The following is a 257,323-nucleotide window of genomic DNA, read 5'->3' as shown; positions in this document are numbered from 1 at the left end:
TGGGTAAAGTAAGATCAACGAAAATAGATCCCCATAAAAATTTTTCTAAAGCTTTAATGAAAATGAAATTTATGAATCCGGATATTGACACAAAGGAAGAAGCTGTAACAATTAAATCTGAACATCGACCTAAAAAAAAAGATGTTACCAAAATTAATAGTTGGGAACCGTTTTATGATCTTCTACCTATGTCCAGACTATCATTTAATGGAATGAATACTGATGTAGAGAATTTGATGAAAAAACTCGGCGTACTCCAGCGTGATCCTCATGAGCATGGTAAAATGGACGTGGACATCACAGTTGAAGAAATGATCATAAGAAAAAATAAAATGAAACAGAGGAAAAAGTAAAATTTAAAAATGTTTTATAAATTGTGTAAATTTTGTCTTTATATATCTCAAAATTGCTTATATTATTGGGAGAACCATAAATTTTTATTTCTATGATTGATGTATAAATTCTGATTATATAAACTAAAATTTTATAACTAACTGTATTTTTTTTAAATTATAATTATATTTCTACTTTCAAATTTGTTTTATTGTATAAAACATTAAAACTTAACTGATAGTTAATTTTGTATCCAAGACATAGGCGTGACAGATTCCTATTTCGGGTTGAGCCTGGAACAATTAGTGCCCCAATACTTGGACAGTGCCTAATTTGTTTTTGTAACACATTAACATTTAAATGTGAATTAAAAACTGAAAATATCCGTATGTGAGGATGCTGCATTTGTATGTATAGTTACTTTTTCCAAAAGTATTATTTTATCTTAGTATAGCAAACTATGCACCGTGATCTACTGATCATAATAAATAATTTAAAATGTATAGAAATTTCTTTTGTTCTATTTTTTATAGTATTCAGAGTAGGGTACCGCGAAAAAAAAGTTTAAGAACCACTTTCTTAGTATGTATACAAGCTGAGCCATTTAGTATAAATGTACAATTAACAAGTAATATGTATATATGTTTATAGGTAGCCATATAATTTACTAAATATCATTAATAAGCAAAGATATACCAATAGAGAAACCAAAAAGAAGTATTATACTCGTATAACAACAAAAGCCAGTATTGTATTTTGTATTTCTTGGAACATAAAAAGTATCTATGCTAAAATACTTAACTTTTGGTAAGGTAACACTAAATGTCAGTTAATACAATATATTATGAGTTAAGAATATACCTAGATCCAGAAAAAGATAATGTGGCAGCATATGAATTAATTCAAGTATAGTATATTTTATATTAGTACATTGGTACCTATATTATAGTAAAACATTTAACATGACAGTTGTATTATTGTAACAGTTAAGTCTGTTGTATTAATAGCTATTAAGGCGAAAAATATATTGATGTTAATTAAAGCTTATTTAAAAAATTAGCATTTTATAGAATATTAGAATAAAGGCTTAAAGTATTGTTATTGATATTTGTTGTACGTCATGTAATTGTAATAGAATTCTTAAAAAAAAAAAAAAAAACAAGAATATTTTATAAAACAATAAAACAAAATTATTTAAAAGCTATACTAATGTCAATAATAAAAAAACTTTAAGTTTATATTCATTGGCTGTACTATGCCAATATTACCAGATTACTGCCAAATTAGTATAATTCACAATCGAAAATCAATTAATTGATTTCAATGAAAACTAAGTTGAGTCTGTTAATGAAATGTATTCATTTTATTTAAAACATCATGGAATAATTTAAAATTGCCATTTAGAGAAATGACAATGCTAATCCTAATTTTTGTAAATTCATTATCTTTACTTGCCCCTGTACATTTACATAAAGATATTACCAATCGATTAAGGTTCAAATTCCATGCATACATAGGTAGATAATGCTCTATAAGTCTAAAAAGAGCAATTGGCTACGTTTAAATTGCAAAAGGTGTTATTATATATTTATATTGTTAATTATTATTGTATTATTTTTAAAAAATAATATTGTTGTTGATTTATTAATTATTAGTCAATACTTATGTAAGTACCATGAAATGTTGTAAATAGGTTTGTAATGTACCTTAAGGCTAAAAGTTAATCTAAATATTTATAAAAAATCACTGTACATTGATATCATAATTGTATCATTTTTACGATATCAATAAACTGGTGTACTATAATATTATAGTCTAGACATGTTAGAAACCTTAGTAAATAACATTTAGGTAGGTACCTATACATTTACTGTACGTCTTCATGAAATCTATGAAAATATGTATAAAATGATATATTTTTATACATGGTGTTTAATGTTTATAGTTTAAGAAGAAATATAATTGTTGTGTCCCGGCCAGGTCGATTTATGCATTAACGTACGAAATGAATACGTCTTGGTTGTTCAAGTATAAGTTAACGTTTATTAAAAATATTTCTTGCACGAATTCAGTTATATATATAAAAAGATGGGGTGAGTGGTGTTACGACTTACGACCGACCTCTGAGTGTCATAGATATCCCTAACCGTCTGTTAAATTGTACCTAACCGTCTGCCGAGCTCTTGTCTCGGTTTCTTTTATATATGATTTGTTGTAAAAGAGTAGGTGGTGACTCCATCATACGAGGGGGTCCCGAAAAGACTGTGTATTCTTAAACACGACTTAGAGACGTGTGTTTCTACTCTAATTGTTTAATTATTTTACTAATAAGATATACCACACTCTCTTGTCCTCGCATGCCTGTATTGATTATTATATGTAAAAATGTGTCATCACAACATATATGTAATATCAGTTTACGGACAGTACGTGGTCCGTAACATAATATAGATAGATCACTGATAGATACTCATTATATCAGATTCTGAGCGGCGTCATGAATATACCTATTCATTTTAGAATTTTACAATGATATATTTTTTTAGGTTACGTAGGTATACGTGATTTATAAAATCATTTAGTTATTTATTTATAGTAGGGAAAAATATTTTTATCTTTAACTTTAAGGAAGTTTTTGATTGAAAATGTTGGGTGCTTTTGGAAGGTCGATATAGAAAATGTCCAGGACTTTTAAAAATAGTCGAGAAAATCAAAATTAAGGAAAAATTGGAATGTTTACGTAAAACCAGTTTTTGATAAATTTTTTTTAGTTTTATCGTGAAAACAATAGAAGATTTTTCACGATATTTTTTATAATTATAGCTTATTCCTTACTCCATTAACCACATATAAACAAAATTCAAGTTTTATAGTTTAAAATATTACAATATATCAAATGTCCCATGGTTCCATACTTCCATTAGAAATGAAGTGCTATATATATGACTTCAAACTTCAAACGATTAAAACTGTTTAAAATTTAAAATGTCTATACAAAATAATTGTCTTTAAACATTTTGTTGTTGGTAATTACAGAATGAACTACCTACTTATGAAGAATCTTTACAAAATTTTCAAAATTTATATACCAAAAGGAAAGTTTTTATGAATTTTTAATTACAAAATAGTTTAATTTTTTTTTGCGATTTTTGATCGAAATGTATAGAAAAATCTAAAAACAATTTCACATGCCTATAAATTATTCAAAAATAGGAAAATTTTATCGTATAACGAAATTGATAGTATATTAATTTTTATTCAAAATGTCAAGTGTATATTGTTATTATTTTTTTAAAAATACAATAGAATATCAAAAATAGTTTGAAGAGAATGAAGTATGTTACGGGTGAATAATATCGAATATCGTAAATATTTTAACTTGAAATGCTCATAAAAAATTGATTTTGCATTCCAGTAGAATTTTTTCATTCATTAGCTTAAAAACTAGTAAAGAACCTTGTACTATATTTTTGAATCTTAGGTATTTAATCAAAACATTTTATGCATTTCTAATTACAAAATAATTTTCCTATTAATTTTTGCGATCAAAATTCTAATTTTAAACTCATAAGTATAAAAAAATATTTTGACCATCATAGATTTTCGATATTTTTTATTGGGAAATTAACAACTAAGCATAAGTAGTTTTGTATTCAATTTTCAAACATTTTTACTCAGCAAAAAATTTTTAATCGTAATTAAACCACACACACACACACACATACACACAACAAAAAAAGTAATAATAACTAGGTTATTACTAATTAAAACGAAACGCACTTTATTGTGAATCTAATACATTCATTGCTCTATTCAGAATCTAAAATAGATATTTAATACAGACATACAGCTTGTATCATAAGTTGTACATGTGCATAATTATTTTGACATATTGATATTAATGTTTTTGAAATGCATACCTACCTATGTCTGATCACAAAATGGTTAACTATACGTAATAAGTTCTTATGTAAACTATGTACACAATTATAATGAAGGCCTATGAACCTATTATATAACAATAATATGGTATAGCAGGATAATACAATCCTTCAGACTTTTATGCGTAACTCTAACGATTACCTTGAAAAAGATATTAGATTACCTACTTTGACGCTTTTGCTATAAGCTTTGCCCCTGCTGTAGGTTTTCGCCACACATGATACTGTATTACATATTTGACTGCTAAATCGAGTAAACCTTACATGCATTCTATTAATCAGTAAACAGCACGTCATTTAGTTCATACATTGCTTAATTTTCATTATAAAGACATATCATAAGTCCTTGGTCAATATTGTATATAAAACAATTTAAACGGATAATATATAGGTATACGCCGGTCACATTAAATATATACCTAGGTATATACCAGCAGCTACTGTTCGTTTTTTTTTTTTTAAATATAATCAAACAAGTTTATCGAAAAATGAATTGTATCAATGGTAAAGATAGAATCAATGATCAACAAAATAAGTAAGTGTGTTATTAGTATTTTGTTTCATTCAAAACTAATTTGTTTGCGGTATTATTATTGTCTCAGTAAAAGATGTAAACAAAATGTTATGGCATCAAATAGCTATGCAGATTATCTACAACTTGACAAACTATTAGATTCTCAGACTATGTTAAGCATGCAAAATGGTAAGGTGTCTTACGACGAGCATCTCTTCATAGTTACTCATCAAGGTAATCAAGGCTTAAAATAAACACTATTATTTATAATAGTTTATTTTTTCAATATAAACGTCACTAATCAAAACAGTAAAACACAATATAATTTAATAAATATAGTTGTGATTATTTTGTTGATATTTAAAATTAAAAAATCTTGAAAAATATAATTATTACTTATTGGTATGAAGTATAATTTGTTAATTTTAATTCTTTGGTACATTATTTTTTTTTCGTTTAATTCAAAAACAGTTTATAATTTTGTGGATTTTACTGATTTATTATAATTATTTTCTGAGATAAATTTCCCAATATAGATTATAAGTAAGAAAAAATATTTAAGTTTTTGAAAATGTCATTTTTACATGATTTAAAGTTATTGTAGATGGCAATTTTTAAATTAGTTGTTTTTTTCTATTCTTTTTTATTTTTATGAATGACAGCTTAGTACTTACATTTTTGATTTCATAGTTTAAAGCAGAATAAATTTCTGAGTTTTCTCATACATATAAATTAGATTTCTAACGTGTAGATTAAGTAATAATTAATTACAAATTTTCAAGTTTATTTTTGAGTCGTGTTGAGTAGTAGGTATAGACAGAGGTACCTATATTGAATCAATTTGGTTTATATTCTATAATCTATATGTATTACTTAGGTATATATGATATTATTAATAATGATAAACTTATCATACTTAGTAAAAATTGGAATAATTAAATTCTTAACACAACCCATAATATACTGTACCTATATTTACTACTACCCCCCATAGTCTAAACTTAAATTTTTTACAAAAAAAAAAAAATTACAGAAAATATTCCAATAATAAAAATTAAAAGATTAAAAGTATATATTATTATCGTTAAAAAATTATTATATTAATACTTGTTTTTTTTTTCAAAAATAATAATTTAATCAGTTACTTTTTTAACTCATTATTTTATTTCGTAATAATTTTACTATTTCAGCTTACGAGTTGTGGTTTAAGCAGATTTTATTCGAAATGGATATTGTTTGTAAATTATTATCTGGTAATCTTTGGGTAAGTATAACACTTTGTTTGTCTATAACCTTAATGTTTTTTTTCCATTACAAAAAATAAAATATATTAAATGTTAATTAAATTAATTAACTATTTTTTTTAGAACAATGAGCAGGAAATGTTCAACATTTTAAAGCGTTTAGGTAGGATTTCATCTATTATCAAGGTAAGCTTGTATAAATATCTGTAAAAGAAATTTTTTACTTACGTTTTACCTATATCCTGATGATTAAATATTTATAATTTACATCCATTGAATTATAAATTACTAGACTTTCATATTCAGTATTCTATTATCATATTTAAACAAGAAATATTAAACACAAATATAATTTGATTAATGATTAATGAAAATATAATTTATCGGTAAATTAAAAATGTAAAATCAATTTTGTTTTGAAAAAAAGCATACATACAACAATATTATTAATTACTATATTATAGTTGAATGGATAATATATTTATCATTATATCACATAAAATTTGGTCGGAGTATTTAAATTATTACGTATTTAAAAAAGTTGTTTTTTTATTTTATATACTTCAAATAGAATCAGATTGGGTTCTTTCATTTATTTGAATTTTCAAAGCACATACATTTTAAAGTAATAATATAATGGTAATCTGAAATTTCGATAAAATTCTAATATTAATATGAATATACTAGCATACATCTATGTATCTATAAGTAGCCTGGATGATATGTAAATATTTTAATATTTATCATTTTATTTGATATATTTAATTATAAGAATTTAATATGTTAATGATGAATAATCTATAGTATTATGTTACAATACGGATCATTTTATAAAATACACTTATAAGGTTTTCCATATTTAAACAGTTCAAATGTCAACGTTTTAAAGTACTTAGTTATATAATTATATTGAACATCCATACACGTGTTAGTATGATTTATAATGTGATCAATGTTTTTTTTTGATTAAGTTACTACTAGAACATTTTGGAGTTTTGGAAACCATGACTCCTTACGATTTTGCTGAATTTCGTGATTATCTAAAACCAGCATCAGGGTTCCAGAGTCTTCAATTCCGAATGATTGAAAGCAAATTAGGATTAAAAAAGGTAAACATTTTACTATTTACACTTTTTAAGAAGTAACTAATAAATCGAATGAATTATTACATATAAATATATACAATACTATATTATGATATATTTACATCTTATAACATTTTAAGACTAAATGTTGTATTATAATATCATACGATTTGTTAGTATTTCCATTTTTTTCTTAATAAAATCTATTTTTCAAAAGTAGGTATGATTTGAAAACTACCTAAATTTGATAGTCACAAAGTATATTTATTTTCTAGAATCTAGAGAATACTACATACTAGATAGGTATGATTGATTCATTAGCGTATTGCAATTTCCTTCTTATGAATAATAATCCGATAATAATAATAGGTACGTTAACTGTCAGAGAAACTATGTTTTCTCTTATTTATTATCTTACATTAATATGAAGTTTACTTATATCTGTCAATGTACAATAATAAAATTTTACTTACCTAACAAATTATAATTATGTTCATTTTTACTGTTTAAAGTTTACTATTCAACAAAAACATTTTATTTTACTCGATTTTCAAAAGACATCTTTAAAACATTTTCATGCTAGAAAAAACAAAATGTTATTTAATTCAAATTATTTTGTGTTTGGAATTTTAGATATTGAAGTTAAGAGTTAAATGACTTTTTAACTTTAAAATAATTGTCAAATTTTCGAGACTTTGAAAAAAAAATGAATGTGGCTTAAGATTTTACATTGATTTGCATTACAAGAAAGTCTAAATATTTAAAAATTTTGTCAAAATGATGATTCCTTTTTCAATAAGTTTTATTTAGTTTTTCCTGATTACTACGAAAATTTTACTTCCAAACTATTCACTAGTCACTATAGATCCAATTTCCTGTCTAAAACTATACTCAAATACACGAGATTCATATTTATTGTACCTACTCTTAATCATTGGTTATTGATTAACTAGTTTATTTTAATTGTATGTATTGATAGCTGGTAAATGTTTTTTTTTTTTGGAAGTATAAAAATAGTTAGTTTTTTTTAAAATTTATTCAAGCCAATTTTTTCAAGTTTAAGAGTTCATCGACTTTTATTAATTTTTCATTTTGAACACTAGTATACTAATAGCTTTAACTTGTAATATCTTAAAATATATTTTTTTTAATTATCAATAATATATTATTATTTTATCCAAATGTTAAGGAAAACCGTGTCAATTGCTGTAAATCGTACACTGATTGCTTTAATGGTAAGAAATATGATGAACTCGAACGGGCCTCGGCTGAACCTACCTTATTCTCTTTGGTTTGCCATTGGCTCGAATCTATCCCTACGTTAAAAGATAATATTGTGTGGGACCAATATCGAAGAGCTGCAGATCATTGGTTAGAAAGATCTACTGAGGTATGTTTTAATAATAATACAAAAATATAAATGTAAATATTTTAAATAGGTTATTTGAACTACAAAAAGCGTGGTTCTATATTACTACATTTAAACTATCAATCATAAATTTTTCCTAATATTTTATTATTATTAGTTTTTATTAAAACACAAGTAGTTGGTATAGGTACCTACTTAATATTTATTTTAGGATAAAATACGATTGCGTACGTTTGTCCTTTTTGGCAACGATATTGCATAATATGTTTGTAGAAGGGTTAAAAAATATCTTTAAGAAAAAAAAACACAATTGCGTATGAAATTATATGCAACGTAGTTCTTAAATTTATTAATTTAACCATATACTCAATAAATATCCAATATACATACAGTTATATAGTAATTAATATAAAATAATAAAATATAATAAGCAGGAATAAATTATAGTAAAATAATTCATGAATAAGTATAATTTTATTAAAATCGATAACAAATTATTTTTCATATTCTGAACTTGTAGGATCATTTAGAGAATTTAGAAATAGTGGATACGAATGTACGATTGTCTTTCTCATCATACATAATTTTTCGAATTAAAGTAATGTCTTTCATTTCGAAATTATAATAATTACATTATTTATTTGTTCTTTTGAATATATAGGTCGCGTTAAAATGTAAACCTTTGCTTATTTTTTACAATTTTTCTGAAATATTTGTCGTTCTATTTTTACATTAGAATTAGGTTCACCCGTATGTGTAACTTGGGACATTTTATGTCGATCTACCACATACCTAAAGATATTTAGAGACTAAATATACCTAATAAATACATTTTGATTAATCAATTCATGTATATATCTATAATTAATCTTTTAAAAATATTACTTATATTTTTCAGCTTTCTAAAAAAATTATTCTTTCAAATCTAAAATGCTTTTTTGATAATATTTAAAAAATAAATTTATAAAATATCAAGGGGGTATAAATTTCCCTGTTAATTTTTTTAGGGGAGCAGTTGCCCCTTTTAGTTTACACCTATGTGCTCATCAATAATACTTACAATTGAAGTTTCATAAGTGTTAGTAATTATACTTGTGTATTACGTTTTTACTGTACAAAGGTATTTATGTATTCCTTCTTAATGTATTCTTACATGACAATTAACTATACTTAATAGTAGTTATTATTATTTAAAAGAACTAACTGTTTTCCTTTTTGGGATTTTTATAAGTTTAATTACGTTTACCATATTAATTAACTTCGATGTATAATATACATGCACGTGTGACCAACAACGAACTGAAAACCAGAAAATATCCTATAATATAATATATCAGAAATAACGAAATTTTTTTGCATCTGGTATATTATTGACATTATGTATCTAATAAATGTAAATAATAAAAGCTTAATGGTTATGAAAAAAACACAAAGTATTTATAAATTATATTTAGTTCACTCGTTTAGTCGTATAGTATAATATACTGGTATAGTGCTATGAAAATTGGCTACAACGCTTTATAATAAATTCGTATAAAACTTGTAGCTTAAAAAGGTATCATCGATAACTAACGTACCTATGCAATCGTGTTTTACCCCTTCAGTACCTAACAATTTATTTAGAACTGTTTATTGAAAGAAAATTAATGGGTTAATGAATTCTTATTCGTTTGGATTTAATTTTATAATTATTTTTAAAATGTTTTTATACTTTGAAAAAAAAAATATAATTTACAAATGTTTACGGTTGTATTCTTGTTTTCGATAACAATTAATGATGGTGATATAATTCACATTTACATACTTTTTGCACTTTGCATACTTTTTTAGTCGAGTATGCATGACCCATTCTTTATGAACTTTTTTAAAAGTCGATATTGCAATTAATGACATACGTTAAAATATTCACCGTTATTATACTTGAATTATTATTAGTTATTTATTGCCCAATAAAATTATTAAAACAATGCATTTGATATTGAAGTGACTGAAAAATGAATTTTATCTTATTGTTAGTTTTTTTTATTGATAATTCTATTAATAGTTAATAATTACCGGCATAATAAAGACTTATGTATTTATTATGTAGGTATTTCCAGCGTGATACGTTTTTTGTACAAAAAAATGATGTGATGTGTGGCATCCTCAAGTACATTTACCTACTAGAATTTTAGGCATTATATTATGTATATTAAAACTAGGTAGCTATTATATAATTATTTACTATTAATGTAGTTTATTATTTTAATGTGTTTGTATATGTGAATTTATAAATTAGATAATTTAAACATTCAATAAATTTACTTATTATTAATTTAATTTAGTCTGATATATCTTGCCTGGAGAAACGCCGTAAGCTTATGGATACTGTGTTTAAATGTGATCAGCACAAACGCTTAGTCGACCAGGGGAATCGAAAGTTTTCTCATATGGCGTTAAAGGGCGCCATAATAGTTTATGCGTATAGAGACGAAAAAGGGTATACATTGGCCAACAAAATATTAGAATCATTGGTGGATATCGATACGCTTTTATCAAAATGGAGATGTAAATATTGTACTAATTATAATAATGTTTCAAATTTAAATGTATAGAAATATAATAATTACCTGTATGTATCCATACATATTATAATTTATAATATAAGATAGGTATAATTATACTGCGTCGTGGAAGTAATGCGAAAGCAGTTCCCACGGCGCCGTTGGTTTCAAACTTGAAAAAAAGTTATTATTATACTTCGGATTTGATTTACATACATTTTACATGGTACAATTTATACTATTATTAACAAAGTAAAAAAAAAAAAGCATTAATTGTTAATGAAATGTAATAATAATTATTGAATTATTTTATGGATTGGTAATTGGTAATTGTTAATATTTTATATAATAATTGATAAGTGCTTATTGAATGTTCTATAATATATAATATGATAATTTAGAAATATTTTTTTACGACAGTCAAATTTAATTTCAAGTTATTTTATAGACAGTCATTTCGTTATGGTACATAAGATGATTGGATCCTATAGTTCTGGCACGGGCGGTACTACTGGTTCAGAATATTTAAGATCTACATTATGGTAAGCATACATATTTATACATATTAGGTATCCATGTCATGTAATAAGTATCTACATATTCATTAATTTGAACTCCCAAAGCTTATAAATAAATTGTGACGATATGTATTTTCGATAAAATTTTACAAGAATAATTTAAGAAGAACGTTGTGTTAAATTTTCAAGACATTAGACTTAAAAAAAATAGGTAATTATCATATATAAATTAAAAAAATGATTTAAATATGGGAATGTTAAAATATCTATTAATGTTACATGAAAATCTAAATTATTTAGAAAATTAAATCATTATTTGAAAATACAAAAATAAGTATATGGTTAAATTTGAAGTTTATAGTAATAAATTTTTATTTAAAATAAAAAATAAATAAAGGTTCCGTCCACGTGGGACTTAAAAGAAAAAAATATACATTGAAATAACTAATAAGTAAGTATAGTTTCATTTTTTACTCTCAATAATCGTTGATACAATGATTACTTGAAATGTTTTCTAAAAATGTACTTAAACAACTTATTTAATATTTATAATAATTATGAGCTAGTTGTTATATACACGTTACCTAACCATATAGTTTATTAAATATTTATTTAGTTAATTATTTATAAATTAAATTATGATATTTTAATATTTACTATAACTACTATGATTATAAAAAAATAAGACTTAAAACACTAATATCATCTTGCGTAAAAATTATATTCATTTTATCAATTAATAAATAATTTAAAATGTACCATAAGCTTACTATTAATTTATTAAATGTTTAGTTAAATTTTTAATTTCAGTGATTCATATCGAATATTCATTGACTTGGTCAATCTACCAGCACTAACAGTACCTGCTATATACGTCCCGCCATTAATAAAACCACAAGGTAAATAAAATAAAACACTAATTTTTAATTAAAAATATATAATTTATTGAATTGTGAATTATAATTGTATTTTGGATTTAAGAACTTTAATATAAAATTAGCTAGTTTCTTTTAGTCACTGAAATATTTAACCAAGACGTTTGTTGATCTTTTAAATATTTATAAGATACTTACCTAACATTGTTCAAAAAATATAATTAATTGAAGCACATGATAATATTAAATAAACGTTTATTTTAACAAGTATTAAAACAATAAGTGTGTATTTTTAAACTAACTTAACCTATAATCTATATATTTATTAGTTATTGCTATAATAAGATAAGTTACATACCTATATTCCTATACCAATTAAACTTTTATATATACAGGGTTCAAAAACATTGTAATAATAAAGGCTGCAACTGAAAAAAAAATTCGGGGGGGGGGGGTCCAATTTTTTTTAAATATCTAGATACTAAACACTTATCATTTTTATCTATAATTAACGTTAAATATTTCTACTTTTAAAATTTTCGGGGGGGGGGGGTCCGGACCCATTTACCCCCTCCAGTTACGGCCTTGATAATAATACATATAATTTGAAGAAAAAAAAAGCTGTTGTCGTTTAGTATAAACGTAGGTAAAGTATAATTATAAAGAAAATGAAAAATGATGGTTATTTTCTATATTTATAAATCAAAAGTCAATGTGGCAATAATTCAATAACTTTAATACTTTAAAGAATAAGTTAAAGAAAATTGCAATGTATCTGCTGTGCTTCTTTTAGAGATTATGATTCATATCTTTTCGATACCTACACATAAGTATAGTCGTATTATAGATTTTTAGGATGTGTTAATTCCAGATGCCTCTTAAAGCTTAACTTATGTTATTACATCTAGTTTTTAATTATATAAAAAATATCTTTTATAAATCCTGCTTTGCTTTTTTATATTGGTTAAGTTTTATTAATTATTATATTAGGTTTCACCATTGGTTGTAAACTAATAAATTTACAAACATCACCCAACAGTAATGACTGATAAAGAACAAGAACAAATAAAACCCCATCATAAAATTAATTACACCACTTCATGACCATGAACCCGTGTAAACAATTCAAGGAATATATGTAAATTATAATCCTTCAATTCCTTAGACGGCTTAGACTACCATCACAGATATAAAATTAAATTTCTCTGAATTCCGGAAGTACCTATACCTATAATAATAGTGTACATATTAGTGTCAATCATTTCTGCATAAATAATCAATATTTTTTGTACGTATGTTCACGTCATGGCAATTGTTTTATGATATAATTAATTCATGTAAGTTGAAAAAGTAGGTACATACTTATCCTAACACTCGAAACCGTAAACGAGTATCTAAAAGCTCTCGAAACTTAAACAAAATAATATGTACTCTTCATCTTGAGTTGTGTTTTCCGACAATATTTGTCTAGTTGTTTACATTTATGCCTTAAATAGCGTTTCGTTTTACGATTCTATATAACTATGTATGATTTAAACTAAAAGTAGAAGTAGGTAAATAGTCACTAACCATTCATAATAAAACATACAAGATGAAGTTGAAAAATGTAATTTACTTAAACGTTGATTGTAAAAATAACAATTATTGGTATTTATCAAAGTTTTCAAACTTCAAATTATGGACAAAATAAAATAAAATGAGTTTTAAATAATAAATTTACAATTAGGTACATGTTATATTGATATTATTGTAGTAATTTAAATTTTGTAAATCATAACAGTAAGTACCAACAATATGGTGATGTGATCATAATAAATATTATATAGACAATGTAATGTAATCAATAATCATACATACATAATAATTTATGTATTATGGCGCATTTCATATGATATACATGTAAAATGTTATCCAACAATTTCAATATCTTGTTTAGTATTATCCATTTTTAGATCATCTAAAACATATAATATACATTTAGTTTATTAATAATATTTTAAAATGCACGCATAGGTACCTAACTATAATTATTTAAAAATACAATTCATCTTATATAACAATAGTTATTTTTATGTATACTCGTTATTAATTTATTTTTTATACAATATATTGATATGTATACGACGTATACCTAGATAGGTACTTAAATACATTTGTATTTGATTGTATTTTTAAATGTTATTTTAAGAGAATTTTATCTATAATATTTTAAGAACTAATAAAATCAAAATAATCATTAAGTTAATATTAAGGTATTTAATAATTGTTAAAAAAATACTGTACCATTTTTGTGCATTGAATTCCAAGGCTGAGTTTTTGCTGAGCCAAATATAATAAAAAACAAATTGCATACGAACAGCACTATTGCACCACTGATGAACACGATTCGCCATTCCGCCACTGAGGTCTAACATAATAATTAAAGTTAATTTTTCAATATTACAATTTACTAAAAAAATAATATAACAACGATAATTTGATGTGGAAACCAACATAAACATAAGGTATAAATCACATAATAGGATTGATTATCAAAACAATCCTACTACATTCTATATACATACTTATATATCATATATTATAAGTATGTATTTATATACAGTTCGGTCAAATTCGAAAAATGAAAGTAGAAAAAATAGTTTTCTTCTGTATACACTAAGTAGATCTTCCTCTCTCCCTCTATATATATATATATATAAAACTGACAACTGTTTATATATATTCTTGTAATATACATAACTACATAAGTATGTATATAGAGTGTAGTAGGATTGTTTTGATAATCAATCTTATTATACCATTTATAACTTATATATAAATAAGTATGTAAATATTGAGTAAGCTGTATAATTATATAATGTAAGTACAATTTGAGTTTGTTTATACCTGATCGTCAACAACGAGCCCGACGAACAGAGGGGCAATAATCCCTCCAGAAGCTGCAGCTGTATTGGTGATTCCCATTAGGAGCCCAGCGTAGTTGGGTGATAGATCCATATGATTTATGTTAAACCCAGCGTTCGATGAACACCCTATGGCTACGATGAACACGTAAACGATAATCGTCAAGTGGGTGTCTTCGATGAAACCTAATACGATTAAGCCAACGGTACCACCCCACATGGATACTGTGTTCCAGATTTTTCTAGACATGGTGAGGGTGGTGATTTTTCGCTTATTCAGAAAGTCGGCTGTGAAGGTGACCGGTATTTGGAGCAGGAACATGGCGAGATATGGTAATGAGGAAAGCATACCGTCTTCTTTAATATCGCATTTGAGCACCGTGTGAATGAATGTAGGCATCTCAGTCAACAACAGCCAAAAACCCCAGTTATGACCAACGTGCGCTAAGGTAGTGGCCCACACCGGTAACGACGTGAATATGGCCTTCCACGGAGTATCTGACAACTGATCACATACGAGATTAATACATTTTTCGTTTTATAATGATTTTGGCATAGACAAATTAAATTGTGTTTAATCTTTAAACATATAATATAACTAAGTGTATATAAAAATTACGGTAGTTATGTACAAGTATATAAAGTTTTACAGAGAAAGAGTTGCATATAATAATAGAAAATTAGAAAAATATACATAATCAAAAATACATAATGATTTTTTGAAAGTGAAGTTAAGTCCAGAATTTACTTTTAAAACATACATTATATTATATATTATGTAGTTTTAATATTTTTATCTACTATCTTGTTTATATCATAATAGTAAGTATATTATATCGACCAAAATTTTTTAGTCGTAAATTTAAAATATTCTAAATAATGATAGAAGTATAAATGAGCGTAGCGAGGGTGGGGCAGGGGTGGATACTTGCTTGTTGCCCACCCTTGCTGTATTCAATTTGCGCCTCAAATCGAATTAAAACAATTTTTTTTATATAATTATTATTGCCATTTTTATAATCTTGTTTTAATCCCCCCCCCCCCCCGATTGAAATCCTAGCTACGCCCATGTAAGTATATACTTCTGTAGTACATCTGCAGGTTAATATTTATTATAATTTTAATGTATATTTTGTAAAATGGGTTATTTGATGAATATACTTTTTGTTAATTAATGTTATTGCAATTTACAACTATACAAGAATTATTTTTCGGTGTTTTCGATTTGTAGAATGGTTTATTAAATATTCATCAATTTCAAAGCTCTAGTTGTCGAAATGAAGGAGGGCCGGAGGGGGGATGTTAACATTTTAGATTTTTGTTTCAACTAATCATCTTTTAATAAAATGTATTAAAAAATAGTATTTTCAGTTAAATAATTAAAAATTGAAATAAAATATCTTATACATATTTGGAAGGTTAGGTATCAATCATTTATATCGCGTCATTGGCATTTAGTTGTTTAGTCTTGTGAATTATTCATACTTTGCATTATTGTGCAGTATCAGACGTAATACCACACTAAATAAATGTTAAGCCTAATTAAACTTATTATTATGATAAAGCAATAATATTAATTTGAAATAGAAGACAATACGAAAAACCTTAACTCGTAAGTGATAACCATATGTCCATATCATGTTGTCGTTGGATGACATTATTGTCTTTTATTCACTATTATTATCTGATAACTATTGTTTTTCTACTTTTAGTGTATGAAAGCCATAAAATATAAATTAAATCAATATACTGTCTGATTATAAATATCACATTAAAAAATAAAATAAAAGGTTGTTACTATCTAATTATTATTGGATTGTAGTTTACGAAATGTTTACAATGTTTATAGGTTACCTATCTTCAAATTAATTTATGGCATATTGTACCATTGTAATATTGTGTCATATAATTTGATTTAGATAATTTCAATACAGCATTGTAATTATTATAATATTTAAGTAAACAAATAATGTATATATTATAATTTATAACACGACTTATGAAATAATTTATAGAAATGTAAAAGTTTTGTGCTTGTGAACATTGTTCCAAAATAAATATACCTATATAATATAATATACCTTACATACACACGTCATATACACTTACATGGGTGCCCATTATAGCACTTCCCTCTCCTAGAAAAATAATATTAATTTATAATTTAGAAAATATTATCATGGTACTGTTACCTAATGACTTTGACATTATAAAACGATGAAATGTTTAGTTTTTATTTACCAAATAATAATTCATTTGATTATAGTTTATTTTCTATTTTATCATGCAATATTAAAAATATAAATATTATAAATAATAACACATATTTTATATTTATGAGTTAAAATGACATAACATTTTTATTTAGCTTAAATTCGAGGTTTTTTATTATTTTGAGGTCATAAGCGGAAATTTGATGAAATTACTGTGGGGGGGGGGCTGAACAATATATCCTCATTACACCTATATGTACTACTGTACTAGAGTAGCTGTTCCTTAAACTTCTGGGAGGGGACTTAGTCCCTTTAATCCCCCCCCAATTTCTGCCTATAAAACCTCCCCTTAAAATTTTATCTATAGGCACCTATGTATGCTTATACCTACTTTAAAATAATCTATTTATTGATATTAAATACAAACATTTATAATGACACATTTTACTGAGATAAAATGATAATAAAATATATCTTTAAAAATTGTATGTTGCTAATTTTATTTTTACTGAAGACAATTTGCTTTGCATAGTTTTATTAACTGTGAATTATGATCTATGTTTGCATATATAATCATTCATATAACTATAAAAGTCCAGAAGGATACTAATGGATTTTATGATGTGTTTAGACTATTAACATCTATCATAGGTACTTATAGAATATTTAGAAAAAAATCGTAAACGCGTATCTTAATTATATTATATTATGTGCTATGGAGTTAAATTTATTTTCCGAAAATGACAAAAAAGCTGGTTTTTGGTACTTATTAATGTACTGTTTTTTTTTTATTCATACACAAATGGGTATATAGGTGTGTGTTTTGTTTAAAAACTAGTAATCTAAATCCCAGACTTAATATTGAATTACATTTTTACAATATGATAACGTTATCTATGATTAAAAAACGTCACCGACGAAATTATTATTCAATTTTAAAATTAATTAAGTACCTAATTTAGTGAAGGCGTTTTAATCAATTAAAACATTATAGGTACACTTAATACATTTGTATACCTAATAGATCCCTTGTTAATTCGTTTTTGAAGGATTAATATACAAATATTTATTAACAAACAAGAGCTCAATATTATACTTATAAGTTATAACTGTTGTTTAAAATGTATTTAACAAGTCTTATCCTATAAGAAATTCGAAGTATTTGTTATTTTATATAATTAAACATAAACTAAAAGTAAATGTACTCGCACGATTATTTTATTAAAAAGATGGTTGATAATAACAAAATGTTACAGATTTATTTAATAATAGATATCTATTCATATTTTCGATACATAGGAAATTTAAAAAATTAAAATCTTGTATTATTATAGTTCTTTTTTGTATTATCTAGATACTGCATTATACTGCTATAATATGATAAACATTTTCAAAATATGTTTTATATTATATAACGACGCGAGCATAATTTAATGTCAATCAATACTTTTTCTATAACTCATACAAAATCTATATTGTATGATAAAAATGAAAAAAAAATTGTTAACATTAAAATACTTAATTCACAGTTAATAATATATGGTTTCTATTGCATATCCTATGTACATCGATGTTTTTTTTGACATTGTTTATAAATTTTAACACGTTTACTCCCTTATATAAAGACCGGGGAAGTCAGTCGGGTGTTGAGTAGGTCACTAAAATGGATGTGTTAAATAATTAAATTTAAATTATAAGTCATTGAAAAAATATTCTCAGACCCCTATGACTAAAAAATAATTCACTTCAAAATTTGAAACTCAAATACTTACGAAAAAAACAATGTGATTAGATAATGTTTGTTTCGATATTATTTAATTGCTATATAAGAAAGACACTTTGTACTCAATTTTCAAGATTTTTCTACTTAAAATAAAAAAAAAAAAAAAATTAAAATTGTGTACATAGAATTAAATTTGTTTAGTTACTAGATTTTATACTATAACAAAAAAGAATTTCCTATTTTGTTAAAAACTTTTTTTCTGTTTTTCCAATTGTTTGAAAAGTATCAGAGGAAATATTCACTTTTGACCCCAAAGTATACAAACCAGTTCTGATTTATTATCGAAAACTTGCCTCAAAATAAAAGACTGGATTCCATAGTCGTTATATTATTATGTTTATATTATATCTATCGAGGATTTTTAGGATTATTATGCGGCGTATTTTAAAACGTCGTGCCGCGGAACCTAATATTTATATCATCACAGAGGTTTTTCGGTAGGTAAGTTGAGTTTCGTCGTTTTCATCGTATACACCGCACAATATATATATATTAGGTATACAACACAATAATTTGCATAATCGTAAAAATATATTATAATAATAATATCGTGATCATACCCGTATGTCGTGGTCGACGGTGTTGGCGAGCGATCCTCTGATGTAGTCCTTCTCGGCCTGACTGATGAACCGGTGCGTGGACAGCGTGCCGGCGCCCAGCAGCAGCCAGACGACCGTCCACAAGAGTCCGATGCCGCCGCTCAGGTAGTAGACGGACGGCCAGCCCAGCGAGCTTCCGCATAGCGCACCGGAAACGGCCAGCGTGATCATGGTGCCCAGCTGTATGCCGCTGGCGATGAACCCGACCAGCTGGCCTCGCTCGTGCGGCGGCGCCCACTTGGACATGATGCCGTGCACCATGGGGAACATGAACGCCGACGACAGGCCCTGCGCGAACCGGACGGCCACCAGGGCCGTGGCGCCGTACGCGTACACCAACTGCGGGCTGACGATGGCCAACACCGACGAGACGGCCATGCTGTACGCCAGCAGCGTCTTGTTGTTGAACCGGCACCCGAGCACGGACGCCGGGAAGTTGGACAGCAGGTAGCCGACGAAAAACGTGCTCAGCAACACCGACCGCGTCGAGTTGGTCCAACCGAATATCGGCACGTGGTCGGCCAGCTCCCTCAAGTAGTCCGTCGAGTTGATCACGGGGTTCATGGCCACGATGGTGACGGACAGGTTCACCCGGATCAGGTACCCGCTCACCACGCACAGGAACAGCAACAGGCTCTGCAGGTGCCTGCACCCTATACCGGGCGAGTCGACTGCCGGGCGCGCCGCGGTGGATGAAACAAAGTAACGACGAGATTTTAAATTATTATATTATTATACACCGTCTTCATATAATCATGGTAGGTATATAGCCGCACTGGTCGAAACCAGTGGCGTAGCCAGAATAAATTACCAGTGAGGGGAGGGGGGAATTTTGTCTTTTTGCACAAACGTGTCGTCAGTATAAATCATAAACCGTAATAACGTTCTCCCTTTTTAGGGTTTGAAACCCTAAAACATCCTGGCTACGCCACTGATCGAACCGAATAAAGATTACAGATTCTATCCCTCCCTGCAGATTAACGAGCTTTGGTTTTAGTGCCCGAACCTGCCCGGGACAGACTCGCGCGCGTTATAATTTATTATAAATACTTTCACTGACTGATTTAGGGTATACATTATAATTAAATAAAATCGTAGCCATCTCGTAATATTGTAGGTAATTGAAATAATTTTAACTTGGATGAAAAATACCAAACGTCTTATCTCATTTAACTTTTACACATATTATAGACTACCTAGTCTACCTATACATGGAAATCTCGATTTATTAATCAAATTATTAATTTATGTATTATACTTATCTATATTATGACATGAATAATGAATATTCCCATTTTATTTTTATTGACATAAATTATTCGTATATTATTTTTTTTGACATCAATTAACATATTTATTTGATTTTTATTATCATATCATTGAACTCTAATGAAACTAAAAATTGCTTGTACTATTTACATCTGTCATATATTTGTTTCGTATAACATTACTACCAATATAATATTAAACTTAGTATAGGTACATGACAAAAATTCTATACTTCAAAATCTAAAAAAACCATGACCCAAATTCCACTTTATAATATTAGGTAATACTTAATCTTTAATTAATTTATTATACCTATTACCTATTTTTTACGATGTTTATTGTTAATATTATTATTATTTTTATTTAATGATTAATAAAGTATTTACATATAGTTAAGTATGTCTATTAGATTAGGTATACGTTGTATAAATCAAATGAATTTAATTAAAATATGATTGATGCATGAATATTTAATAATATACCCTAAATCAGTTATTGGGGACGTAGTGAAGACGTGCACCACATGTCCACATTTAACCGATTTCGGGAATTAGTGCCATAGCTCAGTTAGGGTCCGCAAATACGCACCCAAATATAATCATCACTCATCGGTATAAAACTAGTTTATGAATTATAAGCTCATAAATATTTAAAGTTTTGGTAGTTATTTTAATAACATTCATATAGATTTCGAAATAATGAATGTGGTTTAAGGTTTTATGAAAGAATCGCCCTATATATGTATTATGTATAGGCGAAGTAAATTGAAAAAAAACGTCTAATTCAAAAATCGTGGTTTATCTAACAGATCTTTGGCCTGTTTGCATTTTATGAATATTTTGGAATTTACATTATAACTTTGAGTATGCATTACTGTGAAAAGCGATTTCGTTCGATAGCTAATTGAAAAAAATAAATTAAATTTTGTGTTTTTTTTTTCAAATCAGTATTAAATAATAATAATTTTTTTTTATATGTTAAATCATTACGAAATACCTAGTTCTAATGAGAGTTTGTAATTTGCATCAATATAAAAATCGGAGTCCGTAAGTCGCGTTCCAAAAAATAGGTCATACTAAATATGACACAGTATATAATATATGTACAATGTAAATTGCGGCCCATGTACTTTTAAAACACACCTAAGTAAATTGCATCCCGGGATACCCCAATTTCTGGTCGGCTGTACAATTTAAAGATAAATATAAATATAATCTTTAATATAATAATATTGATCGATTTAGATAAAATGCTCACTTACATAATATTACTAGCCAGTGTGCATTTGATCGAAGCTCTTACGTACGAGTTTTTACGCTGCTCTGCGGTTTACTAGTGTGTATTTTTTTCAATTTAATAAAAATTGACGTTATGAAAAGTAAAAGGAATAAAACGTTGGAAATATTTGATGAAAATTTACGTATGAATAAAAAATATTAAGGTAGGCACTAGACATATGTACAAAAATGTATCCAAGTCGCGTATGTATAAAAAATACCAAGGCTGCAAATTTACACAAACAATTTGAAATGGGACACAATTTACAGCGACCCATAAAAATCGATAATTAATTATTATAAATTAGGTACTATCGAATACTTATATAATTCGAAAGATCATAATGACAATAATTCATTATTTCCACCACACATTAGGCAGTTGCATCATCATTATGTTTACGATTGCAACGAACATCTGTGAATCGTTTCACAGTAGATTTAAGTCAGAATTTTATCATCCACATCTTCAAATTTTCAACTTTATTTAAGTTCTCACCGATTTTCAAACAAATACTTACACAAAACTATCGAGTTTACAAATAGGTACATAACCGAATGACTTCCTAAACAAATTAACGAACAAATCAAATTTAAGTTGCTTTGTACCGTTATAATAATAAACTGATATCAATAACTTCATTCATTGACAACACTTTTAATTTATAGTACTCAAATGCATACTACATTATATTTTCACCTAAAATAATTTATTATAATATTATATTATTATTATAAAGTATTATAGTCAATACTGACGTACCGTAGAATGGTGTAAATACTAAATAGGCGAGTGAAATAACCACTCAGAATTTATAAACGGAATATTAAATATCTTTAGCTTCTCATATCTCAATATATTATACTCAAATTTCAAAACTTATACGATTATTTTTTCGATAGTACCTATCTTATAATAATTGATTTTGATTTTGGTGCAAATTATAAACGCAGTTTAAAAATATTGGTGCAAATTACACTTGTAAATATTTAGGGTCGATTGTTATGCTAATTGACTATACCCATTGGCCATTCTAATATCAATGCAGTAAAAACATTTTTATTTATTACAAAGTATCTATAATAAATTGCATTAGGTAAATATTTTCATTCAATTAAGTCGAAAGTTAGAAATTTAAATTTCATTAATATTTTAAGTAAATAAATTTCAACTAAAAAATTTTGACGAGTTATGGTTATTATATATATATATTGTGTTCAAAATAACTGACGTAGTATAAATATTCCTTGTAAATTAATATAAATTATATTTAATGATTTTTAAAACGAATATTTTAACTTATTGATATGATAATACATACTATTGAGCTGCAAGCACACTAATGTTTGTAGTTTATTATATTATGTAATTATAATAATGTGATTTACTAACCTTTTTGAATAGAATTCATTTCTTGAGAATAAATCTGTTCTGTTTAGCTGTGTCAAATCAGGATTCGTCGGTTTTATTGTTTCTTAGAATAAAGCATAATTATTGTAAACAAGTAAATACAGATAAGTACCTACTAAAATATATTTAACTGTACAATTTTAAATTTGTATAATATTAAAAAAAAAATTAACGAACAAAATAATTAAAATAATTCAGTACATATGAAATTGATTTCTAGATGATAAAGTAGCATAATTTAATTGTATCATTTCGGCTTAATACATCGTATAATAAAATATAGATACTCTTCAGTATACACGTGATAAATAAATAGCATATTATTAAAGACTGAGCATTTTATAATAATACAGTAGTTTAAATGACATAAAAAACCGTAGCACTTTAAAATATCATAATAGTGGGGAATTGGTTAATAACAATTAAAGTTAAAAATATATACATATAACTTAATAATAAGCTGTGTGTATGTAGATATATTATACCTATACAAAATATTGTAGTAACAGTCGACTAGTTGAGTGTGAACAATGATTTACATTTTAACATAATAAATTAGTCAATTAGTGTCATACAAAAGTATTATCGTAAAACATATCAAGTGAATAAGAAAAATATCAAGGTATTCTAAACATGTAAAACACGTAAATTCACAAACTTTGCCTTTTTAGAAATTCCTTTTGGCACCTAATTCATTTTAAATTTGCCGCAGCTATAATATTCAAGTTGCAAGTTATAATAAGTTATAAATAATTAATTTTATAATAATATTTATTGTTGCATTTTAATATAAATAATTACAATAAATCGCTATTAATAGTTTTAATTATTTATCACCTTTATTTGAAATAGAATAATTAATAGAAAGTATTGATGGCTTACTAGGTATATTACAGTATTATTAATGCAACTTGTTCTAAACCGGAACTTGGATGATTAGATTTTGGGATATTTAATGTAATAGTGCAATGATTTAACATTTTAACCATTTAATTATGTTGCAATAGTAGTATTAAATATCCCAATATGTATTCATGTGGTATTTTGTCTATTAAAATTAAATAAATAATGATTATCAAATAATAATAATATATTATATACCTAGTATTTGTTTTAAAATTATCCATAGTTAGTACCTAGCACTGGTACCTATGTATGATTATTTTTATAGTAAATATTTTTATAATTAATAAAGTTAACATTTCATGTTTAAGAAGTATAATGGAAGGTTTAATAATTGAGTGATAGTTGACTGCTAATACTTATAAACAACTTTTAAAGCTATAGAAGAGGATAGGGTAGAAAAATATGAAGATACGTAAAAGACTAATACGTGTGTATTTGTGTTTACTTCTCTGCATAGGCAACTATAATCTTTGCCGGTCATTTATATTCCTCATATCTCTATCATTTATATCTATTGTTTCAATACCTAAACGAAATAATTGTAAAGTTTGAAAATGATTTGTTATTCAGTGTAGCAGTGTATAACAGTGGTTTTTTCCATGTGGTTTTGTATTTTCGACTACGTTTTTATTATACCACTTATATTTTATATTCTAAATAACTCGTGCTCCATCAGCTAATATTTGAAAATAAAAGGATTGAAACATCAGAGAAAGAAAACTCAAAATCATTATGATTATGTGATGTTTGCCACTATTGGAATAGAAAATGAAGTAGTATACTGACGAAGAGTAGCCTACATACCTATAATAATAATTGATTCTGTTATAATTTATGAGAGACCTTAAGTATAGATTCTCCAAAGATTTACTCGAGGGCCATGAAAAGCTCAGTTGAATGTTTTATTAAAATGGATTTTCTTATGGAAGTTTATAATTTATAAATCATTATAAGGTTAATATTTCATTTTTCAATAATATTTTTTTTTCTAAATACGTACCTTTGTTGTAGTATTTAATCGTTTTAGTATGTTTTATTAATAGATATTCATCATGCTTTAAAATCAGAAATGATCGTAGAAAGACACTGTATAAATACTATCAAATCTGATTTTGATACTAATAATAGGTATTAGCAAAGTGATCGAAAAACATGTTTATCCCAATCTTTTTAAGTTGTTACAAGTAGCAATAAGTATTCCCATAGGCTAAGCGATTTGCTAATGATCGTTTTATTCTATGAGGCGTATCAAATATTGGTTACGAGCTAGTACATTACAGCACTTAGGTATGTAAAAAAAGAAAAAAAATGTAAAAATTGTACATACCAGTAGGCTTAGATACCTAGCTACCTAGCTAGGGATTAAATTATAATAATAGTATGCTACTAGACCATTTCATGAATTTGGCAGTGCTGAATATCGAAGAGATGTTGTTAATTTGATAAATAATGAAGACATTTTAAAAGTTTACTGTAGATAGAAAGTTTATAATAAAGTAAAATGAAAATTATAGAGTTTAATTTACATATAATATGTATTATTATTTATTATTGTGAACTACGGTTGATATGGTGGTGTGGGGGATTAGCCTCCGCGGGTCTATGTTATCTAAGTACTATTAGCCTCCCCCCAAAAAATAAGCACTGGTTGTGCCACTGGTGCTTACCTCTCAACATTTAAGAAATAAGGTGTCGAAAACCAAAAAGAAATCTCTAAAAGTATGTATCTGTGAAGGCGGTCACCGGCTAATTGTAAATGCTATAGAATTTAGTATAGTATAGTATAATATTATAGTATAGTAGTAGTATACTACTCTATCTAAAAGCAACTCACCCCAAAAGTCTCAACTCTCCAACAAAAATCGAAACATATCAAGTAAACATTCCAACGTCTTAAGCAGACATCCTCAACATCTTCAATCAACATTGCCAATACTCTAGTAAGTAGTAGTTTACAAGTTAAAATCAACTATTGAACTATAAAGTATCGGGAACCCTTCAATAAATCAACTTACGTAGGTATGCAAATATAATAGAGGGTGACCATTTTCCTAACTCAATTCCATAATTATAAATAATAATGATCGTCGGCTTTTCAAATTTGTAGAAGAATTTTAATCGATTATAAATCCTCTCTTATCTCTCCTCACTAATCTTCTTTCAAATCTTTTAAGCAACTCAAATGTAATTTAATAATACTACGTCAAACCCGGATGTCTTAATATTGACTGAATACACGCACATCGCACATACCTACCATGACATTCCATAAATGAAAGGATTCTTCACACAAGTCTAAATAACCACGTACCTACTCTTCACTCTATCACTTTGGCTAATTAAAAAAACGTAACACTTACAGATTGTAAAAATATATATTTATGATTAACAAAAAAAAAAAAAATTGCAACGTAACATTAAGTACCTAAATATATAATAGTTATAAAATATGTAAACTAGTGCAGAACGAATTAAATATGCATGTTACCGACAATGACGTAATTTAGGCAATACCATAAATGTCTATCCCATATCATTAATTCCTAATATTAGTAGACAATATCGTCAATGCTTAAGCATTAACAGACAATATAGAAAATGTTGAAAAAACTAATAATTATGAATAAAAAATCACCTTACTGTAATTTACTGGTAGGCTATGTTATTAATATTATTTGACTAAGTATTTAAATTGTGTTAGAAATTTAAAATGACGCTGCAGAGTTTACAGAAAATAAAATTAACTATATTATATTATAATAATTATACAAAATTTATTATGACAAATATATTGTCCATTATTGCAAATTTATATTGTACACTCACTAATCTACTGGTCATTACCACTATGCAGATGAATTTGACGACTTTATTTTACTTTATAATGTACAATTGTAGACATATAATAGAATTCGAAAATATGTTATTGTTGAATTGATTGAATAGATCTGATTCTAATTTACAATTGAATTTTATGAATATTTTTATCAATTATTGATGAAATTTGATAATTATTATGGCTAAAAAATATCGGAATTACCTATCGTCATTCATCATTACTTAAATTTTCATTGCCTGAAAATAATGGATATTAATAATATTTTCATGTCAATATCGTGTACAGTATACGTCATATGATTGGAAATATCGTTATTGACGTTATACGAGTATGATCATTATCGTTAATTCCTTAATTTACGTCTTTGACGGTAACGTATTTATTGAGAATGTAATCAAAACAATACTTCAATGTTAAATTTTAGAAAGATTTAACGAGGACTTAAGTGAAGGTTTACATCAACTAGGTATAGTATTTAAAGTCTTTATTTAATAACCAAACTAAAAAATCAACAACACATAAAAACACTTATAATACCATACGTTATTTCTAAACGTGATTTTTAAGTAGGTACTATAATAACTACTAACTAGGTCCCGAAACTTGATACATTTGCATTTTATTTTTTTAATTTAATATATTAAAATAAATTTGTATTTATATTTTCTTTAAAGGAAAAAATTTGACTGAAAGACAGTGCATACTATAATTTTCAGATGTAATTATTTATCTAATATCTATCTAATTATAGTTTATTTAATAAATGTATGAAATATATTTCCAAAAGCAATAATAATCATTATCAATTTATTTTAATAATGTTTACAGTAAAATGTAAATTTTCAATATAATTTTTTTAATATTTTTATGTCATTTTAACTAGATTTTTCGTGCATTTTTTATACATTTTTTGTTCAAATTTAAGGGTTTAGTAATAACTAATGTATAATAATATTATATTAATTGTTTTTTCCTTGAAATAGTGAAATAAAAAAGTGAAGGTCTACACCACTGAATTCAATATGAATATATATATTGTTTGTATCATCATACGTGCATATAAATCTAAAATGTATAATATTTTTTATTATGTAGTAGCCAGTATTAGTACCAGCAATATAAATATACAAGTGAATTCAATTCGTTTGATTATATAAATGCCTGTAAGTATTACGTAAACTATCGTTAGGTAATCTTGAAAATGTCAAGTTACACTTTGGGGGTTTTATGACAAAATCCTGCTGTGTATTTAACAAAACTATTGTAAAATACAAGCGTGTTCACCAAGTATTGCCCTATAATTTCCTATAGGAGTTTAAGGCTATATTTTTGCAGGGGCAGCTGGATACTCTGTATATAATGCAGTCAAACTTCCAGGCTTATAACTAATAAAGGTAGCTGGACTTGACCACTAGCCCGGATAAAATGCATAAATAACGTAGGAATAGGTATGCATATTGCATAATATTATATTATTTTGCTTATAATAGGTATTATTTTGTAGGTATGGGTGGTAAGGTGTCTAACGTTAAGGGGCGAATTTCTATGACGACTAAAAATAGGTATACATCGTGATTTAAGTTTATAAGTAATGCTTTATTTTAAATATAAATATAGGTACTAATTTCTTATTTACAAGCCCTTAACTGTACAATATAGACTATATAGTTAAAATTATGTATTACAATTTACAATGTATAGGTACTTAGTTGTATAGTACTATAGTTACGGGACCGTAGACGTGCGCTACGATGCCCGAGTGTCGTTGACCTACTTATTTATATTATTTAGGTATAGATACAGTAAAATAACTTAAAACACTGAAATGTAGGTATATTTACAAAATATACGGCTCACTTTAATAATACATAGCACTTAATCACGCAATCTGTTCTTAACGTCGGAGAACTTGAATGTAAATGGTTAAACACAAAGTTGCAAAGAGTATACTGCGAGAATCACTAGCTGCGATTAAAAAAACAAAATAAAAATCACATAACTCAGATATTTATACAAAGTCGTATGGAATATAGTTAGGTAAAGCTTAAATTAATACAATACATTTCAAAACCTTTTTAATAATAAAAATAGCGGAATAAAATTGCGGATAAATATCTTTTTAATTAGTTTTATGTGTATTCTGAACATTAAATTATACCTACACCCATTATTTATAAATGTATATAACACTCAAATGCTATAAAAATGTATGATTAGTTTCTCCTTAAAATCGTCAATTCACCTATAACTTCTACTTTCTAGAGCATTTTCAATTAAGGAAGTAATTAGTGATTACTAAACTTCGCGTGCTCGAAGACCTACAAAATAAATGTCGACTCACGCTCACGACATTTTATAAATCAATACAAATGGGTTGTTTTTGTAGTGTGAATTTAACGCAAATCATTTGCCATGCATTAATAATAAACCATTTAAAATTGATTTTACACTAGGAAAGTAATAGTTTTATTTATTTTTTTGGTATAATTTGTGTTATTTTATTTAAAACGTAAATCAATACATTTTTTTCTAATTGATAAGTTATTTAAATACAATGGAAATCTTAAAATATAGTTAATAGTTAAATATTATATTATATATAAATTAAAAGCATGACTTTTGAAGTTCAAACGCATATATTATTATGTAGATATATAGTTATATCTTTTATGTATATATATATATATATGCGTATGTAGTCATTTAATCTAATATCTATAGATAATATTATAATTTATAGTAGGTATGTATTATGTATATCGTAATATTGTGTAACAATATTAATAAATTTACAACCAAAGAATTTGAATATTTTATCTATAGAAGAACCACTTAGACGCTCATTGGTTTGAAATTTAAGTGCTCGTTTTGTATTTTTATAAGACATTTTAAAAGTATTCAAAATACTCAGGTTCTATTTATAGTAAAATATTTGACTAATGCTTATTTTATGTTATACTTCAGTTATTTTGAAAAATTGTATATTTGAGATTATTATATTAATATTATTTTCATTGTTCAATAATTTGACTAAGTCATATGATGTAATTTAGAATGTACGATCCCTAAAGTTTTAATTATTTAATATTTTTGTCATGAAAATTATTCCATTTAATTGCTAGTAGTTTAACAGTGTATACAAATATACAATACACAAATGGTTGATTTTCATTATTTCTTTAAAAATAGAAAATTTTATTTAATAAAGTCTAAATTTCAACCATTTAAGACGAATTTATATTATTTAATTTTAATTTAAGTTGATGTGTAAAATACTAAAATAGTGTTTGAGTATATCATTAAGTAATATATAAAGTGTCCAACCATAATTACCTATCTAATACTTATTTAAAATTAGAGTAGGCTTAAAAATAATGCTATTGCTTTATTACCTTGTTACCTAATAATTCGTGTTATTTTAGTCAAGAATATAATATAATTTAGACAGTAATTAGTCATTGATTTAGATAAAACCGAGACAATATTGTAGGAAAACCAACAGTCGATATAATATAATAATATTATATATCACTCATATTAGTACGATATATTAAGTAAATTCAATAATTTTTCTATCAAGTATAAATGCATAATATCATATACAAATCAATGGCCAAAATATTAATAATACAATGACTTAAGTGTATTACGCGTTTTAGTGATTTTATTAATTCACCATCTGCCCTCCTATTTTTACTGAACGATATGAGACATCGATATGCTGGGTAAAGGTACACGTAATAGGTAAGCTTATATATATAGGTATACTTTAAACTACCCCATTGCGTGCATATATATCAAGCACGCACAGTTATAGCGAGACGAAAAAAATACTCGCAGGGTAAAAAACCTCAAATTATATAGAACGCTATTATACAGAGTGATTCGCCAATCATGCACATCTCCAATTTATTCTTTAGTAATGAATAGGGGACGGATTTATAAGTAATAAAAACACAAAAATATGTACAGTACATAAATATATATATAGAAGTATAATTTATAAGATATGTACTAAAAGCATCAAATATGTGGGGAAATTAATTTTTATTTTTATTTTTGTATAAGTACGGTGCATCTATGGAAAAAAAATACATTAAATATAATTATAAAAAATATCAAAATGACGTACTGCATTGAATATAATTACAATTTGTTTTAAATTATTAAAAGTTAAATGCCACTTCCATGAGGTCTAAAAATATTTTTAAAACGGCTGAACGATCGTTCCACATCAACCAATGTAATATGCAAGTTAATTATAAAATAAATAGGCGATGGATATGATTATTTGTAATTTTTAGTATATCTTATTCTATTAATATAATTAATCTATCAACATCATATTATAACGAGTAAAAATTATCTGAATATAATAAATAATAATAGATCTAATGTAAAACTATTACTATTTATCCGTATTCCTTAGTACCTTATATACATTATTTAATAACTCAGAAACTTCTAGTATGAACAATATTTTAAATAATCGTTTGCTTAACAATTTACAGTATAAAAGATTGGTTTCAATTTTTTTAAAAAAAAACAAGTTTTTATTGTCCCAGAAGTACAGAATACTTCTTAAATGATATAAAAAAAAATCTTAGTAATTGAAAATATGGTCTTTATTCTTTATAAGTATCTAGATACCTACAACTTTTAAAAATCAGAATTTTATTAAATTCATTATTAACGGAATAAATGAAAATGATCATACTTCGAGAATCGTTCTGTATTCCTGTAAGTCCTCCTATATTTCAACTGTTCAACGAATCGTAGCGAATTGTTCGCATATTATTGGTGTGATGTCACATGTCTGCATATTGTATACCTACATATTATTATATACGATACCCAAATACAGGGTAATTCATCAAGCATTCTCATATCTATTTTAGCTTTAAATTATGCATTTATTCAAATTCCCATGTTTGGAATTTTTAAGTAAATTAAGGTAAACTTTAAGACCATATTTTAAAATACTTATATGCTTTATGTTATTTGAGAAGTGTTCTGTAGGTACCAATACAAATTTATTTTATCAAATGAAAATAATGGTTTTTTACTTTGAATTGATGAGATGATGATATTTTTAAAATGTTAAAATATCTAAAATTTAAATTTAAAAAAGAACAATTGGTTTCAAAGGTATCAATCTGTATAATATACTTCTATATAAATAACAGTCTCTAATTTGGTGTGTATAATTTGTACATTATAGACAGTTATTATATCCGTTTAAAAATGTCCAGTAAAAATTAAGGTGTTTATGGGGTAAACAATCTGCGTACTTAAAAAAATACAGTCTTATATTATATATATTATTTACATATATGTTATATATCTAATGAAAAATTTAAAAAATGTAAATTTGATTAAATGCTTAATTAAAAAAATGCATTACGATAGGTTGACCGCGTTCGATGAATCACTCCGTATATAATAATTATTATACTTTTCAGAGCTAACTGCCTTTACTTACACATAGCATGTATACATTTTAGCCATATAGGTTTAATGGGTATATATACATATAATAGTTCAGAGTGCGCTTGAAACACGAAAAACGGTGTGTGTAGCTGCTAGTGCACGCGTTCACGTCGTTCAACGTAGTCGCTTATTATTGGTGTCGTTTCGATTGTTGTTGTTATTATTATTATTAATTTTCATTTTTTTTTTTTTTTTGACATGATGAGTAACAACATCAAGTTGTCGGGCAGCAGTGGCGGTGGCGGTGGCAGTAAACACGTACGATCGCATAGCCTGAAAAGCTTTCCAGCAGTGGCCGTAGCGGTTATCGATAATAAGAAACAGTCGGACAACGGTGTCGTGGTGGCTACCGGGAGCGATCCACTGCAAACAACTGTGAAAATGACATCGACGTGGAAACAGGTGTTTATTTTAGATTCTCCAATATAGTACGATAATTGTATAACAGATTGATAACAACAGTAAATCACGATCGTCTGAATATTTATGAGTTGGTAATTTATGGCTTTAAATCGTAGGTTATTGTTATAATGTGTAAGACAGAGTGTAATACACACTATTATAGATTATATATCTTTAAATATATTACTATGTCCAGTAGGTGTCAATGTAATTTAAAAAATTTTAAATTTCTAACATGTAGGTGCTACTTTACTATAGGTGGGTATTAAAAATTATTTTGAAAAACATAAATCATGGCATTATGAAAATATTGTTGAAAGTATTAAAATAATATACATATATATTATATATATGTATATAACGAGAGAAATTAAATGTTGAACCTATTGTAAAATGCCATTTATTGTTCGTTGTATTTATACTAACATATAAATTATATAATTTTTATATTAATTTATAAATATAAATATTATTTTTACAAAAAAAAAAAAAACAATCGTGGAAATCGCTGTAAAGTTGGTGCTGAAGAGTGACTCGCCAACAAAAATGTCACCGTAATGGATGAAAATTTCAAATGAATTTGAATACAATGATAAATCATAACAATTTATGTACGATGAAAAATTTGTTCTTAGTAGAAGTCGTCAATAATTCTATATTTCTGCCGTTAGTGTCTATAAGAATAACATAATATTAATAATTTTTAACATATTACTAAATAATTTATTATACAAAAATAGTATTATACTCAGTGTAGGTATGTATAATATAACTTATAAGTAATAACCTTCGAAACATTATAGTTGCATTAATAGCATAGTGAAAATAGATCATATTATATACCTATTTGAATTGAGGGTCATTAATACCCATAAAATAATGTTCTGGCTAAATGAATCAGATTAACCATGTCTGAAATCATTAAAAACTTATTAACATTAAGATACGACTTTACAAAAACAGGCATTATTATTTTATTTATAAATTATTTAAAAAATATAGATTACAAGTGAACTGAATCAATACCTACAATATTATCTATCATAATAATATAATACGAGTAAAGTATATAACTAAAGATTGGATTAAAATTATGCAATTTATTTACATGTATGTTATTGAAATATAACGCATTAATCGAAAAAGAATTCACTCAAATGAGCCTTTTGAAATCAATATTTATAAATAATTTCTAAAATATGTACAATATGCTTGTAAATTGTATTTTATTTTATTTCTTTGGTACTCAACCAATTCAATAGCTCGTCAACCTGATACAACTCATCGAAACGTAACTTACAACAGGCTTTGACCTTATTTATGTATTCTGCACCTTTTTAATAATTATCTAATTGTCCGTTACCTTTAGTCTATACTCGAATTAACTTAATTGGATAAATAGTTCACAAAAAGTGGAAAATCAATAAGTGTAACATGTATAATATATACATATATAATATTTTTTGATTACTTGATTATTAAATTAAAATAAATTTTAATCTAGTTTAATTGTTTTTACAAAATTTTTATTCAGAATTGGTTTTATTTATTTTATCCATAGTAAATCAAAACAAATATTAAATGTTAAGGCATGTGATCGAACTAGAGATCGAACTAAACAACTATTACGGAGAACGATGTCGTGGAAAAGTAATACGATCATAATGCAGCCCGAAGAACGCAAGCCAGACGAGTCATCGAGTACATTGGAAATACATGTATGGGGTATGTTATGTAATAAATAATATTTTTTTTTTTATGAAAAGACCTTCGACTTTTTTTTTGGTCTATTATTATAATGTTCGAATTGTTTGACACACGTGTAAAACTGATACTTTATTCGTAAATAACTAAAAAGTATATATAATAACAACTGCCAAGTTGTCATTTTTTATAATATATAAATATATAATATACAAGAGGTATAAGAAAATGTTAATAATATTAAATCGGACATCAATCAGTATATCGACTATAGAGTTGTTAATATGCGTAAAAGCATATTATTATAAGTTCTGTATAATTTATTATTTAATTAAACCATTGTTTAATTTAAGTCTTCGATAACTAGATGTCCAGATACTATTTAAAATATATGAATTTATTTCAGCTAAAATATTCTTATTTATATTTGTAATCTAAAAAAAAAAAAAAAATCAACAAATTAAATAAATAAGGTGATATTTTTATAAATTATAAAAATAAATAGTTGCACTAAAAAAATACGACGTTATCTAATGTTTTCTGTAATATTGAAGTGTGACGAGTGCATATATACATGGTCAACATTTGGAAAAGTGGTGGTTACAACCCTAAAAAAATAAATATATATATATATATGTAATATTGACATATAGCTTCGAAGTTATTATTTTTAGTATTTCACTAAAAAGGTTTGAACGCGTCAGCTAATTGAAAAAAAAAATATTTAAATGTCCTAAAAATTTCCGTGTGTTAAGAATATATTTATAGTTCGTCGAATGGTGGGGGAGGGGGAGTAACGAACTCGTATAGTTGTGTCAACAAGTGCTCACTGCCAATATTTTTTAAGTCATAAAAATATAAGTACATTTTACCATTGATTATAGATACTAGTAATTATATAAATAACTAGGAAGAGTATAATATAAGTAACAAAATAATAGTATCTGAATTCAATATGGCATTACCTTTTATTTGTGTTTACATTTTTATAGCTTCTTGGATGAAACGTTACGCTAGCGAAGATGAATCAAAAACATTGGACATTCCATTTAAACTATCGCCACTACAAGAGGAAAAGTTATTGATTTTTTTTAAATATTATTTAGACGGCGATTGCGACGGATTCGTATTTGAACACGATTTCCATCAGTTTGCAGAGGTAATTAATTGTATATACATATATGTATGTATTATGACTGTTTTAGATGATTAATTGCATTCTATTTTAGTTAATTAATTAGAAGTTAACTGTTTACCCTATAGTCCAGGTTATGAACATTAATAATTAATAATTATCAATAATACCTATTCAATTTACTTTTAGTAAATTAAAAAAATAATCTGTGTCTGATCAAATATTTCCTTTAGCTACCTTATAATTTAGTTAATATTTTAGATTTGGAGTGATAAACGTATTGATTATACGATGATGTGTGTGTGTGGTTTTTTTTGTGTCTGTATACACCGTAACTTGTCGAAATAATGCTTTAATTTAAAAATTCAGGGGTAGTTACCGGTGGCAGATTGAATATCTTTGTTGCATTATATAGAGATCAAAAGTAAGAAGTTTCCAGCAGTTTTCAAAAAAATCGGAGAAAAACCACAAACAAGTGATGGAAAACGAGAATTTTTATGCAAAATCAGCTTTCGACAAAATCGATTTTTTTTTCATTATTTTAACTCAAAAACGAATCACTGAAAGTACTTGAATTTTTCACCAAATGTTTATGATAGCGTTAACTATATATTGATTAATCTATTATCCTAGGCTGACAAATCACCTTCGTTCAGAATCATTTTTCGTACCTATACAATGATACCTATTGTTGCATTCAAATATAACACATCCATTTATAGTGACCTATACTCTATACCAGAGATCCACTCTATACCTACGGTACAACAGTGCGTTACTACCCACTTGACTATTCTTTTTTAATAATATTATTATTGTGTTTTTAGCATTTAAAATTTTAATTATGAATAAATCTACATGACCTTTTATGTAAAGTTAATAATCAAAACTTACTTATACCTATTATTATTATTATTTATAAAATATAGAAATTAAGACGCTTTGCTGATTGGTCACCGAATAGTGATGAATATATAATATTAAAACAAGTTTTAACAGAATTAATTCAAGTATTCATTCAATGTGAAAGCGGCCAAAGTAAGCATGAAACCAAAATTATCTTTATTTATTTATTCACATTGTTATGTAAGTAATAAATAAAACGCATAGAACAAAAAATTTTTTTTTCAAAAATATCAAATATAATGTTATGTATCTCACCTGACTCTCTCATTATCATTGTTAAAAGTATTTTGTATACCAACTAACATATAATAAACATTAAAAAAATGAATATTTTTACACTTCTTAAATTTTTTTTTAACTATAAGTATTAAACGGTAGACAGTTTAAATATAAAAACGGGGTGTTGGAAAAAAGCATTTAAGCACCAAATTATAATATGTAACTAGAACTCTAAAATTATAAGACTATTAATATTATAATAATGTATGTATAGTAGGTAAATAATATCAAACAAGATGGTGTATAATAAAAGTGTTCATCGTTTGTAAAATGTAACAAGGACTAGGTGGGTCCATTGGGTCATGTAGAAATAAATTAAATAGAATGATAATATGGATCCCTTGAGAAACATTGTAAGTCTATGTTAATATATATACACCATACATTATATTTTAAGTATTAATCATATTTGGGTCAGAGAGTGTTAAATATAATATAGAGTGCCTCAAGGCACTCTAATATAATATATTAACGTCAGTTTTATAATTTGTTAGTTCTAAATTCAGTGTATAAATTGCTTATGTAAACTTAATTGTTGATATTTACTTTAGTAGATCGAATATTTGAAAATAATAGTTTTCAAAAATATTATTAGCCTTGTTAAATTATAAGTCATTTAATTATGTACAAAGTACCTATGTACCTATTAATTATTATACACATACTCGAATTTTGTAATTATTTCTAGATGTTGCGTTTACTAGTTTATCAACAGACGACTGGCTTAAAATATGGTGTCAAACGTTAAGCAGGTGTACAGTAGCTTCAGACATGCCATTGTGGCTGAAATATTTTCAGAGCATATTATATAAGTCTTTGGATTCAGGTTATTATGATCATTGTAGTATTCTTAATATTTAAAAAATAATAATAAAAATTAAATATTATTACACACGTACACATAATACGAATTCAATTTAAACAGGTAAAGGTGAAATAGAAAAAGCAAATTTACAAAGATTCTATTGTACGTTTCTCGATTCAAACTGTGAGGAAGCTAAGCAAGGTGTGATCGACATAATATACGATTCATTAACGTCAGTAAGTTGTTTACGTCACTAGAAATAGGGTTGACAGATTTTAGATGTACTAAAATTTTTACTGCGGGCCACAGAAGTGTCAGAAGCGGGACACAAGTCTTATTAATTATTATTGTACAGTTTTCACTGTTGTCTCTATATATCCAAAGACCAAAAGTGTATTTATAGATGGTGATTAAATTTTAATTTGATTTATAAGTTCTACGGAATCAGAACTCCCTAGCTTTATGTTTACTTATTTATACCATTTTTCCAATTTGTTGACTATTATTTTTAGCATTGTAATTGTTTAAATTTTTATTCATATAACAACCCTGTTAGGTATTCATTTTCTATTCAAAAGAAAAATATTATTCCGAAAATGTATACATTTTAAGTATAAAAAGTACAAATATCTAGTATTGAACAAATATAAACAGTCAATATTATTCTTATTAGCGCTTAAAGTTTAATTAAGTTGAATTGAGTGGCAGTGATACCCGGAAAGCCGGAAAAATGTTGGTGCACGATATTCCACCAATCTAAACTTAATAAAATGCTCACAAATAATTACACTTTAACTTTCATTTGTTTGTTATACGTTACCTACTACATATTACTTAGTTGAATACTTGAATATTAGATACATTTCAAAGTACAAAAATAGTGATGTGAAATTCTGGCTTCTTAAATGTGTTTAAAATCTCCCGTCAGAGACTATAAATTAGTATCCAGCCCAGTAGATATATTAGTAGTGGTAAAAAAACATCAAGGAGTAATATGTGTTTAAAAATATATCATTACATACGAGACTTGTTGAATCAAAAAAAGGCTTGGATTTAAACTTTAAACAAAGTAAAATAATTGAATTGTTAACACTCATATTATGCATACTATTATTACTTATTACAAAAATACAAAAATTAATGAAAAGAAATAAATGATATCAAGAATTTTTCACCTCTTCCTACCCACCATTTATAAGTACCTACGTGTTTGAATTGATCAAGAAAAGGATATCAGTCTAATAAAAATGTCTATCTTCAACTATGCATAGATATTTAAAGGAATTAACTAAATCCCAAGGGGAGACTAAATATTTCTTATTTCATTTTATGAAAAAAATATTTCATAACTATCACGTTTATTAGACATCGGATAAGTAATTTTTATTTAAACCTAATTAGGTATTATTGTTTTATTTATTTTTTCCTTTAGAATGGAGACTTCAAGTTGGATCGTGATACTTGGAGCCAATGTTTTGCAAACTGGTTACTGGGCACCAAACCTAATGGATGTGGTCAATGGTTATTTGGAAAGTGTGGCCCAACGCCTGAGTTCTTTCCTATCGATTATTCTGCTATGAATTCGACGGTCGATACAAGGGATACTTATTCACATAAGAGGCGGAGCGATAGACATTCCATTGTGGTCTAAAGAAAACAGTAATAATCAATAGGTACCTACTCATTTTTGTTGCCATGTGGATAATGTGCTAAACAGTCCATTAGTGTATATTTTGTATAAAAGAAAATATATAAACATCTTACCGTTTTCACGTTTCTAAATGATTCCGTTATTTAATTTCCTCTAGTTCCCGAATAAATAAAAGTGAAAAACTAAATGTTGCACCTATGGTAAAGAGAGGTGGGAAAGTAAGATTTCTAATATTCTACCTAAATCCTCAATCAGTATAACAACTAATCTCATTTATAGTAAATGTTAATTATTCGTAAAAATATCTCAACAAGTATATCTATTATCTATACATTCTATATTTACCTATTAAAAGACATTTAAGACTTAATTTTAGGTAGAGATACCTTAAGAGTTATAATATTATGACTGTAATTTAAATCAAATAGCTATAGTTAGTTTGTCTTGTCGAAGATTTTTCGAAAATTTGAATAAAAACAAACAAAATTGAAAAACTAACACATAGGTACCATTTACAATATTCATTATTTATAGCTAGGACTGCAGCTAGGGACACGAAATTTTAGTTCGTGTCCAGGAGGTGTACATATTTTATACATTATTATATGCTATTAAAGGGCAAATGCGTGCAAACAGATACCTATAACACTAGTTTCTATAGAAGTTACACAGATTCATTGTGTTTGTGTTTGGGGATGTCGATGTGTCATAGAGTCATAGGCTACTTTTTTTACCTGAAGTCAACTTATATAGGATTCACATATGAATTTTGTCTTTAAAATATGAAAATTTAATTTTTCTTTGCTATTATTGGTTGTTTATATGAAAGAAAAATAAAAAATAGCTATTAGGTACCTATTTATTCATACTTTAGAACATTATGTATGAATACTATTAAATAGGTAACTGGTATATGGTATTATTAAATACAATCTTAAGTTTATTAATCATTTTAATAAGTATAACCGTATGTGTATTTGTAAAGTGTAAAAAAAAATATTGGTTAAGGCATATTATATACTGCATGTCTGTACTTACTACCTAGTATAGTAACTAGCTAACTAAATAGAAACTAAAAACCTATATTTAACTAAAAAATAAGAGAAAATTAAATAATTTTATAACAAAAAATATTACCCAAAAGCTACAATAATAATTTAATAGACGGACAGTACTCAGAAGTGACTTACTAAACAGAAAAAACTAGAAGTACCCAGTGCATTTTTACAGAACCTACAATTTTTTATGTTTTTCTTCTTGGATACTATAAATTGTATATTTAATAACTATGTTTATTATTGATAGTTATTTAACTAATTTGTTGCTAGAGTTAATGCAATAGTTTGATAGACTTACCAGAATTTATTCAGTGATTTTTCTGTTATCTTTATTAAAAAAAATTCATTTTTTCTTTGTTTCTTCAGTAACAACTTCATACAATCCCCATTTGAAATAACTTAATCAGACCTAATAATAACCTTATCAGAATAAAATACTTTTTTATTTATAATATAATATAAGCTATGATTAGTTGTAGAATATGTTTGTATACATATTTTTACAGTTATTTTGTGGTTTAACATTAAATTAAAAAAGTTAAATGACACACATTTATTTAGTTATGTTTAATTTTTATAATTTTAACTGGTCATTAGTAACACCTTAAAAACAATTATTGTTTACTAAATATAATAATAAATATATAATAACAATTCTATAAAATGTAAAATAAATTTACTCAACTGTAATTTATAGTTATAAGTAATTCAAAACAACTAAATAAATAATAAGTCTATACAATTATAAAAATATTAATTTTGTATATAAATATCCGGAAAAAAGTTTTACATTAAAAATGTTCACATAAATATTATTTATAATAGAAACAATTTTAATCATTTTATTAACATTTTAAATATGTAATGATGGCAATCAAAAGTTTTAGTCATAGTATAAAAAAATATCATCATATTAGGGTATAAACTAAAAAATAAAAATAAAAATAAGTTATGAAATTTCAGTAATTGCATTTTACAAAACTGAAATATGTTTACGTTTTGCTAATTTTATTTGTATTTTTAAATCAAGTATGGCCTCTCGTTCTTCTTCTATACTTTTTAACAAGTTCATTTTCTGGAACTGATAATTAGACAAATTAGTAAATTATTTATTAACACTCAAAATGTTTTCTTACTTGTAGCATTTTATATTCACTCAACAATGGACTGTTCGCAACTGTTGTTTCATCAATTGGATACATAAAATATTCTCTGTAAACAGTTTATTAAAGAAATATATAAAAATCTTATTTTAATATATTTAATTAAATATTATGCATATTTAGGTATTCAGCATTATGCTGAAAACCAGTTACATGCCAAATATAAATACCTAGCATTGACATTTTTTCCAACTGATGCCAACTTAGTATGCAATTTATCAATTTCACATTTTTCTTGAACTATATAGTCTTTTAAGTTTGCAATGAGTGACATTAATTCTTCAGATTCATATTGTAAGACTAATTCTTCATTATCACTATCTAAAAGTTAATTCTTATGATTACAACAAACATTGTATTTATCTATAAATAAAATTATAAGATTAATAGTACATTTTTTATATTACCTGAAGTGGTTGTTTGTATCTCTTCATCAACTAATGAACTCTCACAGTTTGAAATATTAATAGTATCACTTGTTATTGATACTACCTCAGCTTTGACAGATACACTGTTGTTAGAGTTTTGTCTGTCTAGTACTGTTTGAGTTCCAACTTCTTCAAACTTTCCATTCATCTGATCTTCTACTTTGGTCTTTTCTTTTGAAACTTTGTGGTTATCTTTTTCCAATACCTTAAGTTTTCTTTTCAATTGTGTAATGATTCTTTGTACATCCCACAACTCTTCTTCTTTAGTTTTACATACAAAACCAGCATTCATTTCACGGTGAATATAACCAAGAAGTGATTCTTGTTTTTTTAATTCAATGGTCATTTCTTCTCTACCTGATGGTAAGTAAGGGCTTGCACATCTTAAAGGCGGTATATATTTGTGTAAAATAGCAGAAGGAAACAAGTCATTTTTTTTTGTTACAAGGAATGAAAATAAAGTTTGGGACATTTGAAGAACAGGACAGAGGACACAGCCAAAGTTTGTAGTATTCATTTTAGTATATTTTTCCTAATAACAAATAAATAAATTAAAATTAAGTTATTGAATACTATGTCATTAACTTACGTTTTCTATGATACTGGTAAAATGAACTATTAACCATGTGAGTGTATGCTTATTGCATAGTGGAAGTTCTGAAATTAACAACTTTGCCAATTCAATATTTTGTGTTTCGGCAGCATCTTCAAATTTTGATAAAAGGTCCGGTGTCAATATAGGATCGGGAAGTTCTCTATGCATTTGTTTTAAAATCATAATTTTTTATAATACATATAATTAAAAACACAATACCTTAAATATTGTTTCAATAGACTCGTAACAACAGCTAAATCATAATCAGTCAAATTGACAGATTGCCGTCTATTATATTGAATTTTAAGGCTTTGTACTTTCGATTTCACACCAGGCACTTTATACACACCATCAGTACATAAACCTAAAATTTAAAAAAATTATAAATATAGCAATTTTCCCATTTATAACATGCTAGGAGCAAATACAAAATTGATAGTTTTGTTTTAGTATTCTTTAAAAATTGTAGTTAGAAAATATACCAACTTAGTTTACATATAGAAATATTTTATAGATTTTAAATTTTTGTTTTTGAATAGGTACCTATGATTTAAAGTTTTGGTAGAAAATTAAGTGTAAAGGCATAAATATAATTTTTTTAAATTATTTCTTCAAGAATTTTGTATATTTAGTAGGCAGGAAGGTAAGAATTGTGATAATGTAAAAAATAAAATTATAGATACTCACCATGCATTTGTACATAGTCGATACAATTTCTCAGAACTAATGGTAAGTGTATATCGTCATGGCATGGATTTCGTTCAAATGATATTTCTAATGGAACTCCAAAAACAGGTTGATTTTCTATACATGAAAACAGTTGATAGATGTTTTTAATATTTATTTATTTTTGAAATAATTTATCATTTTAATTACCATATAAAGAACCAATGTCTATAACATCTTTTCCATCAGAGCCTTTCTGTTTCTTTTTTTCTTTTATTTTACTTTTGAGTTTATCTTTCTTTTTATCCTTTTCCCCATCTTTTTTCTTTTCTTTAGGTATGTCTTTAGAATCTTTATCTTTGAGTTTCTCATGCTTTTCTTTTTTTGTAGGAAATTTAAATGGTTTTATTTTTTTTATTTTTGAAGGACTTCTGTAAAATATTAATTTTAAAACTTTACACAGGTACTTTAATTATTATACTATTATTCATTTAATGATTTAATGTGCATAAGTGTGAACAGACATCAGTGGCAGGGTAGTCATACATAATACATTGATACTTAACATTAACAATAAATTTACTACTATAGTGCTACTAGTAAAGAACTTGAAATATTGAATTTTTTATATGCAGTTATATTGTGTATACAATTATAGTTGTTCAAAAAAAAAAAAAATTATCATATTTTAAATTTGCAAATAAAATATTGTTACATGACAAATTAAAAATATATACATTATTCTACAAGTTACTGTTGATTATGCATGAAAACATGAATTACAGCTAAATTTATTTTTAAGGTTTTTAAACTTTTAAATGAGTCATTAGAGAATATCCCTAGAATGGCAAAAATATAAAGATAGTAGTGATTTATGTCTCGTAATTCCATTACTTTCTACCACAAGTATATAACCATACTAACTTTGCATCAGGTTCTTCTTCTGGAGAGCTTTCACCTTCCAGCGCTGCATAACCACGGTCTTTTTTCTCTTTTCGTTTACCTATATACATTCACGTTATAACATTAATGCAGGATAGGTACCCAACTTAAATCATCCTAGCATCGAAGATATTTTAATAGTTTCCATTACCGTCAGAGTCTTTGTGTCCGATTTCCGTGGACGTATACAAGCCTGGGAAATCTTTTTCTACGTCCGGGCTATCAAAATCCATAGCTCCTCCTAAAGTGATGTATTGTACTCTTAAAGTAAATGCATGCAGACTGCAGGGGGTCAGGCAAATTGCGACTTCTTAAAATATGGCGAACGGTAGATAAATACTGAGTAAAAAGTACTGACTAAAATGTTCTAAGGTACAGATATCAGATATTAGGCAATACACAGTAGACGGTCGTTGAGTAGACACTATGAAAAAAAAAATAGTCAATACACTAATACAGGCGAATACCGGAATACGGCAGACTTATTGTAGAATACAGATGATTGTGTTATCAACTGCCTACTAGTAGTAGTTGTAGCCGTATAATATTATTTTATTCTCTGATACTATTTTTTACGACAACTTTATCATAACAACAACGACAACAACAACAACAATAAAAGTAACAACGAAGATAAGACGTGATGAGTCACCGCGGTTGCTCGGATCTAATATTATGAGGGAGTGGGGACATCATTCCGTCACGCACTTCATGCCCTACCACCTTACCACCGTGCCTGTTCGACAGCCGGCAGGTAGGAATTTACACTATCCGTACTCGCGGGCCGCGGCTGATATTCTCCCGTCGTAGTATCGCAGTCTTCGCGTTGTGTACGGTGTTCAGTGTCTTATCAGTTGTCGTTCGCGTGCGGTCTGTCGTTCACAAAATCGACTCTTCCTCTGACGACGACGTGCTATTAACGAAAATATTATAAATCTGTTTGACGACGACGTTAATCGTACTTGTCAAATGTTCTCTACGAGTGCTGTTTAGGTTTTTATTTTTCATACCAGTGGCTGATATGCCAGTCAAAGTAAAATGGAAAACCGTTTACGCGGCGGTGCTGGTGTTGACTGTCCAACTGGTCACCGGTATGTTCGAACAGAGACACTGCAATCATTTGTACCCCAAACCAGACGAGGTAAGAGCCAATAAGTATTAAAGTTCATAATCATTCGGGTAGTGGCTAGTGTTCTTTGTATAACGCGGTTAATTATGACGGTAACTGATTTAAATATTATGCACTCCCCGAAGGCATATATCGGTTGAAAAACTGTAAATAAAACCTTTCGATTACGCTGTTTTCGTTTTATAAGTTTTAATAACGGCCTAACTAGACGCCAGAATCATACATATTGTCCATATTAAGTAAGGTAAATGAATTCCCATTAAATTCTTAGTAAGAACAGTATAATCATTATTTTGAATCCTATATTATGATAGTATTGACTGAAAGATAGGTAGTTTATTATTGTTTAGAGAGGTAGGTAATTCTATCTGATTCAAAAAAACACAAAACCATAATATTTTCTATTTAGTACCACTAGTACTATCGTATAACATAGGTAATAGAAATATTTCTTTTCAATCACAAAATTACCAAAATATTGTCGCTATACACTGTTTTTGATAACTGGCAATGGTAGTTTATTATTTAATCGAATATTTTTTTTTCTCTTCTAAAACCTACAATAATTGATATATTTATGGATTGTGCACTATGAATTAATTTTAGTAATAAATACCTACCCAACTATGCTTTAAAATTGAAATTTATTACTGTATTTATATAATATCTAAATTAGGTAGATATTATGATCTATGTGTTATTAGATTATTATGTATAGTTAAATTGGGGATTAAATATAATTCAGTTTAAATAAATACAATAACTGAATAATGTAGTGTAATTTATTGCATAATAGTATATTAATATTATAATAACTTGTATACAAGTTAAATGTAATGTAAATTTGTTTATAATATGGTATTTGTAGGTAAAAGGTATATTTATTCTTTATGGAATATATCAGTAACAAAAATACGTCTAAAACAAAAAATATTGAACAATTTGATTATAATTTTTTATTTTTAATCAATTCATATACTATTAAAGTTATACTCGCTACTTAGTTTATTTTGAGTCAAAAACAAGCTTATAAAATACCTACTTTTTTTAAATTTACTATTTAATTATTATCAATAATTTATTGGATTCACGAAAAGTTATAAAAATATTTATTTATAAATATTCAGTACTTGATGATATCATAAAAATTATAATAGATGTAAGTATAATTTTCGTAAAATTTATAATTATTGAGAAATTCAAATCTTCGTTTTATATTAGTATACTCTGGCAATCTTTATCATCCTTAAGAACAATTTATAATAATATATTAATTTATTTTAGTTATTTTTAAGTTAAACACGTATCTATTACTATAAACTAGGAAGTAGATATTTGAAACTCTGGATAAAACGTTTAATTTTGACTATGTGTAATTAACTTTCCTTGTATTGACGTATTAAATTTAAAAGTATTTTAATTAAAATGCAGTTTTGTGTTATTGTCATTTTTTGTGGTCACCCATAGTTTTCAAGAATTTCGCACAAGGTTAACTGGGTAACTAATGATGTAATTATTTAGTATTACTAAATAAAAAAATTCAGGTCAAATCTCCGTTTAATATTATTTTATCGAATATCGGATATGATTAAAACATTTATAAAACCGTATGATAGTCGTCAGACTTGTTTTTAAAAATACGATATAAAGAAACATAAGATGAGTCTTTTCATAAGGAATAATTTAAAAGATAAAAATCTATTATTATGAATACAATGAGATATAGCAAAATATGATTTTTACTGATGTTTACTTTAAGCGTAGGTACCTAAATAATTTGAATTGTTTATAAACAATAAAACGTAAATTATTAAAAGTATGATCTATAATTGTAATGTATAGATGTTATAACAATGTACATAATATGTTTTGAATACCTAAAAAAATTGAATTATCTGAAATCATTAACTCACAAGTCAGCGATTGTTGAGGTCGTTGTGGAAGTAATAGTTTTTCTGGTACAGTTGCAATGGTGCTACTTGAGATTTTTTTAACAAGGGTTCAAGAATTTAATCAGGCCATTTTTTTTACCACTTATTTCATCAAAGCAAATACATAAATATATAAAATGTTTGTTATGTGTGTAAGATACATGTTAGAAGTTGAAGAGTGTAGATGTACTTTTAAAAAATTCAACGAATAATATGTTCGATATAAAATTATTTACGATCATTTGACGTTCTATTATAAATATAATATAGGGTATAATATACGTATCTGTATTTTTTATTTTTGTACTGATTATATTTTATACGTAACTCGTATAGTTTCATTATCTATTATTTATAGGTAATAAATTATTTAAATAATATATTGTTTCAACAGCTTATAAATATGTCTTCTATTTTAGTTATCTGTTTATTGGTATTTTTGGAAAATGCTTTTGGGATTTAAAAGTGGTTATAATGTATAGGTTTAGATATTTTGTAATGAGCTCCTTCGGTTTAATTTTGGATATTATAAATGTAGTTTTTGTGTTGGTTAATGATTATCCATGTTGATAGGTAGGGTTCTTGTCATTGTGTAGTTGTTTATTTCACACGAATCAAGAAACTTTAAGGTATTTTGAAAAATTTTTTTTTGAAGTATTTGTAATTTTTATTTTCATTGGAGAAGCGGTAGCCTATACATATAATTGGCAATTGGCATGTATAACTTCAGTAGTTTTTGCGTACAAAAACTTTAGGGGCATAGTGTAATGCTCATTTATGAATTTAAAGTAATGAATATTGTAATTTTATTAGTATAATGCGTAAAACTAATCGGATTCAACCCTTAAAAAAGTAATAATAAATGAATAAATTGTTTAATTTTTAAATCTCATACCGTAATATCGTGTAAACTGCTGTATAGGCTACATATTACGCTATTTTGTTTTAATTTTTAGGTAAATAAGTGTATTTTGTCGTATTAGTATTATTTTTACAGGGTATATGCTAATACACTAAAAGGTAAACGAGTATACATCGCATATCCTTATTTAACTTTCAAAACACCACTGTGTAAATAGATAAATGTCCGGATAAATGGTTAGATTAGATAATTTACAATAAGTTATTTAAAATATTAAAAATATTTGTTAATCCACTGTAATAAATGCATACTTAGGTTTGTAAATAAATAAATATCGCCTAAGAATATTTAACTTAATTTGCATGATACCTAGATGAATTTGTTCTATAGTCTATATATAGTCGATGTACATTTATTACTATAAAATCCTCGATTTATTTTATATTGGGTTTTTATACATTTTATTTAGTATAGGTATCTAAAATTAGTTTTACCCGAGATTTACCTATGTATTTATTTAAATTAACTTTTTAATTCAACCAATATAAAAGTAAACTAAATATTTTATAAAGCTTTTATGTAATCTTCTGTTGAAGTTAATTTAAATACCAACATAATATAGCATAATGGTGCAATTTTAATCAGATTTTTTTAATAAAAATTTATATTTTAATATTGTACTTTTCAAAACTGTTCTTTGGACCTTATAAACATTTCTAAGACATTTCTTTATTTTATAATTCGTCATTAATTTTGCTAACGAATCAAAATGATAGATATATTTATTTGAATGATTCGAAAATAATATGTTGTAGAAAAAGGTCAATTATTTAGAATTTTATGTCTGTGATCTTAAAAACCATCTTATAACTAGTAAATATAGTTCTTAAAGGTCATTGGGAGATTGGGTCATCAACTCTATAAACCTGTTATCTTACTGTTAGCATTATTTTTTAGTGTATGTTGGACAAATTGAGTATTAGGTATTCGATCAAACAAACTATTGTTATTAATAACCAAAAAATATTTTTGTAAGCAATTAAGATATTGAATTTGGGCTAAGGGGCTTTAGCCTCCCCACTTCGGCCATATTTTAAGTTATATAAAATTAAATTACTTTAAAAAATATTTACAACAAATTCTTTATTTAACATTTTTTGATAATAAGCCCCCCCATTTGTGATTTCTAGATCCGCGCCTGGAAACATACAAATTTAATTTTGAGTGGGTAATTCATATAAGCGTTGCCATGGCACAGAAATATTCCACAAACTATTGGTCTATAGCAGGGATGGTAAACCCATGGCACGCGTGCCCGAGGTGGCACGCGAAAAGATTTTGTGGGCATGCGAAGATTTTTACTATAATATATTATATAATATTATAGGTAATAGGTTAACATATTTAAAAAGTTTTTTTTACAATATTGAATATAACATTCAATATTATAGCAATATAATAATATAATATTTTTTATGGCACGCTCTAAAAAAGAAAAAAAAAGTAAATTTTTGGCACGTAGTGTTCAAAAGGTTTGCCACTCCTGGTCTATAGTAAGTTAATCGGTCCACTTTTCCACTCATCAGTATTTTAAATACTTATTAATTACCTATTACTTATTTATTATAAGCTAATTTGTATCCGAAATTTGATTTTATAGGTTGAAATACTCCGAATAATATTCTGCATTGGAATATGAAATTAAATACGATGATAATAAACAATTTTTAATTATTTTTTTTTTCAAAAATAGTGTATTTTAACAACTTAAAATTATGTAAAAATTTATTTTCAAAAAACATAAGTATTTTTTGAAATAATGAATGTTAAATTTAATTGATTACTCCGTATAAACAGTAGACAATAATTTAAAATCTGGTGGTCAATGATTTCTTAATAAATATTGATGACCATAGTGTTAGAAAAATTATTATGTACAAATAATAGTATTTAAGATTTTCCTACATGCTTACTGATAGAATTATTCTTAATTATAATAACTATAAAAATGTATTATTATAATTAGTTAGGTATATTCAACTACATTGTTATATAAGTTTTATACATATGAATATATTACTAATTAGTAATTATTATTGTTAATACAATTTTTATCCTACACAAATTATTACAGTATTGCAAAATACACTTATAAAAATCACCAATTTTTATTTTATTTTGTATGTTTTTCATAGCTCATAAATTGGTTTTGGTAAACTAAACTATAGATCACAAGGTATCTTTATTGTCGTTATTAAACTGTTTTTATAATTTTCGAAATACATTTTTACAACTTCGTATCTATAGTTAATAAGACGATATTCATTTAGTTTAACTGAAATATTTTATTTAAAAGTATAAGTTATTCGTTTTTCTTAAAGACCACATAATAATAAAATTGCATATTGGAGACCGAATGGGCGTTACACACACGTAGTATTTCCGCGGTAAATCGTGATAGCCTCGAGGTGTATAAAAAGGAACACAACGAACCTTCTGTATAGTATAATGTCCATATACCTATATTAAATACGTAAAGTAAAACTGAAACCGTCACAACAAGTATACCTACTCTATTAAATAACTTATTGGTGCAACGTGGTGTAGAATATGAAAGTAAAAGCTGGCTCATAGTAAAATAACGGATTGGAATACATAGTACACTGACTATATATACTGACGAGACCCCGGAACTCTTTAGGCCCCCTTACTTAGGAGGATATGAAATTATTTCTATAAATATATGTATATATTATGTAAGAAGACGTTTCTGACTTAAAATATTCATGCATCTATATTTAATAATTATATTTTATATATTCTTAATTGTGTTATACATAGGTATTAGGTGTATATTATCCAGATGTTGTATTAGGAATTGGTGTCTGTACTGTACTATGTCTAATTTTTTTTTGTAGTGTCACAATTATTTAATAGTATTAATTTCATTGGTCATTGAATTTGTTTCCATTTACTTCTTAATTTAACTATATAGACATGCAATTAATACATTCTTAAGTAGTTATAATTTAACTTATTCAAGCACTTAATTTGTCTAAGTTATAATAGATCTTAACTTTAAGTATATTGAACAATGATTCGTTTAAAAGTAAACCATTTCGATAAATATATAAATTTTTCACTTTTATTTTACATTAATATAATTAAAAAATTACAGTTTAGAAGAAAAAATTTTATTTTTTGTAAATTTTTTGAATGATAATGTACATTTTTAGTTTTATATTCATAAGCAAAATATTTTATGATAATTTTGTTTTGTAATAGTTAAATTTTGAACGAGTACCTATAGTAATTAAATCGAATTTATAAGCATAAGATATTGTTGAGTGAAGTAGCAGTAGACCATTTTTTTTCGAAGTACCCTTGTGCTAATCCGTTTAGATAATCTAGACTTTAAATGTTTATAAGTCATGATATGCTTTTAAATAATTAAATATTAAAATTTTTAAATAACCATAGTGACGCAAATTTGACATAATTTATAAAATAAAAAGTTTATACATAATATATTAGTTATCTTTGAAAGTAACTTTTATTCTTTTCATTCTTCTTCTCCTTTAAAGTATTTTTAGCTTCGATTTATAAAGTATAATCTAAATGACGTCTTAATTGTAACTATTATCTATATATTATATGCAATATGTATTTCTAATTACTTAGATATGACACTTATATTTATTAATTATTAGTTAGTAAGAATTAAATATAATAATCAATTATTGTTATCGTTGAACCGTTATTAATTATGGAAATAAATAACATACCTGCCGATACTTGACTAAAAAAATATTTATATATTTATATATGCTTACTTGTAATTATAAACTATAATAACATATAATTGGAAGCACCAGTTGCCTAACGGCGCTGATGTTATAAGCGAACGTCTGTTGCTAGTTCCCGAATGGGTGATCATCTGGGAATTTTAGCAACACACACATCAAGTCCTAACTCCAAACCTTACTATAATCATAAAGATAAATAGTATCTAGTTGTATGCCTGAATTTCTCCAAACATAAAAAAATATTATATAATAATTAGTATATTTTGACAATGTTATTGAATTTATGTTGTTCTAATAAATTGTTTAAATAGATACTTGATATAAAAACATTTTAAATTATAAAACAAATAGTACCTATAATCATAATGTGTTAAAGTTTTAAAATGTTGAAAGTGTATTTGAAATAATATAATTTACGTTATTAAAATAATTATTCATTCTCCTTAAACCTGTATAATTTAATAATTATTTTAATAATACAAAGATTTTCGCGATTTGATTTCTATATGATTTACAATGGATCAAATGGATCCATTTATTTATTTGATCTATCTTTATGAATCATTAACCCATTAAAAATTTTATACTTATTCCATATTTAGAAAACAACATTTGTTTCTGTTAATTTGTACGTTATTAACTTATAAATAGTTTTTTATTATTTATGTATATTTTTAATCTTCGAAATTCGTAATTTTTCGTAAAATGTAATTTGAAATAACATTGTTTACATTTAATTGGACGAATATAAGTAATAATGAAATTTCAATATGATTTAATATAATATAGGTACATATTACATTCTATCTTTTTCCGACATTATAATAATTTTAGGCAGAGGAATGGATAAATAATAGAATTTACCGGTGAAAGTCGCATCACTAGATAACATTGCTATTTTACGTTAAAAAGAACATGCTAGAAAATCATGTGTATGACGAGGAGCACACAATTCGATTTAAACTCAATATTTATTTTTGGCAACCGTTTAAATGGTGTTACAATTCTATCGTGATGATTATTCTTAAAACGTATTTGTTTTCACTTGGCAAAATTTCACAAAATATTTATCAGCTTCTGTCCATCGAGTTTTAAATGCTGTTATGAATAAAATAATAATGTGAGTATGTGACATTAACCTCAATATAATAAAATTTAAATTTTGTTTTATGTTTCAAAATTTCATTGCGTCATTGAATTTCTTAAGCAATTTTGTGTACAATTTCTAGATTTCTGAAATGTATGTATACGTAATGTATGAATGTATCGTATACGTACACGTTAATAAGTATTTAATTTATTTTATAGTACCTACTGCAAGAGTTTGTATTTAAAATAACTATAATACTATAATACAATAATAAATAATATTATATACAAATGTGTCTATAAGTATTACAGTATAAATTATTATGTCTTCTGTAAAAACGCTAATTTTGTTTTATGTAAATTTATTATACTAAACGTAATTAGGTATATAAATTGGGTATGGATTATTTTTGGATATGAAAATATTATATGATTATTGTGGTTTTACTGCTTTAAATATATTATTGCAAACCTGAAACTACGTAGATATTAAAAAAATGTAATACAATACAAATTTGTGTTCGTATCAATCTTTATTATGAGTTGTTACAAATTGAAGATTTGATTTCAATGTGTCTTATTTTTTACGAACTTTAAGTTTAATTAGTGTTTCACATACAGATCAAATTATCAAATTATTGAACTTTTATTTAGTTACCTACTAAAAAAATGTAAATAACTAACAAAAACCTGTTTTTTTTTTTGTTAAGAATGTTATTACTTATTATACTGTTAGAAGTGTTATACGATGAAAAAAAAATAGCAGGAAACCAGTTCTGCCTGCTTCTTTTTGGATCAGACTCAGAGAACCGTTATGTAACATTTAGATTCACATTTACAAAAACAAGTGGTCAATATGATATAAATATATGGGATGTATATAGTTAGGTGTTAATAATAATAATAGGAGAGTACGACAAATTAACTTTAAACGGCTTTGTTATAATTGTTTTTAAATTACAGTTTAGGTTATTAATAACTTTGATTATAAATTATATAGTTTAAATTTAATTTATTTATAAAAGTGTTCAAGTTTTATGTTAGTGTTTAAAAATTAAATTACTGTTTGATTTAAGATAAATAAAATTATATTTATCAAACATTAGGTATAGGTATAAAATGCAATTGATTTACATTCTTTACTTTTGAATCTTGTATTGTAATATTTGATTTTATACCTATGTGATGGTATAATATTGTAGTTTTTATTTTTAAATGATAATTCATAAAGTACTAATATCATTGTAGAACTTAAATTTCTGTACTTATAACTATAGTTATTATTTAGTTCAAATACAATTAAATAACCTACCTAATGTTTTTAACAAACTCAATAGATATCTATAATTTTAATTTGTTTTTCAATTTTTTTTTGAATTACGATGTATCTAAATTTTAAAACTTTGTAAACTTTTACAGTCTAGGACTGTCCTTGAAAGAGTTTTTCAAAAATAAAAATACCTACTAAAGAAAAGTAAAACACTGAATATTTGTATCGATCTTTTCCTTTCTCCTGCTCCAAATAAAATATTGGTGGTATTATTACTGCGGTTAAATAAAACTATTTATATATTATCTGTTTTTTTTTGATACCTAATACATTTTAATATTTAAATTTAAATTTTATACCTAATTAGATATTATTTTTTTATTTTTACAATTAAATTTTCTTAAACCTAAATTTTTTGTATTATTATTACACCATAAGTATATACGTTTACAATATTATTCGTTGCGTTTTTACCATGCTTAAAATTGGTCATTGTTATCCATTTTATATGGTTGTTATTTACATTTTTTTTTTGCATTGCATTAATAATACCAAGACAAAACAGGTCGCGTATTTATAATAATTTAAGACATGTGGAATAATAACAACGATTATAAAATTGTCATGCGCAAATATTCTATGCTTGAAAATATCCGTAGGTTAATATGCATCATGATTGATAAATCTTATATTTATTTTTTATAACCGTCAATCATAATCTTTTCTAGTAAAATTTAAAATATTTCATATTATTAACATGTTTTTTATGTTTTTATTTAAAACCTGTTTTTTATTTGTTCTGATAATATTTTGAAATATTATCGTTTATTTTAAAGTTGTCATTTTGTATAACATTATTTGTATAGATTCAAAAATGTTTATCTACTCGTATAATATGATTATAAAATTTAGTTTCTAAAGCTGATCTAATTTAAGATTTTGTTTCTTTTTTAATATAAATTATAAATACTTAATATTATTGTATTATTTTATTTTATATTGTATATACACAACTACTTGAGTTATTTTTATAATTCTTACTAATCGTACCATGTTCATGTAGTGTATTGATGAGTGGTAGTATTTATTCAGTAGATATATTAATTAAAATTACTACTGAAGTAGGTACCAATTTTTGAATATAATCTAGACTACTTTCTTATTATTATTATTTTTTTTTTTTACCAAAAACCACGATTTTTCGATAGGTCTGACTGTGATTTATATTGGTAATTACGTATAACGATAATACCTCAGAGTGAAAACATTTTAAATAATGAATACCAATGATTATTCATCTTTTTGATGTATCGTTAATTATTATTTAATGTGCTTTCTTTCTTAAATTACAACCATGATTCGTAAACCATTGTTCTTATAGAAAAAATAGTCTTTCGGAATGGTTACCTAGATATAACGTAATATATATTGTTTTTTCCATAGAATACAAAATTTGTTATTTCCGGATTACATTGTTCTCGTTTTTGATTACTTCATTAAATTTAACGTTTCCTATGGCGTATACTACAGTAATAAGTATTATTGTTACATGTTACATAATTTTTTCTGTTTTACAGCATTTCTATTAAATTTGGTGTTTAGTATCATCAATTGACACTATCGGTATCTATAATTTTCGTTACTATTACTCACTAACTTTGAACAACAAACAATTATAGTTGTCGATTGTATTATTATACGTTTTGTAATACTTACTAATAGTAGTAACTACACTAAAAAAAAAAAAATCATTTAATTATCAAGGATTATTTTAAAAATTAAAAATTATATATTTTGTACATTTGTTTTGTATCTGAGCAATATATTTTATTTCAGTTAATTTTATCTATCATCATTAAGTATAAAGTAGAAATAGAAGTTCTGTTTTCGAAAGTTTAATTGAGTTAGTCTTCATGGATGTGATTTTAGAATTTTTTTATTGTTTCCTTCAGAGTAAAAAAAAAAAAATAACAAAACTTATGATGAAATTGATTTAACAAACTCACTAATATTAAGTGTTATTTTCTTTACAATTTAAAAAAACATGCATAATCTAACAGGAATAACAATTTAAGAATCACAATTTTTTGTAAAGGAAGCTTAAAATACGACTTTTATACTATTATAATTTTTTTTCAACTATAAATTATATGTAATCTTTTGCTTCTTTTGATGGGCAACTCTCATTAGAAAGATAAAGATTAAGTCCATACCAAAATTTGATTTGGCCAAATGTAGTATTCAATAAACTATAAACGTCTATCGTGTAGGAAACACTTCCACTTAATAAACTTAAATGACTTTATCTAATCAATTTCATACTTAAACAATAGTGAATATTTAAAATACTCATAAATCTTCCCCTTAAATCAATTACAGTAACAGTTATAAATTCTTGTATAAATTCATGTATTAATATTTAGTATTAGAATTCTATAAAAAGTTTATTATATAAAAATACTCCAAATTCAGTAGTCTTCGAAATCATACCAATCCCCAATTTTGTCAATAACTTTCTATCTATTTACCTACATCTTCCAAAAACCTCATAGTAGGTTCAAGCGATAATAGCCGCCACAAGACCTATTTTTAATAAAACACAGGTACTATAACCCCTTATTAAACTCGCTGCATAGTGTCGTCATTGTATGATTCTTGCCACACGCAACACAACCTATTGTTCTATATCCTCTAACCTCTTATTGCGCTATATGTATGGATTGTATTATTTTCTAAATTAATAGTTTAAAGAAATAAGTGTATTAAAATGTATACCAACAATCTGTATTGTTTATTATTTATACTAGTGTATTTGGTTGGAATAAATTAACAATACCGGATAAAACATGTTGATTGAGAAACTCTTTACTGAAAACAATTTTGTTGATTAGACTTGTCTTATTGAACTTTTTTATATTATAATTATTGATCTAATTTACTTTAACTAACTATTAGTATATATATATATATTATATATGTATATACCTATGTCCTATATTCCTATACAGATTTTTAATTTCGTTGAATTCGAACATAATCTACATTATAATAATACCTATTATGTCATAAATATTGTACAAAAATGTGTATTAATGACTTTATATTTTTAACTTTGGTGTAAGGAAATAATATAGTTTATTTTTTTTAAATAATTTTTATTTTGAGCGTAATGCTTTACATTGTATGGTACATCATTCTTCATTATATACTTCCTACTAATTATTAAATTATAATTTATAATACTTATAATAAATGATTAAAATATTTTTAAACATTGCAGTATACCTAAATATAAAACTGAGCTATGCTCAGAAACAATTTTTTTTAACTGAGGATTTCTATTTTATATTAAAATTAAAATATTAATAGTTTAGTTTATACGTTTTAGCATAGGTTTTTGATAATTTTATTTATATATCTGTACGAAAAAAAGTACTTTGAAAATAATACTTGCTTGTTTGAGTATAAAAAAAAGTACTAAAGGTATGAATAAGTTTTGTTACTTTGTTCAATTATTAAAAAAGAAGAATACTACTAATACTAATACTATTTATACTTCTAATGTATACTATTATTTTGGTAAAGCAGTTTCTATACGTATAGCTAATACATTTTTGAAATTAATTATACAAAGGTTATTGTTCTCAATAAAGAATCGTTTCATTTATATGCATATATTATTGTAAAATATTTTCTCATCTTAAATATTAGATTAGCTTGGGTTTTAATATTATTTTAAGAATTATTAATATCATAATATTACAAACAAAATATTTAAATAATGATTTATTAAATTGTTTAACTTCAATGAAAATATACAAGATGATTCTTTTATCGCACAAAACTCACTAAGTAATTCAAAATCTATTAACGTTATTACAAATATTGTTCTCACATAATTTCTAGTCAAAATAAAACAAATTTAAAATTTTAATTTTTTAAGTTTTACTTTTTTGAATGATAGCTGTGTTAAATTTCATACTCTAAAGCATTATATTTTTCAGAGTATTACGATACATAAAAATCGAAATTTGGACGAGTTGTTTATATTATAGTTATATTATAACTTATAAGTATTCTATGTTTTGATGATGGGAGTTGTAATAGATCAATATTTTGCAGGGTATCCTTATACAACTTCTCTCCGCTTACACCTTAACTTTAAATACAAAATTCTTCCAAATTTTGAGTTTTATGTACCAAAATAATCCTAAAAACTAATTGTTCAAAATATGAAATTAAAAATGCAAGTTATCGTTCAATAAAGTAAAAACTTAAAAAATTGTAACAATAAAAAATATGTATTAAACATTTTTTTTTTATTTTTACTGGAAATTATGAAAGAAAAATATTTTTAAAACGTTGATAGATAATGAAATAATAAACGTATTCTAATAAAAAATCGCCCCGTAAAATTTCATCAACATAAAATGTTGTCAAGCTAATGTAATGTTCACTAATGTACATTGGAAATCTTAAATGTATTTGAATTGTATTATCATCTTAAATATATATCAGTTTTAAATTTTTTAGATCTTGAACATTAAATAAACATAGATTATTTTACCACAGTAACAGTAGTTTTCCATACATTTTAGAAGGTATTTGTGTATTGTATAGGTACTTGATGCACTGATTAGATATAATATTATATCGTATATACTTTCATGTAATAACGTTAGGGTTTAGTATTATTAATCACTAAAAAAATATAGCTTTACATTTTTAAATGTTTGAAATAACAATAATTCGGAACTATGTACTATGTACTATAGTATTATTATACTTACAATGTCTATTAAATAATAATATGAGTTTGTACGTTAAATATGATTTTTAATCTTATATTATAATTGTCCGCGGATAAAACCTAAATATTTTTATAGATATAGATAGTTTTTTCTTACACTATATTTTTACCGGAAATTTTGTTCTGCTAGTTGAGCATGAAATTCAATTATTTATGTGAAAAAAATCAGTGTTTCCAATGGTTATGTAGTATGTGTTCCTTAGCCTATAAAATAATTTATATGTTGTAGACGAAACCAAACTATTGTATAATATTCAAATAACGAACGTATTATATGACTCATTGTGAGGGGTTGGTTAAGTGTAGGTATGAATACGAATCATATGTACAAAACTAAGTTATGAGCAAGCAACTTTTGAATAATAAATAATAATAATATATTTGTTCCCGTCTTACTTTTCCTAATTGCATTAACATTATAATATAAAAAAAAGACGCACTTTAATTAAATATCAATTTTATTAACTTTTACTTTAGTTTATTCAAACTGTGATTTAGTATAAACTGAAAGTTATCAAACATTTAAATTGTATTATATTAAATCAAGAGTTTGTTTACACGATGTATGTTAATATATTTTATAGTGGGTGTGCATTCAGAAAACATAAATATTTATTTTTATAACATATACCTATCCTGGGGTTTTGGTTTTAAATGTATAATTTGTACAAACTATTCAGTTTAATCGTATATACGAACGATGGATAAGGAATTTCATCGATTTCATAAATAATTTTAATGATACATTTATTATTATATAATGTGTAAGTTTATGCTTTATATTTATCTCATTATTAGAGGAAAATTTCTTAATTTATTTCCTTTTATTATTATAATATTATGTTTCACATACTACGTAAATAAATAATATACGTTAAAAACTAGATTCTGCAGACTTGAATCCAAAACAAAAACAAACGTCTTTTCTACTCTAGTTGACACTGAACATATTCATATCGGAAATCTCCGAGAATTCCCACGACAAAAATTAATTACGCGCACTGCAATACCAAATAACTTTTGTTAATTTTTTTATGTTTATTAACATTATATATTGTCGTTACTCAGTACTTACTAAAATTAATTCTATTTCAAACTTAAACTTCTCAAATCATTACAATATTTTATACGTTTATTATAATGTAAAAATTTATCAAACTTATAATAAATAAATGTAACATATTATTAAGTATGCTGAGAAAATGTTAAGTTAAGTAAAAAAAAAAAAGCTAAAAAAACTTCTTACTTAAAATGTATTTTATAATTGTTGAAGTCTTATAGTTATGTTTATAGACTTATGTTATTAATAATCATATTTTCCTTTTTATAAATATTTCAAATACGTGCGTTTCCACTTAAATAAAGATTTTATTAAAATGGTGAGCCATTAATCATTAACATAAACTATAAATTATCGTGTATTTAATATTTATGAAACCTTTTTTTGAAAACAATTTTTCTTATCTGTGGTAGCCAATGTTTGTTTAATTTAAATTAAGTTGATATTTTTAGAAAAAGATTTCATTTTTAATAACGAAGGTTCAATATTGATACAAATTTAAAACGGCTCAATGTTTAAAAACGACTATTGTTTCTCAGTATTTTCTCACCGAAACAACAATTTCTATTATGTTAACCATAGCTATCTACACATTAGGAATAACAATAGTCAATATTATTCATGCCGAATAAATGAATCTTACTACATTGGGTCAATCTGTACGTGATGAATCTCCGTATAACGGTTTGCAATATAATGTGTAATGGCCGATGGACAATCGATAAATTACGTAAGCGCATGGCATAATTCCAGAAGGTACACGACTGAGTAAATTAATTTTGTGTCTTAATCACATTGACAGAAAAATTATTTATCTCTTATTTTATATTTTACTAGAATTGAATATAATATTATATGTATTATGTATCTTTTATTAATTAAATTATATCCAAATTTTCATTAATTAAAATAATAATTAAAAAACACAGTTAGATAATAATTTTGTATTCATATTTTTAATTATTATAAATCCATACAATTGTTATCACGATTTTATTAGTATAATTCATTTTTAAAGACCAAAATGTTTGTGTAAAATGAAAAATAAATATATATCAAATATCAAATAGAAACATACGAGTATGTATCGTTTATAATAGTAATATGCCATTCCATTAGTATTATAGTATTTGAAAATTAAGTTCTAAAATTACTATATAGGTAGTGTGATTCTTTTAACGGTTGCGGGTTCACTCATTATATCGAAAAATATTTATTTTTTTGTACTGTACTTTACAACTTGACGCCCAAAACACTTAATATTTAGGGAAAGCGTTTCAGTATGGGAGTCTTAGACTATTTTTGATGAATAGTTTGGTTCCATTTTTCTAGTTTTCATTCCCCGTTTTTATAAAAAAAAAAAAATAATAAATGTTATCTATTTTTTCCCTTTTGGCTGTTTCAATTAATGTCTCGTCATAAATGATGCCTTTTGTTTTCTTAAATATCAAAGTGTATCGTTGTTTTGATTTTGACATAATGTCAAATATATAATAATATAATTCATACAATTTATTTAATTATTAATACATAATATCATGACAAACATGTCGCAATTGTTGACTTAATTTTAGAGTAATTTATAGGTAGAAACAAATTACCGTTAAAAAAATACACGCGTAATATATTAATATGTGTATATTCGACACGGTTCGGTGGAGCGTTACGTATAGGAAGTCAACAATGTAACTAAATAAAGTTTCAAATAAAGTGTATTTCCAGTCTCCATCAATTAGTTTCAATCACATTTACAATAATATATGATCCCAAATTTACATAGTAATTGCAAATCGTATAATATATTATATACTTTATATAATATGTACGCAGAAATACATTACATATTATTCATCTATAATATATGTATACCTTTAGGGTTTATTGGTTTTATATATATTTTTAAACTTTAATAATAACGTATTTATTGTTATATATTAAATTGAATTTATTATATACTAGAAATATAACTAAATTATTATACTTATTAATGTTTTGTATTCATGTATACTATATTTTGAAGTCTACATTTTTTTTATTAAAATTCCATCAAGATATTTTATTATAAGTATTATTACTCGTATGTATAATATTTGAATATTTCATTTAAAACGCAATTAACAATAATTTTCAGTAAGCTGGTTATTTATTTTAAGTTATTTTAAAATTTGGTTATTTTTAACTATGATATACTGTTATTTTTAATACTTAGTATAATAGTATTCAATATACTGGTAGGTATATTAAGATGAAAGTAATCCTTAGAATTACTTTTCGTCATTGTCACGGATTGCTATTATAGGGGGTCAAGTGCAACGCACGAAATACGATTATAGTCGAATTTGTATTATTGACCACAATATTAACTAATAACTATGAAATTATAAAAAAATGCAGATATTTTTTAATAGTATTACATTTTTGATTTCTAAAAAATAATATAAACAATAAGCTAGGTAGAACCATGACAATTTATATTAATATATAATTTCACGGATAACCTCAAAGCGTTACTAATATGGACATAATATTTATATATTTATTCAGTTATAGACTAGTTTAATTAAATACTTTATCAACTAATTATTATGTTTTATTTTAACAGTTGTGGTCATAAATTAAATTTATTAGAATCGTTATATTAAAAGAGTTTTACGTTATATTCATCACGTTTATATATTTATATGCAGTCGTCAATCCGCATTCGATTTAGTTAATTCGGTAGTCAGGACTCAGTAGTAATAAAAATTTTTTTTATTTACATTTTAGACCAATGCACATTGTGTATTGATAATAGATATTTTATTATTGTTGTCATTTACCTAAATACGTGTGCAGGTATGTATGTATTATTTAATAAAACATGATAGTTAAGTACTTGCTAGGTATTGGGTAATTTTACATTGGTATTTTTTATTAACAATATTTTATACATCACGCAAAACTAAGTAAAATATAAAAAAAAAACCCCATCAAATCTTGTTAATAACGTTACTTTAAAGTTTAATAATGGATCTAAATTCAATCTAATATTAAAACATTTAAAACTAATAAAGCTAAACGTAAACTGTGTTGAACGCAAATTTACCTTTTATGTATTTGTAACATTGGTACAAGAAATCATACAGCATTATTATAAATGTTATAATTATATTTTATTTGGCATAAAAAAAATATTGAATATATTCTAAGGTACCGGTTGGTATGCAATAGAGTATTAGATAACCAAGTACATTATTATATTATAATATATTGTTCTCGGCTCGTTCATGTAACATAGTTTGATGTATATATAATATATATATTATATATAATGTATGTAACTATGCAAGAATTGAAAATATATTTTTAATCTATTTTATATTTCAATTTAATCATTATTATGAAAATAAATTTAAGTGGTCAAAAATTAGTAAATTACACAAAATAATATAAAAAACTGGATTCAACATATACTGATTTATTTATGAGCAATGTTTTTTATATCATATAAAGTTATGTTTGTTCCATAAATGAATATTATATTATATAATATATCAAAAGCAGATTAAAAAAATGTAACTTGAATACATTCTACACTATACAATTGGGTATAATGAAGTCGCATAATGCTGCAGTATACATATTATGTACTATACTATAATAAAACTAAACTTACAATTTTGGAAAAAAAAACAATGTTTTGTTAAAATCCTATTTACATAATAATATTTATCAAATTGATTGCATTATAATAGCTATAAATGTTGTAACACTAACTTTCTGATATTATGGTCGATATAAAATTGCAGTTACGAGACTTTTAATTACTTGATTTAATTTATTCAAGGGCTAGTACCAATTGCCTATTTAAAAACATAATTCCGGAAAACTTTTCTCATATAAATTCGTGGGATTCGATTGAACTACAAAACACTAATATCTATTAGATTTTGGTTGGAGCAATGAACTGAATATATTGGTTTTCACTATTAGAATATATATATATATTTTAATTGAATCTATAAGCGTGAAATAATGATTTCTCTAACGATATTAATTATTTTGTTGCAATTCAATTTTGAAACCATCAAAATATCTAAATTCACTTTAAGTTATAAAAACCAACAATCTATAAATCCATATCAGTTTTCAGTTACATACTTAAAATGTTATAAGTTAATAACAATTATAATGTATGATATAATAGTTGTTATATAATGTTTATTTACATGAAAACTATACTGTATTGGTATTACTATTAACTAATAGAAAAAGAATATACTAATGTTGAAATTTATTAAATTATAAAATATCCTTATGAATACTATAGACTGAAAATACGTCTCCACGTCAAAATAGATATTTATGTAGGTATGTTATGATTTGTCATTGAATTCCAATTGAACACTAATCATTATACTCAGAGCCTATTCAACAACGAGTTACACTCACATCTAATGTACAGCAGCACGACTTCCCCAGTTTTTTTTTTTTATTGTTATCCTGTGATCAATCTACCTTGACTGCAATTCCGCTTAAACGATAGGAAATAAATAAATATGGTAGGTAAAAGAAATCTACCTATTAGATTACATATTTTTTATTTTACTTTGTTATTGAATATCGGAATATTATATAACATTATTGATTTCTTTTTTGTTTATGGTACCTATTGTATAATTTGGGTCCCTTAAATTTATCTCCGAATTAGGTACGTGTGTATTTATTGGATTTCCCGCAAAGCAAGTTTAGATGTATGAAAACGGTTTTGAGGAAATGTATACGTTTGGTTTTTTGTAATGGACGTAATGTATTAAAAAATAATAGAATCGATTATTTAACCAATATCTATTAAAATAGACGGTTTAAGGTAATTATGGTTGCTAAAACAATTAATATGTATAGTGTATTAATATACGCCTATAATATTGTTTTTATTTAAGAATTGATCATTTTCATAAACTTTAAATTCTGAATAATGTATTGGTTTTACAATGATATCTACTCCTTTTTTTATATATAAATGTTTTTTGTTTTTGTATCTGTGGAAGTGCACCTTTTAGAATAGTAAAAACGGTTCGATTTTTTTTGTGTGCTAAACTAATGACTATACTTATACGTTTAGCGCTCCCAACTATGTTGCGTAGATAGTTCGTTTAACCGTGGTTTATATTTGGGATAACTACGAGTATTTAAATGGTAACTGCAACTACTCGTATTTATTTTTTTCTGTATGGCTGGATTTGGTTAGGAAATTGAATGTAGTTAGTACCCTTAGGGTTAAAACTAAAAAATTATCAGCGTTCTAAAAAATTATCAGAAAAAATAACGTATACAATATTCGATATACCTACTAAGTCAAAATTCTTGAAAATATAAATATATTATAAGGTTCCAAGGTTCCATTCTTATAGATATTTAAAACTATCAAAAATACACCAACATTTTTTTTTACTGCAGACATTTGATTATGTTTCACTTTTTAAGTAATTGGATACATAAATGAAAAATAATAATTTTATATGTTTTGTTATAATTAATAATAATAATAGACAATATTTTTTGGGACTTGAAAGTTGAAACAGTTAAAACTTTTCGACTCTACTTATATTCTTATTTTACTATACATGATAATATTGTTTAATTATACAAAATAATCGTATATAATAATAATTATATTATCTGTGCAATTTATTTTTGGCATCAATTAGTTGAACGTACTAATTAGATACTATTATTAGAAATATAGGTATATATAATAAAATATTTCTTAAAAATATAGGCTTACAGACTTACTTTCTTTGGGTATGATCAGAATCGTTTTTAGTTAACTATTTATTAATTTAATTGTTTTAAATTACCTAAGTGTTTTTCCCATCAATCATTTAAAGCAATTATATGAATGATTGAATGAATGAGATCATAATATGGTTAATTATATGAATTGCTTTTTAATCATGATAAATGACGCTTAGTTGTGTTAATATACATATATTTTTTATACTTTTTTTATTGTTATTGTAGGTAATACATGGAGTGCACATTGAATCGCCTCACATAATGAGAAAAAGAAGTGTGAATCAGCCGCTGCGAATTCTTCTCTATTACGACGAGAGCGTGTACAGGTATATGATTATGTATATTATTATGATAGGTACTATACGTTTATTGTAATTAATGATCATCAAATCACATACTTATTATATACAATTATTACGTTAAATTACAGTGAATGCATTTTTTTTGTATACACGACAAAAATGAGTTGTTGTTGTTTTATTATTATTATTATTCTTTTATGTATACATATTATTATTGTTATAAATTATAATGGAGTTACAATCTTGAGTCTTGACGTAATAATTTCTCAATGAAATACGTCATAATGAACACGCACAGATGCTATTTTGTATTTACCGACGAGTCGTGACGTTTGGATATTTAATTGACGATATATTGCTAACAGACGCTATGATCCATCTTTATCGTACTTGGTCTTTGATAGGTAGACCATAGAACATACTATATATTTATATTTTTACGTTTTTTCTTAGAAGATAATATCTCAATTTAATATTTATTAAAATATCCTTCGCATATTCTATTATCTGTATTTCTGTATAGATAGAAGAAGAATAATTTAGATGACGCCTTTAGATAAATCGTTTATACTATTAATAAATATATTATACTATTTATACTATTTATCAAATTATTATATATTTTAATATTTAGTTTTTTATAGAAAATATTTATGGAAAAAAAAAAATGTCATTCACACTTTATTAATATTTGCTCTACTGATTAGTTTCTATTTTTCTACCGTTACATTTCTCCAAATTTTTATTTTACTAATAAATTGTATTTATTAATTAGACAAAATATTTTTCCGTCAACAAAATTCAGTATAAAATTGCATACATTATAAGAACCTATTACAAAATTATAAATTAAGAAATTAAAAATAAAATTAGAAATCAATATAGAGTAATATATTTTAGCTTATAATAAACAATATAAATTCAAATTTATATATATGCATTTATTAATTATCAGTGTTGTATGAGTATTACTATAGTTAAAAATTATTGTGTTTATTCTGAGATGTAGGTAATATAGGTTGATATTTCCCGATATTATGTTATAATATCTACGTAATACTACTCTACTATACACAAGTAAAAATCGATTATTGTATAATAATTATTATAATATTAAGAAAAATAAACCAAGAAACAGTAGGTGGCGAAAAAGGATACAGCCGTTCTGCCCTATTAAAATTAAATTTAGTATTACTTTATACTTGTTAATTAAAATCAAATAAAATATAAACTCAAAATGATCAAATAAAAATCCTTGGATTTTCGTAGATTTTAATGATTATATACTTAAATTTATGTATAATGTCCTAATTGTTTTAATCCATACTTTAGTGCACAAAACATATTTATGTATTTAACATGAGTAATAATTTAAGATCGTGTATGAAAGAATATTTATAATATTATTTTAAACAAAGTTAAGTATATGCGAGTTAGTTTTTTTTGTTATAGATAAACTTGCATATTTTGAGTTATTTTAGCAACTGTTCAATACAAGTTCACATAACCTTATTTTTAAAAACTTTTTCATCGACCGTTTTGAATAATCCTAATACAATTTACAGTTAACTTCATCTTATTAACATCAATTGTATTGAGTTAAATATAAGAGATTTCATTCAAATAAAAATATTATAAATATCTATTTTTTGTTTAATATGTTATATTTATTTCGGTATACATTTTCTTTGGATAATATTAAATATATTAAAATAGGGTATTATTAACACATTATTAATTCTACCAACCCATATACAATTGATATAAGTAAATTAATATTTTTTAGTATTTTTTAATTTTTATAATCAATGCAGCTCACTTGTTCATGAATATACCTTTAAGCTGAATTTGTTTTAATGTGATTTTTAATTTTTTTGTTTAGTTTTTAAAGTTAATTGGGTATTTATTAAAACAACGTTGTATACGTTTATTTATGATATATATTGTTCATTAAGTATTCCCTATATTACTTACATAGTGCTACACTGATACTTAATAAGAAAATGTTCGCATGTTATCTAATATCTAATGACATGATGGTGGGAACAAACTGAAAAGTATCATTCATCCAAGGTTGTGTCAACATAATATTATTCTACTAATGTTTTTCTTACGAGGACTTAAGTTTTCATTCTATGATGTTTAAATTTTATTGCTAGAAAAAAAGAAATTAAATTTAGTGAATAGTAATGTTGTTGGTGATAACAACTACTAAGTAATAAATATATATGTGTGCGTAGTGTATTCTAAATAAGGTTAATACGAGTACATAATTATATTTTGTTAATTATTGAAAAGGGTTTCTTATTTATTTCATAATAAATAATTTTTGATTATTCTGATTTAGTATAATATATTTTTATTTTAAATTTCAAATGTTTAAGAAAAAATATAATTAGTTATGATTAATTTTAAAATGAAACTTAAATATCAGTCATAATATGTCCTTATTAGTTTACCTATTATGGTCATTAATTTATAAGACTATAGTCTATAACTTGAAATATAAGTGTTTGTAATAATTATATTTTTTAATATTTATAGAGTTTGGTATGATTATTTTTTAGTTTGACAATAATAAATTTTAAAAACAATTAAATTTTAATTATTTTTGTCCATACTTTGTTAAAAGCGATACTCGCTTAATTGTTTTCTAATTTTTTCTAGGTTCTCTAGGAAATTTGTAAAATGTAATTTTTAATTATTTATCTATAAAGTACGTGATAAATTAAGTTGTTACAATAATTCACGTATAATACTATAATAGGTACCAATCACTTAAACATTCATTATTTTTTAAGAGTTAATTTTATATGTATAGTCATGGTTTTAGATTTATTTTGAATCGATTCATAATTTTTAGTATTTAAATTTTATAACTAACATATTATAATTAATGAGTTAATGACAATTTTAATATAATAATATAGTCCCACGTATAATATTACATTCAATAATAAAATGAGCTTCTCTCAAAGTTGTTTTTGAATATAATGATTTATTATGGCTTTCAAATATATCTCTATATATTATTCTTTTTAATTCATTGCTGTGCATCGACCATATAAGCAAAACGATGTTGTTGAAACCGCGATCTCTGTATATTCTGACTATTTTTTCTATATGTAATATTGATTTATTAATTTATTTCGTCATCGATCTTTTTTTTGTGTATACATACTTCACCCACTATTTAAAATTTATTTGATTACCATTTACAATCGATAGTTCTATACATGCATAAAAAGCTGAATAACAATTTACATATTTTTAATATTTTTAATATTTAATTTCAAAGAACAAGTTATACCTAAGACGTTTTGTTATTTTTTACATAGGTTGAATCAATACTAATTTTTAGATTTATTATTGAATATTGATTCAATAAAAACAAATCCGGGAAACTATACTATATATTAAATTTTAAGTGTTTCTAATTATTTATGAGGAAGTTAAGCTAGGTAACATATATTTTGAACTTATTTTTTATAAAAAAAATACATCATGTGTACCTTAAGTCAATATTAACGTTTAAAGTATTAAAAACTGTATATTGTGTACCTATAGAAAATAATAATAGATAAAAAAGGGAAAAATATAAGTTTCCACGATTTATATTTTTTGAATTACAACTGAAAAACTAAAATCGCGTATAAAAACCCGTTATTTTAGGTTTGAATGTATAATTTCTTTTAAAACTAAATTTACTATGCTTGTATATTATAATTTAAGCTTATGTATATATTTTTATATTTTTTTTTATATATACTGTATGAACAACTTTTGAAGAACTTTGTATTACATTTGTACATTTAAAAAAAATTCAATCTACTGAAAATTTTAACATAAATAATTTTTGCCTTTTTACTTTTGGTATAACTTTTTTTCGTAATTATGATGGATTTTTCGTTTTACAACATTTTTATTTATTATAACGCTAAAAAGTTATAATCGTGTTTTACAGTAGATATCTAGGTTTTTTTCTAGCAATTGATACCCAATATAACTATATTACCATAGCAACCTACAAATCTTATCTATAATCCAATGTTTATACATACAGTGATGAAAATATTAAGTAGTGCACTACGGTTTTTATACCCTCTTCTTTCTCTCTTGAAAAAAAGATATTGATCAAATTCGCTATTAGAACCTTCTAGAAAGATAAGTGATTTAATACTAACAAATTTATTAATGTGAAGATAAAACCACATTTTCTACTCCAAAACATTAATATATTTATTATACATAAAAAAAACACACATACACACACACATCATTGTAAAAACAATACCTGTATATTCCTCGCTCCGTCCAGAATCTAAAATATACGTTATATAAATTATACACATTAGTTAAACGTTTTAATATTTCATTATGTTATTTAATTATGATTTTTTTATAGATATATATTTGATAAAATACATAGGTACTCTTATAGTTTATATTATTATATTTTTTATACTTAATAATAATGAATGTTTTAAATAATTAATATTGTTTAACATTTTAGTTATGTATTGGGAATTTATTTTATAAAATTTTTATAAAATCAGTAGATATTTCTTCCAACACACTATCTGAAAATTTTTAAAATTCTACATGGCTATAATAATAGTTTCAATTTATTGTTGATAGTGTTCAATTAACCTAAAAAATCCTATGATATAGTCGGTTACAAAGTGATTGCAGGAAGGATGATGTAAAGAATATCACGACCGACCACACTACTTGAACCTATAATATATATCATCCGATACTAAACAGTGAGAAGATAAAATAGAATTCTTAAAAATATTAGTTCCCCTTTATTCGTCTTCATATGCTTTCACTGTGTATTGTTTCTCTTGGGGGTATCAATAATGACCATGGCACATTTGTTTCATTTTTGTATTTATCATGTTTGCGAAACTAATCGTGAGCATTATTCTCTATTCATCTGTAAACAGAAGGTCAGTTAACGAAAAGTAAATAATTGTTACGTTTTTTAAAATGTTTACAATGCCAAGTAAATTGATTGACCATATGCATCGATGCATTGTTAGAATTAAAACATATTTATAACATAAACAATTGATAAAAAGGTAAAAGGTCTCAACATTTATAAAGCCATTGTAGTTCGTTATTTATTTCATATTACATTCATTTCAAGTTTTCCATTTTTGTAATACTGCTTAAGGGTAAATATAAGTTTTCTATTGTGGGTTTCTTTACTTAATAAGTAAACTCGATAGGTTAGTAATTTTATAAATAGAAAAATTATGAATATCTGATATTAATTACAATTTTTAATTGTTCAGTTGTCAATTTTCGAGTAGTAAGTTAGTTAGGATATTTTGTCTTAAATACTAGTTTCAGTCATTTACATTTTAGAACAAATTAAATTATGTTTATCATTGTAACACAATTAGTATTATAGATAATATTATTAATATATGATTCAACAATAATAATTTTTAACATATTTTGTTATATGATTATATTATTTATTGGTTTTTCTGTGAACATCAACTTTTATATGTAATATAGGTGTTTTAATATTTACCAATAATTTATTTCAAATTAATTTTTCAATATGTATATTTTTAAAAAAATTAATTTTTTACTTTTTGAAAAATATCTTTTAATGGTATAATTTTTGAGTAAAAACCTAAAATATTGATATTATGTGTGTACTTACTGTACTTATTATTAATATTAATTTATTGACTGGAATACTGGATTATTTTACAAGCATGTTCTAAAGTTATTTTTTTTATGATAAAATACAATTTATTGAAAAACATAGAATAGGGATTTTAGATGTGTCATAGGTAATTGTAAAATAATATTGAATCTATAAAAATAAAAAAAAATAACTAGGAATAAACATACCCCAGAGATAATTTTGAAAGGACAATAGAAATTTTATAAGTTTTTATACACCACATGTAATTTTATTTAGACGAGTTTTATACTACCTATAAAAATTGTTTATTTTTTATGTTTGGGTTTTATAATTTTGAATTACCATGGGTTATTGATTGTGTAAATAAAAAAAAAAAACTAGAATATTTATTTTTGTAGAAAAGGTTTATTGAAAATGCATTACACACATATGATGTACATTCAATATTGAAGTAAAATAGAAATTTGTTTAATATAAAATTTAGATAAATATTAATATATTAATTGTAAAATATTGTATACTTTATTTATAGTTATATAAAACAGTTTTATATGTATTCTGTATCACTAAATTATTATTCTTATTATAATAATCTGTTTTATTAAGTTTTAGTAATGAATATAGGACTTGAATACACACACATATACATTATATATATTATATATACATTTATATTTAATATCAAACAAATTTCTATGGAATTGTTCACGTTAAATTGTATTACTAATAAAAAAATGTCATGTTTAAAACATTTTAGTTAATAAGTGCTTTATAATTTGTATCTATGATATGTAATCGAATACTGAAAAATACTAATTCCAAGATAATAAACCGTATCTATATAATATTTAGGTATACAAAAAAAAAAAAAAATAATAATAAATAGAAAAATAAAAATATAGAAAAAAAATCTTTATAGATTTAATAATAAACTCAACATTTATCATAACTTTATTCAAATGCTAAAATAATTATATAAAAAACCGTTTTGACTCCTGAGTAAGTTAGGTTGAACCACTAGCAATAAAAGGTTTTACACGTTAAGTGTTTCGTTATTAGTTACGTCTATCTATATTTATTATCTTATCCTTCCATTTTTACTTTCTCCTTCTCATTTTTCTTTCTCCAGAAACGATTAGCCGAATGACCTTTACCTTCGGTGCTTTTGATGCGAATTAAAATCAAATTTTCGCCCATTCTTTGAAGCCATTTGTCAATCGGAACTATAAATATGAAAGTAAGCTATCTTCCACAATATGATTCCAACAAACCCGTTAAAATTCAGTTTATCCATTTGAAAATTGTTAATAAAATAATTTATGAAATAAGCTCTTTTAGTATACATCACGCAATAGTTGTTATTTTAATTATCATCATGTTTAATAACTTGGAAGCAAAATATTTGTATAACTGAGACTTGTGATTTTATTAAAAGATTTCCTAGTAATTTATACTTTAAAATCATTTTTTTTTCTAACGGTATGTAAGTACTTAGTAGGTATTACTCTGCTGTACATTAGGTATTGTGTGAGTCACTATTATAGGTGTGTTAAATTTGAATTCAATGACATACCATTGTCACAAAAAATTTCTGAGCGGAAATTAGTCTATCAGTTTAGGGTAAGTTAGGTAAATATATCATCAAGTGATATGTTTTTTGATGTAGCTATTAAAGTCATTTATTTTACTTTTAGTATTAAAATAGGTTGATAATTTTTTACCGAAAATATTTTATTTATTTTATTATTAGTACCTACTTAATTATTATAACAATATATACTTATTCTATATTATATCAATTTATTAAATAACACAAAATGTAATAACATTTTTTTGCAAATACCGTAAAACAGTAAAAATGGATTTATAGTACCTATCTAAAAATAAAAAATATTTAAAAATAAATCATTAATGTTATTGCGTGTAGTATAGAATATGTGATATAATGAAATAAATAAGAATTTAAGTTACTGCAAATAATGTTTTTAAATTAAGTATAACAAAATAATTAACATATTGTTATTTATCATTGAAATAAGTAATTTTATCAAAATTCTAACTTCAAATGCACTTATATATAAAAAAAAATTGTGTCTATCTATTTTTAACATTTAAACATAGATATAACTAATATAAGAATACATTTTGAGGGATCTTATATTAAATTTTCAATTATTTTAATTCAGCAAATAAAATATGTTTGTAAACATTTATTGAAAAAAAAAAACTAAAAAAATCAAGTTTATCATTCCTATAAATAACTTAAGAGTTAAAAAAAAGTTGAAAATGTTATCGTATAGTGAAAACAATAATATAAACATTTGGTGAAAATTTAAAGTATCTAGATTCTAGGTATTATTTTTATTTTTATTTTTTGGAATACAAAAATATTTAAAAAAATGTTTGTCGAAAAATAATTATTTTTAAATATCTAATGTTATAAAAATATAAACTTAAAATATAAATATAATAATATAATATTAATATACTTATAAAAGATTAATTTAGCTTCCTGGTATGGAATTTTTTTTATGTATATTGATTGAAAAACTAATAAAGAACCTTAGAACCTTGTGTACTTTATGTATAACTATTCTCATTTTTGAAAATCGAAGTATTTTTATCGACAACTCATGTGTTCATTCACAAAAAAAAAAACAAGAACATGATAAAACCAATATATTCATCGCTACGTTCAGATTTTAAAAGGGTTTTATATTATGTAAGTACTTAAATATTGACTAAAACAATAATGTTATTAATTTTGCAGCGTAGTCAATTATAATTACATACTACATATTATACATACTAAAATATTAGAATTAAATTAATATTTCATTTATTAATAAATTATTAACATAAAATTCAAATTTTAATTCAAAAATGCTTTTTAAAGTAAGATAAACAATTTTACATTTTTTCTTGTATACCATAGGTAGTATGTATACCATCGATAGTATATTGAATATATAAATAACCATTTTATTTTATCGGGATTAAATATTCCAATTATTTTTTTTCATTAAAATTGCAACAAAAAATTCCGGTAAGTAGTTTGGAATGTCTGAATGTGTATTGATCTTCGTAAGTTTATGAAAACTGAAGGTAATTATTCCAGCTTGATTTAAAAAAAATAAAAGATATAAACTGAAGATTAGTTTATCATTTTTTATTTTTTACAAATATATATTAAACATTATTTAATATAAACGAGGTATATATATTATATCATTACATTATGTATACGATTAAAGTTATATTACATTACTATTAAGACTATAGTTGTAGTCGATACTAAATAATTGAATTTTAAACGAATTACATGAGCTTATTTTTAAATTTGATTAAATATTACGGTATTGTACTAAGAAGAATAAATTCGTGGTTATAAATATAAATATTTTTTTATTGTTTTATTTCAAAAATACATTTGTTGAATTCTTAAATCAAAACTGACATTTACTAAAAGCCACGTTAGTATTATTCGAATCTCACTTAATAATATTATCAGTCTTGTGAAAAACGAAGTGTTTTTGTGAAGCATGTCTGTTTCAGATCAAATTGACTACTGATAAAATCCTATTTGATACATGGTCTGCCAAATACCGAAGATTTCAATTTATTGTAAATTCATATCTTATTTGATATTTAACCGAGTTAGAATTTACTTTAAAAGAACCTAGGATTAGGTTAGTTAATAAACATAATTGTTTCATAAATAAATAAAATACAATTATGAAAGTCTTGAAAACAATATAATGTAGATTAGTTAATTCTTATTAAGAATATTATGCGAATAAATGGTGTTGATGGTACTATACATAGAGTAATATTTTTTCATTTAAGTAGTTAAAATTATTAAACAATTAAATTAAAAATAATAATGATTAATATCATATTAGTTATACTATGTTTACAGTTTTTCACCATAATTTGTCTATTTAATTAATTATTGGCAGTATTGTATGTAATAATTAATAGTGCTCTCCCCCCCCCCCCCCCCGAATAGAAATATATTTATCAAATGTCTTTTTTTAATTAATTAAATAAATAATTTTTTTTTTATCAAAGTGTTATTGGTTGATTCACATAATTTAACTTTATTTAATTAATTGCGATCTTCTGCCATAACCATTTTAATCCGGTATAAGTCCTGCATCGTTGCATTTTTAATAAAAATTGTGACATCTTTGAATTTCTTGATATTTCTGGTAGTTTTGTTCTTTGCCATTGTCGTCACATTCTGCTATTATATTATATTATTATGGTTCATATTTTTTCGACTTGAGTTGGTACACAACTTCATTCGTTTTTCTTTTCTCGCTTTGCCTTTTTCTACACGACCTTTAACAATCAAATTGTATACAATGTTATTAATTAATATTTTAGAGTTTCCTTTTTCTTTGCAGTTATTTCTTTTGTTATTCAATAAATATTAATCGTGGCCAAGCATACCGTAGGTATTAATAATTTAATTAACTACACATTGTGAATAAATAAATTTTAAAATATTTTTAGGAATAAAGGCATAACACCTTCTGCGCTCAGAATAGTTTTTCAAATACAGAGTGATTCAAACATTGAATTAAAATTTAACACATTCATTAAAGTGACCTACTCAATAAAGAGATTCACTCAAACGTACTAATCAGTATAGTGCCTTTTCTGAAATAATTTATAAACATATATAATATAATCCTTACAGTTTTCTCATAGAATATATAATTAAAACATGAATAATTATATGGTGTTTTCATTAATCTTCATTATGTATAATTTTAAAATATAAAAGACTAATTCTTTACAATTTATAACAGTATATAAAATTAATATTCCATTATATTTATTTTTTTTTTTTAACTAAATTGTAATAAGTAATAATCGCTTAATAGGTACTTTTTAGAAAATATATATCTTCGTGAATTATGTTTTACGTACCTATTCAACATATGTTATGTATCGAATTATATTTATGAAACAGTTTATTGGAAGTTTTATTACTAGGTATCAAGATAAAATGTTTAGTAATGTCACTTCTGGCACTTTCTAAAATGATTTTTTTTTTATCAGTAAGCATCTGATTAAATTACTGATAAATTTATATAGATAATTATTAAAGTAACATCTGTTCTAAAAGCTTTTCTTTTAAAGTATTATAAAAATCATCATACTATATAGTATTTAGTCATATATAACTATTATTTATTTAAAAGAAAGTCACTGTGTACTCTTAACATTTTTTCTTAAGAATCAATTTTTTCATTTTTAATTAATTATTATTTCAATAGACTTTTAAAAAATGATATAATGAAAAAATTTTGAGAGGTTTCTTAGAACTTGCGTTTATGTCCTGTATATATAAAAATTTTTTATGGTTTATGATAAACAGTGTTTATACTATTGACTACTAACTTAACTGGCTTGTTATAAATATTGGTATTTAAACATATATGGTTTTGTATATTTGTTATTTTTTGTTAAAACTTTGACAAATATGTAAAAATGTACTTGGCTTTAGTTTATCTTATATTTATAAACCTGTAAATCAATCTAACAAAGTAAGAATTTATTAATTTTATAATGCAGTGGTGTATTTACAGGAGAAGATGAGGGATTATCTCACCTCTTGACCTTTTTTTTAGCTTATATAACTGTATTAGCTTGTATAAAAAGATTAAAAACATATTTAAAAAATTCTATGAAGGAGGTAAATATTCCCCATCCACTAATGAAGTATTGTACTTATTAATTGTTTAAATTTTGAATATTATTTAAATTTTAGTCCAGATTTAATGGGCTTACAAAGTTTTATATTTATAACTACATAAAATTGGATGTTGAAGAAATTATTGACAAAATAGCTAAAAAAAAAATCTAGAAGGCTAGCAACAGTTTGTTTTGTAAATGATAAATAATTTAAAGATTCATTATTTAGTATGTTATATATGTTATAATTATAAGGTTTATATACCTACTATGAACATATATAATTAGGGCTAGGATTTTAAAACAGCATATGCTTCATTTTTTATATATGAGATAGAGATTTAATGTTTGTACATAAAATAGTGCCGAAATTTCAAAATTTAATTTTAAATAAATCATTTTTTTTTTAAATTATTCCAGCTATGGATTTTTTATATGTTTACTATGTTATTGTAATAAAAACAAATTAATTAATAAGAAATGTAAAAACCCAGAATGAGGACTAAATGGTTATATTTGATTATGATTATTTTCGTTATCTGATTGTTTATAAAATGTATTAAACGTATAAATTATCGATTTATATATAGTCTGCAGTACCTATACGGTCAGTATGTCTGCAACATCGATATCTTTCGTTTCAAAATGTAAAATTTAGTGTTGTAATTTTAAACTTCTGGTATGAAGTATGCACTGATCACTTCAGTGGATGTAGATAGTTAATTTTCTATGTATAAAAATATTCTGTCGGACAATAGAGTCAGTTTCGCTACTGCAATTCTAGGGAAATACATGGTAAATAATTCTTTTTTTTTAATTTAAATTTATTTTTTTTATTCATTTTTATAACTAGTTTTTATTAATTTTGGTTATGCTTTTTTTTTAAAAAAAAAAATGTGTTTGTATTTTGCATTTTTAAAACAATCGCGTGCTTTTTTGTTGCTTATTAATTATTATGCTTTAACATTCAAGATGTATATTATATAATATATATAATGTATCTATGAAGTTATAATAAATTGATAGTATCTTCATGTCTTTCGAGTAGAAGGAGGAAAACTTTTTTAGACATATCTCTCTCTTCAAATAAATCCTTAATACGTCACTGTAACAATGATGTATATTTTTGTTTTTATTATTTTGTCTCTAACATCACTTAATTTGCGCAGTGAAAATGCTTTAATCTTCAACTTTGATGGTGGATTGTTGGATCTAGTTGGCACTTTGAGTCAAAAGTAAAAATTAAGATGTACTCAAAATCTGCTCTGCAGCAGAGCGACCTCACCAGGTGTTAAAAAAATATAATTTTCCTGAATTTTTATTGCAACATTAGTTAACTATTTATTATCTTCAAAAAACTTCTATTATCTACACGATAAAAAAAAGCCCTTATAATCAGAGTTTCAAGTCGATACTGAGTATGTATAAATAATTCTATTAATTCAAACATAATAAGTTCATCTTGCACGACTTACTTAATTTGCAGTTGCCCATAAGTTATAATGTTTATTAGAAACTCATACCTATAATGTGGTTGTTAAAATCGATTTCATTTCACATTTATTCCAATGCAAGTTGAACTACAGAAGTCATTTCAGCTTCTATTGAACTTGCGTTTTGCTAAGTGCACTTATAATATAGCCTTTATTTTCCATTAGCTTTTCAGTTTGTCGAACTGTGCATATTACGCATTTGCATTATTTTTCTATTAGTATTATACTATTAACGTAATTTACAAAAATACAAGTCTAGGTACAAACGTTATATATAAATCATAAAAATGAACTTTGTTTATTCCATTATTAGAATTTACTCTTATATTTATAACTTTTTTTGTATATACATTCATTTATATATTTTTTTTCATTTTGTTAAATTCATTATTGTAAAGCGTAAAGGTAAAGTGAATCAAAATGAAACCATGTTCACTACATTTGCACAATACTAAATTTGTGTAAAATTAAAAACGTTTAATTGAATAAAATAGGTAATGTTTTAAAAACATTTGACATATTGTCAGTTTAAAAATAGCTTATATTATATCATACGAGTTGAATAATGTGTTTAACTAGTTAATTAACTCGTTTAACAAACTTTTAACAGAAAAAAAAATGATTATATTAATGTATAATTTATACGGTAAAATAGTCATATTTTCTTTTATAGTTTGTTATAATCTATTATAGTTTAATTTTGTCGATTATTTTTGTACTTTATTTGTACCATAATATTTAACGAAATAATGTTTATTCTGTTCCGTGTCCAATTGATTTGATGATGAAGATTATATAAGTTTTAACTAGATTTAAGCCCTTAAAATTATAAGCTTTGCAATTTTGTGTGTTTATTATATAATATATTATTGTTAGGTGTTAGATTACATTACGTTAGGTTTACTTATAACTATATTATTACATAATATACAATATAAATTTATTATTCATGAAACTTTTAATATCATTATAATTATTTGAATTTCTATACTTAAATACTTTAATAAGTAAAAATATAATTTCTCCACAATTCGGCTGGAGTTAAAAAAATCATGTTAAGTGGTTGATTAGCTGAAGTTTGAATCAATTTCTCCACACGAGTTTGTTGGTCATGAAACATAGTGAAACGCCGATTAATATATGGAATGATGATAAGTATAGTTTTATTTACGATAATATCTATTTTTTCCCCATATAGTATTTTTACGTTGGCATAATTGTTGTTTTCTTCAAATCTAGGCCATTTAAGATGCAAATTAAAGTGGCATAAATGTTTGCTGAGATGAAAAGCCAATATTTAGCAACCGCAACCATATACACCGCAATTATTTATGTTTAAAATACAGTTTATATTATACATTTATACATGCATATGTACATAAGCGAGAGACACACTTTTTATCACTTCAATTGTGGTTTTGAGTAGCGTGGTAGTAACTAGTAACTACTGTCTACAGTCTACTATCATACTCTACGTCTTGCATTACATATACTATATTAATTGTATGTTATTAAAGAATTTTGTGGTTTACAAATCGAATAATGAATATAATATAGTACCTATAATACATATTATATATGATAGGAGCACCTTGGTTTCGCTCATATATAATATAAACAATAATAACTATATTGATATATTTCACAGTTATTGGTATATACGCGTGTATTTGTAGTTACATGTAACGTTTAATAGATACTTAAAAAAATACATTTATGTAATATTTTTAAAAAATATTAATGTTTTGCCGTAGATAGTTGATGAATTGTTTTGTAAGACATATAACGAAACACTTATTTCAACTTAAATTCTATTTAAGTCCTAAAGTCTATATTATGTATTACTTTGTAAAGTTTTTAAGTGTGTAAAAAGTGTCTATATAAGTTGAAATTACTTTGTTGACAAAACTTGTAAGAACTATATATATTATGTTTTAAGTTTCTTAAAGTAAATAATACTACTATAATAGATTAATGTTAATTATTATAATTTTTAAATATCATAGCCCCCATATTTTCTAAATTAATTCATGGACCTATTATGTTTAATATACAAAGTTGAAGAAATCAAAAACTATATTCCTTCGAATTTCAATTATTTATATACATCAACATTTTCAAAAAACAATCTATTTAATAATTTCATATTTAAAGTAAAAAAAAAGGTTCGTTCTTATTTGAAAAAATACGTTTATATAGCCATAGGACAGTCTTTAATATGTATTTTTTAAATCTAAATTTTAAAAATATCATAGTCATTAGGTATAAAGCATAATTCCCCAAATAATATAATTTAAATAAATTCATTATTAAAAGAAAAATTGGGGATTATATTTTAAAAATAAATAATAAAATGAGTACCTATATAATATAATAATAATATCTTAATAAAACTGTAATCTAATATTTAAAATTATTTTATATTTCTATTGGACTGCATCGATTTATTATTGGGACGCAAATTATATTATATAGTCTCTGATGCCAATTTCTTTCAGGCTCTTAAAGCTATCAATTCTCAAAGGGTGTCACCCAAATGCAATCCAAAGTGACCTTTTTCTAATAGACGTTCCGATTGGTTGATTTTCTGTTTATCAAGTAACAATGCTACATTGTTTTTTTTAGTTTTTATTAAAATTTTCAAGTACCTATACAGATATAAGTAGAAAATTCGAACAATTTGTCATGAATTTAACATGGAAAAAAAAGCTATAAATTGTAATATATAATTTAAAAAACATTCAACTATAATGAAAAACGTAAAATATTATGTTCTTAAATTTTAAAACCAATAAGTTAACTTATGCCTAAGTCTTTTAGTAATCTGACCTTCAAGTTATTCTAAATATATATAAGTCATCTCTGAACAAGCATTTTCAGTTTACAAACGATTACGTTGAAAACTAAAAAGAAAAGTTGAAAAAAACAATTTTATACAAATACATGTTTTATTATTATTCATATTACACAATTAAATTATTTAATACACCTTATGGCTTATACATTTATATACCTGTACATAGTTTTTTTCTGTTGAATAATGTCAATTGATATCTTCTTTACTCATATTACTCATTGCTTTACTTTTATTTTATCACCAAATTTATTTTATAAGTATTATATTATGCATGTAAATATATGTTATATATTTATTTTTTATTTTTATATATTTTGTATATACATATAAATATATTATAAATAATAAAATTTAAGTATTAAGAACAAAAAAAACCAATTTCAAACTATATCTAAACTATTATTAAAAATATATATACGTACTTGTATTTAATTAATATTTTTATTTTGTTTCAGGCTTACTGAAGAGAAATTTCAGCTAATAAACGTAAGTTTTTTTTAAGTTTTAAACGAAGGTGTTCTTACAATATTATTGTAAAATTTTTATAGATATCTAAACATTGTTCAAACGAAATAGTGTAATTTCCGTTAGATCTTAAAAAAATAAAACTAGCTGAAGAATTGTCTCTTAAAATAACATTGTTTTTAAAAATTATTCGTTGTACAATTTAGTAGCTAAAAAAAAGGTTAAATAGGTTGGATACCTATCTACCGTTTGTTAATATTAATGCTTGAAGTATTAATGTAGATGTAACTTTAAATTTATATAATATTAAATTATTAATAATAAAATATTTAGAATAACATAGAATTACTTTTATATTATTCTAAATATTTTATTATTAAAAATGTTATATAGTGTACATAGTACATATTTAATATACCTACTATTAGAGTAGGAATAGGTTTTAATTATATAGTAAATTAAATTTTAACACATATATGGTAATAATTTTATAACTTTGAAGTTGGAGAGAGGCACATTATATGTCCAATGTCCATGACTCCATATAGTGATGCTATCTGTATATGATGGCTATTATCAAATCCTTTCTCCAGATTGTGTGTCCAGTAATGAAAGCCCTTTTGACCCATTACATAACAATCGTAGGTGTTTAAAGCGAAATAAATATTACATATGTTTTCATTTCAAAATTAGCTAGGCTTACCTATCATGATTTCTTAACTAAATTACATTATGATTAATAACTATACAATTACAAAATTAATTTTTAAGTATAATTTAAGAAATAAAAATAATTTATATCTTTAATAATTAAAAAATGATATATAATGATAAAAAAATATACTATTTAAAAAAGTTTATTTACATTAATTTAGTTACTTCCAAAAATATACGTTTTTTCATTAAAATAAACAAAAAAAAATGGTAAATTATATTGGTGTATTATGTTATACACTAAATAAATGTATTTAAGAAATAAGAATCTGAGCTGAATACAATTTTAAACAAACCTTTTTTTATTCGAAATTTAAAAACAGTCATGATAGGTACCATATTTGAGTGAGGTATAAATGTATAGTTCTCTTCATCTTACGTACGTAAAATGTATATATATTTATTTACAAAAAGAATCAAAGCCCTAGGTACTTAGATACTAAATTGTGTATTTACTCAGATAACATTTTTTCAATAATGTATCGTCATTTTTGTTTAAAACAAGAAACACGTGTATAGATATAATATGAATGTACATGGGACGTTTTAATTACATTTAATATTTTACATCTTCGGAGGAGTACCTAATGATTCTATTGATATTACAATAATTATATATATTTAATAGAAACAATACTTTGATTTTTAAATTTAATCTAGTTGGTACTTTTAGGAGGTAAAAATTAAAAATTCCAAGTAGTTTTAAAAATAATCAGGAAAAATTGTTAACTTTTACGCAAAGTTAGTTTTTGGCAAAATTATTTTCCTTATTTAGTTGTATCAAAAATGAATAACCATAGATAATTGAAATTACCATCAAATATTTTAACTAGCTTATTTACACATGGCATAATTTTCAAAATATTTTTGACCTAAAATAGTTTCCCTCATTTGCAAATTTCATACAAGGTTTCTCATACGTTATTACTTACTGTAGCTATTAAAAAATATTTAAGATACATAGTTACCTATAATTTTTTATGATCATTTGAAGTTAATTTTGATAGCATTTATACATTTTTAAATTGTTTTGTAATTTTAATGTTTTTAATAATTGTATAATCTTAATATTATTTTATATTAAGAATATAATTAACAGAATTTTTCTGTAAAAATAAATAATCCAACAATTTCCTGTTTTCCCTTTTTTTTTTTTAAAAAAAAAAAACCGTTAGTTTGACTCCAAACTTTCGTATTATAGATTTCTTAGTTTTTCATTATCGTTACTAAACTAACATTTCTCCCTGAGAAGATATTGAGAAAATTTAAATTTTCCCTAGCTATATTAGAATTCAAATTCATATTTTATTTATCGATGTATCTGAGCAGTGTTTGGCATAGTTCTCAAGACGTCGAATTATCATTCATCAAGTTTAACAGATAAAAAAAAATTACTAATAAAATATTAAATTGGTATAAATTGATACTGAGTACCTAGTACCTGTATACAAATCCGACCAAGAAAAATTAAATCTATGCTAGTGTAACTTTAGTAAATTTGTCATTGATATACATTATACTCTCTTAAAAGGTACGTACGTTAGTTTTATATTTCTTTATCTAAATTGCTTCCGTATGCATATTTTTAAGAATATAGAGAAAATCTTTATTGAATAATTTTGTACTTCCGCGGGGCTTAAATTATTAGTACAGCGGAGTTATCATTTAATATAGGTAAATAATAGGTACACAATATGATCATTATATAGAATTTATTATGTATAATATGTAAGTCAGTACATCGTAACTGTTGTAAGTGCATAATAAACTATTTATATTATTCAATGATTCCAATTAAAGTTATTATGTAGGTACATCATAATCAACTGCAAAAATTAATATGTACAGTTTAAATTTTAAAATTGTTCCATTTTCAAGGGAAAATTATTACTATTCAGATAAATATTATGTTAGTATTGTTACTATTTACGGTACACGCATTCTTCAGTTTAAAAACAAAGATAAAAGTATGTCCGTCAACTGTAATTAGGGGTTGTGGTGAGGGACGAATTTTCGGAATGATGAATATTTCATTGGGTAAAATTATAAAATGTCAGTTTACCATCGTGATTATTTATCAACATTTTAGAATAATAATTCAACAATATTCGGTAGAATATTTCAGAAAATAATTTAGTGAGAAGATGGAAAGAATGAGTGTGTGTGAGAGAGAGTGAGAAAGAGAAAGAGTGAGAAAAAGAGATGTGAGTGAGAGGAATTTTTTAAATATAAAACGTTATATTGAATAACACTTAAGGTTGCTGCATTAATTACTGTACTTTAACTACAGAATAGTATCAGTTACATAGATCAAGCATTATGACAATATTTGTATTGTTTTGATTCCTACTGTTTTAGTTTATATAAATACATTTGTTGTTTAGTATTTACCCAGGGTAAATTTTTGTTTGGATGAATGTATGTTTATATTCAAAACATTACTAGATCGCTTATTGTAGATTTTTAATGGGATGTAATAAAAAGATTTTAAATTTCTATTTTAAAATACTATAAATCGTACAAATTTCACCAACATATTACATATTAACCCCAATGATTACCTACAACGGTTAGATGAATTAATCATATTTTTACTATTATTATTAAATCATATTGTGTTATTTTTTTATTGTCTAATTCTTAAAATTTGTTTAATACTCGTAGGTATAATTCTTATCTTATACAGTTTGTATTAATTTATGAAGAAGTAATGTACATATTTGTTTAATAATGTTCGAAAATAGTTTCCGATAATGTTATATTTTTCTTTTTTAATTTCGAATTGGATACACTCAAAAACCTAGTACTTATTAGTATCATTTTAAAAATTGCTAAGTTATTTTTAAAATACTGTTAAAAATTGAAAAAATAACGGCTTACCCGTTATAAAATTCTTATGTGCTCCATTATTAGATTATTTTTAACATGTGACTTTTATCTAAATTCATTGTTGAATCATAATATTATATAAGTATTTCTGCAGTCTCTTAAGCCTTTCCTAATAAATCAAATAATTATTATATCATTAGCGACTCCTAGTTATAAATAGTAAACAAAAAATAATTCTACTTGTTTAAACTTAAATATTTAAACAATTAAAGTGAACTCATAAAAATTTCATTTTGTTTCCCTGAAATAACCTTAAGTAACTGCATGGATATTTTTATGTCCAAAATATATTTTTGTATTTAATTAATATTATAAGTTATTAATATTCTCTTCAAAGAAATTTCGATTTGGTCTCTATGTTGGCGTAGCTATTTAAAAAATACACACCCAACGTATTGTAATAACTATTAATTCGCCTGAAGCCATTGTAAACGCTTTCGTTAAAAAACCGACAATCGGTTTCCAGAGAGTCTGTCCGGAAGTAGTCGTTAAACCATTACATAAACAGAATCGCAGAACTGGATCATGAATCTTTTGAGACACTAAGACACTGTACCAGTGTCCATTCTTGGGTTTATTTAAATATTTATTGTAGTATTTCTCTAGTCATGATTATACAACTACCTATAATGAGAAACTTTATTAAAAGTGGGTAGAATCGATAATGACGTGTACCTAAATTCGAAGTATAATGGAGGCGTCATGTTAAACGAAAGTGTTTCATGGTGTGACCAGTATAAGTGCGACTAGATTTTATTTTTGTTAACTTTCATGGTTATTTATTTTATTTTTTAATCATTATTTTCCTCATTTTATAAATAAAGAAGATGACGGATTCTTTTTTATTTATTTATTTGTTGAACATAAACTTCAAGTAACATTGGAATATAATATTAGATGCATACTGAAATTTTATATACCTACTTAATCTATACTTAATCTTTAAACTATAATATTTTATAGTTTTAAATAATATAATTCAAATTCTATCGATACTCAATAATATGTAATTTTCTGATTTTTATTTATTTGCAAAAACTTCCATTTTTTTTTCTGTTACGCAAATTGACATAAACTATTTGTTTTCTTTTTCTGGCCCACGCAAACAAATTTACGTTGAGTAGAATAATTCTTATGTTATTAGCATTAATATTAAAGGAAATTGACTTATTATAAAAAATATAGGTATAGATATTAATCTGGAAAATATTAAAATTGAAATATTACTAAAAGCTAATGAGATGCCCTAGATAATATTCTTAAATTTGATATAAGGTCAATTATCTCAAATGTTTAAGCTAACAACAGAAAATTGGTTCTGCTGAATGAAGATTTGCTTTGTCACGCGTGGGTGAGACAAATAGTGCGTTAACATCCTCTTACGATTTTTATTATAATTTATAAAATTTATTCTGTATACCAAATTATTATGAAGTAATTTAAAATAATTGAAAACCATTCGTTTAAGAAAGAGTTTTTATGAAACTATTGAGATTTAATTTTAACATTCACACAATTACATCTATATTGCGTGTAAAACTATTTAATTTTATTCTTCGCGTTTTAATTGTATATAAACAATAAAGAGGTATCAATGACGAAAAATTAACTAAATTTATAAATTGCCGTCCAAAAATTAAAAATAACGATTAATTTTTTTATTATTCAAATGAAAAAATAAAATTATAAAACTGTTATTGTTTTAAAAAGTTCGTATGCTTGTTTTATTATTAGTTGATATCAGTGGTTAAGAAATTATCAATAATACAATTACATTATTTCACAGTATTTTAAATTGAGATTTTAAACAAAAGAAAAGTTAAAAAAAAAATGTAATTAAATACTCTAAATAATTGTTATTTGTGATCAGTTTTTAATCCATTTAGCTTTTTTTCTAATCCCAGCTAGATGTATTAACAGATGTATCTTCTATACATTTCAAATTTTAGTTAATGATTTTAACTTATCTTGTTAAAACTAAAACTTTATTAAAATTTGTATTGTAATTTAAAAATTAAAAAAATTAAATTATTAAAATTGTTGTAAGTATACATTTTAGTAAAATTACTTGTAGTTTTTATTTAACGAAATATTGTATCTATTAAAATAAACTAAATCAAATGATAATTAACATAAATAAGCTTAGCTACCTTTAGTACACAAGTGAGTTAGTTACTAAATTTTGGTATATAAAAAATATTTTCAAAAGTGAAAATATGAGTAACTTAATAGGAGTGCTTTATTTTTCTTAAAGAGCATACGTTAAAAACATTAATGGAAATTGAATGATAGAAATACTCTATTTTAGTATTATTAATTTCAGTTATAATTAAATTTGGTTTATTTCTACATCTTATATAATTTGATTTTAATAGTTTGGTTATTATATATCTAAATATATCTTTTTTATTATTGTTCTAGTAATATTAAAAGAGTATGACGTGTATTGTAATTTTATTCGCTTATCATACTATACCTAACTAAATCTAAAAATATATAACTTAATTAACAAATGTTTCTGTTTAAGTTCAAATCGATGTTATAAATTAATATACGCAATAAATAACCAAATACTCTTAAATATAAAACTGATGTTTGATAGGACTGCTGTATATAGGACCAGGTTATACAACAAGTACTAATCCGTCATACTAACGACTAACCTAACTTTAATACAAACAACTTGTGTATATTTAATTAAACGTTATTAATATTTTTTGGAAGTATTAAAATTGTTGTTGGGTAATAAAAATTTAAAAAAATTATAATTATATTATTATATTTTTTAATTTGTTTTATTATATATTATCTATAACATCATGTATTCTTTTATTTATATTTTAATTTAAAATAAAAACATAAAGAAAAGCTTAGATTATATTCTTAACTTTAAGTTTTATAATAGGTAAATTTTTTCCAATATTAAAGCTAACAACATAAACTTGATTGTGCTGGACGCAAATTTGTTACGATGTAGGTACGTTAGTAAGATAAAGACATATAGGAGGGTATGACGTTACCTAAAACGAGTTTTTTTTTAACTAAAATAGATAACTATATATAACTACTTTATGTAAATTATTAAAGTTTCTTTTATTATTGATTAGAAATGACTTTTTAAGTAGTTAAGAAAAATTTTCTTTCACAATTACATAACATCTGTACTACAATTTTCTAGTACTTGTCATAAACATAATTTATTAGTTTGATTTTAAACAATTATGAAAATATTATATGTGTTTATTTTAAATATTTGTATAATATTTTAAATTTTATATAAACATTAACAATGGGAATTTATATTTGAAGATTTTTATTAGCATTGTATATTGTATATAATTTAAACATTAATCACAATCATATAAAAACTATATATTCTCAGAATTAATTCACCATTTAATAGTTTTAATATTATTCCATTCTTTATACTCGTACTAATATATACTATTATCAATAAATGCATTTTTTTTTACGTTAGTCATAATATTGAACATTTAGTATCAGAAATATAATAAAGAAACACAAAAAAATGTTAAAATATTAACTTTTTTCTAATCAACTACAAAAATAATTATATTGCTAAAAAATGAACGATGAAATAATAGTTTTAGGTTTATAAAATCAATTAATTTTTATCTAAAAATTTGACAGCGTTTCAATTTTTATAATTAATTATTTATATAAATATTTATTTATTCAAATATATGTTATACAACCAAAACGAATACATCTTCTACTAAAGTGTAATTAAAAATTAAAAATTAAATGATTTCTTTATTTTTTTTTATTAAATATAAAAAGTTTAAAAAAAAAATAATTTTTTTTAAAGAAAAAAATTCCATTTCATATTTTTTCTAATAAAATTTTAATTATTGATTGCTTATATTATTAACAAAATATCTGCGTAAATATGTAAGTTAGAATTGTTATGTAATATTGTGTTTTGCGTACACAAAATATTTCATAAAATGAATTAAATTTGCAATACAAATAATTTTATATTGTTATATGAAAGAAATTTAGTTATAACATTGCTTCTAGCACTTTCTTGATTACCGTTTCCAGCAATTATAAACATTTGGTCAAATTACTGATACGTTAATATTATTATAAATAATTAAAGTCATGTCATCTTTAAAAGCTTTTCCTCTAATGAATCATAAAAACCAGCATAATAATATAATACATATTCAGTCATCTATGTTTATTATTAATTGAAAAGACTACCATTAAGTCACCAAGTGTATTCTTTACATTTGTTTTAATTAAAGTCAATTTTTAATATTCTTAATTAATTATTATTGATTTTAATAGATATTTATATTTTATATAGGTTTAATAAAAATGTACTTCCAAAATATTTTTAGAAAAAAAATAAGAAGAACTTACATTTATTCTAATTTTTATTATATATAATTATTTATCTTTAATATAGTTGCTTAATCTTAGAAAATTGATAGTTAAATTTACTTACTAACTTTTAAAATTACAATTTACGTGACTCACCAAGCCCAAATTATTCTATATTTTATTGGCTTGTCATAAACATTGGAAATTAAAACTTAAAACTTAGAAAAATATTTAGATATTTTAAAATACCTAATTTATTTATAATTGTGTAGTCAACAAGCCAATACAATTAGAAATTACACTATATTTTATTTGACGCACATCAAATTAAAATTTTACCAAAATTATCTTGTCAATATACCAAACAAAATTTTGAGCCCGTGACATAACATTAATGAAGTTCATAAATAAGGACCACCCTAACGCACATATTATATTTTTATTTTAAATTTTGAGTATATCGATGACTCATAAATGTATTGGTTTTAAATTAAGAGAGCTTTTTAATCAGATATAATTTATAAATATTATTGTATATCTATTACATATTCACATTTTTTTTATTAACATTTGAAAAATAAAAAAGATTTAGTTGTTTGTTTTTAAAATCCTTTCGGAGAATTTTCATAATACTTTTATAATGATTTGATATAATTTATTACCTACAAATTCGTACATTTTCTTTTTTAATTTTATTTTAGTATCATGTTTTGAATTACATAACGAAAATTATGGATAAATTATAATGTAGATTTTTATAACTTCTGCTGTTTGAAAATAAATTTAAAACTCATAAAAATACGCTCCACTGCGAGGATAAAGAAAAAGTTAAAATTAGTAATCTGTACATGTCATGATGTATTTTATTTCTGAAAATAAAAAATACAGGTCAAAAAATATATTTTTTGTTTTTAACTTTTTAGTCTTCTCATGAATGTGAATATACTACCTACTTTCATCTTTCAAAAATATATAGAAAACTCCCTTAATTTTAATCATATTTAAATTCTGAGCAGAATGATGAATGTGTTGATTTTATACGATGATTTGTTTTTCTATTTGAGTACACAATAAGTAGCATTTAGGCAAATACCACTCTGCTGTACATTAGGTATTGGATGGGTCACTATTACGGTTTACGGATGTATCAAATTTGAATTCAATATTTTATCTTTATTCGTATAATAACTTAATACAGATCATTCAGAAATATTCTCGTTTTTGAAGAATTAATTGATATTTGATATAGATAATAGGTAATACATTTAACGTATGTATAATAATGTAAAGTAAATAAAAAAAATATTGAACCTAATTATATAACTATTATTGAATTAGTATTTCCTTGTTCGTTTTTCATATTTATGTTGCAATATAATGTGTAAAGTATATATGCGAAGGACTTTTTCCCCTATTACGAAACATCAATTACCCTATTGCCCTTGAAAACTGTTTGAAAATCTAAAAATAATAAAACAAATATTGTTATCAAATCTTAATTTCTGTATAATATTTATGACAACAACCCTATAATCACCTATCTGTTTTTTTCATTTTTCCTTTTTTAACTGTAAAAATATATTATTTTAATAGAATTGACAATGATAATTGCGCATCATTAACTTGAGTATACTTTGCTCACTTCGACATAATATGGCACAATAATAGATGTATCGTATTAATATTGTTAAATTTAAGAGCTATGATTTATGATTTATCACGTATTTTTATTAATGAATTAGCTTTGGTTAAAGTTTTTATCAAATATATCTATAAAAATACGAAATTTCTATCTAGATGCATTAAAATATATTGGAGCATTATTATCCACAAATGGCAAATAGATATCCAAAAATATCTAAAATTTAAAACCAATTTTTAGTTTTATATGCAGATTCTAAAATTGTGAGGTAAAAAATCCACAAATCTGTTACATAATTTTACCCATGTCAAAACTGTCAGATCAATTGTTTAGATATAAAATATGTTAATAACAAAAAATACAAATACGAAATTCGTAATTTTATTTGCACTATCAAGATTGGACCATTATATGTGAAACGATTTTCAATGAATAACACGTGTCGGTTAACTGGATATTAGAAAGCGTCTAAAGCCAATAATAAGAGTAGGTATGGTATTGGATAACACCATTGCCTTGTAAGGGGATCACATTGATAACAGTTTCACATTATCCCATGCGACCTACTAAATGGCTTAAGAACTAAATGGCTCAATTAGCCAACCGATTAATTGATTTTATTCTCTGTTACTATCACATTTCAAATATAATCAAAATTGTGTTGATCATTGTTTCTTTTATTTTTAGAATACCATACTACCGGAAGCTGTACGATTTTGGGAACAAGCTCTCATGGTTCGCAAAACTGAAAACGTTATTCGACTCAACCGGTAATTATGTGAAAAATCTATTTAAAATTAATGATATGCATTTATAAAAGGAAATTATATTTTAAAAATTAATTGATGTTTTTATTGAAAAATGTCTATGTCTAATAGTTTTAAAATAATCATAAATGAATAGAGAACAGTATTAATTAAAATTGTATATATTTATAAGTTTTAAAAGAGTTTTAATTATAGTGCTAGCAATAACATTAACAAAATTTAAGTTATAATTTCAAAATAATATTGAATCCTAAAACCGTTGAAATTGCATTGAAAACCCATGGAAGTTATTCTGCTGTATAGTAGTTATCCAGTGAACCTCGTCATTAAATAGATTGCTCTTATAACAACTTACGAAAAACCTTATTTAAATTAAAATAACTACCTATTATAACTGAACATTTTATACATTTTTAATGAAAAGATAATTTTCATCTCTTAATTATTTTAATGATTATTAAAAAAATTAAACTTCAAACGATCATAAAAATTATAAATACATTATTTTACAATGTTTCAATACATTTTTGGTATTTTTCTAATGTGCTAAGAACAACTTATAAAAAATCATGCATTCATTTTTCTTGATTTTTTGGTTACATATAAAAATGTTATATTGTATATAAATCGAAGAAAAACTGAAATAAGTCAAACATTTCAAATATCTAAAAATTAGCAAAAAAAGGGACAAAATATTTTAAAATTATATCATGTCTTAAATTTTTTTATACATTTGATGAAAATTTCAAGTTAACAGTTATTTATTTTTTAATTACAACAAAAAAAAAATAAAACCAATTTGGCAGGAAACTGGTTTTGTATAAAAAATCCCGGTTTTCTCTCATTTTTTTTTAGTTTCTCCCGATTACTTTGTAAGGTACTAGGAATTTTTTTATTACTAACCCAAAAAGTTGAACATTAAATAATTGTAATAATAATTACACACACACACACACACACACACACACACACACACACACACACACACACACACATACCATACATACAAAACATATCAAACTCATTTTGAGCTCCACTTTTAATTTATATAACATTAATCACCGATTACTTATCGGTTATTATCAGTAAGTACGAAAAGTACGTTATTTTTATAATTACACACAATGAATATACAATATATTTTTATTATTATTAAATACACAATACAAGAGTAAATTATTATTAAATTAAATTTTTGACACACACTAATACAAGCCATATAATATTATAGATGTACGTATAATACTTGCTGATCCCTCGCAGCGTTGCCTGTGACAAATTAAACAATACCCCTGGATTTACCCTGTCCTAAATGTATCTAAATGTAAACTACACAGATTTTTAACACAGTTGTTAAAATGGTTTTGCCATATATAAAATACAAATATCAAATTATATTCATTCATAATAAAATAATATTTTATTTTTTATAACCAATGACAACCTTTTAATTTTTATAAATAAAAACATATTCGTTTTTCATAAGCCAACAAGTCTATGATATATAAGTCCCTCTTTAAAATGCAGATTTTGAAAAATCTTTTCTTAGTGCACTTGAATACATGATGGTACCAATATACCGTGAACATTTATAGACATCTCTATAGTTATCATATTTCAATAAATTATAAATATTTTTATATATCAATCAGTGTGCGGGATTTCTTTTATAAATTATACAGATACTTTACATAATATAATAGTTAATATGCTATTCATTATGTAGTATATACGTATTTAGACTTGGCCTTCATAAAACAATTTTAAATTGTATAGATAAATAAAAATATTTACAATTTTAATCCAAATGTTGATTAGTATTTCAAAACTTGTACTTTTTTGATTGTTTACCAAATTTTTAATATTTTTAATTTGACAAGGTAATAAATAATTAGGTATACAATTTTAAATAATTTTAGGCAAATAAATTAACTTATTGCATTTTTCCTATTACATTTTCGAATTTTTTTTTCAGAAAATGTGTAAACAATCAAGTTTTTTATCGAAAAGGGGATCCTCATCCATACTGCAAGAACGCGTGTGAAGACCGAACAATGTGCGGTGAAGTACAAGTCCCCGAAGAGCATTTGGAGGTAAAATGTGTAATAATAATAAAATTAATATTAGTTTTAATTTTAATTTAAAAAATAATGTTAATCTTCAGTGTATTCTTGTAACAAAAGTCCTGGATTAAATTATTGATTTATAAGTAATTTAAATATTGTTAAGAATATAATAGGTTACCTATTATAGTAAGTAGGTACCTAAATTAACTTAACATGAACGGTTATAATATATATATATGTAAATATTGTAATTTGCTGTATCTTGGAATATAAAACTCAAAAACTGCCTTATCATTATGGCGGGCGTAATAATGTTATAATATAAGCGTAGCGTAACTCAATACTCGCAGTATACATATGCTATATCGTGCTAGGTCATGTATTTTAATTTTTAAATGTATTGTATTATAAGCATTTGTATGTGGAACAAATAATCGTTTGTTATTGGCGGACTAGGTTTACGCAAGTGAAATCAAGAGGTACACGTGCACTATTGGCTCCAAACATCAAAGGGACTTATATTACACGCATATTGTTAATGGTAATCGGTAAAAACAACTCTGCAAAAACGTTAGGTAAAATCTACAAAATTATAATTTTAAAGCACACAATGACAAAAAATTAGTTTCAGCATTATATATCAAGTATCAATTTTAATTTTAACATTTTATTGTCAATAACAACAAATTAAGTTAGGATTATTACATTATTACGATATCCATCGTTATGGATCCAACGCTCGATTTTTGATATTTTTATTTGATAATTGACTTAAAAGTGATGTATGTTATATTAAGTAGAACATACTTGACGTTTCATCTTGTTGTTTTTACCGTGTAGTTTCGTTATACTTGACTTTTTGTTCTGTGCCATTTTTTTCCTATGTTAGTATTTTTTTTAATCAGCTAAATTGATTTTCAAAGACAATGTTCAATAAACCAATAACAAATAATCATTGTTTTATTACCCGTATAAAAAAATGTTTGCGCCTACTGCTTGTAACTGTTTAAAACTATAACAGATTAAATTGAACATATCAGACTTTTTTAATTATTATTTCTTTTTATAAATTTAAATTTATAAAAATTCGGGGTGTCGCTTTAGCAAGTAGACACACTCAATTTGAGTACCTCAATTTCGTTTGATCGACCCCGAACTACCGGTATATTGCCATAGTAATGTGTCTGTATTGTTATATGCTTTTATGACGCGTATTTCAGCATGTTAATACTATTATACTAACCTATAATTTTTATTTCAACGGTGGTTCCTAAAAATTATTTTAAATTTAAAGAAAATGTAGTCCTTAACTTTTTTAAAATTTATTAAAGGCCAATGGAAATTCAGGTAAAATAAAATAAAATAATGTACTTAGATCCATGATGATAATAGCTTTGATTTTATAAATAATACAAAAAAAAAATCCCGTTCAAATTAACTGGCTTTTATACAACGAGTGTCTTTATTTAGGCGTGCAAAACGTGTAACGCATCGGGCATGGATTGCGGCACGGGGACGTCAAAATCAGGCGTAGGCATCGAAGGAGCTGACTTCGTGTTCTACGTAAGCGCGATGGAGACGGAACGGTGTCACAAAGGATTGACGGTAGCGTACGCGGCCCACTGCCAGCAGGAATCGTCGCTGGACCGGCCGATTGCCGGACATGCCAACCTGTGCCCGGAGAGTATCAGCACTAAGCCGCAGGAGCTCGAAGTGCTCCTGTCCACTGTCAAACACGAAATACTGCACGCGCTCGGGTTTTCCGTTAGTCTGTTCGCATTTTACCGGGACGCTAATGGATATCCACTGACTGCCAGAGAAGACAATGGCAAACCCAGGCTCAACGAAAAGTAAGATAACGACCAATATATTTTATACTCTGTGCCAGATCTATAGGAAAGGGAAACCGGGAATTCGTATACATGGCTGGATATTTTTAAAACTATTTTGAGAGTAATTTCTTTTGTAGTTTATACTTCAATGTCAGATCGGCCAAGTAGCAAATCAAATTAAAGTATGTTTTACCATTTGCGTCATTGAAACAAGATGAGTGTGTTACAAATCGAGTTTTATTATATACATAAAACGTTAAATCCATATAACATTTTCGAAATTTTCAAGAATAGTTGTAACTACGCTTATGTGTATAATAAACCTTGTATTACATTTTCCCATCTCAATACAACAATAGCCAATTTACCAATTTTATTAAAACTAAAACCTCTAAACAAATTTTCAAAATCTCATAAAATGTCCTAACAATTTTTGATACTAATATCTATGTAAACACTTTTTGTGCAGTAAATAATAATTATTTGTTTGATTTATTGGGTACTTTTTAATATTAAATCAAAAACTTTGTTTTATTATATTTTACTGTATAGGTAGGTATTTTTATACAAATTATATTGTAAAATATAATTACCAGATGATTTACACTATATGTACATGTGAAACAATTTCTGTTGTTTTAATATTTTCTGTATAAATACTAATACTAGCAGGTATGAAAAATAAATATTAATTTTAATTGCAAACGAAATAATATATTTTTTCGAATATTTAATATTATCATGGCATTTTAAGTAACAATTTTATTTTTGTGAAAATAGCCAATTTTATTAATATCCCCGGAAGTTCAAATCATTAGATCCTGATTTTGATTTATTTTTTTTTTTGTATACTTGTAAAACATAAGTTATAGGTATTTACCTAGTCACCTTGTTCATAAATACCTTTTGTCGCGACTCAAAATGTTTAATATATTTTATGTCCAGACTGGGTTCACTCATCGTAACAACTACAAACAATATTAATGCTGCATTTTAACTCGAACTATTGCAATTTATTTCATACTTTCGTTAATTTTCAATTTGTTTGACTGGTGTTTTTGATCTTTTCCCTGAAATCCATTGCGTTTTTTACAAGCAGACAACAGTACAAATGAAAACAAAAAATTATATTACCTATAGACTGTAATCATTTTAAGATGCCAGTGTAATGTCAATTCATATTCTCGGTACAACATTTAAAAAAAATACAATTATATTCTTTATTTTATACAAATGTTAATGCTAAAAATTGCATTTTATATTTTTAAATTTAAAGAACTATGTACCTTTACTTATACCTTATTAAGTTTTGCGTCTTTATTTAATATTCGTTAAACATTTCTAAAATTGTAATCTTTTATTTAGTCCCCCTAAATCAATTTAATATAATATTTAAACACATAAAAAACTTAAAATCAATTATTGTAGTAATAATCGATGACCGATACACTTAAAATATGGCAAGCCCCCCCCTAATATAACTAGAGCTAAATACTATAAAGTTTTTATATTTTATGTTATTTAACATATAATAATAAGTATTAGTTACTAACAATCATTTATTATAGACTTCAGGCAAGGCAGTGGAGTGACAAAGTAATCAAGACAGTGATAAGACGCAATTGGACAGTACATGGTGGCGTGGTCGACAAAGAAGTTCAAATGATGGTAACACCTAGAGTCGTAGAAGAAGTTCGAAAACATTTCAACTGCTCATATTTAGAAGGAGCTGAACTGGAAGACCAAGGGGAAGATGGTACGGCTCTCACTCATTGGGAAAAAAGAATTTTTGAGGTATTTATTTTAATAATTATCTTGACATTATAATATTTTATTTATTCGTTTTTAGAACACATGTGTATACAATTACATATTAATTTATATCAATTAAATTTATTAGTTCGTCGTAGAATTTTTTTAGTCAATTATTGCGTTGATATATTTCATGTTGCATAATATTTCGTCAATGTTGAAAGTTTATTTTAAACAAAAATGATGGATTTGTACAACACATATGAAAAGTATGTTACACCTCTTTCTCGTATTTTTTGTTATGAGTTTCTCCGGGTTTTTAAATTTTTCCAATCTGCTAAAGTAATCGGTAAATTGGGTTATATATTTATCATACAAGATAATAAAAAATAACGTTGATAAAATTAGCATCAATCATAAAATAAAGTATGAAAAAAAAAAAAAAAACCACCTGTTTAATACATTTTCTGTAAAACCCAATAATATTGTTTCTACTCTCATAATCTGCAATATTTAGAACATTTAGAGATTAGATTTAAACTTAGAGCCTTTTTTAGTTAATAAAATGTATGAAATCTATAGAAACTTGAATTTTGTTATGAAGGTTTTAATATATTAAAATGTCCAAGTTCCAAATTTAATTGAAATATACCCTGTTTCTGCGTATTAAAAACTTGCCTAAACACATTATGAATAATGTTATTAATACAATGTTAATACTTAACATTATTTTAATAAATCAATTTTTCTTTCAATAAATAATAATTTGATCATTTTTAATTTTATGAGCCATCATCTTTAATATAATATATACTAAAAGAAAATTGTACAGTGTATTAAATTGATTTAGAGTTCTACAAGTAGCGTCCAGCAACTATATTGAATATCAAACAGAAGTTTAAACTACATTTTTTTTTATTGGAAACACCAATCGCCTAAACGGTACTGATGTTAAGAGAGCAGCTCCGTTGCTGGTTCTCAGATGAGTTCTCTGATTCCTAGGTCGTTATTTTAGCAATTTACACATTATTTCCTGATTTAACCATAATTATCAAGATAAAAAATAGTATCTAGCTGTAATGCTGTATCTCTTCTAACATATATATTATGTATATATACTTTAATATACATAAAATACTTTTTTATTTTTTATTCCTTGTAGTTATTAATTTTCTAATTGAAATTAAAAACAAAATTTATCTTTTGACAAAAACTGGTGTTCTTTTTTATTATGTACAAGCTAGATTTTGATTAGAAACCACCCCAAATTTTTTAAATGAATAAGAGACCCTACAATTTCACAAAAAAATTCAATTTTTATTTTTTTTTTACATGATAGGATTTTTATAATTTATAAGTTTATAATATATTTACCTTATAGCTTTACTTACTGTATTTTAAGCCTTTTTTATAATATGATGATGGTATTATAGGATAATATTGAATTTGACATATTTTCCGCTTTTCATAATATTTATTTGAATTTATTAAGCAGAATTTTGTCAGTCGAATCCGACATAAATAAACTGTACACTTATGTAACACCCAAATCTGTTTATCTTGCGACAGATGCATTATATATAGTATAACTAACAAAGTCCTAAATAAACGGTTATTGTAAATAAAATACCAATTTGCAACTAGTAAATCCTAAACTTGCACTCATATAAAACTTTATTACTTCACTATAGTATCAATTTTTTACAAATTACTGTTATTAAAAAACTAGTTCTACAGTATAATGTTGTTTTCAGTTTTCATTTGAAAATAATGTATGATTTTGATTGCTAGTCAATATTTTAGGAACTACCTGTGCCATAAAAACAATAAGTTAAATGTTTATATAATAATTTCAAAGATACAGACTGATGTAATAAAGTCATTGTTTGCTTCCTTAATGGGTGTCTTTAACGTATAAAGTGTAAATAATTTATTCATGTTCGCATTTTATTACGTTTTCAATGAATCAAAATAATAATAACTAAAATTTTGAATAAAATTTTCAAAATATATTATGAACACAATGAAACGATTCCTACGTTTTTTTTTATATAAAATAATAAAACAAAAACAAAATAATCAGTTTTGTAATATTTTTGAAAATATACCATCTTTATCTCATAAATGGTAATTTTAAACTTTTAATTTTAATACAGTAAAAGTATTCTGATTCATCTAATTATCACAGTGATAGATACCAAAAATTGAGACTTTTCCAATATATAATTGCGTTATTCGACGATCATTAATTCAGATATTCTCACTTTATAATCAACTGCTAAAGAAACCATGCATAATATCTCACTGCTGCAGTGCTGTGCTTAATATTAGTATATTATTAGTATTATAAATTTGAAAGCTATTATAAATCATTGCACTTTCAAAACAACTATGAGAGTGTAATACGATTACCTATAACGTTTAATGGATGTTTTTTAAAATTTTAAACACACGTCAAAATTATTAAATTTATATTAAAAGTAATAAATATAATATCTGTAACCTTATAAAACTATTACCTTTAATACCCTAAAAATACAAATTGTATTAAATTAAATCTAATACCATTTAAATATTCAATATTGCAATAGGTACAATTAATTTATAGAATAAATAATATTGGCAGTTATAATGATTTTATGTTAACATTTATACATTATTATACATTTTTATACATTTATTATGTGTCGGTCTAAATATTTTTATTTTAAACGATTAAAACCAAAAAGTAAATAGCTTTTCTTACGATAAATATTTTATTAATAATTAGTACTTGACTATTAAATAATTTATAAACTATAATAAATAATATTTGAAATTTAATATAGCTAAAAAAATAATCTTTATAATAGTTGACTCATTTCCCCTGCTGATAATCTATTATCTTTAGTTTCAGAATTGTATGTAATATCAATTATCCTTGCTTATTTCTATAATATAATTAAAATATATATTTTACAACTTGTATGTAGAATATAAAACCATAAGGTACACATAACTGCATTACTGTTTTTTTTTAATATTGAATTAAGTGAGTGATAAATTATTAAGATAATATAAAAATAAATAGACTTAAAATGGTTCTTAACAACTCATCATTAAACAATTTAATTATTATCTAAACACACGGTGACCAGCTATAAAAATCCAAAATAAAATAAAATTTTAAAACTTTACTCCTCTATCATAAAAAAACCCTTTTCCTAGAGAGAATTGGTCAATGTGTATAATATTCTAACCATTTTAGCCATAGATCATCTCCATCTATAATGATTACTTTGTATCTGTTTTTTTTTATTACTATGTAAACGTATTAGGTGTGTTTCTTTATGATGAAAATATTTATCAATTTAAAATTTTCTAATATATGATTATCAAAATATAAAAAAAAATAATAATAATAAAACTTTATGTACCTATAAACATTTATTAATAATATATTTACTATATAATTCAACTTCGATAAAATTATATATTATCTTGTATTATTATGCATGGGGTCGAATCATAAAACATAAATGAATATCAAACTATAAAAAAAACATTACCATCATGTATTAGACCTTATAGTATTTTCAACTAATAGATACATTCGCATGTACTTAATACTATTGTTAAGGTCACTAGGACGTTGCATCATAAAAGAGTACTATCCTACAGAAAATAATTGGTACTTCTGTTCATCATAACTATAAATACTGCGTACTATAAATACCAATTAATTTTTTAAGGAAAGTGAAAATCTCGGACTAATATAGGTATAATTATTTCCAAGAATAAAGTATTGCAGCGTAGAATACTTGGACTCTACTATAATAATCGTGACTTAATCACACACTTGTGTTATTTATCATTAAATCATTGCATTTTTTCCACTTAACTGTTATAACACTTTATTTCATTTAAAACTTATTATATTTAAACTTTTATTTTAGAATGAAGCAATGACGGGTACTCATACACAGAATCCAGTATATTCAAGGTTAACACTAGCACTGATGGAAGATACTGGATGGTATAAAGCTAATTATTCATTAGCCCAGGATCTCAGCTGGGGCAAAAACTTGGGCTGTGATTTTGTAACAAAAAGCTGTAAGCAATGGATGGACTTGAAACGTGCCAAAGGCCAATCCATCCATCCATTTTGTAATAAAGTGAAAAGAGATCCTCTGGAAACCGAGTGTACGGATGATCGTAGCTCAGTAGCACTATGCAACTTAGTCGAACACGTACAGCCCTTACCCAACTTCTATCAGGTCAGTAATTTATTTTGTAGTTATTGTTATTCCTAAATTTTTTCTTCTATGTTATCAGTAAATATTCTGAAAACTAAATATGATACAACTTCACATATTAATATATAGGTACAACAGTAACATTGTACATTTTAATCTATAGTCTATAGACCTATACAAAGTGATAGTGTGAAACTTAGTTGTATTTGTGCTTGATTTAACATACAAAGCTAATTCTAATATGAATTAATTTTTTTTATTAGATTTTATTTTATGTAGATAATGTATTTACTTTATACTTTTACCTGCTCTAATTGTATTTATAGTCAGCAAGAATTATAATTATTATAATTTAGAATAAACTAAAACTAAAATATACTAAATTTTATAAAGTTATTAATATTTAATTTGCCCACTTAATTTAACAATTACGTTATCACTTATAGATTATTTTGAGTAAAATTTAAGTTATAAGATACTTTATTATTCGTCATATTTATGGGTACAATGATCTAACATAAATAGTATAATTACGCATAGTATAATTAAAAATCAGGTGTCTCTAAAGTCTAAAATATAACAAAATGAATAAAACATTTGATTTCACAAATCTATACATAATATTATCCTATTCAAAGTTTAAATACGTTTTGTACTTACCTATAGGTAACAGTTAAATCTAATAAACATCTAATTTAAAATCACAAATTTATCAGTTTTATATATAATTGTATTGGTGTATATTATAAAATAATATAAATTAATAATAAATAATTAATAAATAAATATATATATATTAATAAATATTAATACTTATTTATATTGATTCGAAATTCTATTTTATTATGTTATTATTCTTTTGAACTAATAAAAATTAAAATACCAATTTTTTTAAAATGAGTAATTTAAAAACAGCACAGACATAATCAGATACTAAGAACGAATTTATCGTATTAAACTAGTTCTGTATAATTAATTTAAATTTAACAGCAGTAATACCTAAAAACCACTCGGATTACATATTATAAAAGTTAATTGAATTTATAATACTTAGAAAATATGGAAATATTATTAATATAACTTTAAATTAAAACTTCAAAACCCTTAATACCTTGGTTATAGGTTCTCATACGATCATGTTCAGTGAGTCCATTATCTTCTTGAAAAAAAAATAACAAAAAACTTCGTAAAAAAAAAATATTTTGTTATTATTAAAATTAAACAATTATAATAAGATGAAAGTTTCAAGAAGTGATCTTAGTAGGATTTGGAGTTTAATTCAAATAAATTTTAAAACTTAAAATGTCCGTTTTAATTTAAAACTGCAAGTACGCATTTTTAAAGCCGTAAAGATTTAGTATGTTAACACTATTAACGCTATATATAACAGCTATCCAGTAATTGCATTTATTCTTATTTTTATTATATTATTTTAGAACTTTGATAACATCCCACACGTTACACCCGGTCGCGAAGCATATTACGGAGGATCCGTAAGTCTTGCGGATTATTGTCCATATATACAAGAGTTTATATGGAGGTCAAAAAGTGTGGTGATAAGAGGATCACATTGTCAGTATCCAGAAAATAATCCACGTAAGTACATAAATATATTATACTTTGAATGGCATGTATCACTATATTGTTCAGATCAATGGTTATAATATTAAATGAATATATTAGATGTTGAATAATATAATATATGCATCACTATAACAGATATAATATTAGGTTATAGTCTTATAGATATTGGTAAATTCAAAACTAAAATATAATTTAATCGTTTTATTCAATACGTTATCGATTTGAATAAAATAAAATGTAAACGCATGTTGCCTTATAAAATTCTGCAAACCATCGATTATTTACAACAGACATATTGTAATCTAATTTCAATTTGTGTAATAGTCTTAGTTTTTTGAAATCTAAGTAGTTATTAATTTATAGTACCTACCTACAATAGTTATATTTGGATCAAGATATAGTTAAAAGAAAAATAAATGCTGTGTTGTAGTTGTCTAATGTTCAGTGAACATATAATTATCTAAATAATAGATTTTCTCAATACTCAGTTGATAGTTTTGTTTTATTCTTTTTAGATCCAGATAAGAACTTTGCGTTAGAAGTATATGGAGACAATTCTAAATGTTTCGACCATACTAATCAGATGTGGGAAGAACAAACGTGCAAACAAGTTAGACAATGGCAACATTGGGGCTCTGGATGTTACGAATACAGCTGTCAAAATGGAAGACTTCATATTGTTGTAAGTTTTTCTCTACTTCAATCATTAAACATGCTGTAGAAATATATTTCGAGTGATTTTTTGAAATATTATTTAAATTTATAATATTTTAATTTTTCTCGGTAATATTTATTGATAAATTAAAATTATATATATTTATTTACTTCATATAACGTTTTAAAAATAAAAAACCATTTACTCAAGTACCCAACATATGAATATTCAATATAATTTTTCAATTTTATAGGTCGTTTAATATAATATATAGATAAGTACTAAGTACCTACTTAATATATTTATACATTTATTGGCTTGTAATAGGAATTAAATATTAATTCCGATTTCCAATTGGCGGCTCGTTGATTTTTGAATGACGTTTTATTAATTAAGTTTCTGATAATTAAACAATTTTTTTAATATTTTATTCTGATTACTTATTTTGTTTTCAACAATAATTTATTGTATAAATTGCATAATAAGCCGTATTTTTAATTTGCTACAATATATTTTTTGTGTAGTTAATAATAAAAAATTTATTTTGATTTAATTTTATAGAATAAAGTACCTATAAATAATTATTTTATAAAATACTTTAGCTTTTTAATATATACTAAATTTGTTTTTATACAAATAAATTATTATTTAAAAGAAATATCCTTGCATACATAAAAAAAGTCTGAATTTAATTATCTTGCGTTTAAGATAAATTACTTTATTTAAAGCTTACTACTTACATAGTTTTAAAAGAGAGTATAGAAAATAATCTAAAACTTTCGTACATTTAAATTGAATCATAAGAAGCTTCAAAGCAGTACAAACTAGGTATCAGAAAATTATAATTTGTTATACAATAGTATTATTATGTAGTTTTAAATACTACTTAATTGTTTTCCAACACAACAAAATATTAACCGTATTCTCAGAATTTATATTTATAGTGTTATGAAACAGTGTGTAGTTTATTTTTATTAGGTACCTGAAAATTATAAATTATTTTCAATTGTTTAAATCAGTAAAATATTTTGAAGTCATTACAATTTTTCTTTGGCTGGACTCTAATGTCAAATATTTTCAAACGTTAGAATTAGCTTAAAATTGCTTTTCGTTTTAGTGGTTAAAACACGGCTAAAAACAAAACTAAAGTTAGTAAAAATATCATATTCAGTTGTCTTAAAACTTGTTATGGTAGGGGGGTGATGGGTTGACATTCGGGTCTTAGTGACATAGCTCTCTGATGCGGGTTGGTGAGCGAACTGAGAAATGGGTACAGCCCCCTATTTCATTGTAATATTCTTTCTTTTCACTTCCAAAAAAAAAAAAAAAAACTATCGTTACTGCGTTCAAAGTACCTATTGACAATATACAATTATCGTCATTGCCCTGTATAATATTTATATTCTACGTTATCGTATATAATGTCATATTATATTGTAGTATAATATATTTAGTGTATTATAATTATAATACATATATTATACATAAATATTATTTTTGTATTATTATTATTATATAATATTAATATTACAATATTGTATGACGTATCTGTTTGTGTACACTACAGGTGTCCAACCACACGTACACGTGCTACTTCCCGGGCCAGGAATTGGTCATCCGGCTAGTAGCCAACGGTTGGCTACACAAGGGCGTCATTGTGTGTCCGGCGTGCGAGGAGTTGTGCGGCGGCGAGTCGGACAAGTGCAAACCGCCGCAGGACGTGCCGCTCACCACACCGTACCATCGCGAACAACTAGCATGCGGCGGCACGGCTACGGTCGCCGTCACGGTCGCGACCGCTGTCACCACGGTAACCGTCGCCACGCTGTTACTCATGATCTCGACGTGAACAAACAACGATGTGATAATTTCATAACATATTATTATATTATCGTATTTCGTTTCTCTTCCCATCTCTCTCTCTCTCTCTCTATCTATCTCATTATCTCGTTATATCTATAAATCTATCTCTTACTATTTTTTTGTTCGTCCCTCTGCGTGTTGTGTGACGTGTGTATATATTAAAATATTCCGTGTCTGTATGTGTATTATATAGGTATAAAAAATAGATAGTGATTTATGATCGTCATCTCGTAGTCATCGCAGCATTCCTAAATCGTTGCGCTAGTCCGGAGCGCGAATTTCATCGCACTCCGTTAAGGTGAATAGATCGAAGCTGCATTATATAGTCTGCCGAAAATCAATATTTTTCCAACCAAAAACATATAATATATATATAAATATTAATGTATTCCGTCAACGCAAGTATAACTAGAAAAACATTATACCACAGTTGTAGCGGGGCATATTTTACGAACAAAAGTGGTTGTATTCTCCAGGCCCCAAATTTACGCATTTGCGTATTAATTATAGATTTGTGATCGCAAGATCCGTAGTTTTACGTACACGTATGCGTTATCAAACTATATAAATGTTAATGTGGAAATATTGACAATCAAATTAACATTTTTCAATTACCTACTTATACAGGCGTATTTGGTACATTCGCTTTTCTAAGTTTTTAGACTTGTAACTTGATAATTTTTAATTTTGGTGATATGATTTATTTATTATGAAGTTACGATTTTTCATTATTACTTTCCCGCTATTATTATTTCTGTGATAAATTTCATTCCATTTTGTCATTTTTAAAGCATACAATTTTCCATTGTATAGTTATCGATCGTCCTCGGATAGAGGTATAAAACGTTTTCGTAATATCTCTATATAAGGGTCATGGTCCGGGGAACACAAATGTAAGTTTTCTTCTATAAGAGACATTAAGAATGTTAACAATTAATAGGTTTTAGAACCAATCCCAGTGATGAAAATGCTCATGTATGGATATAAATGTGAAATAAAAAGTAATCGTTTTAAGTGTAATATAAATATACGTTATAGAAAAAATAATTGATACCTATAGAGTATAGGTACACCATGTGTCATTATGATCATTAGAATTTTCGTGATTCGTGTGTAATATTTTTAATTTTTTAAGTGAGGTACGTGTATAAACTACTTAGTTCGCCTACTGGTTTACTTTAATATATACATTCTTTCATTGATATAAAGAGTATCCGAGTAGATACCAGTGGCGTAACAAAAAAAAATTGGGCCCCCCGCAAAAAGAAAAATAGGCCCCTAAAATAATGTTATACCAAATATAACCCTGTAACCAAAAGTCCCAAATTATCGTACCCCCTCCTCCCGCAACGCGTAGTCTGCGGGCCCTCAGTTACGCCATTGGTAGATACATGTATTATCTATATTTGTGTAATTATATACGTGTATTATTTACATTCGTGGTTTTACCAACCCTGTAGTTAAATGAAACATGTAAAACAGCTATAATCTAACGTATTCCATTTATGACAGATCAATTTTCTTAACAAAAGAAAAAAAATATCAAACAAAGAAAATTGTTCATAATCAAATTTTTAATCGATATTTAACCTTACAAAAAAGTTTCTTTTTTAAATCTAAAATTAACAAGTTATCAACAAAAAAACTCCATCGTTTTATTTATTCTGCAGTTAGGTATAGAATAAAAGTAATAAAATATAAGATATAATAAAAGTCTCTTTCATTTTTCTATCATGGCCAAGGTACGTACTTCAATCAGTATTTGGCTTTCGTTATTCGGCGTAAACATTCCGAATATACTATTTTAAGTAGATATTATTGTGTATTTTTCTGTTTTCGTGAACGAGTAAATAGCCAGAGGCTGGATATTTAAAAACGCTCAAAAATAAATAATAATACTCTGATACACGGCAAACAAACATTCCTCACTTCCTAACTCCAATACATACATACATAATAATATGTATAGTATATGTATTACCTACTGCCCTACTATTTAGATATTGCTTGGTGCTTTAGTAGAATTAATTAATTGTTTGAGCGGATGTAAGCATTTACAATTGAAATGGAACATTACGCCATCATAAGATGACGTATTTTTTTATCAGTAAATCTTCTATAATTTTATCTTCGGTATCCTTATAATATTATGTATATTCTATATCATAGTTACCTACCAATTTGTATTGTGTAAAAATATTATTTTTAATTTTATTTTTAAGTACCTATTGTAATTACTAATTACCAATTTACATAATTATATAACATATTATGTTTATAAGTGTCACTAGATGTTAAGTTGTGAATATGCGTTTTTTCAATTAGAATTATAGTATTATAGTGTGTAGGTATGTAAGATTAAAAATAACGTAAATATTTATACTTATTATGTCTGGATGATTTCCCTCAAAACCACAGCATTTGATGTAAAAAAATTTAATGGCCCATATTTTATTGGTAATAAATTACCAGTAGAATATTTTTATTTACCCTTGTTAGTTATTTCAATTTTAATGAATTATATAAATAATTACGTACTATCAATAACTATGCATACCTATAGTACCTAATACTCGTATTATAATATAGAATCATTTATCCTGTAAACCGAATATAATAAAATACATGTTTTGTTGTTCCTATAATATATTTAATCGCGTTTTATTGTTATGTTTATAATATTAATAACTGTAACCAAGTCCTGCGCGTGTCGTTTTGGCACGGCGAATTCGGTTTTAATTTTTCCGATTACTCACACTCTGCGGCTACCGTCATCGTTAACAGAATACAGACGATGACTATGATAATAATATATATATTGTATCATACACCACGACATTCGATAATATACATAGTATATATATATATATATATATATATATCATATGAGTATATTCCTCTGATTCTAAATATAAAATTCGTATTCTCCCACTTGTACACGTTGGCGTCACAGAAAACGCCGTCACGGTGACAAAACGAAAAACGAGAATAAAAAAAAAAAAATCTGAAAAACTGAAACGTTTTCGTCAGTCGCGCTCTCAGTGTGTCCGTCGGACAAATGGACGCCGCCGCTGCGCAAGTCGCATTACGGGTACTCCTACTGTTGTCATCGTCGCCGGCTACTGTCGTAGGTGAGTGAACACCAAATGTAATAGTAATATAATATTATAATCTCATGACTCTATGATGTGCGCACCTCGGGTTAACGATTTGTTAAGGTGTACAACTATAAAAGATTATACTATTACGTGAAATAATATAGTTATATTATATATGTTATAATATAATACATAATATGTTTCTTCTAAATTAATCATTAAGATATTAACAACGTTCGATTTGAAAAAAAATGCTGTAGGTCAATTGCCATTAATAAAATTGAATATATCCTAAAATTATTATACTTATCGTTGTCACGGCAACGGGTTAATTACAAGATTAGTGATTACTATAATACTGATCTACAATAAATGTGTTAATTTTGTATGATGCTGATCGGTATGTGCGTTTAATATATAGTAACATTGATACCGATGATTAATAAAAAAAAATTACACTCTCCTCTCGGAATAGTTGTTGAAACTGAATTTTTATATAAAATCGAATAATAATAATAATAATGTATTATTTATGACTACCATGACGATGTCAGTGCACGTGTATGATTATAATGGTATTGTATTACACCAAATGCAACCCGATATATCTGTTAACTCGACCGTTATTCGGACACTGCATGTTACAGTTCTACAGTGAACGATGACTAAACGTTTTGCTTTTTCGCATCATTATTTAACGGAATACTAGTTACCTTTACAATCGTATCTAATATATTATAATATATATATTAGGTATAAAGTATAATATATATATGTATATTATACATTGTATATACCTACATATATTAATATATTGCAGCAAATACCTTCGCCGTTGAGGTATTGATCTGAGACCGTATATTGTTCTTCTATTAATATAAAACTAAATAAAAAAATATTGTGCATATGGCTCATATTTTTCTTTTCTCTTAGGTAGGTATACCTATTGTAGTTGTATCCGTTCTACGCTATATGGTGAGAAAATCGTTGGTTGCATATTATTTTACTTATCAATCGTACACTTTGTATCAATAAAATGATGAGTCGACCAAATAACATTAAATTACATTTTGTAAATTTTTTATAGAAAGTTCTCTGACTTTTTTTTAATAGTATAGTTTATTTTATTTATTAAGCTAATTATACTATATTATTATTCAAGGGATTTCAAAAAAAAAGTCCAGATCTATTAAAATTAATTAATAATATCATTGTATTTCGTTAACTATTTTATTTGTTTATTTATATTTAGATTTGTAAATAATTTTAAAACCAAAAATTAATTTAGTAGGTCCGTAAAAAACTGTAAATATCTAGTGAAGTAAGAAAATTGTTGTTAGAATTGTGTTTAAATCAAATAAGTCGCCAATTCATCAACAGCAGCCGTCAATGACCCCTCACAAATATTAAAGGTACTTAACGTTAATACGTCTACTTTACCGATCAATATAATATTATGAAGGCTCAATGTTTTATCAGAAAATAGACTATACCACTATTTAAAATGTACTAAGCCGTTTTTATATGAAACATTTGTTTTTATGTTGTTTTCTATGTATATATATAGTAGTATGATCATACATTCATACTTAAAACTTTCTAAGACAATAAGGATCAGGGCTCATTTTCATTTTCGTGAAAGCTTGTTGCTTGCTATCGTAGAGACCCCAATTTTTAACATTAATAAACTTCAATTACAAGAATTTGAAAAAAATTAAACGGTTATAGGTAGGTATGTATACTATTTGCAGATCAATTTTTCAGACATCAAGTTAACAAAAACCATTAAATTACGGACACAAATATTTCTCTTCACCACTTTTCTATGGCTCAGAAAAAACTATCAATAAAAGTTGGTAGGTGAATATAAATTATTTTTATCTTACATCATTGTACATTAATTCACTTATATTAATTAATAAAGACGAAATACATTTAATCTGACAGAAGTAAGACCCCCTCGGGCTTCGTTAAACTGATTTAAAATATTTATTGACTACCGTCTCAAAAGTACCGACGCGGCAACATAATCTTCATTCTAATAAATATTCATTAATAGAATAGCTAGGTATGTAAACAAGGGTGATAATTGAAAATATTACACGGAAAATTGTCTACTTCCCGGCGTTCGTAATAGTTATATCAGAATTTATTAATGATTTCAAATTTTTCTGCAATGAGTATATTATATTTTTGTCCTCAATTTGTATGTCACCTTTTTTAATGTCGTTCACAATCAAAAAACACCGAATAAACCTACGGCTTTTTTTTGTCAAAATACATTGTAAATTAACAGTATATTTCGAAATTGTTTGTTGAAGTTTAGTTGAATTGTATAATATTTTATAAAATCCATAATTTATTTGATTAGCACACCTCCAATAAAATGGGGATCTTTATTTCAAAATCTCAGCTATGTGTGTAGACTAAGTAAATTAGGTATAATAGAAGCCTCGCATATTATCGTTTTTACATTACGAATTTCTGATTTTATCGCTCGAGTATTTGATAAGTATGTATAGATCGAAAAGCGATTTTTTTGTGTGGCAAACACATTATAATATTATCGTACCATAACATTTGAGGAATATAAAAATATACATTTATGTTTAGACAACTCGTTACACCGGATTGTCACTGTCTATAAACATAAAAATATGTATATAATATATATAAATATATTATACTTAAATATTGTTCATATTACATTGATGCAGTCCTGTGCGGCCGTCCCGTGTGGCTGACAGACGGCGATACGCTGTACTTGAGATGGCAGAGCGGGCTGGGCTTGTTGAACCGATGCTCCGTTGTGCTACCCAACGGCACAGAGACGACCCTGCCGGACGCGACAGCCTCCGCCGTCACCGCCGCTAATCTCACGTACGTGGGCGACGGTTACCAGTCCGGACAATGCGGTCTCAGGGCCGCGAGCGTGACGCCAGGCGTCGGCAATTGGACGCTAACGGCGTCGTCGGTGGACGGACGATACGATCGGGACACGAGTCACGTCACGTGCATAGGTAAAAGCGGTCAATATTTATTTGTTTTACGTTGAGCGAATATTTTATCTAAACATTCTAAACACGATTAAAACGATGTGGATGGATTCTCAAACACTTCGAATTTTAAGAAACTATCTAACTGTTTAAAATTTGAGGAAAATTTGTATCCAAACATCCCGAATAGTTCAGTTCGAGTAAATTCGTGTTAAAAACGACCCAGTGTAATATGCAAGGTTGGGCAAAAGTTAATATGATATAGAATAAGAATAAAAGCTAAGTTTTAAATCAGTTATGTTCATATTTTTTGACTAAATATTTACAATCCACGTTTCAGCTATGTACGATGTACCTATATAATAAGTATGTTTGGTATAAGCATGTAAAAAAAAAAAAAAAACAAATATTTAATAAAGATAATACAATTAATGAGTAATAATGATTAAAAAAAACAGAAGGGGGTAACCCAATGATAGAAACTAATACACTACTGACAAAAGTGGTTTAAAGTTAGACAGTAGTGTTATTGTTGAGATTTTAAATTAATATTTCTGCTTAAAAATTAAAGTTGTGTATTTATATAAGTTTTTATTAATTGATCTATAAATAGTACATTCAACAATTCGTCAGTCTACAATATTTTTTTATTATGTTTACAAAACAAAATATTCTTTAAATCCGTAAAATTCGAAATAAGAAAAAAATTAATTTAACGTGACTACTGACTATATTATACAATTAATTAACTATTTGGCAACTGCCATATAATATGGAACGAAATTTAAGTCGTGTATAACTTAGTTAAAAGTCACTTAACCTTAACTTTTTAACTGGTTAATTTTTAATAATAGTATTATTGTAGATTTTAATTTGTTTTGATGATATTATAATATAGTTATCTTAATAGACGTAAATAACTTAATGATTTAAGACCTTTAAAATGATGTTTAATTGTTTTCACCTCTATATTATTTATTATTTATTAGAAAGATAAAACAAAATTTCACCTAAAAATAAAAATGTATCTTATTTAAATCATAAGTTTTAAAATTTAAATAATATTTAAGTTTCAGATCAAATTTAAAGTTCGTGAAAATTTAAGACAGGTACTTTCTGATCCTTGAATGTATAATGTTTATAGTCTTATATAGTAGTGGCGCATACTAAAGGGTTTAAGGATTACAATTCCTCTTATAAAATGTTATCCTTCATAAAAATATATTGCCATAAAATGCCACTATCTTTTATATCTTTTATGACATGTAGGTAAAAAAAGTTAACTATTTTCAATTTGTATAAATAATGGTTGACAATTTAATACCACCACGTTCTATAACTGAAACCCAAGTATCTTAAAATTGCATAAACAATTTATTTTTATCAAGACCTTAAAATTTAAATTTTGACAAAGTTGAATATATGAATATCAATTTTAGTTATTTTATTATATTTAAATATATTATTGGCTGGAACTTAGAACTATTAATATTATTATATTTTAAAATACACAATAACATTTTCAAAATATTTAAATTAATTTCAAACTATTACCTAGGTATCTATACTATGAACTTACAGTAAGTCGGTATTGACATAACAGTTAATTACAGTAGTATATGATAAAAAATCAATAAACTATTATAATAATTTATAAATAAAATAAATTAAATGTTTTCAGAAAAAATTAATTCAACCTTACATAATATAAAGTACTATACTAAAAGTAAGAGTACAGACAATGTAAAAATATCATGAAATATACTTATTACTTATTATTATTTATTAATAAGTTATTATATTAGTCTCTATTCAGAATCGTTTTTCCCAACTTTAATGATTTATAATTTATCATTAAATTAAAATTTGTCACATCCATTACAGTGGCTTATAGTTAATGACTAAGTGGTACTCTAAACCTCTAAACTATAAAGCAGAATAACTACCTACTTCCCTTTTTTTATTACTATACCTCATACCTGCTTAAATAAATAATAGCATTTATATTTATTATAATTTAAACAAAATGAGGTGAATACTTGTAATGGATATTGATGAACTGGAAAATCACCATAATATCAATAGTAATTTCTGGAAAACTATTTTTGATACGCGACTAAAAAAAAAAATGACGTGTATGCTACTTCAACAAAGTATATACAGTGTAGGTTCATACGTTTAAACATAAGTAGGTAATCTAGAATATAATAGTATTCAAACACATAGGTAGATGAATAAAATATAATACCATAAATATTGCTTTAAAATAAAATAATAAATATAACAGTGCTTAAATATTTGCATTCAGTAAAACTAAATGTTTTTAAATCATTGTCCTGTTAAAAACGAACAAATTACAAGTAAATTCAAATTAAATTATTACTTCTATTTTTATATAAAACTGTAATCAATAATATAATAAAATTGTAAAATGTATATCTCAGTATAATCAGTATTCACCGATTACCAGTTACTTAGATAAGTATAAAATATTTTTGTAAATTTTGTGGAGTTGTATAAGTACATTGTACAATGTACAAATTTATAAAACGTGAAAATATGATAATTCGATTTTTATTTCAAGATTTGTAACTCGTTTATAGGCTAGTAGAAATAGTAGGATACAAGGATATTTTATACTTAAAAATTGTAAAGATTATTTATGTTCTCTATTAAAATAAAAAACTTAATTTTATCAAACGTAAAAAGTTTTAAAATGGTAATTTACCAATATTATAAATAAATTATATATAAAAAAGTACCTAGTTTATGTAGGTAATGTTTTTCAGTAAAGCAAATAAATTTGATTACAAATTTAAAACCATTTATTTTTTAATTTACTTAATAAATATGCTATACAATATAGGTATACGTACAAAGGCGCATAGAATTATACACAAACATACATAGGTACCTATTTGAAAAATAATTTTTTTATGTTTTATTCTTATTTACTTAAGAATGATATACTAGCTTTATTGCTAGATTAAATTGTATTTTCCCGATATAACTCGATTTCTTACAAATTTCAAACTCATATTACCCCTTAGGGATTGTATTTTCAGAAATCCTTTCTTAACTTATGCTTACATCATAATAGCTATCTGTGTGCTATATTTTAGTCAGATACTTCCAATGGTTTGAATTGTGCATTATTAGTCAGTCACGTTTATATACCTCTTACATATATATATATATCTCGTATACGATGTGTGTGGAATAATTAATCAAATAATTGTAGCTGTTCTACAGTGCCTTTAAATGTTAAACCACAAATCTAAAACTGTCTGCCACTAACTGACAATTGTAAAACGTATGTATGTGAACGTGTATGTGTGCTGTACACATATAATAACGATATTTTTTCCAGCACAAATCGAACGTATAGGATAACTGTCAAAAACGGATTTACAAACATGTACATATTTTCATGAAATGCCATCTACCAAATATAACATTTGTAGTAAAACCTAAAATTTTTTTCGTGTATTGCTTGAACAAAAAGAATAGCATGATTTAAAACTTTTGTTTTATGTATAGTAAACAAACAAACTTTTTGAGTCTTCTTGGCTGCCTAATTATAATATGTCTTTATTGATATTATATTGTTTGATATTTTATTGTGCTTCTATTACGTTAAAATATAAATTATATTTTTCATTTCTAATAATGTTTTCCTAACATAATTTTTGCTCAAAAATTATAGTTACCTAATTAATTTAGAATTTCTTACTTTTCTCTATTAAAAGGTTTTTTCATTTTTTGATTCGTGTCTTCTTTTCTTTCTATTTATCGTAAAATTCATTTATTATTTTTTAGTTAATAAATTTTAAAATCCGTGTTATGTAAAATAATATATATATATTATCTGCAATTTTCTTTATTTTATCCTTTTTTATTATCACTAATTACAAAAAGTACCTATTTTATAATTACTAAGTCAATGACATATAATACATATGTGTTGTATTGGGAGATTGGTGGGAGAAACCTATTCTATATATAGGTAGGAAAATTAGTCATTTTAAAGATGTAGGTAATTAAGAGTATACTCTAAAAAAACGTTATTAGTGTGTGAAAAATGGCCCCTCAAATTCATATCCCAGCTGTCGTGTAAACGCTTAATAATGTAATAATTCTATATGTTGCAATTATGACAGCAACCATTGGCGTGGTGAACTTGACAATTTTCAGAAGCAATTTTGTATTCCACACATCACCTACCCAAAACCCAACGAATGCTATTATTATTCTCATCCTATTTAAATTACCGGTCGGGTTCAAATTAAGTATTATCCATCCGCCCCACGACTATGTCCCAGTGCTTCTAAACTTGAATCTCCTATCTCTGGTCGTCTTGCTCGTAACTTAACCTTCCTTCAAAATCTCATCCGTGATAAAACTGATTCTCCTACTGTCTATCATCAACACGTAACCTTCAGAATTCCTGCGCGCCCTACCCGTGACTTTGCTTCGTTCGCTGTAACATCATGTAAATACTGCAGATTACCAAAATAATGAACCTCTTATTCGCTGTATGAGGCAGGGCAATCTAGACTCTTATTTCTACTATTTTAATTGATTATATTATTACTATAGCCAAATTATAAATTTGTTTTCGTTTTTTATCCCATATTATAGACACATAATATATAATATATATTCATACGGCGTATATCTTATACAAATGTAAATACAGAGTACCGTATTATATTTCATTTAGGCTTCCGCTCGTAAAATAAATAAATACTAAATTATTACCCATCATTGGCTATTTCCCATTCTCCACCCAATCATCACCCCTTAAAAAACCCAAAAATGGTCTTTTTCGATTACCACTTTCGCACACGGCACTGGTCTCTGACTGTGACTATTATGCTTTCGTCGCAGTGACAGTATAGTAAGTATATTAATATATTTAAACTAGGCTACCTTTATTAATCATGAAATCATGGAAATGTTCAATATTGTTTATATTTAAACTTGTTAACATTTTATGTTTATATTTCGCCGTTTTTATTGCTTGTTTTTGAGTGCTGACATAGGCTTAATTATTATTATTGCGAAGGATAAATCCCAACCCAAAAATTCCAAGTGGTCGCTCCCAATAAATGTAGTTATATCGTTGTTCCGCCGACAAGGATTATGTGTCGATGCAATTATTTTCTATAAACAATGAAATATTATGACCGTCCACGTATACAAATAAATCTATACAGTATGCATAATAATAAAGACGTTGTTTACGTTGGTATATAATTACCCAACTCGGGACACTTTAAGCACAAACCGTACAATACTATGTGGGGGAGTATATGGTGCGATCGATATAATATTAAGTACTCACTGTATAAAATATGTCTAGAGCAGTAGTGCGTCATATTTTGAAGTATTATGATTTGTAGATATATTATGTACCACGATGTATAAATTGTTAAAATTATATATTGCACTTTGTTAACTACACAACTGAAGGTGAAATAATTCGAAATGTATACACTGGTAATGTTATCGCATTATTGATTTACTGCTCCGCGGTGAAACCATGTGAGTAATTAATGGAATGAATAGATAGTATTTACTGATACTGTTAATATATCAAGATCGGCTATAGGATATTACATATACGCTGATCTAATTTCTATGATTATAATATTATGTTTAAGTATCGTTGAAAATACATTTTGAAAATATTGAATAAGAAACTTTTTTTGTATTATATAAAAATTATTACACATTCATGTCGATGTTAATATTTGTATTACCACATCGACATGAATTATTTAGCAAATTAGCGTACATTATTATTTAATATTTTAAGCAAGCTGATTTGAATAAATCAATGTATAAACGCCAAACTATGATTAATGGTATTCAAGTGTACTTATAAACTTAAAACTCCGATTATAGCTAATCTATTAGGTATATATATTATATTCACCTAGTATGATCACCCACTCCCACCATTTTTCTTCGCAAAATGTTAGTTAAAAACGTATACTGACATTCTAAAGAGTTAATAATTTAAAAATTTATAACGATAAATAATTTGTAAAAAATATAATTTTTCCAAAAATTTTAATTATAGTTACATTTAAATGTATCACTCCGCATATTATGTATAATATTGAATCATTTGAATCTATAATATTTATTATGACACAGTTAAAACGGTTTTTACAAAATATGAAATATTGATTGATTGATATTAATTCTATAGGTACCTACTATGGTTAGTATAATTTTCATAGCATTATTTCCACGTAGCTTCCAAACCTATTATTGTGGAAATTGACTATCCTTAGTACACAATGTTAAATTATTCAAAAACTACTCGTTCAAATTTCGATTTAAGTTGGTCATATAATTTGGTTTTAGATTGAATTACATTATATTAGCATGCTTGATGTAAATCATCCTTTATCACACATGGTGACCCAACGGGTAACATGATTCTCCACTTTCCTTGGTTAATTAAATATGAAAACAATAAAATTCTATGTGCTATCCTATATTCCTACATACCTAATAGGTGTAGATATTATTACCTTTACAGTCTTCGTTCAAATGAAAATGGATTATCCTCAATTGCTGCGGTGAACGCGGGATATACGAAATGCTGTAAAGGCATTACTATAGGTACACAAAAGCTTAAAAGCACTCATGTAGATAAAGTAAACCAAGGCAGTATAAAATACATATTGAAGTGATTCTGTGAACAGTATTAATTATTATTTAGTCAGGTATAGATACAATACCATAATAGGTATTAATATATAATATACAATATATAGTACAAACCTATTGATTAAATAATACTTGATTGCCAATTTATACTAGCATGTAGGTATTACGCAATAGTATTTGTCGACTCAGCAAATCTGATGTATACTTTATTATAACATATTATCGTTACTATCTTTATACAAAGTGATAATTTTAACTTGAACCAGCTAAAATCGTATAGAACTTAAGAATTTGTCAATATAAGTTTTAATTTTTACACAAATTTGATGTTTGGAGCATAAACGTCAGTGGTGAAACTAGGATTTGTCGAAAAGGTACTTAGAGAATTACATTTACACGGTAGTTATTTCATATGATTCAAGGGAGGATTGATTTCAGAATAGAAAAATAATACTCCCTAATATGGGATAAAAATAAACGTAATATTAAACACCTATTAAGTTTAGTTATTTCTCATATATACGTAATAGTTATGCTTAAAAATCATAAGTTATGACCATGAACGTTAGAGAAACGGACAGCTGGAGCGAAAAACTTATGGACAGTTCAGTGTTATTCTTCTAGTGTTCATGGTCTTACGATCGATCAATTATCATTTACCAGGAATAAGCAAACTAAATTTTGTAAAGTATAACAAAATCAATAACCAAAATAGATACACAAACGGGACAAATACATAAATATTTTTCTACTTCAAAAAACGAAATATCTTATTATATAGGTATAGTATATCTGGTATACAATGAGTTTATAATAAAATAGCATGTTATAGGTCAGAGATGGGCAACTCAAAGTATCTAGCGGGCCACTTTTAAGTACTTTAAAATCTAGCGGGCCGCAGAGCATAGGAGAAAGCAAAAAAAAAAGTCCTTCAAATTTACTAACATTTATTTTTTATCTTTATTTATTTATATTTACAATTATTATTTAATGTGATACTTGAGGGTGAAGTTTTTCAATAGACAATTTAGTAAAATCCACTTCTATACCTGTAGTTGAAAATTATATGAAGTAATTTGAAAATGTAGCGCGGGCCAGATAAAAAAGGTACGCGGGCCGCCAGTTGCCCATCCCTGTTATAGGTAATGTATGTTTTTTCTCGTTACCACTAAACTATCTAAACATTTATAAGTGTTGATGATTTATTATATTTAATCATGATTTGTTGGCCACATTGAGAGCAACACGTGGCCCAGTGGTCGTTGGAGATACTGTCGTATAGTTGTATTCATTGGTGAACTTATAATGTATACAGATTTTTAATACGGCCAAAAGCTAAATATCTTACATATTATGTACTTAAGTACACCGAATATAATACGAATATTATATAATTATACAAATTGTATAATATTGAAAATTAATTAAAAATCACCAACGAATTATCAATTTTTTTATTAATACGCTGTTCAATGAATATCATAATATATATTAACATATATATTTATTTTCATGAAATCTATTAATTCACAGCATGGATAAAGGTAAAAGGAAAGTTTTGGGTGTTCAAACACCCCCCAAAATTAAAGATAAAACGATTTAAAAATAAATATTATGAATTAAATTGAATGTATATCTAGACCAAAACCCCCTCCAAAATTATTTCCTACCTACGCCTGTGATTCGAAGTGTAACTCTTCATGATTCGCCTACTTGGACTTCAATCAATTATTAACGAGAGTATTTAATAATACATTCGTAGTGTGATGAACACGATATTAAATACAACATATTTTTAAATATATTTATTTACTCCTTTGAACCGTCGCCAAAAATCGCATGGTTGTTAAATATTTTTTAAGCACCTACTTGTACAGCGGTGCTTACAATAATTAAATAATATCGACCGAATAACTTATTATTGGAACATTTAACGATATAGATTGTCGTCTATAATTTAATTTGTTAATGTATTTGTACCTATACATAGTACTAGTGACGCCGAATCTATAACCCAAACTGAGCGACCGCCACCCCATTTTTCGGTGGGTGGGCACTGGGAGTCCGTGTGTGCCCAAAAAACTATTTATGTAAGTTAAAAATGTATAGTTATAATATATTTACCAGGCCGTAAGGAATAAGAATAAACAACTGACCAACAAATAACATATGCAGCGTGCTATCTGTTTTGGTAAGTTATGTAGCCACGTATAATGCAAAAGGTGGTGGGTAACAAGATATAATTTTTGCCCCCCCTCGATTTAATTTTAGTTCAGCTCAGCTGCATAGTACCTACCTGATAACCTACATTATAAAAAAATCTTGATACTAAAAACTTTATAGTTATTATAGTTTATTACTTATCAAACAAGTATTAAAACCTGTGTATGTTGGCCTACTGTTAATGGAGAGCATAGTCATTTCTTGCTTTTAAAAGTTTTCAATAGTAATAGTCTACTAAGTGACTCACCAAGTATGCTCACCTATTTTTTATATAATAATGGATTTATTCAAATTATGATTTTCGGAATTTTTAAATATACTCAAAGACCATATTTCTAAAGTCGCAGTGTTCTGTGGTGATACAAATTTCTGTTTTCAGATAAACTTCCCTTTTTTTATAAACTATTTAATGGATATATATATTTTTAAATATGATGTAGGTACCTAATTCAAAATTCAAACAAATGGTTTTTTAGTTATTAAAATATTTACATACCAAAAATCATATAATCTTGAAAAAGTGTTTTACAACAGTATAAAATAGATGTAATATTGGATCTAGTGTTTATTTTATTATACTTGGCCCATTTTTACAAATAATAAATATTAATAATCATTTATTACTAATATTTTCATCATTGCCCTCATATTTTCCAAACTCATACGGACCTATTATCATTTAATCTTAATACACTAAGTTAAATAACTCAAAAACTACTCTTTCGAATTTCGATTTTGATACTTTATTGTTTTTTAAATTTCATAACCGCTAAAGAATTTATAGTTGAAGAAACTCCTTTGCTTCTCATTTGAAAAATATAAATTTATATCTGTCCATAACACTCCCTAAAAAAATTGTACGAAAAATCTCAACAAATTTAAAAATAAATTCATTATTATAAATGAAAAAATGAGTGAACGTACAAAAACATTTTTCCGATAATAGCTATTTTATAAAACTAATTTAAAAATATTTATATATGTAGTCCCTATACATGAATAGTAATTACGTACAATTCAAACAAACAAGGCGACCTAGTCGACTGATTCATTTGTTTTAATATAATATAATAATATTACAGTAATAATCAACAAACTTATCCGCTATTCCCAATAATTATAATAGTAAATAATAGCGTTAAACAATCGACAGCTAATTGGAATATTTAATTATAATCCCTGATCTGAGCTTTTAAATGTAATCCTATTTTCGAAAAGACCATCAAAGTCCATCGTAGTCATCATTATTCATTATCGCTATATGTATAAGTACGTATTTTTTGTTTTAATATCGTCTCATTGAACTGTTGTACAACTAATTTCCTCCACATCTAAATACCGAGCACCATCCGCCACCCCTTCCCTATAAAACAATATATTAACTGACTTTTATAGAACACTATATTACACTTTGTAATGCTTGCCGCATGTTATAATAATATAATAAACACTTCTTTTTATACTATATTATATTATTATACCTTCCGGTCAACACGCGCTCAGTTTATTATTATATGTGTGTTTACAGCGAAACAATGGCCCAGATCGACGACGATCCGCGTGCCCGTTGGTACCGCGGTGAACGTCACTTGCGGACCACCAAAAGCGTTTTACTGCCGCATGTCCGGCCCGTCTGGCGAAGTTTCCAGGCACAAAGGCCAGTGTTGGGTGTACGTCAAGTCAGTCGGATCGCATCATCAGGACGTGTGGACCTGCTGGTCGGTTACAGCCGAGTCCGCGGCCGAAGTTCAATACACCCTTCGCCTACACGCTTACCGAGGTGAACAACAACAACAATTATTATTATTATTATACCGTTAAACTTTTTTATTCGCTTTATTGTCTCATTCCTCTGCACCAACTTTCCCGCGTTTCCCTAAATGGTGTGTGGGTAAATTAATTTTTTAAATTTTTTTTTTTTACTTTCATCATTTTAAATATAATTATTACTTATTAGTTATTAGTTATTATAGTTATGATATAACCAAAGAAGTACTATGCAAAAAATTAGGTATCTTATGGCTTATATAATATAAAATCTTGTTTCGGAAACTCAAACTCTATGATATAGGATAAACTATAGGTACTATATACTATCAATAGGAACCTATTAGTATTATAGGTTCCTATTGATATAAATATATATTTGGCCTAATTTAACCTCTCCGATCTTACCCCTCTCTACCTCTAACCATGGTGAATACCACTGCAGTAAAAATCTTATGTTATGTTAACCATAAATAAATACACGAACACGTCCGAGACCACGAGTTTTGCGAACTGTCTGTGTTTTTTTCTTTGGTCACTACATACAGCCATCCTCCTCATGTCTAGAGGGCGCAATAACGGAAGTCGGATTTGACGAAACGCCGACCGAGGTGCGAGTGTTCTGCAACGTCCGCGAAAGTAATGTCACTGCAGTCGGCATTGCTGTTGATCCGGACGATAACTTCCGGTCCAAATACTGCAGGATTACATTACCACGAGACACGAAGATCCTGTCACTGGCGTACGGCAGAGGCACTAGCCGGTACTCGTATCACGGTACAGCATACAACGATTGCGGTGTGTCGTTCGCAAAACCGCTGAGACGATCCGAAATTGGCCGATGGAAATGCATGAACGCCATGTCCGACGACCGTGTTTACGGCGGTTTCATCGTCGTCGTACCACCCAACAATACAAAAGGTATGTGTGACTGACGACAATGCATTTCATTACAATGCGACATTGAGACTTATTTTGATATATTATATATATACACAACAGTGGCGGATTTAAGGAGGGGGCCAAAGGGGCCTGGGCCCCCTATATGGTCCATAAGATGTGTAAGAATATAACTGTGATGTAAAATTTATAATCAAGAAAAAAATATGTGGGACCCCCCCCCCCAAAAAAAAAAAAAATAATAAACAAAATCCTAGATCCACCACTGATACACAACATAAATAATTATGTGTAACATAAAAACTTTCTGCAGTTCTGATTTTGTTTCAAAAATAAACTTCGAAATAATACAAAAAATACTAGGTAATTTATTTCTATGAATATTTATTAATTATAATTTACGTATAGAGTAACTATTAATTTGTTACAAAATTCTTGTCACTCATTCCTGGCATTATACTAGGTCTAGCGATGAAAATTTTTATAGTATTAACGTATCATAGAAAATATGGTTTTATACTTTTATATATAATATTTCATGATCGTCTTGCACTCGGCAGGTATACCACCGCTTACGGTGACAACCAGCAGGTCTGTAATGGTGCCCAAAGGCAACACGTTTCATGTGGAGTGCAGTGTACATTCAGAGATCGACTATTGCTGGCTGCGGCATCCCAACGGAACTGCTATCCCGGTGACAGTACCGGACAGAACTACGGACGACTTCCGGAATAGGATCGGAACTAGGTACCGGTACACGGGTGAAGGATTGTCATTCGGCCAATGCCACGTGGCGATCGATGACGCTTCCACATCGGACACGGGTGCTTGGCTTTGCGCTTTGGGTCTGCGCGACGACCGCCGTGAAATGTACGGTACAGTGGACATTACGGTTTCCGGTAGGTGTTTACTGTTTACTATGTACGAATAAATGTATAAAGACTATATGATCCTACATGGCATTGCCTACAAAACATTAATTAATGTTAACTGCATATATTTTCAATTTATTTAGGTTGTTTTGACCAAGTTTTAAAAAAACATTTTTAAATTATGTCCAATCGTTATAACTATATTTTATTCTCTATAAAAAATGATAATAATACGAGTATATTAATATATGAGGAAATTAAAAAAAAAATAATATAACTTTTCGTGAGTCAACTACGTTCAACATATTATAAGTGTTAAAAAGTAAAAAATAAATAATAAAAAGTAGTCAATACGACTGTAGATTTTGCTGAATCAATTGACAAAATTGTATATAAAAAAAAAAAAACAGGTAAAAATTGTTGATTTTCAAAGTATCATTCGTTTTAAACCTTCGATTTTATAATAGTACCTACTTACAGATAATTGTATATTTATTAATTATAACTTATCCAGCACAGTGTTACCGGTGACAAATTTAATATTGCCAGTAGATTTACCCGCAAAGCGCTAACTCAGTAAATGTAAACTACCTATACACATATTTTCGACACAGTTATTTTTGGGTAGTTTTGATCAAATCTAAAATACAAGTACAAAATTATATAAATTTACAAATGGTACAATTATATAATAATAACTGTTTTATTTTATGTAACCTGCAATGTCGGTGCATAATCGCACTATAGTGTATAAGAGTGAGGATATATTAATAAAGAGAAAACATGAGGCCCGTCAACAGTTCGGTCCTAGGTGCTCCTATATGTATATATAAATAGGAATGCGATGGGGTGTTTTCTCGCAATTATTGTCATCGCGCTCAACAATATGCACGGGGTTGTCTGTGTGAAATCTATTGTGAATCACATTATTTTTGTCCTGCAGAGTCCGTGATTGCGGCCCGCCAAGAAGAATTATACGCGACCGAGGGCAGCCAGGTGACGTTAGGATGCGACACGGTCGAAAAACAGCCCATAGCCTACTGCCGGTTTCTCACGCCAAGTCTATTCGGATTCGCCGTGGACGAGAAATCGGACGCGCGATCACCGCCTCGGTACGCGTACTCTGGCCAAGGACTGACGGCAGGCCACTGCGGTTTGTCAATCGACGGCGTGGAAGATTCGGACTACGGAAACTGGACGTGCGCCGTGAAAATCCTCGATTCTTCCGGATCGGAAGAAGTCAGCACGACCGTCATTTTGCGAAAACCCGAAGGTATTGTATTAAATTACCCACATAAAATAATGACACGCGTAGGAGAGAACCGAGAAAGCTATACGCTGTAGCCGTGCGGCTGTGTTATATAACGACTGTACATAGACAAGAAACCACGAGACCGCGATGAGTAGTAAATGTAAAAGTGGTTACCTACCTATACTATGTTTAACCTGCACGACACAGTTTTTAACGAGCATTTTACGAACGAGTGTTTTTTTACGCTTGATTCGTCAGCGCGTGTTTATGTGTACGCCACACGTATATATTATACATATTATTTATTATTATTTATTATTTATTATTCTGTGCTCTTTCGCAGGATTTACAATGATCCAGATCATCGGCATCGTGTTGTGCGGCACTATGATATCCATCATGTCGTTGTTCTTTGCCAATCACCTCATCACCAATCCGTCGGCAAAGACCAGGAAAAAAATCGAAAAATTAGAAATGCAGCTCGAAGCTGGTGAACAAGGTCGCAGGGTAGGCGCCAGACGCGCACAGACTAGCACGCGTGTGATCAGGACTCAGCCGGGTCTGAGCAAACAGGGGTCTGTACCTCGGAGAATTTGATAGCTGCACTCGAATATTTTATTCGCCACGATAAATAACTTTTTGAGTACTTGTAACGCCAGATCTTTGCTGCCGCCTTCAACACTCTAGTTCGATTCCACTCAATAATAATAACAGTAATCAAAAAATGTATGCACAATCTGTGATGCCATGATGGTAAGAGTGTGTCAGTTTTCTGAAGCACTGCAGAGACGACTTGACTTAGTTCACTTACGAAAAACTTATTTTTTTTTTTATAATATCGGATTGTTTATACAATCACTAAACATTTAATGAAATAATAATGAGCTAATAGATAGTCCCTTAAACGTGATTTAGTGCCAGTGTAATTGATTTTTTATAAAGTATATACAATTCGGAACAGTGACGTAACTATAAAAGGGATCAGAAAGTGAGGTAGCGCCCGAGCTCATTTTCGCTTAAGGGACCCTAAATAATACTTTGTTTTTCTTTTAATAATTTATAATAAGCTATTAAATCATTATTATTATTATTATTATTATTATTATTTTTAATACTTTAAAATTATTATATAGCTTTGAATTAATAAAACATGCAATAATAGGTATATTCTTTTTAAATTTTTAAAATAATTTTAGAAATATGAATGCGCCTCCCTTTGAAGTTACGTAACTGAGTCGTTGCTTTAATTGACTTATAGGCTATAAATATACCTATACTCTATTTAAATAATCATAGACTATGGGTATTCTTCCATCAGTGTATACTAAATTGTTGTAGGTATACGCATGTAAGAATCATGCTAATTATTTAGATCGATAGTGTGGGATTTCAAAAAACTAATAACGATACATCTTTTTATTTTAAACAGAATTTTTTAAGCGTTTAATCACTAAATCTGTAAAAATTTAAATTTTAAACGATTATAAGATAAATTACAACTATGTAGGTATTTTTAATATTTTTTAATTATGGTAAGAACAACTTATACAGAAACATACAAAAGTTCTCATAAATAAGTCAAAAAATAACTAAAAAGTCAACAATTTTAAATTTCTATAAATAACACCAAACGAGCCAAAATATTTTGGAAATTATAAAAATTTTAAAAACCAATAACAAGTTAAACATTCAAATCTGTTTATTTTTGATTTACAACTATTATACAAAATGTATATGGGTGTTATGATTTTCCCTGGTACATTTTGTAAAGTACTTACTAGACATTTTTTACTTTAAGGGCCTTCCCTAAGTATCAACTTTTTAAAGTTAATTATTAAAACACTTTATGCTTCCTAAGTTGACATTAGGTACTATACATTTAGAATCTACAATATTTTATTGGGAAATATAAATAAAACAATGACTAATTAATAAAAAAAACTACTTTAAAATATATGGAAATTAAACTAATATAAAAATAACTTGAAATGTAAAAATATAACCTACTACAATGTACAAAATAAGTTATAATATAAATTGTTTTCTTACTGTACAAAAGTCGACAAACGTAATGATTTAGGTTATCATAATTTAAACCCTGTAACTTTGATATTAATTTTCACTAAAATGATGCTTTATTATTAAGTGTAATTCTAGCCGATTAAAAAAAAATGTGTTTAGACCTGATGATTGTTAATATTTAATCATTCCATTGTTTTAATACTTTTTTTGAATTATCTATACTAACTTGTTTAGTCTGAAAAATAAATACTCGCAATAGGTTTTTAACTGAAAAATTATAGGTATAAAGTAATTACTATAGATGGTTATTACTTTATTAGTTATTTATTAGGTACTTATAACATTATTGTTATTTATAAATTAAAAATATGTATAATATTATCTTTGACGTTTAACCATACAGTAAAATTATACAAAATACTGTATGTTTTAGATTTTTACTCTAAAAACTAATAAATATTTTAAGGTATTTATTTTAGTTTATAAGTCCAGGTAATTATTTGAGTAGATTGTCATTATTTCATTTGTAAGTAAAAAACGTTTTTCAAATTATTGACAGTGTTTAATATTCTAATGATGTAAGTTCTGAAAACTGATGGCATTATTGTAAAACCGTTTAAGTAGCTCTTAAGCCTTAAATTATTAATTCATTAAGAAATTTAAGTTTCTTCAAAAATTTTATAAAATACTATATTGGTTGTTAATTGATGTTAATTTATTTTCCCAGATAAAAACAAAAAATTATATTATTTAATCATAATATACAAAACATTCAAATTTGTAACGACTGCATTTTATTGATTTACATTACAAGTTCATTCAAGTATCATACGATAGGTACCTACTCAAAAATAAATATTAAATGAGTTAAAAATATTTATTCTTATATTTGCTATAAATGATAAATATAATTTATCGTTATTAAAAATTTTCCTGATGCTAAAAATAGAATTCGATAATGTGTAATAAATTTATTCCGTGTACCTATCAGTTTTATTTTGATCACCAAGTCGAGTGGTTCATGATCGTTGTTGGAAAAATTTACGCAAAGTTTATGCACAAAGGCACTACCTGCATTTGTTTGAAGAAACGTCTTGGCTGGTTGGACAATTATTTTAAAAGTCGACACGGCTATGTGGACATAGAAGGTAAAATTTTTTTTATTATTATTATTATTATTATTATTGAATAATAACAGTGCTTATTATTTTGTGACACAGGTCACAGTTAATGCTTTCAAGGAAAATTTTAAAAAAACATTAATGAAATTAACTTAACACACGACTAACGGACTAAGCATACAATGTTGATGAAACAGTCTTGAAAACACTTGCAGCTTGCTTTAAAAAATTCTATTGAGGTTCAAAATGCAGAAACAGACTTACTACATGTCACTATAATGGTGCGCACAAGTCACAAATGCAAGCAATTTGTAAACAAGCACATCAATATTTTTTAATTATACATTACAGTAGGTATTTCATAATAGAATACACATACACATAACACATATTGTACAACAATGTGCACAAATTAAAAATCACTTTTTTTCATTTGGTTTTTTTTTTAAATAAAAATTACAAATTTTTTTATAAATTCGATTATTTGTTAGAGGATAATCTAAGTTTCACTGTATTTACAAAAAACAATTGAGTCTCATTTAATGTTAAGAGGACTTAGTGCTCCAGTATATTTTCTCTATAACATGTTATATGACAAAATTTATGTTCATAATAATCTCTTTACTCTTGTTATTTTTGACATTAGAGTGAATTAGTTTATTAGAAATATAAATGTAAAAAGAACCAACATAGATTTTTTTTATATATTAATTTTAATGCAAAGTAAGAACATTTTAAAATTTATAAACATAAATATTTTTTATTAAAAATAAATAACTATAATTTATACATAATGAAAGACAATAAGACATTATTTAGTTAACTTGTGTAAAATTATTAATTGCATAATATAAATATATAATATTAAATTTTAATGATATAAAATATTACACTTATTAAAATTATAATTTAATGAAATTAATAGGTATTAATGTTGAGTACCTTTTCGTACTAACTGAGGAAAACTACTCTTAGGTTGTGCAGTATTAAATTTTGATGCAATATAAATAAATGGTTCAAATAAACTAGTCCGGTCCAAAGCATTAACTTCAAAATGTTTCATTTTTTCTCTTATTGACCAATGGGAAGCCCGACTAGTAGGACTCTCCAAAGTTGGAGCTTTAATATCCATTTCTCGCATTCTGTGACCAATAATGACATAAAAAGCCTAAAAAATAAATGTGTTACACATAAAATATATTATTTAGTTAATTTAAAGTGTAAGATTAAACACTATTTTAATGTCTACTATATTTACATCTTTTTTTTCCTTATTTTTATCGATTTCTTTTTTTAATGTGACTAAGCAATCAAATGTTTCTGGCCGACAAGTGTCATATACTAATATAAATGCATCTGCAATGGATGCATACTGCTTAGCTATTTGACCAAATGATAACATAAGTGATGGATCTGGATTTGAATACAATCCCACCTCTGGTAACTGTGTCAAATCTAAACCAGCAGTATCATAAAAACGAACTTGTTCACGTGTCCCTTTATCAGTTTCTACAGAAGCTTGGTATATATCCTCGATAGTAGGCCACAGTTTCTACAACAAAAATTAAATAGCTTTAATAAATAATCACAAACTTCTAATTTATAATAAAATTACATAATTTTTGCTGAAATGTCCATAAATGGCTTGTTCCAATATTGCTGTCTTACCAACACCTTTCACGCCAAATACAACTACACGATAGTTTTTTACCATTTTTACTCGTACGCTTTAATTAAAACCAAAACATGTTACAAATAACAAAATAAAAACATAAGTGATATTTTAAAAACAATCATTGATCATAAAATCTCTGTATTGGTCTGTATTGGATAATTATATCAACTTTATTATTATTTGATGATGAATGATAACATTAATTCAAACAAGAAAAAAATTACATTTTTTCCTAAACTTTTAAAATTCTAAAAATTTAAAATACAAATTTCACTATCGTTCATTGTGATAAAATAATTATAAACAAAGATAATACTATCTTAATTCAAGTCAGTCTATGTTAAAAATACAAATATTATTAATAATATATTAACATTCATTATAGTTAATTAAAATAAAAATAAAAATTAATAATATTGAGAATAAATTGAATTGAATTGTAATATTTCTGTGTGGGTTTTAATTTTTTAGAATAATTCCTGATCTAATGATCTAAAAAATCAGATATCTCGTTCCTAACATCTTCTTAGCAGCTGATATCATAAACCGATATTTTTGTTTACCGAAAGCCGATAGGCATAAACGCCATAAACACTAAACAGCAATATATTTTGATTAAATTGATATATTAATATTTTTTTACAAGAAATCATTTAAAAAAGTGTTCTAACAATCTTATTATAGTTTTTTATATTTGTGTAGTGGTTTTAAAAACTCCAATTATATTTTCAAGATGTCAGACGACGAAGAAATTACTTACTTAAGAAAACAAAAAACAATACATTATGGTTCATTAGAAGACCAAGAACGTATCCGTTTATCTACTTTAACTGCCACTGACAGTGATGGCGAACCAAAAGCTGTTGGAGGAAATATCAACGTGTCCAATGGTAATAATATTAGATAAACTTAAATAAATTCAACTAAATCGATTTGTTAATTATTTGTATCAAATAATTGTTTTTTACAGAACATTTTGATTTGGAAGATGCTATGTCTAAAGACAAACAAGCATTACTTGAAGAATTCGAACGTAAAAAAAAAGCCCGTCACGTGCAAGTCTCTACTGATGATGATGAAGTTAAAAAAAACCTCAGGAAGCTTGGACAAGCCATATGCTTGTTTGGGGAAGGACCGGCAGAAAGAAGAAATAGATTGCGAGAACTACTTTCAAGGTATTTAAAATTAACTTTCATGAATGTATTAGTTGATGGATTACTATTTTGATAACATTGAGATTTGGAATTAACATACTTAAAATTAATGTTTTAGAGTAGGAGAAGATGTTGTAGCAAAAAAACCAGAAGAAGAAAAAGAGAAACGACAGCAAATCAAAGATCAAGATACAACCTGGTACCATGAAGGACCACCTTCACTGCTAGATGCACGCTTATTTATGGCGGGTATGTATTATAAATTATATATGTTTTAAATAGCTTTATATTTAAACTTAAAAAAATATTTTTATTTTGGAAAAACAATAATTCTTTTAGAGTATTCATTGTTGAAAGCACATTTTCGTTTGAAATCGCTCAGAGAGGAAGCTAGCATACCTGAATCAACACTTACAGCTCGCTTACAAGATTTACACAAATATACAACATCTCTTTCTATTTATTGTAGTCAAATTGGTGATACTAGACCAATATCATACTGCCGGTTTAGTCCCAATTCCCAATATATAGCTACATCATCTTGGTAAATTATTTTTATTTTATGAGCTTTTTTTTTTCTATAAAAAAAATGTCCACTTGAACTATTTTTTTTCTTTTAATTATTGTTTTATTTAATCGTACACTTATTTCAGGAGTGGTTTGTGTAAATTATGGTCAGTTCCTGATTGTACATTAGTCAAAACATTTAGAGGACATAATTGTAATGTCTGCTCTATCACATTTAATCCACATGCCTGCAGTACTGGAAATGTTTTAGATCTAGCGTCATGTGCCAGTGATGGTTCTGTTAAACTGTGGTCAATGAATAGGTATTTTACCTGCTTTGTTCGTATGAAGTATGTCATAAAACATAAAACACTGTGTTATAAAAATATTTGTTTTTTTAGTGAAAAAGAAGAACCAATAGCAGACCTGGAAGGTCATGCACCATTTAGAGTTTCGAGAGCAGATTTTCATCCATCTGGTCGATTTTTAGGAACTTGCTGTTTTGATAATTCTTGGCGATTATGGGATTTAGAACAAGCGGAAGAAGTTCTCCATCAAGAAGGACATTGTAAACCAGTTTATTGTATGTCGTTTCAGTGTGATGGGTCAATTGTTGCAACTGGGTAATTATAATTGTGTATTTTAATAGTAGTTTTATATCTTTTAGTATTAATAGTATTTTTATATTTTTTAGTATTAATACTATTTACTGGGTGATTCTTTTATCAAACAACACTCATTATTTCAAAAACTATCAATGTTTTTGAAAATATTTTATTTATTTAATTTTCAGTCCAAAAAAACATAATTTAATATTTTGCTTCAGAATATGAAATTAAAACTGCATGTTTCATTCAAAAAAGTAAAAAAATATATATATTTTTAAATATATTGTTTTTTTTTTTTTTTGACTGAAAATTATTTAAAAAAAAATTCATAAATTTTGAAATAATGAGTGATAAAATAATCCACCCTAGTATTCTAAAAAAAAAAAAATCAATTTTTATTATGTGTTCACAGAGGCCTGGATGCTTTTGGACGTGTTTGGGATTTGCGCACAGGAAGATGTATTATGTTTATGGAAGGTCATTTAAAGTCTATATACAGTATAGACTTTTCTCCCAATGGGTAATTTTTACCTTTATAACTAAAACTTATAACTTAATTCACAACTAAAATAACTTTAATTTCTAGTTATCAAATGGCCACTGGTAGTGAAGATAACACATGTCGTATTTGGGATGTTAGAAAAAGAGCATGTTTATACACTATTCCAGCACACATGAGTCTTGTTTCAGGACTGAGATATCAACCTGATGGTCATTTTATAGTCACTTCCTCATACGACAACACAATCAAGGTATTAATAATAATTAAATAAATTTTATTGTTTTGTTTAATAAAAACGTTAATTACTCTATAGATATGGGCAAATAAAACATGGCAAATGTTAAAAACGCTATCTGGACATGACAACAAAATAATGGGAGTTGACATATCTCCAGATTCAAAATATATAGCATCTTCATCATATGATAGAACATTTAAATTATGGGCTCCTGAATACACAACATAATTATTGAGTTTAGATAATTAAATGTGTTATTTTATACTTGTAAAAATAATATAGTTTTCAAATACATTGCATTTTTTTTTTTTATCTAATATTTCTAATTTTTGCTATTACTGCCGCTACTTTTGAAGCAGCAATCGACGATGATTTCATTATGTATTCATCACTTTCTAGTCTTAATAAATCCATAATTTGTACAATAGTCTCATTGAGTTTGACTCCTAATTCTTCCAATACATATCCCAAGTATTCTGAAATAATATATTTTTGAATGAATAAGTAAATAAAACAAAAATTATTAACACACACAACGATTGATTATAGATTTTATACGAGTATACTAAAATGTCTATTCTATGTAAGGCTTCCACTATACATTTTTTATTTGCCAAGCGATATTTATTTAATATTAATTTAAAGTCCTTTAAAAACAATAAAACTTATAAAATTGAATAAAAACATTTTTACAATTGAAATCCTTAAAACTAGTCTATTATCGCTACACTTAAAGCTTAACTACATAGTAGGTAGTATGTGTAAAATAGACAATTGATTACAAATACTAATATTTATAATAAATGGTGTAAGCTAACAAATTTATATTACATTAATACTTAATTATTTTTTATATCTTTAGAAGGAATAAAAGTAAAACATTACACTTATGAAAAAATAGTGAATTCATATTCTAATAATTAAAAGGTATAATGAAAAATCAATACTGGAATATATATATTTTTTATAATTTAACCTTATCAGTTATCATTATATTATTATTAGTGTTAAACAATTATTGTATAAAATTCATTCATAAAATATTTACCAATATCTGCAGCTAGTTGTTGAGCAGCCAAATTATTTAATTCTCTTAGTGACTGTATCTGTTCTACATATACATCACATGTATTTCTTGCTAAAATCCTTAATAAGACATTTGTAAAACTTTCTTCCAGAGAAGCATCAGTGTAACGTCTATCGGATATATTTAAAACTACAGTTACTGCTTCATTATCCCGAACTAAAAATGGTTCAACATGCTGAGGAAGTGTGATTAAATATTGTCCAATCTATGAAAAAAAAAATAAAAATTAAGTATTTATTTAAGAAACATTTAGACCTATTATTTAGTCATATTTAAACAGATATAACATTACTTGGGTAATATATTCTCTCGGAGAAAGTCTGTGATCATCAGATGTTTCTTTACTAAATTTTACTTTTTCTAGTTGCTCTAAGTAAAATGATATTGGCCTAAATGATATTTTATAAAACGTTTGATATATATGAGAACACAATTTTTCTGTTGCTTGAATCGATTCCTTAAATAATTTCCAATCACTATCTATAGATACAAATATAGAATAAAAATTATATATAATAAGTAAATAATGTGCTATAAAGGAAAAGTTGTATAAATCAACAATGTTAAGATCACAATCAGTTGACAGCTGTAAAATGATAAATAAAGTAAATACTTAAATAATATTTTTAATAACTATTAAAACTTACCAACATATAACTAATAAAATAATGATTTATAAATTAAAAAAATAACATACCACTTTTTAATAAATCGATGACATTTTTCAATTCAATTTGTTTATCTTCAACCAATAAGTATTTTGAAACATTTAATGCTCGTTGTTCATTTGTTAAAATACAACTTTTGAATTCAGATTCTACAAAATATAATTCACGTAAAAATTCTCCTAAAAAAACAAAACAAAAGTTTTAAGTATTAAATATTAAAATATTTTTTAGTATTTATAATAATTACCTGAAGATTGTAAAAATTTTAAACATATTTGAAACAAATTCCAGTTTTCTCCAGGTTTAATGTTAACTAATATTTTTTTTAATACTTCTTTCCCTCCTTCAATAACATTAGAAAACATTTTCTACAAATTAAATTATTACTTATTAAAATCATTGAAGTATATTATACAATTTTACATTATTTTTATTACGTTAATAGCAAAGATCATTTCAGGAAAAACACAGTGACTTAAAACAGCACTTCGACGTTTTGCTTCTTCTGATGCTCTGAAAACAGTTAATTGAGACTGGCCAAAAGCTTGAACAACATCTACTAAATCATCTTTATTTAATTCAAAATTAATGATTTTTTTTGAATGTTCATATTCAAATTCTTTGTAAGAAACAATTTGTGGAATCAATGGTCTGTATATACTTGTTAATATGTTATCCCAATTAAATGAATCACCTATACAAATTTAATTTTTAATGGTATGTTAATCAAAATACATAAATAAAATGCTTACTAATTTTTGAATCATTTTTAATGTTTTTAATAAATACTTCAGTTACTATAAATAAATCTAATAGTAAAATAAGTGGTTCTTGATGGTTTTTGATAGAAACATCAACCAATTCAAACATTGGAAGTTCTAATATATTAAACAAATCTCCATATGATAAAATTAATTGACTTTCTATTTCAGGTAGCACTTCAATATTAAATAGTTTTTTGTACAAAATCATCTGTATAATAACATTTAAACTTATTAAAATTAAAATTTAAAAAATTAATAAATACTAATTTTGAACACAAAGTGTTTTTATACTTGTTTAAATCATATAAGATAAATAAAGATATTTAAAAGCTTAAGAAAAATATTTTTTTAATAAAATAATTCATACTATATTTTGTTTAGCAAGACATTACACCAATCTGCGCATACAGACTAATGGTTAAACCCCATTTACTCCTCCAGAAAACCCAACCATTTCAAAGGAGATTTATCAGGTTATTGGTGGCATGTTTAGCACATCAATAGCCATAAAAGTAGTTATTTGATGGGGTAGTTGTGGTGGAAACACTATAACTAGATTTAATATGGGTACACAAAGAAAAACCAATTTTTTTTTTTGTAGAGCCTTATTGCATTTCTCATTAGACAATGTACCCAAATTAATATTAATATATTTCGGCATTAAGAAATCCATAATATTTGCAAAGAAACCTATGTATTTTAATAGTAATTGTTTATTTTAAACTTTTAAATACTACTTTAAGGTATTTAACATACATAAACAAACAAATAAAATATAAATAAATATATATTATATCATCCATTGTATATAATTTACAAGTGATCTATTTATTTTGCTTAAATTAATATAAATGTTAACTTACTTGCTGCTTTTTACATTCTATTAATGCTTCATAAAAACTTTCAAAAAACATTAAAGGATTTTTTGAATATTCATTTGCATACATTTTTGATGACCATTCTTTGCGTAATCTGTTTTTATTACACTTTAAATAATATTTAATAATTTGATCTTGTTTTTCTAGATCAGTAAATATATTTACATAATGCTTTGATTCATCTATAACATGGATTATAAAATATATTTTATACATTGTATTATTAAAACATATTAAATTATTTAAAAAATTAGTTTTCCATACCAATTTTTTCATTTTCAAAAGCCTCATTAACCATTGGAATTAATATTACTTCAAGTTTACTCTTTAGCTCTTCCAACTGATTTTTTCTTTCTTCATAATCAGAATTATTTTCCAAGACTGCTAAAGAACGTTGCATTCTAATCAATCTATTAGTTACTTGGTCTATTTCTCCATTATCCATTAACTAAATATAACACATTGCCTTATGTATTTTTTTCAATTATAAATAAGTCATTATTAAAAATTACTATTTCAATATCAGTAATAAGTTTGGTCCAATTGTCTGCTTCCTCTAAAGCATTTTTGGTAACTTCCATATTACATTTGATTCCATCGTATAATTGAAGTTTCAATAACGATTCACCAGTGTTACTTTTTACCTATTCATTAAATTAAAAAAATTAAATTATAAATATTATTTTTTCTTAAATTTTAAATTTAGTTACTGTATTAATTTCTTGTTTTAAATCAACAATTTTTTTTTGTATGTTAGATGCTTGATTTTCAAATTGCTCAATGTCATTGACAACTTTTGGTAGAGAAGAAAGAACTTGTGTTGTTGTTTCATCTAGTACCTCGTGTACCTGTTCTACACATAACTGTAACTTTTTCAACATAGATGGAATTACCTATTTCAAAAATTAATGTTATTATAATACATTATAATTAGAGGTACTGTATACACACCTCACGACATTCATCTGGTGGTTTGTCCTTTAATGTATTATTAATCCAATCTACAACACTAAAATCTTTTTCAGAAAATGATGAAATATTCTGAAAAATAAATTCATATATAAATTCACAAGGTACCTATCTATTCCATTAAAAAACATTATTTTTTTTTTTAAATAAAAGTCAAAATTACCATTGTAATTGAATACCAATGAAATCCCAAACTGCTTTTCCAATTTCTAATACTATAAACCGTGTCTCAACTCTAAAATATAAATAAATAATATTTTTAACTAATATTATGAATAAAAATTACATTTAAAACTATGTAATAACTATAACTCCAGAGATAGTAGAACTAGTAGAAGAATTAATAACTTATCATGGTCATAAGTACCTATTAATTAATTAATCGTAGTCATTAATCTCATCAACGATCTTTTAATTATTTTTATTTTGTGTCCGTGGCTAATAATAATAATAATTTACTATCTATGATAACACAGACTACAATACTTTCACAATCACAATAATTAATTTGGATTTATATTATCTGTGAAACTTATATCATAAAGTAAATAGTAATAAACGTTAAAAAATAAAATAAGTAATAATTTACTTCACAAACTACATGAAAAAAAATAAACTGGTAAAGTGTATTTGGTTGACCATTGATATATACTAGAGCGGCACAGTTTTTATTAGTGTAATTCCAAAAAATATTTATTCAAAGGGACTTTCGTTCCTTGAACAGACAACAGATACAGAAGTCCTCAAAAGTGTGATAAGAACGTTGTAATAAATATTTTTAGAACAAATGTTTTGCGGAACAAAATGTAGCAACCCCTTCTGTGTAACTACTGACACTACAGCAAGGTGTCGGCGATGGCGTAGGTAATTGAAGGTAAATATTATTAATATTTATATCTTTCTCTAATCTTTATATTATACAAATACAAAAATGTTATGAAAATATATTGTAGTAATTCATCAATTGAGAACGAATGGGCCGAATGGCTACACATTTTTTTCAGTTGTTGGTAATGTTACCAGGCGCAGGATTTTATGAAAGAAAATGTTGGAAAAACATAACTTTTTTAACGCAAAAAATTCGAATTTCTGCTTGAATAAAATACCTACACTTTTTGAAATCACCGTGAACAATGCGCGTTTAATATTATCTAATTGGAATGCGAGTATTAATTGCGAATGCGTAGCACTCATCAAAATTAATAGGTAATATATTAATATTATAAAACGTTTCGGTTATTATGGATACGGCGAAATAATACTAATAATCGTTTAATTACTAGTAAAAATGGTTGTTTTTTGTCGTATAAAACAAGATTTTTGACCGCAGTTTATTAATAATGTTTTGGTTGAATCTATTTAAATTGATCTTGACGTTGGGCGAGTGGTGGATTTACCGGGGTACAGTATCAGCAACCGAGGTAATCGCCGGACAACACGATCCGTTATTCGACCACGGTAGCTCAGCTGAAGACCAATCTTATTTTATGCACCTCCAACAACAACTGAACGAACTAATGGCGGGCTCCTCCACCGGTCGACCGACCATCAGATGCACGGTTGCCGCGGCACCGAAAGCTGTGCCGTGGCAGTCCCAGTTGTCTGGTGGCTTCTTCAGCCCACACCGTCGACCAGTAAACGGCATTGATAAAAAGCCCGTGGCTCGCCGTCGAGTCACGCACCGTCCGAAAGACATTGCTGCCGACCGCGACGGTGTGGAAAAGCCAAAAAACGTGACCAGCAATGACTACATCGACGTTGGAAGTCCGTACACTCAGTCCGTAAAGTCCACTGCCGTCACCAGAATTGGTAGAATCGTCTTCGGCACCGAAGATGAATGTGTTTCGGCCAACCAAGGGCGGGCATGCGTGTGTTACATGACCGATTTTTTAGATCTGGTAGGTCAACGTTTGAACGAAGTAGCGGCGGCCGAAAACGGCGGAGATGGCAACGACGAGGCAGCCGCGTTGAGTTGTCGGTCGTTCAAGCCCGTACCGACGGCGTTTGTCCTTTATCCCACCACTGCAGCAGACGGAGTTGAGACGACTGCTACAGCTACGGTCAACTCCACCACCACCGGCCCCGCAAACTTTTCGGCCGACGTGATGGTAGAACGAAACGGCGGCAAAAGCGGAGGCCGGGACCGCAGTGGTGCCGGTGACGACGATAAGAAGGCCGTGGCAGCCACTCCCGTGTGGAAAGAAGTGGATTTCGACAACGTCATCAACTACCGACTGGAGAAGTCCTCGGACGGTAATTCATGTATATGATCCGATCTTTAGGTGCTGAGGATCAAATTATTTCTAACGAGGCCCAAAATTTAATTAAATTTTTCTAACGTGAGATCCAATTTAATAATATACAAAAGAGTGAGGGCCGAGGCAAGACTATATAACAGTGCACTTATTAAATTATTGTATTTTTTCGAACTTATTAATTCAATAAAAAAAGTCCAAGGATAATAATATAATGGTTCAGTACCTATTATACATGACATACTTAATATAGATTTATATTTAGTAAATTATTTTAGAGATGGAAGGCGGTGTCATACCAACACCCAAACCACTATCCTATTATACCAGTTCAAGGCAATTCTATATAGAAATATCATAGATTATCCTTATTCTTTCCTCATCTTATTCAACACCTTTTTTCAGATCATTACGCAGTGCAATACAGCCTGGTTGGAAGTGACGCCAAAGTCCAATGTGTGATTAACGGCAACGGAACAAAAATGAATGCGTTCAAATGGGACTTTAAGAAAGGCAAACATAAAACTAGTAAATATGTGTAAAACTATTCAGTAGAAACTGACAATAATTGTAGGTGTTAGTTAAAGTTAAAATATTATTTCACTTTAACTTATAAAGTTATAAATTATAATCACTACTCAGTACTCACTACCTACCTATTATACGTATTACAATCTAGCATGTTTTTTTATAAGATTCTACGGTCACCGGAACAGATACGAATATGCTATTGATATTGGGCTTGGAACCTGGAGACAGTAAAAATTACACTTGCACACCAACAATGGATATGGTCGGAGGTTCTAAAAATGGCACTTTCTACAAGCATTACGTTCTAGGTACGTATGAATAATTATGACGCCATGACAGTGATAATAATTTATAATAATAGGTAATCTATATAATTATTACGATTACAATTAATATACTATAATATTAATACGAACTTATTTTTTCACTTGAATTGAATACACATAAAACAATTTTTTGATCCTTAAAGTATATTTTTTTATAAGGTAGGAACTAGGTATTCTATTTTCAATTTAATGAATATATAAAGTTTACAGAATGTAATAAAAAATAGTTGGCAAAATGGCAAAAGTTACATACCTAACTACTTATTTATACCTTTATCTAGCCTGATTTTTCTCTTACATCCTGTACGATTGGAAATTAATTCATAGGCGTGCGCAGAATTTATTATTATTATTTATTGTAAAAACATTTTTCTTCGCCAAAACTAATAATTACACGTGTCTGTATTTACATAATTTTATAAAGCCGTCGAAAAAGCCATTTATGAGATCCGTGGCTCAGCAGTTTACAAGGCTCGCGGTGGCGGCGGTTGTACGCACTACGTAACAGTTCTAGTGCAAAAGCAGTTGCCTAGTTCTATGCTTACCGAATTATGTCCCGAGGGATCGTCCCGATACGCGTGCAATATCATCGTAGAAAAACCAAAGTGTGCCGAAGACGAAGTAATGCACTACTAATTATATTATGTATATTATTAGTCATCGGGTGTATCCACCAAACATATATTTTTGAGTGAGGGGGGGTTATTCATTCCCTCGTGTCGTGTGTGTGACTGAGAAGGAAGTATTGTACTTTATTATTTCAATACAAATATTCTATACAATAATATTAAAACACAGCACTTACAGCACTTATTTATAGAAACTATACGTATAACACTCATAAATATTAAATATATTATATCGTTATGTTAAACAAGTTTTGTAATTTTAAAATAGAAAACTATGGAAATAAAATATTTGGTAACGATAAACGACAAAGCCAATTATTTAACTCGAATTAGAACTAGCAAGAAAAGTCGAATAGCCCTGCGCTACCAAAAACTATTGGCGAGAATATCCAGTGTCTTAACTTCAAATCTTAACAAAACGTTGACGATTCCAAGTAAATATACTCGTATAAACTCTCTCTAAGACATACACGAACAGAGACTTATTTAAGAGCGACTTTATAGGGAATGAAGGGGAACTTTTATACAGACGTCCCAGTAAATAATGAGCCAAACCTCATCGCTTGGTTGAAATATTTTGACACTATAAAAGAGGTGTCAACGTTAGTTCTGTAAAAATATATAAAAAGAATAACATTTGTAATTTGTATTATAACTTAACTATTACAATCTAGAATCGTAAAAATAGATAATATTAATGAAATAATGAAGAATTAAAATTAAATATTACACTAAGAGAACGCTATAACCGAATATATTGTAGATATTCGTAACTCCGTTTAACAAACGTAAAGTACCTATTGCAAATTTGCTTTCTGTATAACCGATTTTGTAACATTTATTTAGCTTTAATATGTACGGCGCGGCGTATGCGTATATTAGGTATATACTATATAGCACTTTATACTTGCCAACCTTTTTTATATTGTTTATTCACTTACCTTTTATATGCACTCATACATTTTCCATATTTTCTGTTTTTTTTTAGTTACGTCCAAGTTGTCGTTGATCGACACACATTTTGAACCTGACTACAGCCGAATGAGTATTAAAAAGTTCGTTTCCTGTGCACCAGGTTTTGGTATTCGGGAGGTGTTTTGTGCTGCTTGTCCGCCACACCATTATAGTCCAGATAAGTCGATCGAGTGTTTGAAATGTGCCAAAGGTTTCCATCAGGCGATCGCCGGATCGGAAAAGTGCGTCAAATGTCGAAATATTTTTTCCAGTGGTTGTTATATGGTAAGTGGTGACTTAAACAAAGGTCTCTGTATTTACAAGAAACTAGTTGTCTCCTTAGCTCTTATTCGACCATCCCTTATCTCTTTTGCTACATGATGGAAAATTCACGCGTCTTTCGTTTCATCGTCACAAATACGTGTCAGTTTCTACGTGATCTTACAATACGAACCATCTCTATATTATCAGTGACAGAGATGAATAATATTTATATAACGATTGTCAATCTGACCATTATTTATTTCTTATTTTAAGCCGTTAAGCAATGTAAGCAATGCTCATCGATTATTTATACTGATTATTAATAAATAATAATATAATATCATACGTTATAAATCAATGTTGTGCTCTATATCTGTTATGTCAATGTTATCAATGTTACGTGCTATAACTCCGCCATGGAGATTCGTTAATCCAGAATGCGGATTGATTGGTAAATATTTTTTTTTTATTTTAAACCAATTTATAGATTAAAACATTTGATCAGACTTCCTCGCGTATAGAACTTGTTTCACAGACATTTTAAAGCTCATTATATTTAACTCGGACTTTCGGTGATCCAGAGGCGAGATCCGGTTTCATCAAGTCCGAATTAACGAGACTACTGTGGTGTAATAGCTAGTATCTACTCTTTAGTAGGGTATATAATATCCTATATAAACATATATTACCTTAACCCATATAGATATATAATATATAATATATATTATTAATAATATGGTATTAACCGTACCAATTACTAATAATGAGCGTTAATTAATTTAAAAAATAAAGCTCAGTTAAAAGTTTATTTTTTTTCCAGGTTTTATAATTTTCAAATAACTTAAAACAAAATAACAAATTCATAATCACTTTGCTTTTATCAGTTGACTTAAAGAAATAATAACGTGTTATAACTTAAAATCATATTTTATTTATATAATATATACATATATATAAAATTAAAAGGTATATATATATATATATATAATAATATACAATCTATACAATTTTGCCTATCCTACTGACTTACTACTTATTACCTAGTTGAATCATAGTGATTAATTTACTATTTTGTGTTTATAATCATACTAACTTAACTAGTTATACCTAGTGTACCCATACAATGATTTCAAATAAAATATTCTTTAACTTTATAATTTTGTCTTGAATATGCGTTAACAACAGTACGAGTCAACACCCAATAAACTCAAGTTCATTTTTTATTAGTTCACTCTTCTTTATCCTATATAATATGCAGATAATAGAATACTGCAGCTGCAGCTATTTTCATGTTTAGATTTTAGATTACCTTAAGTTACAAATTTGTATTAAATATTAATATTTTTATTTAATTTACTTTGTAATAATTATAAACGGGTTAAAACCCCTCTTGGAAATGTTTTAAAAATACAGAACTTCAATAGTACAGTATACACTAATTATCGTATAACTAAATTTAATTAAAACTTGAAGTGATATGGTAAATAATAAATATGGTACAAATTAAATCTTTATGATTTAATTAATTAACATTCATAACAGTTTCATTTTTTAGATAAATAAATATTTATATATGTATAGATACTTAAAATTATGATATCATATACTTTTAAACTATTACATCTATATGTATTTACAGAAAGAAGTTTCACCTATAGTATATTATGTTACGGGATTAATCTGTTTATCAGTATGTTCAATTCTTGTAATTTCTTGTGCGTTTTGTTGCCGCGAAGAGAACGAAAAAAGTATGTTTGTATAACTATTATATAGTTAAAACATAATATTAAATATTATTGGCTTTTATTATTTTAGTTATAACTTTTATACATTAACTTATATTATCACTACTCTTTTTTACAGAAGTACAGTATTATTTGGTGTATATATTCTTGAGAATTAGACATATTACATATATATATGTACCTATATAGACGTATAATAGCAGTATATCTACTGTACTAATGTACTTTACTTTTTTACTGAAAATAATGTACATTGCGTCATTATTTTCAATGTATATAGGGTAATACTTACAAGGCTTACAACAATACAACTTATAAGTTATAACAAGGCTAAGTCCATCCTTAATTTAACATTTCCTCTAGTTCAATTTAAACTAACGAAAATTACTCGTTTGAACTATTTTAACGAATAATTTTTATCCCCTATCCTCCATAACAATCAAAATTCATATATTTAGTTTGTATATCACTAATAACATTATTTAAAATTTTTATTACATATTTTAGGTATAAGGATAATACCAAGGAAAATAAGGAAAAAATTTAAAAAAACTAAAAAGTACAGTTTGTTGTCATCTTCCCAAACGGAAGATACACCAGACAACAGTAGTGTTATAAGCAAAAGCTATGGTAAATTTAAAAACCTATTAAAGTTTAAAAAAAAATCTAAATCTAAAATAATGGATTCAAAAATAACATTCAATAACGTACATGAACAATATGGTCAACGAATCCAGAATAATAACGTTACCGAAGAAAATAGTACAACTAATTAAAATTTCATTTTTGTAAATATAGTTTTTATAACTATTTGATTTATAGGCTTATAATTATATTTATATTGTATATTTATTTTATTCTATACCTATCTTGTATTTTTGTAAATCCACTTGATTTCTAAATAAATATTTATTGATGTATACATGTACGAGTATATTGTATAGCAATTATTAGATTTAGATAATATATAAGCATTAGGTATACGTTATAATATAATGTGGCTCAGTCGTTTGGATTTCAATATAAATACATAAACTTAATAAGATACTGTGATTTATTATTTCATATCTTTTGAATAATGTTATTTATTAATAAATTACCTTTAAACTGAATTAAGCTAAACTTTTGCAAGTGTGTAACGATATATACATCGTATACCTATATGTATATCCTCTCACCATGACACCATCATCACCATCTGCACTCTAAAAAATATCACTAAATGTTAGGTCAACGCGCCAGGGACGAAACCAGGAGGTAATAGGGACCAACACCATACAGGCATACATAATGGCTGTACCATGGCTAAATATGTTATTTGTTATTTTTATTAATTGTTATTTGTTATGTGTTATTTAGCCATGGGCTGTGCAGACGTATACAGTGTACACCATAAAGCGTAAAATATGACCCAAAAACAATAAATACATTTATAACAACTAACAATCAATAAGGGTAAATCAATTTTATAAAAATAAATCCTCGAATAAATTGTATTTTATTAAAATGTATTAAATAATATTTTTTTTTATATATATATATATATTTTTTTATTTAACTTAGGATTTACGGTGATATTGAAATCAGTTAAAAAAAAATTAAAAATTAAAAATTAAAATTATATAATTTTTAGTTTTATTTAAAATTTACAAACATCGCAAACATAAATTATAATGAATCTAATCAAAAAAGCAACGGAAAAACAATGGACACATTTTTGTTTTTAAATAATTAATTAGCTAATTTTTTTTCTAACACCATAGACTTAAAATAATAGATTTTAAATAATTTAGAATACATTTTAAAATAAAAATATGATAAAATTTAATTCATATTCCATGTTTCATTTGAGTCAATATATAACATAAATTATGATACAATTTTTAATGTTATAATCTTATGGTATGATATATTAAAGCTAATAATAAATTCGGTAGATCACGTTGCTTATCTCTATATACTCTTCGGCCTCCGTACATTTTTTTCAAATTAAATTAAAATTTTTCATACTTCTTAATTTTTTTTTTTTTTTTGGTTAAACAGTGTGTAATAATCGATTTGGAATTTCATTTCATCAGCTGCAACTTCCAGTGTCATTTTTTTAATGAGGTTCCAAATAGAAGGGTGCTTATGATTTACAACTTAGGGAATCTATTATTGAAACCATCAGTTTGGTTATATTTATACGCTCGATGATATACCTACTGTTCATTAGTGTACTTTCGTAAAATAATAACAAATTAAATAAAACCTTAATAGGAGAGGATTGGGGAAAGGAAAGGGGGAAGGACCAAGGGCTACAAAAACTACAAAATAACCTCGTATATTTTACGTATTTCTCTAGTAAAGTAAAACGGTGGCGTATCCAGGAAGGGGGGCCACAGGAGCCATGCCCCCCAATTGGCCGTATCATATAATATATATAACATAATAAGTAAATTTATTAATTTTGGCTCTAAATTGGTAGTTTGGAGTTTAAATTTAAAAAAAAAAAATGATTGTTTCGTTAAAAAGATTATGAATATTCTACAGATACTATTGTTCTATGCTGCAGACACCTATAACATTATAACCTTTATAAGACACAACCTCGGTAGAAGTTGCAGATAACGACAAACGTTGGACTGTTTGATTCGTATACCGTTAAATTAAACGTTTATAAAAGTTAAAACTTAAAACTTCAGTATCGGTCTGGCTTATGTTTTGACCCCCGGTACAGTAATTTACAAGGGCCCTCTTACAAAAAACAAAAAAAGGTTTCTTACATTTATAATATTTATAAACATATAACATAAAGGTAATAATTACATTTTCCGTATACATTTAATATGAAATTAAAAATTTTTATCATAAAATAATTTAATAAAATATACAAATTTAAAATAATACTTTTTGATAATAGTATAATATATCTAGTAAATAAATAATATTTTATTAAATACTAGTATTTATAATCAATGGTTCAATGTTTACAAATTAATTCTAGAATCCGAGTCCGGAATCACGAGTTAACTTAACATTTTTTTCCATTTAGATATGGGCCCCTAATATATAAAATGTCCAGGGGCCCCCAGCGATCACCGGATAGCCGGGTGGGCCAAATTGACACTGTAATAAAACTTACTAATTAGTTATTTGTTCTTTTGTAAAATATTATACCCATCATTTATTGATATTTCGTGTAAATAAATAATAACTTGGGTATCCTGTTAAATCGTTATGACTAAAGTCTAAATGTATTAGGAAAAACAATTTTTTTCTCGCATTAATATCATTATTTTTAGGCCCGGGAAATATATATTATATAATAATATTATAACGTCGTTAAATGAATAACAATAATAATGGTTTTAAACAACAAGCAAGGCATTGCATTTTGTGGGTCTTCACATCATACAGCCAATCAGCGCGATGTTGACTTCAATGCTACTTTTCTATTGGTTATTATTATTATTATTATTAGATGCATTTTAACCTATCTTAATTATTCGAGTTTCAAAATTAAGTTCGTCAGTCGTAGTTGGAACGCAGTGATCTATACTTCAAATCCCGCAGGACCGATCAAAGCACCAAGCTGTTGTCACATCTCATATACGTATCGACAATAATAATTGATTCATCGTCGATTCTATATAGAATACATTCTATACATTCTGAGATGGGTCGTGGGCGATTGATTAACTAGGTACGTTTTAAACAATAATTTTAATATAGTATAATTCCTATTCTAGCTGACCCCGTGCACTTCGTTGCCCGTTAAAAATTCCAATTCTATAATATGATTCAAATAACTTTGTTTAATTTGTTATTTAATATTCGGTTTAACGGTGTTCGAAACTTAGACATTCTCCTCATTTATCATTTTGAATCTCAAAAAACTTGTGCAAGCATCACTTTAAAATGCTTTCTCAATGCACACTAAATTTGTGGTACTTACGAATGCACTGTGTATAAATTTTAAGTGTCGGTCTATCGTTATTCAAGCTCTACATTATTATCATTCAGTGAGTTATAGTCAGGTTATATTATAGCCAAATAGCCATTATTAAACTCGGCGTTGCCCTTGAGACTCTTATGTTTATGCGAGCAGTATATTATCAGGTATTCAGTTAGGCAATCCACCTGTGGCCTGTGGGGGATTGCGGACACCGCGAGATGTGTAAGTTTATAATTTCTAACCCTTAAGTTTCAAAGTTACCTATATCAATTTTTTTTTCTACGATGGTCGATAATATACAATAATGTGCCATCACGAAGTTTTTATGTAGTTAGTATAATAACCTTGTCTTATGTATTGACACATTCATCATCATCGCTTTAATAACTAAAAAACTTATTTTTATCGATTTCAACCCTTTAAAATCAAAATTTTGAAAAATCTTTTCTTAGTGTATGGTGAAATGATAATATTAATCTATCATCAAAATGTTAAGTCGATAACTCAAAAAGGTTTGGCTCTGCGTTGATAATTATTAAACTACCAGTCCTAAAAATAGGGTATTTTGCTATTGCACACCTATTTCCATACTCCAAAATATTTATAAATAGTAAACATAGACTTAGAAGTACACATGCATAATTATTGTTTTTGGTATTTATTAATAATTAGTTATAATAAATACAATCTAAGACAATCTTCTATAAAAGTCCTTGATACCTATATAACTAAAAATTTTAAAATTAAAAACAAAATAACTTTGGTTAAAATATAAATTTAAGTAATGAACACTTTTAAATTTATTACTGCACACAATTTTATGCCCTGTAAACTACAATGCTTTATATATAGAGAGATAATAGTGATAAAATATTATAATACATAACTTTTTATATACATCGAAATTCAAATTTTATAGAAGAGACACAAAATTTATTCTGTGTAGGTAACCTAAACTTTTTATAAGCGTTTGAATTTTAAATTTTTACGAAATCGTGTATACCGATAACGATTTATCCTCATACGATTTTCAATATTTCTTATTAATTATTATTCAAAAAGTATAAGTCGTAGATACTTAAAAATTTCACCAGTAATTTAGATTGGCATTTTCTCTACATAATTTAATTTTCAAAATATTTCGTTTATTTTAAGGCTATTTAGGTATAGGCATTTGAAATATTCGTTTTTGTTTATTATTTTTAGATTCTGAACGGAGTGATGAATGTATTGATTTTACAATGATGAATGTTTTTTCTTTTTTTTGTCTGTGTACACTGTACAGCATAACTAGTCGAAATAATGCTTCAATTTCAAACTTCGGGGGTGGTTTCCGATGGAAAAGTGAATATCCTTGGTGCATTATAGGGGTAAAAAGTAAACATTTTTCAATAGTTTTCAAAAAAATCAAGAAAAACAAAATAAAAATGACGGAAAAACGGGAATTTTTACGCAAAACCAGTTTTCGACCAAATCGATTTTTTTATATGGTTGTAATTCAAAAACTAATCACTGTAAATACTTGAAATTTTCACCAAATGTTTGTTAGTTATATACAGTTAAATTTTCAAAATTTTTTGACCTTTTTGAGTTATTTATAGACCACTGAAATTTTCGATTTTTATGCGAATTTTTTTTGAAGTGTCGCTAAAAAAATTTTGGATGACCAAAAAAAACTTGAAAATTTAATACAAGGTTCCTTATGAGTTTTTCTTATTGTACCTAAAAAAAAATAAAAATCGTTAGTCACAATTTTTTTTTATAAGCGTTTATAGTTCAAATTTTTACGAAATCTGTCGAAAACGCGAAAATTTGCAAGTAATTTTGAAGTTGAAAAATCATAAAATGTTTTGTGTTTATAACTAAGAATTAAAAATACAACACTAAGCTTTCCATAGGGGTTTCTTCAAGTAGCTATAGAGAAAACTCGAAGCATCATTATAGGAAAAATTTTAAGTGCGTTTGAATTTTAAATTTTTACGAAATCGCGTAACGATAACGATTTATCCTCAAACGATTTTAAATATTTGTTATTATTCAAAAAGTATAAGTCGTAGATACTTGAAAATTGTACCAGTTATTTAGATTGGCATTTTCTTTACATGATTTAATTTTCAAAATATTTTGAGTTTTTTTGAGCAATTTATAGACAACTGAAATTTTCAATTTTTCTGAAAAATTTTTGTGAAGTGTCGATAAAATTTTTTTGGCTCAATCAAAATACTTGAAAATTGTATATAAAGTTCCTCATATGTTATTCTTATAGTGATTAAAAAATTATAAGAATACATAGGCACAATTTTTTTTTATTAGCATTTGAAGTTCAAATTTCGACAAAAATTCGTCAAAATCTTGAATATTTGCAAATTATTTTGTAGTTCAAAATTCATAAAATTGTTTGTATTTATATCTAACGTTAAATATTCTAGACTGATAAATCATCTCTGTTCAGAATCGTTTTTCGTATACAATGATACTTATCATTTCATTCAAATTTAACCTACCCTAGTCCGAGGTCCACCCCACCCTCTAATGTACAGCAGAGCGGTACCCACTTGCCGACTTTTTTTTTTTTTTAAAATATCGATAATTTTTTTTTTGTGGAGTCAAAATATCTACTTGAAAATTTAATACAAAGTTGGTTCCTCATAAGTTAGTCTTATAGTAATTCAAAAATTATGAGAATACATCGCACAATTTTTTTTATTAGTATTGAAGTTCAAATATTGACAAAAATTCGTCAAAACCATGAAAATTTGCAAATTATTTTGTAGTTAAAATTTACACAACGATTATTTCCACGTCCTACGTGAAACTATGTATTTGCACGTCCTGCTCCTGATAGGAGGTAATATGAACACTGACAGTATATCAATGTAAATTTCCGTAATTGATAAGTGTCCCTCATAAATTTAAATATTTAAATATTATACTATATATATTATATATTGTGAAATTAAATTGAAATTAATTTATTATATTATTATTTACTTATTTATATTATAAGAGTAGTATCCTATAGATTAATATACCTAGTATCTTTGCTTTTTGTTTTATTTGTACTTAACTGTATTATATAGGTATATAATTTTTAAAATTGGAATTGCCAATGATATGTATAATACATATTGCGTGCTGTTATTTTAGATAGGTACCTAATCTAAATGATCAGTGATCACTAATCAGAAATATGATTTTTAAGCAATAACATTCTTTGACTACATGATTCACTGACAACTGACTTGGTCATTTTAATAGTCTTCATTACTTTATTATAACACTTACTGAAAAATGACTTAGTAATTTTGATTACCTATCATAAATATTTTATTTAGTGAATTTTAGTTTTTTATAATTACATAGGTACATAATTTTTTAATTTGCCAACATAATGGATAAATATGTTAATGTTTAGATTCAAGTAAGTGTTCTTATGAATTTGTGAATTATACCTAATAATTATAATAATCTATTATATTAATACTTCATTATTATCTTAGTTTTTGAAACTTGAAATTGGCAAGGAATTTTCATCTCTTGTTGAAATTCATCAAAAACTTGAAGATCAAATTGTATCAATACAGTAGTAAATAAACTACTTTAACAAAAATTAGCATTAATTAGCATTCGAACAGAATGGGTTGTATATACTTCCAAGTTCCGATAAAAGTTCATGACTAGTAGTTAGTATATTAAATTAATATAATATTATAATATGATTTATGATGCTTTATTCACATTTGCTTTATTATTTTGCATTACGTCTATAATCGTCCACGGTGATTGATAACCGTTTACTGGTGACGCCATCTATAGCCACGGTCTGTCGCTAATACCCAAGACGACTGTTATCTTACGATAGCAGTTATCGCCTTTTGGACATCCAGTTGGAACTTGGGTCTTGGTGACTAAAATGATATTTGCAATATTATTATTATGCCTAAAAATTAGAATATATTAGTATTTTACCGCCGCGGTGATGCAACGATTGTACAATACCACCACCGCTGAGTTTCTTGTAAATTGTAAATAGGTAATTGAATCGGTTCGGCAATATTGTTGTGTACACGCCACCATTTATTTCGCCGCAATAATCGCTCATTCGGCAACAGTTTCAATATCCGTCTGTCGTCGGCGACACTGATGGTCGCCCCCGCCCGTTACAGGTTAACATGATCAAGAGGTCCAACGCCAAAGAGATGTTCATCATACGCGCGTTGGAAAAAATTCTCGGGGACAAGGATGTCAAAAAGTCGTATCATGCCGAGTTGAGGAAGGAATGTGAAGCTGCACTGCGTAAGTAATATTCATTCGATTGAAAAGGTGAATACTTGTAACGCCGCAGAATTGATTCATATATGTTTTTATAGAGAGTATAAAATCTGAGTGCCAAGCTGAAGAAAAGACTGATGCATCATCTGCCTTGCCCCTGCCCAAAGATGGCAGTTCGGCTATATCGGCAGAGAAGTACTTCAGACCATTTGAATTAGCTTGTCAAAGTAAATCACCCAGAATTGTCGTTACTTCTTTGGATTGCTTACAAGTAAGTCTATTTTTTTTACTAATTTTGACAAAATAATTCATGAGTCAAATCAATACTTATTGATTAATGATTTCAGAAACTCATTGCATATGGTCATTTAACTGGCAACTGTACCAATGACACTGGCAAGCCCCTAATTGATAAGATTGTAGAAACTATCTGTGATTGTTTCACAGGTCAACAAACAGATGAAGGAATTCTATTACAAATCATTAAAGTAAAATTATTTATAATTTGTATTTTTGATTTATTATGTAATTTATATATTTTTTTTCAGGCGTTGTTAACTGTAGTTACAAGTCAACATGTTGAAGTGCATGAAGCAACAATTTTAAAAGCAGTTAAAACATGTTATAATATTTATTTAGCTAGTAGAAATTTAGTTAACCAGACAACAGCTCGAGCTACTCTTACCCAAATGTTGAATGTAATCTTTACTCGTATGGAAATGCAAGCAATGGAGGTAGATGTGCCTAAATATGAGACAGAAAATGTAGAGTTGTGTGAAGTCGATGAAACAGTTCAGAGTGATGATTCAGTTAATCAAGATATTGATGATAGTATTATTTATGACATTGTCAATGATATATGTGATTCTGCTATTCAAAGTATTGATCATAGTAACAAAACAAAAGAATTGGCTCAAGATATTATTAGATCCATGTCTCAAGTAAGTAATTCATTGTTTTTTGAATTTATAATAAATATGTATTATTTTGTACTTAATAATCGTTTAGGAGAGTTTGGAAACCACAAATGAAGCTGAATGTAAAACAGTTGCATCTTTTAATCATATTTTACAAAAGGATGCTTTTTTAGTTTTTCGATCTTTATGTAAGTTATCAATGAAACCGTTGCCTGAAGGAACACCAGATCCAAAGTAAGCATTTTTATTTGATGCTTTGTTAAATAATTAGTTTAAATTGTTTATAACAACTTATTTTAAGGTCTCATGAACTACGTTCAAAAATCTTGTCTTTACATCTTTTATTATCCATTTTACAAAATGCTGGACCTGTGTTTCGAACCAACCCGATGTTTATAACAGCAATTAAACAATTTTTATGTGTTGCTTTATCTAATAATGGTACATCATCTGTACCTGAAGTATTTGAACTTTCACTAGCTATATTTTTATCTCTGCTATCACGATTTAAAACACATTTAAAAATGCAAATTGAGGTAAGCAGAAATGAAATTCATGTTAATTTAATGTAATTTTTATGTTTAAAATGTTGTTTAATAGGTGTTCTTCAAAGAAATATTTTTGAATATTTTGGAGACTTCAAGTTCAACTTTTGAACACAAATGGATGGTTATTCAAGCTTTAACACGAATTTGTGCTGATGCTCAAAGTGTTGTTGATATGTATGTCAATTATGATTGTGATTTGTCTGCGGCAAATCTCTTTCAAAGGTAAATGTTAAACTAATAACAAATAAGTTTTTTTCAATATTTTATCTTCATAATTTTTGGGGTTTTTTAGGTTAGTTGATGATCTTTCTAAAATAGCACAAGGCCGTCAAGCAATAGAACTAGGTGCGACTCTAAATCAAGAGAAATCTATGCGTATTCGTGGTCTCGAATGTTTGGTGTCAATATTGAAGTGCATGGTAGAATGGAGTAAAGATTTATATGTTAATCCTAATTCTCAGACTAATCTTGGTCCAGAAAGAAATGTACGAGAGTATGATGCCAATGAGTCAGCTGTTACTCAGGACAGTCTTAACTCGTTTGATGGCAGTGAATCTAGCTTAACATCAAATAGTTCTGGTAACAAAGAAGCTCCAGATATGCCTCAACAATTGCAAGTGCTTAAACATCAAAAAGAAGTCTGGGAAACCGGCATACTTATGTAAGTCTTCATAATAGTTTTATTGAAATCAGTGGTCGCTTTGGTTGGTTAAATAAGGTTGCCCCAAACATAAAATTTGAATTTAATAATATTTAAGTTGTATAATGTTTAGCTCATTATGTGACCAAATACTTTTAATTATATTAGATCCATTTATTAACTTTTTAATAGAATATTCTTTTTTTCAAATACATAAATATTTAAGAGGATATCAGAAAACTTGTTTTTGTTTTACAATGCACAACAGTAAATTTTTGTTCAGCGGAATCAAATTGGCTAATTATCTTTTTTAATTTTAGAATGAAAAAATTATTTATTATTAAACTTAAGTTAAACCTATTATCAAGGGTACCCGATAGATTTTTATTAATATTTTAATTAATGATTGAATAATAAGAAAAAATATTAAAATGTTTGAATTTTAAAATGCTCATTAGTTGGATCCTTGTCTGTATTTTTATGTTAGGTTTTTCATGATATTTGAATTTAAAAATGAGGTATTGTACATTTAGGTTTAACCGGAAGCCCAAACATGGTATAAATTTCCTTCAAGAACAAAAGCTTCTTGGAACTAGTCCTTCTGATATTGCAGAATGGTTTCATGTTGATGAAAGATTAGATAAAACAGCTATTGGAGATTTCCTTGGAGAAAATGAAGACTTTAATAAAGAGGTAATGTTATAATAATTTATGTTTTATATATCTTAGATCATATTCAATGGATAGAATTGCATATAGCATGCTACATCATTAATGTAGATATTATTAACAAATCCCTTAATTATTATATGATATAATATATTGTACCCATTGGCAGTTGATAATATAATTGTATTGATATATGAGCAACATTATTATCTCAGTTATGTAATAATACAATTTCTTAACATAGCACAACCTTTTATTTCAGTTAACTTTTTTAGGAAATAGTCACTAAAAAAAAAGTTGTTAATTTGAAATTTCTATCACTATAATTTAAGTTGGTCTATACCTCTTTTTCTATCTGTAAAAGAAAATATTATACCAAATGGTGGGGATACAACCTCCGATCAATCTCTTGTATATAATACAAGATATTTTATATGTATTATTATAACTTGAAATTTGTCATTATTTATTTATTTTAGGTTATGTACTACTATGTAGATCAAATGAATTTTGTTGGCAAAGATGTTGTTACAGCATTGCGATTTTTCCTTGATGGATTTCGGTTGCCAGGTGAAGCTCAAAAAATTGATAGATTATTGGAAAAGTTTGCCAGCAGGTGGTTTGAATGCAATCCAAAGTAATTGTTCTATAGATAACACTTCTTAGCCATAATTTAATTATATTTAAAAAACTACATTTCTATTATGTTTATTCTCAGCAATGGGCTCTTTGATAGTGCCGATACACTTTATGTGCTTTCCTATTCAATCATTATGTTAACTACAGATTTACATTCTCCACAAGTTAAAACCAAAATGACTAAAGAGCAATATATAAAAATGAATAGAGGCAGTTGTATATCTGATAATAAAGATTTACCAGAAGAATACTTAAGTAAAATATATGACGACATTGCTGGTCATGAAATTAAGATGAAATCCACAGTAAAACCAGGGAAACAATGTATGTATTATAGATAATTAAAACTATGAATATTGCTTACTTAATTTATTTGTTTTATATAAGTAATACCAAATGAGAAGAGACGGAAAGTATTATGGAACATGGAAATGGAAGCTATAGCAGTAGCAGCTAAAAATCTTATGGAATCAGTTAGTCACGTTCGAGCACCATTTACAGAAGCTAAACATTTGGAGCATGTTAAACCTATGTTTAAGGTTTGATCTTGTAGTCAATATTTATTTTGAACTTTTTAATAAAGTTTTGCAACTTAGTATTTGCTTACATTTATTGCTTGATATACAATTTAATAGAAAACTATTGAAATATATCTTGTGTTACTACAAGATTAAATGTGTCACTTTAAATATTTTAATTTTTCTTGTTTTAATGGGTTATTAATGCTTTTCACTAATTTTTTCTGCTAATTTTTTCTACTTTGAAATGATGCTGATGGTAGCCACAGACAAATACTAAAACATTTTTGTAGTCTTAAAAAAATATACTTAGTACAGGCATAATTAGATACTTAGAATTTTATAATTTAAAAGAAAATTCTTGAAAAATTTTAAAGGTAGACCCTATTTTTTTTTTTTTAAATTTCAAAAAGGGAATTACCATTTATGGCTATTTGTGATTATATTAATGATTTTTAATTGCTTATTTTGATGATTTTAGGTGTTTTAAGTCTCAACCCCATTTATAAAATACAACTATTATTTCATTTCTAGATGACATGGACACCATTTTTGGCTGCATTCAGTGTTGGCTTACAAGATTGTGATGATCTAGAAATAGCAATGTTGTGTCTGGATGGCATACGTTGTGCTATTAGAATTGCTTGTATTTTCCACATGACTGTAAGTACACATAACTCATTTTATTTTGTAAAAAATAAACATGTATTTATTTTAGTTGGAACGAGATGCCTATGTCCAAGCTTTAGCACGTTTCACTTTATTGACTGCCAATTCACCTGTGACTGAAATGAAAGCTAAGAATATTGAGACTATAAAAACTTTAATAACTGTTGCGTACACTGATGGAAATTATCTAGGCACTTCTTGGCTTGATATTATTAAATGTATATCACAATTGGAACTTGCTCAGATGGTGGGCACTGGAGTTCGACCACAATTTTTATCACAAGTTATTAGCAAAACTTATCCTCCTATTGAAGCTCTTAGTCAAAAATTAAATTTTACTACATTAGATTGTAAGTTTTATACTATTTGTTTTTATCGTATATACTTATACCTTTGAGTCTTTAGCTAGTGGAAAAGGATCAATAGGAGAGACAAGTAGTCAGAGTGTTGTTGTTGCTGTAGATCGTATATTTACTGGTTCTACAAGACTTGATGGAGATGCCATTGTGGAGTTTGTCAAAGCTTTATGTCAAGTATGTAAATTTTGTGTTAAATAAGAACGTTGCATGATGCATTAACAAAATTTCTCTTTTTAGGTTTCTATAAACGAATTAGCTAACTCAACAAATCCCCGTATGTTCAGTTTGCAAAAAATTGTGGAAATTTCTTATTATAATATGGGACGTATTCGACTCCAATGGTCTAGAATGTGGCAAGTACTTGGTGAACACTTTAACCGTGTAGGCTGTTATCCAAATGAAGATATTGCAACTTTTGCCCTGGATTCATTACGTCAATTATCCATGAAATTCATTGAAAAAGGAGAGTTTGCTAATTTTAAATTTCAAAAAGATTTCTTGCGTCCATTTGAAGTAATTATGAAGAAAAATCATTCCCCAACCATAAGGGACATGGTAGTTAGATGTATTACTCAAATGGTAAATTCACAAGCGGCTAACATTAGATCTGGGTGGAAAAACATATTTGGTGTATTTCATTTAGCAGCTTCTGATCAAGATGGAGCTATTGTTGATATGTCATTTCGTACAACACAGCATGTGATCAGTAAGTAACTATAAAATAACTATTCTTCCAGCATTTTTATTTTTGTTTTGTTAAATAGATTTATTTTATAAACAAAATTGTATAATTATGATGGAATCATTCCAAGATGCTGTTAAATGTTTATCCGAATTTGCATGTAATGTTAGTTTCCCCGAAATCAGTATGGAAGCCATTCATTTATTGCGTACATGTGCAGATTGTGTTCATGATAAACCTCAGGTAAGTTTAGCATTGAAAGAAATCTGAATAACTCATATATTATCATTATATAATATATATACATATGTTTATATATTATATGTTCTTAATATCTTATTATTTTCAACTTTGTTTTAGATATTTGCAGAACATTTTTCTGAAGAATCGTCTTCTCTAGAAGAAGATGGTGTATGGGTACGAGGATGGTTCCCATTGTTATTTGAATTGTCGTGTATTGTTAGTCGTTGTAAACTAGACATTCGAACTCGTGCTTTGACTGTACTTTTTGAATTGGTTAAAACTCATGGAACTGTGTTTAAATTAAACTGGTGGAAAGACCTTTTCAATGTGTTATTCCGTATATTCGATAATGTGAAACATCAAGAACATAGCGTTGAGGTAATAAATTTTTAAGTTAATTAAAATATTTTTGTACCACGGTGTACTATACTCTCATTTAACAATTAAAATAATGTGTTTATATTAGAGAATTGAATGGATGACAATCACATGCAATCATGCCCTGACATCAATTGTAGATGTTTTTACACAATACTTTGATATACTGTGTGCTATTTTGTTGCAAGATTTATATGCTCAACTTCAATGGTGTATTCAACAAGGTATAATCTATACATATATTTATTCCGGTTTTAAATATTTTATTAGTTTATTATCTTGTATCGCAGATAATGATCAGTTAGCTCAGTCTAGTACATACTGTTTAGAAAATTTGATAACATCTAATGGTTCAAAATTTGATAAAGTGAATTGGGATTGTACTTGTCAGACAATTGTCTCAATGTTTGACAGTATGATGCCAAAACCATTAGAAGAACAGGATAAAAGGTCTGAGGTATGTATATTAAATGTTATTAATAAACATAATAACTGTAACAGGGTGTTTGTTTTTTATTAATATAATTATTATTTATTTATCAGCCTGTTAAACCAGATACCTTAATAACTTCAAAATGTGCTATTCGCCTGGAACTAATCCGCACTGTGGACAATATTGTGTTCTTCCCCTCCACATCGCGTAAAGAGGATCAAGAATACTTAGCATTAGCTCAAAACACTACAATCAATCAAAATACTGAAATAATAGAACAACAACAAGAGGAGCAAGGAATGTATAGTAACTTGAGTTCTGAACATTTATTCATGTTGACTGACTGTTTGTTGCGTGTTCATAATTATACCAAACAATATAACTACACATTATTGCAAAACATTCCACAACGAAGTTACAGTAAATGAAAAAACTTTAAAATAATTTTTAGTTATCATATTTTATTTATCTTTGTACTTTTACAGTTAATGACGATGTATCAAATATGTTGACTCAAGAAACTCAAAGTATAGCTTGCGTATTGAGAATAACACTGAAAGCTATATGTGATGAATCACGGCGTGTGCACTGGGAACATGCTCAAAATGTAGCTAGTACTGTTGTAAATGATTCTTTTCAGTATTATTTATCATTGAACAATCATTACCACAAAACTTCTTGGAATCCTATTTTATTGCTCATATTTACAAAACTATACAAATTACCTGAAGACAAAGTAAATTATTTTAACTTAGTATTGTAGGACGTATAAAAATAAAATATTAATTATTTATTACAGTTTGCTGTGCAATCTTCTACACACTATCCTCTGTTATGTGAAATGATCACCATTGATCTAAAACCTGAACTGAAAACTGTCCTTGGCAGAATATTTTCACGCATTGGACCTGTTTTTAAAATCACGTAACAATACACTAGCCATAGAACTGTTACATATTTAATTATATTTTTAATCATTTATATGAGATTTATATTTATTGCTCACTAATTAATATTATTATCTTGTTATACACAGATCATGGTCACCAGAGCATTTTAATAGCTAATAGCACACACTCATTGATTACAACTATATTACATAAATAAATTTTAAAAACTCTGTTTTTACTCATATTACTATTATCAATTATTACTATTAACTTTGTACATGATAAATATATAAACATTGTGTCTGAATGTATTATTATTTATTTTGTCACTTGTTTATATCTAATGAATGTGATTAAATTAAATGTAGGTATAGTTTAATCCTTATAAGTTATTTAAATATCTATAGTTTTATAATTTATTGTATTATCTAAACTACTAGAATGTGCTGATACAACCGTCCCAAAATATATAATATATTTTTCATCTTGTGAATTTTGTTTTATAAGAATTTCACTTTGTGAAAGTCACTAATTGTTTACTATGTGTCTTATTAAATGTTTGTTATATTTTATCTGTTATCGTATAATTTTATTTAAAAATGTTGTCTACAATATAAAATTGGAAATTTTTTTTGAATTTCTGACTTTTTATTTAATATAATTATTATTTTAAGTTATACATGGCTGAACTAGGGTACAAGAAAAAAACCAAAACTGTGATACAATAAATATTAAAAGTCTATGATTTTATGGAATATGAACTTAAAATGATTTGTTCTCAAAACAGCTGAAAATAACAATATTAAGTGAACTTATTTTGTACATAACTCAAGTACTGGGTTAGGTTAGGTTACATATTGTAAGTAAGATCAAATGTTTTATTTCTAAGGTTATTTTAAATATTTAAAATTTAACAACTACTTTAAATTGAATCCAAGAACAATTAACATCAATTTAATTAATTTTTAACTTTTTAATAGTGGTGTGAGTTCATCTATTTTATGCCACTAGTCTTTATACACATATTGATATACACTGTACCTACTATTAATTATTCTTTATTACTCATATTTTCTTGTTAGATCCACTGAAAAGTAAGGTTTATTGGATTAGAATAAATTTAAAGTAATCTCAAGTAGAACTCTCAAAAATACAATGTGTCCGAATTTAATTTTATTCTCACTAAATACTCCAATCTACTAAGAGATATAATTGCAGCGGCCCGTGAGTACCCAATATCAATAATAAATAATAATATAGCCAAACCTACCTACTCTAAGGGTTAGAGTAGAAGCGTACCTACCTATTTATTTTATACAATAGACTATCACCCAACGCCCAACTTATTTCGTGGCGGGAACTGATTTGTTTTCAACACAGACATTATCACAAATTGTTTTATGTGTCTGTGAACTTTACTACAGTGAGGATACTATTATAGGCCTGAGAAGATGCGGACTGTCAACAAAGTCATATAAATTAATAATAACAAAGGTACAGTAGTACAGTACTAACCGTTTCAGATATTATTAAACATTTAAACATAAATCGTACTATATAAACTAATAAGACATCAAGACGTCTTATTATAATTTTATAATATTATACTATATTTGAATTTTGAATTTTATATTATGATCATCTCCAATCTCCATGATTATATATCATATTATTATCATTGTTTAGTGATAATGTAATATTTTCGTATTCCGGTTTCCAGCTGTTGCGGTTTTGTGGAAGTTCAGTTCACCAATGTGAATACCGACTGATTACTGTATACAGAATACTAAAATTGTGTTCACTATTAAATTTAGTGAATTGTGGTGTATCGCGGTCCGCGGATTTCGGAAGCAGTTCCACTTGGGTCATCACATGTCTAAATAAACCATTCGTTTAGTCATGGTTAATCGATCATCAGTCATCATTCATCCGGTCATCTACTGACGCATTCTTCCGATCTTTAATCTGGATTATTCTGGTTATTGTCTTCGATGGGGTTTATAGGATATTGAAAAATGTCGTATCGGCTCATCGCCCAATTCCAATAATTCGTTTTATCGATTACATGATATCACAATTCACGACTTGTTAATTATACCTAGTAAGAATCGTCTTCAACACGCTTAAACGCTTTCCCATTCAGCTACTATTCACTAGATTTTTTAGTATAATAGTATTATTTTTTGTTGCCATATTCTGATCTGCTGTCTAGATAGTTATTAGTTATTTTTATTCTATGGACGAAATGATAAGGTTTTGTCTGTGACAATTGTTTTACAATATGTCAGACACTCCCTCATCCCCGTGTGAGGGATGCTATGACGTAGAGTGAGATTCTCTGATAAAAAGTACTAGCTTATTAATACATAATGGGCATAATGCCAAATGCCTACGGGCTATGATAATATATAGAGGGTGATTCACCGGTGAGCATTTTTCTTCAATAATGTTATTCATAATCTGATTTTTGAGATTTAAATATACTTTGCGGTGATATTTTAAATTTATTGAGATTTTTTGTACTACCTACTTATGGAATGTGTTTATGGAGATAAAAACTTCTATTTTTCAAATATGAACCCCAATTTTCAACATTTCAGCTGTAATATTATTTAGTGAATGAATCTTTTGAAAATGTTGAGGTATCAAAATTAAAATTAGTAGTTTTTGAGTTATTTAACTATGTGTATTATGGATAATAGGTCCATGATAATAAATTTGAAAGATATTAGTATTACAATGATTTTAAAATGCATTAGGTTCATCAGCGTTTTTAAAAAACATCCACTTAATAATTTACAGTTAAATAAGGGATTCTAATTTTCAAACAGATGTTTCTATCTCCACAGAAAACTCCTTAAATAGTACAAAAACATTTTTAAGAATTTTAAAATAATACGGTTTTTAAGTATTTTCAAAAATGAATAGATATATTATTAAAGGAAAAAAATGGGGGGTGCATGCGCTTAGTGAATCACTGAATATTTATTTTCTGAGCAATATCTGTGTTATTAATTCGAATAATGTATGCAGTATATTAGTGTCATTTGTATAATTAAAAATAATATTATTATACTTAGCTTCTTTGGAACAAATTGCTTTGTTATATTACTTATATTATGTATATGTCAGAGGCCCAAGCCTTTCATTTTTCTATGTTATTCAGTCACAGATACTCACTTAATTATCATATATATTATTTTTTTTAAAACATTTTTAAACATAAATGGTTACATCTTTCATTATTAACATAGTTACAATAAACATCAGGATAAGCATCTAAGCTGCTTTAGGTGCTTTAATTGAAATCATTGCCATCTTTTATTACTTTGACTTTTTTTTATTTAACTGTTAATTTTTTTGTAATCTTTAATACCATATTTGTTGCTATATTCAATGACATTGCTTACAAAATACTTGACTGTAATAATAATTTATGGTCAGAAAATATATTAACATCAAAGTGAGATCTAAATTTTTAAATAAAAAAAAAATAATAACAGCATTTACTCAGGGGCGAATTTAGGTATGTGGTGGGCCGTGGGTGGAATGCATTGTAGATGTCCCTAATACATAAACTAGAAAATATATTATTATACTTATTAAAATATTATGAAATTGTGGGGGCCCCTGGACTGCAACTCTTTCCTAAATCCGGCCCTGGTTTTACTGATCAGTAATGATTAATTGATTATGTGTTTATGCATTTTAATCTGCTGTATACTTAATATATCTCCTTAATAATTATTCTATAAAGATATTTTAGATAACAATATGGCAACATCAATGGAATACAGATTCAAGCGTTTAGAGTTTGATATACTTCCAAAGAACCCACCAGAATGGGACCGTCCTCTTTGTGTAATCGATCAGGGGATTGCAAGTAATGATGACTACTTGTTTAAATACAATCGCTATCGAAAGCATTCTGCCAAAAATAACTCTGAGGTTTCTATTTTAAATTTTTAAATATTGCTACATATTAAGTAAACAATTTTTTCTTACATTTTAGGAACTTGCTAATGAAACTCTGATGAAGTACAATTTTATTGCTGATCGTTGGGAAAAAATTAAATGCAAGAATTTGCCAACATATTTTCAGTTAACATCAATTTTAATGTCTGGTAATTTTATAATTATTCATGGCGGAAAAGACTTTGAGTTCATTAATGAATACACTTTTCAACTTTTCGTCGGTATTTATAGTTTATTTATTTATTAATATTTTAAATTTGAGTTATTAGTTTATGTTTCATCCAATAATATTTTATGTTTAGGAAATTTGGCAAAAAAAAATCAAGACAACTGTGTAGAATTTGAAGAAATTTGTTCAACAAATGGAATACCCATTACTGAATATGGTCAACCAGTTCTTATAGACGGAAAATTTGTATATTCCCTCAATGGAACGTCTGAATATCAAAATGAAATGGATGTTTATAGGCTTGATTTATGTACTAAAGAATGGCAGTTATTATGTCAAGCTCGTGGGAAACACCCAAGAACTGATGAAAATCTTAGACGTGAAGTAGCCTATTATGACAATCATTTGTATATGTTTGGTGGTGCTCATGTGATGATTCTACTAAAAAATATGTATCTCGACACATTTGAAGTAAGTAATACTTGAATCGTATTTTTGAAAAATGACCAAAATTGATTAAACTAATTTAATTAATTAATTAAAATTGATAATTTAGATATTTAGTTTTTTATTTTAAAATATTTTATTTTTCAAGGACATACAAGTGTTTGACATATCAACTAATAAATGGAAGTATTTCAAAACATTGCCTGATCTCCAGAATTCGTCGCCATCTTATCCTGCAAACCGTTGTTATTATGGATGGGCACAATGTCCAACCCAACCAGAATATGTATATATGAGTGGTGGTTCTGATAATGTTAACTTTTTCTCAGATATTTGGCGTCTGAATCTTAATACTCTTCAGTGGTGTAATCTTATGCCAAGTAAACTACCCAAATCAATGATTCTACATTCATCTACAGTTGTACCTTCAGGTCGTATCTACTACTATAATGGAATAGTTAGTACTGAATCATCTAATATGTATCAAAAAGATGATATGATGTGTGCATGGATTAGAATCCCAAAATTAAAAGCTATTTGTTGGGATGCCATGTTATACTATTTCAAAGATCAAATGTTAAAATCATCTCTAGAAGACCTACAAAATTTGGGATTACCATTGGAGTATTATGAGAACATAACTAAAGCCAAAACTTTAGTTTAAACATAATGCATACTTTATGTATTTTATTCATATTTCATCCTATTTTAAATGTAAATTTGTAATTTAATAATTTATTGTTTTAGACATTAATACCTACCTATTATATTATAAATTTATGTTACCTACCAATTATGTACAGTTGTTTGAAATTAAACATTTGCATTTATCATATAATTTTTATTTATAATGATATTACATATTGGTTTCATTATAGGCGACACGCCAAAACTTCAAACTTTTTAGATCATCATTAAAATGGACATTTCATTTTATGTGTATTTTTTTTTTTTTTTGTATCTGTTTACAGTATAATTTTTCAAAATATTGCTTCAATTTCAAACTTCAGGGGTAGTTTTCGATGGCAAAGTGAATATCCTTGGTGTATTATAGAGATTAGAGGTACTAAAGTAAGAGTTATTCAACAGTTTTAAAAAAAAAAAATATGGAAAAATGGGAATTTTTACTAAAAACCAGTTTTTGACAAAATAATTTTTTTATGTGTTTGAACTTAAAAAGAAATGACCTACAAAAAAATAAATATGTACTTGAAGTTTTCACCAAATGTTTATTAGTGTTATTTATATACAGTTAAATTTTTAATTAAAATGTTTTGGCTTTTTTTGAGCTAGGTTTTTATAGTTAACTGAAATTTTCGATTTTTCTAAGTATTTTTTTTTTTTTTTTTGAAGTGACGATAAAAAATTTTCGGTGCTCAAAAAAACTTGAAAATGTAATACAAGGTTTCTTATAAGTTGAAAAAAAATAATCAAAATTCGTAAGTCATAATTTTTTTTTTATATAATCGTTTAAAGGTCACATTTTTACGAAATATATCAAAATTGCCAAATTTTATATTTTACAAGTAATTTTGTAGTTGAAAATGCATAAAAAAATTTGTAGGTACCTATTTAACCTATTATAATAAATAATTATTATGAAATATAAATATTGTGAAGACGTAATCAAAATTTAGTTATACCCATTTAATACGAAATGAATATAAGAATGTAAGATGACAAATAGACTAAGATTAAGAACGTGTGTTTAGCAGTGGCGCCGAAGTCAATTTTTATAGGCATGGCAAAGTAAAAACATTAATACAATAATACCCACCCCACCCAAACACCCAACTAAATTCTTCTTTCACAATTTAAAATTAAAGTAAAACGTAATTTTTGAAAACATGGATTACTTAGATGTATCACAACAATACCCCATACACAACCACTCTAACCACCAAATCACGACCCACCCACCCACTTTCAAAGGTAGGGCGGTCCTGTATAGTGTATAATAGGGTTTGGCGCCACTGGTGTCTAGCCGTCTAGACCATACGTCATATATAATATATTATATTAATCGAAAAAAAAATTACTGTAAATTGTAATGATGTGAAACACCATTACAATATATTTTTATTTAGTAAGAACAAAGAATAAGTTAATGGACTTTACACATCGAATACAATATTATGTAAAATTCTAACTTAGTTGTGTTCTAATTTAGTTGACATTCAAAAGGTGTATTTTATAGATATTATATTGAATTACATCTGCAAATCTCGAGTCAAATGGCAAAACCAAAATCATTAATTAAAGATAGTAATAAGCAATTATCCATGAAGGTGATCAAAACGGGGGTCACGGAAACGACAAATTTATTTTAAGCTTACATTATATTTTCAGTATTTTCACGCCTTGTGAGGCATCCAAGTATCAGGTAATATCTTTTTAAATCCATGACAAATAATATATCTTATTTACAAGTTATAGTTACTCGCTAAGTATAAATCTATGCAATAGACCACGCCGGCTCTGCCTGCATTACTAATATTATTATATATAAATCTGTGATTACTATTTACCAACATTTATATTTAAATTTGCGTAGTGATTATAGTGAAACGAAATAGAGGGCGCGACCGATACACACCGATGGCTGCGACAGCCGCAGCATCAGATAAAGTGCATAACACAAGGTTGTTGCCAACTTCATGCTTTATACTTTCACAGACGTAATTTGATAAGAAAAAAGAATTAATTTTGGGAAAATTTTTGTAATTTCATAAAAATTGTTTTTGATTTAAATTGTATTTTTTACTTTGAAACATCAAGATGAGAACTGAACAAATTCTCAATCCAGAAAAATATGGACGGGGACGTAAGTATTTCAAGTACTTAACTAAAACTGTACAATATTACCTAACTACTTTTTTTTTTATATAGTCAAGGGCATTTTCCGACAAGCTATGCATGAAATGCCATTGATTACAATATGTTCACCGTTCTGCATTCTCGGCTTAGGGCTGATTACGTACCATACTTATAGACATGAAAAAAATGACGGAAACAACAAGAAATATAAATTAAAATATACCCGTACGTATGATAGTTATCTGTATGCTTAGTATTATACTCGATAAGTTCAAGTTATTTTTATAAAATTATTAATTAGGTATCTCCTTAATTGTTCCTTGTCTATGGTTCCTATACTCTTTAGCTCTCCTCTATACGTTCTTCACAGTGACAATGTGCCCTAAGTTACATATTAATTTTTTGTTCTTCTTTCAAAGTAAAATACCTTAACATTGTTCCTCACTTCTACTTGATATCTAAAATCTATATCCAACTTTTGGTATCGTATATCTAACCTGCATTTTATAGAACTATTTAATTGTTAAGAAAGCTACTAACTAATTTTATACGAATAGAGATTTATTACAATTTATTTTTAATTCAGTTATGTTTTTTTTTTTTTTAATTGGACTTAAGCTTCTTATATACAAGGTAATTTTTTTATCAAACAACACTCATTATTTCCAAAAGTATTCATGTTTTTGAAAATTTTTTTTTACATAGTTTCAAATTGTTAAAAAAATAATGTTTTTATAAAAAAATTATATTTTTAAATATTTTTTATCCTTATAATTTTTTAAGTTTTTTACTTTTTTGAATGACAACATAGATTTTTAATTTCATATTCCAAAGCAGAATAATTTTCTGAGTAATTCGATACATAAAAATCGAATTTAGGGTGAGTAGTTTATGAGTTATATGTATTTAAAGTTAAGCTGCGCGGAGTGGAGTGGTCCGGGGTTACCCCGCAAAATGTTTGTCCACTACTCTGCTTGTCTAAACTTTGAATAAGTATAACTCATAAACTTTAAAAAAATCACCCTGTATATTTACGGTAGATTAAAACAATTTTATTTCATTCAACCTATATTTAATTTACCCAAGTGTATATTACTAATTAAGTATTTATTTTTCAGTTTACCGACCAGATGATCCCAGAGTACCACACATCAAGAATTGAAAATTAAAAATTAGAATTATTAATATAATATTGTATGTTGTTGAAATAATAGGTATTAGAAATAAAAAACAATAAAATTAAAAACAAATTCTTCTAATATTTATGAGAAAAAAATTATGTATAATTATAAATACAATGCATATTAATTATTAACTACTTTGTTGATTTTTGAAAAAACTCGGGCTGTATAATGCAGTTTTTGTTGTGTCTGTTTGAGCAATATTATCTCGACCACCTCGTACTTTCAACGGCAATTTAATATTAGAATCTTTGTTGTCTCGTTCTAATACCAACTGTAAAACAAAATGCACAATGTTATTTTCAGATGGTAGACATTAATAATGAATTATACTAACTCTCATAAGTGGTGGCAACTCTATGGATCCAGGTACAACCTTCTCTCGGGGTTTACAATTAGCCAATCGATCCCACCACAACTGTTCCTCGTCTTTGGGTATTAAACGATAATCAGGTTTGTATGAAACACTATATATTTCAACGGGTTCTTTGTAACGTTTACCTCTGAATATTTTCTCAACGTGAACTATTACTTTCCTCGGTTTGTCTTCCTGTAATGAAGTGTCTATCAATTGATTTTCAATATGCGAAAGTTACAATGAATGGAATGATAACTTACTATTTGTGCGGTGGGTTCGACGGACAAGACTTTAAAAAAGCTTGGTTCTTCATATCTATCGTAAGAATTTCTAGTTACCAGACGACCAACACCCGTGGTCCTCAGATTGCCTAAAATTTCCCAGAGCGTCTTTCCATACAAATTTGTAGTCCTGCCAATCAACTTGACTGACATTTTAGCACGATTGTTTTTAAAAATATGTGCTATATAATTCTAAGTTCTGGAAGTTAATATCGAACTACCGAAGTTTTTGTAACTAAAATATAATATTCATTATTGTAAGAATGTTTTAGCATGGGTGCAGATAATACTATCAGAGATCAGAATTTTCAGAACAGAAAGTGATAAAACTTGAAAATCACGATTAAAGGTATAAATTTAATCGAGATGAAAACCGAAAGAAATGATAACCAACGGGAGTTTAAAGCCTTCTCCTATAGATGCACTGGGTCGGCTGTTATCATTCCGCTCCGTGTTACTGCCTGGCCACAGCGTTTTATGTAATTACGTGTTTTTATTTCCTTCATCAAGCCGAGTCGAGTCCGCCGCAATTTATCTAAACAGTGCTTTTGCTTACCTCCTAGTAAGTAGTAGTAACTGCCTCATAACACTGATATAGTGCCCATCGAACGATATTTGATACGCCTTTTTTTTTTTTTACGCCCCAAAGTAGACAAGCAATGACATTGTGCAACAGGTGTATTTAAACCTCTAAGCTGTTTTCAACGGCCCATGAGGAGGTGATGATATAATGACACCGTCACTTAGCAGTTGACATTCAGGTGGAAAGAGATCTTCCGATGATGGCAAAATTGGAAATTAAGAGCAAAGTACGTGGTTTCGAAAATGGTCAGTTTGTTTACAATTGCTAAATAGTTATAATATATTATTTTACAGTTTGACGCCGAGTTCCGTCGTATCTCGTTACCCAAAACAGACGTTGGCACTTACGAACAATTTAGAACTCTCATTGAACGTCTACACAAGTTGATTGAGGTGCCATTTGTGCTGTCATACACGGACCCTAAAGATGGAGATCTATTACCAATCAACAATGATGATAATCTAGGACGAGCGGTTTTAACAGCTAAACCATTGCTAAGGATAATTGTGCAACGTAAAGGTAGGATGTGACAAAAAATGTTTTTAATCATCATGTGCTTATGGAAACTTAATTGTTATTAGTATTATATTGTGTATACTGTACTATTGAAAGTATTGTGTAAGATTACTAGGATTACAGTGACAGATAAACTTTTCATGATGCTTGTGGTTACAATTTTACGGCAGACGTGGGACATACTTGTAATTAACGTATTAAATGTTAATAATACATTGAATTATGGATATAAATGAAAAGAAAAATAGTTTTTTCCTGCTTTGATTTCACACAAATCATTACAAGTCTTGCAAACTTTTTAACAGACTCATTTTCTATTGAAATTACTGCAAATTTCCTGAGCCTATGTTTGGAATTTGGTATAGAGATAATTTTTAATTAATTTAAGTATTAATAATATTCTTTCTGTTACCTACAGAGTACAGTTCTTAGTAATGCAATGATATAAGTAAAATTCTATTAACAAATCGGAGAAACTATGAAAATATTTAAGCTAGAAAGCAAATAAGATGTTAAAAAAGTTGTTATTGTATGGCAGGTTTTGCTAGATTTTATTTATCAGCCAACTTTTTTATACTTGTTTTTGCTTTATTATTTGATATTACATCAAATCTACAAATATTGTTGTCAATTGTAAGACAACAGTATCAATACACACAAAAATTTGCATTTCTAAATGATATTTCTTTTGAAAAGACATTTGATTTTGATACAGTTCATTATAAAACTTTTTACTTTTCTTGCTTATTTGTTTGCATATAAAGTCTGGCATTACATTTGTAATACTTTTAAATAATAAAATTAGCTTCACTATCAAAATATCAAGATTGTTATGGTTTTTCTCAATATTTTCCAATTCGGTTTTTATTAAATCAACAGCATCTTCCATATTAATTTCTGATGATTGTAGTTATTACAATATCTTACATTAATTATTGACAATAATTTATTAATCAATAGCTTTCAAAATATTGCTGAGTGTGGAATCATGTTGTCTATTTATATTACATACAGTCAATGTTTAATACTTCAATAATATATATATTATATAATCAATTCTTAATAAACCATGTAGTAAGCCAAAGTACACAGCCTTTGTTTAAAAAAAAAAATTCTAACTTCTCAAAAATTGAACTGCTATTTCTGCAATATTTTTAAAGAGAATCGTTTATTACTAAATTCAAATGATGTGACGTACAACAGACATATTTAGCTTTAAGATCAAGTTAATATTATTTATCTTAAAATTTCTCAATTTCTTATCTGTTCTTCTATTAATATGGGTAAAATATTTTCTCTGTTTCAAAAAATCCAATGAATTTTTTTTTTTATATAGGTACTTATAATAGCCATCACATTTTTAAGTTTGTATTTTTCTATGACCAAGTAGTTAAATGTTGACTACCTAGTGTGATATATTATAGATTAATTTATTACATGCATTAAAACTAATGTCTAATATTCAGCTTCAGAATTGTTTTGCTTATTTGTTTGACTATATAAACTTACATTTTAGAATAAATTTATAAGTTTTACCCGGGACAAAGCAGAATGTAGAATTATTGCTGCATTCTGTAAAGAATTAATTACCAAAGTAAATAATATAATCGATTCTGATTTTTAGCAGGAGGTCTCTTTAATGACAAAGCCTGTGGAAAATTAATGGGAAATAATTTTAATACTTACTTTTTAGGTTCTTTTTTCTAAAATATTAAGATTATTGCATTTCATTTTTACAAATGCATTTTTTAAATGTATGTAAGAAAGTGATGAAATAAAAAGAAATGTATGCAGTATACATTAGATGAAATTGTTTAAAACATTTTTATACTTGAGATAATTTTGTTGACATTTTGAACATGGCCTTTAAAAATACTATTGTTAGGCTTATAGTATTTAAATATATTATATGTCCTAATTTATTAATTTAAAAAATATTATTTATTAGTAATCTGTATTTCTATTTTTTATGACATTCCAGAAATATTTCAAATTTAAATTAAATTTATAAATAATAATAAATAAATATTACCTAATTGGTGTTTATTTTTATTATTTTATCCAAACATTTATTGAATATTTTATAATGCCAAGTTTGTATTGATAATTACTACATTTTAATATGTATAACGCGTATCTTACATTATAGAATAATTTACATTGCAGCACATGGTAAAAAATAAAAATAAAAAAAATTGTTCTTTATGATTTAATACTCTACATACTCGGGAGTATTGTATTTCAATAACCAAAACATTTCATCAAATGCTACCCGTATGGTTGAATACATGCTTTTAAATCTCCATTGTCTTAAGATTAACAATAAATCACGAGCAAGTTACTTCATTGTTCTGAGAACCATTGAAATAAGTTAGCAGGTGTTTGGGCGGAGTTCCTGTTAATTTCTAGTAAAAAATCCAAACACAATGAGTGTTACACAATATTTTTCTTTTGGCTTAAAATATAATATATTGGTAATGTAGGCTGTATTAAGGTTTCTTATAAGAATAAAGACAAAATTAACTATATCTCATAAGATTATATAAATTGTAGATTTGTAGTATATTTGTTGGTAATAATTTCTAATCCCATTAAAACTAAAACATTTAAGGTGCCCACACACTACAGCTATGGCGGTAGCGTTAAAATGAGTCCAGGCACAATTTTATCAAAACCTCCGATACAAAAAAATTTTACCGCCACCGTTGCAGTGTGTGGAAACCTTTATAAAAGGTAATGTGGTTATATGCTATATTTTTTTTTTGTTAGAATAACTTAAAAGAAATATTTGATTGACAAGCCCTTAAGTTGTAAAATAAAAGTTTTTTGAACATTTTAACTATAAAATAATTTTTAAATTATGATTTAGATTCATTTTGTCTAATTTTAAACTTCTAATACTTAAAAATATAGGTAACCCTTTTTTAATTTTCAAGGTTATTAAACAAACTATAAACAAAAATATTATCACTATAAATATTTTAAAATTTTATTTCGCCAAAAAAATTCTAATATAAAATGAAAATTTAAAATCTTTGATTATTAGTTAATTATAATTTACAACAAAAAAATATTATTTTATCAAAAACTAGTTTTATGTAAAAAGTATATTTTTTTGATAATTATTTACATTTATCTTATAACAATATTGGAAATTTTTTTCTTTTTATTAATTACAATATTAAATTTATACTAATTTTTACCATAAACCGTTTTTAACATAAAGGTTGAAACATTTTTTCCACTCTAAAATTTGATGACAAACAAAAATTAATACATTTTGTTTTAATTAATTATCAATGTTCTAAATTTATGTATGTAATTAATTGTTAGAACCTACATTTAATTTAATTTTAGGGTTTTTAAATCTGAATTTAGTATGAAGATATTAAATTGATTTAACATTTTTATCATTAAACCATAAAAGAAACTTAATTTCATTGAAAATAACTTTCTACATTTTGAATTGTGATATTTTATTTTATTAGTTGTATGTAACCATCAGTATATTGTAATATTCCTTTTATGGTTTAAACCACATCAAGAAAAAAGTTGTTGAGTGAAAATAGTGTGTCATTTGCATTTTTATCAGTCTAAGTTATCTGAGGTGAATATTGAATAGTAATATTATATTATACCTTATAATATTATATTATGCACAAATTTGTTCCTAGTAAGCTATTTCTTATGAGTTCAAACAAATGTGTGGGCTTGGCGTCTGAATAAAAAATGATGTTTTTTTCTGATGAATACAGACAATTATTTTGATTGTGTTCATAATCTCTGTACATAGGTATTGTACTATTGTATGGCATATTAGATTGTGTAAACACTAAAGACATATTTTATTTTATTAATTATTATTTGAGCTAAGGGTTATATAAAAGTAGCTATCAGCTATGAGCTATTTACAGTATACAATCTAAATGTTGATTATTTATATCGTTTTTTAGAATCATATTTTTTTAAAACAACATTATTCCTATTTTTTGATAATGCAAACTTACAAAATATGAAAAATGTATTTTATTTATTTTATTCATGTCTCTATCCAAGGCGCCGACAACAATGTTTGGTATGGCAATAGTCTGTAATTATTTAGCTGTCTGTGAAGAATTTTAATTGATGTGGAACTACGGGTAGTAGTTAGGAATAAAGGAAAAAGTAACATTTGACAGTTCAGATCCTAGAGAATTTCTCACGAAAACGGGTTTTGTTTCCTTAAGTCATTAGATTTTGTAGTATGTATATTTTATTCTTATGCAGTGTCATCGGAAATATTGACCGTTGAAAAACGTAAACGGAACTTGCTATTACGTACGGTTAATTTTCTATGCAGCTGCAGTAAATGTCTGAACGTCTGGCGATAATGAACCGTGGTGATCACTGTTGTGAGTCATGTACCCACGTCTTAAAACACGCCGAGTTCCAACTCCGAGACAAACCTAATGTTTAAATATTATAGGATATTGTATTGCATGTCATAAATTCTGTCATTTTTACTTATCGCTCAAGGAACAGTGATCGACTTTTAAGTTCAAGATCAGTTTTTTTTTTTTCATTTTATTATATTGATGCATCGTGCGTGTTTTTGTATACTATAGTACGTCAACGCTCATCTGTTTCTGGCTCTGGCCTTCGCGTATAATGACGACTTTCGTCCTATTTCGTATACTCGTCTCATTTACCATTGTCCACTACACGTGTCCTGCAAGGTTGTAAACAACTAGGTACAGCGTAATAATTATACGTAATATAGAAACAAAGGTTTCCGATTTGATAGTCAGATTATTTACCTAAAGGTATATGATTATATATAATATATTAAGATACCCTTTCGTAAATACGTGTTTGTACCTTTGAAAAAATATAAATTAATATTTTAAAAATTACAAACATTGGCAGATTCTAGGTAGTATCAAAAATCTGTTCCAACATATTTTTTAGGTAAAATTCTCAAATTTATTTTGGTAACATCATTTTTATTTGACCAATCAGGCCTGAATATTATTTGAAGTACAAAATAATGTTTTTCGTAATAACTAATAATAGTTACTACTAACATTCCGTGGTCGTATGTTGTTCTCGCGACTTCAACGTAGTACTCGTAAGTCGTATTATAAATATCCATATTGTCTACAAACTATAATAATGGTACTAATGGTTGAGATATATTTTATTTTTTGATTTTGTTATTCGTATTTTTATTACCATTGAGTATACTATATAATCCTTAAATAACTGCCACTGTTGCCTTGCGATCGCTTCACTACTGCTAGCTATAATCAATGTGTTTCAATCATATATTACTGTGTACGATAAAAAACGACTTAGAAAAGACTGTTAGTCTATATTTTTTTTTAAGACAATTTTATTATATATATTTATTAGGGTGTCCCATGTTATAAGGGAGACAAATTTTTTTTGTAAACTTAAAGACGCATACCCACTTATTTTTTTTCATTTGGTCCTAATAACTCAATTACGAAATATTATCGACTTCCGATTACTATAACCCGTGCCGACTTAACGTCAAACTTTCAAATATATTTTAGGCTATAGCACTATGGAATAACTTAAAATTGTAATACCTCTTAAGAAATAAATGACCAATTGGTTGAAGTTATACGTTTATTATAATTTTACATTTTTAAAATTCATTATTGAACATATTTTCTTTTCAAAGTTTTTTTATTACAGTTAGGATACATTTTTCTGTGCTCTTGTACACACCGTAATAAAAATTGTTTTTGTTCTTCATCAACTGTAATTAAACCATGGAAGTCTTGCATCAGCTTAACAGCCCTTTCGGCAGTATCGTTAACAACTGTAAGGGTTGACACAGCATTTTTGGCTTTGAGAAACGAAGCATTAGTTTTCCATGATGAAGGAGACTCGAGGAGAAAACTGTCATCAATTTTGAGGCGAGCGAACAAATACTTGCTCTTGGCTGATATAAAGTCATGAATATTTTTTTCTGAAAAGTTATGAAAAATATTAAGTGTGAAATAATTTAAGAGCTCAATAATAAAAAACAACTAATCTATTTAATATTTAAATGTGATACTAACCGTACAATGAACCGCAAAGTTCGTCCTTCGATGGGATGTATCGTTTCCCAGTGGTCGATATAGTTTCCTTTGTTAAACTTGCCACAATCTTTATTTTTGTTGCTTCATCCACCTCATCGTCAAATAGTGACAGGATAGCTGCTTCATCAGTCAGATACCATAAATGCTGGCTAAATTTATGTAAAGCCGCTTTTGAGATGTTTTTTTCAACGTTTTCGTATTTTTTTAAAGATTTTAGAAAACATAAATCTTGGTTAGGTGTTTTTATTGGTATAGTACATTGAAGCCAAGGCTTGACATAGCGAGTTACAATAAATATGCAGACATCTAGAAGAGATGTCTTGTCCTTACTGGTTAATTTGGACTGAGAACTTAGTAAACATATTTTTAGGGAATAGATTGCTCTCGCCATCCATCGAGCTTGGTGCATGGCACCGGAGGCCTGATTTTTAATTTCCGATCTGGATCTCCATTTAAAAATATAACTGAAAGTTCTATCAACTCTCGATAGTCATCTCTGATAATTTTTTTTGTCAGTTCTGCATAATAAAATTTAAGCAGTGCTTCTATTTCGTGAGTTGTAAAATATATTTCTACATTTTCCCTGTATACTTGTATCCTATTGGTATCGACGTTTTTCCAATTTTCTTTAAACTTCTTAAAGAGTGGAATATCAGGACTAGTGGTGATTTGACTGATTTTTACTTCAAATACGGATTTTAGAACCAGCTCATAGACGTGATGGCGACAAGCAAAAATCAACAATTCCCTGTCTAGTTTTTGCTCTAGGAGAATACAAGCGCCATTGAGACGACCTGTATTTGAAGCTGTCGTATCACAACAGAGAATTTGTACTTTGTCTTCGAGATTCCAGTCTATGATTGCATTCCAAACAGCATGTGCCTGTTCTCTTCCTGTAGAACTGTCTAATTTTGGGACAGCAATAAGTTGTTTTTTATTTCCAAATGAAACAACTATAGGAAGACGTTCTTCTTTGGAATTTCGAGCATTTAGTGCAGGCAACAATTTTCCGTCCCAGTGAACAGTGACAACGTCTGGTACTTCGTTTTTAAAATCAATTTTTATTGATTTTGCCCGTTCTTTTCGTTTTTCCGTACGAATTCGTTGGATGGTAGATTTACTTATTGGATATTCATCTGTATTATATCCAAGTGCCTCAATAGTAGCTTGAAGAATAAATACAGAGTCCCTCACACTCAACTGACACCTGTCTAATGCAGCTACTAATTTTGAAGTTATAAAATTTTTTTTTGGTACTCTTAGAATTTCCCCAGTTTCAGGTTGTGTGTTCTCAATAGTAGTTGGCTGATAATCTTGTGAATCTATATTTTCCTCAGAAATAGAAAATGAATCGTCTTCTACAGGTTCATTCGATACCAAAGAAGTTAAAGCAGAAAAATATTTTATTCGCCGATTTTCTTCTTCAGTTTCTCTTAGTTGCGCCCTTTTTTCTTTGTCAGATAGTTTCTTATCCACTCCACCCAAATAACCAACTCGACCTGTCTCTCTCTGTTGCTGTAAAAATATTTTATCTTCCTCTATTTTAATTAATTGAAAGGCATCAGCGTGAGCAATATCAAATAAATTATCCAAATTGTCAGTAAATTTTTGTTGACGCTGTTTGAATACGTCTTGTGATTTCTTTGCATTTTTTTGTAAGTCTCGCCAAACTTGATGTAAGTCGACAAGTTTTTTTACACAATTAGGTAACGATTTGGTTGGAATTCGCGCCTTTTCCCAAAATATAACACACTCACGAACAGCAAGATTCGCACTTTCATTAATAGTTAATTTTACTTCACGGATGTTATAAAACAATACTGCGAGTACTTGTCCATTAGAGGGAAGTTTTGAGCCGTTTATTTGATGTTGTACGTCTCCTACTAAAAATATACTCTTTTTAGTACTCCGCAATTCGACCGACATATTGACTCACGAAAAGCAAAAAGCTTACTAACATTAACAACCGGAAATTATACGCACATAAGTGCGTTCAAAAGCGTGCGCGCTTATAATGCATGTATTAACAGGATACGACAGGTTACTAATCGAGTCGGCACGGCTTATCGCGGTTCAAAGTACATGAAATTTAATTTACGAGTGTTTGGATACAATACAAAAAAATTAAGAGGGTATGCATATCAAAAAAATGACATTGAATTTTCTGGGACACCCTAATATTTATATTGCAATTGGTAATTTATTTTTTATTAGGTTGTCTAAAAAAATGCATAGATTACCTATATATTAATAATTACCTATAATATTACTAGTTATTATTGTTTTATTAACTTATATCTTAAAAATTAATACTAACAAAGTGGATTTAACAGTTTGAATAGGTTTAATTTAAAAAGCTTAAAATGTCATTGCGTATAGGTAGCGAATAACATATATATATAATATATATTAAGCTAGTACAATAATTAATATAATACCAATTAACATTTTTTCATTGTTCCTCTAACTAGTCTAAATGTCTTAACTGTCAGCTATACAATGTAATTGTATTCATGAGCAGTGGCACCAATCCTTTTTTAAATTACTGGGGTAAACACTAAACTCTTTTTTGGGTTACCCTGCTCACGACTCATTCAACATAAGATTTTCCGATTGAATTCTGTTAATTGGTGCAATACAGCAAATACTGTATGTCTGTTTTCTACGATTCTATATACTATAATAGCTTATTAGTACATAAAAATCACAAATTTATTTGTCATAATTACTAATACCTAAATATATTATGACACATGAAAAATTACACTTAATCAGTTATAAAATATTTAATGTATGTAATAAAAGTAGTATAAATATAATATTTTAAATTATTTTGTATCTAAATAATAACAATGTAATAGATATGAAATCATTACTTTGCTTCATAACATATCATTGGTATAAATTAGTTTTGAAATTCAGCAATGAACCATTATATTTTAAATGATAATATTATGAAAATGATCTTAGTGAAGCGTTATTTAAGATAATTTTTCAAAAAAAATCTTGTGTAAAATTGTGCATCTATATTTTTGATTTATCTTAACTCAATATAATTTATTATTGTTTAATATCAAAATTATTAATTACCCATAGCATTAATGAGTTAAATAGATATTACACATAATTTATATTTATATAGAAAAATAGGTGTATAATTAAAGTCTATTTTAATGACTATCAGTAAAGTTTACAGTTAATTTACGCATCAATTAGTTAAAAAGGGTTTTTCATTTTGTATTGACCATATTATAAATTTTTTTCTAAAAATAAATACACATATAATATAAATATAGTGTGTATACTGTATAAGTATTAAGTAATATAGCTGTTGAGCTAGTTTTTATAATAATATAAGTACTTACTGTTAGTAAATATTTAGTAGAAAAAGGTGTACTCGTTTTAATTTATAATGTTTACATTGCACATCATTTTTTTTTTTACTTATATAAACTAAGTAAAAAGTTGTATATAGTTAATATAAGTATTTCAGAGTTACTTAAAAGTCAAAGCTTAAGTCTTTATTGGCGAGACATCAAATACTATGAGTAGAATAAAGCTAGTAGTGAGAAAAAAATGATAAAAGGTTTAGAATTCTCAAGTTATTAATTGCCAAAAAAAAAAAAAAAAAAATAGGTAAACAAACAAATCCAAATTTAAGCTTTATTGTAATTTCAGGTGAAAGTCTTGAAGAATTGAACGGATATGGTACATATAGGCCTCGTAATATAATATCATCAATTTTAGGCGGTACTCCTAGCAAAGTAAAACATCTTTGGATATCAAACCCTCAGGATTTTCGACAGGTAAAATAAATTATTTGTTATTATTTATTAGTATTTTAATTTTTTGTGAATTTGATTTTAGGTGTCCGCAATTATAGATGTAGACGTAGTTCCCGATACATGTCGGCGAGTTCGGCTACTTAAACATGGTTCAGAACGGCCATTAGGTTTCTATATTAGAGATGGCACAAGTGTGCGAGTTAGTCCTTCTGGTGTGGAAAAAGTCCCTGGTATTTTCATTTCCAGATTAGTTCCAGGAGGGTTGGCAGAAAGTACTGGACTTTTAGCTGTCAATGATGAAGTCTTGGAAGTAAATGGTATTGAAGTGGTCGGTAAAACTTTGGACCAGGTATACTTAAAATTATTTAATATAAAAAAGTTATAGTTTAGATCCGTTTCAAAAATAGATGCTTATTTACACGTTTAGAATTTTGTTTGCTCTTGCCTTAAAAACTAATTGAAAATATAGAAATGACGTCTTAAAACGCTATTATTATTATTTGTGTAAAATTATCAATCATAAAATTTTTTCTTATGTTTAAAATCTTTTTTCTTTACAAAAAAAAAAAACAACATTTTTGTACAACCAATATATTCTATTAAATCTAGTTGTATTAATATTAATTATTTATTGTATGTGAATAGGTAACAGATATGATGGTAGCCAATAGTCATAACCTGATTGTTACTGTAAAACCTGCTAATCAGCGAACCACAATGTCAGCACCCCGACGAGGTTCTTTATCAAGAACGTCGCAGTTATCTAGTGGATCACAACAATCAGCGCATAGTGCTGCTACCACAGTTAATACATCTGAAGAAGATGACCAAGATGAAGTGGTAGATTTAACAGCAGGTTTAGCTTTACAAGTAGCTAATGAATCTACTAGTACTACAGACCAATAGGCATAAAAGGTACTTGTCACTTTTTCTCAAGACATTAATTATGTGTCTAAAAAAGAAATGAGCTTATACTGTATTATTGTTAAGTTAATAGGACATCAGCATTCCAAAAATATTAAATTATAAATATTTAGTTTTATTTTTGATGTTAGATCATTTGTCTTCCACTTCATGTTTTCAAATGTTTAATAATTGTAGTTTAGTATGTATGTTTTATAAAATAGTTAAACTCAAAAATTAATACTAACATTACAACAAAGCGACACTTAATTTAATACACTACACTTTGATATTCAGATTCTACAATCTAAAATATTTCATTATCCAAATAATATTAAAAAAAAATTTTCCTCGTGAATGTTCGGTTATGCTGACAATTTAAAACAGAACATTTTAATTAATTTTTTTCTAGATAATTACCTATTTTATTAAAAAAAATTGTTACACTTCTATTGACAATAGTATTAGAATACTCTTGTTCCGTACATTTTTTCATTTCCTTCTGATCTCAAAAAAATAAAAAAATATCTGGTTATAACCTTAACATTCCAATATCACCCAAATATGTAGACTGAAAATAGACAAATTCCCTTTTAGTAAATATATTTTTTTATCTATTATTTCTGATTTAATATTATGATTATTTCTTTAAAAAAAAAAAATTATTTATTTTGTCGATATATGTACATTTAGTGACTGGTTTTGTGATATTATTACACACTATTTTATAATTACTCACATTTTCTCAACAATTTAGTATATTTAATATACTTGAAATCCATCACCTATATAGTTTTTTGTAAAATTGATTCAAATTAACAATTTAAAATAATTATTTTCAAATAAGTAAAGTTTGCAAACAAATATCCGTCCATTATAGGTATATATTCAGTTTAACTTAACAAACATACTTGGTGACAAACGATTTATGTTTGGTAATGGTCGAGCAACACCTTGACCATTTTTTACTCGCACCAATTCATAAGTCGGTTAGTTATAAGTCGGCCGCACCATACGTTTTTTAAGTTGAACAGAGTATAGATGTATCTTTATTTTTTTAAATGTTAAATGTACTTCCTGTATACGTCATTTTTATGTTGATCATCATTATTACTTAGTATTATCATCATTATTATTATTGTCATCATTATTATTATTATTGCTATTATTATTGGAATTATAAATATATCATGTTAATGTCCAAAGGAATTGATAAACAATCACACTTATAAAAATTATCAAATAATTTTATATTTGTAATCACTGTTACTGTTTTATTCTTTGTATTTAATGTTAATAGTTTAGTCTAATATTTATTTTTATTTACTAGAAAAATAAACAAATGAGTATTAACATTTGTTTAATCAATGTTTAATCAAACATTGTTGAAAAATAAGTATACTATATAGATAAAATGTATTTTGAGAATATGAATTTGTTTGAAAAAGCATACTAAATGTACAAATATATATTTGTATAATGATAATTATTCAATTAATAATGTTTATTAAAAATAAACAGATGTGAAAATTTTAAAAATAATACAATATAATTTGTTTTTTACGAGCTATATACCTACCTGATACAAATAATTATTAATTTAATTAATTGATACTAAAATACTTAACTAGTTATACCTACACATTCATATATCATATCAAAATCTTACAATATTTATTAAAAACTTTTTTGAATAAGTAATATTAAAACATAATATTGCCAACTATATATATGTTAAAAATCAATGAATCAATATAATCCATTCAATTATTTGTTATATTATTATTATAGATGAACATAAAATTCTATTAATTTACAATGTAAAAAAAAATTATAAGTAAAATTATTATTTTTTGATAGACTTAACGAAATTCATAAATAATTGTTAACAAGATTTTTAATTATTAAAGTTCCTTAAAACAGTATAGCAAAAATTATTTCAATATTAAGCACTTATATTATTTTCATTAATTTTACTGGCATAATTATAACTGTAACAATATCATATCGGTATATTTGTAAATTTAATAATTATAACTAACAAACTCATTTGTTTAAAACATATTTCAATATAAATAACATGTTTGAGTTATTTTTTATACAACTAAATTAATAATATATTGATTAGTACTCATAGAAATTTAATATCTATACAGTTTGTATTTTAACAATTGTATTTTATTACTCCATATATTAATCAAAATGTTATATTTTAACTTTTATCTTAAAGTGCAAATTAATTTTACTATCTTTACTGCTATTTATAACAAATACAATAATATTTCAATATTATCGTATAGTTTTATTTGTAATGCCTGTACTTAATTTTAAGTGAAAGTTCATATTTGTTTTATCATAAAAGATGAAAAATACAAAATTTAAGAGGAATAATGTAATGTGTGCAATAGTATTTTTTTTTCAACTTGACCTGTATTTAAATTATTATATTAGTAATATAATTTTGTATTTACTTGGTATATATTATAAATCTGTATAAAACATTATTTTATATTATTGGTATACAAATATTTATATTTTTCTAACTGTAATAAGTATTTAATTTGTATTACCAAATTCATGTATTATGTGTATTATTATTTATTTTTATTAATTAATTATTGAATATTATCGATGTTCTTATTATTGTATTATGATTTTTGATTTATTATAATTTTTGGAGCGTTTGTTGCCCAATATTCTTACATTTGTATTTTTTTTATTAAAATTATCAATAAATAAATCTATTTAGACTGCCACTTAGATATGGACTCAAGACAGACACACACATCCACAACAAACCACTTTCCCTGTTTAAGATATCTATTGTTTAATAGATTTGTGATTTCTTTTTTTTTCTTAACACACTTGAATCAATATAAATTTATGAAATCCAGTTCTGGGGTTAAATCAACACTTATGCCTTATACCTATCAACAGGATATTCAATTTACCATCGGAAACCACGCGAAAATACCTTCCCACTTCGTCCAGTCTAAGGTCCTAAGGACTGTCTCAAAAGACTGGATGAAAATGTGTTAGTGTACAGTAGAGAGCATAAAAATGCATGTATTATTATGAATTAAATTTGATTAAAATAACATTTTAGCATAAAAAAATTTAAAAATATTATGTATACTCGTAAGTAAAAATTTATATATGGATAATCGTCAATGATGTTTTTTCGATTATTTATGTATTTGACATGAGCTTTAATTTAATTTTTAACCTTTTTCGGTGAGAACAGTGTTTGGGAATAAGCAAACAATGGAAGGAAGCTGTTTGATATCCACCGAAATTTTACTTTAATATGGAAATATTAAAAAAAAAGTAGGCAAGTGGGTACTTTTGACCCATATAGAATATCTTTTTATTAATATTTAAGAAAAAACTAAAAATATCAAAAAACTCTTATACTTATAAATAGCTCAAAGAAGTCAAAATATTTTGAAAATCATATCATAATATGTAGAATATGATAAGATTTTGTGAAAATTTCAGTATCTACAAATATCGTTTTTTAAATACAATAAAAAACAAAAATCGGGTAAGGTTATTATTAATAAGGTTATTACTTATTATTATAGAAGATAGAATATCTGTTCTAAATATGTTAAATTCAAACAGTCATAAAAAATTAATTTGATTTTCCAGTAAAAATTTTTTTCTAATATAAGTACTAAACACGTATAAACTATAAAGACATAAAGACTACAATTGTGTTAAATTTTAATATTTTAAACGGTAATTTTTTCTTAATTTTTAATTTGTCGAAATTTCATTAATGACTAAATATTTATCATGGTTATTATAATATTATGGTTATTTTAAATTATTGTTTTATAATTGCACTTAAGATTCATATCGTATGCAGTCTAATATTTGAACTTGCAGTATGATTAAGTGATAACTATATTTATATCATACAAGTATATTGAATAATGTATATATAAAACAAATGCGTATTAGTTATACAATTAGAGCTGTATAATATATTATATTATTTCAATATTAATTGTTGTAACAACAATTTTCATTTGTTAAGAACGGTTTAATCAGTTTCTTATTTGTGAATACCTCTCTGAACCACCTGGTTGACGACTTGTTGGTACGTGGTCTGTCATCGTCGTCAAAGTCGACTTTGTAAATTCCATATTTCAACCTATAATGAAATACAAATTTGAAATGTCCAGATAATAACGTATTTTTATACAAATAAAATAAAATTAGGTATGGTGCGTAGCATTATAAATACTCTGTATAGTGTATAGTGTATACATATTTTAAATTTAGCATTTAGGTAATAGCCTTATTATTTGATTTTATTAGCTATTCTGCTATATAATCGTATGCCTATTAAAAAGGTAATTAAAATAAATATTCTAATTAGATGCTAATTTTCAAATTGATCAATTAATTTAAGTAGTTATAGTCTGTGGCCTGTGGTATAGTGCTCTTCTTTTAGGTTTTATTAAAAATTCTAAATGTCGATCATGTAATACTTTTAAAGTTTAAATTATCTTAAATTCTCAGAGTAGTTTCTAGATCTAGAACAACAGACACCCAAAAATTTGCAAAAAAAAAAAAAACATAATATTAAATAAATGGTAGATTCAGTTTTAACCGAAATCAAAAAAATGTCTCGAATGAGTAAATTTATCATTGATTTAAAATATATGTATCTAATATCTATTTTATTTACATCATTTACAATACTCTAATACTCAATATTTCTTAATTTCTTAATATATACACGTTAGTACGTTACTTAGTGAATATTACTGTTATTATTCAAGTGAATGAAAATACCTGTAACCATTCAACCATTCCATCGAATCCATTAAAGACCAAACACAGTATCCAATAACATTAACATTGTAATCGTTCATTGCAATAAGTGTATGGTTTAGGTGACCCTAAAAAATAAAATAGTGCACATTATTATCACAAATAAATAACATAATCATAGTTTTGTTTATTATATTTTTTAAATTAATTTATATGCATAGGTCATTTACGTTACTAATGAGTAATGAGTAACTACGTATTTTATATACGAGGGATGTCCAGAAAGTAAGTGTACAAAGGCTCTCGCAACCGTAGAGAATATTCTTTACTGTGTTAGTTACATCGCCGTACAGCTTTACTCCTAAGATTTAAAACAAGATCAGAACGAGTTCAGTACGTTGAAAACTGTGGTCGCGTGAATTTTTCTTGTGAAACATGTCGTTCGAGTCGGCCCGTCAAGTACGAAATCCGCGCCGTTATCCGTTTACCTATCGTTGTGAAGAAATAAATCTTCACACGAGATTTTTAATAAGGTACGAACCGTTTATGAAGAAGACTATATGAATCGTACCAGTGTGTACAAGTGGTTTAGGGAGTTAAGAGACAGCCGTACGATGTACATGACGATTTGAGAAGTTGGAGACCGCAGATTTTGACCAACGACATTGTGAAAAAAGTCGAGAACACGATCCGTGACGATCGCAGAGTGGATGAACTTTTTTTTAATGTTTCCGCGACTGTCAAGGTATTGCGAGGCCATAAAAAATTGAGGAGAACTATTTAAATTAGAAGGAGAGGTCTGCTGACAAGATGAGTCTACTTGCCGCCCGACAATGCCATACCCCACACAGCCAATGTCACGGAGCATTATTCTTGGACTCCTTTAGATGAGATGTTTTGAAATACCCCGCGTATTCCCACAACCTGGAGCCTTTAGATTACCATCTGTTCACTTCCCTAAAGAAGCACATGGGCGGAAAAAAATTTTCAACCGACGAGGAAGTGGCGGCAGCGTTCTACGGAGCAGACTTCAAAAAATTAATCTGCCAACTCACAACCAACATTGAAAAAGATGGCGACTATGTGAAGAAAAGTAGCATACAAATATTAATATATTGATGTAACCATGTATTTTTTTTTTTTAATAAATTTTTTTAAATCCAACAAAAATTGAGTATACTTACTTTCTGGACATGCCTCGTACATACCTATGTAATTACATAATTTAAAAAATAAAATAAAAAATAAAAAAATTTAAATAAATCAACTGCATATAATTGCTAACAACTAAGCTAAATATTTTGAAAATTGAATTATGTTTAAAAAATTATTTCCGGGTCCAACGCTACTTATTTTAAATATTATACTATACATACGTGATGGTATTTCAATTTTTTTAAAGAAAAATTTAATCCTTCTGGTTCTGGATATCCATTTTCAGTAATAAAAATTTCCGGATGGTTGTAGGACTTATCAATCCAATTTAAAATTAAGGACATTCCTTCCGGTACACTCTAAAAATTATAAATTTATCATTTAAATCAGACATTTATAATATAATATTATTTATATTTACCAAAACTATATAAATAAATAGTTTAAATATGTTGCATACATGCGGAGATATGATTTCCAAAAATTAATTTAAATCTATAACTTTATAAGTAATAGAATAATCAGTTAGGTAAAATATAGAATTTAATAAAACAATTTGGGCATTTTAAACTCCGTAGAGATATTCTATTTCGAAGATTGCACTTATTGCAGGCTATTTTTAATTTCAAACTTAGAATGTCATTGTAAATATATATTATCACTCGCAAGCCCCGATGCATTAGTATATTTATACTTCATCAGTTTATCAATCAGAAATTGCCGTAGCAATGTATGGTATGTTACCGTGCAGACCCATTTCAAGTGTTAGCCAACTTTTGTCACTGCCCTTTTCGTATAATCATGTATTGTAAACTTGTGTCTTTTATTAACACATAAATTATGATTATAATATATGAAAAGAATTTAGGCAAAATCAAAGTTAGCATTCATTACATTACATTTACATGTAATTTATAAAGCAAAAGTCATGTAACACATTACGAAGTTCCAAATAATATTACATTTTCATTTAACTACGGTATTATCCATTATCAAGTACCTACTATCATCGTGATAATTGCTGTTTAGCTACAGTATATTAACTACCTTATACTACCTTTTAATTTGATTAGGAACAAAGTAAAAAAAATATTCTATTTTTGTAATTTTTAAATATACAGTTACATAATATAAAATGTTATACATACTACGATATACCCTTTCCTATTCTTGAAGCTTTGCTTATTTTATAATTTTCAGTGAATTTAATGTAGATAATATATATTAGTGACACTTATTTAAATATTTAATTGTAGGTATACAAAATACATTACCTTACACCAGGGTTTATTTTCAAGTTCTTCATCGCTGTTAAGCAGAATCTTTTTTATATTTGCATCAAGTTCACTTACAGTTTTTCCTTCTCTTTCGTCTTCAGGCAAATCAGTCACTTCGAAGGACATATAATGATTTAATGACACAAAATCATAAGAACCTATAAGTAGAATATACCACATTTTATAATATACTCAAACTCAATAAAAATTAGTAATTGAAATTTTGTTGATCGATTGTAAATTTTTCTGATGGTACACTCTCCCGGATCAATTCTAGTTAGGTTAAGTTAGGTTAAATATTATAAGCAAAGATATTGAAAGTATTACCTATTTTTAGATTTATTACTTACTAATAATAATAACAACTGTATTTATGTATAATATGTTATAAGATAAGTACATTGCAATTTTTTTTCTGAATGTGTGCGAATATTTTAAATGTAAATATTATTTTTAGTTGGTACCTACCTTTAAATACTAAAAAATAATTATCTTATTTTTCAACATTAAATTTATTTGATTAAACGTAATTAATGTATACACTCTATAATATACATAATATACCTTTAATAAGTTTTTTTTCACCATCAGAAAACCTCTGGAAACGCACATCAGATATATTTAGTCGTTTGCTATTGTTGTGCACTCTGGATCGCACTTCTTCTGGGTAATCACCGTAGGTCAATGGATGAAGTATCATCCCAATCTATATATTATAACAAATTTAAGTACGGTATCAAAGTTGAAAAATTAAAATAAATATGGTTACATTTTAATTATTTGAGGAGGAAAAGTTTAGGGGCAATATTTTATAATAAAATAATAATCAAATATAGACTAAACAAACTTATTAAAATTATGGTTTTCAAAACTTAGAAGTCCTATTTTTTAGTTTATACTCGGCTATTTAAATATTTATTTTTTATTTTGCAAATTTTGTTACAAAAACCAAAAAATAGGAAATTTAAATTGGGGACATTATAATTATCCAAGTATTATTCAAAAGTCCTCATAATAATTATAAAAAAACTGTTATTTAACCTGAAACTTTAATCCTGCTTCAGCAGCATCTTTATCCTCTTGTCTGTTTTTATTTAACGGATAATACCAATCACCAACTACATTAACGCTAATTTTCCCTGAAAAAAAAAATGATAAATTTTTTATAATACGTAATAACTTAAAGTAGGTATATAATAAAAACAATAATGTATAGTAGCATTAGTAGCATAACAGTTCAGTAATTTCTAGAAATAAATTTTATTTTTATTTTCAATTATTTATTTAGTAGGTATAGTAAGTGTTTGTGTAATAGTCAATACTCAATAGACAATACCTAAACTGACTAAACTCAATCATAATGTGAAATATGAATACATTATACAATACATTTCTCAATGATTATACTTATTTGTAAGTAATAAAACTATAACTTATAAATAAGTACCTATTTATAAAATATGATAAACAATACTATAATTTGGTCTAATATTATAAGTACTCTACTGGTATACTAGCCTAGCTGAATATACCATAGTAATTAAATTATGCAATTGTTTAAAATAATTATAAAGTTTACCATTTTGGGTAGATTTGTATTTTTTTTTATAAACATCATATGCACTAGCATGAGCAAGAATCATGTTGTGTATAGCTAAATAGTCGGCCACACCACTCATATGATGTCCTAACGCTGGAGCAGCATTCACAGATTTGTAACCTTCAATTGCCACAATAGGTTCATTAATTGTTGTCCACAGTTTAACCTAAATTAAAATTTATTTAGTTTTTAAGAATTACCTAATTAAAAATTAAATTAAATATTAATTCTTTAATGAATTAATAACTAGCTACTGTTATAAATAAACTCACTCGGTCGCCAAATGTTCTGAAGGCAAATTCAGCGAATATTGTAAAATAAACTACCAAAGCTTTATTTGACCAACCACCAATCATTTGCAAATGCCTCGGTAAATCAAAATGATGTATTGTAACCTTTATTTAAATTCCATGTTGTTAAATAATTAACCATATTATTAAAAAAAACATTTATAAAACAATCAATTACCCTATACAAGGCTATGTTTTTATTAGCGCAATAATTAAGGTGCACGAGCGCTCAAAAATTGTGTGTAATGTTCTATTCATTAATAGTAAATAGGTAATTAAATTGTAATTTAATAAATTTAGAAAAATCGCATTTACAACAATATGTCTATGTATTAGATTCTTCAGACTTTTTTTCTTGTTAGATTAGTTAAGATATAAAATATTGAAATGTTTAAATAAAAGTAATAAAAAAGTACTATTTTTAATGAATTTAAAAAAAATACTCTCTACTTATTTTATTTTTTATTTACTAGCACTTAAAATTTAAAAAAAACAACTACATAAAATTTAATAAACTAAACTCGGCTTTGAATCTTTATCGAATGTAATAACTAGTAACTAGTAAGTAATAAAAAATAAAAATAAAAATAATAATGATGTCTTGCACTAATCGGTAATCCTTATTATTATTCAATAAATAATTAATTTTCAATGACAATTTTTACCAGTTCGAATGAATACTTACAAAAGGTTCTATACCATTTTCTATAAGTTTATTGATTAATTATTGTAATAATTCACAGCATCTTCGTTAAATTCTCGGGCATTTCCCTTTGGATATAGTCTTGACCAACTTAATGAAAATCTGTATACTTTTGCCTGGAAGAGTTAAAAAGTGATTACTAATTAACATAATAACACAATTCAAACAACTAAATCAGCTTACTTTACTTATGCGGAGTGCTTAATTGTTTTTAATTTATAAATGTTTATAACTGATTAACTACTGGAGATACAACATTCAATATTATTACACTTCAATTTTCAGAAAAATTTTGTTTCGAAAAACGAGATTTAAAATATTAAAGCTAGGAACGATAAAAATGTAAAATAACCTTTTAATTGTAGATTACATTTAGTAAAAAATTATATATATTTAAAAAACCATATAAATTCTCAAGAAATCGACTATTTTACGATTAAAAAATCATTCTGTATCTATAAATATTAAATTGTATAATTATGTATACTATATTTACCCCGAGATCCTTGAGCAATTTAACGTCTTCATCGACTTTATAGTATGAGTTGCACGCCACATCTCCGGTAGCCGAGTTCAGATCGGTGCGGGACTCTGTGTGCAAGGCATACAAGTCGTAAGAGGAAATTTCGTCGATAGATGGAAGCTTGAGCACGGTACGAAGCAATTTATCGGGCAGTGATTCGTAAATGGGTACTCCCTTGTAGTAGTCGACCACCCTAGGGGGCCGGCGTGGTAGATCGACGGTCCATGGTTCCGTGTCGTAGAAAAAGTTCAAGTTGTCGTTGCTGCTAGATAGTAAGTTAAAATGGTTAGACAGCGACGCACCGGCCAACGGCGACACATTGTATTCACCATCCAGCCATTGTTCCATGTATTTATTTATTTCGTTCATGTAGGATTTTTTTGGCTTAACGGGTTGGTGGCCCAGAATATGGGTGCTCCTTATGGCGAAGAGTTGGTCTTCTTTCGGCAGCTCGGGTAAATTATTGTTATTGTTGCTGTCAATCTTCGGTAAAAACGTGTGCATGAACATCAAATGCTTCCTGTGATGCGTTAAATCGTCCCAAATACTCTCGGTCTTGCCTTCGCACGTATAAGTAATTTTTATAATAATATTTTATCAATAATATAATATTAATCCCTACCTGACATTGATATAACTTCTTATTCTTAGAGCGAGTCGTAGATAAATAGATATTATATAATTGGTAAAAATATAATTAAATTAAACACAAATCTATCTATAAACTGCAAATTTATAAAAGTCATGGATAATAGTGTAACTAAAATAACGCGTTACATAATTTTGTTAGAATTGTTTCCATGTAACGATAAAATACAGTGTACATTTCTTTTGATAAGTGGTAATTTCTAAAATATAACACACGCTACCATCATTTCAAATACTTCAAATTCAAAAATAAATATTACTATAAATATGAATAATTTGATTATTGGGTATACGTATACAGATAAATATAATATTTTATAAATTCCTATATTATATTTATTCCTATACATTCTTTTATTATATTTATTATTTACCTAATTTTAACTTGTCACAATTCAGTTTTCAATGATTTGAAGTTTGAACCACGTAATAACTACAAGACGAGTCGATTGAATCCAATATTTAATAAAAAATTAATATATTTTAAAAGTTAAATATTTGTAATTGTTAAATGTTAAATATTTAAATTTTATTTTTTTAGTATTTCTATTTACGTTAATCAAATTAGAGAAAAATATACGTACGATGTGAATTTTTTGTATATAACGCGTGGTGCATTGTTGTGTTTTAGATTAAAGTTTAGTAACTTCATTACAATTTCAAGTACCAAGTAAAATAACTTTAATTACTTTTTAACTCAACACTGTAATTTAACTTATCATAATAAATAAGTATACATCGACTTACCAGAGATGTTCCATGCTCCTTCTACTTGATATGCGCTACTGCCAGCCCCAAATAAAAATCCTTTAGGAAATACCAACTCGTTACAGTACGCAGAGACGACCAAGGAAAAAATAAAAACTATGACATAAACATTAATTTAATACATATATTAACAGAATTTTCATTCTTGTACTAAGTAAAATGTGTAATACAATTATGTATAAATCCATAATATAATACCTACATACATTTCATTTTTAAAAAAATTACACTCACCAAATTCTAAAGCTCTCATGTTTAATGATTTTCTACATACCACATAGAAAAGTCCAAGTGATTCTAAAATAATGTAGTCCACGTCTACGGTCTTATAGGTACGATAATTTATAAATTATCTAATCTTTTACAGTTTATTGGTCCGTAGATTCAATACCGATCATCTATAAATAAGTGAAGATTAAAAAAGTGATGATAATAACACTTTTTAAAGACAGATATTAAATATTATTTATAGGATGGTATTTGACCTTATACTTTTTTATAAAGTGAAGATGTTCATTGTCTTCTTGAAAAATAAATAATAAAAATAAAAAAATTGCTTCAATTTCTTAAATACGAAGAGAAAAGGTTAGGTAAGGTAACCTTGATCCCATCATATTCCTATCTGGAAATTTTACTATACTAAGTATTAACGTATATATTTAGTATTCAATAGCTACTTGCCTACTTACCTATGTTTAAACTATAGTTATATCAATAAATTATAATAATTTATGTATAAAAAAAAAGTAGTTGACATCATATTGTACATCAAATTAAGTTTTATAATAACAATATTATATTTTATTATTATACTTTAAGTCTTTATGTACAACATACAGAAAGTTATTAAAAATACAAACTCCAATCAATATTATAGAAATAATAACACATAATTTTTGTCAACAATTATTTGATAGAAAATAGAAAACTATTAAAAATATATGTTGTATAAAATTTTATAAAATAAAAGTATAGAAAATTAGAAAATTATTATGGTTTTAATAACTTTTAAATTTTAATATGTATAACATAAAGTACCTACCGAGTATTCTTAATCTGGATTCACTGTTCCACTTATTTCACTTATTACGTTCATTTTCCACATACACAGTGTAATTATATACCTACTATTTGTTATGATATTTATTCTTAAGCTGTTCTATAATTGTTGAGCTATAATAGTATTGTACTAGAAGCTAATAAAAAAAAAAAAAAAAAAATTAAAAAAATTAACATTAAGTATGTAATAAACTTTTTTTTGGTCGAAAATTCAATTACCTTAATGATTAATTAGCCTTTTTTAAAGTTGATCGAAAAGTGTATCGCCTGTTGAGTAAATTATTACGACCGATATGTTAAATTCTAAATACAGTTAAATTTTCAAAATATTAGGGATTTTTTTCAAGCTTTTTATAAACAACTGACATTTTCGATTTTCCAAAGTATTTTTTTTTTAAATGTCGATAAAAAATTTTATAAATAAAAATAAAAATTGTGTGCGTGTGTGTGTACACGACACACGTAAAATCGAAGTTTTCAGTAAATAGCTCAAAAAAAGACAAAATATTTTGAAAATTTAACCGCATGTATAGCTAGATATAACGCTAATATAAACATTTGGTGAACATTTCAAGTATTATAAAAAAATATTATTACTTAGCCATCGGTAACCAATAAAATATAATTTTATTTTCATAAATATAATCAATTATACTATAATTAACTTTATAAATTTATACTTACTATAAATTACATATTTTCTTTTTTTTCATAAATATAATAAATCTTAAAAAAAAATGTTATATAAAATACAATACCTAAAAATAAAATACCTGTAAATTACTTAAAGTGAGTCAAAATATTTAGAAAATTATAATATGTGTAGAAAATTTCAAGTCTATGGTTAGTTTAAGTTTTGAATTACTTAAAAAAACCTCTAACTAGGTATTTGATTATAAATCATTATTTTACGCGAGAATATCCAATTTTGTCAAAATGTAACCAAGATGCTCACAAAACATATTTTAATGAATTCTTTTTTAATTCGTATAAACAAAATTTATAAGTAATCAATTTATTACCTATTATTGTTTTACATAGCTCTCTATATTATAGCCTATAGGCATTGGGTTGTTATTCTTGTAATCTTGTATTCTTGCAGTTATATACACAAAATGAATATAAATTATATCTATTATTTGATATTATATGAATACCTATACAATAAACATAAATAGTTATTAAACTTTAAGCCATTAAACCTATGACCTTTTGTCCTTTTCTCTCCTATAGGCTATACATGCAACAAAATTATACAAAGTGTTTAGGTAAGTTATAACACACCTAATTATTATGAAATATATTATTACCTAGTTATTGTAAACTTTTGTAATTAGAATCTAGATGCATATAAAATATATTTTACTATGGATGTGCATTGTGCACCTACGCATGATCTTATAATAGCGAATGCATATATAATATTAAGTTTAAATGAATTATAAGCATTAAAACGTATAGTACCTATGAACTGTGAATATGCAGATTCGCAAGTACGTACCTATTGCTGTTCATTTCTTCAATAATGAATTTATTTAAAAATTTTGAAATGTTTAAAGTTACTCACATTTTTTATTAGTGTCCTACAGTGTCCTATAACGGCATACTCTTCTTTTTTTTAAAATAAAATCCAACTTTTTCCTGCAAATTATTAAGCAGATGATTTTTTTGAAAATATTAATCTAAATCAATACATTTTTCAGAGTGATTTCTGAGGTACCTACCTATATAAAAGTAAAATATGTGTAAATTATTCAATAATACATTAATACCTAATCGTAGTTATTATACATTTGTACTGTATATATCCACTAAAACCTGCTTATAAAAGTTATAAATTATAATTATACTAATACTAATATAATTGAACATATATATTTATCTACTTAATTTATAGTAATATATAATATAATTATCTAGTAATATATATAATCTCCAGAGGCGAATTCTCCAGGCATGCTTAAGAATACAAACATAATTATAGTTTAAATACAAAAATTATTTTTTCATCAATAAATAATAATATACAACATATTTAGAAATATCATGATTAGGGCTGGAATTTTAATTTCCTAAAAAAATCTTAAAAATGCAAAAATTACTTTAAAAATGCATTTATATTTATTATGGCTTTTTTGTTATTATACGTTGTTACTTAATTGTTTTGTTATATTTCTGTTTTCTTAATCATTCATTGTAAAATAATAATTAAAAAAAAAAATGTTTAATATTTTAACTTGTTTTTGCAAGTACATATTAGCCAATAGATATATAACGGCGATAATTTAAGCGGAAAGTCCTAACTATGATAAAATTGTTATCGACGATAATCGATTGTCGTGCTATATAATTTATAAATCTTATCATCACGCGTCGGCAGTTTGCCGAAAATATCTTATTAATCGCAACAATGTTTGTTCATTTTATGAACAAATTATGAAAAATTCTCTAGAAACTAAGAAAATGCCCTAAAATTTTAAAAAAATGCCCTAAAAACGCATTTAAGGTTAATTTTGACAAAAAAATGCAAAATAAAAAATTACTTTTATAAATTAAATAGAACTAAAAATTATGATGCATTATGATAAATGAGCATGCCCATACTCCGGAGTCAGCATTCGCCATTGATGATCTCAGATTCGTCTAAAGTTAAATCCGACCTAAAACAAAGAGATGACCTTTCATCCACCCTATTTATAACCTAGCTCTAGAAAAATAATAAGAGACACAAACGACGACCAAAGTATGGATACATTGATAAAGTACCTATATACTAAATGATGTAGATAATTAATGTTCAAGTTTTATGTTAGTGTATGTAGATTGGGTAATATACGATTTGCGAATGGACCTTTTCCGGTAACACGATTGCGAAAGTTTTTAACTGACTTTAATTTTGTGATGTATTCAGATTTGGTGGTAATAACAAATTTTTAAATAATAATTTAAAAAAATAATTAAATAGTAATAACTAATAATATAAGGTTTTTTTTTCTATTACGCCGCGCCGGGCGATAAGATAGATAGGTATACGATGTAGAAATTATAATGATTAGGTATTATTATTTTATTTTTTTTCTATAACGGAAAATTAGCACATATATTTTGTAACAGTATTATTAATATTTATAGAATGAAAATTGTTTTAAATTATCAACGTTTTGTTTATTTATTTATTTTATATTATTTTGATTGTATTATTTTATTTTTTTATTCAGCTTCTAATGTAACACTAACATGTGAATTTTGTAACAGTAGGTACTATTAATATTTATAGAACGAAAAATGTTTTAATTATTCAACATTACACTACATATTATTTTGTATAATTTTATTTTAGTTTGTAACGAAGAGTTGTTATTTTAATTGTATTATTATTTATTAATAGCAATAGTTTATATTTTTAAAAAAAATGTTTTAATTGAATTCCCGAACATATTCAGAAATTATAAACTTTGCAACGTAGTCTAAAAAAACGTTCGCAATCGTTCGTTTTTCGACAAAAAAAACAAATTCTCTGTTAAGCGTCATTCGTTCGCAATCGTGTTGTACCCGTGCAAATTAGATTGTGGTAATGGGTGAAATTATAAAGACGAAGTCATCAATGCAACAACCAAGTTTATAATTAATGGCCAGAATGGGACTGCGCATACAAACGAGAGGAAAACTAAGTAGGTATACTATCATTTCGAGAAGACCGCCAAATAAAGATTTAGATTCTATAGATTAGTGGTGTCAAACTCACGGACTGCGGGCCACATCCGGCTCGCAATGAATATTTATTTCTTCAAAAATTTTGATTTTGATTTTGTTTATTTTAGATTTAGTTTTAAAATGAGTAAAAAAAAGTGCTTTGCCCACTAACCTTAGGTGTAATTGGTGTAAATATGTATGGCCCGTTGATAATTTAAGTTTGAGACCACTGCTATAGATGTTAATTAATTATAAATTTCAACTATACTTATGCATGAACATTAATAACAAAAATGTGTATAATAGAAATAAACGAACTAATCACGCTATTGGAAATAGATATTATTTCAGTATTATTTAATTTCTTAGATCTAAGCTATTATATTTAGAGAATCAAAGATACCATAATACCATTTATAGTTACCCGGGCTTCGAGAAGTATAATATCATATGCTTGTGAAATCTGGTTATTGATAAAAAGTGGTAGCAGAAGACTTATCACGTTCGAAAGGAAAGTGTTACAAAAATATGAACCAATCTTTAACCTAGAAATGCAGACATATAAAAATAAAAAAATTAACAAAAATATAAAGATAGATTATAATATACGAGTATAATAAACCAGGTGACATACTATAGTACCCTTTATTAGGAGAAAACGGCTAGAATGGTTCGGGCATGATGCCCGAGGCGCGAATGGGAACCTAATTCAAAATGTGTAAGTCAACAAAATAAACAAAACAGACCCCCCTATAGGACGACGACTCAAAACCCTATGGATAGATATATAGTTGCTAAAGATTTATTAATAATAGAACAGAATACCTGCACTTTAGACTGCGTATCACTGTACCGAAGAGATAGGTGAAAAGATATTTCGACGGCAGTGCTGCTGGTCCCGAGTCCACCGTTAAACTGACGAGGACGACAAATAAATTCAAAGTATACCTACCCTGTTCAGAATGAGATCGTATACCTAGGTGACGGCCAGTTTTCGTCACTGACGGTCAAAGCTTCCACCTATGGTGAGACGATAATTCCGATAGACTATAAAGCTAGTGATGCGATTCGTTAGCGCTGCGAAACAAAGCCACGCCCATGCGCAAAAGTTGGCCGCCGAGGTATACGATCTCATTCTGAACAAAGTACTTTACTCGTACAGTACTCGTTAGTCACAAGCCCGTCCACCACCTCATTTAGACAATCGTTCCAAAACAAAAAAAAAAAAAACTGTTCAGGCCACATTCTCACTCCATAACGGCGGAGGGATAAGACCTGCTCAAGAATGATGAACTTCGCTAACAAAACTGGGGAAGGGTAAGCCTGTTCCTGTTCTAGTGACCAAGTCGAATGTTAAAAAAAAAAAATGAAAATACTCTTAATGCGGGTAACTATCTACATTGTGTCGGTACTATTAATTTAAATATATTAGGTGAGATGCCTGGAGAGAAGTATAACGGCATTAAGTTCATCCGGTGTTCCTAGAACGACTAAAATTCAGATAAAAAGGTACCTACCCATGTAATATTATTAGGACATAAGGTTAAAATTATGTAGTAAACACTAGGGCACTAGGCATAGTCAAAAGTATGAAAGTATTATTTACAATTGTCTGTATAGAAGAATAAAGACATCGATTGACAATTATATGTTTTATATTTTATACACACGATATGAGAAATATAGATTATTTATAGGATTTATGCGGCATTATGAGTCTATAATAGTGTATCTATAATGATCGTATAGTTCACAATTCACAACTATAGTATAATATACTAGGTATAGGTATAATAGTTTCTTACTAGTTACTACTGCGATAGGTATAAGACTAAATAAAACTTTGAGTTTATTTTACTATTTGGAATTAATAAAACAATTTAATTTATAGATAAAAATTAATAATTTTAATTTTAAGTCAAAAATTTTAATTATATATTGAATTATTTTACAAAATCATTAAAATCCTTACGAATGTTTTTATTCCCTCTCACTTATAGTATCCTCTAGCGTCAGTTATCGCCCAAAAGTTAGCATTCGTCTTGTCTATGCCCGAGAATCAAGTTGAGGTACTTATGTGACCGTCGACCGTCTCATACCTATCAGCTGTTGAGCTGTGTGAACGGTGAGATCTTATATTCTTATCTATAAACGTGGCATCGTGGTGATAAAAATTGGATTTATATTTAAATTTCACTTTCTAATATTTTTCGTGGACAGTTAAACTACGGTGGTTGAGCATGAACATTTATCGGCAATTTTAAGTTAAAACTATCACCGTCCATGAATTTTTTATTGTTGTTACTTTAATACTCAATAAGTAGCTTGTAGCTTTTTATGATCAGTCGCCAGAAATCACGATTTTTATGCATTTCATTGGTTATAAATACCGTAATCTACTATCGATTAAACGAATATTTTGTCGTTTCTTAAAGATGCCGTTTTATGCTGTAATTTTCAGGGCTAAGAAAGCCGGTGCAATAGCCGAAAACTGGTAAATTCAACTTAGTATTAAAATTTGAACCTCAACATATTCTACTGATAAAATACTTTTAACTAAAAACATACCTAATAAACATTTGCTTGTTTTTAATTTATATTTTTTGTTAAAACAGTTCAATAGGTACTTATTACTGTCTAAATACGTTTTTTATTTATTACTTATTACAGTTTAAAAATGTATAGAATGTTTAATACATCTTATGGTGGTCACTGATTTCTTAATAATTGTAATATTGATTTATAGGGAAACTGCTCGTGAGTTGAGAGATGCTACTCCTAATTCATATGCTAAAAAATTTGATACAAAAATAGAAGCTGAAAAATATATCAAAGATTTCAAATTCCAGATTGTGCAAAATACACAAAGCACTAATGATCATTTTAAAGGTGTAAAAAGAAAAAGATCTGAAAATTCCAATTGTATGGTCAGTTCAGTGACAGAGCACTTCAAAAAAGTACTTGTCTTATTTATATTAATTTATTAATAATGAGTTGCTAAGTTTTGGTTATTTTCTTCAGATAAAAACAGCGTTTAGTGATTTGCTTGCTGTATCATCTTTAATAGGATTATCCGTCACCTCTATAGACAAATTGAAGATTCTAAACAAAGAAGTTATTGATAAACTTCATGAAATATTGAATGTGAATGAAACTGAATCCATAGAGAATTTGTCCTTGGTTGCTACCACAAAGTATGTTCCGTACTTAGCATAAAATAGAATTATATAATTAACCTGAGGAATATAAAAAAAATTATTTATATGACTAGATTATAATAAACTCAAAAAAATATATGTTTTTTAGTACACTATCAAATAAAAACTTGACTTTATCTGATGAAAACGATTTGTGTTCTTCAAATATTGATGCTATTGATAGTACCGACTTACTACCATCTGAACTAGAATTAGCAAGTAATTATAACAGTTATTTAATAACATAATATAATATAATAATTTAGTATTCACATAATATAAATAAATAGTTTATTTCAGAATTTGTTTGTATTACTTTTGAAATCTAAAGTAACCATAAAAATATATTGTTATAAAAATAACATAAAAACTGAATGAATTAATTATTAAATAAATATCAGATTAAAATATAACTTGCTAATATTGTTTTTAAATTTTAGAAAAATCTTTCACATTCAATGAAAAAAATGAAGTTGTTGTTTATACGGATGGTGCATGTTCGAATAATGGCTATAAAGGAGCATCTGCAGGGGCTGGAGTATGGTTTGGAAAAAGTCATCCTCTGTAAGTGTTTTTGTAATAAATCATGTTTTTGTAGATTGTTTGTTTTAATAATTTTTTTAGGAATTTGGCTATAAAAGTTCCTGGAACACAAACTAATAATAATGCTGAGATATTTTCTACCATTAAAGCAATTGAACGTGTTAATTCTACTGGTAAATTCTGTGTATGTCATAAAAACAAATTATTTTGCAAATTTTCTAAACAGTATTAATTTATGTTTAGGTCTTACTAGAATAAGTATACACACAGATTCAGATTTTGTCATTAAAAGTGTAAATGAATGGATGCCACGTTGGCAGGCTAAAGGATGGAAAACTAGTGCAGGTGCTGAAGTTAAGAACAAAGAGATGTTTATGATATTAAATAAAAAAATCCAGTCTATGGATTCAGTTAGCTGGGTAATATAAAAACAATTTATTTTAAATTTGTTTTGAGTTTAATAAAGATTTTCTATTTAGACGTATGTTCCTGGCCATAAAGGAATTACTGGTAACGAGGAAGCCGATAAGTTAGCCAGGATAGGGGCTAAGATGTGAAAACATTTTTAATTAACATTTATTAACCAGATATGGTATATTTGTAATTGCTTATCAATTCAAATTAATGTTTTAAATAGATTTTATACCCATCCATTAAAATATGTGACAAATGTCAGACTAGTGAAGTTCAGTGATGTATGTAAACTATTATAAAAAAAATATATATTTTAAACTTAAAATGAAAATGTATTATTTCAAATATCAGTTCTTAACTTAATAAATTTTCATATCTAATTAAATATTGATTTGTTGTTATTTATTTAATTATCATTTAGACTATAGATAAAATAAATCATAAATATATGTAGTCATGTAGATATATTAAAAATAGTAAAACTCTTAATGCAATATTATGGTTTACTTCTTAGTTATTACGTATAAGTAATAATTATTTTTATGATGCATCTAAGAACTCTAACAAGTGAGTTACATTACTTACAGTGGTTAGGGTTAACTGCTTTAAAAATATAATAACCCATTAGAAAAATTTTATTAAGCAGCATATTTTAAATAAACCATTGTAAAATCAATATTCATTGATCCTTTTAAATCTAAAAACAATAATTATTAACAAAAAAAACCAAAGGTAACTCAATAGAATAATAATGAATAGTAAATTTAATGCTTTGATTTTCAAAAATAGTGATGGTATCTACAGGGCTTCAGATGAAAAATGGGATTTAGTTGGACTTTAGAAAGGCCAAAATAAAAAATTTCCTGCACTCTTTTTATACTTAGCAAAAAATTAAGGAAAATGGGAATTTTAAGTAAATCCAATTTGTTTACAAAATTAATTTTATTTTTATTTCTTTTTAACTTGAGAACAAATAACCATAGATACTTGAAATATTTACCAAATGTTTATATTATCATTTTCTACTTAAGATGCAGTTTTCAAAATTTGTTAATTCTTTTTGAACTTTTTTGAAATTATGTTACACCACTGATTATAGGCTTATGTTTTTCAAATTATATAATGTCATAGTATGTGGATAAATAGTTATATACTAGCTGACAAACCATCTCTACTATTGTTTTCCAATTCCAATAATTAAATCATTTATCATTGAATTTAAATGCACTACATCCATTGGTAGCTTATTCAATGATAGACTATACACAAAATCTACTTTACAACAAAGAGCAAGTTACACCAATTTTTTTTAACCTTTAAACTGTAAAAAAATAGAACGAGATAAGTTAAAATTAAAATGTATCCAATAGATTTTAAATTTCTTGAGTAAATCGAAAGGACAAGTATAATATTACTTATTAGTTTGAAATATTATAGTATCAACAGTGTTCAAATTGGGAGTGGGCAAAAAGGTACATTCTGTTTAGCATGGTAAATTACTTTTGTGATTTCCATTTGGCAAATTGTATTAATATGATATTAAAATCTTAATTTAATTAACTATACATCTTTTGCCAATTTTTTCTTTTTTAAATTCAGAGCCGTTTTTTTATATTTCTTACTTGAGTATTGAATATCATTGCATCAATCTACATTCCAAAAATTAATTTACTTGTTATGATTTAAAATAATTACATAAAATTTATTTTTAACACAATTGCAGAATTTAATACAATACAACAATTAACATTACACCATAACCTACTTTTTTTGAATAGTTGTGTAAAAAAATATTAATGACTAACAGACGAGTGAACCTAAGTTTTGAAATATATTTGAATTTATTAAAAAGAATTAATTATGTTTTTAAACTTAACATTAATTTTTTCATCAGCAGAAAACATAGTTTTACAGGTAATAAACCGAGTATTTTAAAATCGAACATTAATACAAAAACAATCTATCAAACAGAAATCTTATAGCATTGAGTACTATTTAGAACAGAAGACTTATTTTATCATTCAATTTAATAATTGTATAAAATACAAATTTCAAATAATAATCAAAATTTAGTTAGAAATATCGAGTATATATATATAATATATAAATAATATAAATAAGAGTATTCATAATTTAATTTATCAATAATTTACTAAAAGTAATATTACACAGGTATAAATTTTTTATTTTTTACTTTTTCTAAACATACCATTGTTATCTAATAAAATTAGGTTTGAAAATAAAGTGCTTTATAATTAATACATATATAAAAGAAAAAAATCAAAGTCATAAATTAAAAACCTCCTCTAAAGCTAGTGTTAGGTTGTGGCGCTTGGAATCCATAGTTACTCGCATAACCAGGAGGTGGATTGCTCATATTAGGTATTTGAACAGGTGGCTGCGACACAAATGTTGGTTGATGTTGACTAGGTTGGTGCTGAGTAACTTGACTGTTATTGCTATCTCCCCATCTGCTTGCTCTTTCACGACCCGGAGCAGTTCCATTGTTATTATTCATAATGTTGTTAACAGGAATAGTTCCTGTATATCCACTACGTCCTCCCTGATTTCCGCTTGAATAGCTATCACGACTAGAACTATGACTCCCGCCCAAGTAACCACCTCGACTTCCTCCTCTATATGCACCTCGACCACCACTACCATAGTTTCCACGACTACCACGGTCATGATTACCACGGCCTCGATTGTTTTGTCCACCACGATCACGGCTACGGTTAGAACGGTCCACTAAAATATTTAGGACATTATTATTAGATTCAACGAATCAAAGACTACGCTATTTAACAAAACATACTCTTTCCAAACACTCCAGTAGCAGCCATTTCTGCAAGTTCAAAAAGCTTTGGATTAACTACTTGTTTAGCTTCTTGTAAGACAGATATGAGATCTTTGGCTTGACGAGCATTGCTAGGGGTTACAAATGTAAATGCCGTTCCAGTACGGCTAGAACGACCTGTTCTACCAATCCGATGCACATAATCTTCAGATGAATTAGGGTAATCATAATTTATCACATATTTGACATCATCCACATCTAATTAAGAATAAAATGTTCAACTATTAATATTTAACAAATAAAAATAAAATTACAAAAGATGGATAGTTAATGTATTTAATTAACAAAATAATATATAGTAGACGGAATAAAAAATAAATAATAATTTTAAATGAATTAAATATTAAAAACATATCATAAAAATTATTTTTATGAATATTAGTAATCATATATATTAATAAGTAGGTAGGTATTTAAAAGTAATTATATTGTGTGTTTAAAATTTTAATATGTAATTCATATAAATATAATAAGGAAAACTTAAGTCTAAATAGACAATGCAGTTAGTGAAAAAAAAAATCATTTTAGAATCAAAACAGAAGATAACCTATTTAAAATGTTAAGCTTAACATCGTCATAATATATGATATCAAAAATAACTAATACAATCAAAACACTTTAAATTTGTTTAAAAATAAAAACATTCCAGTTACACTAGTATAGACTATTGCATTAAAATATGTCTATATCCAGATGTAATGCATAAAATTTACTTCATTAGAAATACTTTTTTTGATTGAAAATTTCATTTATTTATACTTTAATAAGAATAGTGTATAAACAAGAGCAAGATGACAGTGGTGTTTCTTGTATGTATTGTGTAAATGTGATAGGTAGAAGTGGTTACAATTAGTTAAGTATTTTTAATAATAATTGATATTCTTAATGCTTAACAAGAGGAGAACACATCATTTAGTCCTAATTTTGTTGAAAATTTGTCATATTATAATTATCAAATTTAAAATTAAGATAAATCAATCAAAGAAATATGTTTTCTAATAAAAATTAGAAATAATTTTGGTATTTATATAGCACAGGTGACCCACATGTGAATGTTTACAGGCCAAACGTATAAATACAATGATACTAAGAGCAAAAATGTTTATAGATACACTTTATTATATAATTGATAATAAATGTATGTAAGCCAAATAAAGTAAAATCCATAGTGATAGGTAAATTTTAATTTATAAGTATGACGTCAGCCACCGCTGTTATATAGTTTTAAATGCTTGTTAAAAGAATTTATAAGTAAAGTTTTTAATTTTATTACCACTCAATTCCTTGTTCCAAAATAAGTTCTTAAGAAATTAAGCAACATGAGAGCTCATTACTTATGAAAACATTTTTTTTTCAAATTTAAGAGCTTTTACAATATTTTACTAACTATTAGTTTATCCAAGTGATGAAAAAAATTCTAAATAGTAAATATATGAAGAATTAAAATTAAAATTAAATTTATTTTCATATAAATGATTACTTAATTAATCCTTAATTACTATATTTATACCCAACATTACTCTATTAAATGGTTTTACCAACACTGGATCATTACTCAGGAATTAATGTAATAATAATTACATTCATTACTCTTAAGAATCTAAAATATGTAATCAATTTAAGCACTTCAATTTCTATAAGCATAAATAATATGTTCTATGCAAAAATTGAAAGTTCTTCAAGACAATAAATAAGATACTTTATAAAAGTATCCACACAATATAAACAATATAATTACAACAAATTCATATTGAACACACAATTAAAGTACTAATATAAGTACTTTAACATAAAATAATATGCTCAAATTTTATTTAACTATGGCAATATAAATAAAAAATGTTTGAGTATATTAGAACCAAATCCCTTGGCTGAATAAGAATGTTAACCTGTAATACATTTTAAAATAATTTATAAAATTACCAGACTGATTGACATAATATAAAATATTTCGGATGCCTTTGTTTAACATGAAGGAGCATTATTTGCTACATAATATACAACATTAAATATAAAATTATATAATGAATAATAATCATTATTCATTAGTATTATATTATGTTTTATCTTCTAACTTCTTATGATGAGTCTTAACCGTTTCTGAAGGCCAAATTATACTACCTTTTATAATTAAATAACATTATTATGATATTTATATTATATTACATAAATATGTGTTTTATATGATACTTAAATATCATCTTTTAAATATTTAAATTTTAACTGCTAATTTTTCTCTTCAAAATTACTCAATGACTGATCTCAAATAATTATACAAATAAAAGGTATTAAATACTTTAAAAATATTTAATACATTAACATCATTTTAAACTAATAAATGTAATTATTTTATAAATATCTTATCATTTTCCCATTATTTTTTATGGTCGTAAAAAAATTTGAGTAGGCACTAGGCAGATTTATACTACATTATATGTATTATAATAGTTGGTATATTTTAAAAACATTTTGTAAATTATATTCAAGTAATAATATAATACATACAAACAAATATTATTGAAGTAATTATAATTATTGTATACCTAATATAATTATACAATATATTAATACCACTTTTCATCAAAGATAATATTTCTAACCAAGTTTATTTATCTGAAAAATTGTATATAATTATATACAATTCATGTGTATAACTATTAATCAAACAATAAATCTATAAATATAAAAGCCAAATGCCAACTCGCTTACTGATCGCCATATCTCTAAAATTACATAATGTACGAACTTGAAATTTTGATTAGTGGTTCCTCTAATACTTTAACATTTTTAACAGTGCAATAAGAAAGGTTTTGAAAATTGTTGCCTTTAAATGGATTAATTAATAATAATTATTCACAGTCAATATGTATTATGCAGCACGGCGGCAAGCGAGTTTTTAGCTACCTGCAACCTGTCCTTTGTGTATGTTTAAATAAGAATTGTTTCAAGAAATTTATCAATAAAAAATCTCGATAATCAAATATCGATTATCTCACGAAATTGCACATATACCACTATTTTTATTATACAATAAAAAAAAAATACACTGAAGCCGGGCAATTTAGATAGTATATTTATAAAATAGTTTTTACTTAGCTCTTAATTTTAAGATTTAAATATTTCTTTTATTCAAAAATATTTTAAACCATCTTAAATTAACTTTTATTTGGAAAATAAAGTTAGCTATTCACTTGACAATTTATTTTAAAATATTAAATTTAAATTTAAAAACTATTGTTGGAAACTAAATATATTTTTTTTATTAATTAACATTACAGAACATGGTAAAAATAAATAATGCATTTATTTCAAATGATTATATGTATACAAAACATTAGTGAAATATCCACAAAATGTCGAATATTTTATAAAATAAAAAATATATTAAATTTTTTTTGATTAATAAATTCAGTGGTGTGATTAGCATTAATTAAGTATTTTTGTTGTATTATTGGTAAAATAGTTTTAAAGAATAATGAACTCTAAGATACGTAAATAATAGACTTGTGTAAAGAAGAATTGTCATTATATAGATTTCTCTTTGTATTCTGCACTATAAGACCAGTAAAAAATATTGAGCTGCATTATTAACAGTGTTAAACAACAATGTCAAGGTTCAGTATCTTATTCTACACTTTTCACTAAGTATTAATTTTGAATTTATAGTGAAATTTAAAATAATATTGCTTTAAAATTATACAGTGAAACTTCAATAAAACAAACTTACATTTAACAAATTAGTTTTGAGAACCATGACTGTCATTGTTAATCATATTTAACAAATTCCTCCATAATACAAATTTTTTTATTGCCCATGACTGTTAAATAGGAGTTTCACTGTAATACATTTAAACAAAATGTATACTGCTTAAAAATATATACTTATCTATATTACCTGGTATAAATGTAATTTTACCAAGGAATATAAATATTTTTTTTAACAAATATAAAATTTAAATTCTCAACTTAGTATTTTAATGTAAGTTATCAATAGTTGTCATTAAAATAAATTAAATGATTGGTATTCAAAATGTATAAACAATGAAAATAATTATTATACATATACTTTAATTGAACATCAATCCAATACTCCAATATAATTAGAAAAAATATTGTTATAAATTTGTCCAAGAATTGATTAAGCTCATCAATATTAAAAGCTAAGAATAAAACTTTTTAAAAATGCCTAAAAAATAAATATACATAATGATAATAATACATAAAAAATATTTTGCTCCTTCACATTTATATTTAAATTACTCCTCTATGCCTATCGAGAATGTCTCTTTTAACAGATATTGATTTGCGTAGAAATTTAGATATTCATTAGTGTGTGACCTACTCTGTATATAAAATTAAGATATAGCCAATATCGTTCACTAAGGTATGATTTTCATTCATCAAATATTATAGTATTTCCCGGAAAGTAAAAACACTTTTTTTTTGAATAGTTAAAATTACTATATTTTTATCTTGGTTTATCTAATAGGATTTACAGTATGTCACACTAAATGATAGCTAAATTAATTTAATTATCTGAATAACCTTTTAGGTAGAATCATAGTTTAATAAATAATTTACCAATAATAATAAATATGTAGTCAACTTTTAAGGTAATCAATAAAATAAAAATCTATTATGTTTCAGATAATTAAAATTCTACTACATTAATATTAGCCTAACTAAGGTCAATTGGTATAACATAGCCTCCTTATTAAGTTTTGGGCTGATGTAATTACTGATCAAATGATTGAGCATTTAAGCGGATTAGAATCGATAAATTTTGAATTACTACAGGATTAACCTGAATCCGCTTATATATTCACATTTCATTTTTGACCATATTTATATAACCACACATACAGCGCGATTAAAACACCAGCCCTACATGTTGTTTGTGTATAGTTTTCTCTTGATATGATTATCAAGAATAAAAAAAAAAAAAAAAGAAAAAAGAAAAATAGGCTATATTATATTACGTGCCTTGAAAATCATCCGATGTGCTCTGTTTTCTTTGACATTAACCCGACCGGCTGAGCAAGTAGATACAAGACCATCGAAGGCATCGATACAATAACAACCAGTCTGGAATCTGGGTTCCACGGTCTGATTTGCTTTCTTTACTGCAACTTACCCAAACCACGAGCAGCTACATCAGTTGCCACCAGAATATTTGCTTGACCAGATCGAAATTGGTTCAATGTGTGATCACGTTCATTTTGAGACTTATTACCATGTATTCCAATGGATCGCCATCTTGATATTTCATATAATAAAAAAATATTAGTATAACATTTAATTTGATTAATTGAAGTATAAAATACTCATTAGAAAAATAATAATAATAATTAATTTGAATGAATAAGAAAAATCCCCAATAATACAGATATTAAACAATACATTGATTAGTAAATTAATATTAATATTATTATTTTTTCAACAAACAGAAATTGAGTGTCTTAAGCTAAAAATATTATCAAGTAGATAGGTTTAAAAGTAAAAATACTTTACCCATTCCGGTTCACTAATTTCACTATATTATCAACAGAACGTTTAGTTTCTACAAAAACGATAGTTTTATTATCTGGTTGTGAAAATATATCAGTTAGCAAAGCATATAGTCTGAAAAAAAAAAATTAATTAATTTCAAAAAATATATAAAAACTAATAAATCTTACTTTTGTTCTTTTTCAAAATCATCACAGACGTCGACTACTTGAGAGATATTATGATTAGCGGACAAATTTAAAGAACCAACATTCACTTGTATGTAATCATCTAAAAACTCTTCAGCTAGATTTTTAACTTCAGGAGGCCATGTTGCTGACCACATTAAAACTTGACGATCCGGCTGGTAAAAATGTATTGATTTATATACTTGTAATATTGTATTAGATGTAAATACAAATTAAAATAAAAGTTTTTACCCTAATCTGTTCAATAATTTTACGTATTTGAGGCTCAAAACCCATATCCAACATACGATCAGCTTCATCAAGTACTAAATATGTGCATCGTTTTAAATTAGTTGTATTCCTTTCCAAGAAGTCGATAAGTCTTCCAGGTGTTGCAATTACAATTTCTACACCTCGTTCTAAATCATCAACTTGAGGACCCTTAGGAGCACCACCAAATACACAAGTATTTCTAACAAATGTAGAGGTACCAAACGAAACAGCTACTTGTTGAATTTGTTGAGCAAGTTCACGAGTAGGTGCCAATACCAAAACTATGGGACCATCATAACGTAAAAGACGAGGCTGATGATTGATGTGTAATATTGCCGGCAACATATACTAAAAATATAAGTAGGAATAATAATTATTATAATATAATATTACAAACTATTTTATAACTTCATTTTTACAATTCAACATCAGAATTTTAAATTTTAACTTTAAGAAAAAAAAAATAGGTAGTTTGACATCATTGACCAAATAAACAGTCACTAATAACTATAGTTAAATTAATTCAAATAATCAGTAAGTTTTGAAGTAATTTAAAATCAAATATCTAATTTATTCTAAAAAATATAAAACTATCAAAAAAAATAATTAAGAAAAAATAATTTTTAGCTTACAGCGAGAGTTTTTCCAGATCCAGTTTGAGCTATTCCAACCATGTTCCTTCCACTAAGTGCAATTGGCCAACTAACTGCTTGAATAGGAGTAGGATTGCTAAATCCTTGTTTTCTAATTATTTTTAAATTTATATTATTCATAAGTTCATGACATTTGTAATATTGTAGTACTCATATACTTACTTTACTTCATTGAAAACATAGTCTGGAAGAATGACTTCATTGAAATTCATAATTGGATCTGGGATATTACTACCAACATACGAAATTTCTTTTTCCCTGACATAATTTTCCACTTCTAGCCTAGGACTAAATTTAAACAAAATTGACAAATAGAATTTAATACAAATAGTAAATACATACCGGTTTAAAACTAACGGGTGAGGAGTATAAAAATTTTTTTGAAAAGGTTGAAGTGTTTCATTTTCCCATTTGGGTTTACGAAGAGCCCCGCCAGGTTGCTTACTCTTTAAGCTATTAAAACTATTTCCTCCACCTCCTCCTGGCCCACCACGTCTGTATCCATCACTATCTCCGCCACCACGGCTACCAAAGTTTGAGCCACGGCTGCTATAACTATCACTTCTGTTCATACCGCCACCTCTTGGTGCTCCTCGACTACCGCCACCATAACTTGCACGTCTCATTGAAGTGTGACTAAATTTGGTATCAGTTCCCTATGATATAATTTCAGTATTCTGGATCTATTGAATCAAATAAATACTAAAATATTAACTAAACCATAAAGTATAATTGAATTCATTCAATTATAACAACATAGTAAAATGTATAACTTTCAAAAAAATATTAAATGCAAATGTACCTACACCTAATCTTTAACTTACTTTAATGTTACAATTTAAATTGTTAACTAACCATTAAATAAACTTATACTTATTTATAATCAATCATTTACAAGAAAAAAATGAGCTTAAGTTAGATAAACTTTATGATAAAAATAATATTGTTAAAATGTACAACATTTAAAAATGTTGGTTTTTATAAGTGATAGAATTAGTAAATATTTTATAAAATAAATAAGTATTGAATATCTATGTTCAATTAGGCCCCCCATTATATTTTTGACAAATAGATAAAATTAAAGTTAAAAATACATTAAATGCAATAAAATATAAATACCTAGACACCTAGTAAATACAGAATTAAATGATTTATTGCAGAGTAAATAATTAAGCAACATAATAAAAACATAAATTTAAATTTATGTTTATAATTTTTAAAAAAAATAATTAGGTACTGTACTTTATCACTATAGGTAAATGTTAATTTATAGTATTCTTAATAAATTCACATATATATTACCATAAAATAGCCAAAACTTATAAATTTATATTATTTTAAGGATATTGTAATTCCTAACTAAATATCCACTAATTTGGCCCCACCCAAAATTACAATAAAAGAATACAATTATTTATAAATGATATTTAAAATTAAAACTGAAATTGAAGCAGAAATTTGAGTGTATTATAAATAATTATAAAAACACAAAATGCTTATAATTCAAAATTATTGTTTGATTTTGATAGTTACTAGTAGTAAAATTGATATTTATAAAACTTTATCTACAATGTTTACAACAATTAGCTTTAATATTAGGTATTTATATATTCAGTATTTAAACATTTCTATACACACAAATACTATAGGCACATATTTATTGACTAAGTACACAATATTATTGGAACATCATAGCATTAATTCAATGGTGGACCAACAAAACACGGATAAAAACTTAAGTCTTTAAATCTTGACTTACGTGGAGAAAGTTCGTACGAGAAACTACTCAAAAGAATAAATAATATTAAACAATGAACTAATAAATTGTTTAATATGATGTAGATACACCAATAAGAAGTTTTCAAAAAAAAAATGAACGAAAAGTCATAAAAGCTTGAAGCACAACAAAAACTGTAGATTCCTCTCCGTAGTCGGTTTGTACTTCGTTCATTCGTTGCTGACTGCTGTAATGTTGTACAAAAAAAAATTATCAATTATTTCGACAAATGGAAAAAAAAATACAAACGACGCTGTTGACGTAAATGTTGTATAGAAACTCCTTGGAGTTCTGAAATGCGTGACCAACATAGACATAATATTGTATTATAATCAATGATGACCAATTATTGGCGCTATTTTGGCTTTTGAGTTACGGCTTTGAATAAGAGTCATAATTAAAGACTAAAGTTAAACTTTAAACTGTACGAACTATAGAATTATACTTAAGCACAGGGACGTATTACCCCTTAGGCTGTTTTGGCTAAAGCCTAGAGCGGCAAATTTTAACGGTCGAAACGAAATAGCAAATTTTACCTATGTAAATTAGATGATAAATTTATTTCAGCCTATGGCCGGCAAAAAACCTTAATCCGGCCCTGCTTACGATACGCAGTAGTATATTTAATAGATCAAAAAGAACATATGGACACCAACAGACAGAGCTTTTGCTACCGTGAGCTCTTTGACTAGCTGGGCTAATCACATTTTTTTTTTTAGTACCCAACTGTATATTATAAAACAGAACTAAATTTGATCTCATTTAATAATTCTAAGAATTATGCACCCAGGCCCGGCTCAAGGGGTAGGCTACATAGGCCCACGCCTAGGGCAGCATTTAACATTTTTGTATTATAGAAAAAAAAATATATTTGATATAGTATGCAAGGGGTGACAAAACTCAAGTTTGCCCAGATGTGTTTAAATACTTATTGAGCACCGTCCTGAGGATATGTTTAAATAAATCTAGTAGTTAATAACTTACTGTTAGACTAAAATACCTATTCTAATAAGAAATAATTAAACTGAGCAAAGCAATATAGGTATATGGTGTTGATTTACGATTATGTGTTTTTTTTTGTCATCATCTTCTGGAGCAGTAAAAACTTACTTTACTAAATAATCGAAAAAACAAAAAATAATATATTTATAAAAGCTAGGTGATATAATTTTTTAATTTATACAATTTTCTCTTTTTGGGATATTTATATAGATAAACATTTTTTTAAATTTTAATAAGTGAATATGCTCAACAGCTGTATAGGGCATAGGTATTAGGTATACATAAGAACGGTATTCTACCAAAAAGTTCGAGGAAAAAAAGTCCGTGGTTAAAAAGTCTGAGATACAAAGTCCAGTACACATAATTAAGTAAAATAAAAACACGTTGTGAATTGTGATACACTATCAAACTTCCAATTAGCATTAAAATAAATTGTAACTAAATGATTTACCAGACGTAGGTAATTAATAAATAATCTTTAGATAGATACTAATATCGGCAATATAATATAAATCAAATAGATATACTGTCTATTGCTTTTTATCATAATTATCTGGTGTATCGAGTTTTACTCGTTAGACTATACATCCGATATTATAAATATTGGGTGTTCAACCCCCCCCCCCTTGAGCTTTAAAAAAAAATTGTTATTATAATTTATATAAATTTATAGTTTTTTTAACTGTTATACTTATGTAAGAAATGTATTATTCAATTAATGTACAACTAAGTACATTTTACTGCTCCTGGACAATAAATATTTTTAGAGGTGAGCGAAAAAAAGGGTTCACTGCGTTTAACCTCCCCCTCGGATAATTCCTGGCTACGCTATTGAGTCGTCACCCAGTCACCGTGTTAAAAAATGGTAAAAAATAGATACAAGCTACAAAGGAAAAAATATTCTAATGAAAATTGAAAATTAATTTATAAATACGAATACCTACCTCAGAATAAAATTGTATTTACCTATTTTAGAGTGTTAGTATTGTTCTAGGTTAGTATCGTGGTGGCTAATTTTTTTTTTATAGTGATTACCAATTAAGATATGTTATATAGTTGGGTTTTATTATTTTTGATTCACATTCGTAATTCGTTCACGATATTATAGTTTGGTCCGGTACTCGGTAGAGGTGTATATATATAGGCTCTCTAGGTAGAGAATAGTCCATTAATATGTGATAATTCTTATCAGTTTATTTGTTTATTTTAATCAAAATGACTGTGGTTCATCATTTTATGTTATTTATTTGAATGTATGTAATTTATTTTAATTGATACATTTAAATTATAAGTACTAATTGTTCATAAAAAATTTAAATCATGGGGAGGCGTTCGATAAACACCACTAAAAGTGGTAAATATATGAATCCCACTGATCAAGCGAGTAAGTATATTATGTTTATTATTTATTTTATTAAGCATTAATTATTAAGTATACAAAATATTAAAATATAATTTATATAATCAAATAGGAAAGGAAGCCAGAAAAAAAGAATTAAAAAAAAATAAAAAACAGCGTATGATTGTTAGAACCGCTGTGCTGAAAGGAAAAGATCCATTACAAATACTTGCTGAAATGGAAAAAATTGATCAAATGGGTAATGTAAAATTTAGTTAAACATAACACTTATATATATGTATATATTTATAGAAATATATGCATAATACAATAAAGTTATTTTTTTAATAATGAGATCAATACCTAATTTATAAAAAAAATTAATAGAATATAATAATATATGATATATTTATATAGGTAGTATTTAATATAAATATACATGTTATAATAAATTTAAGCTTTACAGCTATATTTATGTAATTTATTAATTAATTGTAAGTCTGCGATATATTATGATAGGTGTGCGCAGGGGGTATGCAGGGTATGCATCTGCATACCCTGAACGAATGCAGAGCCTCATACATACCAAAGACCATTTTACAAATTAAAAGTGTTATATTTAATTTATGTTTGTAATTTTTGTTTATTTTTACAAGTTGTATGATATAATATTATACTTAATTCTAACTATTTTAAATTTTGTTATTTTTATTTTGTACTTATTTATATTTGAGTTTTAGGTAAATTTTTTTTAATTAAATAGTAAGATATTTCAATATTTATGTATATATTTTATTAGAATTGTACATATTTTAAATAAGTTTCAGGGGGTGCCAGTCAAGGCAGCCTTCTGCATACCCTGGAAAAGAGGTCTGCGCACGCCTATGTATATTATATTATTTTGACTGAGTATATGCTTGTATTCTTAAATAATCAGACGTTTTTCTTAAATTCATTAAGTCTTAATGGCTATGTATGGTTACATAATCAAAATAAATTTTATTGGTTGGAATTATTTTATCAAGTTTCTTTCTAATTTTCCAGGCCAAACAAATTGTTGACTTATAAATATTAAATCTCATCTCTTCTTTTAAGTAATTTTGTAAATAAATTAAGAAAAAAAAAATTAGATAAATACGCCTAGTTAAGCATAGAGAATAGATCATTGATGTGTAAACATAAGTATGAATGTATAATAATTTATTAATTAATAATATCTTTAGTAAATGCTAATTGTTACAATTACTAATACTGTGTATTTCTCTTTAGAAAGAATTTTTAATTAAATATGTAACCAATATATATATATTTATTATATAACGTAATATTGAATTTTGTATATAGAATACAATGTTGTTCAGCCATCTCCTCTTAATGAAAAAGTATTAAGAGAAAAAAGAAGAAAACTTAAAGAAACATTTGATCGAGTTATGAAAATGTATGTAAGTACCATGCTCAACCTATCCTATAGGTATATTATCATTATTAAGGTTTTTAGTATTTTGATTTAAATTTATAGTTTATGAGTAACCTATTTACTTATTATATGAATTTTTAAGTAATAAATATTATTTAAAGACTATTTTAGAATTAAAATACTTTATTAATTTTAGGTAAAAGATGAACTGGATAAGTATCATGAAATCAAACGAGCAGAATCAGAATATGAGAAACGGCGTTTCAAGCTAATATCATATTTTGATGCAGTAAAAACAGCTCAACAAGTATCAGTTGATGAAATTCCATTACCTGTCATGACATCAAATATTCCATTACCTGCTTCTGATACAGGATATAATTCTAATGAATTGCCTTTAGGAATATTAAAAAAGCCTCCATTATACACGTAAGTAATTATTTATATTATCTATTTTCTACTAAGACTTTGTTTTTATATCAATACTTACGAGACAAGTATTATTTTTTTTAGTAGTCCACCAATGTCACCAATATCTGGTACGAAAAAACGACCACCAGGTGTACCCCCAGGTGTTCCACCAGTATTAACAGATGAAGAAAAGGACGATGATGATTATGAAGATGATTCTAGTGATGGAGAAACTGGTTTGTTGATGACTAAGTCAATATTTTTATTGTTAGTATTATATTTTAGTATTTATTTTACACTTAGCTCCAAAACGTTCCCGCACATTAAGATTTGCTGACCCAGAAGATTCTGGTAAAGAAAATAAAACTACTGACGATATAGAAATGTTCATGCGAGAGGTTAGGCATATTTAAATACTAATTCAATTTTATATAATTTTTCCTAGTTCAAACAATTTAAATTATTTTTAGATTGATGAAGTTCAAAAAAGGAGTTCAACAGGAAAACATGAAGACACTAATGAAATTTCTTTACCATTACCTGCTCCATCAGGACGTTTACCTCCAGGATTACCACCAAGTATGATAAATAATTATTATTTAATAAAAACTCAATATTTGCACTGTTTTATAAAAATATTTATGTATGTATATGTAGGTTTACCCGTTGGTGTTCCTCCACCTATGCCATACCGTGGACCTGCTGGTAGAATGCCTCCAGGCCCACCTCCTGGTCGACCACCAATGTTACCTCCTGGACCTCCACCTGGTTTACCACCTCGTATGCATGTGAGGTTACCCCCTGGACCCCCTCCAGGAATGCCACCAAGAATGATGAGGTATAACTCTGGTATGCATAATAACATGAATACAGCTGCGCCTGCTGTTGCTGCTTCTACTGCTGTAACACCAAATATTGTGAGTGCTGAACCTCAACTTATTAATCGCGATGAAGCTCAACATAATACTGGATCTACTATTGAAGCAAAACCAAAAATGAGGTACACCTAATATTGTATATTCATTCTATAATGTCTAGTTAATAACTAATGATGTGAATTATATCATTTGTAATAGAAATCTCGCAGCTGATATCACACGATTCTTGCCTACATCAATCCGAGTGAAAAGAGATGATGGTAGACCAAACAAGAGAGATAATGCATGGGAACAACATAAAGCTGCAGAATATAAATCTAATATTGCTGCTAGTAACCAACAAGCTGGACAACAGACTAAAGATGATGCATATATGCAATTTATGCAAGAAATGGAAGGGCTCCTTTAAAGTTGTTCATACTATAATTCAACCTATATACATTTATTATTATTTTTTTTTTTTTATTAACAAAATTATAAAACTAGTACATTTTTATGTTTAGATATTCATTTATTTCAATACAATACTATTCCAATCATTTTTTTAGTTATAAAAATGTATCAAAATATTACTTAAAAAACCTGGAAGTTGAATACAAAATTAGCTAGTTGTTATTCTTAACATAATTAAAGTCTTCAAAATAATTTTTTTTTTTAAGGAATTAATTTACGTTTTTACATTAGGAAAATTTATTTCTGAACTTAAACAATAAGACTTTAATATTTTTTTCATATAATTCCTTTTAAAGAAATGTGTTATTATTTTAAAAATAACTCACATTTTTAATAAAAAAAAAAACTAAGAAAATATCATGCTAAAAAAATATTCAAATGTCAGTAAGTACAATTCGTAATTTTTTGAATGTGGTTAGCATGACTTTATAATAATTATTAAATTAAATTTCAAGGTCTCATGAAGAAAAATTAAATTGTACTAATTAAACAAATTCTTATTACTCAAAATTTGTAAATATATTCAATATTTTCATCTAAATACATATATAAAAAAAAAATTAATGATTTTATAGATTTTTTTTAGCTATTATTAGAATAATATAAAGTTTACTCTCGATTATCCATTGTCTTATGTGGAATCATCTACATGTATATAAAATCTATATCTTTACATTATACGTTTATACAACATTATCGGTTTAATTGAGGAGTGATAGTCAATTACTCGATAACGACTTAAACTACAATATGCTTGTTTAATATTATTACTTTTTGGTAATTGTTAATAAATTTAATGAAAAAAATCATTATTTGCAGAATTTGCTTATTTGTGGTTGCCTTGCAACCCTATTCCGCAGATAATCGAGAGTACACCGTATGTATACTATTAACCTTCTTTAAAATCTTTGAACTAATAAAAATATTAAGTTATTAAACAAAATGATATACTTAGAGCTCAAAAACAATTTAAAGATTTTCATAAATTTAAAATTAATATGAAAATAATATGCAAATAATAATTTTGTATATTATTGTAAAAATGTCTCAAAATGATTATGCTAATAAATAAATTTTAAAATGTATAACAAAACTAAAATCAATTCAATTTGGCAGCTTAAAAGAATATGTGGAAAAATGATTTCCTGAAAAATACTGAGTACAGAGAAAGTAAAATGTTAAATATTTTTATAAAATCAAAACACTAGTAACATACTTTAAACATTAGAATAATAATTTTACTATTATAAATATAAATACCAACCAAATGTATTAAAGAATTAATACACCGAGTATTTCTAAATTATTGGTTGTCATTGATATAAATGGTAAATGGTATAATGTTTTATATTATATCTGTTTACTTAATTTTTTACTGAGAAGAGTAAGAGTAAATAATTACAAAAAGGTTAAACATGTTAAATAAATAATATTTATTTTATACTATAAAAATATCCAACAATTACACAATGTATATATAGGGTGATTTACCAAACATGCTCACTCCTTTTTTTTTTCCATTTAATAATGAATTTAACTGAAATCCGATTTTCAAAACGTTTTAATTAGATTATACATTAAATTTATTTAGATCTTTTATATTATTTAAAGAGGTGGCAATACAAGCTACTATTTTTCAAATGAAAACTCCCCTTTTTTACAATAAATTATTATGCCTAGTATTTATTAAATTTGGACCAGATTTTATTATAAAAAATGAAGACTGATTAATATTAATTACTAAAAATTTTAAAACAGTCCCCATATTTTCAAAACTAGTATTATTGTGAAGCTATTATTCATGTAATGAATTTTAAATAATTCAAAAACTACTTGTTTCTTATTTTGATTATTGAACATCATAAGTTTTAGAAAAAAAATCTGTTGAATAATTTATAGTATCTAAGGGGGTTGTGGTTATCATTTGAAAAACGAGTTTGTATCTGCATATGACTCCTTAAGTAGTACTAAAAAATATTAAGAATATAAAAATAAGGTCTTCATGTCTATTTAAAAACTCTGAAATTCAGATTTTGTATTATTTTAGAAAAAAAAGAAGTGTATATGTTTGCTGAATCACTTTATATAACACGATAGAATATAAAAAAAATCTGTTAAGAATAGACTAGTGAGTATTTATAATCTTCTGATTTTCTTTATCATGATAGTAGTCTTGATAGTTGAAAATTTATTGATATCTATAAAACAATTAAAAACATGGTTAATATTAATTCATAAGATCAAACTATTGATATATTTACCAGTCTTTTACGTTAGGTAATATGAATAATTTTCTGGTAGCACACATGGTTTTAGAATTTTCAAAAGTTTCCTTATAATATTTTTACTTTTATAAAATATAAAAATTTTCAATTTCAATACCTATGAAAAATAAAAAAATAAATACATAAATGTAAAATTCTTAAAAAAATTTAACTTTTTTAATTTTATAGTTTCTAATATAACTTATGATAGCAACACAATAGCGGGTTTGATCCTCCTTCTTCACAGGTAAATAATCGTAAATATTATTATATTAGTATTAGTATTAGGTTTAGTCATTTATTGACAAATTTATATATCATTCATTTATATTCACAAAAATTACATAGACCACAATATTTCAATTAAAAATGTTAAATAATATAAATATTTTAGTTTTTTTAAAAGCTAGTAGTTAGTATATAGAAGCAAATTCATAATATTATAAATTTGTAAACACTGAGTAGTCCCCAACAGAAAATGTAAAATAAATATTAAATCGATTAAAACTTACCTAAATAGTTCTCATTTAGTAAGATGAATGTATATTGGTTCCATAATTATTCATAACATCAAATTCATTATTTTTACTTGGTACGCCTAAAGGAGTTATATTTGGTTCCTAAAAATATTTTTATATTTATAACTTATAAGCATGTACAATAAGCATTAGCGTGCGCAGTAGTTATTATCAGTAGAGTAGTTATAGATCATATAAATATTTATGTTTAAACTTAAGTTTTGGCCCAATAGTTATTTGAATTTTTGAAATACGTCAAAGGGTAACATTTAATATTATTTAGAAATTTACAATTATAAATAATGAAATTAAACTATGTACTAGTTCATGGGTGCAAATCACCCAAAAATATTAGGGGGGCTAAGTACCAAAATCTTCAAGAAAACAGATCAAGCCCGTGAGGAAGCCTCAAACACCCCAATAGTGCCATACCATATATTATATTAATAAAATATAAATCTCACAAACATAACTTAACATTTTATGCAAAACAAATTAATTTAATTTATTACAAATTTAATGAAAGTGTAAGCTTATTTTCAGCATACTTATTTAAAATAATTTCAGTATCAAGGACTATATCTTTCAATGAGAATAACTGATAAGTCCGATTGTCTTTAAATAAAATAAAATAATATAAATCTGTTAATGAATTCAATAAATGTAATTATTATGAAAATATAATGATAGTAACACTATAAGTTATAGGTAATTACGAGATTCGGGGTGCTAGCATTAAAATTCAGGATGCTAAGCACCCTTAGCACCTATACAATTTGTGTCTATGTACTAGTTACTAGTAGTATTACTCAACTCACAACACAGACTCCTAATTGTATTATTATTATTTATTGGTTTATTAACTACCTATAATACTTATGAGTATTATAATAAGTTATAACACACCTAATATCTATTAGCCATATTACCAATAATCATTATGCATAATAAGAAAAGTTTACTGCTGTAGAGTAATAATGATTCAACAGCCTACATTTATTACCTTATACGCACGCTTATGCTAATTAGTAATAAATAATAGTAAAAATTTACCTTATCAATCATTTCTGGAAATATAGTACTTAAATTGAAGTTTGTTAAAGCATTCACATTACTACTGCTGTTATAATAGTTATTTGTGTTCTGGGTAAAATGTTGAACTGGTTTATTATAACTTGAACTTGTCATACTAAATGTAGTTGGTAATGGTATATAATTTGAAATATTATGCTTTGTAGTTGTTGGAGGAGTATAGAAATTAGTTGGTATTTGATATGAAGATGTTTGTTTATCTAGATCATTTCTATTCTCATATAGATAATTACTATTGGGTTGATTATAATAATTGCCAAAATTTTCATTGTTATTATAACTTGATTTTTGACTTGTTCTATAACAATTAGTTTGTTTATTAGTTAAATTTTGATTTTTTGAGCCTGATTTTATAATAGAACCATGTTTTTGTTGATGTCTAATTAAAGATTCAGCACTATGATTAGTTGATCTACTAGAATCATGTGAATATTTTGATCGTACCCAAGATTGATCTTGTTCAAATGTATTAATCTCAGGATAATATTGTTTGGTTTGATTTTGATAATAATCTTTATCAGTTTTCTGATTTTGGTACACACAACAATAATCCTTTGCACAACTTCTTCCTTTTCGTTTGTCATTAGACTTTGGTTGTTCTACTAATTGACTAACAGATAGGAAATTTGAATTAACAGAACGAGATTTGTAATTAAGCATATTTTGCTCAGTACTTGTAACGGGGATTATATTGTCACTTTTTTTGTTACATTCATAAACTCTTTGATCAAATGGAGTATTAGAGCCTGTATTAATATTCAAAGCTAAATCTCCTACTAGAGTTGGTAATGTTGAAGGCATATTAGTATCCAAATGAGGTAATAAAGGGATAGTTTTTGATGGTGACCATGAATATGTTTGTTTAGGTTCTGACTGCAAATCAAAAGACATATCAAAATTATTTTTCTTTTGATAGTTATAGTCATCTTTTTTGGCATAAGAATTTTGACAGCCTTTATCTGTCATCCAGTTAACTGGAACACTCTTTTCATTTTGTTTTTTTTTCTGTTTTGGTTTGTGTGGCCAAACTTCTTGATAATTTTCAGTATCAATATACGTAGTTGTATTAGTTGAATTAACTGTATTTAGGTCATACGGTACATAAGGAACGTTGTTTGCAAATACTGTAGATGTAGATTTATCAGTCTTTTTAATATTTTTATTAAGATTTTTATCAAACGAATTATAACTAGTATATCTCCAAAGATCAGAATTTGATTGAGTTGTTCTATAATAAGAAGAAATATCATTATATGATGTCTTATGATAAGTAGAAGGAGTTGGTTGAGGTGGAGGTATTGCCTTTAATTTTTTAACTTCTTTATAACCATAATGTTGATCATTCTTTTTATTAATGTCTAAATACCCATCATTATAGAATGGTTTGACATTAAAACCAAATTGATCTTTCATTTTATCTTTATTTTGATCTTTTTCACAATCATCATCATTTTTCTGGAATAATTCTGTAGCCGGAGATTCTAAGTTACCAATTTGCAATATTGTAGTGGGTGTAGCTGAGTGCATTTCAGTTTGTTCAGATTCATTTAAAATATTAGTATTTTTTGAAGTTGAAACCAGGGGAAATGAAAGAAGAAAAGCTTCTGTAGGAGACATCGAATCTGCATGGTGTCCTCCAACTGGTCCTTGAAGAGAACTAAATAAATCCGTAGAAAAATCTGTGTTAGGTATTGGTAACCGTATGTCATCAAAACAAGAGATAATGTTTTTTGCTGTTTCTATGGATTTTCTTTGATTTTCTTCTGTTAATATACTTAATGAATTAACAACAGTTGATGTAGTTTGAGCCGCTGATAAACACTCTGGAGAATTAGTAGTTGTTTTATTATTATCTGTTTCAATAGATTTTAATAAATGTTTATTTCCATCACTAATTGTGCTACATGTTACAATTTCTTCTCTTTCAATAGATTTTTCATTTTTATCTTGATTGATATCCTTAACTATAGCTTCAATTGTGTGACTTGTTGTACTTCTGTTATCGTTTGATTTTACAGGTTCTGTACAACCAAGTTTATCACTTACTTCTATTTTATTTTTGTTTATGTTTTTTTCAACTTTTTGTATTTTATTAGATTCGTTTTTATTTTCAGATTTACTATTTACTTTTTTATTGTTAGTTAGTTCTACTTTAGTATCCTTCAAAAAATTAGTTTCTTTTAATAATCTATTGTATGTTACTAATGATGGTATAGGTCTTTTGTTCATAGATGTAGTAATAGTTGCATCATTTTTTTTTGGTGCAATTAATACTTCTGAATTTTTATAATCTGGTAACAAAAGTATTTTGGGTATATCAAATATAATTTGTGATTGAGGTATTATAGGTGCTGTGTCAATTTTTATCAAATGTCCATTGGGCAAAATAAATGTAGGCTTAGTTGAAGTTAAAACCGGTATATTAACAGGTTTAGTAGTTAAAGTAATAGGCCTTACTTTTTGAGCTAATTTTTGTTTACTTTTAAACTTTTTTATATTACTATTTCTGACACCAGAATCTTTTTTATGTTTTATTTTTGATCTATTTTGTATTGAGGTCTTTTTAACAGACCTATCTTTTGGTATTTTAATTTTTGATTCTTTCAAAATGGATATTAGGTGTTTGATTCTTGAGCATAAATGGGTTATTTTATTTTGTAAGCGAATTAATTCCTTTCCTAAGATAAAAAATATAATTTAGATTTAAAATAAATCAGGTATATAGGTACAAGAATAATTTTCAAAAAAAAAAATTCTACTCACTATGGATACTTGATGTCTTCAATTTTTCATTTTGTAATACACGAATTAAATCAATTGCATGGTTAATAATGTCAGCTTTACCTAGTGAAGCATTTGAGTCCGATGGTGGAAGAACAGTTCGCAATTCTTCAAAACTAACATTCAAACGATCTCTTCGTTCTTTTTCATATACTCGATTTTTACTGTATATAAAAGAAAAAAAAAACTTAAAATAATGGTTCTAATAACAGAAGAATAATATATACATACGACGGAGCTTTTTTACCACCCATTATATAATAAAAAAATTGTTGAAACTAAAATAAAAATTTATTTATTTAACAGAAAACAAGTATCAAATAACACTTAAAAACTAGTTTTGACCGGCAATGAACTTTTTTGTATAAAAAATAAGAATTAGGTATGGTTCAATTATTAACAATATTATAACTTATATAAGTAACTAATAACATCAACTAGTAGCTACAATTGACAAAATATATCAAATATTTTGTTATGGTGTAACTACCACAGCCTAAACTGAATAATAACAAATTATTAATCGTAATAGTGATAAGTATGATAAGTACTATCTATATTCTGCTTCTATAATATAATATATATATATATAGGTATAAGGCTGTGCATTCTACAGGCAAAGACTCTCGAGTATATTTTGACAACTACCGAACAGACATATTGGCCTGTAGAATGTAGATAGAACTATCACTTTTATAATTATTATCTTTAGCTGTATATGAAAATATATTAATTTTATATTTTTATATTCATACATTAATATCTGTTTATTAAGGGCGTTGAGTACTTTTCCTAAACTTCCATGGAAGAATACCAATATTTTCAACTAGACCTCGGGTGGAAAATGTCAGTGGAAATGTGGAATCATTAAGACATCATTAGGTAGGTACTCTACAAAACCAATTCAAAACTTAAAAATTTTAATATTCAACAATGTTACCCACTAATGAACGTGATAGATAAATAGAATTCAATTATGAATCATAATTCATAGAAATAGAGCATACACGTAACTATTCTGAACGTCAATGGTCTGTAAACCAATTTATATTAAATAAGGGTATATTTTATTAAATAAGACATTTTTTTTTTATTATTGTTATTTTTTGCCAAAAACGTCTCATTTATTATATTTTTATCTAATTATTATAATATTATATATTATTATTGTTATTAATCTTAACTAGGTATTAACTAACTACTGTTGCACTCATTCTAAGTATATACGGTAATCGTCACACCAGTCAATCTGTGTGTGGTTATTTTGGTGTTATAAATAATTTAACATCAATATAAATATTTTTAAAATTTTATAATGTATAATAAACAAAAATATGCGCAATGATTGAAAGTACAAATAACATTTTTATAATTTCAGAAAATTCTGAAAATCGTTATTTCTCATGTATGTAAATACAATTACATTAAAACAGCCCTAGAAAATCAAATGTTTATGCCAATCTTTATTAAAATTATTGTGAAGAAAATTAATGAGAAACTTTGAACTACATTTTCAAATAGTAGGTATTAAAATTAAAAATTTCATGATTATTAAATCAAAATTTAAACGTGAATAAAAAGTTGTGAAAATATTTTTAATTATTCTAAGAGCAACTGAGCAAGTAATGATGAAATTGCATTACATTTTCATTTTCATTTTTTTTTTCTAACATTTTATCATATATAAATCGAAAAAAAAGTCAAATATTTTATATGTCTAGATATAGGTAAATAGTATAATTTGAAAGTCCTAAATTATTTTGAAAATTATAGGATTTCTAGTACCTACATTGACTATTTGACTACCACTTGACCGCTGTTGTCGCATCATTTTCGGACCCTGTTATTATTTGTATGCCAAATGACCGCCGGCAACCAAAAATAAATACGGTTTTAAATTATTAACTTTTCTATGATGGCGCTACAATATAATAAAGGTACTATAAAACGAGTGTAGCAGCGTAGCAAGAATAATTACAATATGTATATTTTTCAAATAAATTATTATATATACAAATCAGGAATGACATGGGAATATATATTTGGCATGTTGAATACTGTCGATAGTACATATCGTGTGATGGCGGTAGTCATATGAAAGTCAGTGCTAAAAAAAAACTATAAATATATTGTGATAAATTCCGGTTTCTAAATTTATTGATTTTTGAATTATAACAAAAAAATATAAAGATCCCGTTTTCTCACTAATTTGTTTTGCTTCTTTCAATAATTTTTTAGTCTTGGGAATTATTCACATTTGACCCCCATTTCTGAAACTACAATTAGAACCAATTTTATAATAGAAATTACCCTTAAAGTTTAAGATCAAAGTATTTTTTTGACTACAAAAAAAGTTTACGAACACAAAAATAAATTGAAGAGTTAAAGAAGCAAAACAAAAAATATAATATAGGTATTATAGGTATTATTTATACTTATATCATTTTGAAATCAATACATTTATCACTTTGCTATTGTGGGCTGTTAAAATTTATATTTCTTGATAATTTTCACCAATTTACGACCTAGTTTATGAAAATATCAAAAGAGGCGTCGTCGTTGCTGTAACTTTCATAAAGTATAACTTATTAATGACGCCAAATTGCCTACACAATACGCCGTACACAATAAAAATATTTAGGTAAATACGTAAAACAGTTATTTATTGTACATATATATTATATATAATATCTACAATGAAAAACCATACAGCCTTATAGCTAGTAAGTATAACAAATTTAATGAAACTAACTCTAACGTAACATGAATTTATTTAATCGCACACGGATTGTCTCTCAAATTTAATAAGGTTAATGTTTTCACTCAAATGTACTCCAGTTGATCATGGAGCAATCTAATTTGAGTACAGTAAAATTACCTCCTATACGGCCATAATACACTTAGATTATATTATATTTATTAATATATCGATAACATACGTGTATTTGGTTACTATAGTTGACTGTTCTAGTTTTGTATAGGACATTTTTTCTCTTAACTATTATGTACTTGATGTCTTAGATGTTTTGATTGTGGCCATTTTTATCTTCACATTTTATTGTATGTATATTGCAAATAACATTATAACATATTAATATTCATATATTTTAAAACCTGAATAATATTTGACCTAACCTAACTTTGTAAGAAGAATAATAATTTTAAATCTTAACGATTTCGAGATTCATTGTAATTTATAATAATCTAATATAAATACTTATGCATTATCTTGTAATTTAATATTTCATACTTATTACTATTATAAATAAATTCTATTAGTGTAACGTATAAAGTTTATTATTAAATTCACGGCAGTGCTAAATTACCTGCATAATTAAAAATTTTGAGGTGATGATATGCGTATACTAAAAGGACATTGGAAAAATAAAATAAGTGAGTTGACTGTTTTTGATTTATTTTAAAATATTTATATACAATATACATTTTTTCTTAATAGTTCGATTTGATATTTTTTTTTTTATTTCAAGACTATTCATTCATAATTAAAAAAAAAAAATTCTTGCTTAATTCATGTTTGTATCTATCTACTACTAATTCCTATATCTTGATTTATTGAACAATGATTAAAATAATGAATTATGATTATTTTTTTATACATATAATGTTATATAGTATAATATTCAGGTATATGGACATAATATTATGGTATGTGTCGAACAGTTTTAATTATCCAAAACTGTTTCTATAGAACACTGTGAGCCCTTGTTGGTGAATATTGGTCTTTTTTGAAAAAATCTCTCAGATTAATGTAATTTAAACGGAAGCCAGCAGGAATGAGTGGTGCTGTTTAATAAAGTCAATATAATAGTAGTTGTAACCCGTATGGTTCTCCGTCCCCACCATTTACGTATTTAGACAGCTTGTTCATTTATTATTATGTTTCAACGCATGTGTTCACCATAGCCTTCATGAGAGTTAGTTACTATACTTAGTAGTACTCTCCACTACTCTCGTTATACAGTATTCGTACTCTCTTTTCAATGTATTTTTTCTTATTTAGTTTTTTGTTTATTTTTTGTCTATCAATTTAAGTCCTCGAATGCTGGTATTTTATTTAAATTGGCGATTAGTATATAATAATATATAAGTGATGTCTGCAGTGTTGTGAATTTATATAAAAGGGGTGCTATTATTGACAACAACAATAGAAAACATCAATTTAGTATATTATGCAGTGTTCTTCAAAAATAATTTCTAATAAATTTATTAGCAGGTTTACATAATAATTATTTTAAACGTCATAGTATTAATATATAGTTATACGTATAATAATATATATAAACCATTGAGAGTATGATTTTTTTTTTTAATTCCTAAAAAATAAGTAGTAGGTACAATAAGATCATTAGGCAAAATATTTTTGATCAAAATTTGATATTAAATTAAAATATATTATAAGTTTATTATCTAACTTTACAAGAACGAAAACATCGCAAACAATTGATTTCTTTTCCATGATATAAAAGTCAAAATATATAATCAATATTCAATATTGATATGTTAAATATAAAAAATATATAGATTGTTATTACTTATGAGTAAAAAATGATTTAGAATATATAGGTTGCATACATTTAAAATTTAAATCTCTATAAAGTAATAGTTTCTGGCTACTTGATAGTCTTATATTATAAAATACTATAATACAATGATAGTATAATACGTATAAAAATAATTAATATGTGAAACTAAATTTAGTCACTCCATTGCAGTATATTCTCTTTTGGAACATTTATAAATATTTATTTTTGTAAACTTATAACCTTAGTATTTAAAGCTATAACATAGAAAGAAAAAAGAATACGTAAATCTGTTCATTGATTTATACAAATTGTTTTTTTTTTTAATTAGATCTATCATATTATATAAATAAATATGTAATTTTTTTTGTGAATTTAAAAAATCGCACTATTTTATTTTTACTAATAAATTTGTCGTGAAAAAATAAGTAATTTAAATAATTTAATTCGTATAAATGTGAGTATACTAATGTCTAATATACTCTCTAATAACAAAATATAAACAAGTGCCTAGCTACTTCTAAATTCAATCGAATATTTTTTATTTCATTTTCAATATATGCCCTAAAGATAAGTTATTTTAATATTAAATAAAATGGTATTGTTAGCTTTAATATAATGTCTACAATAGAATCTCAATAATTCGAAGCCCAAGAGATTTCACATGGAATGATTTTCTCCGAGTTATCGAGAATTTCAACTTATCGAGATTCTACTATATTGTTAAAATATTTATCTTTGGTTTTAGACTAATAACATTCTATGAATTTGTATACTTTTTAAAATTATTTTATTACTATGAAATAATGTTTAAATTAATTTAAATTATAATAGAGGAGCAATAATTATAATACTACTACTACTAATAATAATAATGCAGTAATAATTGTATAATAATTTAAGTTGTATAAAATATTTCTTATCCTAAACTCATTATAGTTTTCTAAAATTTAAACAATTATTACAGCCGAGTGTAAAAGAGAACTTAATGCAAATCATGTAGGTATTTAATTCAGTAAAATTATCATAATACTAGTTACCAATGAATTCAATATTTAATATTAAATAAAAATAAAATTAAGTTTTTTATAACTATATCATTAGATTTTATTTTTATTATATTTATTAATTGTATTGTTAATAATTAATATTACTGTTTATCTATTTTTTTTTCTTTTAAATTTACCTTGTTATTATAATATTATATACAAAACTTGTAATGGGCTTTAGCTCGGATGAATTAACAATAATAAAATACATACAAATCTAAGGTAACAATTATAACTTAAAAATTAAACACTTTTAAAATTCACAACATAATATATACAATATATATACAATTATGATTATTTTAATAGTAATTACAATAACTAGGGTGTAATGGGGATATATAGGGTATTATTATGTTTGAATGCATGACTAAAAAGCTAATGAAATTGAATTATGGCTGCTAAAATTATTTATTAACGTTATACTGCTACGAATCGTTACATTATATAGATCAGTGGTTTTCAAACTGGGTACCGCAGCTTTTCCATAAATTACCGATTGCATTTAATAGTAATATAAGAAAATAAATTAATAATCAGTTCAAAACAATTTTGTTCAACTAAAAAAAGGTCAGTGTGCCGTGAAAAGTTTTTCAAGAGTACGATGTGCCGTGTATAATAAAAGTTTTCAAACCACTGATATAGATTTATCACTTTCTAATCATTGTTTTAACGGAGGTATAGGTATAATATTGGATTTGTTTTTATTATATTACTTAATGTTGATTTTTTTTATTCAAATTTAAAATTATAAAACAATACCGTACCTAATAGTGATGCACCGATAAGATACCAATACGACGTAATATGTAAAATATTATTATATGTATATTTATAAACACTATATGTTTGTCATGCTAACGTTTTTAATATATTATTCTGATTAAGTAGCCGTTGACATTTTACTGGTTATAGATCAGTTGATAATATTTTCTAGGCTATATGCCTAGAATGTTTGTACATAAGATCAACCAACGTTATTATTAATGTTTAATACATAATTTTAGTCAAGAAATGGTATTATTATATTACGTAGGTTATGTATCTTAATTTATTAATTGCAAAAAATGTTTAGATAATATATAATATAGTGATATAATCTAATATAATACATCAATATGTCTTTAATAGATACATAGGCACCTATAATATAACTAATGATACAATTTTAAAGGTTAGCATATATGAAATTTTCGGAAAATAAAATATTTAATTTTATTCAATTATCAATATTAAGCACATTAACGAATTACATTAGTAATTAATTTGTTCAAAGTCATAAAAACTATTTACAGATTAATACTACAGTAAAACAATTGCGTACCTAACGAAAATATAGTTATCAAAGCCCAAAGGTAAGATGTTACTGTACATCTGACCTACACTATACGTAACGCAGATAAAACACATTCACGTAAAATAATTTTTTCTATGGTTTTTAGTTATATCAGAATAAATTTACACATTAAAAAAATTATAGAGAATGATACTTTTGAGGGGCATGATATCGTTTTACCTAAATATTGTCAAAAAAAAAAAAAAATTTAAATATTAATTTAAATTTAGAATTTATTTTTAAAGTTGAATATAAAATCAATTAATAATAAAATATAATATGTCAAACCCTCGATAATATTATCCTCTATATTTTTTATTAATAGGTTATTATTTTATTCTAAGATTACTTAAAATTATAAAAAAAAAACAATTTTACATGAGTGCATTTTATCTATGTTGTACGTGGGTCTAAGAGAGAAAATAAATATTGCGCCAACATCCTCTTGATAGTAAAGTTTAAATATTTTGTCCATTGGTCATTTAATTTAATTATTTAAACAAAAACCTACACATTTTACTTAATCTAGCTATAATATTACATACATATATAGGTATGTAACACGGTAGATATTTATTAATTATTATAATTATTAATATTTTACATTATATGTTTGGTTACTTATATTTGATGATGTGTCAAATCCGTCTGGCCAGGAGGTATTTTGAAGTCATTCATAAATCTTTCGATGACACTAATATCTGGCTCGCACATGTTTCCACCAGCCGCCTTTTGATTTTAGCCTACTAAACAAAACATTCCTAAACATAATTTTGAGTCAGACGTTTCACCAACACTGATATCTACATAGTACATACCATAGGCATTTGAAAAAAATTATAAAATATAATACAATAGCATTTTAATATTATAAAATATATAATATATTATACAAAAAAAAAAAAAAAAATGTTTTACAGATATAGGTACATAGTCATTGTTCACATCTAATTTATTATATAGTGTATGAACAAGACTATATGCATTAATATATTATATTAACAACATCAATTTTTAGTATACATACATTTCATGAATGAAATTAGTTTACAATATAGGTACCTAGATACTGCTTTTACTGGATACTGGATTCTGCGTTTTCGATGATATATGGGTAACTGAGGACATCATTACCTGACAGTATTAGATATATAAATTATCACTCTAATCCTGCCCAAGTAAGACGTTAACAGATCCAAAGTAAGTACTGCAGACGATAACTATATGTAAGCGTATTAAAATTATATAAAATACACAATAAAATCATAAGTTAACATCTGATTACAAAAACTAATACATTTACAAATTAATTTAAATTATAAAAATTAATTCAAATTATACAAAATAATTGAAAATGTTATTTAAAAATTAAATTATCAAGAAATAAATTTAAAAATATTGCTATAATATAGTTTTATAACGTTTATAATATTTAAAAATAATTTATGGCACCAATATAAAAACACTTTAAAAGCAATCTGCAGTAAGTAATAAAATTAAAACTGATAATAACTGTGAACAAGGAATTAAGTTAAACAGACATTACCCGTTGTTTAAATTAATTAAAAAAAATAATAATTAATACGTAGGTAATGAATATAATAATTAATTTAAATAATTTATACAAGGCTTGGATAAATTATAAACATTGAAAAATAAAAAAAGATAAATTAATTAATTAATTAGATCACATAAGTATCTATTAAACTTTAATTAATTTAATTATTTCGTGGTATATAATAAACCAACTAACCTGTGACGAACTGTAGTTCTAAAATGAGAATCGGACGATGTCCCTTGCAATAGTGGCCGTATTTAAAGGGTCCGCCGAGGGATGCCTACATGTAAAAATGTAAAAAAAAAATATTAAGTAATAATAGTAATAATAATAGCAAGTTATTAACCGTCAAATAATTATACAGATGTAACTTAAATTAAAAACTGTACACGAATGAAAAATATTAGAACAAACGAAATAATAATGGTGAACTCCGGCTGCCCAAGATCGTTCAGCTATCTGTCCGACGGAGAACTGGCGCGCTGAGTACGTCGGCTCTTACATAAATATATCGGTTGCGCGCGCAAAGGTCGACGAGCGCTAACGGATGACCTAAGCTGTACCGAGATAACGCGCAAACATGATCTTTGGCCTTTTAGTTAGGGCAAACAGCCTTATCTAATATGATAAACACAGTGTGAGGTTTCATAGACGTTTAAGTCAATATAACGAGAAACACACAAACATAATGTGTGCACATTATTTTCGTTAATAATAATATTTTAAACCATTTCGAATTTATAAGATTAAAAACACACAGGGGTCCAAACATTTGTTAACACATTAATAATTATAGACTATCTTTGAACAAAAATTATCAGTTTATTTGTATGGACAAAATGTATGAAAAATATTTAAATAAAACATATTATTATTTCACATATTATTTCGAAAAGTAAATAGTATAAAGTGCACGTTTGTTTTGTCAAAATTCATTATTTAACTTGTTATTAATACCTATAAATCAATATCATTTATTATAACGACTAATCGCAACGGTATAATCGTTTTTATTTCTTAAAATATTTGTTGAATTTAATATAAAAAATATATCTATTGCAACGAAATTTTTCTGGATACAAATAACTATAAATAATTTATTTTTACTGATTATTCTTTATAAAAAATATCTAAAACGTTTCAATTATGTCATAAAGTTAATAAAAAAAAATCTGGTGCAAAGATGAATTAATGCAATATATTAAAAGTTGAGCAATTAATTTGATATGAGTTTACTGAGAATTTAATAATTAAACATAAATCTTCTCAGAAATATTTATCGAGTGTCTAAAATTTTATAATTGAACAACATATAAAGTACAATATTTTAATACATGGTTGAAATTACTTGTATTGATTACAAAAATGTAACTACGCTTTTTTATAATAGAATCAGACTTAGTATTATTGTATAAATATTTATTCTAATGTGTTGCCTAATCGTTCAGCTCCTATTAGTAGAAAAAAATTATTATATTGTGAGTACCTATTGTAATATTGATATGCATTTTATTGTTAACTAAATAGGTATACAGAAGCACAAAATAAAATTTAAAAAATACACACGTGGTATAATACAAAATATTATAGTGTTGTAACAAATATTTAAAATCGAACTTGGATCCCGGGTAACTCATTAGTAACGTTGCCACTTGATGATATCCTTTGACCTTTAAGTTGAATATTTACGCAACAGGAAACACCACGGCGAGGAGCCGATACGTACTGCCATGTATGAAAACCGTTTCAATTCGTGAACCATTTAAATAACATTATAATTTTTATAAACGAAAACTGTATTATTATTTTTTCCGTCATGAATATTATAATAATGAAAAAACAAAATCGGTCGATACTATATAACAGCCAACATGTATATAGTTATAGGTGCAATATTATAAACTATATACGAAGTGATTAATTGTAAATAAATTCGGATTGAGTAAACGGTACACGCATATGTATATACGATATGTAAGCTAGAAAAAAATTATAACATCATGTTATATGTTATGTGTTTTAATATATATATATATTTAACAAAACTATAATATTGTGCGGCAAACTTGTAATAATAACGTGCACTTGAAAAAAACCGAATAAACGTACGTCGATAATATTTGACACAGAAAACCAAAACCAGAACGTGCGGTTGACAGACGCGAACTGAAAAAGGCGTGGCCGTCGTCAAAAGAGCCTTTGCATCGCGCAAACGATTCAAATATAATACTCATACATACGCATATATAGTGTTGCATATCTACAAAAGCTTCACCCGTAATAATATATACACCACGCTCCCCGCCACAATATAATATATTATAATTGTTATGTATTTTACTCATCGCATTTTCGTTACACACGTCTGGGAATGCGGTTTCAACGTTATTTATTATTATTATGATTTTTTTTTAGCGGTCCTTCTAATCTTATCAACTGCGAACCTAGATAAGATGCGAGCTCTCTATATTATATTACTGTAAACGACCATAGTATATAATATTCTGTTTTATGTGGTTGACATTATTTTATTATTATAACTTATAATAAAAGTATATACATACAACCGATTTGCGGAAGTAATTGATAAAATGAGGAATCGTTACACTATTATGATAGCCGTTTTATTTTTTTTTTCATTTTAAACGTACAATTATTATGATATAATCGACCGATTGTAACTTTTGCTACACATGTATGCATAGTTTTAGTAGATACAATGAAATATTAGAAAATGTTTTTCTTGTAAAAAAAAAAAATAGGTACTTTAATAAAAAAAAAAATCATTAAACGATTACATTATGTAAAAATAATAATTACTAATTACAATTCGATTTTTAGTTCAAGTATTAAAAAAAATCTAATGTTAGAAACATTTTATTGCTATCAAAACTGCGTCAGTAGTTGTATGGATATTATGGAAAAAATTATTTGAATATAATCAATGTGTATGTAAGGTCAAAGACCAAAGAAAAAAAACCATCAAATCGCGTGTTAAATGAATTACGTGTGTTCACGGTTTTTGCTTAAGGTTTTGGTGTTATATTATTTAAATAGGATTTAATTTTGTTCACTCACGAGCACTTTAACCTACACAGAAAAGTATTTCATAAGCTTAAGGAATAATCATTAAAAGTTTTTTAAATATGATTTTTAAAATAATTCATTAACCGTATATAATTAAGAACAATATTTATTCTATATTCTTTAAAAACTAGCTGTTGATATTTAATTTAGAAATTAATGTTAAATTTTAGAATTAAAATGCTTCTTCCCTCACGTTTTCATGTAAAAAAAAGAAAATATCACATATTCTTATTGTGCCCAAGGGTACAGATTGTATATTTCTTGTTAAAATTAAAAAAAAAAATGTTAGAATATTCTGATAGAAAAACATAAACTTATTGAATTAGGTACCTGTCTATAATTATTTTATAAATGTATAATATAATGTTTAATATAGATTTAATAGATGTTAATTCATTAATTGGTTCAAAAAATATATCTTTGAAAATTGACTATAGTATAGGAATTGATCAAACATTTTTAAATTAAGCAAAATAATAGGTTAAAGTTTTTTGAAGAATTTTTAAATATATCACTCTGTATACCTTACATACTATGTATAATATTCGTAATAATTATCTAAGAGTTAAAGCAATAACATATTATTAGCTCAATTTGATTTGTTATAAGGCGCGTCCTTATCGTTTTGCATATTTCTTTCTAGTGTTATCTACGTTGGCTATATATTGTATAGTGTCTCTTGAAGAGAAATTTTGATTATTACCATTTTTTCTTTCAATTTTTAGAAATTTTTCGTTATTTAATTTAGTTTGTTACTTAAATAGGAATATCTGAACATAATAAATTTATAATTTTTATACTTATCATCAAAAACGTAGTACTTATTAAAAAAAATCATTACTTACTATATTATACTCTAACAATTCTTGAAATTCCTGCATAGTACCTAATACTATACCTATTATAGTTCTATTACATACAATGCTTAATAGGTTTTTGGCCTTTTTGGCCTTGTCAATATTATAATTGTTTTTAAATATGCACACTGCTTAGATACACAGCCTATACGCCAAGGCGATTTGCCCTATACTTAAACATTCTATACAAAACACCAAATGTAAGAATATAATAGCTATATATTTATACAGAAATAATTATTAAATATTGATATAGTTAGTTGTTAATTTATAATTCATAAAACTGGATATAATCGTAAGCAAATTGAAAAGCATTTATTTGTAATATTCAGTATTTTAGTTTAAGTGTTGAACAATTCTTAGTACCTATATAAATATATACTATAAGTAATAACTTATATAGGCTATATTTATTAACGTGTTATAATTTTGAAAGTACAAATTTAATTTAATCAGCTTATAGGTATCAGCTGCTATGTTACATATTATGTATAGTTCAATCTATAAAATTATAAACCAAATATTGTACTAGGTATATTTGAGCTGATTTGCTATTTGTATGTTAGATCTAAGTTTCTTTTTCTGTACTTTGGGCTACGCCCGTTTAATATAAATATAATATAATATAATATATTGTGTAGCGTGTATAAATACTCATCTATCAATTTGTATAAAAAAATGTATGTAACAATTATTTTTAAGTATATGAAAATGGTAAATCATTGCTATATAATTAAATTAAATAATAATAATAATAAAAAAATGTTATTATTAATTATTATGGACTATTATTATAATCTTATATTATAAATTCGATTGTGAAAATTAAGTCTGAAAGCGATGTTTTTTGTGTGTACCAGAGTTCACGCTTATGTATAATGTACCTATATAATATTTCTATTGGATCATCATTTTTTTTTTTTTAACTGATAAAATATATTTTTCAACTAATGTAAACTCATCCAACGATGACGGCATACGGTAAAGAAAAAAAACTGATAAATTGTGCTCCAAATTAATGATTCTTTGTCAAGAAAAAATAAATTCATATCAAAAATAGTTCACAATCGGTTGAAAAGTATTACATAATAACATTATATTATACACTTTTGTGTTATAATTGTAATAGCACACTAACACACACAATGTCAATACGTATGCATTAATGCTTGATAACAGCTGTGAATAATCTATAGAACTGATATTTATAATGACTAATAAACGTGATTAACAATCTGAATTAACTAACTTCTGACAGACATATATTTTAATTGATATACAACCATAAAGGGCAATAGCACTCTAGCCTACGGTGAACGTTGCCTGACGTTACATTGGCGTGGGTCGTTTAGTCGCCAAGTTACAGAAGACTGTAAAATGTAACTAAGGGCTCACGCTCGTCCTTGCCCGTTGCATATGTCTGAATGTATCTCTGATATTATACAAATATACAAAATGTGTTTTAATAATGTTCACATTGGGTGGGGTTGTATTTGTGGTCCGTTATGTAATAATTATATCTTTATTCTATGCGCTATGCAACATAAATTGATAGGTAACATATTCATCGTAGTTTTCGTCTTTATGTATCTAATTAGTTTGTTAGAAATTTACCACGTTACGTATTTATGCCGTTGGTATAAGAAAAAAATTGTTTGATTTGTTTATAATCGTTTTTAAATGTTCCAATAATAATTGTGTTTAAAAAATGATTAAATATAAAAAAATACTTATATACAGCCATAAAAAAATGTACCAATAACAATAATTATATCAAATACTAAAATACCTATAATATGGGATGTAATATTATCATATTATTATATTAGTTGTTTTATAAACTATAATATATTATAGCTTTAAGTTTTAATCTCAAAAGTGCACAAATATTATAAATATATAGGTACTATTATATACCTACATATTATATTACAATAAACCATAATAACCAATGGTATTTACTATATTATTGTTGTATACTTAATAACTTTCTTTTAGTTTATATATAAATATATAATATGTACTTATATTATTTATGTACGACGTACGTATAGGTTGTAGCTCCTATTTTATGTAGTAGGTATATTTAGAGATGTGTTAGATAAATGGAATATTGTTTCTAATGGTAAAATAATTAATAAACCCTTACCAAATTTACAATTGTCTTTAAGCTTATATGTGTGTATACACAAAAACGATTGTAAAAAAATAATATTAGTTACGTTCATAAATTGAGGATAACTAAATTGCCTTCAATATTGCCGTAGTATCTACATGCAGTCCCTAACTGTTATATGTTGTCAACCATTTTAATAGGCCCGTTTATTCCAACTATAAATGTTGATGACCCTGATTTCGACCCCTATAAATATACTTGTCGAAACTAATTTGATATTTTTATATGGGCGATCGGGGGCTTCCTTTAAACAGACAATTGTTGGAATAGAGCATCCAGAAGAAATTTAAAAATTAAAAACCTTTTTATGAGTTTATTGTGTATTTAACAATTTTTACGTTGATTAATTAAATCAGTATAGTCGCACACTATATAAAATAAATACAGTTAATTTATAACTTATTATGAAGCGGTATTTCAACCATGTTAGAAAAGTAATGTAAAACTACTTATTCAGTAACAATATAATATTTGGTAAATCAGTTGGTTATTGTAGGTATTTCTTATAATATTTACTGTGTAGAAAAATCGTGGCTAGGTAATAATAGTAATAGGTACCAATAATATAATGTATTATAGTATAGTGATGCCCCAGAATGGTTTATAATATGAAAACAATATCGATGGTTATATAAATTATATTATACAAACAACAAATATTTTAATAAATTCCTCCTTAGGTTTTTTTTTATATTTTGATACAGTAATATTATACAAATTTATTCTCAGGAAAAATTGAAATTACCCATTTATATCCAAATTATATGCGATCAGACACGTTCAAAAAATATCTTGAACTGCTACTTACATAGGAAGATAATATATAGAATACCTTTACGAATTCCAGACGATTGTATTTTCAGATAACGTCGATAACTATATACAAAACGGATTTGTTTCACCCAAATTCGTGTCACTGTTTAGCACTGCGACGGCTCGGTTCGTTTTTTTTTAAGCGAATATTTATTGACGAAACTGGACTAAACTACACTTTCAGCGAAGGGCGACGAACAATAATAAAAGCATGCGAAATTCGGGAACGTTGAATAATATTTTTGCTATTAATACGATGCCAAGACAAACCTTCGCCCCCGCCTGTGTAGCAATAATAGACGACGGCACTCGGTGGCAATTATAGTCTTCTATTAATACGCAACGTTTAAACCGCGTGTGCCTGCTATCCGAATGTTTTTTAAATTGAAACGAAATTTGATGAAAAAAAATAATCCAAAAACTAAAACGAATCCCTCATGTAGTATTAGAGCTGCTTGTAGCTAAATTTTTGATATGACATACGAGTATCTACATTGGTATAATTTATGCGTACTTATATTGTCACAATTTTAGAACCACCTGCAGCAATTGTGGGTTAAAAAAATTAAATACTTAAATACAATAGATATCTTAAAGTTAGGTACACCCGTGGTTAATGAAATTCCGTTTATGACGGGGAAATGCAAAACCGACAACGATATAATATTATGTTATTTTTTTCCGACAAAAAAAGGTCAAAGATCAAAAACAGTCGATATTCACTGCCTGAACACCGATGGTTGTAAGGATAAATTACTACCATTTAAATTGTTGTATAACGTATGCACTATATACATGAAATTGTACATATACAATAGGAATATAGAATAAACATTATAAAAATATAACTTGTATATATTATACATTTTACACGATGACGACCGGCGACTTGATGTCATTTCCGTCGTCCCTGCAGGTCACCGTGTAATGCGTAAGCGTGTATGAAAAAAAACATAAATAACTGTTTAAAATTGTTCGAGTGTATGATCCGATATCAACTTCAAAATCATATAATAAGTATAACATAGATTACGCGATTAATACGAATATATACTACAATAATATATTCAGCAACTGGTGCGTGAGAGGCGGGTAATATTTTCCCAGGGTGGAGTCTGAAATCGTGGACCTCGTCTGGAGGGTTGCGAATGGCTTTCGTTCGAGATTGCGCGTTCGAGAAAATTTGTTTACTGTTTAAATGTATACAATAATCTACCACCAACGGGATCGTGCACCAGAAAACAGTGCGAAATGGCGTAGAAACATACAATTATTGCTGCGTATATATTATATACCTATGAAAGATAGCTATAGATTGAAGTAACAAACCCGATGTAATCATAAATATACTCATCATGTTTGTATATAATACATATTACATATACACAAACATATACAAACATTCTTATTTAAAAATTAATTGTATTCATTTTCCTGTTAGCTTATGATGTGTAATACCAATATATTTTTGTAACTGTAATTGATTTTCATACTATAGAAATTATTATATATAATATATATAAGTATATATATATATATATATATATTATAAGTACATATCAAATGTACCTACCTATAATATGATTGTTATTATTGTTATCAAATATTATTCAAATTTAATGAAATGATTATTTTTAACGGATCTAGAATAATATAAACATAAGCATATTGACTACCAGCGAGCAAAAAAAAAAATAAAAATTGACAAATTGAATTTGGCCATCTTAGTTACCTAAAATAAACGTTTGTAATTGTTAGGATTGCATACGATTATCATTGGCGTTAATCCAAATGGCAGTTTTATACTATGTCTTTATTTCACTCAAACGTAATAAAGTATACTGTTTGTAAGTATACGTCAATTTATTATCTATACGTTGACTGTTGAGTAACATTAATACAATATTCATGAATTTATGTTTTCTCTATAGTAGGTACTACCTATGCGAATAAAATAATCTCGACGTAAACGCACAAGTTTTAGTAAATAATAGTTTAAAAAATATATAGACATCAGAACATACAGTTATTTAATATTTTATTTATTCTAACGTTTTCATTAAGATGAAGACATAGCATAGATTATTTATGTATTTACGAAATTAATTCTATTTATAATAATATATTATTTCTGTCTTTATATTCATTAAATAATTTTATTCTTTAAGCCCTTTAAGAATATTATTATTCCTATTCGATATTATTCTTCTGTTTGGCTGTATAAGTGTAAATAGGTACAATTCTATAACATTTTAAGTACAAAATATTTTTAATATTTAAAACCTTAAAATATTCCTTGTATTTATGTTTATATTTATTATATTTAAACTTAAAACTTTAGTAAAATTTATTACACATAGAAATTGTATAATATACGAGTACATTATAGTAGTATATACTATAAAGCAAAATACTATAATAATATATAACACTAATATTAATTTATCTTATAATTTATATATTTTTTTATAATTTGAATTATAATAATGTATAAATAGAGTATAGTATATAATTATAATATAATTACAACTATTATTAAGAACATTTAATAAAAATTCAAGTCTCTATTTTTACTGCGTTAAAAAATTATACACAACACGATAAGTATATTTCTTTTATTTTATTTTAGATAAATTTCCTGGAATTGATGATTAGCAATTATATGTATACGAAATGTACCTATTAATTAAATTATCAAACAAATTTAGGTATAGAAAAGGTGTATTTTAAATATATTCATAGTAGACAACATGCATTTAAAAATTAGATTAATTTAATGAAACGAAAAAGATAATTTTAATTATTAATTAATACTAAATTGATAACAAAAATCTAATGATTTTTTATGATTTTAATATGTTTGGTTTTATTATATTTTAGATTAGATGGTGCCTATAATATGTATTATTATATCGGCATACTTATTTACACTCTTACTAAAATCATATATCTATTACCTATATGAGTATTATTAAAATAAATTAAAAACATGAAATTGCGTATCTTAACACTGTTTGAACTTTGTTACGTTCAATATTTTTTATATTGATAAAATGTTTTTTTCTTATTAAATCTTTGTTCAATACATAATACACCAATTATAATATTTTATATGATCTATTTTTTATAAAAAAAATATATAAATACTTAACTTTGTTCATACAGAATTTAAAAAGAACAAAAACACTAAATTTATAAATATAGAAATTACAAATTAACTTCGTACAGCAAGTTTAATTGTTTAAAATCAGTATACTAGAATAAAACCTATATTAATATTAGTATTAGGTAATAGGTACCTATAATTTGTACTATGTTTATTGTTTATTTTAAAGTTACTTTCAGTAATATATTTTATTTCTACCTTAACATGAATTTGAATTTCGTTTTGAAATATTGGTACAATTTTCTTTTACATTTTATGTCACTAAGATAAAGTATCGCTTTAGTCACATATTGATGTTAAAAATGATAAATCATTTACAATGGCGTGTTTTATATTTATATACACTAAATAAAACAAGAAAAATATCATTAACTTTGTAATGATAAACGAAATATGAATACGTCAATGTTTTCATGATGTACCTACTGAATTAATATTTGATTACTCTTATGACCGTTTATGCGTTATGAATTAATTTAAATTCAGTGTAACCATCAGACATTTTTCACAGATATTTGCATAAATGTGTACATATAGTGTTTTAAAATTTTAAAAACAATGCTATCCATTATGAAGAATCAATATTTCTTCAATTCGGATCATTATTATACATGATTGATGAAATAAAAATATATATACAGACCACCTGCGTACAAACTCATCGATAACGCTTTAGTTCGGGGTCAAAAAAAATCGACCCCAAATGATAAAAATGGTACAAACTCTGAATTTCTATAAGAATTTTAATCTATATTAAACGTACGATAACTGATAGCCTGTGCAGGGCAAATGTACAAAAAATTAATAGATGTGTAATATATATGTAAATACATTATACCATTATAAATGTGTATAGAGTACACTATATAAATTGTTATGTGTATATTATTTATAACACATTTTATAAAAACGTTTCGATGAGAGAAATAAATAGATTCTAATATTCTATACCATATTATATTGAATAACAATGTTACTCAACAGCAATAATTGTATTGTAAACGGTTTGTAAAGAAAATATAATATGAACTGAATAAAATTACTTTTTTAGAAATCCATTTTTATTATAAAAACTACATTAATGACTAATTTATTTTAATGTGTTATCAATAATTTTAGTTTTCAGATGTAATTTTAACAGAAGTCAGTAAAAATAAATAATTACAATAAAATATAAAATACATAACTTAAAACCATAAAAATTTTATTTATAACAAATTCAAAAATATAAACGTATTAATAAAAAACGAGAATAAATTTTTTTTTTAATTTATTGTATTACAAGCAGATACATTATTAAACTTTTTGACTAAGAAAAAATTGTTAAAAATTTTAAATGTCTATACCTATCTGAATGCCTTAAAGTAGTATAAATATTTTATTATTTCCACTGTGTATAGAAAATAATAATTTAAGTTAAGGAATGGTAACAGTATCCATTGTTGATATATTTTTTAAATATTACAACTATAAATAAAATCGTTAGAAAATCTCATGAAATTTTAATAATAAAAATAAATTTAAACTGCCTTAAATCGTAGGACAAATTTATGTTAAAAAAAATCAAAAATTAAATATTAATTAAATTATATTATCAATGTTTAAAACAATTTATTTTTTTCCTAATAAAACTAGTATTCAAAATCATTCCCGTAAGCCATTTTTCCATATTTTTACCTATCGGTATTTTTTTCGATTATTTTGACCCAATCCAATGTAAAAACTAAATCTAATTTTGTTCCAGAGACCACCATCACATTTTTACAACTCCAAAATTTGATTACATATACACACAAAATAAAAACACACGTCATTATTTTAAAACCCATTCATTTATAACTTTGCTCAGAATAAAAAAAATTATGATTTTATATAAGAAAAATATCTTCCTGCTTAAAAGTGCTGTGAACACACAAATGCATACTACTTATATCTATATTGGATATGTTACTATTTTAGTTATAAAAATTCTTAAGGTAGATTGCATAATATTATAGTATTATTATTTATTATTCATAAACACAAAAATTGAATGAATATCAATATATCATTATTTTTTAAATTTAATAATTAGATTTCCCAAAGTGAAATTATCAATAGTCAAGCACTATAGTAAATATTATTTTGAACTTCAAAATTAATTTTAACAACAAAAATAATAGAAATATTCTTTATTCTTTTCCATTTATTATCTATAGATAGTTTAATATGTTATACATAAAATATAATCATCTATAAAAAAGAGACTATAGAGTATTATTTTAAGATAACTGTGTTTAGATTTAAATAATATACTATTTAATTTAAACACATCTGATATTAACTGTTAATATTGGATGTCTTATAAAATACACATTATTATTTATTACTATTTCAATAAAACTACCTACATTTTTTATAAACAAATATCAATAGCGTTAGTTTACTTATTATCTGTTACATTAAAAAAAAAATCTCAACCATAGTAAAATACAACGGCAAGATTACAACAGTTTTGAATAAAATGAGGTTTATTGTTTTTATTTAAATTCTATTATTTCTAATGTTATTTGAAAATTTAAATTTAAAATTTTTATTAAAAAATTATTTAACTAAATATGTTTTTGACTTTTGTTATCCCTCAAACGATTAGGAAGAAAGTTGTAAGCATGATGTATGATATACATTTATTTGTGTTTGTACTTTTTATTTATACCAAACATATGTGAACTAAGCAAACAGTACAAGTAAATCGGGTGCAGAAAAAAAACCTCAAAAAAATAATGTTCATCAGACGTTCAAACCACGCCCAGACGAGGGTGTGACACAGAGTAGCTTGGTCGATACAATTATTATAACAAGTTGACATGCAATACACTGCAACTCTTCGAAATTATTAAAAATCATTATTTTGTTAGGTATACTTGAATACTATTATTGTAAATTATTTTGGAATACGCATCTTGGGGATATGGCTTACATTTTTGAAAAAAATGCCTAACTAAATATTAATATTTATATATTATATAATATGGATACTGTATACAGTATCCATATTCATGATATTTATCATATTCCATATTCATATCCATCATATATGATGTAGTAAATGTTCACAATCAAATACATACTCGTGTTTTTGTAATACATTATATTATATATTAATATTAAACGTTCCGGAGGAACATGTTTTAATTATGTAGGTACTAACTACTAGGTACGTTAAGTTAATCTGTGTCTGTCGTTTTATTTTTAAAGCAGTTAACATTCTTATACATTATTAGTATAGCTATAACTATTACTAGAATCATAACGAAATGTGATATTTACACACCAAATAACGAATATCTAACTATTATGCCATAAATAACGTCGGTATTTTATTGTAATTAATTAAAAAATAAATTAACCGCGAGTACTTGAAACATTCCAGTATTACACTATATATTACTTAAAATATTATTTTCTTCTCGAATTCGTACATTTTATTCTCTACTAAACACAACATATCAAACAATGTACATTGTACAGTGTATACTAACTAAAATATATTAAAATTATACTTGATGCATAGAGATTGAACGCCGTAATTGAGCATAAACATTTGCGTTGGATTAATTGAACACGTGAAAATGTAAAATTAAAGTTTACATTAACAAAAATGTATATTTAAAAATGAATTAACATTATAATATATATACATAGAAGAATACATTGAATACCTACTTAATTAAGAACAATTACGTAATCGTCATACAATTCATAATTTAATATCATCAGCCAATGAAGGAAAAACCAATATTATCCAACAAAATATATTGTTTAGAGATTATAATATTATTACGTATATTATACACTTGATATAAACATGCACACGCGTAGCACGTACCCAATGAAGTTTAAAGAACTACTCGTTTGTGGTTTGTCGCACGGCATATCGTTGTATACTATACACGAATGTAGGTATTCAGTATACATATCGATAGTAGGTACCTATATGAAGGGAGTAGGGACGAACGTTGTTTTTCTCAAGTTATGAAATATAAATAATTCTACACTATCGGAATTTTTCAAGACACTTGTACGTACTTTATTATAATTTAATAATAATTTTTTTCGATACTCTAAGACGTATAGGTATGATTTCTACTATTTTCTAATTTTCTATTATGAATTTAGTATCTACCTACTCGGTAAGAGTGCACGGGACACGGTCTATTATCACATAAGTACCAGAGTATAAAAAAATTACAAAATAATGATGCAGCTTTACAGTGTATGATACGAGTATAATATTATCGCATGTACACGTCACGTCGAAAACAAATCTCGAAAGATTATAATAATTTTACAATAATTCCGTACTTTCGGCGGTAAACACGCGCGCAGTCGTTATCTATATAGGTGTACGTACCTATTTTAATATATATACATATACGGCTAAATTATTGTGATATACTAGTCGAAGTACTCGAAGTACCTTGGTTTTTTTTTTTTGAACTTGGACCTCGACGTACAGTTTCACGCGGCACTTATCTATCCTATCGTTCCACGTGCGCGTTACGTTACCCGCATACTATGTATACCAATACACATTATATATAAATAGTCGGATCCGTAAAAACCTGTACACCTTTACTGAATATATTTTTATTATATTATGCTGAGTTGCATAAAAAATAGATGATTAATAACGATTCACTAAAATTTAATGGAACAATCATAGGCCATTAAACTATGGTTATTGAACAATTATATGAATTCATTAAAATAAACGCTTAAGAATATTAATGTAATACGTCGGATGTGAAAAAATAACACAAAAACGTGGTAATATGTAAGTAATTTTAGTATTAAATTTGTGTGCCCCGTCTGTAAAGACGCCCTGCGCGCTATCGACATGTAAGGTTAGGCCATTGCCCGACACATAAATTTCACCATATGAGTATAATATAGTAATATATAATATTATTTAAGTACACAAGTAGTATATAGTATAAAATGCCTAAATCAAAGATTTGTTAGTCTGTTACACACACACACACACACACACACTCACTTTATTTAAATAATAATAATTAATAAAAGTTTTTATACTTTAAGTCGAAACATTTCTTACCTAAAGCGGCTGCAGCTACCGTCGCTACCACATCGTCGTCGAAGCTGTACCTGGGCGTCCGCGATTTGAAATAATACGTTGTCTCGGTCTCAGACCGCGCTACGCCGCTGTTTCTGTGCCCGTTATCTTCGCGGCAGTGTCGAAACATACTTCGCCGCCGTAATGTAAAATAGGTGTACAATATACCAATATATACCTAGGTATATTATTATTATTATTATTATTATCATTATTTTCGTCATATTGCATCGTGCGATTCGTACACGACATTGTACCGTCGAGCGCACGTAAAATGTAAGTCGTAACGCCGTGCTCGATATAATATTTTAATATAATATTATTACGGTTATTGGTTATATAGGGGTTATCAAAACGGCGTCGCACGCACGCTAGCCACTTTGCGCGTGTGTTGCGCGCAAAGCACAGATGTTTGTTCCCCCTCGTCGAGCAGCCGACGCCGCCGTCGATGTAAGGTCGCGTAGGTACGGTACGCCGCGGTTGTCACAGCACATGAATTATAATAATATTATGCATGTGTTAATCGAATGTCGGTTGAAATGGTTTTCGGGTGGAGGCAAAGACCTCTACAAGCACACCTAAATAATGTTTTACATAATATAGTACCTACGTCATAGTGTTCTACGTTTTATGCACGTTTCAGAAAATCGAAAAGCCTGGAATTGTTGTTCATCCGTACCGGCGCGGAATTGTTAGGTTAGGTTCATAAAAGTTTTGATGAGGAGGGATGATAAGCTTTTACAAACGTCTCAATCCTTTAATTTTAATTTTTTTATCAACGTAAAACGTTAAAATATTATTTAAATACACACATAAATAATTCCTACTTGGTGAAAACAAAACAAAAGAAACTTTAGATACACTGCTGTACTCGAGGTGTACCAGACATACGTTCAAAAGTTTTAACGTGTCGAATTGATAGGAATTTATCCAAGTATAGATTTTTTTACAATCACACTTTTCGTTTATAGATTTAAAAGGAAGATGTATACCTACCCAATCAAACATTTAAACATCACTAAATCGACACGTGATAAATCGACAAATCGTTTTTGACAATCCGATTTCAATAATGACTTATAATACGTGCGGTTCATATCTACTACTTTCGCAATTGCCAATTGGTATTATATAATTTGATATTTTTATAATATAATATAATGCAGTCTTATTATCACATTAAATACTTAGTTCATAAATCATAATAAATTAATATTACACTTTTTAAAATACCAAAAACATATAGATGTGTCTTTTTTTAAATTTGTTATCTAACCAAAGATTCTCTTTAAATTCTAGATATATCGAGTATTAAGGTTTAAGTTCTAATATCAATTTAAAATAATAAGCTATAGAAAAGTTACGATTTTGTATTACAGTAGGTGTTGACGGTTATTACTTATTACTCATTAATATTTTGCTTTACGAGGAGTAGTTTTTGAATAATAATAAAATAACAAATTTAAAATTGTACATTATTATTATAGGTATTATTAATATTGTACATTTTTATCATATATGTATACGTTTAAATACATAATAGGTATATCGTTAAAATTTGAACTTTAATAAAATAAAATCACTGTGGCTTTAGAATAATAGTTTTTTTAAATTCTAGTAAAAAAAAATCTATATCTCTATAAACTCTATTATAGAATAATTGTGTAATACATACACAAATCATACAGTAGTTAAAATTAAAAATTTGATGAATTTATGTAAGTATTTAAATTATAAATAATTATAAAAAAAAATTAAAAAATTAAGACTATATTTTATATTTATTAATTTTTATAGTAAGAACAACTTATGAGGAACGTGGCGTATTAAATTGTCGTGCAATTTTATTTGAAAACCAAACATTTTGTCATACATCAATTAAAAATAGTCAGTAATTTAAAATATCTACTAATAGGTATATTTAAATAAACTATAATATTGTAATTACTAAATTACCTAAATAAAACATGATGATAAAAATCGTTAAAGAATAAATCGATTTTTACGTGTGAATATCAAATTTCTTCATACTTTCAACTTCAAATGCCCATAAAAAATATACGTGGTATTAATTTAAACTTATTAATTTCAGTAAAAAAACATATAGAAATCTTGTCTTAAATTTTCAATTTTCTTACCAATTTATCAATATGTTACATTTATAGAAAAAAAGTCGAACATTTTAAATATTTTTATACCTATAGTTCAAAAAAGACATTTCTAACATTTTGAAAATATAAAACCATGTTTGCGAAATATTAAAATAATAATGTAAGTAGGTATTTGATAAAAATTTCAATTATTTATAGTGGTTTGTTTTTGGAATGGACACGAACAATTATTTATAAGTAATTATTATATTATTATATAATATTTCTTTTTGAATACAACTATACCTATAGGTATATAATAATTACTTAAATTGCTGTAATAGTTTGATTGAATATTAAATTTCATCAATATTAGAGCTTCAAATGTCTTTTAAAAATAGTGACTGTATTTTTGATATTTTTTGAACGCTGAAAGATCAACTTATGAATAATCTATCATTAAATTTTATTTTATTTATTTTACGAACAGAACCCAATTTTACCTATAGGCTATAATATAATATAATACAAGATAATTTTAACGTTAAAGTAGGATTCATTGCTTAACAAAATTTGAATAATTTAATGGGTATATATATCTAAATATATTAAGATAAATCATTAAAATATATTATCATTATAAAACCAATACGTCCATCGCTCTGTTCTGATTCTAAAATAAAAAAGTTAGAAGAACGATGATTAAATAACATAATTTAAAATCTCCATAGTATAATATATATATACATATATATTAAATAAAACAGATAAAATAAATATATCTATTGCATTTAAATTATTACTTAAAATAACATTATAATTATGAAATATATTTTATTTAATTTATGTACCAATCTATTTCAAAATATTTTTATCAGTTTAATTTATTTGAAAAATATTATAATTTATAAAGTAAAGATAAAACAATTAATTTATACAGGTTGAACACGTTTAGTTAAATCATCATAGTTCATAATCCATTATAATATATAATTCGATCATTTTTGTTATCTAATAGTAAAATATTTTTATGGTTTTATAATTTTCAATTCTGATTGTAAAAACCATTAATTCTAAATATGATTTGAAAAATGTTAAAGTAATCTTTTCAATGATAAGGATTTCAATATAATATTAATTGCGTTGATAGTTTTTTTAGTTATTTTAAAAGATATATTTTGTATACTAATATGTATGTAGGCAAATTGTCTTATTGCAATGTATGTTGTGTTGATCGATATTATACTTATATTATTATTATACAACAATATACGTAAAAAAACCATAATATGATAATAATAAAATTAACAACTTTTACAGTATAATAATTATGTGATACTAATTAATGTTTAAATAATAATCGTTTTCCTACAATTATTTTAGTCAGATTGTTTTGTTTTGTTTTTTTTTTAATTGACATTTTTAATTAGCTTAGTTCAGGAATTAGTTTTAATTGTTCAGTTTAATAAATAGTAATATAATTCATAATATTATTAATATTTCATAAATAGATCGTTAAAAAAATGTATTGCATAAATAAGTATTTATACCTATTGAAAGTACTATCACTTAACAATAAAACTTACCTCAAATGTAATTTTCTTTTTTTTGTCATACGGGTTTAAGAGAAAAATGGGATTGAAGAATTGACTATAGCTTATAAGTTTAAAATTTTACTTAACTTCTTCCCTAAAAATGTACGACGTTATTTACTCTTTTAAGTTTTATTAACATATCTATTAACGTCTAGCAATTATGATGCAATGATAATACAATAAAATTTAGTTTAGTAATGAATCATTACAAATGAACAATGATTATCTAATTCATCATAAAAATAATAGATTTACCTATAGCTTTACCAATATAACACAGCTTAAATAAATTTATTTTATCATAAATTGTTATTTTAGCATCAGAATCTTTCTAAATTGTCATATTTAGAAAGATTGTATAAAACTGTCGCAGACTACATTTCATTTTAGATACATTAAGAATAACGATATAATAAGTTCAGTGGGTTTATAGCATTATGTCATATTATTATAGCTGCAATAGGGTTTTATAAAAATAGGAATGTTATACAACTAATCCAAAGACAGACTAAAAATTAATCTGAAAACAAAAATTAACATTTTTAAGCATATATAATTGTTTCCATCAAAAATCTTGAACTTTATATTATACAAAATAAGTGAGTTATAAAGTTTTAAATTATTGTTATATGTTGCAATGTTTGTATATATATATTATATATATATGCAGTTATGCTATATAAAAAAGTTTAAAATACATATATACAATTTATTTTTATAAATATTTAAATTTGCACGAGATTATGTATTTTAACTTTATGAATAACGGTATTCATCATTTTGTTATAGTTAAAAAAAAAAATTATTTGTAGAGGACTTAAATGTATATTGTTATATTTTATATAACATTATAATTTTAAATAGCTGTTTGGCGTAAATATTCGAAATAAATAAATAAATAAATAAAAATTATACATAATGATATTTTAAAAAGCAATGTTTTCAGCAACAATTAATTCAAATTACTTTAATACTAAAGTTGACTAAAATGGCAATCCGAACCTCTATTTTGTATTATTTCAGTAAAATAGTAAAATATTGTAGTATTTCATTTTTGAATATTCATTTATATTAAAATTAATTAATACCTGTTTAAGTACAATAAATAAATATAAATATATCATAAAATACACTTTGTGATAAAGACGCAGATAGTTCGTCTCTGTTTTTCTTAAATCTACGGGTCAGGCCAGTCAGGTCATGGCCTGACTTAATAGGTACTGGCTGGATATCATATAGAATCATACTGGCTTATAGTAGTTAGTAGGATTTAAAATAAAAATTAAAAACTTAGAATTTTTTTCATATCTATTACTTGGCCTGTCCTAATAAAATTGTCTAGTTTCGCTTATGTATATTTTTGAATCCAAATTTAATAAATCCATCACAGTGGACCACTCGACACACCTACCGTATAACAGCGATACCTTAACTTGATCACTTTTTTTTTTTAATTGCCTACTTTAAATGTTTAAAATAATACTTGTAAAATAACTATAAAATTGAAACTTTTATTCTTTTTAATTTTAATTTTATTACTTATTTAATATTTTAATAGATTAAGTATAAATTAACAAAATTTGGTTTAACATTTTTTTTTAAATTTAATTTCTAATAGTAAAATTTATTGAACTACATTATGTTTTTGTTTAGTTTCAGTTAAGTAGGCACCCTCCATTTGGGAATAGCCATAAATTCATATAAAAAGTGGTTAAAAATAGAAATTTATTAATCAATATTTTTTTATTTAAATACTATACTAATTAAAGTTCAAACATAGGTTAAATCTATGTTTTTGAAGTATCTATGTATTTACAAATGATTGAAGGCTGTTTAAATAAGGCTTTGATTATTTCTTTTACTGCAATTTTTACTACAGTGATATTCGATAGAATGCCATAATATGATGAGTAGTGTCGCCGACTATTTAGCGCATAATATGATTCTTGTTCGTGATGATAATAAGTATCTACGATGTTTGAAAAATAAAATACAAATCCACCAATAAAGAGAAAATTCTAAAAAAATTTTAAATAATTGTATACTTTTAATTTGCGTGTCTAGTCAGTAGCCACTAACCACTAACCAGCACCTACTTCCTACATTTACTAATAACGAACCTTTTTAACATTATAACATTTATAACATTATACTATTTTTTTTTATATGTTACTAACTAAAATACTAAACTAAAATAAAAAATGTTCATTTAATATTATAATTAGGTTACTGAAATTGTTTATGTTAATTATAAATACTTATTTAATACTACTATTATTGAAAATTAAAAATTTAATTTTTTGCTAGAAATCATTGCAGTGTGTTGCTACTATAAATTAGTTTTTTTTTAATGTTTATTATATTCATATGATATAAGTCAGTAGTACGTTTATATTTTATTTTTCAAAAATCAAATATTTATCACTAAGCAACCATTTTAAACTTGAGGCAATTACCTCAATAAAACTTTCTTCGGGATGTTTCTGATTTTGTACAACAATCACTTTGATAACCGTAATTTATACTCGTGAATTACTCAACATTCGATATAATATATTATATGGAAATCATAATTTATATGCATGTTGTATGTTATATTATTTGAAACTTCGCAATATGGTATATTAGTTTTGATTAATGAATTGTATTTTATATATTTACTTGATGATATTATATTATAGGTAAAGCATGAAATCAGTTATTGTGAATAAAGGCTGATTTTAATGACCAAATTAGATAATATTATACATTGCCCAGGTATTACTCACAATGGTTAAATTAAATTGAGAATTTTTTATTGAAGAAAAATATTTAAATTGGACTATAAAAATAAATTTAATACAAAATAATTAAAAGTGTATGATACAATAAATAAAAATT

The 257,323-nt window shown here is 26.0% G+C and overlaps 20 protein-coding genes and 1 long non-coding RNA gene across 30 annotated transcripts; 12 read left to right on the top strand and 9 right to left on the bottom strand.

The window, feature by feature from the left end:
- Positions 1-4,349: 4,349 nt before the first annotated feature.
- LOC114123509 (tryptophan 2,3-dioxygenase) lies at positions 4,350-12,560 on the top strand. The gene is made up of 9 exons (XM_027986518.2): positions 4,350-4,809; positions 4,877-5,022; positions 5,979-6,052; positions 6,156-6,218; positions 7,004-7,141; positions 8,307-8,507; positions 10,811-11,033; positions 11,478-11,571; positions 12,358-12,560. The coding sequence occupies exons 1-9, from the start codon at positions 4,763-4,765 to the stop codon at positions 12,452-12,454; spliced, it is 1,083 nt and encodes a 360-aa protein (XP_027842319.1). The 5' UTR covers positions 4,350-4,762; the 3' UTR covers positions 12,455-12,560.
- Positions 12,561-14,014: 1,454 nt separating this feature from the next.
- On the bottom strand, positions 14,015-24,191 carry LOC114123288 (putative inorganic phosphate cotransporter). The gene is made up of 5 exons (XM_027986207.2): positions 23,860-24,191; positions 19,882-20,591; positions 15,309-15,830; positions 14,706-14,829; positions 14,015-14,379 (listed from the first exon to the last, which is right to left on the bottom strand). Exons 1-5 carry the CDS (start codon positions 23,876-23,878, stop codon positions 14,330-14,332), a joined length of 1,425 nt encoding a protein of 474 aa, XP_027842008.2. The 5' UTR covers positions 23,879-24,191; the 3' UTR covers positions 14,015-14,329.
- An 8,871-nt stretch (positions 24,192-33,062) lies between these two features.
- LOC114123500 (uncharacterized) lies at positions 33,063-40,111 on the top strand. Its single transcript, XM_027986509.2, has 7 exons — positions 33,063-33,514; positions 35,104-35,239; positions 36,211-36,377; positions 37,283-37,391; positions 38,227-38,364; positions 38,464-38,579; positions 39,776-40,111. The coding sequence occupies exons 1-7, from the start codon at positions 33,311-33,313 to the stop codon at positions 39,992-39,994; spliced, it is 1,089 nt and encodes a 362-aa protein (XP_027842310.2). The 5' UTR covers positions 33,063-33,310; the 3' UTR covers positions 39,995-40,111.
- A 1,479-nt stretch (positions 40,112-41,590) lies between these two features.
- On the bottom strand, positions 41,591-45,448 carry LOC114123526 (ralA-binding protein 1). Its single transcript, XM_027986543.2, has 10 exons — positions 44,998-45,448; positions 44,829-44,907; positions 44,115-44,335; positions 43,926-44,042; positions 43,458-43,602; positions 43,233-43,398; positions 42,623-43,175; positions 42,386-42,536; positions 42,189-42,264; positions 41,591-42,133 (listed from the first exon to the last, which is right to left on the bottom strand). Exons 1-10 carry the CDS (start codon positions 45,077-45,079, stop codon positions 42,026-42,028), a joined length of 1,698 nt encoding a protein of 565 aa, XP_027842344.2. The 5' UTR covers positions 45,080-45,448; the 3' UTR covers positions 41,591-42,025.
- A 165-nt stretch (positions 45,449-45,613) lies between these two features.
- LOC114123516 (leishmanolysin-like peptidase) lies at positions 45,614-110,070 on the top strand. The gene is made up of 11 exons (XM_027986532.2): positions 45,614-45,987; positions 66,807-66,907; positions 83,063-83,093; positions 93,355-93,437; positions 95,410-95,527; positions 96,971-97,350; positions 98,901-99,126; positions 103,020-103,340; positions 104,756-104,915; positions 105,419-105,585; positions 107,126-110,070. The coding sequence occupies exons 1-11, from the start codon at positions 45,868-45,870 to the stop codon at positions 107,405-107,407; spliced, it is 1,989 nt and encodes a 662-aa protein (XP_027842333.1). The 5' UTR covers positions 45,614-45,867; the 3' UTR covers positions 107,408-110,070.
- A 315-nt stretch (positions 110,071-110,385) lies between these two features.
- On the top strand, positions 110,386-128,381 carry LOC114123400 (uncharacterized). Of its 2 annotated transcripts, XM_027986357.2 has the most exons (7): positions 110,386-110,552; positions 113,237-113,539; positions 123,954-124,205; positions 124,760-125,113; positions 125,653-125,991; positions 126,908-127,237; positions 127,560-128,381. In XM_027986357.2, the coding sequence occupies exons 1-7, from the start codon at positions 110,480-110,482 to the stop codon at positions 127,811-127,813; spliced, it is 1,905 nt and encodes a 634-aa protein (XP_027842158.2). In that variant the 5' UTR covers positions 110,386-110,479; the 3' UTR covers positions 127,814-128,381. The 2 variants fall into 2 exon arrangements, with proteins under 2 accessions (XP_027842158.2, XP_027842166.2); XM_027986365.2 differs by lacking the exon at positions 113,237-113,539 and having other exon boundaries at positions 110,397-110,552.
- A 2,718-nt stretch (positions 128,382-131,099) lies between these two features.
- LOC114123256 (NF-kappa-B inhibitor-interacting Ras-like protein 2) lies at positions 131,100-132,322 on the bottom strand. The gene is made up of 3 exons (XM_027986164.2): positions 131,975-132,322; positions 131,618-131,911; positions 131,100-131,527 (listed from the first exon to the last, which is right to left on the bottom strand). Exons 1-3 carry the CDS (start codon positions 132,071-132,073, stop codon positions 131,288-131,290), a joined length of 633 nt encoding a protein of 210 aa, XP_027841965.2. The 5' UTR covers positions 132,074-132,322; the 3' UTR covers positions 131,100-131,287.
- A 285-nt stretch (positions 132,323-132,607) lies between these two features.
- On the top strand, positions 132,608-135,337 carry LOC126551331 (U4/U6 small nuclear ribonucleoprotein Prp4-like). The gene is made up of 9 exons (XM_050204384.1): positions 132,608-132,924; positions 133,005-133,209; positions 133,307-133,437; positions 133,528-133,732; positions 133,842-134,018; positions 134,097-134,318; positions 134,716-134,823; positions 134,890-135,055; positions 135,119-135,337. The coding sequence occupies exons 1-9, from the start codon at positions 132,768-132,770 to the stop codon at positions 135,269-135,271; spliced, it is 1,524 nt and encodes a 507-aa protein (XP_050060341.1). The 5' UTR covers positions 132,608-132,767; the 3' UTR covers positions 135,272-135,337.
- LOC126551330 (conserved oligomeric Golgi complex subunit 7) lies at positions 135,059-144,161 on the bottom strand. Of its 2 annotated transcripts, none has more exons than XM_050204383.1 (14): positions 144,092-144,161; positions 139,573-139,644; positions 139,392-139,481; positions 139,151-139,333; positions 138,953-139,084; positions 138,705-138,888; positions 138,426-138,622; positions 137,551-137,770; positions 137,236-137,492; positions 137,046-137,166; positions 136,828-136,977; positions 136,423-136,610; positions 136,092-136,335; positions 135,059-135,519 (listed from the first exon to the last, which is right to left on the bottom strand). In XM_050204383.1, exons 2-14 carry the CDS (start codon positions 139,573-139,575, stop codon positions 135,353-135,355), a joined length of 2,136 nt encoding a protein of 711 aa, XP_050060340.1. In that variant the 5' UTR covers positions 139,576-139,644; positions 144,092-144,161; the 3' UTR covers positions 135,059-135,352. The 2 variants fall into 2 exon arrangements, with proteins under 2 accessions (XP_050060340.1, XP_050060339.1); XM_050204382.1 differs by lacking the exon at positions 144,092-144,161 and adding an exon at positions 139,777-140,143.
- LOC114122739 (uncharacterized) lies at positions 140,642-147,037 on the top strand. 4 transcript variants are annotated; one of them, XM_050204379.1, is made up of 8 exons: positions 140,643-141,662; positions 142,070-142,192; positions 142,360-142,503; positions 142,946-143,142; positions 143,419-143,584; positions 144,139-144,389; positions 146,008-146,116; positions 146,621-147,037. In XM_050204379.1, the coding sequence occupies exons 1-8, from the start codon at positions 140,750-140,752 to the stop codon at positions 146,887-146,889; spliced, it is 2,172 nt and encodes a 723-aa protein (XP_050060336.1). In that variant the 5' UTR covers positions 140,643-140,749; the 3' UTR covers positions 146,890-147,037. The 4 variants fall into 4 exon arrangements, 3 of the variants coding, with proteins under 3 accessions (XP_050060337.1, XP_050060336.1, XP_050060338.1); XR_007605217.1 differs by lacking the exon at positions 146,621-147,037 and having other exon boundaries at positions 144,139-144,819; positions 146,008-146,100; XM_050204381.1 differs by lacking the exon at positions 146,008-146,116 and having other exon boundaries at positions 146,621-146,739.
- Positions 147,038-153,930: 6,893 nt separating this feature from the next.
- Positions 153,931-162,479, top strand: LOC114125468 (brefeldin A-inhibited guanine nucleotide-exchange protein 1). The gene is made up of 24 exons (XM_027989133.2): positions 153,931-154,346; positions 154,421-154,593; positions 154,670-154,810; positions 154,871-155,263; positions 155,331-155,473; positions 155,541-155,775; positions 155,840-156,009; positions 156,080-156,448; positions 156,961-157,120; positions 157,576-157,733; positions 157,815-158,059; positions 158,123-158,274; positions 158,788-158,916; positions 158,972-159,272; positions 159,328-159,455; positions 159,519-159,987; positions 160,046-160,206; positions 160,324-160,584; positions 160,673-160,808; positions 160,875-161,041; positions 161,128-161,437; positions 161,503-161,753; positions 161,817-161,941; positions 162,054-162,479. Exons 1-24 carry the CDS (start codon positions 154,223-154,225, stop codon positions 162,082-162,084), a joined length of 4,932 nt encoding a protein of 1,643 aa, XP_027844934.2. The 5' UTR covers positions 153,931-154,222; the 3' UTR covers positions 162,085-162,479.
- An 860-nt stretch (positions 162,480-163,339) lies between these two features.
- Positions 163,340-167,429, top strand: LOC114125428 (kelch domain-containing protein 10 homolog). 3 transcript variants are annotated; one of them, XM_050202664.1, is made up of 6 exons: positions 163,340-163,401; positions 163,628-163,885; positions 165,665-165,855; positions 165,920-166,103; positions 166,185-166,522; positions 166,647-167,429. In XM_050202664.1, the coding sequence occupies exons 3-6, from the start codon at positions 165,682-165,684 to the stop codon at positions 167,160-167,162; spliced, it is 1,212 nt and encodes a 403-aa protein (XP_050058621.1). In that variant the 5' UTR covers positions 163,340-163,401; positions 163,628-163,885; positions 165,665-165,681; the 3' UTR covers positions 167,163-167,429. The 3 variants fall into 3 exon arrangements, with proteins under 3 accessions (XP_050058621.1, XP_027844868.1, XP_027844876.1); XM_027989067.2 differs by having other exon boundaries at positions 163,385-163,401; positions 163,628-164,008; XM_027989075.2 differs by having other exon boundaries at positions 163,385-163,401; positions 163,628-164,333.
- A 1,725-nt stretch (positions 167,430-169,154) lies between these two features.
- On the top strand, positions 169,155-170,630 carry LOC114125460 (uncharacterized). The gene is made up of 3 exons (XM_027989120.2): positions 169,155-169,322; positions 169,388-169,540; positions 170,434-170,630. The coding sequence occupies exons 1-3, from the start codon at positions 169,277-169,279 to the stop codon at positions 170,475-170,477; spliced, it is 243 nt and encodes an 80-aa protein (XP_027844921.1). The 5' UTR covers positions 169,155-169,276; the 3' UTR covers positions 170,478-170,630.
- Positions 170,555-171,425, bottom strand: LOC114125452 (uncharacterized). The gene is made up of 3 exons (XM_027989110.2): positions 171,115-171,425; positions 170,834-171,046; positions 170,555-170,770 (listed from the first exon to the last, which is right to left on the bottom strand). The coding sequence occupies exons 1-3, from the start codon at positions 171,286-171,288 to the stop codon at positions 170,627-170,629; spliced, it is 531 nt and encodes a 176-aa protein (XP_027844911.1). The 5' UTR covers positions 171,289-171,425; the 3' UTR covers positions 170,555-170,626.
- Positions 171,426-171,453: 28 nt separating this feature from the next.
- Positions 171,454-185,718, top strand: LOC114125442 (partitioning defective protein 6). Of its 2 annotated transcripts, none has more exons than XM_027989099.2 (6): positions 171,454-171,697; positions 171,788-171,944; positions 172,012-172,237; positions 182,005-182,132; positions 182,194-182,460; positions 182,757-185,718. In XM_027989099.2, exons 2-6 carry the CDS (start codon positions 171,915-171,917, stop codon positions 183,015-183,017), a joined length of 912 nt encoding a protein of 303 aa, XP_027844900.2. In that variant the 5' UTR covers positions 171,454-171,697; positions 171,788-171,914; the 3' UTR covers positions 183,018-185,718. The 2 variants fall into 2 exon arrangements, with proteins under 2 accessions (XP_027844900.2, XP_027844891.2); XM_027989090.2 differs by having other exon boundaries at positions 171,785-171,944.
- A 1,169-nt stretch (positions 185,719-186,887) lies between these two features.
- On the bottom strand, positions 186,888-200,963 carry LOC114125515 (myrosinase 1-like). Its single transcript, XM_027989198.2, is given in 18 exon segments — positions 186,888-187,173; positions 187,821-187,927; positions 189,176-189,313; positions 190,229-190,389; positions 190,796-190,937; positions 191,273-191,370; positions 191,811-191,997; positions 192,104-192,226; positions 192,807-192,847; positions 192,850-192,940; positions 193,321-193,907; positions 194,743-194,859; positions 194,998-195,161; positions 195,806-195,959; positions 196,042-196,089; positions 197,390-197,463; positions 199,927-200,060; positions 200,341-200,963. Coding segments are annotated over 13 exon segments (1,962 nt in total). The 5' UTR covers positions 195,017-195,161; positions 195,806-195,959; positions 196,042-196,089; positions 197,390-197,463; positions 199,927-200,060; positions 200,341-200,963; the 3' UTR covers positions 186,888-187,022.
- A 729-nt stretch (positions 200,964-201,692) lies between these two features.
- LOC114125523 (uncharacterized) lies at positions 201,693-204,054 on the top strand. Of its 2 annotated transcripts, none has more exons than XM_027989218.2 (8): positions 201,693-202,009; positions 202,262-202,442; positions 202,537-202,709; positions 202,822-202,931; positions 203,153-203,276; positions 203,337-203,428; positions 203,499-203,674; positions 203,735-204,054. In XM_027989218.2, exons 1-8 carry the CDS (start codon positions 201,882-201,884, stop codon positions 203,810-203,812), a joined length of 1,062 nt encoding a protein of 353 aa, XP_027845019.2. In that variant the 5' UTR covers positions 201,693-201,881; the 3' UTR covers positions 203,813-204,054. The 2 variants fall into 2 exon arrangements, with proteins under 2 accessions (XP_027845019.2, XP_027845011.2); XM_027989210.2 differs by having other exon boundaries at positions 201,696-202,009; positions 202,262-202,472.
- Positions 204,055-205,831: 1,777 nt separating this feature from the next.
- LOC114125488 (uncharacterized) lies at positions 205,832-215,100 on the bottom strand. Its single transcript, XM_027989168.2, has 10 exons — positions 214,887-215,100; positions 213,470-213,810; positions 213,290-213,415; positions 213,107-213,218; positions 212,454-212,822; positions 212,205-212,377; positions 212,038-212,148; positions 211,661-211,782; positions 206,485-206,724; positions 205,832-206,417 (listed from the first exon to the last, which is right to left on the bottom strand). The coding sequence occupies exons 2-10, from the start codon at positions 213,751-213,753 to the stop codon at positions 205,963-205,965; spliced, it is 1,992 nt and encodes a 663-aa protein (XP_027844969.1). The 5' UTR covers positions 213,754-213,810; positions 214,887-215,100; the 3' UTR covers positions 205,832-205,962.
- A 2,009-nt stretch (positions 215,101-217,109) lies between these two features.
- LOC114125565 (WW domain-binding protein 11) lies at positions 217,110-220,447 on the top strand. The gene is made up of 9 exons (XM_027989281.2): positions 217,110-217,290; positions 217,379-217,504; positions 218,590-218,687; positions 218,859-219,091; positions 219,176-219,309; positions 219,377-219,471; positions 219,544-219,652; positions 219,731-220,073; positions 220,150-220,447. The coding sequence occupies exons 1-9, from the start codon at positions 217,227-217,229 to the stop codon at positions 220,358-220,360; spliced, it is 1,413 nt and encodes a 470-aa protein (XP_027845082.1). The 5' UTR covers positions 217,110-217,226; the 3' UTR covers positions 220,361-220,447.
- Positions 220,448-221,813: 1,366 nt separating this feature from the next.
- Positions 221,814-227,569, bottom strand: LOC114125550 (putative uncharacterized protein DDB_G0282133). The gene is made up of 6 exons (XM_027989254.2): positions 227,291-227,569; positions 227,042-227,223; positions 224,240-226,956; positions 223,181-223,288; positions 222,666-222,786; positions 221,814-222,602 (listed from the first exon to the last, which is right to left on the bottom strand). The coding sequence occupies exons 1-4, from the start codon at positions 227,311-227,313 to the stop codon at positions 223,196-223,198; spliced, it is 3,015 nt and encodes a 1,004-aa protein (XP_027845055.2). The 5' UTR covers positions 227,314-227,569; the 3' UTR covers positions 221,814-222,602; positions 222,666-222,786; positions 223,181-223,195.
- Positions 227,570-234,695: 7,126 nt separating this feature from the next.
- On the bottom strand, positions 234,696-236,702 carry LOC126551226 (uncharacterized). The gene is made up of 2 exons (XR_007605090.1): positions 235,739-236,702; positions 234,696-234,731 (listed from the first exon to the last, which is right to left on the bottom strand). It is a non-coding gene; the product is annotated as an uncharacterized LOC126551226 (long non-coding RNA).
- Between the last annotated feature and the right edge of the window lie 20,621 nt (positions 236,703-257,323).

Source organism: Aphis gossypii, chromosome 3 (genome assembly GCF_020184175.1).
Source record: "Aphis gossypii isolate Hap1 chromosome 3, ASM2018417v2, whole genome shotgun sequence".
Taxonomy (NCBI): Eukaryota; Metazoa; Arthropoda; class Insecta; order Hemiptera; family Aphididae; genus Aphis; species Aphis gossypii.
The sequence above is the reverse complement of the archived record's forward strand: the minus strand, read 5'-3'. Positions and strand labels throughout refer to the sequence as shown.

Bases quoted from the DNA above. Each gene is read 5' to 3' on its own strand.
- LOC114123526 (XM_027986543.2), bottom strand. From the start codon at position 45,079: ATGGATTTTGATAGCCCGGACGTAGAAAAAGATTTCCCAGGCTTGTAT. The intron at 44,043-44,114 runs GTAATTAAAATG...TTTCATGTATAG, and splicing joins AGACATTGGTTCTTTATATG to AAAATCAACCTGTTTTTGGA. The intron at 42,537-42,622 runs GTAATATAAAAA...ATTAACTTTTAG, and splicing joins GATACAAACAACCACTTCAG to ATAGTGATAATGAAGAATTA.
- LOC114123400 (XM_027986357.2), top strand. From the start codon at position 110,480: ATGGACGCCGCCGCTGCGCAAGTCGCATTACGGGTACTCCTACTGTTG. The intron at 125,992-126,907 runs GTAGGTGTTTAC...TTTGTCCTGCAG, and splicing joins AGTGGACATTACGGTTTCCG to AGTCCGTGATTGCGGCCCGC. The intron at 127,238-127,559 runs GTATTGTATTAA...GCTCTTTCGCAG, and splicing joins CATTTTGCGAAAACCCGAAG to GATTTACAATGATCCAGATC.
- LOC126551330 (XM_050204383.1), bottom strand. The intron at 138,889-138,952 runs GTAATTTTTAAT...TGTTATATTTAG, and splicing joins TTATTACTGATATTGAAATA to TTAATGGATAATGGAGAAAT. The intron at 136,611-136,827 runs GTATGTTATTTT...TTGTATCTATAG, and splicing joins CATCGATTTATTAAAAAGTG to ATAGTGATTGGAAATTATTT.
- LOC126551331 (XM_050204384.1), top strand. From the start codon at position 132,768: ATGTCAGACGACGAAGAAATTACTTACTTAAGAAAACAAAAAACAATA. The intron at 134,824-134,889 runs GTAATTTTTACC...TTTAATTTCTAG, and splicing joins ATAGACTTTTCTCCCAATGG to TTATCAAATGGCCACTGGTA. The intron at 135,056-135,118 runs GTATTAATAATA...ATTACTCTATAG, and splicing joins CATACGACAACACAATCAAG to ATATGGGCAAATAAAACATG.
- LOC114125488 (XM_027989168.2), bottom strand. From the start codon at position 213,753: ATGAGACGTGCAAGTTATGGTGGCGGTAGTCGAGGAGCACCAAGAGGT. The intron at 212,149-212,204 runs GTAAGATTTATT...TTTTTTTTTCAG, and splicing joins GATTTTGAAAAAGAACAAAA to ACTATATGCTTTGCTAACTG. The intron at 206,418-206,484 runs GTATGTTTTGTT...TAAATATTTTAG, and splicing joins TACTGGAGTGTTTGGAAAGA to TGGACCGTTCTAACCGTAGC.
- LOC114123509 (XM_027986518.2), top strand. From the start codon at position 4,763: ATGAATTGTATCAATGGTAAAGATAGAATCAATGATCAACAAAATAA. The intron at 5,023-5,978 runs GTAATCAAGGCT...TTACTATTTCAG, and splicing joins CTTCATAGTTACTCATCAAG to CTTACGAGTTGTGGTTTAAG. The intron at 7,142-8,306 runs GTAAACATTTTA...CCAAATGTTAAG, and splicing joins GCAAATTAGGATTAAAAAAG to GAAAACCGTGTCAATTGCTG.
- LOC114122739 (XM_050204379.1), top strand. From the start codon at position 140,750: ATGTTTTGGTTGAATCTATTTAAATTGATCTTGACGTTGGGCGAGTGG. The intron at 141,663-142,069 runs GTAATTCATGTA...ACCTTTTTTCAG, and splicing joins ACTGGAGAAGTCCTCGGACG to ATCATTACGCAGTGCAATAC. The intron at 144,390-146,007 runs GTAAGTGGTGAC...ATGTATTTACAG, and splicing joins TTTCCAGTGGTTGTTATATG to AAAGAAGTTTCACCTATAGT.
- LOC114125550 (XM_027989254.2), bottom strand. From the start codon at position 227,313: ATGGGTGGTAAAAAAGCTCCGTC. The intron at 226,957-227,041 runs GTGAGTAGAATT...TTTTTATCTTAG, and splicing joins GAAGACATCAAGTATCCATA to GAAAGGAATTAATTCGCTTA. The intron at 223,289-224,239 runs GTAAATTTTTAC...AAATATTTTTAG, and splicing joins TTCCAGAAATGATTGATAAG to GAACCAAATATAACTCCTTT.
- LOC114125452 (XM_027989110.2), bottom strand. From the start codon at position 171,288: ATGTCAGTCAAGTTGATTGGCAGGACTACAAATTTGTATGGAAAGACG. The intron at 171,047-171,114 runs GTAAGTTATCAT...ACTTCATTACAG, and splicing joins TCGAACCCACCGCACAAATA to GAAGACAAACCGAGGAAAGT. The intron at 170,771-170,833 runs GTTAGTATAATT...TTTGTTTTACAG, and splicing joins AGTTGCCACCACTTATGAGA to TTGGTATTAGAACGAGACAA.
- LOC114123516 (XM_027986532.2), top strand. From the start codon at position 45,868: ATGCCAGTCAAAGTAAAATGGAAAACCGTTTACGCGGCGGTGCTGGTG. The intron at 97,351-98,900 runs GTAAGATAACGA...CATTTATTATAG, and splicing joins AAACCCAGGCTCAACGAAAA to ACTTCAGGCAAGGCAGTGGA. The intron at 103,341-104,755 runs GTCAGTAATTTA...ATATTATTTTAG, and splicing joins CCTTACCCAACTTCTATCAG to AACTTTGATAACATCCCACA.
- LOC114123288 (XM_027986207.2), bottom strand. The intron at 15,831-19,881 runs GTATGATCACGA...GTATGTGATCAG, and splicing joins CCGTCGACCACGACATACGG to TTGTCAGATACTCCGTGGAA. The intron at 14,380-14,705 runs GTACAGTATTTT...TATATGTTTTAG, and splicing joins GAATTCAATGCACAAAAATG to ATGATCTAAAAATGGATAAT.
- LOC114125460 (XM_027989120.2), top strand. From the start codon at position 169,277: ATGAGAACTGAACAAATTCTCAATCCAGAAAAATATGGACGGGGAC. The intron at 169,323-169,387 runs GTAAGTATTTCA...TTTTTTATATAG, and splicing joins AGAAAAATATGGACGGGGAC to TCAAGGGCATTTTCCGACAA. The intron at 169,541-170,433 runs GTACGTATGATA...TTTATTTTTCAG, and splicing joins ATATAAATTAAAATATACCC to TTTACCGACCAGATGATCCC.
- LOC114123500 (XM_027986509.2), top strand. From the start codon at position 33,311: ATGATGAGTAACAACATCAAGTTGTCGGGCAGCAGTGGCGGTGGCGGT. The intron at 38,365-38,463 runs GTTATTATGATC...CAATTTAAACAG, and splicing joins ATATAAGTCTTTGGATTCAG to GTAAAGGTGAAATAGAAAAA. The intron at 38,580-39,775 runs GTAAGTTGTTTA...TTTTTCCTTTAG, and splicing joins TATACGATTCATTAACGTCA to AATGGAGACTTCAAGTTGGA.
- LOC114125428 (XM_050202664.1), top strand. From the start codon at position 165,682: ATGGCAACATCAATGGAATACAGATTCAAGCGTTTAGAGTTTGATATA. The intron at 165,856-165,919 runs GTTTCTATTTTA...CTTACATTTTAG, and splicing joins CTGCCAAAAATAACTCTGAG to GAACTTGCTAATGAAACTCT. The intron at 166,104-166,184 runs GTATTTATAGTT...TTTTATGTTTAG, and splicing joins CACTTTTCAACTTTTCGTCG to GAAATTTGGCAAAAAAAAAT.
- LOC114125468 (XM_027989133.2), top strand. From the start codon at position 154,223: ATGATCAAGAGGTCCAACGCCAAAGAGATGTTCATCATACGCGCGTTG. The intron at 159,456-159,518 runs GTATGTAAATTT...TTCTCTTTTTAG, and splicing joins TTGTCAAAGCTTTATGTCAA to GTTTCTATAAACGAATTAGC. The intron at 161,942-162,053 runs GTAACAATACAC...TGTTATACACAG, and splicing joins GGACCTGTTTTTAAAATCAC to ATCATGGTCACCAGAGCATT.
- LOC114125442 (XM_027989099.2), top strand. From the start codon at position 171,915: ATGATGGCAAAATTGGAAATTAAGAGCAAA. The intron at 171,945-172,011 runs GTACGTGGTTTC...ATTATTTTACAG, and splicing joins AATTGGAAATTAAGAGCAAA to TTTGACGCCGAGTTCCGTCG. The intron at 182,133-182,193 runs GTAAAATAAATT...ATTTGATTTTAG, and splicing joins ACCCTCAGGATTTTCGACAG to GTGTCCGCAATTATAGATGT.
- LOC114125523 (XM_027989210.2), top strand. From the start codon at position 201,882: ATGCATTTCATTGGTTATAAATACCGTAATCTACTATCGATTAAACGA. The intron at 202,473-202,536 runs GTACTTGTCTTA...TATTTTCTTCAG, and splicing joins TGACAGAGCACTTCAAAAAA to ATAAAAACAGCGTTTAGTGA. The intron at 203,675-203,734 runs GTAATATAAAAA...TTTTCTATTTAG, and splicing joins CTATGGATTCAGTTAGCTGG to ACGTATGTTCCTGGCCATAA.
- LOC114125565 (XM_027989281.2), top strand. From the start codon at position 217,227: ATGGGGAGGCGTTCGATAAACACCACTAAAAGTGGTAAATATATGAAT. The intron at 218,688-218,858 runs GTAAGTACCATG...TATTAATTTTAG, and splicing joins ATCGAGTTATGAAAATGTAT to GTAAAAGATGAACTGGATAA. The intron at 219,472-219,543 runs GTTAGGCATATT...AATTATTTTTAG, and splicing joins TAGAAATGTTCATGCGAGAG to ATTGATGAAGTTCAAAAAAG.
- LOC114123256 (XM_027986164.2), bottom strand. From the start codon at position 132,073: ATGGTAAAAAACTATCGTGTAGTTGTATTTGGCGTGAAAGGTGTTGGT. The intron at 131,912-131,974 runs GTAATTTTATTA...TTTTTGTTGTAG, and splicing joins GACATTTCAGCAAAAATTAT to AAACTGTGGCCTACTATCGA. The intron at 131,528-131,617 runs GTAAATATAGTA...TTTATTTTTTAG, and splicing joins AAAATAAGGAAAAAAAAGAT to GCTTTTTATGTCATTATTGG.